This window comes from Lissotriton vulgaris, unplaced genomic scaffold, assembly GCF_964263255.1.
Source record: "Lissotriton vulgaris unplaced genomic scaffold, aLisVul1.2 SCAFFOLD_2266, whole genome shotgun sequence".
NCBI lineage: Eukaryota > Metazoa > Chordata > Amphibia > Caudata > Salamandridae > Lissotriton > Lissotriton vulgaris.
Genome location: NW_028242314.1, coordinates 41607 through 329964, shown reverse-complemented (window position 1 = coordinate 329964; position 288358 = coordinate 41607). Strand labels below are relative to the sequence as shown.

At 45.6% G+C, this 288358-nt stretch overlaps 1 protein-coding gene across 2 annotated transcripts; it reads right to left on the bottom strand.

Annotated features, from left to right (window-relative positions):
- Positions 1-56937: 56937 nt before the first annotated feature.
- LOC147668997 (histo-blood group ABO system transferase-like) lies at positions 56938-280435 on the bottom strand. Of its 2 annotated transcripts, XM_086948298.1 has the most exons (5): positions 280343-280435; positions 229404-229493; positions 203844-203879; positions 167344-167478; positions 56938-60433 (listed from the first exon to the last, which is right to left on the bottom strand). In XM_086948298.1, the coding sequence occupies exons 1-5, from the start codon at positions 280426-280428 to the stop codon at positions 59752-59754; spliced, it is 1029 nt and encodes a 342-aa protein (XP_086804424.1). In that variant the 5' UTR covers positions 280429-280435; the 3' UTR covers positions 56938-59751. The 2 variants fall into 2 exon arrangements, with proteins under 2 accessions (XP_086804424.1, XP_086804426.1); XM_086948300.1 differs by lacking the exon at positions 229404-229493.
- Between the last annotated feature and the right edge of the window lie 7923 nt (positions 280436-288358).

Genomic DNA, 288358 nt, shown 5'->3' with positions numbered 1-288358 from the left:
GTAGATTTTAAAATCATGCTTTTCATTTGATTACCTTAGTAGGTCGTGTCACATTTCAGCATGCTGCGTTATTTGCAGAGCATTGTGCCGACGAGTCAAGAGGGTGAATGACTCGAGCCTCATCCTGCTGGATATCACTTTTCTTCCAACAGGCGATGGTGCAGTGGCCACGGCCGGGCCGCCGTGCAAGTTTACCAATCACAAATTGCCCTAAGCATTCGCCAAAGCACTCGACAATCCTCTGGACCATCCGGCCTTCCTTCAAATGCATGCCTTCCTGCTTCACAGAATTAAAATGCCTGACGCGTTTCAGGGTCAAGGACCCCTCTTCAGAGGCTGCTAAAATCAAACACAGAAATCGCTTCACTTCATTTCCGGCTGTATTTAATTGACAAGCCCCCCAGTGGGCGTTCGTTCATTGCATCATTACACTGGAGTTGCTGGGACTTGTAGTCCGTGAGGCGAAAGTCATTATTTCCTTTAGTAGGTCTGCGTGTAGATTTTAAAATCATGCTTTTCATTTGATTACCTTAGTAGGTCGTGTCACATTTCAGCATGCTGCGTTATTTGCAGAGCATTGTGCCGACGAGTCAAGAGGGTGAATGACTCGAGCCTCATCCTGCTGGATATCACTTTTCTTCCAACAGGCGATGGTGCAGTGGCCACGGCCGGGCCGCCGTGCAAGTTTACCAATCACAAATTGCCCTAAGCATTCGCCAAAGCACTCGACAATCCTCTGGACCATCCGGCCTTCCTTCAAATGCATGCCTTCCTGCTTCACAGAATTAAAATGCCTGACGCGTTTCAGGGTCAAGGACCCCTCTTCAGAGGCTGCTAAAATCAAACACAGAAATCGCTTCACTTCATTTCCGGCTGTATTTAATTGACAAGCCCCCCAGTGGGCGTTCGTTCATTGCATCATTACACTGGAGTTGCTGGGACTTGTAGTCCGTGAGGCGAAAGTCATTATTTCCTTTAGTAGGTCTGCGTGTAGATTTTAAAATCATGCTTTTCATTTGATTACCTTAGTAGGTCGTGTCACATTTCAGCATGCTGCGTTATTTGCAGAGCATTGTGCAGACGAGTCAAGAGGGTGAATGACTCGAGCCTCATCCTGCTGGATATCACTTTTCTTCCAACAGGCGATGGTGCAGTGGCCACGGCCGGGCCGCCGTGCAAGTTTACCAATCACAAATTGCCCTAAGCATTCGCCAAAGCACTCGACAATCCTCTGGACCATCCGGCCTTCCTTCAAATGCATGCCTTCCTGCTTCACAGAATTAAAATGCCTGACGCGTTTCAGGGTCAAGGACCCCTCTTCAGAGGCTGCTAAAATCAAACACAGAAATCGCTTCACTTCATTTCCGGCTGTATTTAATTGACAAGCCCCCCAGTGGGCGTTCGTTCATTGCATCATTACACTGGAGTTGCTGGGACTTGTAGTCCGTGAGGCGAAAGTCATTATTTCCTTTAGTAGGTCTGCGTGTAGATTTTAAAATCATGCTTTTCATTTGATTACCTTAGTAGGTCGTGTCACATTTCAGCATGCTGCGTTATTTGCAGAGCATTGTGCCGACGAGTCAAGAGGGTGAATGACTCGAGCCTCATCCTGCTGGATATAACTTTTCTTCCAACAGGCGATGGTGCAGTGGCCACGGCCGGGCCGCCGTGCAGTTTACCAATCACAAATTGCCCTAAGCATTCGCCAAAGCACTCGACAATCCTCTGGACCATCCGGCCTTCCTTCAAATGCATGCCTTCCTGCTTCACAGAATTAAAATGCCTGACGCGTTTCAGGGTCAAGGACCCCTCTTCAGAGGCTGCTAAAATCAAACACAGAAATCGCTTCACTTCATTTACGGCTGTATTTAATTGACAAGCCCCCCAGTGGGCGTGCGTTCATTGCATCATTACACTGGAGTTGCTGGGACTTGTAGTCCGTGAGGCGAAAGTCATTATTTACTTTAGTAGGTCTGCGTGTAGATTTTAAAATCATGCTTTTCATTTGATTACCTTAGTAGGTCGTGTCACATTTCAGCATGCTGCGTTATTTGCAGAGCATTGTGCCGATGAGTCAAGAGGGTGAATGACTCGAGCCTCATCCTGCTGGATATCACTTTTCTTCCAACAGGCGATGGTGCAGTGGCCACGGCCGGGCCGCCGTGCAAGTTTACCAATCACAAATTGCCCTAAGCATTCGCCAAAGCACTCGACAATCCTCTGGACCATCCGGCCTTCCTTCAAATGCATGCCTTCCTGCTTCACATAATTAAAATGCCTGACACGTTTCAGGGTCAAGGACCCCTCTTCAGAGGCTGCTAAAATCAAACACAGAAATCGCTTCACTTCATTTCCGGCTGTATTTAATTGACAAGCCCCCCAGTGGGCGTTCGTTCATTGCATCATTACACTGGAGTTGCTGGGACTTGTAGTCCGTGAGGCGAAAGTCATTATTTCCTTTAGTAGGTCTGCGTGTAGATTTTAAAATCATGCTTTTCATTTGATTACCTTAGTAGGTCGTGTCACATTTCAGCATGCTGCGTTATTTGCAGAGCATTGTGCCGACGAGTCAAGAGGGTGAATGACTCGAGCCTCATCCTGCTGGATATCACTTTTCTTCCAACAGGCGATGGTGCAGTGGCCACGGCCGGGCCGCCGTGCAAGTTTACCAATCACAAATTGCCCTAAGCATTCGCCAAAGCACTCGACAATCCTCTGGACCATCCGGCCTTCCTTCAAATGCATGCCTTCCTGCTTCACAGAATTAAAATGCCTGACGCGTTTCAGGGTCAAGGACCCCTCTTCAGAGGCTGCTAAAATCAAACACAGAAATCGCTTCACTTCATTTCCGGCTGTATTTAATTGACAAGCCCCCCAGTGGGGGGCATTTGAAGGAAGGCCGGATGGTCCAGAGGATTGTCGAGTGCTTTGGCGAATGCTTAGGGCAATTTGTGATTGGTAAACTTGCACGGCGGCCCGGCCGTGGCCACTGCACCATCGCCTGTTGGAAGAAAAGTGATATCCAGCAGGATGAGGCTCGAGTCATTCACCCTCTTGACTCGTCGGCACAATGCTCTGCAAATAACGCAGCATGCTGAAATGTGACACGACCTACTAAGGTAATCAAATGAAAAGCATGATTTTAAAATCTACACGCAGACCTACTAAAGGAAATAATGACTTTCGCCTCACGGACTACAAGTCCCAGCAACTCCAGTGTAATGATGCAATGAACGAACGCCCACTGGGGGGCTTGTCAATTAAATACAGCCGGAAATGAAGTGAAGCGATTTCTGTGTTTGATTTTAGCAGCCTCTGAAGAGGGGTCCTTGACCCTGAAACGCGTCAGGCATTTTAATTCTGTGAAGCAGGAAGGCATGCATTTGAAGGAAGGCCGGATGGTCCAGAGGATTGTCGAGTGCTTTGGCGAATGCTTAGGGCAATTTGTGAATGGTAAACTTGCACGGCGGCCCGGCCGTGGCCACTGCACCATCACCTGTTGGAAGAAAAGTGATATCCAGCAGGATGAGGCTCGAGTCATTCACCCTCTTGACTCGTCGGCACAATGCTCTGCAAATAACGCAGCATGCTGAAATGTGACACGACCTACTAAGGTAATCAAATGAAAAGCATGATTTTAAAATCTACATGCAGACCTACTAAAGGAAATAATGACTTTCGCCTCAAGGACTACAAGTCCCAGCAACTCCAGTGTAATGATGCAATGAACGAACGCCCACTGGGGGGCTTGTCAATTAAATACAGCCGGAAATGAAGTGAAGCGATTTCTGTGTTTGATTTTAGCAGCCTCTGAAGAGGGGTCCTTGACCCTGAAACGCGTCAGGCATTTTAATTCTGTGAAGCAGGAAGGCATGCATTTGAAGGAAGGCCGGATGGTCCAGAGGATTGTCGAGTGCTTTGGCGAATGCTTAGGGCAATTTGTGATTGGTAAACTTGCACGGCGGCCCGGCCGTGGCCACTGCACCATCGCCTGTTGGAAGAAAAGTGATATCCAGCAGGATGAGGCTCGAGTCATTCACCCTCTTGACTCGTCGGCACAATGCTCTGCAAATAACGCAGCATGCTGAAATGTGACACGACCTACTAAGGTAATCAAATGAAAAGCATGATTTTAAAATCTACACGCAGATCTACTAAAGGAAATAATGACTTTCGCCTCACGGACTACAAGTCCCAGCAACTCCAGTGTAATGATGCAATGAACGAACGCCCACTGGGGGGCTTGTCAATTAAATACAGCCGGAAATGAAGTGAAGCGATTTCTGTGTTTGATTTTAGCAGCCTCTGAAGAGGGGTCCTTGACCCTGAAACGCGTCAGGCATTTTAATTCTGTGAAGCAGGAAGGCATGCATTTGAAGGAAGGCCGGATGGTCCAGAGGATTGTCGAGTGCTTTGGCGAATGCTTAGGGCAATTTGTGATTGGTAAACTTGCACGGCGGCCCGGCCGTGGCCACTGCACCATCGCCTGTTGGAAGAAAAGTGATATCCAGCAGGATGAGGCTCGAGTCATTCACCCTCTTGACTCGTCGGCACAATGCTCTGCAAATAACGCAGCATGCTGAAATGTGACACGACCTACTAAGGTAATCAAATGAAAAGCATGATTTTAAAATCTACACGCAGACCTACTAAAGGAAATAATGACTTTTGCCTCACGGACTACAAGTCCCAGCAACTCTAGTGTAATGATGCAATGAACGAACGCCCACTGGGGGGCTTGTCAATTAAATACAGCCGGAAATGAAGTGAAGCGATTTCTGTGTTTGATTTTAGCAGCCTCTGAAGAGGGCTCCTTGACCCTGAAACGCGTCAGGCATTTTAATTCTGTGAAGCAGGAAGGCATGCATTTGAAGGAAGGCCGGATGGTCCAGAGGATTGTCGAGTGCTTTGGCGAATGCTTAGGGCAATTTGTGATTGGTAAACTTGCACGGCGGCCCGGCCGTGGCCACTGCACCATTGCCTGTTGGAAGAAAAGTGATATCCAGCAGGATGAGGCTCGAGTCATTCACCCTCTTGACTCGTCGGCACAATGCTCTGCAAATAACGCAGCATGCTGAAATGTGACACGACCTACTAAGGTAATCAAATGAAAAGCATGATTTTAAAATCTACACGCAGACCTACTAAAGGAAATAATGACTTTTGCCTCACGGACTACAAGTCCCAGCAACTCCAGTGTAATGATGCAATGAACGAACGCCCACTGGGGGGCTTGTCAATTAAATACAGCCGGAAATGAAGTGAAGCGATTTCTGTGTTTGATTTTAGCAGCCTCTGAAGAGGGGTCCTTGACCCTGAAACGCGTCAGGCATTTTAATTCTGTGAAGCAGGAAGGCATGCATTTGAAGGAAGGCCGGATGGTCCAGAGGATTGTCGAGTGCTTTGGCGAATGCTTAGGGCAATTTGTGATTGGTAAACTTGCACGGCGGCCCGGCCGTGGCCACTGCACCATCGCCTGTTGGAAGAAAAGTGATATCCAGCAGGATGAGGCTCGAGTCATTCACCCTCTTGACTCGTCGGCACAATGCTCTGCAAATAACGCAGCATGCTGAAATGTGACACGACCTACTAAGGCAATCAAACGAAAAGCATGATTTTAAAATCTACACGCAGACCTACTAAAGGAAATAATGACTTTCGCCTCACGGACTACAAGTCCCAGCAACTCCAGTGTAATGATGCAATGAACGAACGCCCACTGGGGGGCTTGTCAATTAAATACAGCCGGAAATGAAGTGAAGCGATTTCTGTGTTTGATTTTAGCAGCCTCTGAAGAGGGGTCCTTGACCCTGAAACGCGTCAGGCATTTTAATTCTGTGAAGCAGGAAGGCATGCATTTGAAGGAAGGCCGGATGGTCCAGAGGATTGTCGAGTGCTTTGGCGAATGCTTAGGGCAATTTGTGATTGGTAAACTTGCACGGCGGCCCGGCCGTGGCCACTGCACCATCGCCTGTTGGAAGAAAAGTGATATCCAGCAGGATGAGGCTCGAGTCATTCACCCTCTTGACTCGTCGGCACAATACTCTGCAAATAACGCAGCATGCTGAAATGTGACACGACCTACTAAGGTAATCAAATGAAAAGCATGATTTTAAAATCTACACGCAGACCTACTAAAGGAAATAATGACTTTCGCCTCACGGACTACAAGTCCCAGCAACTCCAGTGTAATGATGCAATGAACGAACGCCCACTGGGGGGCTTGTCAATTAAATACAGCCGGAAATGAAGTGAAGCGATTTCTGTGTTTGATTTTAGCAGCCTCTGAAGAGGGCTCCTTGACCCTGAAACGCGTCAGGCATTTTAATTCTGTGAAGCAGGAAGGCATGCATTTGAAGGAAGGCCGGATGGTCCAGAGGATTGTCGAGTGCTTTGGCGAATGCTTAGGGCAATTTGTGATTGGTAAACTTGCACGGCGGCCCGGCCGTGGCCACTGCACCATTGCCTGTTGGAAGAAAAGTGATATCCAGCAGGATGAGGCTCGAGTCATTCACCCTCTTGACTCGTCGGCACAATGCTCTGCAAATAACGCAGCATGCTGAAATGTGACACGACCTACTAAGGTAATCAAATGAAAAGCATGATTTTAAAATCTACACGCAGACCTACTAAAGGAAATAATGACTTTTGCCTCACGGACTACAAGTCCCAGCAACTCCAGTGTAATGATGCAATGAACGAACGCCCACTGGGGGGCTTGTCAATTAAATACAGCCGGAAATGAAGTGAAGCGATTTCTGTGTTTGATTTTAGCAGCCTCTGAAGAGGGCTCCTTGACCCTGAAACGCGTCAGGCATTTTAATTCTGTGAAGCAGGAAGGCATGCATTTGAAGGAAGGCCGGATGGTCCAGAGGATTGTCGAGTGCTTTGGCGAATGCTTAGGGCAATTTGTGATTGGTAAACTTGCACGGCGGCCCGGCCGTGGCCACTGCACCATCGCCTGTTGGAAGAAAAGTGATATCCAGCAGGATGAGGCTCGAGTCATTCACCCTCTTGACTCGTCGGCACAATGCTCTGCAAATAACGCAGCATGCTGAAATGTGACACGACCTACTAAGGTAATCAAATGAAAAGCATGATTTTAAAATCTACACGCAGATCTACTAAAGGAAATAATGACTTTCGCCTCACGGACTACAAGTCCCAGCAACTCCAGTGTAATGATGCAATGAACGAACGCCCACTGGGGGGCTTGTCAATTAAATACAGCCGGAAATGAAGTGAAGCGATTTCTGTGTTTGATTTTAGCAGCCTCTGAAGAGGGGTCCTTGACCCTGAAACGCGTCAGGCATTTTAATTCTGTGAAGCAGGAAGGCATGCATTTGAAGGAAGGCCGGATGGTCCAGAGGATTGTCGAGTGCTTTGGCGAATGCTTAGGGCAATTTGTGATTGGTAAACTTGCACGGCGGCCCGGCCGTGGCCACTGCACCATCGCCTGTTGGAAGAAAAGTGATATCCAGCAGGATGAGGCTCGAGTCATTCACCCTCTTGACTCGTCGGCACAATGCTCTGCAAATAACGCAGCATGCTGAAATGTGACACGACCTACTAAGGTAATCAAATGAAAAGCATGATTTTAAAATCTACACGCAGACCTACTAAAGGAAATAATGACTTTTGCCTCACGGACTACAAGTCCCAGCAACTCCAGTGTAATGATGCAATGAACGAACGCCCACTGGGGGGCTTGTCAATTAAATACAGCCGGAAATGAAGTGAAGCGATTTCTGTGTTTGATTTTAGCAGCCTCTGAAGAGGGCTCCTTGACCCTGAAACGCGTCAGGCATTTTAATTCTGTGAAGCAGGAAGGCATGCATTTGAAGGAAGGCCGGATGGTCCAGAGGATTGTCGAGTGCTTTGGCGAATGCTTAGGGCAATTTGTGATTGGTAAACTTGCACGGCGGCCCGGCCGTGGCCACTGCACCATTGCCTGTTGGAAGAAAAGTGATATCCAGCAGGATGAGGCTCGAGTCATTCACCCTCTTGACTCGTCGGCACAATGCTCTGCAAATAACGCAGCATGCTGAAATGTGACACGACCTACTTAGGTAATCAAATGAAAAGCATGATTTTAAAATCTACACGCAGACCTACTAAAGGAAATAATGACTTTTGCCTCACGGACTACAAGTCCCAGCAACTCCAGTGTAATGATGCAATGAACGAACGCCCACTGGGGGGCTTGTCAATTAAATACAGCCGGAAATGAAGTGAAGCGATTTCTGTGTTTGATTTTAGCAGCCTCTGAAGAGGGGTCCTTGACCCTGAAACGCGTCAGGCATTTTAATTCTGTGAAGCAGGAAGGCATGCATTTGAAGGAAGGCCGGATGGTCCAGAGGATTGTCGAGTGCTTTGGCGAATGCTTAGGGCAATTTGTGATTGGTAAACTTGCACGGCGGCCCGGCCGTGGCCACTGCACCATCGCCTGTTGGAAGAAAAGTGATATCCAGCAGGATGAGGCTCGAGTCATTCACCCTCTTGACTCGTCGGCACAATGCTCTGCAAATAACGCAGCATGCTGAAATGTGACACGACCTACTAAGGCAATCAAACGAAAAGCATGATTTTAAAATCTACACGCAGACCTACTAAAGGAAATAATGACTTTCGCCTCACGGACTACAAGTCCCAGCAACTCCAGTGTAATGATGCAATGAACGAACGCCCACTGGGGGGCTTGTCAATTAAATACAGCCGGAAATGAAGTGAAGTGATTTCTGTGTTTGATTTTAGCAGCCTCTGAAGAGGGGTCCTTGACCCTGAAACGCGTCAGGCATTTTAATTCTGTGAAGCAGGAAGGCATGCATTTGAAGGAAGGCCGGATGGTCCAGAGGATTGTCGAGTGCTTTGGCGAATGCTTAGGGCAATTTGTGATTGGTAAACTTGCACGGCGGCCCGGCCGTGGCCACTGCACCATCGCCTGTTGGAAGAAAAGTGATATCCAGCAGGATGAGGCTCGAGTCATTCACCCTCTTGACTCGTCGGCACAATACTCTGCAAATAACGCAGCATGCTGAAATGTGACACGACCTACTAAGGTAATCAAATGAAAAGCATGATTTTAAAATCTACACGCAGACCTACTAAAGGAAATAATGACTTTCGCCTCACGGACTACAAGTCCCAGCAACTCCAGTGTAATGATGCAATGAACGAACGCCCACTGGGGGGCTTGTCAATTAAATACAGCCGGAAATGAAGTGAAGCGATTTCTGTGTTTGATTTTAGCAGCCTCTGAAGAGGGCTCCTTGACCCTGAAACGCGTCAGGCATTTTAATTCTGTGAAGCAGGAAGGCATGCATTTGAAGGAAGGCCGGATGGTCCAGAGGATTGTCGAGTGCTTTGGCGAATGCTTAGGGCAATTTGTGATTGGTAAACTTGCACGGCGGCCCGGCCGTGGCCACTGCACCATTGCCTGTTGGAAGAAAAGTGATATCCAGCAGGATGAGGCTCGAGTCATTCACCCTCTTGACTCGTCGGCACAATGCTCTGCAAATAACGCAGCATGCTGAAATGTGACACGACCTACTAAGGTAATCAAATGAAAAGCATGATTTTAAAATCTACACGCAGACCTACTAAAGGAAATAATGACTTTTGCCTCACGGACTACAAGTCCCAGCAACTCCAGTGTAATGATGCAATGAACGAACGCCCACTGGGGGGCTTGTCAATTAAATACAGCCGGAAATGAAGTGAAGCGATTTCTGTGTTTGATTTTAGCAGCCTCTGAAGAGGGGTCCTTGACCCTGAAACGCGTCAGGCATTTTAATTCTGTGAAGCAGGAAGGCATGCATTTGAAGGAAGGCCGGATGGTCCAGAGGATTGTCGAGTGCTTTGGCGAATGCTTAGGGCAATTTGTGATTGGTAAACTTGCACGGCGGCCCGGCCGTGGCCACTGCACCATCGCCTGTTGGAAGAAAAGTGATATCCAGCAGGATGAGGCTCGAGTCATTCACCCTCTTGACTCGTCGGCACAATGCTCTGCAAATAACGCAGCATGCTGAAATGTGACACGACCTACTAAGGTAATCAAATGAAAAGCATGATTTTAAAATCTACACGCAGACCTACTAAAGGAAATAATGACTTTCGCCTCACGGACTACAAGTCCCAGCAACTCCAGTGTAATGATGCAATGAACGAACGCCCACTGGGGGGCTTGTCAATTAAATACAGCCGGAAATGAAGTGAAGCGATTTCTGTGTTTGATTTTAGCAGCCTCTGAAGAGGGGTCCTTGACCCTGAAACGCGTCAGGCATTTTAATTCTGTGAAGCAGGAAGGCATGCATTTGAAGGAAGGCCGGATGGTCCAGAGGATTGTCGAGTGCTTTGGCGAATGCTTAGGGCAATTTGTGATTGGTAAACTTGCACGGCGGCCCGGCCGTGGCCACTGCACCATCGCCTGTTGGAAGAAAAGTGATATCCAGCAGGATGAGGCTCGAGTCATTCACCCTCTTGACTCGTCGGCACAATGCTCTGCAAATAACGCAGCATGCTGAAATGTGACACGACCTACTAAGGTAATCAAATGAAAAGCATGATTTTAAAATCTACATGCAGACCTACTAAAGGAAATAATGACTTTCGCCTCAAGGACTACAAGTCCCAGCAACTCCAGTGTAATGATGCAATGAACGAACGCCCACTGGGGGGCTTGTCAATTAAATACAGCCGGAAATGAAGTGAAGCGATTTCTGTGTTTGATTTTAGCAGCCTCTGAAGAGGGGTCCTTGACCCTGAAACGCGTCAGGCATTTTAATTCTGTGAAGCAGGAAGGCATGCATTTGAAGGAAGGCCGGATGGTCCAGAGGATTGTCGAGTGCTTTGGCGAATGCTTAGGGCAATTTGTGATTGGTAAACTTGCACGGCGGCCCGGCCGTGGCCACTGCACCATCGCCTGTTGGAAGAAAAGTGATATCCAGCAGGATGAGGCTCGAGTCATTCACCCTCTTGACTCGTCGGCACAATGCTCTGCAAATAACGCAGCATGCTGAAATGTGACACGACCTACTAAGGTAATCAAATGAAAAGCATGATTTTAAAATCTACACGCAGATCTACTAAAGGAAATAATGACTTTCGCCTCACGGACTACAAGTCCCAGCAACTCCAGTGTAATGATGCAATGAACGAACGCCCACTGGGGGGCTTGTCAATTAAATACAGCCGGAAATGAAGTGAAGCGATTTCTGTGTTTGATTTTAGCAGCCTCTGAAGAGGGGTCCTTGACCCTGAAACGCGTCAGGCATTTTAATTCTGTGAAGCAGGAAGGCATGCATTTGAAGGAAGGCCGGATGGTCCAGAGGATTGTCGAGTGCTTTGGCGAATGCTTAGGGCAATTTGTGATTGGTAAACTTGCACGGCGGCCCGGCCGTGGCCACTGCACCATCGCCTGTTGGAAGAAAAGTGATATCCAGCAGGATGAGGCTCGAGTCATTCACCCTCTTGACTCGTCGGCACAATGCTCTGCAAATAACGCAGCATGCTGAAATGTGACACGACCTACTAAGGTAATCAAATGAAAAGCATGATTTTAAAATCTACACGCAGACCTACTAAAGGAAATAATGACTTTTGCCTCACGGACTACAAGTCCCAGCAACTCCAGTGTAATGATGCAATGAACGAACGCCCACTGGGGGGCTTGTCAATTAAATACAGCCGGAAATGAAGTGAAGCGATTTCTGTGTTTGATTTTAGCAGCCTCTGAAGAGGGGTCCTTGACCCTGAAACGCGTCAGGCATTTTAATTCTGTGAAGCAGGAAGGCATGCATTTGAAGGAAGGCCGGATGGTCCAGAGGATTGTCGAGTGCTTTGGCGAATGCTTAGGGCAATTTGTGATTGGTAAACTTGCACGGCGGCCCGGCCGTGGCCACTGCACCATCGCCTGTTGGAAGAAAAGTGATATCCAGCAGGATGAGGCTCGAGTCATTCACCCTCTTGACTCGTCGGCACAATACTCTGCAAATAACGCAGCATGCTGAAATGTGACACGACCTACTAAGGTAATCAAATGAAAAGCATGATTTTAAAATCTACACGCAGACCTACTAAAGGAAATAATGACTTTCGCCTCACGGACTACAAGTCCCAGCAACTCCAGTGTAATGATGCAATGAACGAACGCCCACTGGGGGGCTTGTCAATTAAATACAGCCGGAAATGAAGTGAAGCGATTTCTGTGTTTGATTTTAGCAGCCTCTGAAGAGGGCTCCTTGACCCTGAAACGCGTCAGGCATTTTAATTCTGTGAAGCAGGAAGGCATGCATTTGAAGGAAGGCCGGATGGTCCAGAGGATTGTCGAGTGCTTTGGCGAATGCTTAGGGCAATTTGTGATTGGTAAACTTGCACGGCGGCCCGGCCGTGGCCACTGCACCATTGCCTGTTGGAAGAAAAGTGATATCCAGCAGGATGAGGCTCGAGTCATTCACCCTCTTGACTCGTCGGCACAATGCTCTGCAAATAACGCAGCATGCTGAAATGTGACACGACCTACTAAGGTAATCAAATGAAAAGCATGATTTTAAAATCTACACGCAGACCTACTAAAGGAAATAATGACTTTTGCCTCACGGACTACAAGTCCCAGCAACTCCAGTGTAATGATGCAATGAACGAACGCCCACTGGGGGGCTTGTCAATTAAATACAGCCGGAAATGAAGTGAAGCGATTTCTGTGTTTGATTTTAGCAGCCTCTGAAGAGGGGTCCTTGACCCTGAAACGCGTCAGGCATTTTAATTCTGTGAAGCAGGAAGGCATGCATTTGAAGGAAGGCCGGATGGTCCAGAGGATTGTCGAGTGCTTTGGCGAATGCTTAGGGCAATTTGTGATTGGTAAACTTGCACGGCGGCCCGGCCGTGGCCACTGCACCATCGCCTGTTGGAAGAAAAGTGATATCCAGCAGGATGAGGCTCGAGTCATTCACCCTCTTGACTCGTCGGCACAATGCTCTGCAAATAACGCAGCATGCTGAAATGTGACACGACCTACTAAGGCAATCAAACGAAAAGCATGATTTTAAAATCTACACGCAGACCTACTAAAGGAAATAATGACTTTCGCCTCACGGACTACAAGTCCCAGCAACTCCAGTGTAATGATGCAATGAACGAACGCCCACTGGGGGGCTTGTCAATTAAATACAGCCGGAAATGAAGTGAAGCGATTTCTGTGTTTGATTTTAGCAGCCTCTGAAGAGGGGTCCTTGACCCTGAAACGCGTCAGGCATTTTAATTCTGTGAAGCAGGAAGGCATGCATTTGAAGGAAGGCCGGATGGTCCAGAGGATTGTCGAGTGCTATGGCGAATGCTTAGGGCAATTTGTGATATATATATATATATATATATATATATATATATATATATATATATATATATATATATATATATATATATATATATATATATATATATATATATATATATATATATATAGATAGCATTATTTTTTGTTGGTTTAGATTTAATTGTGTTATTTATTTGTTATATATTTTTTTCCTTACATTGTATCATTCCATTCAGAATAGTGCAGGAAGTTGGGATGACTTACATATAGGGACATATAGGGACCTATGGGAACCCATAGGGACCTCTGTACTACTAGTCACGCCTAAGTTATTTTGTACTCTGGGCCTGGGCATGTTCTCGGATGGCTTCTAATAAGTCATCAGCTTCCTGTATAGAACGGATGTTGTGCATCTTGTTGTTGTACATGATCCGTAGGAATGCTGGGAACCTCATCTGTACTGTGGCTCTTAATGATCTAAATTTGTCCATGTGCTGCCCCAACTCCCACTGTCTATCCAGAGTGGTTTTGGAAAGGTCTGACCGTATCTCAAAGGAGAAATCTGGGCCCTTCATCGTTCTAGCTTTCAGAGCAAGATTTAGGATCTTTTCTTTAAGTGCATAAGTCAAGAAGTTGATTAACAACTTTCTAGGTTTAGTTCTTGCCAAGGTTCATGCGAAACGGGTCTCTATGTATTAGCTGAATATCCTTGTCTAATTCTTCGACTGTTTCGTCAAGGTTAAGGGAGTCCTTTAATAGCTTAATTATAAAGCCTTTAAGGTCAGCACCTTCCTTGCCTTCTGGAATTTTCAGAAGTCGAATGTTATCACGTCTTGAGTAATTTTCCAACACTTCGATCCTCTCTCGCATGCTCTCTTCATCTCTTTGGAGGGTGTGTATTTTAGATCTAGCAGTCTCTAAATTTGTAGTCAAAAGACCTACTGACCTTTTAAGTATTTCAGTTCTTTCACATAGGCCATCCACCTTTTGACCTAATACCTCACATGTTGCTCTTATTTCACTCTGATTAGTTTTAGAGACTGCAAAATCACGTCTTTTCTCCTCCCTCATTGCAGCGATAGAGCTGACTAGGGCCTCAAGTGCATTACCTACTCCCGGATCTTCCTGCCGCCGGTCTACTACATCCCACTTCGTCTCTTTTCCTGCTGTTGTTGCATTTTGTGTCCCTTCATCTAGCATTTTGTCTTGTTGAATTGATGCTTTACTGACAGTGACAGTCTCTATCAGCCTGATTCATCATTCTCCCGTTTTGCGAGGCCCTAATAGCGATTCATAGCGAATCGCTATTAAGGACTCGCAAAACGGGATTCATGTAGAAATTGCATGAAGATATGCGATTCCTACATATTCCTTATTTGCGATTAGCAATTTGCTAATCGCAAATAAGATAGCGATTTGAAGGGTGCCAGGGGTGTCCAAAGGACACCCTGTAGCACCCCTCAAATTAAATTTTACACAGGTGTTGCACACACACATGTCCAAAGGACATGTGTGTGTGTAACATGCAACTCAGAAAAATGCATTTAAATGCATTTTTCTGAGTTTTCGCAATTTACCACGAGGTCTGACCTCGCGGTAAATTGCGGCTAGAAATTGCGAATTCGCAAAATTAAATTGGATGATGAATTGCATTTAAGGAATCTCAAATAGAGATTCCTTAAATGTAATTCCTCGCAAAATTGCGAGATCGCAATTAGCGATTTTTACATTTGGGATGCTGAATCCCAAATGCAAAAATCGCTCTCGCAAAGGGCCAGATTCTCAGAATCTGGCCCTTTGTGAGCGCTATTTTCTTTGATGAATCGGGCGGTATGTCCATTAACGAGTCAGGCGGGATAGGGACTAAGGGAGCCTCGGGTGCTACCACTTCAGAGGACGGGGTAGGGGAGGAGACCGACTTATCCCGAAACCAGGGAAATCTCCCCTTGATTGCGGGCCATATCGACCAATATCATTACTCAATAATGATTATAAAATTTTTACAACATTATTTCAGCAAGATTGGCCAGTGTTATTGGCACTATAGTTCATCTAGATCAAAAAGGATTCATTAAAGGTCGACAACTATCAGACTTAACACATGAATTGGTAGGGGCCATAGACATCGCCACATCCTTTTCCCTACCTTTAGCCACCCTAACCTTAGATGCAACTAAGGCTTTTGATAGGGTCAACTGGCTCTATCTAAATGACCTACTTAAAAAATTCAACTGTGGGGAGGGTTTTTGCAGAACTATAAACCAGCTTTACGGTCCACCTTCGGCCAGGTTGTTGGTCAATGGGGTTTTGACGGATGCATTTAATATAATCAGAGGTACAAGGCAGGGCTGCCCGCTTTCCCCCCTCCTCTTCAACCTATATATCGAACCGTTTGCCCAGCTTTTGCGGGAGGAGGCTAACATTCCATCTTTTAGCTTTGGAGAATGGGAAAGGCGGGTAGCACTCTCTGCAGATGATATCTTGGTTTTTACATCTGACCCAGTAAAGGCACTTCCAGTCGTCATTCAGCGGGCAGAAGAGTTTGGTCATATTTCGGGCTATGACATTAACTCGAGTAAAAGTGAAATAATGGCATGGAACCTATCAGATATACAGCTTGGGGTAAACATTTCAACCTCCATGCGTTACCTTGGGATAAGAGTTACCCAAGAAGTGGGCAGCATTGGACAAACCAACTTGGACAGAATATACAGTGAGAGTAAAAGACTTTTAAAATCTTGGACTCACTTGCCACTTTCTATAATGGGCAGGGTAAATCTGGTCAAAATGTGTATTCTTCCAAAGTTCACATTCATTTTTAATGCTATCTCCATGGCATTTGACCTTAAAACGATTGAAAAATGCCAGCGAGAAATTAACTCCTTCATTTGGAATTACAAATCCATCAGAATAGCATGGAAAAAGTTGAGAAGAAGAATAGAGAAGGGTGGTCTTGCTCTGCCGGATTTATTGTACTATACATGGGCCTTCCAGATGTCACACTCTAGGATGCTTTTAAAAATGCCATCTAATCTTCCTATTGGGTCAATGTATAGAGCTATGCTAATGGGGGCAAATCTAGCAGTAGATGGACTCATGTTCAAGTTTGGGAGTCAGAATTTTTTTTAAAAAATCAAAACAAACATTTTTACAGTCATGGACTAATGCCTGGCTTATCATTAGAAAAAGATTGGGGTTGTCTTACTATTCTAATTTCTCCCCAATCTGGGACTCGCCTGGTCTACCACCATGTTTGAGAGATAGTCTGTCTTCCATAATAGAACAAGCCGGCATTACAAGGTGGGGTCAGCTATTGAAGGAAGGATCACTAATAGCCTGGGATGAGTTGTATGACCACGTTGGCCTTGGGCTTTCTAGATTTAAGTACATTCAACTGGAAAGCTGGGCGAGATCCCAGCGCCGCATAGACGCCCATCTTGGGAAGGCTAGCATACTGGAGCAACGGTTAGTGGAACGACCAATGGGAGGAAAAGAAGTAGCCATATGGTATTGGCAGTTGTTGGAGGAAATTGATGGGGAGTTTGTCCTTCCAGATGAGTTATGGGGGGAGGTGACTGGCCTTCATTGCGAGGAGATGTGGCTAAACTCCTTCGGTCTTCTTCATAGAATTGTGAAACCATCATGGCTAAGACAAAATCATCTCTTTTCAGCTCATCGCGCATATATAACACCGTTGAAACTTTCTAAATTTCTCCCTGACAAAAAGTGCAATAAATGTAACTTTATCGGAGCATGTGATATTCACATGTTCTTGGACTGCCCTGACATTGCCAGGTTTTGGGAGGAAGTGAAAAATACCTTAAACTCTATTCTAAATGCATCCTTGTCAATAACTCTACCACTTATCATCTTTGGGTTGGAAGATAACATCATTGGCAAAGCAAGGTCCTTCCTCTTCTACGCAATTTTACTGGCCAAAAGGCAAATCTGTATACATTGGGTAGAGAAAACAGCCCCATCACACTCTGGGTGGCTCTCGTCTCTATATGAAACATCTAAAGCTGACCTCAATAGATCATGTAGTAAACGTAACTTGGCTTTTTGGGATCTGTTGATCAAATGGAGATAGTATTCCGTTTTTTTTTTTTCCCCCCGGGTCCTATGATTATGCCATGAATACTCCTTGGACCGGGTCTAGCCTAGTTACGATATTGGTCCTGCAGGTTGGAATATACCTAGATGGAGTCAGCGCAAGCCCCTCTTGTTTTGGGACCTCTCTGCCACCAATATAACAACTCGCGTCCTGGCATAATAGAAAGGCCCGCTCCAAAGTCAAGGACACCCCAAATAACTGCGAAAACGGAACATAGGTCTGAAAGATGGTTTTAAAAGAAACTTTATACAAAAATATGAGTTTAAAGATGCTTTTAAAGAAGTATATAAATAGTAATGTGTGTAAGACAATGTTCCTAAGGGAATTTTTTACATATGGGTTTGTTGGTGGCCATTGAATATCTGCTTTTGTTTTCCATTTTTGCAACGTGTCCAGAATCTCATCACAATGATCTCCAAAAAGCAGAGGAAAAAAAAAAGACTTAAAAAAAAAAACTTCACAATATTGCGGGTACTAGGGTGGCTCTTACAAGAGCTGTTGTGGTGGTTGTGTGTATATGGCTGCTACACATAAGACTGGATGCAGAGTTTCTGATTAGTTAGAAACACCCTGTTGCCTTCATCTGTAAAGTGCACTCCATCATTTCAATTCCATGCATGTCAAAACACAGATTGTTGCCATAGATACTGCCCATACGATGGTCTCTTAAGAATGCAGAAATAGTTTTATTAACATGTTTTCTGGCTTTGTCAATCTTAGGACAGAATTGATTTGACCACTCCTATTTCTGTCTTTGGCATATATTAGAGTACACCAAGATAGCGTGAGGGAAAAGTGACATCAGTTCTGCAAAGGTATCTTTTATTAGGATTTCCAGGTCTACCCCAGTCAATGTGCCTAGGTCGTTGCCTCCACAGTACACAACCATGAGTGAGGAGTTTGGGAATCCACATTGGATTTATCCAAGGCGAGCAACGGATGAAATCCATTACCGCTCTCTGCAAGTAATACAGTCTTAGTATCAGTGTACCTATCTACTAGCAGTGGAACCTAGTAGTTCGGCACAATTCCATCACATCTAGAATTTGACATCTACTGAGCCAATTGAGATAGGAGGCAGGGTGATGGGTGTTACTTCACGGAAGATACAATGGAACGGGTTAAACAATGTCTATATACATTTCATTGGATTTAAATAGCAGCCAATAATAAGACTCCTTCCTGAGCCATCCAACAGACCAGCTATTCACTTTCATGAGCTGGTTGTTGGATGGCTCAGGAAGGAGTCTTATTATTGGCTGCTATTTAAATAAAGAAATGTAATACAGACATTGATATGTTTTTGTATCTGTGAAGTAAACCACACCTGCTATATCTCATTTGGAAGTAGCATGTTCCTTCTAGAATGTGCTGTGAACTTGTGACCTACTGGTTCCACTGTGTTGATAGGTACACTGATATAAGACTGTATTGAGGGGGTAATGGTTTTAACCCCTTCCATGCTGATGACGAACCCAAGCCGTCATGCACTACAGTGCTCGTGTGCTGATGACGGCTGGGGTTCGTCACGGCCCGCCCCTGTTCGTGTTGTTTACAGCACACCAGGGGAATCGCGGCCGCATGGAAAGGGTTAAAGAGACAGGATTTGGGGGGGATGGTGTTAAAGAGACAACATTTAGGGGAGAGTTAAGGAGTGTTGACACAATGTAAGTAATGGCAAGTTTTAATTTCTAATTTAGGACTATGTAATAAACTGTTGTGTAGTATTTAAATTTCTGAAAAATGAAGGTAGATATCGGTTTGAACTCCTGTTTTTTTTCATGATTATTACGGTATGATCGTGAAAACACGCCAACAGGAATCTCGTTTTCAAAGAGAGGGAAATGGTGAACAGATGCTAACCTTTCAAAAATGGAGATGCAGTGGCCTAAAATGAAAGACATGATTTAATTTCCTGCCTTTCTCTTGATGATAGAGTGGAAAGTTGAGAGGTTGCCATTTTAGACTTGCTTTGTATGAGAGTGGGGTACCATTCTTGTGCTTAGTTTTTACAAATCTTAACAGTCTCCAGACTATGCAGAAAGAGCAAAAGAACAATATAATCTACAAACTGAATTCAGTGGTATGTATATAGCTTTGCACTTATTTAAAAGAAGCATATTAGAACTGAAGATGTATATGGGAGTTTGATTATAAGGATTATCACAGTGATGAGAAAAAATATGAGTGAACTTCGCTCCGTTCGCGGAGTTTGCAGAGTTTTCTGCACTCCGCGGAGCTCCCAGAGTACAGAAAACTCCGCTTCGCGATGTGCAGCGGAGTTTTTCCCCACCCCCAATTGCAAAAGTTAAGTTTGCGATCACGAACTGTATGTTCGCGAGCACGAGCTGCCGCTTGGGTAGACTTTCTACCCGAGCGGCAGGAATACCAGCGCAAACTGCGGTTCGCATTGCGTATTGCCACTCGCGGAACTTCTTGGAGTTTTTTTTTTAACACCGCGGAGTTCCACGTAGCAAAACTCTGCGAACTACGCCCAGGCCTGCTTTTGAGTTTGCTTAAAGATACAGAGAGGTATGTATTTTGGGATAGATGGCTTGAAGGTGTACATCTATTAAGAAATCTCATATATCTTTACATTGTGATCTATGTTCAGCAAGGCAGATGAAAATTTCCTGTACATGGTGTGGGTTGTGTTTTTCTTTAAACATGCTTTGTTTATGATTGAGAAGGATTAATAGTGCAGAATGCTTTGAGAGTTCTTGTACCAGCTTCATTCCAAGTGTAACTTTTGTTTGAGATATGCTGAATATACGTTTTAGAAGCAGAAGAATTTGAGAAATTATGTAGGTATGCTATTCTCAATAGGTATTGTGCTTTGAATATTTTTAAAATATTGTTTTCTGATGCATGTGCACGCTCAGTAGCAAATCAATGTATGTTTCTAAAGGACCATGTATGCAATTATATATCAAGTTTGATACCCAGATTTCACTCACACATAGCTCAGAAGAAAAGTATGCATACAGAAAATCATGTAGCTTGATACTGACTGAAGGAGATATCCAAAGATTCGGAGATATTGACAATTGTTACTTATCTAACAGGAATGAAGGCACTTTCTCGGTAACTTAGGCAGTATTCAAACACTTTTGGAATCACCCAGCCAAATCAGTGATTCACTATCCATGAAGTTATTCAATTATCCAGATACTATACATGTACACTTGCTTATCAGGCAGGCAGAAATTATGTAGTTATTGAAATATGCAGGCACTACGTATAGATTCATCTAATCACCTACATACTATCTATTGATATGCAATTAACAAGGCTGTAACTATGCAATCATTATAACATTTATACAGAACTTATGCAGCCATCTAAACACCAACTTACAACCCATGCAGTTACTGAAATACTGAGGCACACACATGCACTGATAAAACACTCAGGGTCAACTCATGCACTCACGTTATCACGTAGCGACTACGATTGTAGTACAGTTTTTAATTCTCCATGAGTTTGGGTGACAATGGGGAGTTTGATGGGTGTTTGGTAGTTATGTTGTATTTGGGAGTTCAGATGTTGAGTTATTTTCTTTAATTGTTGTTTTTCTTAAATGGGTTGTTAAAATAAATGTAAACAATTATGTTAATAAACAGCTAGACTCAAACTTTGTGTAAAACAGGTCTATATATCTGTTTTTCACTTTATCTGTATTCATTGCAACCTCTGGGGTTGCTGAGAAGAAGGAAAATTGTAACTTGATGTTGCTGATCGCGAACGAGGAAAAAGTCTTTCTGGGATGTTATTTTGCTCGCTCGCGGTCGCCAACTTGACGTTGAGAACCGCGAGCCAGCAAAAAATGCCCGCCATGCTACTCAACGCTATGCGTTTTGCACTGTGCCACGTGCAATTCGCGTAGCGAGTAGTTGCGCAAGCAATGCAGGCTCTGCGAGCGTAGCGTAGTCCTACGCCCAGGGTTATTAAAAACCTGGCCATTCGCTGTCTGTCCCTGGCAATGGCACTCATAAAATCATCGGACACTACCTGTGCATTCATCAAGGACGCTCTCTCTGTATCACTCTGCAAACATGCCTCCTGGCATAGTACTAGTTGGCGGATGAAGCCCCCTTGGGTATTGAGGGTATTTGGGGGCCATGTATGCCTCTTGTTACTTCGACCAAGTTCCACACAGTCAGTTTGCTAAGAGGTGTTCTGAACAATGTATAGATGTGGGTATTGCACTCTGTTTGAATGTGGCTTAGTAGTTTGTTTGGTAAGTGTGCTGCGCCTGATCAGTCCCTACCAAATTTTTGATTATGCAGCTCTTGGAATTCTGTTTAAACAACAGTTACTTCACATGGCAGCAGGAATATTATACTCAACTCAGCGGTACAGCCATGGGTTTTCCCGGGGCATGTATATATGCTAATATATTCATGGCCAAGTTTGAATCTGATTATATTCTTGAGGACTGTACCTGGCAGGAAAGCATCTTATATTACAAACGATATATTGATGACATCTTCATAATATGGAAGAAATCAAATACAGAACTAAGGCAAAACATAGAAAGTTTGAATCTAGTCAATCCAAGGATACAATTCACAAGTCAGCTTAGTACTACGTCTATACCATTCCTAGATGTGTTGGTTGAAATAACTGGAAATGCAATTCATACCAAACTATACAAAAAATCCACGGACAAAAACACAGCACTAGTATATGGAAGTTTTCATCCAGCTAATTTGATCAACAATCTTCCAATATCTCAATTTATGAGAATCAAGAGGATATCATCCAGTGATACGCAATGTATGAAGAGTCTGGAGCATCAAAAACAACGGTACCTTGACAGGGGATACCCTGAAAAATTACTAGATGCACACATTGACAAAATAAAGACAATACCCAGAACCAATTTGTTAGAGAAAAAAGAAAAAGTCTCGAACAAAAGGATGGTTTTTGTGTCCAAATATTCCACAGCATCAAGGGATATAAAAAGGATCATACAAAAAAGATGGGAGATCTTGCAAGTAGAAAAAGATTTTGGAACATTATTCACCAACAAGCCATTGTTTGCTTACAAAAGAGCACGAAATCTAAAGGAACTTCTTAATAAACCTGATGAAACAAAGCAACACGCAGGAATTCACAAAGGGACCATGAGATGCTACAATTGCAAGAATTGCAATAATGTTATAACAGGGGATGTGCTATCACACCCACGAACAGGTGAAAGAATTCAACTTAGACATTCCACAAACTGCAATGTTGAACATGTAGTGTATTCGATAAAATGTCCATGTGGATTACTGTATATCGGCAAAACAGATCGCAAATTAAGAGTACGTCTATCTGAGCACAAGAGTCGGATTCGCAATAAAAACCTCACATCTCCACTTGCGAAACATTGGATTGAAATGGGGCATACAATAGCCCAGTTGCGATTCCAAGTAATAGAATTAGTTCCCCAGCATTTGGGATTAGATAATGCCAAAATCCTTCTCCAGAGAGAAACCTGGATACGCAAACTACAGACACTGGCCCCGAATGGTCTTAACGATAAAATGGAAATGGTTTGTTTCCTTTGAAGATTGCTATATTGTAAAAAATATTTCAATAATAGGCTACCTGATCCCCCAGGGCTTCTAATACACAGGGATACTGGCACACTAATAAGTACACATATCTACAGGAGTATCTCAGCGCATACAGCGAATTCAAGAATGTAAATAGGCAGGTAGTAATATGACTTCTCTATTTCTCAACATCAACTAAATAGATAATATGGTGATTTGCTGATATATATACTTGTCAAAGTAATGTTCATGTACTTTATCTGTTAAAATGCTGAACCCAAGGGCTGTTTATCAAATATAATTTCTCTCTCTCTCTTTTATGCAATTTCCCCTTTGCTTTTCTTTTCCTTTTCTCATTATAGTATTAAGATCGTGTTCATTACAAAAGATGGATTCTGAAAATCTTATTTCACAATGTCCACCCCTTTTAATCAATACACACACTAGCGAGGTATACTTTCCTCTTAACAATGGCGGCCGTTTCCTAAGGAATGACAGTCCTTCTTTTATTTTTGACATCCCTGAGTGTACACTCAAAAGGGACTACGGTAATCGCAACCGTACTCGAACAACACATCGGGCAGGAACGTCGTTTTTTGCACCGGCTACGACCGGACCGGTAAGAAATAATACTTAGACGCTGTTCATTAGAACTCGTGAGTTAAGAGAGATATTTAATTAAAACCGATCACTAAACACAGCGTTTATTCGTTTTTCCATCTTTCTAGCTTACACGACGTTTTCACACAAGCGAGACCGTCTACGTTTACGTGAAGGCTCGCAGGTAAATATATTTTTTATGGTTTGGACACAGGACCATAGTGGTTCTATTTCGATATGCTTAATAACACTGAAACTATTTATTATTATTATCTTTTTAGACCTGAATAGTCGCTGTAAGCACGATTCACAGGTGAGCGTTCAGGTCCAATTTTGAAGCTCTTTTTCTAAGCGTTTACGTATCACGTTAATATGTGATATATGATGACTGAATTTAATTTAATATCCCCGAATATATGTCTTTTTTGACAGATAGCCCGCAATCAGGACACAGGTAAATTACACTTACGTCCCAGCATCATCAATTTTTGAAAAATTAAATTAATTATACATTAAGGAATCTCTCTATTTTTTCACTTATTCCTTAGATTTTCCGTAAATCACGGTACACATCATTCGATTTTGATTGAATGATGCCTCGATTTTGGTAAGAAACTCGGACATCTTTAAGTAGCATAGTCAAACGGCCTCCTAGGCATCTTTAGTAATAGCGTTTCCTTTCTCTTTCTCTTTCAACAGACCCCCGACGAAGGGGTGCTAAACCCCGAAATGCATTGGGTTTTCAGAGCAAATTGTTTTCTGTGAAACATGTACATATGAAATAATGTTTTTCATACCTTATTTTTGAAATGATTGTATAAACTGAATATATACTTTATTGCAAATATTTGATGACACATTGATAAAAAGTGCTTTTGCTAAACGTTCTATTGGAAAATTTCTTCATTCATGTAGTGCGCGCTCGAGTCCTGGACATTTAGCGATACCAGGGCATATACATTGTTTTATAAGAGGTGTTCTGAGGCACACCCCCTTTCTGCACCACTCTGCAAACACATCTCCTGGTACACAACTGGTTAGGAAATAAAGTTGTCTTGGATGCTAAAGGACCTTGAGGACCAAGAAGCCCTCCTGGTACTTTCTATAAGTCCTACTCAGTGGGATTTCTGAGAGCTGGTCAGAGGTAGGCCCGGGCGGTAAATTCCGTTCCGCTCGCGGAATTTGCAGAATTTGGATAATTTCACGTTACGCAGAGAACGCAAAATTGGTCAAAATTCAGTGTTTCGCATCTTCGCGAAATTTTTTGCTTCTTCACGTTCTCATAATGCGTGTTTGCGACTTATTTCCCCCCGAGCATGTTTTGTGGAGCCCCTAGTCAGAGGCCTCGTCCCTTTCCACACCATTCTGCAAAGATCATTGCTACTTAAACACCCATGCAACAAAGGTTACAGGTACATTACAGATAGGTATTGGCATTTGAAAAACCTTAGAAATTCACTGAAAACAACAAAGGTTACAAGGCTGTTATTGTTAGAAAATAGGATTGAAAAAACCTTAGATATTCACTGATAAAAACAAAGGTTACAGGGATGGTATGATGGAGCAGATTTCATCTGCAGTCAGGCATTGTTTTATTTTTTGTGCTTCAGACAGACTGCATTTAAATTGCCACACACATTTTGGTGCAAGTTAAAAACATGGCACATGAAAAACATGAAAGTGACGCCTATTCAGTCTGAAATGCTTTTGCTGAATTAACATGTGTTTTTGCAATGTAGAGAAAAGTGGCCATTTTAGCTTTGATGATTAATAGAATATGTTTCTCTCTTCCCAGCTCATCCCTTATAATCTAAATTCACTATTTCTGTCTTAAAAGACTTTGACTTGTTGCATATTTTGATAAACATTATAAGTTAATAACACCTCTTTTTATAATGTGTGTGAATTAATAATGCACCAAACACTACACAGGGGGCTAAATGCTTTTTTGCATGAAAAGCTATCTAAAACACTAAAGCATGTTGATGTGTGCGTTGTATTAACTGTGTGCGCTATATTAACTGTGTGTGCTTTTAAAATGTACACTAAAGCATACAAATGCTATGTTGCACATTTATTTAGCATGTTGTCATAAATAATAGAAAAGCTGCTTTACACTAATAGCTTGGCTAGGTAAACATTTATAAGGGGTATTAGTATGGAGTTGGGAAACATAATGGGCTGATTTACATGAAATTAATATTCTATTTGTGTTTGTTTTATTTTTGGGCCTACCATTAAATGGCTGCCTATGAAACCAGCAAGGCTATGGCTTGCTTTGAAAGAGAAGAGAGCATGCGCAGACACCAGCTTGACTCAAACTGTGGAAGGTTTCAAGGCATCTTGAACTGTACATTCATGTGATTGTGCCAATGTACCAGTTAGATAAAGTATCCGTCCTGACTGCGCTGTGAAAGGAAGGAAGGAAACATTTTTCCTAGTAAATGTTGCAAATGTTTATAAATGTATTAAATAATTTGCGCTTCTTTTGTTAAAACTGGTATAGTCAGGTTTTTAGAATGAGTCAGGGTGGTGAGAACTCATGCTATTGTGGCTGACCAATCATGTACAGGTTTTCCTGAAGATGTAACATTTTTGTGTGGACTGCCAAGATTTAGAGTATAAATAATGACCTCTCTGGAGGGGCTTTGGCTTCTAGGCTCATTAGGGGGGTGTGAGAGCTCTTGAGAGAAGGAACAGATTAGACCAGACATTCTATGGGTTAGGTATGAGAAACGTCCCCGGAGATTGCTGAAGGGCGGAGTTGCGTCCGAGGAGAGTCAGGGGGAGGATTCTTGCTGTCACGTCATATTTTGGCACTGCAGGCCACATTCCTTTGAGGTCTGGTGAAGGAGGGGCTGTCTCACTCCCTGCTTGCTCTTTAGACAAAGACAGATGCAGAAGAACAGAAACAGAAAACTTTAAGTTTATGATTTGACTAATTAATTAGGTCTGAAAAGATTTATTTGACTTATGCATTTATTTCTCCTAATGGGAGATTTTTTGCCAACTATTTGATTTTTGATTAGCCTTGAAAGACTATTTTTCTTAGAAACTCTTTAATAATAATACGGAGTCTTATAAAGCGCGATCAGCTAACTCATGAGGAGGTGTCCCGGCGCTGTAAGAACAAGATGTTATGACCGTAGAAGCTGGAGAAGGTGACATCTAGCGTGGCTGGGCAAACAGCCAGGTTTTCAGCAAGCTCTTGAAGCAGGATTCGGATGGGGCCTGTTGGAGGACAGGGGGCAGCGAGTTCCATAGTGTCGCCACATTAGCCGAGAAAGTTCGTCCACCCAGCCGGGCTCTTTTTGCTCTAGGGACTGCAATCAGAACACGGTTGTTGGATCTGAGGGAGCGGGCTTGAGTGTATCTTGGTAGTCGAGCTTTCAGATAATTTGGGCAGTTACCGTATAGAGATCTGAAGGCCAGAGTAAGTACTTTAAATTTTATTCTGCTTGCAACTGGTAACAAATGAAGAGAGAGGAGGTGCGGAGAGACTGAGTGCTTGAGAGTTTTGAATGACATTTTGCGCCACATTTTCTTTCCTATATGTAATGCTTATATGCAGACTCTAATATGTTCTGTATTAATGCTATTTTTCCTGTTTTCCAAATTCTGTAACCTGATTGATATTTTACTAATGAATAAAGGGTCAGAGAAAAATTAACTTTTGACTAGAAAATAAAACTTTTTAAATACTCAAAAACTCTCTTTATTGGCTTAAATAATAATTGCATTTTTGACTGTTCATCTTTATTTAAAGTCTCCTGAAGGTAATACATGGTGTGAAGGGCCCAACACCTTTTTCAGCGGTAAACTAGAGGTAGCATGAGGGTTTTGCATTGAGAAATTACCAGAAGAAATTACCGCTCCATCAGTTTTTGGTAATCAGAGGATGGTCATTATTGATTAGTTTGGTGATTAATGATTATTGATTTCACCATCAACTATTCAACTAATGGATCATTGACCTTAGAAGGGAAATAAAATAATTGCCCAAGTTAGATAAAATGCCCAAGTCCTGATTCCTGACTCCAATACTCAGAACCTGAAAACTGGCAAAGCAGTACTGTAAGGTGATGCAAGAAGTGGTGTGAGTATCACTAGGGCTGTGAAAGTTTGTTAATGTGCTAGGATGTATTTTTGAAGTTATGAAAATATTAAGTTTTTTTTTACTGTTGGTGACATTTTGCTCATTTTTAGAATTGATGGTGTTATTGAATATATTGGTAATTTCATAGGACATAATTTTTTTGGTTATTGATTACATGTTTTAACTTTTCATGTTAAGTTAGTGTCGTGTTCTATGTTGTCTGAACACGCATGTATGCACACCTGTGGAATCCCGGGAAGGAATAGCGGGTGGTAAATGGAAGCCAAACTGCACTGAGGTTACTTGTCTGTAGGAATAACACTCACTGAGAAGCTAGGTAGGGCTGGCAGTGTTAAATTAAGGACTATTTTCTGTGTGAGTGATTGATAGCAAAGAGTTCGCTGGTGAAACTTTGGTCTGATATCACCTAGAAAGGGTCACACTAAAGGAGTAGCAGGTTCTTCTGAGCTTGAATGATTGCAAAAGGGTTCGCTGGTGAAACTTTGGCCTAAGATATATCCTGAAGGATAAGTCCAAAGGAGTAGCAGGTTCTTCTGAGCTTGATTGACAGCAAAAGGGTTCGCTGGTGAAACTTTGGCCTAAGATGTATCCTAAAGGATAAGGTCAAAGGGGTAGCAGGTTCTTCTGAGCTTGAGTGAAAGGTAAACGGAAGGGATTACCTGTAGTGTTTGAAGAGTAAACGAAAAGTCTTACTTTGTGAAGGGTAAGCGGAATGTGTTACTCGCAGTGAATATAAATCTATCCTTTATTTAGCACAACAGAGTAGCAAATGTATTTATGTTGTTATTAACAGAGTTATTGATTAAGAGAAATATTGCAGTAAGATTTTGAGGAGGGTCAGTAGTAGGAGTAAAACTGACTGCAATTGAGACTGACAGCTTTGTAAAAGAGAAATTGCATTGAACTATTGCAAAAATGAAATTGTTTGAACGCTTAAAGAAGCTGTTAGGAGTTAAAGTGAAAAATTCGTTTTTTATTTGTGATGCTCCTGAAGGAACACCTGTGCATTTTATGTCTACCAATTTGGGACAAAATACATGTATGTGGGTTCACCAATGGTGCAAGATTACTGAAAAAGAGGGTGCTTTGAGGTTTCCAAAAGATGGTACTTTTGAATTGCAAATTATTGACAAATTAAGGGAAGTCTTAAGCGAAATAAAGACACCATCTAAAGCTGCACAATTTGAGGCCTTAAGCATATGGGAAAAGGTAGCAAGAGAGAAAGCAAGTGAGGATAAAAAGGTAAAGCACCAAATACAGGAGAAGAGAATTAATGATGATAAAGAGCTTCAAATAAATAATGATTCAGGGGATAAAATAATGGATGCATTGTTAACTGAGTGTACACCACTTTATGTGGTTTCCATTAAAAATACTGAAAATAGTGTACCAGTAAGCTCTACAGTGGCTACAGCTTCTGTTGAACAGAGAAAAACACAGATTGAGAAAACTGTGCAAACATTTCAGATTGACCTGTTGATTCAGCACTGACAGTGATACCTCCAGGTGTTACTGCTTCAAATGTGCCTGATTCAGTCCAAGAATTGCTAACTGCAGATGCACAGATAATGCATAGAAAAATTATGACTGTCCCAATTAATATGGTCCCTATGCAAAGGTGCAAAGAACTGCAGAAGGAGGGATTATGGCAGAGTTTATTTCAGAAACTCAGAATTCACAGATTATTGAACAGAAATTACCCCAAGCTCTGAAAGGTGAGGGAAAAATTGCCTTTACAACATCTACAGCTCAGGATAAAATAAATATATTTGAAAATGGGATTTCTCAAACCTGCTTTGATGAAGCAGCAGTGATTAAAAAGATAGAAAACATGGGAGAACATATTAACACAGGCCCTGAAAAAGAGAGACAGCTTAGTGTTTTAAATTCAGCACTTGAGCATGGAGAAAATAACAGTCCATGCCGTTTAAATAATGAAAATGTGAACCAGTGTCAGGAAAAATAATAAATTTCCCTGAGTAAGGAAATAGTTGCATGTGCATTAACTACACATAATGGCCTGGCAGATTTGGCTCAAAAACATGGAACTGATGTTTCAGGAAGTTTTCCATCTCAGAAAAAGTTTGGGGTACATATGGATGATGAAGCAAATGAGAAAATGTGTTCTTCAGGAATGCAATTGCACATTGCAGAAATAAAATATATTTTTAAATGCAATGGGTTTGAGAAATTAGGAGACAAATGGGCAAGAAAACATGAGAAGAAAAAGAAACCACCAGACCTAGCAAGGAAACTGGAAAAGGAAAAGAAGCCACCAGATTTAGTTGAGAAAAATAAGCAGAATGAGGGAGAAGCTTTTGCTTACTCATTGAGAGAAATGGTAGGAGAAGTGCATTTTTATATGCTACAGAATAAAAGTGAACTTGCAGCATTTCTGAACATAATCCCACAATTGAGAGACAGAATTATGCTGTGGTACCCAAATGTTGATGGATTTGTTGACATTTTAAAGGAGCTGTGCATTAATTTGGAAATGTTCTTTTACATTGCCATGCAGAACTAATTGTGGTTTGAATCTAAAGTTATTCAAAGGCCAAGTGAAGAGGCAATGAAAAGGGTTTGCATGAATGCACCATCATTTTCTGTTGTTATGGAGGAAAATGTAGCAGTGATTATTTTCCTGAAAGGTGGAGTGCCAGTAAAGGATGTTGATTGGGTACAGATTAAAAGAACACAGGATGGAAGTAAAGGTGGTTTGGTTTGTGCAAATTCAGGTATGGATGTTGTACTGCTGGAAAATATGTCCTTTTGCCATCTTTATAGCAGATTGGAGCATTGGAAGAAGAAAAATAAATTTAAACATGATGCACAAAATATGGAGAAATGCAGATGCAAAATATACCAGCTAAGCAAATGCAAATGTCAGTTCAGAAACAGGTACCTATGGCAGGAATTTTTCAAGCAAAGATCCCACAAAATATGGAAAATGCTAAAATGAATTTAAATAGGATGTCTAGAGCAAATGTGAATTATTTCCAGAGACAAAATCAGAACCCAGTCCAACAGGTTACTGTGTTTGCAAATGAGAGTTTTAAACCTCACAATTCTGAATTTACCAAGTCCATTGTGAAGGTAGTGGAAAGTCCAGATTTAAATGCAGGAGTTTTAAACAAAGAAATTACAAACCCAGTTTTAGAAAAATTTGCACCAAAATTAGGCCCATTTGAGGAAAACTGCAAAACTGTTGTCTGTGACTCTGGCCTAGCAGAAAAACAATTGTTTTGCAAATTAAACAGCACAGATTACTGTATATCAGATAATGTTAATTTTCCTGATGAGGACGTACATTTAAAAATGGGCCAACAAGAAACAGCTGTAGCATTATTTTCAGAAAAGACAGTTAAAACATTACCTTCTGCTTTGGAAAAAATAATAAAAACAGAAATAAGAGAGTTCACAGAGAAGGATGTCAGATTATTAAAATATGCAGAACATATCTTATTAAAATTAGAACTAAATGACATGTATTCAGGAACACCATCAGTTGCAGAAATGTTACCAATAAAAGGATTTTTGATGGAATTGATTGGAAGTTTGTGTAACTTTCTGATCACAGGCTCACAGAAAATAAATGAAAAGAACAGAATAGTGCAGGAGATTAAAAGCATAATTTTTCCATGTTGTCCTGTGGTACTGAATCCAGACAATATTATTTTCACATTCCATGTGCTGAAGAATGGCTTACTTTTATTGATGTTTGCAAAGCTCATGTCACAGTGCCAATGCATGACAATAGTCAAAAAGAAGATGAATACCTGGGACACAAAATTGGAAAGGGAGGTAGAAAGGTGTCACCAGAAAGGGTGGAATAATTTCCAAGATAAATCCACCTCAAATAAAGAAAGAAGTCAGGACATTTTTGGGAATGGTTAGCTGCTGTAGAGAGTGGTTACTAAATTTTTCCCTAGTGGCTAAGCCTTTACTGAGGCTGACACATGAGGATGTGTCTGATCCGCTTCCATTGGACAACAATTGATCAAAAGCATTCCTAAAGTTGAAAGAGAAAAAATGTCGCGCCGCAGCACTAGGAATGAACTTTTTTTGAAAGAAAATACACCAATTTGCAGTGAGAGGGAGGGCTGCACTCTTTAATTGCCTATTCAAAAAGATGACTGTGTTCAAAGGTCTGTGATGTATTGCCCAATGACCTTTGACCCTAACTTCACAAAAATGTCAGCAAATGAATTGGATTGTGATGAAACTGAAAATGAGTGTCTAAATATCATGAAAATATGCATAAAGCCAAATTCAGACTTTAAGGATGAACGTCTGAGTCAGCCCAACAATGTCCATTTTGTAGATGGGAAAATCCAGCTAATGGTTGGTGGTAATCGCACTCGCTTTTGTGATTCTAATTTTTCTGTGATGCTTAGTTTTGTATATTGTGGTTGGTGCTGCCGAAGTAAACCCTCTGGGCCCAAGGTACGTGTGAATTCGAGATATGCGTTACACGTGTCCCGAGTAACGTCCCTTTGGCGCACTCGTTAAAAAATTATTCTTGCTCTTTTTTCGTCAACAATTGGTATTTATTTTCGTGATTTTCTCTTCATTTATTTTTCTTCAATACATTATTTACTTTTCATAATATATCGACTTTTTGTCCAATGCATTTTGGGCTGAAGCCCTTCGTCAGGGGACTTAATCCTACAAATTAATCCAGAATTATACAAACTTAAGTATAACATGATTATACGGTTCATAGTGTTAGTGTAAGTGTATACATCATTACTGAGTGTTACGATGGTCTTGGAGGAGCGTTAGGTGTGAGTGATCAAAGACGGTGTGATTAACCATACACATTGAGAGATACGGTCCGGCATAGCGGTACAACGTTGACGTGGGTATGTGCATTACTCGTGCTTTTAAGTGCACTCTACAGAAGGGTTTAGGTGGTTCGAAAGAGTTAAAAAGACATGCATGTGGATTGGTATCCACTAACCTGAAGCTTGAAAAACAAACTAGCTTCGAAGATCGCTTTAATTTTGATTCTGTAATGATATAACAATGAGATTAGCGGTCTTTTAAACAGACGAATGAATGTTAAAAAAGGGAGTTTTCGGGTGGGGGAATGTCTTACCAGGTAATTCTCGGCTGTCAGTGTCTCAATGTGGCGTCCGGAAGCACGTAGTTAGGTGTCTGGAAACACATAGTTTCCGTATGGGTCTTCCGTTGTTCTTGAAGAAACTATGTTTCTTTCTGATAGGGTGATACCGATCACGTGGTAGCGTACATTGTAAGCCATCTTGTGATAGGTGCTTGGTTGTCATGGATACACCGGGGCATCAGAGATTTCAATGCGAAACTTTATTAGTTAATGTGAGTGCATTTATTCAAGGAAGATGAGGAATGTGGAGAGTGTGAAGTGCCTGAAAGCGGGTGATCGTGAGCAAAACTGCAATGGAAAAGTATTGCGGGTAATAATTTGTATTATTTTGCTTATATAGGTAATGACATGTATGTGATATTATTCGATGGTGTCTGGTAACTCTTTCTCAATTGAAAAATACTCTGGTGTGTACATGGTTAGCTCAACAATTACAATGGAATAAATCAAAAGCAATACACAGCGTGATATTCTGGGGGCCCCCAGATGGTCGTTATAAGTAACAGCTAAATTGCAGTCTTTCATTGAGCCCCTTGGGCTGCACCGATGATAAACGGTGAATCCAATATAGTTCTCTCCTTAAAAGAAATTGGTCATTTTTTCTGCCCGACAGTGTGGGAACCATTTCTAAGATACAATATTCGTATCGTATCGTATCGTAAGGGGTGCTTATATAGCGCACTGACACCATGGGTTTCCTGGCGCTGGTTGGTAGTAAAGGAGACAGAGAGACTAACCAGTTTGAGGGAAAAGCCAAGTTTTTAAAGATTTACGAAAGAGGATCAGAGAGTTAGAAATTTTAAGAGACAGGGGGAGAGAATTCCAAAACTTGGGGGCCAGGTATGCAAATCTCCGGCCTCCAGATCTGCAGAGCTTGTAAGAGGGGACAGTCAAGAGGTGAAGAGGGGAGGATCTCAAGTTACGGGACGGGCAGTAGGGACGGATGAGAGATTTTACAAAGATGGGACAGGAACCAGCCAGAGATTTGAAGATAAGGCAGCCGATCTTGAAGGCTGTCCTAGAGGCGACAGGAAGCCAGTGGAGTTTGACAAGGAGGGGCCTGGTAGATTGCCACTTCGGAATCCCTAAGGCCAATCTCGCCGCCTGATTTTGGACCACCTGTAGTCTGCCCATCGATGTTTTAGGCAGACCATGGTAGATCGAGTTGGAGAAATCTAGGCGGGAGAGGACGAGGGCCATGATGACCTGCAGGAGGGCATCAGGTGTAAAGAGATATGCCACTTTCCTGATCCTGCGCAGTTGGTAAATGCAGGACGAGACCACGGTCCCCACCTGCGGCCCTAGGGACAGAGCGGAGTCAATAGTGACCCCTAAGCTCTTCACCGAAGCCACGGGGGTGGGAGAGGGGCCCAGTTCCACCGGCCAGAATTGAGGCCCCCAGAAGGTGGGGCTCTTACCAGGAAGGAGGAGCTCCATCTTACCGGGGTTCAGCTTTAACTGGTTGTGGCCCATCCACTGGAGAATATGGGACATGGCTGACTGAAAGTTAGAAATAGCAGAGGGGGAATTAAGAGGGAAGATGAGCTGCAGGTCGTCCGCGTAATTAAACACGGTGACGTCCCACAGCCTCAGAGAAAGTAGAAGGGGGCGAAGATAAAGATTGAAGAGGAGAGGGGACAGAGAAGAACCCTGGGGAACCCCACAGAGCGAGTGCTCTCTAGGAGCCCTAAAGGCACCCAGGCTTAGGGTCTGAGACCTGCCCGTCAGGAAGGATCTGACCCAGGCCAGAGCCAGGCCCTGGATGCCAGCCTGCTCGACACGGTGGAGAAGGATGTTATGATCCACCGTGTCGAAGGCAGCTGACAGGTCTAGTAATACCAGGGCCTGGGGGGTACCCTTGTCAACACCCTCTCTCAGGGCGTCCAGCACGGCCAGGATGACTGTCTCCGTGGAGTGGCCGGGTCTGAAGCCAGCTTGGTTGCCCTCGAGGAAGTCGGAGCTCTCGATAAACTGTGAGAGACAGGTGGTGACGTGAGCTTCCAGGATTTTAGAGAAGAAAGGTAAGAGAGAGATGGGGCGGTAGTTTGCCGGAACAGCCGGGTCCGCCCCCGGCTTCTTCAGAAGAGGCACCAACACGGCCTCCTTGAAGGGGCCCGGCACCGTCCCAGAGGAAAGAGAAGAATTTAGCAGGGGGAGGATACAGTTAGGTAGGGTGTGGCAGATGTCCCTAAGAATGGAGGGGGGGCAACAGTCATCTGGGGATCCCGACTTAATGCGGGTTGCAAGAGTGGCCAGAGAGGTGGAATCTAGAAGAGGGAATTGTGTGAAAGAAGAAGTATTGTGAGGGGGGGAAACAAGTCCAGCGCCAGGAAGGGTGACAGGAATGGTGTCCTTGATCAATACGATTTTTTCAATAAAAAAGGTGCTGAGGGCATTGCATGCTTCCTGTGTAGGGGCCTGAGTAGGAAGCGTCCTGGGGTCAGAGGTAAAATCATTAAGGACTTTAAAAATTTCCTTAGACTGGTAAGGAGCAGATAAAAATTTTCCAGATGCGTAGGTTTTTTTGGCAGCCCGAATGGCGAATTTGTACCCATTACGGGCGGCCACATATGCGTCTTTGCTTACGGGACTGTAGTCTCTCCTCCACTTGCGCTCGAGCTGGCGGAGTTCCAAGTGGAGAGTTTTTAGGTGGGGGTAAACCATTTGTGAGAGTTACTGTGCCGGGATTGAGGAAATTTAGTGAGGGGAGCAAAGATGTCACTGGCTGTAGTAAGCCAGTCTGCCACGGAACCGTGGAGCTCGTCGGTATCAGTGTCATTAGGTAACAGAGGATAGGTTTGGGACAAATGAGCTAGAAATTTGGAGGGGTCGACAGCCTTCCACTTGCGAGCCATGCCACCCTCCCGTGAGGGGACCTTGATGTGGCCGACCGCAGAAAAGGTGGTGTCGATCAGGCAGTGGTCCGACCACACACAAGGTGTTATTAGTGGGTAGGAGGACGTGACTCCATGGGTCCAAACATGGTCGAGGATGTGGCCACCCTTAGCACCACGAAGCGAGAAACAACCACAAGAAGAAAGACGCACAAATGAGGAACGCAGAGGTACTACATCGGACCCTTTTTTAGAGAAGCGCCGAGGACCCCAAGAAGAACCAGGAGGGGGAAGCGAGGGAAAAAGACGACGATCTGTACAAGAACCAGTTTCCAAAAACACGAGGAGTCACAGAACCTAATTATCAACATATCCAAACAACCAATAACGGATTTTCAAATTCAAACACAACAGAAAGGAACATCTTATGTCCCCACATATCACTCCAATATATTGGAAATACAAATTTGTATGTACAAATTTCTCAGAAATTTACGATTGAAACACTTCTTCACCAATCTGGTGGAATCCCAAGAACCAGCCACCAACAAGAAACCTGACATTCTACTAGGACTAAGAGATCCCAGCAAGTATCAACCTCCTATGAGTCACAAAATCATAGACGCTTTTGAAAAAGTAGTGTGAAAAGATATAATAAAAATCTTCAAAACACCAAGTTCCAAAACCACCAACTTTACTCAAAAAGAAAGACAGGCCATTTAATTGTTAACGGAAAGTCCAAGTATTACCATACGACAAGCTGACAAGGGCGGGGCCCTCATAATCATGGACACGGATTTCTACAAAAGGAACATGAAAGAACACATCAATGACAGAAATACCTACATGAAATTGGATGGCGACCCCACACAAGAATTCACCAAGATCCTAACCATCATTGTGAACAAAGCAATTAACAATGGAACTTTGACAGGAAAAGAAAAAGAATATTTAATCAAACAAAATCCATCAATACCATACATATACATCATTCCAAAAATTCATAAACATCCTACAATCCCTCCATTCCGTCCCATAGTATCAACTATCAATTCAATCCACGAACATGTCGGCAAATTCATTGACAGACATTTACAGCCTTTGGTACAAAAACTGCCTACCTACGTGAAGGACACGACACACTTTTTGAATCTATTAGAGGAGCACAAACCCAAATTCACCACAAACATGATTATGGGAACAATTGATGTGAAAGCATTGTACACCTCGATTCCATATGACCTAGGTATGACCGCCATAGAAATGGCGTTGATCGACAGTGACAAAGAAGACAATGTTAAAGTGCTACTAATGGAATTAATGCATTTCACACTATACCACAGCTACTTTCAATATGAAGATCAATTCTTTGCCCAATGCTCTGGCACTTCGATGGGCAACTGTGCCGCACCATCGTATGACAATATTTTCATGAGTCAATATGAAACCAAACACATCTTATCCATCAAAAAATGGCAAGACAACTTAATCATGTACAAAAGATACATAGATGATATTTTCGTACTATGGAAGGGAACCTCAGAAGAATTATCTCAAGCTATCGAACATCTCAACTCAATAAACAACAGGATTCAGTTCAAACACAGCATAAGCGACACACAATTACCATTCCTGGACGTTCCCATCATGAACAACAATGGAGAACTACTAACCACCGTTTACCAAAAACCAACCGACAGAAACAATCTACTACACTATCACAGTTTTCACCAGCCATCTCTAAAAAAACATCTTCCATTTTCACAACTAATAAGGATCAAACGCATCGCATCCAACTCACAACTATACGAAGAACATGAAACCAAAATGATTCAAAAATTCATCAAATCGAGGATACCCGAAGTCAACGTTGGTACAGGCTGCCAATAGAGTAATTGGAGTAAAACGTGAACAACTTCTATTACTAACGCGTGCTAAAGAGGAACGTCGTATGGTGTTTGTATCAAAGTTTTCAACCAGAAGTCAAATGATCAAAAAAATCATCGTAAAACACTGGCCCTAATGGAGGATTTTAATGGCATATTTTCACAGAACCCCATATTTGCCTATGAGCGAACCAAAAACATCAAGGAATTGTTGAACCGCAAACCTGAAATACAACGATCAAATTTCAAAGGTACACTTCCATGCCATAATTGTGGAAATTGTAACTTGATCATCAGAGGCAATGAAATTACCCATCCACTGTATGAAACCAAAATCAAGTTGAGAGTCACTGGTACATGTGACAGTACAAATCTGATCTACATGTACAAATGTCTTTGTGGCCTCATTTATGTGGGGAAGACCACGAGGAAAATCAAAACACGCTTAGCTGAGCACAGAAGCAACATAAGGATGAAATCAACCAAATCAACAGTCGCAGTACATTTCCAAGAACGCAGCCACAACTTGAGTCAGTTGAAATATTGTATCTTAGAAATGGTTCCCACACTGCCGGGCAGAAACAATGACCAATTTCTTTTAAGGAGAGAACTATATTGGATTCACCTTTTATCATCGGTGCAGCCCAAGGGGCTCAATGAAAGATTGGAATTTAGCTGTTACTTATAACGACCATCTGGGGGCCCCCAGAATATCACACTGTGTATTGCTTTTGATTTATTCCATTGTAGTTGTTGAGCTAACCATGTACACACCAGAGTATTTTTCAATTGAGAAAGAGTTACCAGACACTATCGAATAGTATCACATGCATGTCATTACCTATATAAGAAAAATAATACAGATTATTACCCGCAATACTTTTCCATTGCAGTTTTGCTCACGATCACCCGTTTTCAGGCACTTTACACTCTCCACATTCCTCATCTTCCTTGAATGAATGCACTCACATTAACTAATAAAGTTTTGCATCGAAATCTCTGATGCCCCGGGGTATCCATGACAACCAAGCACCTATCACAAGATGGCTTACAACGTACGCTACCACGTGATCGGTATTACCCTATCAAAAAGAAACATAGTTTCTTCAAGAACCACAGAAGACCCATACGGAAACTACGTGTTTCCAGACACCTAACTACGTGCTTCCGGACACCACATTGAGACACTGACAGCCGAGAATTACCTGGTAAGACATTCCCCCACCCGAAAACTCCCTTTTTTAACATTCATTCGTCTGTTTAAAAAACCGCTAATCTCATTGTTATATCATTACAGAATCAAAATGAAAGCGATCTTCGAAGCCAGTTTGTTTTTCAAGCTTCAGGTTAGTGGATACCAATCCACATGCATGTCTTTTTAACTCTTTCGAACCACCTAAACCCTTCCATAGAGTGCACTTAAAAGCACGAGTAATGCACATACCCACGTCAACGTTGTACCGCTATGCCGGACCGGTTCTCTCAATGTGCATGGTTAATCACACCGTCTTTGATCACTCACACCTAACGCTCCTCCAAGACCATCGTAACACTCATTAATGATGTATACACTTACACTAACACTATTAACCGTATAATCATGTTATACTTAAGTTTGTATAATTCAGGATTAAGTCCCCTGACGAAGGGCTTCAGCCCGAAATGCATTGGGCAAAAAAGTCTATATATTATGAAAAGTAAATAATGTATTGAAGAAAAATAAATGAAGAGAAAATCACGAAAATAAATACCAATCGTTGACGAAAAAAGAGCAAGAATAATTTTTTACGAGTGCGCCAAAGGGAAGTTACACGGGACACGTGTAACGCATATCTCGCATTTTGTAGATGGCCCATGTTTGAAAGGTGACACATTAAAAGCAGCACATGCTGTGCTTCTTATACATTATGTTGTCAAAGCTTCATGGCTTTCAGTAGTTGCCTCAGCCCAGAATTCGAAATTGATTGCCCTTACCATAACATGCAGTATGTCTGCTCTGCTCAAATGAGAGTCACTGTTGTCATGGGAGAGAGAAATGCTTATTCAGTTGCACACATTTGTGTTCTGTTGGCATGTACATTCTATGGAATCTTCACAGATGAATTAAAAGTGGCTCAAGAAAATATTTCAGAAGCAGAACATCAGGGTTGTATCAGAACTGTTTTTGAGAAAAGTGACAACTGCATAGTGGCAAAAGTGTTATTGCAAAGACTGATGCCAGTTTCTCTGAAATCAGATCATAATGTGGTCTCAAAGATAATGAGTTCAGAACAACAGACTGGACAAGGAATGGATTGTAGTTCTCTGCCTGAAGTGTCAAGTATAATAAAGCAACACAATGGCAGCACAGAGTTACCTTTTGCAAAAGACGGTGCTTCAGCATCACCAAAGTGGCTTGAAAATGCATATGCAAAGGCACTTGTGGAAAACAATGATGTGAACACTAGCCATTGCTGTATAGGTCTGGTTGATGTACAGTGTGCAGTTTCTCACCAGATTGCAGCTGCTACACAATATCTGCATAATGGATGGTGCAACGGCTTTGATCTGAGAGATGCTGTGGTAAAACATCTGAATCTGATCAAAGTGAAAATAAGAGTGAAAGGCATTGGTTGAAAAAGTGCAAGAGATTGTTGGTGCTCTGTCAGAGTTTCTCAGCACCAAAGTAGTCTAATTTGCATTGAAAAGGTAGAGAATGCCACACTGTATGAGCCATTCTGATGGCAAGCTGAGAGAAAAGAAATGCTGAAACTGTCCTGTTCAATTTTCCTTTTTTATTATTTTAGTTACTTATTTTAAAGAAGACTAACTGTTCCAAGAAGCTACTTACAGAACTCTGCACTAAAACAAGTGAGCTTGGCTATATATATGATCTGATTACAGATAGACTTGTGTTTGCCTTAGAAATAGAAGTAAAATTGTTATATGCTCAGCTTTTGCAATTTAAAAAAAAAATGTCACTTTTGAAATTAAATATATGTGATGAATTATAAATCATTTTATTATGATTTGAATCATCAGAAGGGTGGATTGATGGAGCAGATTTCATCTGCAGTCAGGCATTGTTTTATTTTTTGTGCTTCAGACAGACTGCATTTGAATTGCCACACAAATTTTGGTGCAAGTTAAAAACATGGCACATGAAAAACATGAAAGTGACGCCTATTCAGTCTGAAATGCTTTTGCTGAATTAACATGTGCTTTTGCAATGTAGAGAAAAGTGGCCTTTTTAGCTTTTGAAGATTAATGAATAGGTTTCTCTCTTCCCAGCTCATCCCTTATAATCTAAATTCACTATTTCTGTCTTAAAAGGCTTTGACTTGTTGCATATTTTGATAAACATTATCAGTTAATAACACCTCTTTTTATAATGTGTGAGAATTAATAATGCACCAAACACTACACAGGGGGCTAAATGCTTTTTTGCATGAAAAGCTATCTAAAACACTAAAGCATGTTGCTGTGTGTGCTGTATTAACTGTGTGCGCTATATTAACTGTGTGTGCTTTTAAATTTTACACTAAAGCATATAAATGCTATGTTGCATATTTATTTTGCATGTTGTCATAAATACTAGAAAAGCTGCTTTACACTAATAGCTTGGCTAGGTAAACAGTTATAAGGGGTATTAGTATGGAGTTGGGAAACATAATGGGCTGATTTACATGAAATTAATATTCTATTTGTGTTTGTTTTATTTTTGGGCCTACAATTAAATGGCTGCCTGTGAAAATAGCAAGGCTATGGTTTGCTTTAAAAGAGAAGAGAGCATGCGCAGACACCAGCTTGACTCAATTCAATTCAATTCAAGAATACTTTATTCGGATTGCAAAAAAATCCATGAAAGTCACACATTACATAAAAATACATTTTTAAAATAATTACGCAATTTCCATAAAATAGTTAAAAACTGCAATTGTTTTTCAAGTATTAGGGTAAACAATCAAAGTCAGTTATTAAAGTGCGTTCCGATTAACTAAAGTGCTATTGCAAAGGAGGCATTTAGGCACGTGAGCATTTCAGGGAGATTCCATAGATTTCCGTGCATAAAAGATGGCTTTCAAGAATGAGCTTGCACGAAAAATCAGTTCGTCATTTTCTAATTTTAAAAGCATGAGATATGATTGAGTCAGGGAAACTGGTCTTTGTTTTTAAAAATATGGAACTAAAAACCACTTGATATATTTCATGAAAAATTTGCAATGAAAAAAGAAATGTAAGTCATTTTGTCTACTGTGTCCATCGCAAGGGCAGGGGCGTAACTCATTTCCAGAATTCATCGTACTGTGGCCCATTGGAAAACAGAGTGAGTATTTTATGATTCCAGCTCTTAGACGATATAGTAACGACCTTTCCCAGTTGGTCATAGGGAGTCTTAAATATAAAGGTATTTGTTGTGGGGATAAATCATTGTTTATGTTGTTCACATATGATTTAACAGTTTGTTTTTGTAATTCTGTCTCCAACCTCTTTTCCCTGAAGAGGGCATAGAGTTCAATTTGTATGTCCTTTTTGTCCGTGCTCTTTATCTGGGAAGGATCGTTAAAAAGATGAGTTTTACCAATACTGTCTAGGCTTTCCTTTGTTACCCGAAGCCACGGAATGCTCATACCTTTGTCACAGGTTAGACATTCGGACACAATTTCCTGTGTTAAGGTAGCACGTTCATTGGCCCAAATGGACAGCCAAAATATTGCAGGTCGCGTGGCAATAAAGTCAGTTATGTAGGGCAAGTTGAGCTCAGCATGGCAGATGTACCCGGAAGAAGAGATTGGGGCTCCAAGCAGTTTCCTACATAACCGGTTTTCTTCTGTCTGCAGGCTAGATGGTCTCACTATCCCCCAAATCTCTGCGCCATAGGTTGCAACCGGGACGCATTGCAGTTTATAGATTTTCACAATTGCCTTAGTTGTTTCTGACCTTTTTGGCCGAGGCAAGGCAAGGATTGAATTTATGGCCTTTGAGAACTTGCCTGTGGCTTGGGCGAGATGCCCACTCCACAGGCCGTTCGCAGCAAAGACCATACCTAGATAGGGGAATGATTTGGTGGAGTGCAACTTCTCTTGACCAATCGAGATGGAGTTGAGTTGTTTGGCCCCTGGCCCACATGTCATGATAAATGATTTATTAAAATTCACCTTCAGGTCCAGGTTCCCCATAAAATGTGCAAAGCTCTTGACCAGGGCACGAAGAGCATTCGGTGTTAGGCCCATGATCACCGCATCGTCTGCATACAGGAGTGCGGGTAGCAGGTTCCCTTGGATTTTCGGGACGTCAGTTGTCGTCTTTTTCAGGGAGTCACTCAGTCCATTTATGTAGATGATGAACAGCAGGGGTGCTAAAACGCACCCCTGTCGGACGCCTCTTTCTACCTTAATTGCCCCCGAGGTTTCGCCCTCCATTCCAATTCGTACCTGGGCTTTAGTGTCCGCGTGTAGGTAGGCTAGGAAGTGTACCAAGGGTTCATCAAGGCCATAGGAGAGAAGTGTCGCCCACAATTTCGACCAATTCACTAGGTCGAATGCGGACGACAAGTCCATGAAGGCTAGGTAGATAGGAGAAGCTTTGGCTATGGTGTATTTGCCTATTATAAGATTAAGATTCAGGCATTGTTCTGTTGTCCCGACCTTACTTCTAAAGCCCATCTGACATCTGTCCAGCACCCCTGTTTCTTTGGCCCAGTCATTCACTCTGTTGTACAACACCCGGCCCAAAATTTTCAGGGTGTTGTCTAAGAGTGAGATGGGCCTATAATTTGCAGGGTCAGATCTTTCACCTTTTTTGTAGATAGGCACTATTGTGCTTGTGGACCAGGTGACAGGGATGGCGTCCATCGGTACACAATTGAAAACATTAACCAGGATAGGCCCCCAAAATTCTGGTTTGTGTTTAATTAAGTCAATTGGGAAGCCATCCGGCCCTGGTGCCTTGTTCCCAAGGCTTTGATTGATGGCCAGAACGACCTCCCCCAGGGTTATATCAAGTGGGCTCAGTTTGTCGTAATTGTGATCTTCTGCGGGATCAGCGGGGTTAGCATATATTTTGGAGAAATGTTGCTCCCAATGCTGGCTTGAGATGGTGCAACTAATTGGTGACAACTGTTTCCCCATATCCCGCATCTTCCTTACAGCGGGCCGGAAGGTTGCACTATTTCCCACAGCAGCGGAGACAGTTAGTTCATTCCAATGTTCCTCTACCATGGTGGCCTTCCTTATCCCTATAGCTGTTTTGTAGGCTTGCCTGGCGGACCGTACATCTACTTGGCTCCTCGGTTTGGAGTTTAGCGCCTTGCGAAGAGCCTTATTTGCCGCTGAACAACAACTGTCGAACCACCTAGGCTCGTCGTTATTTTTCCGGTGGGGGACTGTCAGAAGAGTCTTAATAACATGGCACAGATTTGCAAAGTCTTTGATTATCCTATGATGGTTCCCATCGGTAAGTGAGCAAGAGGCAACTATTGGTTGATGATTGCTTATAATTATATCCATAATGGGTCCGCAGTCCACCCCTTTCCACTTTAACCGTAGGTTGTCTGTTGATGTCGTGATATCTGTTGCTCCCAAGGTGCGGGGGGGTGCTTGAATCGGGCCCAGTCTTAAGCTGAGTTCTAGTGCGTTATGGTCTCCGAAGGCTGTTTCTACGACTCCTGCTTGGATAACTTTATCTAATAGTTCCACAGACGTGAAGATGTAATCTACTGTGCTAGAAAAATCTCTCCCTCTGAAAGTTGGGATGTAGGCAGTATCACTATTTTTTAATGTGTCCATTATATTCAATAGGGTGTGTGTATTTATACAATTTTTCAGTTCATTCCCGCGTTTGGTGGCCCTATCTGATTGACTTGTACCTGCTTTGGTTTTCAATAGTTTGGCATTAAAGTCTCCAGCTAGGATGATCCCATTGTTTGCACAGTTGTTGGCTGATTCAGTTATTCTTGTAATGTTCTCGAATAGCTCTATATAGTTCTTATTAGGGGTCGAGTGAAAATCGTTATTATAAAAGTTGATCAGGTATAACGATGATCTACATGTGAACTCGATTATTTGAATATTTGGGCTTTTGGTTGGTATTGGTTTGATAGCCCCCCCTAGAGTTATTCTGAACCCAATTAGCAAGCCTCCCACGGGGCGTCCGAAGACTGGCTTTTGTGCACAAGTGCTATAACATTCAAAACCCTCTATAGCTGTTTCAGAGGTGGCCCATGTCTCTTGTAACATTATAATGTCTCTGTTGGATATACATTTTAACCATTCCTGGTCCGACACCCGTTGTTGGAGTCCGGCTACATTCCAGCTGACAATCTTTAGTACACTATTAGGGTTTTTGTGAGTGTATGGATCTGGAGGGTTGGGTATTTCGCGCCCTATAGTGTTGCCAGCTACTTGATCTTTCCTTGCTAGTGGCAACCTCAGGGAGTTTTGGGCCAGTTGTATACTTGGTCTCTCCTTATCGTGCACCTCTATGTTATTAGTGGACTCATCGGGGCAACCCTGTTTTGTTCCCTCCAGTTCAATGTTCGGTAACCCAGGTGTTGGGGGAAGTCAGTCAACCATCTTGAGGCTGCTGAATCTATTGAAAACTGGTATACCCCAATAGGCATCTCTGCTTATTGTGTTCCTATGGGGATGTCTATTGTTATCTTGCCCCCACTCACCCCAGTTATTTCCCGCATCTTCTTGCCCCACCTGGCGCCAGTTTCCCTCGAAGGCATGATCGTACTGATTGAACCTCCTAGATGGGTAGAAAAAGGAGAGGTGCCTTGTTTCTATACCTTCACTGTACCCCTCACTTCTCCATGAGCAAATGTGTTCTACCGTGCGTGGGTCATCAAAGTTAACAATCACACAGTCACCATGTGTTTTCTGTGTTTCGCGGCCCACCCACGGTACTCTTCTAACTGTTAGGATTTTACTCCTGCAGTATGGGGGTAGGGGTCTGTTATTATTTAACCAAAAGCTGACTTTGTTTAGTAGGGACCAGGTTGGTTCTTCAGTACTATCTGGTATCTCGGGGACTCCCGTCATTACCACTACATATGGACTTGATCCGGGGGGCAGGTTAGCATGAAATCTTCCATGGTTTCCTTTGTTCCTGTCCTTATGATTGCTAGTGGTGTCCCCCTTTGATTGTATCGGGTTAGGTTGTTTCCCCTGTGGGTTTGTGTTTAAGGTGGGTGGGTTCGATTTTTTCATAGCTCCCTTTGGAGGTGGGGTTGGCTTATGTGTGTTACTAAGGTCTGTGGCTGGTTTTTTCGCAGCTTGTCCCAAAGGTGGTTGAATATGTGGTTTTGCTGCCACTGAAGCTGGTGTATCTTTAGGGGATGGGTTTTTAACTAGGGTGCTTAGTTCGTTAAGTTGTTTTTCCATATTCCCTAGTCTTTTTTCAATGGTAGCAAGGTGGACAGATATAATTTCCCCGAGCTTTGTTATAAGTTGGTTTGTTGAGGAGCAATCTTTACATGACGGCTCCATGATTGGCGAGTCTCCTTTGTGGCCTGACCCTACATTAGATTTCTTACTAGCCTTTTTTGAGTTATTAGGTAGGCCTTTCCCCTGCTTTCTCTGGGGTAGAGGGCTTCCATTGGGTATAGATATATTTGAGCCTTGGGGCTGTTTCTGTTTCTGTATGGCTCCTTCCCTTAAACCTCGCAATACTCTTGAGGTAGGGGTCGAGTCCACGAGTATGTGTGTGGTGACCGAATCTCGGGGAGGGGAAGAGTTTTTAGCCATCGGATCAGGGTCTGTAGTCAGGATCGGGTCAATAGCACGATCACGTGTAGTGTCTATTATTGAAGTAGAAGATAATTGAGATTCTACAATAGGTATTATATCCGAGCTCTCAGGGAGACTCATTGCTGGAATAGAGTTTGTGACGAGATCCAGTTGTGTATTAAAGTTATCAGTAGCATCTAAATTGGGCGATTTCTCCAGACTCCGTAATGAGTCTGAGAGAAGTTGTGTTACTGATAAATCCACGGTGTTAGGCATGGTGTGGATCTCTACACTAGCACTAACTACGGAGACGCCATCAGCAAGGTTGTTCCTGTTGGGTGTGTTTGCTGTGGCGAGGAGACCCAAGGAAGAACGTTTAGCTTGGGCCAGTTCCAGGGAGACTCTACGCTCCAATAAAGATATTCCATGGTCAATCGCTTCATTGGCCCTGAAGATGAAATTATCAATTGGACCTGCGACTTTCCCAGCTCCTGCAGCAGTCTTGCTGCGGCTGCCCCTTGTAGACATAGCAAAATATGTGGCAATTAATCACCTAATAGGGGCAATGTACGTGGGGATCTTACTTGCGGAGTGTTCTGAATAGGTGGGAGTCAGTAGGGTGGCCCGTCCCGTCCTCCGTCGTCCTCGGGCAGCCTCAGAAGGCCCGCCCTTTGCCCAGGCTTAGCCACGGGCGTCCCGCTCGCGTCCCGCGTAGCTGAGGGCTGATTGTTTTTGTACGCCCCTCCTGGCGCCTTGGCTCGGCGTCAGGGAACGCGCCTCCGCCGCAAAGGCTGCCGGGACCTATAGTCCCGAGGCGGCGGTGGCGTGCCTGGTGCGCGCGGTCTGCGGTCTCCGGTGCAGGTTCCTCCTGGGCAATGGTATGGCTTGGCGTAGAACAGGTAATGTCCCCTGTTATCTCCTGTTTTGTCTGTGCTCCGCTGTCAATAGCTCTGAAGAGCTCCCCCCGCTTCACCGAGGGCTGATTGTTTTTGTACGCCCCTCCTGGTGCCTTGGCTCGGCGTCAGGGAACGCGCCTCCGCCGCAAAGGCTGCCGGGACCTGTAGTCCCGAGGCGGCGGTGGCGTGCCTGGTGCTCGCGGTCTGCGGTCTCCGGTGCAGGTTCCTCCTGGGCAATGGTATGGCTTGGCGTAGAACAGGTAATGTCCCCTGTTATCTCCTGTTTTGTCTGTGCTCCGCTGTCAATAGCTCTGAAGAGCTCCCCGCTTGACTCAAACTGCGGAAGCAGTGAAGGACATCTTGAACTGTACATTCATGTGATTGAGCCAATGTACCAGTTAGATAAAGTTTCCGTCCTGACTGCGCTGTGAAAGGAAGGAAGGAAGAATTAGAATGAAACATTTTTCCTAGTAAATGTTGCAAATGTTTATAAATGTATTAAATAATTTGCGCTTCTTTTGTCAAAACTGGTATAGTCAGGTTTTTAGAATGAGTCAGGGTGGTGAGAACTCATGCTATTGTGGCTGACCAATCACAAACAGGCTTTCTTGAAGATGTAACATTTTTGTGTGGACTGCCAAGATTTAGAGTATAAATAATGACCTCTCTGGAGGGGCTTTGGCTTCTAGGCTCATTAGGGGTGTGTGTGAGCTCTTGAGAGAAGGAACAGATTAGACCAGACATTCTATGGGTTAGGTACAAGAAACGTCCCGGGAGATTGCTGAAGGGCGGAGTTGCGTCCGAGGAGAGTCAGGGGGAGGATTCTTGCTTTCACATCATATTTTGGCACTGCAGGCCACATTCCTTTGAGGTCTGGTGAAGGGAGGGGCTGTCTCACTCCCTGCTTGCTCTTTAGACACAGACAGATGCAGAAGAACAGAAACAGATAGAAAGGCTTTTTAGATTTAGATGCAAACTTTAAGTTTATGCTTTGATTAATTAATTAGGTCTGAAAAGATTTATTTGACAAATGCATTTATTTCTTTTAATGGGAGATTTTTTGCCAACTATTTGATTTGTGATTAGCCTTGCAAGATTATTTTTTTTAGAAACTCTTTAAGAGTTTTGAATGACATTTTGCGCCACATTTTCTTTCCTATATGTAATGCTTATATGCAGACTGTAATATGTTCTGCATTAATGCTATTTTTCCTGTTTTCCAAATTCTGTAACCTGATTGATATTTTACTAATGAGTAAAGGGTCAGAGAAAAATTAACTTTTGACTAGAAAATAAAACCCTTTAAATACTCAACAACTCTCTTTATTGGCTTAAATAATAATTGCATTTTTGACTGTTGATCTTTATTTAAAGTCTCAGCGGTAAATTAGAGGTAGCATGAGGGTTTTGCATTGAGAAATTACCCGAAGAAATTACCGCTACATCAGGTATGGCTAGGCTGACATTTCACTGTTAGAAAAATAGAGCTATTCAGCAGTTATAGTTAGCTAAGCTATCTATAACTCGCACCCCCACAATGCACTGCTAATGAACTCACAAATTACATCACTCATGCCATGGTCAGTGACATTACTGATGACATCTCAAAGGACATCAATGATGACATCATCCACAGAATCTCTGACACACCCATCATACCCCCAAGTAACCTTTCATACACCCACTGCAACTTCCACACTACCATTCTCGAAACCATTGACACACCCATACCAGTACTTACATACCCACTCACTGATTCATAGGTCTACACACACATCCACTAAGTCATCTATACAGCCACTCATACACCAACTAACTCACGAATACAGCCACTGGTACATCCACTCATACAGCCATACAGCCAATTACACACTGTCAGTCACTCACATACCTACTCACTCAACTTTCGAGTCAATCGGACAGCCGTTTACTCACCTATAAAGTTATACACACACCCAGTCACTTATTCATTCAGATGCTAACATATAATCACTGACCAATACAGACCCTCACACACGCACTCTTTAGCCCATACAGTCATCACAATCCCTCACTCACACATAGTCACTGATATACTCCAACACTTACCTATACTGACTTTCACATATCCACTTACTCACCCATACACCACTGACACATCCATTCACTAACCAACACTGCCATAGACACACTTTGTCACTTATACAACCCTTCTCTTACACTCAGTAGCCCATACACCCACTGAATCAAACAGTCACTCATCCATGCAGGAAGTTACACACCCTCTCACTCACTCACAGACACTCATACAACCACACAGGTACTCAGACAGCCGATCAATCACCCATACACCAACACATTTACACACTCACCAACCCACACAGCCACTTCGACACCAACTGACAGATTGATACAGACATTCAGACAACATAGTCAGTGACCCATATATTCATTGAGGTACCTAATCTCTCACTTATACTGTTATTCATGCACTTACTGAATCCACATCCACATTTTTTTGTAAAGCGCACAATCACCCGTAAGGGTCTCTAGGCGCTGGGGGCCATCGGGAAGATTAAGCAAGCTATTGCCCAGAGTCACATGGTGCTGGGCTAATCTGCCGCCGGTGCCGTGGATCGAACCGTGATCCCCAGATTCCGGAGTCAGTCGCCCTAGCCGCGACACCACACATCTTCTTCATTGAATCATCGATACAGGCACTCGTACACCCATTGATTCATCAATACACCTTGGTATATTTATATACATATATTTAACACTCAAACGTTTTAGAAACACTCTCAGAGGAGATGTCATCGGTGATGTCACTGACCATGTCATGAGTGATGTACTATGTGAGGTCAAAAGCAGTGCATTGCGAGAGCGCGAGTTATAGTTCGCTCAGCTAACTAGAACTGCTGAATTTCTGGTTTTGTGAGTGAAAGGCCAGCCTAACTATTATATTCCTGTAACCTTTGTTTTTTTCATTGAATATATATATTTTATATTTTACCTTACGGGCCCCCTAACTCTAAACCCTACCGACCCTAAGCACTAAAAATACCCATACCACTCAAATACCCTATCAACCCTAAACCCTAAAAATACCCTTACCACCTAAATACCCCAACCCACCCTAAACTCTTAAAATACCCTTACCGCCCTATATACCCTTACCCACTATAAATCGTAAAATTACCTTTGCCAACCAAATAACCCTGCCCACCCTAAAAATACCCTTTTGATCCAAATACCACAACCCACCCATAACCTTTAAAATGCCCTTGCCCTAATATATATATACTTATATTACCTACTGGCGTTCCCCAGTAGGTAGTTATAGTTAGGACCTAGTTACATAGGAAAATGGCAACATTCTATTCCCAATAACTTTGGCGCTGATTGACGAATCTTCGCGAAATTTTCAAAACTAATTCTTTGTTGATATCAGCTCCTGTGTTGAAAGTTTGGGGGTGATTTGTTAAGGGGGGCCGAGAAAAAAGGGGTGTTCAAAACGTGTATTCTTCATGAAACTTTAGACAAGGCTACAGGTCGAACGGGTGAACAGAATTACCCCAAATTTGGCAGGGAGAAGGCTCTTGGTCTAGAAAGCACGCTTTTGTTTATTTGGTGTAAATTTGTGCAGTAGTTTTAGAGAAATATAGACATTTACAGATATCGATATTTGGGAATTCTGCCATTCCGTTGAAGCGAGTAAGAGGAAAAAAGTGGGAAATAGGAGGGTAGGAGCACTGTACCCTCTGTGGGGTGTTTAGGGTGTGCAAACCGAAGTATTCAATCCTACCAGTGTGTAAGTGGTGGGACACGGATATTAAGTGAGGTATTGCATAGAGTCTGATGCCGGTAAGGTGAGCTGGTGTGGGACTTGTGGATTAAAGCGTGAGCCCAAATTGTGTGTCTTATGCTGTGAAGTCATGTGCCGTGGCCGTTGCACTACAGTTGTGGAAGTAGTGTCCGCATGTGTTTATAACTACTAGGACAAACTACTGACCCGTACTGGTATGAAATTCCTGGGGTACGGAATATATGAGAGATATTGTCTAGTCTTATGCTGCTAAGCTGAGCTGGTGCCGGAGTCGGGGATTAAAGCGTGAGCCCAAACTATGCGTCATATCCTGTGAAGTCATGTGCTCTGCCCGCTGTGCCACATCTGTGCAAGTAGTGTCAGCATGTAGTTATAGCTACTTGGATGAACATTTGTTTAGAACATCTTAGCTTGTGTATGATGCTTAATTGGTGTTGTATAGGGAGTGCAAAGGTAAATCAATACGGTATTTGTAAAGCGCAAACTACTCACTCCTATGGGTGCGTAGAGCTGGGAATCAAAGCAAGAGGTCTGTGCTGCAAAGTGAGATGGTCTGGCCGCTGTGCCACAGCTGTGTGGAGGATACATTTTGGTGAGGGTGCAGGAGTTGGCATTATATGGCCCTAAAATAGCGGGCCCAAGTTGTAAGTTATAGGGTGACTCTAAAAAGAGCCCTTGTGTTCATTAGTTGGAGCTACATATAAGTGTGGATGCACAGCTTCAAGTTATTCAGGAAAACTCGGTTTCCCTGATCTGTGAAGTGTACTCCATCACTTCTGTATATATCTGCCATAGCAAAAAGTATGGTGTTATTGTAGATTGAGCCCATTTTGTGGTCTTTGCGGTATGCAGATACAGCTTTGTTGACTTTTTTCCCAGATTTTTCAATCTGAGGACAAAATTGTTTGGACCATTTCCACTTCTGTCTTTGGCATATATTGGAATGTACAAAGACGGTTTGAGGCAAAAGTAATATCAATTGTCCAAAGGTGTCCTTCATAAGCATTTCCAAACCTACCCAAGTCAATGTGCCTAGGTCTTTCCACCACAGTGCACAATCATGAGGTCAGGGTGTTGGAGATGCAAACAGGTTTTAACCAAAGGCAACAATTGGTGCCACTTCAGTCCTCTCTGTCCAAACCATTTAATGTCCACATTTTGTAAACCTAGGTCTAAGTCAATACGTCTCTGTTCTGCATACCTCTTGCACCAGAAAACATAGCTATGTCCTATGATCCAAACTAGCATTTTGAAGGTATAGCTGGAAGGTATGGAAAGATGTCTGTAGCTCATGCAGTTCCTTAGTAGAATAAGAGATATGTTTAAAGATGGGGGCCTAGTTTCTTTTCGCATACAAAACGGTACCTGATTGGGAGATGAAAAGCATTGTTTTGTAAAAGTAGGGTGCACATTCGTCTTGTGGAAAAGTATCTTTGTCATTGGTTAAGAAAAAGCAGTTTGCACATGGAGTACATAATATAGGATAACATCTGCTCATCTCAAGCACACCTGCTACTTGCATTTGGAAGGCACTGTTCGAACTTAAAACAATTGTGAACTTTTAACCTGCATGTGCTGTATAATGTTCGAGAAAATGTTGCAAAAAATATCAAAGCTTTAAAAAAATTGATGCACTTTTAACCTCCACGTATTTGTAGACTTTTATAGAAAGTGTGTTGATAGAATACATTGCATTTCTGACTTCGATGTGTACTTGAATATTAAAAAAAACTGTTTATATGGAAAAGTAGAAAGACAATAATCGAGAGAAGTTTTGAAAGCTAAAAGAATCAAGGAACTATTGTAATTTGTTCTTGATTACCTACTGGTGATCGCCTGTAGGTAGTTATCACTTTTAACGGTCTGGAAGTGTGATGTTGCTCAGAGTAACATGGTGCTGATATGATATGGTGCTACACTCTGGTATGAAACCGAGAGTCTAAACCGTGAGGTCATTACTGTAAAGTGATGTGGTCTGGTGTTTGTAGCATATGTGTGCAAGTAATGTTAGTAGGCATTTATACCATACAGGGAGTGGGAAGCAAACTACTCACCGCTACTGTGTGTTGATAGTATACCAGAAGCCGGAAACAAAGTAGTTACGCCTACCGGTGTGAAGACTTGGGAATGAAGCCGAGTTGATTGCTGTAAAGTGATGGGCTCTGGGCGTTGTAGGATAATGGCTGCTGTAGTATAAGTGTGTAAGTAGTGTTAGTATGCGTTTATAATATATAGGGAGTGGGAAGCGAACTACTCACCCCTACTGGTGTGAAGACTCAGGGGTTAAACTGTGAGCCTAAATTGTGAGCTCATTGCTGTAAAGTGATGTGCTCTTGGCGCTGTAGCATACCTGTGGAAGAAGTTTTAGTTTATGTTTATACAATATAAGGAGTGGAAAGAGAAAGACTTACCCCTACCGGTCTCAAGACTCGTGGATGAAACCATGAGCTCACTGCTTTAAAGTCATGTTCTCTGTGTAGTATTCCAATGCAAGTCATAGTAGAATGTTAGTATGTAATTCTACTAGAATCTAAGTATGTAATGTTAGAATGTAGGGCTGTCATGAGGGGAACCTTGCAGAGTTTGTACAGGGTGCTGGATTAGACGGTTGCTTTGCTGTCTGCTCCTGTTGGTAGTTGTTTCAGGTATCTTGTTTTCTTGTAATAAATCTACTTATAGGATCCACTGCTGTCTGCCTCTTCACTACATACATTTGGTGACGAGCGGGAGAAGGCAAAAAGAAGGCACCACTAACTAATATTTCAAAATTGCTTGCGTTGTGCTGAAGACCCGTTTTCTTCGTGAGGCTGTTTCTACTCCTGCTAGGGTCTTCGGCTCATTGAACTATGTCATCCGACTTCTGGTAGGATTTATATTTTTAGATTTTGCACTTCCTCTGCTTCTTCACTACTTTCTGGTCGCTGTACTGCACGTGTGTAAGTAGTGTTAGTATGCGTTTATATTAACAAATGCATCATGGTCCTAGGGAGGGCGACCTCTAAGGCGCAGCTCATACAATGTCCGGGGTGTGCATTTGCGGGACATTTGTGTTTGCTATTAGAGGGTGGTGCATGGCTTCCACCCTGTGATAGCAAATACTTGTTCGAGTACTTGAAGCGAGAGGAGGAAAACCTTGTATCGCTGTAATAGAGGGGATGCAGATTGTAAAACTGGAGAGAATAGAACACACACAAAAAAGCGGGATCTCACCCGTTCTTTTAAATGAGGCCCCTGGTGGGTAATGTTCTGTGGCCAATCTAATTATTATATTGAAGGGTCTCTGTAGGACTGGGGATCTTAATGTCACATGTAAATTAGGCACGGAAGGGCAGAGAGACGTTTTGAAGCCAAGGGGAGCGTCACCTTCCCGGGTATTGTTTACTAATTGTTCAGGAGTTCGAGGTCAACTGAAGTCCGGGGATCGCCACACTCCGGGTCTTTATTTTAATATATAGGGTGTGCCTCAGCAGTCCCTGAAGACTCAGTGGTCCTAGGCAGTGCCTTATGTTTTCTGTAATCACACGGGCAGTACTTAAGGTGTTATAAAGTGATACCCTCATAGAACTGTTGCAGTTGTACAATTACCCAGGCTTCATTTGTCTAATAGTCCGTTAGATTATATTTGGTAGGTACACTCTCATATTAAATAATGTTCTCCTATAAACAGATGATTTTTACAATAAATAACAGACAAGTGTTGTCAGAAAAAGAAGACCTATACATTATTTATTTGGAATAAAAGTAACCTTTATGAAAACACAAATAAATAGAAATGTAACTTTATTAGAGGAAATAGTATAATTAAATAAAACGTGGGTTGGACTCCAGTGGAAGCAGCGTAGGAAACCTGCAAGACAAAAATGAAATATAACTATGTGTGCTATGTGGAAGAGGTAAAGCATAGTAGTCTGAATGAAAGGACCACAGTGAGAATGGAAATAGTTGGAGTGGGTGGAAGGGAGAAGGGGAGGGAGAGTCAAAAGAAGAGAGGGAGGAGGACACAGAGCATCAGCTTATGACACCCAGCTCTTAGTGTTTACCCTCCTGTCACCCATTTGTCTAGGATGCTGGGCTCCACGAGAAAGAGTGTGGTTCAGCAAGTCCTTAAAATTAAATACATGACGCCAGAGATTTTGGGCCATATTATCAAGGAAGGGCGATAACATTATCGCCGCTTTAGCGGCAGGAAACTGCCCCTAAACCTGGGCTTCTATGGGAATTCACAAGGGCTTATTATCAACCTCTTATCGCCTCTTTAGCTGTAGTTTCCTGCTGCTAAAGTGGTGATAATGCTATTGCCATTCTTTGATATTATAGTCCTACATTATTAGCTACAGGAAAATCGCTTGCATGCACCTGTGCACTCAGGGTGCCGCACCCCAACCTCTTCCCCCGCAGTGTGCTCAATTGTAGATCTTGCACACCGAGGCTTCACTGTTCACCTGCCACCTCTGGTGTGTCCCATTACGTGTTGGTGCAAGCTCCTAGTCTGGGGTACGGTTGTACAGGAAACCAGGTCTCTGGTTGGGGACGGTGTCTTGATACCATGATGGAAAGGCAGGGCATCATTGTGGGGTCAGCTCCCGCTCCGCCCTTCTTGTGGCAATCAATTCGTTGAAAATGCAGGAAGAGACACTCCCTTCTGGTGGGGGCACTAATTACAAATACCTTGTGGTATTAATCCATGTGTGGCAATAAATTATTAGCTTTCAATCCAGAAGTTCACTCAGTCATAAGTTTTGTTTTTAGTCATGTAGTGCATTAAACTTCATGCACATTCCATGAGTTATCATTCCATCAATTAAACCTTCCTTGCAGAAACCCAATGCATTTCAGTTCGTACAATTGACCCTTCATCAGGGGTCATGATTCACAACTGAAAGAGAACAAAACAGGAGGCCCTTCAATTTAAATTGTTTAGTAATCCTAATTGTTTTTTTTAAATAAAAAGAGGTGGTGAAAAGAAATAAGTAAAAGGTGCACAGTGTCTGAAAATACAACGCGTGATTAGATGTGCATAAAAATAATAAAAGACTCAAGGAGTTTCATCTAAAAGATCCGTAAACAATAGTGATGTTGCCGGTTTAGGCAGAGATACTGAAAAATCTTAGTTACAGAGTGTTCACTGTGAGAGTAAGTGATAATGACGGTTCAAGCAGGGATGCTGATGATTCTTAACTTCGGAGTGCTTACTGTGAGAAATTAAAATGCCGCATCGTGATGAAGTTAACATGAGTTGTGCTCAACTACGAATTATCTTGTACTTTTAATCGGTGCAATAAAGAGTTCAAAAACTTACGGAAAACTCTAGCGATCGGTTTCACGCGCTGAAACTCCGGCCGAATGCCGCGTGGCAGTAACAAAGGAACGTCATTACGTTTAGCGTCAGACGTAAGCCAACTTAAAGAGACCCACATCTGTGTCCAAGCGTACTCTGATCAATAAAGTTCACTGTGTTAATCCACATGTAAAAAAACGTATAGAAAACAAAACAATTGTGGAAAAGTGAGGTGATGTTAAAAAAGTGAGATTAAGAAAAATTATGCTTAAAATATGAACCAATAATATGACATTTCACGAAATCGTGAGGTGATGTTAAAAAAGTTGTATTAAGAGAAAATGGTACTATGACATTAAATGGAATCGAATTCAGAGTCCTAATACAATACTTTTTGCTTACAACAGCAGAAACGAGACTTGAAACATTAAAGGCAAATATAAACAAATTAAACAAATAGAAAAATGAGGCAAATAAAGATGTACTTATTTTTAAAGCCTCTGTAACTTGGTGCTATAAAAAGCATGTGTATTCAATGCTATCATTCATTCCCTGCGGTTGCAGAGCGTGAAGTTTTTTGTCCAGAAAAATTCAGATCTCGCCAAAGCCTTAGCGGAGTCAATATCATTTCTCACTTTCAGAGCTTCAAGGATTGTGAAATAACATATGTAGTCAAGTCATATCACAGTAAGCCCATATTGAAGAGATGATTGTAGTTCTTTTTCTCAAATGCTTTTATTTTTCTTTCAATTTTTTAAGCCACAGCTGACGCGTTTCGTTCTGTAAATCAGAACTTCTTCAGGGCTGTAAGTTTTAAAACATATATAGGACACATATAAAAAATATAAAAAACTGCATATAAAAGAACATATAAAATACAACATCAAACATTGTTCCACATTACAAGGTCAAATATAACACAAGATATTGAGTGACACAAAAATTCAATGATATAAACATTTTACACAACCACATTGAACATGACTTATATGACCCGACTAAACATTTAAAAAACACCAAATGGATAATATTAACTCCATAATCAGAGATCTCGATGTTATATACCTATTATTAATTCCTGTGGGACCAGATATAAAAATGTAACCGTTAGTCATTGCATCAATACGAACCAATTCCATATTTAATCAAAGAGAGAAACATACATTTATCACAATCCTGACAAGAATAAAGTATATATTAAAGGGTAACACATACCATTCATAGATCCTCTAGAGTAAATCAAAATTGTCACACTATGATGTGAAATATTTCCTCCCAAAAGGCTATTATAAACGATGTTAGAACTTCTGATTACGTCTTGTAAGATTTAATTATAACGGCAACAAAAAGATGGCCAGAAATAGAAGAAGGAACACGAGGAAGAAAAGGATATAAATAATTAAATCAAGCTCACATAAATACACTAGTGCTGTCCAATATCTAAAGCGCCTATGGAAAGATAACACAAAGGCCTACCTTGAAGTATGAGTAGCTTCTTCAAAAAGAAATTCTGTTTGTTGCAAATATAGTTTGATGATGGTTTGATCTCATCACAACCAATTCTCCGGACAAAATTCACTAATACCTAAATGGATCCAACATAACCACATTATGTACTAGTACAGAGGGTATGTGTAAAGCGTTTTTAACACTGCCCCACCCTTTCACCATCATTGTACTATCACGCGGTGTCACATGCCTATAATAAGGTGTCACAAGCGCCTCCCTTGAAGTATAAATAACTTCTTCAAAAGGACAATCCGTTTTTTGCAATAATCGTTTGATGATTACTTAATCTTGTCACATCCAATTCTCCGGAAAATACTCACAAATACCTGTATAGGTCCAAAGTAACCCCATTAGCAACTCATGCAAAATATGTGTAATAAACATCTGTTACACTACCCCACCTTTTCGCCATTATTATACTTATCATAGAGTGTCACATTTAAAACCATAAGTTGACGATTCTAACCACAATAATATTACAAGAACACACAGATTGAACATGTCTACGATATCGCGGTAAAGTCCAACACTAAGTTACCATTCTTCCTGTGACTCCTTCAAGCCTAATATAATGCTTAATATGAGGCTTAATAGGGTGTGCAGTTGTTACATCATGGGACACTACATCACAGGAAAGTGCATCAGGAGTTTTATTCAAAGGTAGGATTTCAGCATATACTTCTCAGAACATTACATAACAGATAAGTTACTTTTTAATGGTTAAAAGTGACTCAACCATAATTATATACATTCTTGTACATATAATTTAATATACACCTATATTTTTAAGGGTATTTAATAAACATATTAATAGCAATTCATATTTCATGTAATTTAGGCATTTAAGAATAAATTATTTACAGTGAATGCAAAATAAGTGAGTAATCAAATAAAATGCATACAAGCTATAATATTTTACATTTTTTAAGTATTTATAGAGGTAGTTAAGACATTTTGAGGCTCAGAGCTGGGTATTGTTTGGGGGTAGTAAACAGTTTGTAGGACAAAGGGATAGGCATTGCCTCTGGTAGTAATGAGTTTTTAGGGTTCACGACTGGGTAGTGTATATGGATAGAAAGGGGTTTTAGGGATTGGGGATAGGTAGTGCTTAACATGAGTAATTTCTGTATTAGGGCTCAAAGGTGGGTAGTTTAAGAAAATGAAAAAAGATTACTAAACTATGACTTAACTATTATAAAATTAAAACTTAATTGAATTAATTAGAAATAGTTTTAATTTTTTAATTAACTTTCAATTTAAATACATATAAGGCAACCTTACCTATGAAGTAAAGTACTTGTGATGTAAAGTACTGCATGGTAAGGGTATTTTAGATGTACTGACGCAGTGTATTAACTAACAATGTGATGACATACAATGCAACAACTGACATCCACCTGCTGCTTGACAATGTATATCTGGAGTATGTAATGAATGGTGCTGCTGGCTAAAATATGTGCTGTTGACTTAAAACAATGGATTGAGATGTAGCTCAAGTAATTACCAGTGGCTGAAATTAATTCAAGCATCTTGCCCATCACTTGTTTACTTCAGGCTAAAATAAGACAGTCTCTTTGTATCTGCCACAGTTTTTCTTCTTTTGCCTTGCATTAAACGTACCTATCAGCATTTGTATATCTATGTGCTTCATCATTAACCCTCCAAGTGTAAATCCCTGATTTGACTGAAAGCACATTCTGTATTTTTGACCAATGTTTAAAGTTTGATGAGGTTTTCGTAAACAAGGCCAATGTTATTGCAAAACACATACATTCCCTATGAACTATCTCCAGTTTAACTGCAGATGCATACATTCCTATGTCCGAGATATGAGTTCCTTATGCAGGATATTATCTTAGAAAGCATGGGTGAAGAGCTTGGCATACTGTTACTTAATAATACATCATGGCATTTTTTTCTTGGACCATCATGCAGACAGAAATGTTTGTTGCTGATTCAATCACTTTACAAATCTTACTTCCTGAGTAAGGTCAGAGCTTTGGTGCAAAGCAAAATGCAAGTTAAAGAAGCCATTTTGATAATTTCTTATCACCATGAATAATTTTTATACTTTGTATGTCTGATGTTCGAGTAATGGTAGAGCTCCAGATATATTCTGGAGAAAGAATCTTTGTAGGTTTATGATGAAGTAGATACTTATTCAAATGGCTCTCATCATGGTAAACTGCAATTATGCCATTGGAATCATCTATTTTAATGGCTTCGTCACAACTTTTGGTCAGACTGTAAATTTCCTGCAGTTTGCCTGCAAATAAATTAGCTTGGTAATAGAAATCTCCTTCATTGCTTGGGATATAGGCCTGGGACGTTGGGCGCTGCTCATAAGTGAAGTCACTACGACCAGCTTTGTAGTATCCAGGATGTAACGTGGCAACAAGGTCACTCAAAATTTCCACACCCACACTATCGTGGAACACAATGTCAACATCGGCACACACTAAATACTGCACATCGATGTTCTTCGACTTAATGTCCAGGTGCAAAATTTCCATTCTCTTCATGAAAACTCTTGCCTTGGAATCATATGATGAAGTTTTGTAAACCTTGCACTCTCGATCATTAAGAAATGTGGTGCACTTGACTTTGTCAGGTTGATCTGTGTAAACGTAGTATATCACCTTGTGCCCCATCATGAAGAACTTATCAGCAGATTCCAAAAAGGGTTTTAGAAGCGTCCAATAGCTGAGGACAAAGAAGAAGTAACAACATTAGACAATGAAAAGTAATTACCTCATTTTTAGGCCAAGACTTATTGTTTCCCATACATTACATATACTTAAAGTGGATTTTCATTTAGCCCCTTGCTCATGATTGAGTGTTTTGTATATATTGCTTACTGGCCCCTGATTCAATGGCTTTCATCCCTATTCATACATTTACATCAATGAGGATCATTTCAGTCTTTGGCATCAGACTTTCTTTGCAGTGCCTCTATGTTTCTCTCTGCTTCTCCCTGCTCCTCATCACCTGCTCCTGAACAGGAGTTTTTAAAATGAACAAAACCGTATTTGAAGAAGGTGGCTGCACGTGCATCCAAGGAGGCCACCTGTAAATGGCATTTGCATCTGCCACTACCGATGTGTATGTTTTTGCTGCTGTTGAGATAAAAACACTAGTTTTAAAAAAGCACTGGCAAAGCCAATATATGTTACTCCTGTGTGTTAATGGCTTTGTTAATGCTTATTTTCATCTTTTTATGGCCTTTTATTGGCAAAGGTCATTAACTGAATTCACAATACAAGTGTAATGCTTCACAGAATTTCTAAGGGATTATGATTCTCTAAAACAGATGTCTATAAATTCCTACTTAGTAACACAGGCAAATAACTCTTAGTTTGCAATTCAAACCACTTACACGGCCTTTGAACAGAAATGGTATAAATAGTATCAAATTTGTAAATGAGGATTTATAGATTTGGATGAAAAATCTAGTATTGTTAGAAACTGGGCTATTAGTTAACTGGGGTATGAGCCATGGTCAAGCAACAGCCACAATCCCTTGTAGGACTCCTAACTTTACTACTCCTAAACTGAGAAAAATCTTAACTTTAGGACTTTCGGTATTCACAGAAGGCATTTAGGAGACCTAAAGTTAGGAGTCCTAACTTTACTACTCCTAAACTGAGAAAAATCCTAACTTTAGGACTCCTAAATGCCTTCTATGAATACCGAAAGTCTTAAAGTTAGGATTTTTTTCAGTTTAGGAGTAGTAAAGTTAGGACTCCTAACTTTAGGTCTCCTAAATACCTTCTGTGAATACTGATAATCCTAAAGTTAGGACTCCTAACATTTTCTGAATACCGAAATGAGTAAGTGCCTTCTGTGAATACGAAAATGAGTAAAGGCCTTCTGTGTGATTTTGTCTTAAGTTAGTTCGTTGATTCGGGCCCGTGGGTCCAGGTGCGGGTTCAAGATGAAGGAAGCCTTTTACATCCCTGTTGTTCTTAACAGGCCAGTAAACTAGTCCTCGTGAGTCACTCTGGAGATCGCGAGTCAGTTGAAGATCTAGTACTTATCCAGAGGCAGAAGGCAACAATGTAGCAGGACAAACATGACAGTAATCCAGGTAGGTCAGCAGTCGTGTAGAGCAGCAGCCCAGCAGAAAGACAGTCCTTAAAAAAGCACAGCAGGCTTTCCAGACAGGGTATCCACAGGACAAGAAGTGTAAAGAGTTGGTGTCTGAGGTCCTACTGCTATACCCTTGTGCCCTGGTTCTGAAAGGTGGGAGAAACTTCTAGACAGTGGCTTTTCAGTGCATGGAATCTCCTGCATCCCCTGGCTCCAAGCTGGCCGAAGGGACAATACAGGGTTGTTAGGCCCTGTGTGCAAAGGCAGACCACAGATTATTCAGTTGTAAGTGGAGCTGTGCTCAGCTCTGCCCTCCCATCCTGCAGCATATGGCCCATTCAGGCACACCTAATCCCTCTATTATTTGACTGCCTAGGAGTAACTCAGAAAGTTTAACTGTCAGGTATACTCAGTCTCTTGACCCAAGTCAGGCTACAGGCACAAAAGTGCTAAGGACAGAAAAATGCCAACTTTATAAAATAGGTACATAAGGGGGTGGTGATGGACGGAGCATCTGAACCAATCAAACACTCACACCCAGTCAACAGATCTGGGATTAATCCATCACCGCTCTTTAGCCCACTCTGCCACCCCAGTTCAGACATGTCCATATGCAAATCAGTCTGACCCAGTGCCTTATGGGAACAGTCCAGCCCGAACTGCCAAGCCATGCCTTCCCCATATGGCCATGTCTGAACTGGGGTGGCAGAGTGGGCTAAAGAACGGTGATGGATTAAACCCAGATCTGTTGACTGGGTGTGCGTGTTTGATTGGGTCAAATGCTCCCTCCATCACCACCCCCTTTTGTACAACTTTATAAAATTGGCATTTTTAAAATTGTGATAAAAAAACCAACTACCATTAAACAGGGTTCTTCGTCACAATTCCAAAGACACCAAACATGAAGCAGTTAACAGCTCCCAATTGAAAATAACAGTTTATTAAATGTAATAAGGAATCCCCAATGTTATCATATTGGGAGGGGTAGGCCTCTGAGTAGTGGAAAACCAATTTAGGAGTCTTTCACTACCAGGGCATGTAAAACTTAAAAGTATGTATGCACCTTTTCATTACACTGCACCCTGCGCTATGGGCTGCCTAGGGCTTACCGTAGGGGTACATTATATGTAATAAAAAGGGAATTTAAGGGTAGGCAAGGAGGTTTGAATGATACAAAAGGGGATTATGGACGGCGCGTTTGAGCAAAACAAACACTCACCCCCAGTCAACTGATCTGGGTTTCATGCATCACCATTCTTTAGCTCATTCAGCCACCCCAGTTCAGACATGGCCATATGTAAATCAGTCTGACCCTGTGCCTCATGGGAACAGTCCAGCTAGAACTGCGAAGCCATGTCTTCCCTGGACCGGAAGCAAGCATCCTGGGTCCGGTTTCGGATTCATAATCCTCATCAGCCAGGCTATCTTGAATCCAGTGGCCAAGTGAGCAAGGGACTCACTACTGAGCATACCCTGCCAACTTAGGGCGAACAAAGCGATACAAAAGGGGATGATGGGCAGAGCGTTTGAGCCAATCAAACACTCACCCCCAGTCAACAGATCTGGGTTTAATCCATCACCATTCTTTAGCTCACTCAGCCACCCCAGTTCAGACATGGCCATATGCAAATCATTCTGACTTCATGGGAACAGTCCAGCCCGAACTGCTAAGCCATGTCTTCCCTGGACCCGAAACAAGCATCCTGGGACCGGTTTCGGATTCATAATCCTCATCAGCCAGGCTATCTTGAATCCAGTGCCCAAGTGAGCAAGGGACTCACGTCTGAGCATACCCTGACAACTTAGGGCGAACAAAGCGATACAAAAGGGGATGATGGACCGAGCGTTTGAGCAAATCAAAACTCACCCCCAGTCAACTGATCTGGGTCTAATCCATCACTATTCTTTAGCTCACTCAGCCACCCCAGTTCAGAAATGGCGATATGCAAATCAGTCTGAACCTGTGCTTCATGGGAACAGTCCAGCCCGAACTGCCAAGTCATGTCTTCCCTGGACCGGAAGCAAGCTTCCTGGAACCGGTTTCAGATTCATAATCCTCATCAGCCAGGCTATCTTGAATCCAGTGGCCAAGTGAGCAAGGGACTCACGTCTGAGCATACCCTGCCAATTTAGGGCGAACAAAGCGATACAAAAGGGGATGATGGATGGAGCGTTTGAGAAAATCAAACACTAACCCCCAGTCAACTGATCTGGGTCTAATCCATCACTATTCTTTAGCTCACTCAGCCACCCCAGTTCAGACATGGCCATATGCAAATCATTCTGAGCCTGTGCCTCATGGGAACAGTCCAGCCCGAACTGCCAAACCATGTCTTCCCTGGACCGGAAGCAAGCATCCTGGGACTGGTTTCGGATTCATAATCCTCATCAGCCAGTCTATCTTGAATCCAGTGGCCAAGTGAGCAAGGGACTCACGTCTGAGCATACCCTGCACACTAAGGGCGAACAAAGCGATACAAAAGGGGATGATGGACGGAGCGTTTGAGCAAATCAAACACTCACCCCCAGTCAACTGATCTGGGTTTAATCCATCACCATTCCTTAGCTCACTCAGCCACCCCAGTTCAAACATGGCCATATGCAAATCAGTCTGACCCTGTGCCTCATAGGAACAGTCCAGCCCGAAATGCCAAGCCATGTCTTCCCTGGACCGGAAACAAGCATCCTGGGACCGGTTTCGGATTCATAATCCTCATCAGCCAGGCTATCTTGAATCCAGTGGCCAAGTGAGCAAGGGACTCACGTCTAAGCAAACATAGGGCGAACAAAGCGATACAAAAGGGGATGATGGACGAAGCGTTTGAGCAAATCAAACACTCACCCCCAGTCAACTGATCTGGGTTTAATCCATCACCATTCTTTAGCTCACTCAGCCACCCCAGTTCAGACATGGCCATATGCAAATCAGTCTGACCCTGTGCCTCATGGAAACAGTCCAGCCCAAACTGCCAAGCCATGTCTTCCCTGGACCGGAAACAAGCATCCTGGGACCGGTTTCGGATTCATAATCCTCATCAGCTATGCTATCTTGAATCCAGTGGCCAAGTGAGCAAGGGACTCGCGTCTGAGCATACCCTGCCATCTTAGGGCGAACAAAGCGACACAAAAGGGGATGATGGACGGAGCGTTTGAGCAAATCAAACACTCACCCCCAGTCAACTGATCTGGGTTTAATCCATCACCATTCTTTAGCTCACTCAGCCACCCCAGTTCAGACATGGCCATATGCAAATCAGTCAGACCCTGTGCCTCATGGGAACAGTCCAGCCCGAACTGCCAAGCCATGTCTTCCTTGGTCCGGAAACAAGCATCCTAGGACCGGTTTCGGATTCATAATCCTCATCAGCCAGGCTATCTTGAATCCAGTGGCCAAGTGAGCAGGGGACTCGCGTCTGAGCATACCCTGCCAACTTAGGGCGAACAAAGCGACACAAAAGGGGATGATGGACGGAGCATTTGAGCAAATCAAACACTCACCCCCAGTCAACTGATATCGGTTTAATCCATCACCATTCTTTAGCTTACTCAGCCACCCCAGTTCAGACATGGCCATATGCAAATCAGTCTGACCCTGTGCCTCATGGAAACAGTCCGGCCCGAACTGCCAAGCCATGTCTTCCCTGGACCGGAAAAAAGCATCCTGGGACTGGTTTTTGATTTATAATCCTCATCAGCTATGCTATCTTGAATCCAGTGGGCAAGTGAGCAAGGGATTCATGTCTGAGCATACCTTGCCAACTTAGGGCGAACAAAGCAATACAAAAGGGGATAATGGACGGAGCAATTGAGCAAATCAAACACTCACCCCCAGTCAACTGATCTGGGTTTAATCCATCACCGTTCTTTAGCTCACTCAGCCACCCCAGTTCAGACATGGCTATATGCAAATCAATCTGACCCTTTTTTTCATGGGAACAATCCAGTCCGAACTGCCAAGCCATGTCTTCGCTGGACCGGAAACAAGCATCCTTGGACCGGTTCCGGATTCATAATCCTCATCAGCCAGGCTATCTTGAATACAGTGGCCAAGTGAGCAAGGGACTCACGTCTGAGCATACCCTGCCAATTTAGGGTGAACAAAGCGATACAAAAGGGGATGATGAATGGAGCGTTTGAGCAAATCAAACACTCACCCCCAGTCAACTGATCTGGGTTTAATCCATCACTATTCTTTAGCTCACTCAGCCACCCCTGTTCAGACATGGCCATATGCAAATCATTCTGACCCTGTGCCTCATGGGAACAGTCCAGCCCGAACTGCCAAACCATGTCTTCCCTGGACCGGAAGCAAGCATCCTGGGACCGGTTTCGGATTCACAATCCTCATCAGCCAGGCTATCTTGAATCCAGTGGCCAAGTGAGCAAGGGACTCACGTCTGAGCATACCCTGCCAACTTAGGGCAAACAAAGCGATACAAAAGGGATGATGGACGGAGCATTTGAGCAAATCAAAAACTCACCCCCAGTCAACTAATCTGGGTTTAATCCATCACCATTCCTTAGCTCACTCAGCCACCCCAGTTCAGACATGGCCATATGCAAATCAGTCTGACCCTGTGCCTCATGGAGACAGTCCTGCCCGAAATGCCAAGCCATGTCTTCCCTGGACCGGAAACAAGCATCCTGGGACCGGTTTCGGATTCATAATCCTCATCAGCCAGGCTATCTTGAATCCAGTGGCCAAGTGAGCAAGGGACTAACGTCTGAGCATACATAGGGCGAACAAAGCGATACAAAAGGGGATGATGGATGAAGCATTTGAGCAAATCAAACACTCACCCCCAGTCAACTGATCTGGGTTTAATCCATCACCATTCTTTAGCTCACTCAGCCACCCCAGTTCAGACATGGCCATATGCAAATCAGTCTGACCCTGTGCCTCATGGAAACAGTCCAGCCCAAACTGCCAAGCCATGTCTTCCCTGGACCGGAAACAAGCATCCTGGGACCGGTTTCGGATTCATAATCCTCATCAGCTATGCTATCTTGAATCCAGTGGCCAAGTGAGCAAGGGACTCGCGTCTGAGCATACCCTGCCATCTTAGGGCGAACAAAGCGACACAAAAGGGGATGATGGACGGAGCGTTTGAGCAAATCAAACACTCACCCCCAGTCAACTGATCTGGGTTTAATCCATCACCATTCTTTAGCTCACTCAGCCACCCCAGTTCAGACATGGCCATATGCAAATCAGTCAGACCCTGTGCCTCATGGGAACAGTCCAGCCCGAACTGCCAAGCCATGTCTTCCTTGGTCCGGAAACAAGCATCCTAGGACCGGTTTCGGATTCATAATCCTCATCAGCCAGGCTATCTTGAATCCAGTGGCCAAGTGAGCAAGGGACTCGCGTCTGAGCATACCCTGCCAACTTAGGGCGAACAAAGCGACACAAAAGGGGATGATGGACGGAGCATTTGAGCAAATCAAACACTCACCCCCAGTCAACTGATATGGGTTTAATCCATCACCATTCTTTAGCTCACTGAGCCACCCCAGTTCAGACATGGCCATATGCAAATCAGTCTGACCCTGTGCCTCATGGAAACAGTCCGGCCCGAACTGCCAAGCCATGTCTTCCCTGGACCGGAAAAAAGCATCCTGGGACTGGTTTTTGATTTATAATCCTCATCAGCTATGCTATCTTGAATCCAGTGGCCAAGTGAGCAAGGGACTCATGTCTGAGCATACCTTGCCAACTTAGGGCGAACAAAGCGATACAAAAGGGGATAATGGACAGAGCAATTGAGCAAATCAAACACTCACCCCCAGTCAACTGATCTGGGTTTAATCCATCACCGTTCTTTAGCTCACTCAGCCACCCCAGTTCAGACATGGCCATATGCAAATCAATCTGACCCTTTTTTTCATGGGAACAATCCAGCCCGAACTGCCAAGCCATGTCTTCGCTGGACCGGAAACAAGCATCCTTGGACCGGTTCCGGATTCATAATCCTCATCAGCCAGGCTATCTTGAATACAGTGGCCAAGTGAGCAAGGGACTCACGTCTGAGCATACCCTGCCAATTTAGGGTGAACAAAGCGATACAAAAGGGGATGATGGATGGAGCGTTTGAGCAAATCAAACACTCACCCCCAGTAAACTGATCTGGGTTTAATCCATCACTATTCTTTAGCTCACTCAGCCACCCCAGTTCAGACATGGCCATATGCAAATCATTCTGACCCTGTGCCTCATGGGAACAGTCCAGCCCGAACTGCCAAACCATGTCTTCCCTGGACCGGAAGCAAGCATCCTGGGACCGGTTTCGGATTCACAATCCTCATCAGCCAGGCTATCTTGAATCCAGTGGCCAAGTGAGCAAGGGACTCACGTCTGAGCATACCCTGCCAACTTAGGGCAAACAAAGCGATACAAAAGGGATGATGGACGGAGCATTTGAGCAAATCAAAAACTCACCCCCAGTCAAATAATCTGGGTTTAATCCATCACCATTCCTTAGCTCACTCAGCCACCCCAGTTCAGGCATGGCCATATGCAAATCAGTCTGACCCTGTGCCTCATGGAGACAGTCCAGCCCGAAATGCCAAGCCATGTCTTCCCTGGACCGGAAACAAGCATCCTGGGACCGGTTTCGGATTCATAATCCTCATCAGCCAGGCTATCTTGAATCCAGTGGCCAAGTGAGCAAGGGACTAACGTCTGAGCATACATAGGGCGAACAAAGCGATACAAAAGGGGATGATGGATGAAGCATTTGAGCAAATCAAACACTCACCCCCAGTCAACTGATCTGGGTTTAATCCATCACCATTCTTTAGCTCACTCAGCCACCCCAGTTCAGACATGGCCATATGCAAATCATTTTGACTTTGTGACTCATGGGAACAGTCCAGCCCGAACTGCCAAGCCATGTCTTCCCTCGACCGTAAACAAGCATCCTGGGGCCGGTTTCGGATTCATAATCCTCATCAGCCAGGCTACCTTGAATCCAGTGGCCAAGTGAGCAAGGGACTCGTGTCTGAGCATACCAAGCCAACTTAGGGCGAACAAAGCGATACAAAAGGGGATGATGGACGGAGCGTTTGAGCAAATCAAACACTTACCCCCGGTCAACTGATCTGGGTTTAATCCGTCACCATTCTTTAGCTCACTCAGCCACCCCAGTTCAGACATGGCCATATGCAAATCAGTCTGACCCTGTGCCTCATGGAAACAGTCCAGCCCAAACTGCCAAGCCATGTCTTCCCTGGACCGGAAACAAGCATCCTGGCACCGGTTTCGGATTCATAATCCTCATCAGCTATGCTATCTTGAATCCAGTGGCCAAGTGAGCAAGGGACTCGCGTCTGAGCATACCCTGCCAACTTAGGGCGAACAAAGCAACAAAAAAGGGGATGATGGACGGAGCGTTTGAGCAAATCAAACACTCACCCCCAGTCAACTGATCTGGGTTTAATCCATCACCATTCTTTAGCTCACTCTGCCACCCCAGTTCAGACATGGCCATATGCAAATCAGTCATACCCTGTGCCTCATGGGAATAGTCCAGCTCGAACTGCCAAGCCATGTCTTCCTTGGTCCGGAAACAAGCATTTGGACCGGTTTCGGATTTATAATCCTCATCAGCCAGGCTATCTTGAATCCAGTGGCCAAGTGAGCAAGGGACTCGCGTCTGAGCATACCCTGCCAACTTAGGGCGAACAAAGCGACACAAAAGGGGATGATGGACGGAGCGTTTGAGCAAATCAAACACTCACCCCCAGTCAACTGATCTGGGTTTAATCCATCACCATTCTTTAGCTCACTCAGCCACCCCAGTTAAGACATGGCCATATGCAAATCAGTCTGACCCTGTGCCTCATGGGAATAGTCCAGCCCGAACTGCCAAGCCATGTCGTCCTTGGTCCGGAAACAAGCATTTGGACCGGTTTCGGATTTATAATCCTCATCAGCCAGGCTATCCTGAATCCAGTGGCCAAGTGAGCAAGGGACTCGCGTCTGAGCATACCCTGCCAACTTAGGGCGAACAAAGCGACACAAAAGGGGATGATGGAGTGTGCGTTTGAGCAAATCAAACACTCACCCCCAGTCAACTGATCTGGGTTTAATCCATCACCATTCTTTAGCTCACTCAGCCACCCCAGTTCAGACATGGCCAAATGCAAATCAGTCTGACCCTATGCCTCATGGAAACAGTCCGGCCCAAACTGCCAAGCCATGTCTTCCGTGGACCGGAAACAAGCATCCTGGGACCGGTTTTGGATTCATAATCCTCATCAGCTATGCTATCTTGAATCCAGTGGCCAAGTGAGCAAGGGACTCATGTCTGAGCATACCTTGCCAACTTAGGGCGAACAAAGCGATACAAAAGGGGATGATGGACGGAGCAATTGAGCAAATCAAACACTCACCCCCAGTCAACTGATCTGGGTTTAATCCATCACCGTTCTTTAGCTCACTCAGCCACCCCAGTTCAGACATGGCCATATGCAAATCAGTCTGACCCTGTGCCTTATGGGAACAGTCCAGCCCGAACTGCCAAGCCATGTCTTCCCTGGACCGGAAACAAGCATCCTGGGACCGGTATCGGATTCACAATCCTCATCAGCCAGAATATCTTGAATCCAGTGGCGAAGTGAGCAAGGGACTCACGTCTGAGCGTACCCTGCCAACTTAGGGCGTACAAAGCGATACAAAAGGGGATGCTGGACGGAGCGTTTGAGCAAATCAAACACTCACCCCAAGTCAACTGCTCTGGGTTTAATCCATAACCATTCTTTAGCTCACTTAGCCACCCCAGTTCAGACATGGCCATATGCAAATCAATCAGACCCTTTTTTTCATGGGAACAATCCAGCCCGATCTGCCAAGCCATGTCTTCCCTGGACCGGAAACAAGCATCCTGGGACCGGTTCCGGATTCATAATCCTCATCAGCCAGGCTATCTTGAATACAGTGGCCAAGTGAGCAAGGGACTCACGTCTGAGCATACCCTGCCAACTTAGGGCGAACAAAGCGATACAAAAGGGGATGATGGATGGAGCGTTTGAGCAAATCAAACACTCACCCCCAGTCAACTGATCTGGGTTTAATCCATCACCATTCTTTAGCTCACTCAGACACCCCAGTTCAGACATGGCCATATGCAAATCAGTCTGACCCTGTGCCTCATGGGAACAGTCCAGCCCGAACTGCCAAGCCTGGTCTTCCCTGGACCGAAAACAAGCATCCTGGGACCGGTTTCGGATTCATAATTCTCATCAGCCAGGCTATCTTGAATCCAGTGGCCAAGTGAGCAAGGGAATCAAGTCTGAGCATACCCTGCCAACTTAGTGCGAACAAAGCGATACAAAAGGGGATGATGGATGGAGCGTTTGAGCAAATCAAGCACTCAACCCCAGTCAACTATCTGGGTTTAATCCATCACCATTCTTTAGCTCACTCAGCCACCCCAGTTCAGACATGGCCATATGCAAATCAGTCTGACCCTGTGCCTCATGGGAACAGTCCAGCCCGAACTATCAAGCCATGTCTTCCCTGGACCGGAAACAAGCATCCTGGGACCGGTTTCAGATTCATAATCCTCATCAGCCAGGCAATCTTGAATCCAGTGGCCAAGTGAGCAAGGGACTCATGTCTGAGCATACCCTGCCAACTTAGGGCGAACAAAGCGATACAAAAGCGGATGATGGACGGAGCGTTTGAGCAAATCAAACAATCACCCCCAGTCAACTGATCTGGGTTTAATCCATCACCATTATTTAGCTCACTCAGCCACCCCAGATAAGACATGGCCATTTGCAAATCAGTCTGACCCTGTGCCTCATGGGTACAGTCCAGCCCGAACTATCAAGCCATGTCTTCCCTGGACCGGAAACAAGCATCCTGGGACCGGTTTCAGATTCATAATCCTCATCAGCCAGGCAATCTTGAATCCAGTGGCCAAGTGAGCAAGGGACTCGCGTCTGAGCATACCCTGCCAACTTAGGGCGAACAAAGCGACACAAAAGGGGATGATGGATGGGGCGTTTGAGCAAATCAAACACTCACCCCCAGTCAGCTGATCTGGGTTTAATCCATCACCATTCTTTAGCTTACTCAGCCACCCCAGTTCAGACATGGCCATATGCAAATCAGTCTGACCCTGTGCCTCATGGAAACAGTCCGGCCCGAACTGCCAAGCCATGTCTTCCCTGGACCGGACACAAGCATCCTGGGACTGGTTTCGCATTCATAATCCTCATCAGCTATGCTATCTTGAATCCAGTGGCCAAGTGAGCAAGGGACACACGTCTGAGCATACTCTGCCAACTTAGGGCGAACAAAGCGATACAAAAGGGGATGATGGAGCGAGCGTTTGAGCAAATCAAAACTCACCCCCATACAACTGATCTGGGTTTAATCCATCACCATTCTTTAGCTCACTCAGCCACCCTACTTCAGACATGGCCATATGCAAATCAGTCTGACCCTGTGCCTCATGGGAACAGTCCAGCCCGAACTGCCAAGCCTGGTCTTCCTTGGACTGGAAACAAGCATCCTGGGACCGGTTTCGGATTCATAATCCTCATCAGCCAGGCTATCTTGAATCCAGTGGCCAAGTGAGCAAGGGACTCACGTCTGAGCATACCCTGCCAATTTGGGGCGAACAATGCGATACAAAAGGGGATGATGGATGGAGCAATTAAGCAAATCAAACACTCACCCCCAGTCAACTGATCTGGGTTTAATCCATCACCATTCTTTAGCTCACTCAGCCACCCCAGTTCAGACATGGCCATATGCAAATCAGTCAGACCCTGTGCCTCATGGGAACAGTCCAGCCCGAACTGCCAAGCCATGTCTTCCTTGGTCCGGAAACAAGCATCCTAGGACCGGTTTCGGATTCATAATCCTCATCAGCCAGGCTATCTTGAATCCAGTGGCCAAGTGAGCAGGGGACTCGCGTCTGAGCATACCCTGCCAACTTAGGGCGAACAAAGCGACACAAAAGGGGATGATGGACGGAGCATTTGAGCAAATCAAACACTCACCCCCAGTCAACTGATATCGGTTTAATCCATCACCATTCTTTAGCTTACTCAGCCACCCCAGTTCAGACATGGCCATATGCAAATCAGTCTGACCCTGTGCCTCATGGAAACAGTCCGGCCCGAACTGCCAAGCCATGTCTTCCCTGGACCGGAAAAAAGCATCCTGGGACTGGTTTTTGATTTATAATCCTCATCAGCTATGCTATCTTGAATCCAGTGGGCAAGTGAGCAAGGGATTCATGTCTGAGCATACCTTGCCAACTTAGGGCGAACAAAGCAATACAAAAGGGGATAATGGACGGAGCAATTGAGCAAATCAAACACTCACCCCCAGTCAACTGATCTGGGTTTAATCCATCACCGTTCTTTAGCTCACTCAGCCACCCCAGTTCAGACATGGCTATATGCAAATCAATCTGACCCTTTTTTTCATGGGAACAATCCAGTCCGAACTGCCAAGCCATGTCTTCGCTGGACCGGAAACAAGCATCCTTGGACCGGTTCCGGATTCATAATCCTCATCAGCCAGGCTATCTTGAATACAGTGGCCAAGTGAGCAAGGGACTCACGTCTGAGCATACCCTGCCAACTTAGGGTGAACAAAGCGATACAAAAGGGGATGATGAATGGAGCGTTTGAGCAAATCAAACACTCACCCCCAGTCAACTGATCTGGGTTTAATCCATCACTATTCTTTAGCTCACTCAGCCACCCCTGTTCAGACATGGCCATATGCAAATCATTCTGACCCTGTGCCTCATGGGAACAGTCCAGCCCGAACTGCCAAACCATGTCTTCCCTGGACCGGAAGCAAGCATCCTGGGACCGGTTTCGGATTCACAATCCTCATCAGCCAGGCTATCTTGAATCCAGTGGCCAAGTGAGCAAGGGACTCACGTCTGAGCATACCCTGCCAACTTAGGGCAAACAAAGCGATACAAAAGGGATGATGGACGGAGCATTTGAGCAAATCAAAAACTCACCCCCAGTCAACTAATCTGGGTTTAATCCATCACCATTCCTTAGCTCACTCAGCCACCCCAGTTCAGACATGGCCATATGCAAATCAGTCTGACCCTGTGCCTCATGGAGACAGTCCTGCCCGAAATGCCAAGCCATGTCTTCCCTGGACCGGAAACAAGCATCCTGGGACCGGTTTCGGATTCATAATCCTCATCAGCCAGGCTATCTTGAATCCAGTGGCCAAGTGAGCAAGGGACTAACGTCTGAGCATACATAGGGCGAACAAAGCGATACAAAAGGGGATGATGGATGAAGCATTTGAGCAAATCGAACACTCACCCCCAGTCAACTGATCTGGGTTTAATCCATCACCATTCTTTAGCTCACTCAGCCACCCCAGTTCAGACATGGCCATATGCAAATCAGTCTGACCCTGTGCCTCATGGAAACAGTCCAGCCCAAACTGCCAAGCCATGTCTTCCCTGGACCGGAAACAAGCATCCTGGGACCGGTTTCGGATTCATAATCCTCATCAGCTATGCTATCTTGAATCCAGTGGCCAAGTGAGCAAGGGACTCGCGTCTGAGCATACCCTGCCATCTTAGGGCGAACAAAGCGACACAAAAGGGGATGATGGACGGAGCGTTTGAGCAAATCAAACACTCACCCCCAGTCAACTGATCTGGGTTTAATCCATCACCATTCTTTAGCTCACTCAGCCACCCCAGTTCAGACATGGCCATATGCAAATCAGTCAGACCCTGTGCCTCATGGGAACAGTCCAGCCCGAACTGCCAAGCCATGTCTTCCTTGGTCCGGAAACAAGCATCCTAGGACCGGTTTCGGATTCATAATCCTCATCAGCCAGGCTATCTTGAATCCAGTGGCCAAGTGAGCAAGGGACTCGCGTCTGAGCATACCCTGCCAACTTAGGGCGAACAAAGCGACACAAAAGGGGATGATGGACGGAGCATTTGAGCAAATCAAACACTCACCCCCAGTCAACTGATATGGGTTTAATCCATCACCATTCTTTAGCTCACTCAGCCACCCCAGTTCAGACATGGCCATATGCAAATCAGTCTGACCCTGTGCCTCATGGAAACAGTCCGGCCCGAACTGCCAAGCCATGTCTTCCCTGGACCGGAAAAAAGCATCCTGGGACTGGTTTTTGATTTATAATCCTCATCAGCTATGCTATCTTGAATCCAGTGGCCAAGTGAGCAAGGGACTCATGTCTGAGCATACCTTGCCAACTTAGGGCGAACAAAGCGATACAAAAGGGGATAATGGACAGAGCAATTGAGCAAATCAAACACTCACCCCCAGTCAACTGATCTGGGTTTAATCCATCACCGTTCTTTAGCTCACTCAGCCACCCCAGTTCAGACATGGCCATATGCAAATCAATCTGACCCTTTTTTTCATGGGAACAATCCAGCCCGAACTGCCAAGCCATGTCTTCGCTGGACCGGAAACAAGCATCCTTGGACCGGTTCCGGATTCATAATCCTCATCAGCCAGGCTATCTTGAATACAGTGGCCAAGTGAGCAAGGGACTCACGTCTGAGCATACCCTGCCAATTTAGGGTGAACAAAGCGATACAAAAGGGGATGATGGATGGAGCGTTTGAGCAAATCAAACACTCACCCCCAGTAAACTGATCTGGGTTTAATCCATCACTATTCTTTAGCTCACTCAGCCACCCCAGTTCAGACATGGCCATATGCAAATCATTCTGACCCTGTGCCTCATGGGAACAGTCCAGCCCGAACTGCCAAACCATGTCTTCCCTGGACCGGAAGCAAGCATCCTGGGACCGGTTTCGGATTCACAATCCTCATCAGCCAGGCTATCTTGAATCCAGTGGCCAAGTGAGCAAGGGACTCACGTCTGAGCATACCCTGCCAACTTAGGGCAAACAAAGCGATACAAAAGGGATGATGGACGGAGCATTTGAGCAAATCAAAAACTCACCCCCAGTCAAATAATCTGGGTTTAATCCATCACCATTCCTTAGCTCACTCAGCCACCCCAGTTCAGGCATGGCCATATGCAAATCAGTCTGACCCTGTGCCTCATGGAGACAGTCCAGCCCGAAATGCCAAGCCATGTCTTCCCTGGACCGGAAACAAGCATCCTGGGACCGGTTTCGGATTCATAATCCTCATCAGCCAGGCTATCTTGAATCCAGTGGCCAAGTGAGCAAGGGACTAACGTCTGAGCATACATAGGGCGAACAAAGCGATACAAAAGGGGATGATGGATGAAGCATTTGAGCAAATCAAACACTCACCCCCAGTCAACTGATCTGGGTTTAATCCATCACCATTCTTTAGCTCACTCAGCCACCCCAGTTCAGACATGGCCATATGCAAATCATTTTGACTTTGTGACTCATGGGAACAGTCCAGCCCGAACTGCCAAGCCATGTCTTCCCTCGACCGTAAACAAGCATCCTGGGGCCGGTTTCGGATTCATAATCCTCATCAGCCAGGCTACCTTGAATCCAGTGGCCAAGTGAGCAAGGGACTCGTGTCTGAGCATACCAAGCCAACTTAGGGCGAACAAAGCGATACAAAAGGGGATGATGGACGGAGCGTTTGAGCAAATCAAACACTTACCCCCGGTCAACTGATCTGGGTTTAATCCGTCACCATTCTTTAGCTCACTCAGCCACCCCAGTTCAGACATGGCCATATGCAAATCAGTCTGACCCTGTGCCTCATGGAAACAGTCCAGCCCAAACTGCCAAGCCATGTCTTCCCTGGACTGGAAACAAGCATCCTGGCACCGGTTTCGGATTCATAATCCTCATCAGCTATGCTATCTTGAATCCAGTGGCCAAGTGAGCAAGGGACTCGCGTCTGAGCATACCCTGCCAACTTAGGGCGAACAAAGCAACACAAAAGGGGATGATGGACGGAGCGTTTGAGCAAATCAAACACTCACCCCCAGTCAACTGATCTGGGTTTAATCCATCACCATTCTTTAGCTCACTCTGCCACCCCAGTTCAGACATGGCCATATGCAAATCAGTCATACCCTGTGCCTCATGGCACGAACTGCCAAGCCATGTCTTCCTTGGTCCGGAAACAAGCATTTGGACCGGTTTCGGATTTATAATCCTCATCAGCCAGGCTATCTTGAATCCAGTGGCCAAGTGAGCAAGGGACTCGCGTCTGAGCATACCCTGCCAACTTAGGGCGAACAAAGCGACACAAAAGGGGATGATGGACGGAGCGTTTGAGCAAATCAAACACTCACCCCCAGTCAACTGATCTGGGTTTAATCCATCACCATTCTTTAGCTCACTCAGCCACCCCAGTTAAGACATGGCCATATGCAAATCAGTCTGACCCTGTGCCTCATGGGAATAGTCCAGCCCGAACTGCCAAGCCATGTCGTCCTTGGTCCGGAAACAAGCATTTGGACCGGTTTCGGATTTATAATCCTCATCAGCCAGGCTATCCTGAATCCAGTGGCCAAGTGAGCAAGGGACTCGCGTCTGAGCATACCCTGCCAACTTAGGGCGAACAAAGCGACACAAAAGGGGATGATGGAGTGTGCGTTTGAGCAAATCAAACACTCACCCCCAGTCAACTGATCTGGGTTTAATCCATCACCATTCTTTAGCTCACTCAGCCACCCCAGTTCAGACATGGCCAAATGCAAATCAGTCTGACCCTATGCCTCATGGAAACAGTCCGGCCCAAACTGCCAAGCCATGTCTTCCGTGGACCGGAAACAAGCATCCTGGGACCGGTTTTGGATTCATAATCCTCATCAGCTATGCTATCTTGAATCCAGTGGCCAAGTGAGCAAGGGACTCATGTCTGAGCATACCTTGCCAACTTAGGGCGAACAAAGCGATACAAAAGGGGATGATGGACGGAGCAATTGAGCAAATCAAACACTCACCCCCAGTCAACTGATCTGGGTTTAATCCATCACCGTTCTTTAGCTCACTCAGCCACCCCAGTTCAGACATGGCCATATGCAAATCAGTCTGACCCTGTGCCTTATGGGAACAGTCCAGCCCGAACTGCTAAGCCATGTCTTCCCTGGACCGGAAACAAGCATCCTGGGACCGGTATCGGATTCACAATCCTCATCAGCCAGAATATCTTGAATCCAGTGGCGAAGTGAGCAAGGGACTCACGTCTGAGCGTACCCTGCCAACTTAGGGCGTACAAAGCGATACAAAAGGGGATGCTGGACGGAGCGTTTGAGCAAATCAAACACTCACCCCAAGTCAACTGCTCTGGGTTTAATCCATAACCATTCTTTAGCTCACTTAGCCACCCCAGTTCAGACATGGCCATATGCAAATCAATCAGACCCTTTTTTTCATGGGAACAATCCAGCCCGATCTGCCAAGCCATGTCTTCCCTGGACCGGAAACAAGCATCCTGGGACCGGTTCCGGATTCATAATCCTCATCAGCCAGGCTATCTTGAATACAGTGGCCAAGTGAGCAAGGGACTCACGTCTGAGCATACCCTGCCAACTTAGGGCGAACAAAGCGATACAAAAGGGGATGATGGATGGAGCGTTTGAGCAAATCAAACACTCACCCCCAGTCAACTGATCTGGGTTTAATCCATCACCATTCTTTAGCTCACTCAGACACCCCAGTTCAGACATGGCCATATGCAAATCAGTCTGACCCTGTGCCTCATGGGAACAGTCCAGCCCGAACTGCCAAGCCTGGTCTTCCCTGGACCGAAAACAAGCATCCTGGGACCGGTTTCGGATTCATAATTCTCATCAGCCAGGCTATCTTGAATCCAGTGGCCAAGTGAGCAAGGGAATCAAGTCTGAGCATACCCTGCCAACTTAGTGCGAACAAAGCGATACAAAAGGGGATGATGGATGGAGCGTTTGAGCAAATCAAGCACTCAACCCCAGTCAACTATCTGGGTTTAATCCATCACCATTCTTTAGCTCACTCAGCCACCCCAGTTCAGACATGGCCATATGCAAATCAGTCTGACCCTGTGCCTCATGGGAACAGTCCAGCCCGAACTATCAAGCCATGTCTTCCCTGGACCGGAAACAAGCATCCTGGGACCGGTTTCAGATTCATAATCCTCATCAGCCAGGCAATCTTGAATCCAGTGGCCAAGTGAGCAAGGGACTCATGTCTGAGCATACCCTGCCAACTTAGGGCGAACAAAGCGATACAAAAGCGGATGATGGACGGAGCGTTTGAGCAAATCAAACAATCACCCCCAGTCAACTGATCTGGGTTTAATCCATCACCATTATTTAGCTCACTCAGCCACCCCAGATAAGACATGGCCATTTGCAAATCAGTCTGACCCTGTGCCTCATGGGAACAGTCCAGCCCGAACTATCAAGCCATGTCTTCCCTGGACCGGAAACAAGCATCCTGGGACCGGTTTCAGATTCATAATCCTCATCAGCCAGGCAATCTTGAATCCAGTGGCCAAGTGAGCAAGGGACTCGCGTCTGAGCATACCCTGCCAACTTAGGGCGAACAAAGCGACACAAAAGGGGATGATGGACGGGGCGTTTGAGCAAATCAAACACTCACCCCCAGTCAGCTGATCTGGGTTTAATCCATCACCATTCTTTAGCTTACTCAGCCACCCCAGTTCAGACATGGCCATATGCAAATCAGTCTGACCCTGTGCCTCATGGAAACAGTCCGGCCCGAACTGCCAAGCCATGTCTTCCCTGGACCGGACACAAGCATCCTGGGACTGGTTTCGCATTCATAATCCTCATCAGCTATGCTATCTTGAATCCAGTGGCCAAGTGAGCAAGGGACACACGTCTGAGCATACTCTGCCAACTTAGGGCGAACAAAGCGATACAAAAGGGGATGATGGAGCGAGCGTTTGAGCAAATCAAAACTCACCCCCATACAACTGATCTGGGTTTAATCCATCACCATTCTTTAGCTCACTCAGCCACCCTACTTCAGACATGGCCATATGCAAATCAGTCTGACCCTGTGCCTCATGGGAACAGTCCAGCCCGAACTGCCAAGCCTGGTCTTCCTTGGACTGGAAACAAGCATCCTGGGACCGGTTTCGGATTCATAATCCTCATCAGCCAGGCTATCTTGAATCCAGTGGCCAAGTGAGCAAGGGACTCACGTCTGAGCATACCCTGCCAATTTGGGGCGAACAATGCGATACAAAAGGGGATGATGGATGGAGCAATTAAGCAAATCAAACACTCACCCCCAGTCAACTGATCTGCGTTTAATCCATCACCGTTCTTTAGCTCACTCAGCCACCCCAGTTCAGACATCCATATGCAAATCAGTCTGACCCTGTGCCTCATGGGAACAGTCCAGCCCGAACTGCCAAGCCATGTCTTCCCTGGACCGGAAACAAGCATCCTGGGACAGGTATCGGATTCATAATCCTCATCAGCCAGAATATCTTGAATCCAGTGGCGAAGTGAGCAAGGGACTCAAGTCTGAGCATACCCTGCCAACTTAGGGCGTACAAAGCGATACAAAAGGGGATGATGGACGGAGCGTTTGAGCAAATCAAACAATCACCCCAAGTCAACTGCTCTGGGTGTAATCCATAACCATTATTTAGCTCACTTAGCCACCCCAGTTCAGACATGGGCATATGCAAATCAGTCTGACCCTTTTTTTCATGGGAACAATCCAGCCCGAACTGCCAAGCCATGTCTTCCCTGGACCGGAAACAAGCATCCTGGGACAGGTATCGGATTCATAATCCTCATCAGCCAGAATATCTTGAATCCAGTGGCCAAGTGAGCAAGGGACTCACGTCTGAGCATACCCTGCCAACTTAGGGCGAACAAAGCGATACAAAAGGGGATGATGGACGGAGCGTTTGAGCAAATCAAAAACTCACCCCCAGTCAACTGATCTGGGTTTAATCCATCACCATTCCTTAGCTCACTCAGCCACCCCAGTTCAGACATGGCCATATGCAAATCATTCTGACCCTGTGCCTCATGGGAACAGTCCAGCCCGAACTGCCAAACCATGTCTTCCCTGGACCGGAAGCAAGCATCCTGGGACCGGTTTCGGATTCACAATCCTCATCAGCCAGTCTATCTTGAATCCAGTGGCCAAGTGAGCAAGGGACTCACGTCTGAGCATACCCTGCACACTTAGGGCGAACAAAGCGATACAAAAGGGGATGATGGACGGAGCGTTTGAGCAAATCAAACACTCACCCCCAGTCAACTGATCTGGGTTTAATCCATCACCATTCCTTAGCTCACTCAGCCACCCCAGTTCAGACATGGCCATATGCAAATCAGTCTGACCCTGTGCCTCATAGGAACAGTCCAGCCCGAAATGCCAAGCCATGTCTTCCCTGGACCGGAAACAAGCATCCTGGGACCGGTTTCGGATTCATAATCCTCATCAGCCAGGCTATCTTGAATCCAGTGGCCAAGTGAGCAAGGGACTCACGTCTAAGCATACATAGGGCGAACAAAGCGATACAAAAGGGGATGATGGACGAAGCGTTTGAGCGAATCAAACACTCACCCCCAGTCAACTGATCTGGGTTTAATCCATCACCATTCTTTAGCTCACTCAGCCACCCCAGTTCAGACATGGCCATATGCAAATCAGTCTGACCCTGTGCCTCATGGAAACAGTCCAGCCCAAACTGCCAAGCCATGTCTTCCCTGGACCGGAAACAAGCATCCTGGGACCGGTTTCAGATTCATAATCCTCATCAGCTATGCTATCTTGAATCCAGTGGCCAAGTGAGCAAGGGACTCTCGTCTGAGCATACCCTGCCAACTTAGGGCGAACAAAGCGACACAAAAGGGGATGCTGGACGGAGCGTTTGAGCAAATCAAACACTCACCCCCAGTCAACTGATCTGGGTTTAATCCATCACCATTCTTTAGCTCACTCAGCCACCCCAGTTCAGACATGGCCATATGCAAATCAGTCAGACCCTGTGCCTCATGGGAACAGTCCAGCCCGAACTGCCAAGCCATGTCTTCCTTGGTCCGGAAACAAGCATCCTAGGACCGGTTTCGGATTCATAATCCTCATCAGCCAGGCTATCTTGAATCCAGTGGCCAAGTGAGCAAGGGACTCGCGTCTGAGCATACCCTGCCAACTTAGGGCGAACAAAGCGACACAAAAGGGGATGATGGACGGAGCATTTGAGCAAATCAAACACTCACCCCCAGTCAACTGATATGGGTTTAATCCATCACCATTCTTTAGCTCACTCAGCCACCCCAGTTCAGACATGGCCATATGCAAATCAGTCTGACCCTGTGCCTCATGGAAACAGTCTGGCCCGAACTGCCAAGCCATGTCTTCCCTGGACCGGAAAAAAGCATCCTGGGACTGGTTTTTGATTTATAATCCTCATCAGCTATGCTATCTTGAATCCAGTGGCAAAGTGAGCAAGGGACTCATGTCTGAGCATACCTTGCCAACTTAGGGCGAACAAAGCGATACAAAAGGGGATAATGGACGGAGCAATTGAGCAAATCAAACACTCACCCCCAGTCAACTGATCTGGGTTTAATCCATCACCGTTCTTTAGCTCACTCAGCCACCCCAGTTCAGACATGGCCATATGCAAATCAATCTGACCCTTTTTTTCATGGGAACAATCCAGCCCGAACTGCCAAGCCATGTCTTCGCTGGACCGGAAACAAGCATCCTGGGACCGGTTCCGGATTCATAATCCTCATCAGCCAGGCTATCTTGAATACAGTGGCCAAGTGAGCAAGGGACTCACGTCTGAGCATACCCTGCCAACTTAGGGCGAACAAAGCGATACAAAAGGGGATGATGGATGGAGCGTTTGAGCAAATCAAACACTCACCCCCAGTCAACTGATCTGGGTTTAATCCATCACTATTCTTTAGCTCACTCAGCCACCCCAGTTCAGACATGGCCATATGCAAATCATTCTGACCCTGGGCCTCATGGGAACAGTTCAGACCGAACTGCCAAACCATGTCTTCCCTGGACCGGAAGCAAGCATCCTGGGACCGGTTTCGGATTCACAATCGTCATCAGCCAGGCTACCTTGAATCCAGTGGCCAAGTGAGCAAGGGACTAACGTCTGAGCATACATAGGGGGAACAAAGCGATACAAAAGGGGATGATGGATGAAGCATTTGAGCAAATCAAACACTCACCCCCAGTCAACTGATCTGGGTTTAATCCATCACCATTCTTTAGCTCACTCAGCCACCCCAGTTCAGACATGGCCATATGCAAATCATTTTGACTTTGTGACTCATGGGAACAGTCCAGCCCGAACTGCCAAGCCATGTCTTCCCTGGACCGGAAACAAGCATCCTGGGACCGGTTTCGGATTCATAATCCTCATCAGCTATGCTATCTTGAATCCAGTGGCCAAGTGAGCAAGGGACTCGCGTCTGAGCATACCCTGCCAACTTAGGGCGAACAAAGCGACACAAAAGGGGATGATGGACGGAGCGTTTGAGCAAATCAAACACTCACCCCCAGTCAACTGATCTGGGTTTAATCCATCACCATTCTTTAGCTCACTCAGCCACCCCAGTTCAGACATGGCCATATGCAAATCAGTCTGACCCTGTGCCTCATGGGAACAGTCCAGCCCGAACTGCCAAGCCATGACTTCCTTGGTCCGGAAACAAGCATTTGGACCGGTTTCGGATTCATAATCCTCATCAGCCAGGCTATCTTGAATCCAGTGGCCAAGTGAGCAAGGGACTCCCGTCTGAGCATACCCTGCCAACTTAGGGCGAACAAAGCGACACAAAATGGGATGATGGAGTGTGCGTTTGAGCAAATCAAACACTCACCCCCAGTCAACTGATCTGGGTTTAATCCATCACCATTCTTTAGCTCACTCAGCCACCCCAGTTCAGACATGACCAAATGCAAATCAGTCTGACCCTGTGCCTCATGGAAACAGTCCGGCCCAAACTGCCAAGCCATGTCTTCCCTGGACCGGAAACAAGCATCCTGGGACCGGTTTTGGATTCATAATCCTCATCAGCTATGCTATCTTGAATCCAGTGGCCAAATGAGCAAGGGACTCATGTCTGAGCATACCTTGCCAACTTAGGGCGAACAAAGCGATACAAAAGGGGATGATGGACGGAGCAATTGAGCAAATCAAACACTCACCCCAAGTCAACTGATCTGGGTTTAATCATCACCGTACTTTAGCTCACTCAGCCACCCCAGTTCAGACATGGCCATATGCAAATCAGTCTGACCCTGTGCCTCATGGGAACAGTCCAGCCCGAACTGCTAAGCCATGTCTTCCCTGGACCGGAAACAAGCATCCTGGGACCGGTATCGGATTTACAATCCTCATCAGCCAGAATATCTTGAATCCAGTGGCGAAGTGAGCAAGGGACTCACGTCTGAGCGTACCCTGCCAACTTAGGGCGTACAAAGCGATACAAAAGGGGATGCTGGACGGAGCGTTTGAGCAAATGAAACACTCACCCCAAGTCAACTGCTCTGGGTTTAATCCATAACCATTCTTTAGCTCACTTAGCCACCCCAGTTCAGACATGGCCATATGCATATCAATCAGACCCTTTTTTTCATGGGAACAATCCAGCCCGATCTGCCAAGCCATGTCTTCCCTGGACCGGAAACAAGCATCCTGGGACCGGTTTTGGATTCATAATCCTCATCAGCCAGGCTATCTTGAATCCAGTGGCCAAGTGAGCAAGGGAATCAAGTCTGAGCATACCCTGCCAACTTAGTGCGAACAAAGCGATACAAAAGGGGATGATGGATGGAGCGTTTGAGCAAATCAAACACTCAACCCCAGTCAACTATCTGGGTTTAATCCATCACCATTCTTTAGCTCACTCAGCCACCCCAGTTCAGACATCGCCATATGTAAATCAGTCTGACCCTGTGCCTCATGGGAACAATCCAGCCCTAACTGCCAAGCTATGTCTTCCCGGGACCGGAAACAAGCATCCTGGGACCGGTTTTGGATTCATAATCCTCATCAGCCAGGCTATCTTGAATCCAGTGGCCAAGTGAGCAAGGGACTCACGTCTGAGCATACCCTGTCAACTTAGGGCAAACAAAACGATACAAAAGGGGATGATGGACGGAGCGTTTGAGCAAATCAAACACTCACCCCCAGTCAACTGATCTGGCTTTAATACATCACCATTCTTTAGCTCACTCACCCACCCCAGTTCAGACATGGCCATAAGCAAATCAGTCTGACTCTGTGCCTCATGGGAACAGTCCAGCCGAACTGTCAAGCCATGAATTCCCTGGACCGGAAAGAAGCATCCTGGGACCGGTTTCGGAATCATAATCCTCATCAGCCAGGCTATCTTGAATCCAGTGGCCAAGTGAGCAAGGGACTCACGTCTGAGCATACCCTGCCAACTTAGGGCGAACAAAGCGATACAAAAGGGGATGATGGATGGAGCGTTTGAGCAAATCAAACACTCTCCCCCAGTCAACTGATCTGGGTTTAATCCATCACCATTCTTTAGCTCACTCAGACACCCCAGTTCAGACATCGCCATATGCAAATCAGTCTGACCCTGTGCCTCATGGGAACAGTCCAGCCCAAACTATCAAGCCATGTCCTCCCTGGACCGGAAACAAGCATCCTGGGACCGGTTTCAGATTCATAATCCTCATCAGCCAGGCAATCTTGAATCCAGTGGCCAAGTGAGCAAGGGTCTCACGTCTGAGCATACCCTGCCAATTTAGGGCGAACAAAGCGATACAAAAGCGGATGATTGACGGAGCGTTTGAGCAAATCAAACACTCACCCCCAGTCAACTGATCTGGGTTTAATCCATCACCATTCTTTAGCTCACTCAGCCACCCAAGATCAGACATGGCCATATGCAAATCAGTCTGACCATGTGCCTCATGGGAACAGTCCAGCCCGAACTACCAAGCCATTTCTTCCTTGGACCGGAAACAAGCATCATGGGACCGGTTTCGGATTCATAATCCTCATCAGCCAGGCTATCTTGAATCCAGTGGCCAAGTGAGCAAGGGACTCGCGTCTGAGCATACCCTGCCAATTTAGGGCGAACAAAGCGACACAAAAGGGGATGATGGACGGAGCGTTTAAGCAAATCAAACACTCACCCCCAGTCAGCTGATCTGGGTTTAATCCATCACCATTCTTTAGCTTACTCACCCACCCCAGTTCAGACATGGCCATATGCAAATCAGTCTGACCCTGTGCCTCATGGAAACAGTCCGGCCCGAACTGCCAAGCCATGTCTTCCCTGGACCGGACACAAGCATCCTGGGACTGGTTTCGCATTCATAATCCTCATTAGCTATGCTATCTTGAATCCAGTGGCCAAGTGAGCAAGGGACACACGCCTGAGCATACTCTGCCAACTTAGGGCGAACAAAGCGATACAAAAGGAGATGATGGAGGAAGCGTTTGAGCAAATCAAAACTCACCCCCATTCAATTGATCTGGGTTTAATCCATCACCATTCTTTAGCTCACTCAGCCACCCCACTTCAGACATGGCCATATGCAAATCAGTCTGACCCTGTGCCTCATGGAAACAGTCCAGCCCGAACTGCCAAGCCTGGTCTTCCTTGGACTGGAAACAAGCATCCTGGGTCCGGTTTCGGATTCATAATCCTCATCAGCCAGGCTATCTTGAATCCAGTGGCCAAGTGAGCAAGGGACTCACGTCTGAGCATACCCTGCCAATTTGGGGCGAACAATGCGATACAAAAGGGGATGATGGATGGAGCAATTAAGCAAATCAAACACTCACCCCCAGTCAACTGATCTGCGCTTAATCCATCACCGTTCTTTAGCTCACTCAGCCACCCCAGTTCAGACATCCATATGCAAATCAGTCTGACCCTGTGCCTCATGGGAACAGTCCAGCCCGAACTGCCAAGCCATGTCTTCCCTGGACCGGAAACAAGCATCCTGGGACAGGTATCGGATTCATAATCCTCATCAGCCAGAATATCTTGAATCCAGTGGCGAAGTGAGCAAGGGACTCAAGTCTGAGCATACCCTGCCAACTTAGGGCGTACAAAGCGATACAAAAGGGGATGATGGACGGAGCGTTTGAGCAAATCAAACAATCACCCCAAGTCAACTGCTCTGGGTGTAATCCATAACCATTATTTAGCTCACTTAGCCACCCCAGTTCAGACATGGGCATATGCAAATCAGTCTGACCCTTTTTTTCATGGGAACAATCCAGCCCGAACTGCCAAGCCATGTCTTCCCTGGACCGGAAACAAGCATCCGGATACTGGTTCCGGATTCATAATCCTCATCAGCCAGGCTATCTTGAATCCAGTGGCCAAGTGAGCAAGGGACTCACGTCTGAGCATACCCTGCCAACTTAGGGCGAACAAAGCGATACAAAAGGGGATGATGGACGGAGCGTTTGAGCAAATCAAAAACTCACCCCCAGTCAACTGATCTGGGTTTAATCCATCACCATTCCTTAGCTCACTCAGCCACCCCAGTTCAGACATGGCCATATGCAAATCATTCTGACCCTGTGCCTCATGGGAACAGTCCAGCCCGAACTGCCAAACCATGTCTTCCCTGGACCGGAAGCAAGCATCCTGGGACCGGTTTCGGATTCACAATCCTCATCAGCCAGTCTATCTTGAATCCAGTGGCCAAGTGAGTAAGGGACTCACGTCTGAGCATACCCTGCACACTTAGGGCGAACAAAGCGATACAAAAGCGGATGATGGACGGAGCGTTTGAGCAAATCAAACAATCACCCCCAGTCAACTGATCTGGGTTTAATCCATCACCATTATTTAGCTCACTCAGCCACCCCAGATAAGACATGGCCATTTGCAAATCAGTCTGACCCTGTGCCTCATGGGAACAGTCCAGCCCGAACTATCAAGCCATGTCTTCCCTGGACCGGAAACAAGCATCCTGGGACCGGTTTCAGATTCATAATCCTCATCAGCCAGGCAATCTTGAATCCAGTGGCCAAGTGAGCAAGGGCCTCATGTCTGAGCATACCCTGCCAACTTAGGGCGAACAAAGCGATACAAAAGCGGATGATGGACGGAGCGTTTGAGCAAATCAAACAATCACCCCCAGTCAACTGATCTGGGTTTAATCCATCACCATTATTTAGCTCACTCAGCCACCCCAGATAAGACATGGCCATTTGCAAATCAGTCTGACCCTGTGCCTCATGGGAACAGTCCAGCCCGAAGTATCAAGCCATGTCTTCCCTGGACCGGAAACAAGCATCCTGGGACCGGTTTCAGATTCATAATCCTCATCAGCCAGGCAATCTTGAATCCAGTGGCCAAGTGAGCAAGGGACTCGCGTCTGAGCATACCCTGCCAATTTAGGGCGAACAAAGCGACACAAAAGGGGATGATGGACGGGGCGTTTGAGCAAATCAAACACTCACCCCCAGTCAGCTGATCTGGGTTTAATCCATCACCATTCTTTAGCTTACTCAGCCACCCCAGTTCAGACATGGCCATATGCAAATCAGTCTGACCCTGTGCCTCATGGAAACAGTCCGGCCCGAACTGCCAAGCCATGTCTTCCCTGGACCGGACACAAGCATCCTGGGACTGGTTTCGCATTCATAATCCTCATCAGCTATGCTATCTTGAATCCAGTGGCCAAGTGAGCAAGGGACACACGTCTGAGCATACTCTGCCAACTTAGGGCGAACAAAGCGATACAAAAGGGGATGATGGAGCGAGCGTTTGAGCAAATCAAAACTCACCCCCATACAACTGATCTGGGTTTAATCCATCACCATTCTTTAGCTCACTCAGCCACCCTACTTCAGACATGGCCATATGCAAATCAGTCTGACCCTGTGCCTCATGGGAACAGTCCAGCCCGAACTGCCAAGCCTGGTCTTCCTTGGACTGGAAACAAGCATCCTGGGACCGGTTTCGGATTCATAATCCTCATCAGCCAGGCTATCTTGAATCCAGTGGCCAAGTGAGCAAGGGACTCACGTCTGAGCATACCCTGCCAATTTGGGGCGAACAATGCGATACAAAAGGGGATGATGGATGGAGCAATTAAGCAAATCAAACACTCACCCCCAGTCAACTGATCTGCGTTTAATCCATCACCGTTCTTTAGCTCACTCAGCCACCCCAGTTCAGACATCCATATGCAAATCAGTCTGACCCTGTGCCTCATGGGAACAGTCCAGCCCGAACTGCCAAGCCATGTCTTCCCTGGACCGGAAACAAGCATCCTGGGACAGGTATCGGATTCATAATCCTCATCAGCCAGAATATCTTGAATCCAGTGGCGAAGTGAGCAAGGGACTCAAGTCTGAGCATACCCTGCCAACTTAGGGCGTACAAAGCGATACAAAAGGGGATGATGGACGGAGCGTTTGAGCAAATCAAACAATCACCCCAAGTCAACTGCTCTGGGTGTAATCCATAACCATTATTTAGCTCACTTAGCCACCCCAGTTCAGACATGGGCATATGCAAATCAGTCTGACCCTTTTTTTCATGGGAACAATCCAGCCCGAACTGCCAAGCCATGTCTTCCCTGGACCGGAAACAAGCATCCGGATACTGGTTCCGGATTCATAATCCTCATCAGCCAGGCTATCTTGAATCCAGTGGCCAAGTGAGCAAGGGACTCACGTCTGAGCATACCCTGCCAACTTAGGGCGAACAAAGCGATACAAAAGGGGATGATGGACGGAGCGTTTGAGCAAATCAAAAACTCACCCCCAGTCAACTGATCTGGGTTTAATCCATCACCATTCCTTAGCTCACTCAGCCACCCCAGTTCAGACATGGCCATATGCAAATCATTCTGACCCTGTGCCTCATGGGAACAGTCCAGCCCGAACTGCCAAACCATGTCTTCCCTGGACCGGAAGCAAGCATCCTGGGACCGGTTTCGGATTCACAATCCTCATCAGCCAGTCTATCTTGAATCCAGTGGCCAAGTGAGCAAGGGACTCACGTCTGAGCATACCCTGCACACTTAGGGCGAACAAAGCGATACAAAAGGGGATGATGGACGGAGCGTTTGAGCAAATCAAACACTCACCCCCAGTCAACTGATCTGGGTTTAATCCATCACCATTCCTTAGCTCACTCAGCCACCCCAGTTCAGACATGGCCATATGCAAATCAGTCTGACCCTGTGCCTCATAGGAACAGTCCAGCCCGAAATGCCAAGCCATGTCTTCCCTGGACCGGAAACAAGCATCCTGGGACCGGTTTCGGATTCATAATCCTCATCAGCCAGGCTATCTTGAATCCAGTGGCCAAGTGAGCAAGGGACTCACGTCTAAGCATACATAGGGCGAACAAAGCGATACAAAAGGGGATGATGGACGAAGCGTTTGAGCAAATCAAACACTCACCCCCAGTCAACTGATCTGGGTTTAATCCATCACCATTCTTTAGCTCACTCAGCCACCCCAGTTCAGACATGGCCATATGCAAATCAGTCTGACCCTGTGCCTCATGGAAACAGTCCAGCCCAAACTGCCAAGCCATGTCTTCCCTGGACCGGAAACAAGCATCCTGGGACCGGTTTCGGATTCATAATCCTCATCAGCTATGCTATCTTGAATCCAGTGGCCAAGTGAGCAAGGGACTCTCGTCTGAGCATACCCTGCCAACTTAGGGCGAACAAAGCGACACAAAAGGGGATGCTGGACGGAGCGTTTGAGCAAATCAAACACTCACCCCCAGTCAACTGATCTGGGTTTAATCCATCACCATTCTTTAGCTCACTCAGCCACCCCAGTTCAGACATGGCCATATGCAAATCAGTCAGACCCTGTGCCTCATGGGAACAGTCCAGCCCGAACTGCCAAGCCATGTCTTCCTTGGTCCGGAAACAAGCATCCTAGGACCGGTTTCGGATTCATAATCCTCATCAGCCAGGCTATCTTGAATCCAGTGGCCAAGTGAGCAAGGGACTCGCGTCTGAGCATACCCTGCCAACTTAGGGCGAACAAAGCGACACAAAAGGGGATGATGGACGGAGCATTTGAGCAAATCAAACACTCACCCCCAGTCAACTGATATGGGTTTAATCCATCACCATTCTTTAGCTCACTCAGCCACCTCAGTTCAGACATGGCCATATGCAAATCAGTCTGACCCTGTGCCTCATGGGAACAGTCCAGCCCGAACTGCCAAGCCATGTCTTCCCTGGACCGGAAACAAGCATCCTGGGACCGGTATCGGATTCGTAATCCTCATCAGCCAGAATATCTTGAATCCAGTGGCGAAGTGAGCAAGGGACTCAAGTCTGAGCATACCCTGCCAACTTAGGGCGTACAAAGCGATACAAAAGGGGATGATGGACGGAGCGTTTGAGCAAATCAAACAATCACCCCAAGTCAACTGCTCTGGGTGTAATCCATAACCATTATTTAGCTCACTTAGCCACCCCAGTTCAGACATGGGCATATGCAAATCAGTCTGACCCTTTTTTTCATGGGAACAATCCAGCCCGAACTGCCAAGCAATGTCTTCCCTGGACCGGAAACAAGCATCCTGATACTGGTTCCGGATTCATAATCCTCATCAGCCAGGCTATCTTGAATCCAGTGGCCAAGTGAGCAAGGGACTCACGTCTGAGCATACCCTGCCAACTTAGGGCGAACAAAGCGATACAAAAGGGGATGATGGACGGAGCGTTTGAGCAAATCAAACACTCACCCCCAGTCAACTGATCTGAGTTTAATCCATCACCATTCTTTAGCTCACTCAGCCACCCCAGTTCAGACATGGCCATATGTAAATCAGTCTGACCCTGTGCCTCATGGGAACAGTCCAGCCCGAACTGCCAAGCCATGTCTTCCCTGGACCGTAAACAAGCATCCTGGGACCGGTATCGGATTCATAATCCTCATCAGCCAGGCTATCTTGAATCCAGTGGCCAAGCTAGAAAGGGACTCACGTCTGAGCATACCCTGCCAACTTAGGGCAAACAAAGCAATACAAAAGCGGATGATGGACGGAGCGTTTGAGCAAATCAAACACTCACCCCCAGTCAACTGATCTGGGTTTAATCCATCACCATTCTTTAGCCCACTCAGCCACCCCAGTTCAGACATGGCCATATGCAAATCAGTCTGACCCTGTGCCTCATGGGAACAGTCCAGCCCTAACTGCCAAGCAATGTCTTCCCTGGACCAGAAACAAGCATCCTGGGACCGGTTTCGGATTCATAATCCTAATCAGCCAGGCTATCTTGAATCCAGTGGCCAAGTGAGCAAGGGACTCACGTCTGAGCATACCCTGCCAACTTAGGGCAAACAAAGCGATACAAAAGGGATGATGGACGGAGCATTTGAGCAAATCAAAAACTCACCCCCAGTCAAATAATCTGGGTTTAATCCATCACCATTCCTTAGCTCACTCAGCCACCCCAGTTCAGGCATGGCCATATGCAAATCAGTCTGACCCTGTGCCTCATGGAGACAGTCCAGCCCGAAATGCCAAGCCATGTCTTCCCTGGACCGGAAACAAGCATCCTGGGACCGGTTTCGGATTCATAATCCTCATCAGCCAGGCTATCTTGAATCCAGTGGCCAAGTGAGCAAGGGACTAACGTCTGAGCATACATAGGGCGAACAAAGCGATACAAAAGGGGATGATGGATGAAGCATTTGAGCAAATCAAACACTCACCCCCAGTCAACTGATCTGGGTTTAATCCATCACCATTCTTTAGCTCACTCAGCCACCCCAGTTCAGACATGGCCATATGCAAATCATTTTGACTTTGTGACTCATGGGAACAGTCCAGCCCGAACTGCCAAGCCATGTCTTCCCTCGACCGTAAACAAGCATCCTGGGGCCGGTTTCGGATTCATAATCCTCATCAGCCAGGCTACCTTGAATCCAGTGGCCAAGTGAGCAAGGGACTCGTGTCTGAGCATACCAAGCCAACTTAGGGCGAACAAAGCGATACAAAAGGGGATGATGGACGGAGCGTTTGAGCAAATCAAACACTTACCCCCGGTCAACTGATCTGGGTTTAATCCGTCACCATTCTTTAGCTCACTCAGCCACCCCAGTTCAGACATGGCCATATGCAAATCAATCTGACCCTTTTTTTCATGGGAACAATCCAGCCCGAACTGCCAAGCCATGTCTTCGCTGGACCGGAAACAAGCATCCTGGGACCGGTTCCGGATTCATAATCCTCATCAGCCAGGCTATCTTGAATACAGTGGCCAAGTGAGCAAGGGACTCACGTCTGAGCATACCCTGCCAACTTAGGGCGAACAAAGCGATACAAAAGGGGATGATGGATGGAGCGTTTGAGCAAATCAAACACTCACCCCCAGTCAACTGATCTGGGTTTAATCCATCACTATTCTTTAGCTCACTCAGCCACCCCAGTTCAGACATGGCCATATGCAAATCATTCTGACCCTGGGCCTCATGGGAACAGTTCAGACCGAACTGCCAAACCATGTCTTCCCTGGACCGGAAGCAAGCATCCTGGGACCGGTTTCGGATTCACAATCGTCATCAGCCAGGCTACCTTGAATCCAGTGGCCAAGTGAGCAAGGGACTAACGTCTGAGCATACATAGGGGGAACAAAGCGATACAAAAGGGGATGATGGATGAAGCATTTGAGCAAATCAAACACTCACCCCCAGTCAACTGATCTGGGTTTAATCCATCACCATTCTTTAGCTCACTCAGCCACCCCAGTTCAGACATGGCCATATGCAAATCATTTTGACTTTGTGACTCATGGGAACAGTCCAGCCCGAACTGCCAAGCCATGTCTTCCCTGGACCGGAAACAAGCATCCTGGGACCGGTTTCGGATTCATAATCCTCATCAGCTATGCTATCTTGAATCCAGTGGCCAAGTGAGCAAGGGACTCGCGTCTGAGCATACCCTGCCAACTTAGGGCGAACAAAGCGACACAAAAGGGGATGATGGACGGAGCGTTTGAGCAAATCAAACACTCACCCCCAGTCAACTGATCTGGGTTTAATCCATCACCATTCTTTAGCTCACTCAGCCACCCCAGTTCAGACATGGCCATATGCAAATCAGTCTGACCCTGTGCCTCATGGGAACAGTCCAGCCCGAACTGCCAAGCCATGACTTCCTTGGTCCGGAAACAAGCATTTGGACCGGTTTCGGATTCATAATCCTCATCAGCCAGGCTATCTTGAATCCAGTGGCCAAGTGAGCAAGGGACTCCCGTCTGAGCATACCCTGCCAACTTAGGGCGAACAAAGCGACACAAAATGGGATGATGGAGTGTGCGTTTGAGCAAATCAAACACTCACCCCCAGTCAACTGATCTGGGTTTAATCCATCACCATTCTTTAGCTCACTCAGCCACCCCAGTTCAGACATGGCCAAATGCAAATCAGTCTGACCCTGTGCCTCATGGAAACAGTCCGGCCCAAACTGCCAAGCCATGTCTTCCCTGGACCGGAAACAAGCATCCTGGGACCGGTTTTGGATTCATAATCCTCATCAGCTATGCTATCTTGAATCCAGTGGCCAAATGAGCAAGGGACTCATGTCTGAGCATACCTTGCCAACTTAGGGCGAACAAAGCGATACAAAAGGGGATGATGGACGGAGCAATTGAGCAAATCAAACACTCACCCCAAGTCAACTGATCTGGGTTTAATCCATCACCGTACTTTAGCTCACTCAGCCACCCCAGTTCAGACATGGCCATATGCAAATCAGTCTGACCCTGTGCCTCATGGGAACAGTCCAGCCCGAACTGCTAAGCCATGTCTTCCCTGGACCGGAAACAAGCATCCTGGGACCGGTATCGGATTTACAATCCTCATCAGCCAGAATATCTTGAATCCAGTGGCGAAGTGAGCAAGGGACTCACGTCTGAGCGTACCCTGCCAACTTAGGGCGTACAAAGCGATACAAAAGGGGATGCTGGACGGAGCGTTTGAGCAAATGAAACACTCACCCCAAGTCAACTGCTCTGGGTTTAATCCATAACCATTCTTTAGCTCACTTAGCCACCCCAGTTCAGACATGGCCATATGCATATCAATCAGACCCTTTTTTTCATGGGAACAATCCAGCCCGATCTGCCAAGCCATGTCTTCCCTGGACCGGAAACAAGCATCCTGGGACCGGTTTTGGATTCATAATCCTCATCAGCCAGGCTATCTTGAATCCAGTGGCCAAGTGAGCAAGGGAATCAAGTCTGAGCATACCCTGCCAACTTAGTGCGAACAAAGCGATACAAAAGGGGATGATGGATGGAGCGTTTGAGCAAATCAAACACTCAACCCCAGTCAACTATCTGGGTTTAATCCATCACCATTCTTTAGCTCACTCAGCCACCCCAGTTCAGACATCGCCATATGTAAATCAGTCTGACCCTGTGCCTCATGGGAACAATCCAGCCCTAACTGCCAAGCTATGTCTTCCCGGGACCGGAAACAAGCATCCTGGGACCGGTTTTGGATTCATAATCCTCATCAGCCAGGCTATCTTGAATCCAGTGGCCAAGTGAGCAAGGGACTCACGTCTGAGCATACCCTGTCAACTTAGGGCAAACAAAACGATACAAAAGGGGATGATGGACGGAGCGTTTGAGCAAATCAAACACTCACCCCCAGTCAACTGATCTGGCTTTAATACATCACCATTCTTTAGCTCACTCACCCACCCCAGTTCAGACATGGCCATAAGCAAATCAGTCTGACTCTGTGCCTCATGGGAACAGTCCAGCCGAACTGTCAAGCCATGAATTCCCTGGACCGGAAAGAAGCATCCTGGGACCGGTTTCGGAATCATAATCCTCATCAGCCAGGCTATCTTGAATCCAGTGGCCAAGTGAGCAAGGGACTCACGTCTGAGCATACCCTGCCAACTTAGGGCGAACAAAGCGATACAAAAGGGGATGATGGATGGAGCGTTTGAGCAAATCAAACACTCTCCCCCAGTCAACCGATCTGGGTTTAATCCATCACCATTCTTTAGCTCACTCAGACACCCCAGTTCAGACATGGCCATATGCAAATCAGTCTGACCCTTTGCCTCATGGGAACAGTCCAGCCCGAACTGCCAAGCCTGGTCTTCCCTGGACCGGAAACAAGCATCCTGGGACCGGTTTCGGATTCATAATTCTCATCAGCCAGGCTATCTTGAATCCGGTGGCCAAGTGAGCAAGGGAATCAAGTCTGAGCATACCCTGCCAACTTAGTGCGAACAAAGCGATACAAAAGGGGATGATGGATGGAGCGTTTGAGCAAATCAAACACTCAACCCCAGTCAACTATCTGGGTTTAATCCATCACCATTCTTTAGCTCACTCAGCCACCCCAGTTCAGACATCGCCATATGCAAATCAGTCTGACCCTGTGCCTCATGGGTACAGTCCAGCCCAAACTATCAAGCCATGTCCTCCCTGGACAGGAAACAAGCATCCTGGGACCGGTTTCAGATTCATAATCCTCATCAGCCAGGCAATCTTGAATCCAGTGGCCAAGTGAGCAAGGGTCTCACGTCTGAGCATACCCTGCCAATTTAGGGCGAACAAAGCGATACAAAAGCGGATGATTGACGGAGCGTTTGAGCAAATCAAACACTCACCCCCAGTCAACTGATCTGGGTTTAATCCATCACCATTCTTTAGCTCACTCAGCCACCCAAGATCAGACATGGCCATATGCAAATCAGTCTGACCATGTGCCTCATGGGAACAGTCCAGCCCGAACTGCCAAGCCATTTCTTCCTTGGACCGGAAACAAGCATCATGGGACCGGTTTCGGATTCATAATCCTCATCAGCCAGGCTATCTTGAATCCAGTGGCCAAGTGAGCAAGGGACTCGCGTCTGAGCATACCCTGCCAATTTAGGGCGAACAAAGCGACACAAAAGGGGATGATGGACGGAGCGTTTAAGCAAATCAAACACTCACCCCCAGTCAGCTGATCTGGGTTTAATCCATCACCATTCTTTAGCTTACTCACCCACCCCAGTTCAGACATGGCCATATGCAAATCAGTCTGACCCTGTGCCTCATGGAAACAGTCCGGCCCGAACTGCCAAGCCATGTCTTCCCTGGACCGGACACAAGCATCCTGGGACTGGTTTCGCATTCATAATCCTCATTAGCTATGCTATCTTGAATCCAGTGGCCAAGTGAGCAAGGGACACACGCCTGAGCATACTCTGCCAACTTAGGGCGAACAAAGCGATACAAAAGGAGATGATGGAGGAAGCGTTTGAGCAAATCAAAACTCACCCCCATTCAATTGATCTGGGTTTAATCCATCACCATTCTTTAGCTCACTCAGCCACCCCACTTCAGACATGGCCATATGCAAATCAGTCTGACCCTGTGCCTCATGGAAACAGTCCAGCCCGAACTGCCAAGCCTGGTCTTCCTTGGACTGGAAACAAGCATCCTGGGTCCGGTTTCGGATTCATAATCCTCATCAGCCAGGCTATCTTGAATCCAGTGGCCAAGTGAGCAAGGGACTCACGTCTGAGCATACCCTGCCAATTTGGGGCGAACAATGCGATACAAAAGGGGATGATGGATGGAGCAATTAAGCAAATCAAACACTCACCCCCAGTCAACTGATCTGCGCTTAATCCATCACCGTTCTTTAGCTCACTCAGCCACCCCAGTTCAGACATCCATATGCAAATCAGTCTGACCCTGTGCCTCATGGGAACAGTCCAGCCCGAACTGCCAAGCCATGTCTTCCCTGGACCGGAAACAAGCATCCTGGGACCAGTATCGGATTCGTAATCCTCATCAGCCAGAATATCTTGAATCCAGTGGCGAAGTGAGCAAGGGACTCAAGTCTGAGCATACCCTGCCAACTTAGGGCGTACAAAGCGATACAAAAGGGGATGATGGACAGAGCGTTTGAGCAAATCAAACAATCACCCCAAGTCAACTGCTCTGGGTGTAATCCATAACCATTATTTAGCTCACTTAGCCACCCCAGTTCAGACATGGGCATATGCAAATCAGTCTGACCCTTTTTTTCATGGGAACAATCCAGCCCGAACTGCCAAGCAATGTCTTCCCTGGACCGGAAACAAGCATCCTGATACTGGTTCCGGATTCATAATCCTCATCAGCCAGGCTATCTTGAATCCAGTGGCCAAGTGAGCAAGGGACTCACGTCTGAGCATACCCTGCCAACTTAGGGCGAACAAAGCGATACAAAAGGGGATGATGGACGGAGCGTTTGAGCAAATCAAACACTCACCCCCAGTCAACTGATCTGAGTTTAATCCATCACCATTCTTTAGCTCACTCAGCCACCCCAGTTCAGACATGGCCATATGTAAATCAGTCTGACCCTGTGCCTCATGGGAACAGTCCAGCCCGAACTGCCAAGCCATGTCTTCCCTGGACCGTAAACAAGCATCCTGGGACCGGTATCGGATTCATAATCCTCATCAGCCAGGCTATCTTGAATCCAGTGGCCAAGCTAGAAAGGGACTCACGTCTGAGCATACCCTGCCAACTTAGGGCAAACAAAGCAATACAAAAGCGGATGATGGACGGAGCGTTTGAGCAAATCAAACACTCACCCCCAGTCAACTGATCTGGGTTTAATCCATCACCATTCTTTAGCCCACTCAGCCACCCCAGTTCAGACATGGCCATATGCAAATCAGTCTGACCCTGTGCCTCATGGGAACAGTCCAGCCCTAACTGCCAAGCAATGTCTTCCCTGGACCAGAAACAAGCATCCTGGGACCGGTTTCGGATTCATAATCCTAATCAGCCAGGCTATCTTGAATCCAGTGGCCAAGTGAGCAAGGGACTCACGTCTGAGCATACCCTGCCAACTTAAGGCGAGCAAAGCGATACAAAAGTGGATGATGGACGGAGCGTTTGAGCAAATCAAAAACTCACCCCCAGTCAACTGATCTGGGTTTAATCCATCACCATTCTTTAGCTCACTCAGACACCCCAGTTCAGACGTGGCCATATGCAAATCAGTCTGACCGTGTGCCTCATGGGAACAGTCCAGCCCGAACTGCCAAGCCTTGTCTTCCCTGGACCGGAAACAAGCATCCTGGGACCGGTTTCGGATTCATAATTCTCATCAGCCAGGCTATCTTGAATCCTGTGGCCAAGTGAGCAAGAACTCAAGTCTGAGCATACCCTGCCAACTTAGGGCGAACAAGGCGATAAAAAATGGGATGATGGACGGAGCGTTTGAGCAAATCAAACACACACCCCAGTCAACTGATCTGGGTTTAATCCATCACCATTCTTTAGCTCACCCAGCCACCCCAGTTCAGACATGGCCATATGCAAATCAGTCTGACCCTGTGCCTCATGGGAACAGTCTAGCCCGAACTGCCAAGCCATGTCTTCCTTTGACCGGAAACAAGCATACTGGGACCGGTTTCGGATTCATAATCCTCATCAGCCAGGCTATCTTGAATCCAGTGGCCAAGTGAACGTGGGACTCACGTCTGAGCATACCCTGCCAACTTAGGGCGAACAACGCGATACAAAAGGAGATGATGGACGGAGCAATTGAGCAAATCAAACACTCACCCCCAGTCAACTGATCTGCGTTTAATCCATCACCGTTCTTTAGCTCACTCAGCCACCCCAGTTCAGACATCCATATGCAAATCAGTCTGACCCTGTGCCTCATGGGAACAGTCCAGCCCGAACTGCCAAGCCATGTCTTCCCTGGACCGGAAACAAGCATCCTGGGACCGGTATCGGATTCATAATCCTCATCAGCCAGAATATCTTGAATCCAGTGGCGAAGTGAGCAAGGGACTCAAGTCTGAGCATACCCTGACAACTTAGGGCGTACAAAGCGATACAAAAGGAGATGATGGACGGAGCGTTTGAGCAAATCAAACACTCACCCCAAGTTAACTGCTCTGAGTTTAATCCATAACCATTATTTAGCTCACTTAGCCACCCCAGTTCAGACATGGGCATATGCAAATCAGTCTGACCCTTTTTTTCATGGGAACAATCCAGCCCGAACTGCCAAGCCATGTCTTCCCTGGACCGGAAACAAGCATCCTGATACTGGTTCCGGATTCATAATCCTCATCAGCCAGGCTATCTTGAATCCAGTGGCCAAGTGAGCAAGGGACTCACGTCTGAGCATACCCTGCCAACTTAGGGCGAACAAAGCGATACAAAAGGGGATGATGGACGGAGCGTTTGAGCAAATCAAACACTCACCCCCAGTCAACTGATCTGAGTTTAATCCATCACCATTCTTTAGCTCACTCAGCCACCCCAGTTCAGACATGGCCATATGTAAATCAGTCTGACCCTGTGCCTCATGGGAACAGTCCAGCCCGAACTGCCAAGCCATGTCTTCCCTGGACCGTAAACAAGCATCCTGGGACCGGTATCGGAATCATAATCCTCATCAGCCAGGCTATCTTGAATCCAGTGGCCAAGCTAGAAAGGGACTCACGTCTGAGCATACCCTGCCAACTTAGGGCAAACAAAGCAATACAAAAGCGGATGATGGACGGAGCGTTTGAGCAAATCAAACACTCACCCCCAGTCAACTGATCTGGGTTTAATCCATCACCATTCTTTAGCCCACTCAGCCACCCCAGTTCAGACATGGCCATATGCAAATCAGTCTGACCCTGTGCCTCATGGGAACAGTCCAGCCCTAACTGCCAAGCAATGTCTTCCCTGGACCAGAAACAAGCATCCTGGGACCGGTTTCGGATTCATAATCCTAATCAGCCAGGCTATCTTGAATCCAGTGGCCAAGTGAGCAAGGGACTCACGTCTGAGCATACCCTGCCAACTTAAGGCGAGCAAAGCGATACAAAAGCGGATGATGGACGGAGCGTTTGAGCAAATCAAAAACTCACCCCCAGTCAACTGATCTGGGTTTAATCCATCACCATTCTTTAGCTCACTCAGACACCCCAGTTCAGACTAGGCATGGGCGGAAAATCCGTTCCGCTCGCGGATTTTGCGGATTTTCGGGAAATCCGCAATCCGCGAGATTTGCGAATTTCCTGAAAAATCCGCAAATCCGCGAGCAGCGGATTTTGCTCGCACTGCTCGCACTGTTCGCGTGAGTTCGCGCCCCGCGAATAAGTGCGAAATTGCAGAAATACGATTTTAGCAAAACTGAAAGTAACTACTTACCAGGTTCAAAAGTTCAGGCTCATCATTAGTAGCCATTTCCTGTAGTGCTTCCTGAGGGGCCCCTCCAGAGTTCAGTTGCCAGTTGCAACTATTATGTGACCCTGCTCTGAACCTCAGAATAGTTACACATATGCCACAAAGGTCCTGAATTACAGCTAAGGGAGACAAGCAGGAGCCAGGCTGGAAGTTAAAATCCATTAATCAGCCCCTAATTCATTATTGTCAGTTGGGGCAGGGCAGGTGTTGTAACTAAATTTGCAACAATGAAAGCACTTAGCAAGTGCAAAAGATCACTAATCAGGGCGCACTAAGGAAGCAGGTGCCAGCTAAAAAAATATTCTGTGACACATTAATCAGCCCCAAATTAATTCAGGTCACTTGAGGCAGGGAAGGTGTGCTTTGCTTTGCCAAAAATAATGTACACTGGACAACCAGAGGGTGTGGTGATGAAACAGAGGGTGGCATGGGTGGGCCAGAGGGTGGCATGAGTAGTCAGAGAGTGGCAGTGGTGACAGAGAGTGGCAGTGATGAAGAAGAGTGTCCCAAACAGGTTGGACACGTAGAAACAACAAGTTCGCAAAACTTGCGACCCGACAGGTAAGTTCGCAAATTGCGAAATTGTAAAAACCCTCGCGAACTGGCAGAAACACGGGCGAACACAAAAAAAAAAATCCGCAAATTCGCGGGAATTCGCGGATTTTGCGGATTGCGAGTTTGCAAATCCGCAAATTCGCGGATTGCCAATCCGCAAAATCCGCTCATGCTTAGTTCAGACGTGGCCATATGCAAATCAGTCTGACCCTGTGCCTCATGGGAACAGTCCAGCCCGAACTGCCAAGCCTTGTCTTCCCTGGACCGGAAACAAGCATCCTGGGACCGGTTTCGGATTCATAATTCTCATCAGCCAGGCTATCTTGAATCCTGTGGCCAAGTGAGCAAGGGACTCAAGTCTGAGCATACCCTGCCAACTTAGGGCGAACAAGGCGATAAAAAAGGGGATGATGGACGGAGCGTTTGAGCAAATCAAACACACACCCCAGTCAACTGATCTGGGTTTAATCCATCACCATTCTTTAGCTCACCCAGCCACCCCAGTTCAGACATGGCCATATGCAAATCAGTCTGACCCTGTGCCTCATGGCAACAGTCTAGCCCGAACTGCCAAGCCATGCCTTCCTTTGACCGGAAACAAGCATACTGGGACCGGTTTCGGATTCATAATCCTCATCAGCCAGGCTATCTTGAATCCAGTGGCCAAGTGAGCGTGGGACTCACGTCTGAGCATACCCTGCCAACTTAGGGCGAACAACGCGATACAAAAGGGGATGATGGACCGAGCAATTGAGCAAATCAAACACTCACCCCCAGTCAACTGCTCTGAGTTTAATCCATAACCATTATTTAGCTCACTTAGCCACCCCAGTTCAGACATGGGCATATGCAAATCAGTCTGACCCTTTTTTTCATGGGAACAATCCAGCCCGAACTGCCAAGCCATGTCTTCCCTGGACCGGAAACAAGCATCCTGATACCGGTTCCGGATTCATAATCCTCATCAGCCAGGCTAGCTTGAATCCAGTGGCCAAGTGAGCAAGGGACTCACGTCTGAGCATACCCTGCCAACTTAGGGCGAACAAAGCAATACAAAAGGGGATATTGGACGGAGCGTTTGAGCAAATCAAACACTCACCACCAGTCAACTGATCTGAGTTTAATCCATCACCATTCTTTAGCTCACTCAGCCACCCCAGTTCAGACATGGCCATATGTAAATCAGTCTGACCCTGTGCCTCATGGGAACAGTCCAGCCCGAACTGCCAAGCCATGTCTTCCCTGGACCGGAAACAAGCATCCTGGGACCGGTATCGGATTCATAATCCTCATCAGCCAGGCTATCATGAATCCAGTGGCCAAGTGAGAAAGGGACTCGCGTCTGAGCATAACCTGGCAACTTAGGGCGAAGAAAGCGATACAAAAGGGGATGATGGACGGAGCGTTTGAGCAAATCAAACACTCACCCCCAGTCAACTGATCTGGGTTTAATCCATCACCATTCTTTAGCTCACTCAGACACCCCAGTTCAGACATGGCCATATGCAAATCAGTCTGACCCTGTGCCTCATGGGAACAGTCCAGCCCGATTTGCCAAGCCTTGTCTTCCCTGGACCGACCGGAAACAAGCATCCTGGGACCGGTTTCGGATTCATAATTCTCATCAGCCAGGCTATCTTGAATCATGTGGCCAAGTGAGCAAGGGACTCAAGTCTGAGCATACCCTGCCAACTTAGGGCGAACAAAGCGATAAAAAAGGGGATGATGGACGGAGCGTTTGAGCAAATCAAACACACACCCCAGTCAACTGATCTGGGTTTAATCCATCACCATTCTTTAGCTCACTCAGCCACCCCAGTTCAGACATGGCCATATGCAAATCAGTCTGACCCTGTGCCTCATGGGAACAGTCCAGCCCGAACTGCCAAGCCATGTCTTCCCTGGACCGGAAACAAGCATCCTGGGACCGGTATCGGATTCATAATCCTCATCAGCCAGGCTATCTTGAATCCAGTGGCCAAGTGAGCAAGGGACTCACGTCTGAGCATACCCTGACAACTTAGTGCGAACAAAGCAATACAAAAGGGGATGATGGATGGAGCGTTTGAGTAAATCAAACACTCACCCCCAGTCAACTGATCTGGGTTTAATCCATCACCATTCTTTAGCTAACTCAGCCACCCCAGTTCAGACATGGCCATATGCAAATCAGTCTGACCCTGTGCCTCATGGGAACAGTCCAGCCCGAACTATCAAGCCATGTCTTCCCTGGACCGGAAACAAGCATCCTGGGACCGGTTTCAGATTCATAATCCTCATCAGCTAGGCTATCATAAATCCAGTGGCCAAGTGAGCAAGGGACTCACGTCTGAGCATACCCTGCCAATTTAGGGTGAACAAAGCGATACAAAAGCGGATGATGGACGGAGCGTTTGAGCAAATCAAACACTCACCCCCAGTCAACTGATCTGGATTTAATCCATCACCATTCTTTAGCTCACTCAGCCACCCCAGTTCAGACATGGCCAAATGCAAATCAGTCTGACCCTGTGCCTCATGGGAACGGTCCAACCCTAACTGCCAAGCAATGTCTTCCCTGGACCGGAAACAAGCATTCTGGGACCGATTTCGGATTCATAATCCTAATCAGCCAGGCTATCTTGAATCCAGTGGCCAAGTGAGCAAGGGACTCACGTCTGAGCATACCCTGCCAACTTAAGGCAAACAAAGCGATGCAAAAGGGGATGATTGATGGAGTGTTTGAGCAAATCAAACACTCACCCCCAGTCAACTGATCTGGGTTTAATCCATCACCATTCTTTAGCTCACTCAGCCACCCCAGTTCAGACATGGCCATATGCAAATCAGTCTGACCCTGTGCCTCATGGGAACAGTCCAGCCCGATCTGCCAAGCCATGTCTTCCTTGGACCGGAAACAAGCATCCTGGGACCGGTTTCGGATTCATAATCCTCATCAGTCAGGCTATCTTGAATCCAGTGGCCAAGTGAGCAAGGGACTCACGTCTGAGCATACCCTGCCAACTTAGGGCGAACAAACCGATACAAAAGCGGATGATGGACGGAGCGTTTGAGCAAATCAAACACTCACCCCCAGTCAACTGATCTGGGTTTAATCCATCACCATTCTTTAGCTCACTCAGCCACCCCAGTTCAGACATCCATATGCAAATCAGTCTGACCCTGTGCCTCATGGGAACAGTCCAGCCCGAACTGCCAAGCCATGTCTTCCCTGGACCGGAAACAAGCATCCTGGGACCGGTATCGGATTCATAATCCTCATCAGCCAGAATATCTTGAATCCAGTGGCAAAGTGAGCAAGGGACTCAAGTCTGAGCATACCCTGCCAACTTAGGGTGTACAAAGCGATACAAAAGGGGATGATGGAGGGAGCGTTTGAGCAAATCAAACACTCACCCCAAGTCAACTGCTCTGGGTTTAATTCCTAACTATTATTTAGCTCACTTAGCCACCCCAGTTCAGACATGGGCATATGCAAATCAGTCTGACCCTTTTTTTCTCGGGAACAATCCAGTCCGAACTGCCAAGCCATGTCTTCCCTGGACCGGAAACAAGCATCCTGGGACCGGTTTTGGATTCATAAGAAGACGGCTGTAATGCCAGAAACCGGTCCTAGGAAGCTTGAATCCGGTCCAGGGAAGGCATGGCTTGGCAGCTCGGGCTGGACTGTTCCCATGAGGCACAGGGTCAGACTGATTTGCATATGGCCATGTCTGAACTGGGGTGGCGGAGTGGGCTAAAGAAAGGTGATGGATTCAACCCAGATCTTTTGACTGGGTGTGAGTGTTTGATTGGTTCAGATGCTCTGTCCATCACCACCCCCTTTTGTACCGTCCTCACTATTACAGGCCTCTACCACCGCAAACAAAGGTTTATATTTTTCATACAATAAGCCTTCCTCACCAAGTTAGATTTGCCTTATCCAAACAAGACATCAAGTTGAAACAGGGGGTGCCACAGGGTTCCACCCTTAGCCCAACCCTGTTTAATCTCTATGTCACTCTTTTGGCGAAGATTACTGAAAAATTCCAGGGCAGTGTCGTGTCCTATGCTGACGATACTCAACTGGTGGTGTCCCCTACACAGGCACAGGAGAAGGCAGCATTTCATTTTGTGACCTGCCTTCAAGAACTGGAGTCTTGGATGGAGAATAACTGCCTTAAAATAAATGGTAACAAGACTGAGGTGCTTGTGATAGGGAAAGTACCATCAGTATGGTTGTCGGCATGGTGGCCTCGGACACTAGGACCCACCCTTACGCTGTGCGAACATGTTAAGAACTTAGGGGTATGGCTGTACACCAAGCTCTCATTTGAGCGCCATACCAGGCTTGTGGCAGGTGCATGTTTTGGAGTCCTGCGGGGTCTCCGGAAAACTCTAGATGTGCTGCCTACTGCAGCCAGGAAATGGTGCATGCCCTGGTGACATCGCGTCTGGATTATGAGAATGTATTGTACCTGGGAGGGAATGTTAAATGCATTCAGAGACTCCAACGTATCCAGAACGCAGCAGCGCGCCTGGTCCTGATGCTTCCAAAGAGAGCCTCTTCTAAGAGGGCCCTAGCCTCCCTTCTCTGGCTTCCGATCAGGGAGAGAGTTCTGTGTAAGGCTCTATGTGTCAGCCATCGGATTATACAAAGCAAGGGCCCCACCTACCTGCATGATCTATTAACTCCCTTATACCCTACCTAGTGATTAAAACAACACCGCCATAACAGACAGTCCCATTCAGTGACAGGTCTGCTACATAAAAGAAATAAAAGAATATTAAAAAAAAAGAAATATCTTATCATCTCCCTCTTGAACCCTGGATTGTGAAAAGACTTGATTCAGGGATTTTATCTCCCCATTTTACTCTCACACACTTTGACCATACCTTTTTCTTTTGACTCTCTTTTGTGTTGCACATTGAATATATGTGGTACAAATGGTGTTGTTTGATGTGGATGAATGAGTTTGTGAACCTACTTGTGTAGGTTGTTCATTCGGGAATTGTTTCCACGCACTTTCTCACACACCCCTATGCACATATTCACAGATCTCTTTTTAACTATCTGATTTTATTCTTTATTACTGTATACAAAGTATGATCAAATTGATTTTGTAACACATCAATGTTGGATGTTTAAAAGTAAAAATAAAAATAAAAAAATTCCTTTGAATAATATAATAAAAAATCTTTGAAGATACAGTCTGAGACTGAAAGAGTAGTCTATGAAAGAATTATCAGATGCTAGTAACATCTTGCCTATGCCCCCTGTTTCACAAAGCCAATGTTATGAGTTAGCTAGTTTTTTTCACGCAAAAGGTGGATAACATTTACTTACAACTGGTTAAAGAATCTGTGAATACAGACCCAAACTGAAATATGGATAATTCTGATGTGCTTCTAGTGGAGGCTTATCACCTGGCAACTAAGGCAGAGGGTGACGTCAAAATAAGTGAATGGTCTTCTGTGGATCTTGCATTCTTCCTGACTGCCTTACAATCTATTAAATCAGGTTCTCGGATAGATTGCCTTCCTCCACTTAAGCTCAGGCTATTGGATATATCTGTCTTAACTTTGAGGCACAATCCCATTCCTCAATGATTCAATAATTCAATTCAATTATTTATTATGATTTAGAATTCCGCAGAATTCCACATAAGAATACATTTTTAAAGCACAATTCATTCCACAAAAAATTTCCAATATAATTTCAAGTTATCATTTTCATTTAAAAACACGAATGAACATAGCAGGAGCAGTCGATCTTAGAAGGTACAAAAAGCGAAAAGAGGTGAACTTTAAATAATCGAATTGTCGTACATAAAATCTTACTAATTTATACGGGTTTCTAATCTGATACTATCCTAAAAACATTTGATAATAAAACTTATTATAAAATTCCAAAATATAAAATTTACTACACAGTACTGAATCATGGGCATAATAATGATAATTTATCTATTCACTAAACTGTACTATGTGATCGGCAGCATAATAACAGTGCAAAGTAGTTCACTAACATATACTCGCCCATTTCAATATACTGTACACAATAGTTTAGCAGCAAAACAAGGATTTAGTAAAATACATCAAATCCTAAAGGTCGGTAACTAGAAAACAAGGTCTATATTGAAGCCCATGCTTAATTCCGACCTAATAGATTGAGCATCAAACATCTAATACATGATGACTTACCAGCGAAACAAATTTAGTAAGGTAGTTATAATCCTAAAAATAAATGACTAGCAGCAAGAAACGTTTGAAAAAGTGCACAGGCTTAATTGTAAATGCAATAAATCGGTCATGAGGACTGGAAGGTCGAGAAAAAGTGCAAGTGCTCTATGCATCCTTTTTAAGACGATCTTTACCAACCTATAGCTAGCAGCAGAAACATTTTTGTAAAGTGCACAATAACTAGCAGCAGAATTTTGTTTTTGTAACATAATTAATCGGTCATAAAGATCGAAGAGTCAAGAAAAGGTGCAAGTGCTGTAAACACACATATCTCAAATGAGGACTGGAAGGTTGAGAAAAACAAAAGTGCAAGTGCTCTATGCATCCTGTTTAACAAGGTCTTTACCAACCTATAACTAGCAGCAGAACATTTTTTATAAAGTGCACAATAACTAGCAGCAGAACATTTTTTGTCAAGTGCACATACACAGTTGTAAACATAACTAATCGGTCATTAAGTGCACAATAACTAGCAGCCGAAATCTTTTTTGTAAAGTGCACATACACAGTTGTAAACATAACTAATCGGTCATAATGACCAAAGGGTCAAGATACGGTGCAAGTGCTCTAAACATACGTGTCACAAAAAATCTTTACGACCTTAATATATGTTTAAAAATTGTTTAAAAAAGCTAAATAAAAATGTAAAACACATCAGTTCAGATGGGGGGGACAGCAGGCAATTTCCGGCCTGTTCTGCCGTAGTAATGTTGTACTTTAAAAAGCAAATCCTTAAATGTCTATGGCATGTTGAGTGTAATGCGGGGCAAACAAATAAAACATGATTCAAACCTCAATGATGAATTAAGTAGCTCCAGAATCAGAAGTGGAAGCACGATTTGCTTCTTCCTCTTTTAAAAAAAGCTAATCTGGATCATTCTAGTTTGTCGAATGTTTGCCCTATCTCCCGGTTTTACGAGTCTTTTCCAAAATCCTGGAAAAGCATGTCAACGCCCAACTCTCTGTATTTGTTGAGACCCATCTTTTTCTTCAACCCTCTCATTCAGGTTTCAGGGCTGGGCGCAGCACTGAATCTGCCATTCTTAGCGTGAAGGAACATCTAAGACAAGATCTTGACAAGGGAGGTACTGCCGTGCTCATTCTGATGGATTTGAGCAAAGTTTTTGACACAGTGTTTCATGCTATCCTTGCTGGCAGACTTAAGTCTTCAGGCCTTATACGTTCTGCCTTGAAGTGGCTTGTTTCATTCCTAAAAGACTGGACTTTTCAGGTATTTTTCATCTGATGAGATATCCAAGCTTCAAGCCCTGACTTCTGATGTTCCACAGGGTTACATTTTGATACCTTGATATTTAACATCTATGTCTGCCAATCTTCGAACTTAATAGAGAGTTGCGAGCTCACCCTTTTTATATACACTAATGATACACAGATTATTGTTTCTTTATCATAAGCTCTGAACCAGGACTAGTCCTTGTTGAACCTGGGCCTGATGAAAATTTCCTCATGTATGAATAAAAACGCACTCAAGCTTAATGGTGACAAGACTGAGGTCATGGCCCTGGGTAACAACGTCTCTCTTTGGGGTCCAAGAAACTGGTCCTAGGGACTCTGCCCACTCCATCTACTAAGGTAATACATTTGGGCTTTCTTATTGACAATATGCTTTCTTCGAAACCACAGGTGACTAAGGTTACTGCCACCTGCTTTTCAGTTCTTAAATGGTTGAAAAAGATTCTTTGGTTAAATCTCATAACCGTTCAAAGGAATGTAATCCAGGCTCTAGTCCTATCCAGATTTGATTATAGCAATGTTTTGTACCTGGGTGCGGAAAAGACTTCGATCCATCGCTTGCAGATTGTTCAAAATGCTTCTGCAAGAATGCTCTTTCAATTATTGAAATATGCTTCGGTCTCCCATTTGTTTCAGGAACTGCACTGGCTCAAGGTTCCTAAACACATTGAATTTAAAGCACTGTGTTATATGTTTAAGGCCAAACATGGCTTAGTGCCACGATACATTCAGGAACTGCTAGCCTTCTTGATCCTCGAGTCAAGCTTTGTTTCTGTGCCAAGGTTCCATCTAACCGGTATGAAGGGATGCTGTATTCCCTACCTTGGTCCAAAATTGTGGAATTCTTTACCTGGCTATCTTTAAAATTGCAATCCATTACGTGTCTTTTGCAAAAATCTGAAGACGGGCTATTTTAAATCTTTGTCCTGGGACACAATATCTACGTTGGTCCTGCACCAAGAAACCCATTGGGGTAGCTGTGCGTATTACTAATTAGCAAATTAAATCCAATTCTGTTTTAAAAATATCCTTTGGGTACCCCCTTATGTCAAAAATTATCTCGTTTACTAGGGCCAGCATTTTGCAATGGTGGCTCCTTTGCCTAAACATTACATACAATATGCCAGTGCCAGGATTTCCTTAAAACTGTTTCTCTTGCACTATGGAGGTCCCTTGGGCAAAGGATATGTCTAATACGTCAAGGACCACATCATGGATGGCCCCATGACCTTGTCACAATTGTCTTTCCATATGCCAAGAATTTCCTCCAATGTGCCATCACAAGAAATTCGCAACAGGTGCCAACTAAGTCAAGAATTTCCTCTAGGAGGCTAGCGCTGGCATTCTTTCCATGGGTGTTCCATGTCAAAGTTTAACGACAGAGTGCCAGCAGTAGCATCTCAATTAGTGTTGCCATTTGGTGCTCTTATCAATGCATTTTTTCAGGCTTATAAGTTTTAATAGTTTCTCCTAGTTCTGCTTTCCAAAGCACTGGTACAAGATTACAGGCTAGGTCCACCATAGAAAGTGTAGAGGAGAGACCATTACAACTATATTAGCTTTTCTGTTACACAATGAAAAACCATTGCAAGACGCAGCTCTGTTATTGGCTCGGGGTATCTCGGGTTCTTGGTGAACCTACAAGTCCTATATATCCCGGCAACCAGAAGGATCCATTGTATGTAACTGTATATTTATTTAAAAAATCTGCCATACTTAGAAGAAGTTACAGGTGAAAATGTTGGAACAAATGGCTGTTTTTTTTCAACTCCATTTCAATATTTTTTTATTTCAACTGTTAGTGTCTATAAGAAAACCTTGAAGGATCTACAAAACGTACTCCTTGCTGAATTAAGTATTTTGTCTACTTTTTAGAAATTTATAGATTTCCGGGATAGTTTATTGCGTTCACACCCATTTCTACCACTAACTAGAAGAAGGTTGAAAGCACAAAAAATAGGAAGAACAGGGTATGTCCCAGTAAAATGCCAAACCTGGTCAGAAAATGTTGGTTTTCTGACAAAAGTCTGCCTGTTCCTGAAAGCTGGAAAGATGATGATTTTAGCACAACAAACCCTTTGTTAATACCCTTTGCTGGGGAAAAAACAGATGCTTTCTGCTGCAGGACTTATTTCCCATTTTTCTGAAAAACACCCTCCAGGATAATCCACAAAACCTCGGTACCTTTAGAATCCTCAGGATGTTGGAGAAAAGGACACAAATTTGCTGTGGATACCATATGTGGACACACAGTTACAGGGGCTTAAGTTGGCAGGGTATTGCTCACTTTGCCACTGGATTCAAGCTAGCCTGCCTGATGAGGGGTATTACCCCAAAACTTGTCCTAGGATGCTTGTTTCAGGTCCAGGAAAGGCCTGGCTTGGCAGTTTGTGCTGGACTGTTCCCATGAGTTACAGGGTAAAGACTGATTTGAATATGGATGGGTCTGAACTGGGGTGGCAAAGTGAGCTAAAGGACGATGATGGATTCAACACAGATCTGTGACTAGGGTTGAGTGTCTGAAAAGATTTAGCACTCCATTTCTCAATTAATTGTGTTTGATTTGAACAGCAAACTCAACCAACAGCCTAATTTCTCACACAAGGCAGCACTGGAAATGCTTACAGTAAATGAGATGAAAATAAGATCAATAACGGGCTCAAGAAAAATTACCAGGAAAACTGTGGTGTAATTCAGTATGAACATGTTTAATGTACTGCAACCGCATCTAGCAACATCTGTTTGTCCAGCTTCACTACAATGTGGAGAAAGTCCAAGAATTTATGCACATTTTCTGATTTGAAACTGGTGTAACGCAGCATGTTAATGTAGGTTTACAAAGGAGTTACAAATGGTATTTCAAATGTGCAACTATGCCAAGACTTTATACTAGGACTTCTAAAGTCATTATGGAAGTGTCACACTTCTGCAATTCGAGTGAGCTATTTGTGTTATTTTTTACGACCAGATAAGAGTTTAAGTATTGAAAACATGGGTAATAAGCACTGCTACATACAAACCTATATCAGGCCTAGAGTTAATTTGAGGGCTGTCTGAATATTTTGTAGGTAAGGCTGGACTGAAAAGATATCCTGCTCTGCTGCTCGTTGGACTGACTTGGACAATAGCACTGTAGTCCTCACTCAGCACAGTTGTGTCCATGGTGGGCTTGTACATCTTTACCAAGTGTTGGACCTGGGTCTTTTTGGCAGGTTTACCCCTAAACTTTTTGCCTTTAGCCTCTGGCATGGTAGTAGTGATTTTAGGCCTCTGTGCACTTTAGCCCAGTGTAAGTGCGTGTGCACTCTGAGTGTGTGTGCTGAGATGGCCTGCCCTCCCATAGGAATACATGGGGGATATGTGTGCCTGTGGTAATTCCTGATATGTGGTGAGTGCAGGGTTGAGTTTGGTATGTGCGAACTCGTGATAATAAATGATGCGCGATGGTGTGCGCAGATTCATTGTGTCTAGTAGAGAAGTGCCACTTCTAGAAGTTGGCATGTCTGTGCAGTAAATGTGAATTGACTGTCTGGCTTGTGATTGGCTGGAGCTGGCTGGTGTGCCTGGCTCCAGAAGTCAGGATGGGTCTGCCCCGGTGGTGAATGGAGAGATCTGCATATTGATGGGAGGGAGGAGTGCACCTGGGACCTGAATAGGGCTGGGCCTTCCCTCCACAATATTGGCTCCACCCCCTGTGGTGCGTCTGATGTCCCTGGCCTGTCTTGTGAATAGGGAGTGGGGCTGAGCAAAACAAAGTGCTCAAGAACCAGTTGCATCTGGCTCTCCCCTTGCCTACACTGCTACAACAAAGGATTTGTGTGTATAAAAGAGGGGCTGTGACCCCAAGTAAATGTTCTTGGACTGGAATCTGCCATGGGCGTGCTGCTGCTGGAGCTCAGGGGAAGGCTTGCCTCCCTGGGCTCTGCCCAGCCCCTGGATGCCTGGAGGACTTCTCCTTGGGACCCCTCTGCCTTGCCTGGGGGGACTGGAGGACGTTTTCTTTGTTAGGAACCGTTGGTTCCATTTCTTTGCCCCTAGGGACCTTTTTAGCAGGAGAGAGCTTACTGGACTTTGATAATGCCCCTGGGAGCGCTGGGCTCCTTTTCCTTGTGGCCCTGTAAGAGGGAATCCCCAGCGTAGGGATTCCCCACTGTGGCCACTTCATGGCGGGTGCCCACCCCGCTTATTTTGATCCTTATTAGCATGTGCCTACCCTGCATTCTGTCCGATTTTATTTATTCTTCCTAGCGGGTGCCCACCCCGCGTCATGGCCGCCTATTTTTTATTATTTTAATTATGGGTGCCCACCCCGCTTTTTATTTTGAACTAGAGGGAGCCTACCCTTTGTTTGCCTCGCGTTTCACCGCCGCAGCCTGAGCCGCGCTCTAATTGCCGCTGGCTGCCGGTGCTGCCCGGGCCGACCCGGAAGCCTTGCCTGACTGGGGGCGGGCCCAGGGCGCATCATTTCCGCTTCACCCCGCGGCCGGGGAGAAGCCTCGCAGAGCCTTGCAGGCTCTATTTCCTAAGTCCCGGTTCCGAGACGGGAGACCGGGTGAAGAATGGAGCAGAGGTAAGACGGGGCTCCCGTAAAGAGGGAGAGCCCCACAGGCGCCATCCGTTGCATCCAGAGCCCCCGCAATGCCAGTCCCTGGAGTATGGAGAGCACAGTCACAGAGAGCAGCCCCCGCATTGCCAGTGAGTGAGGGCTGAGGGGGCATCATGGTTCCTAGAGCCCGAGTGTCTCCCCCATGTGCAGCAGTTATTTACGGAAGCCCTGTGTGGCTCCAGCCCTCACCAAAGTTGTTTTTGAGCCCTCTCCATCCATTGTGCCTAGTTATCTACAGTGCCAGCGCGCCCTTCAGTATTTGTGGGGGGGGGGGGCAGTTCCTGCTCCCTTTATCTTGCCTATGTATTTCAGGAGCCATTGGGCTCCAGAGGACCGGTGTTTATTTTCAGAGCCTAGAGTGCTCCCACGTTTGGCGCAGTTTCGTCCTGAGGGCCACTGAGGGCCCAGGCCTCATTGTTAACTTTTCCAGCTGCCCAGCAAGTAGTGGTCAGCTGCACCGTTTAGGTTTTCCACTCTTAGGGGACATGTATGTAAACCCAGGAGTGAGATGCACTCCTTTGTCACATCTTGGCCTGCACAGCTACGCAGCACTTAGTGCCAGCTGCAACATTTAGGCCTTTCCTTCATTCAGTTTCCCAGAGGCCCAGAGCCCCAGCAAAAAGTGGGCAGCTGCCACGTTTAGGTTTGCGCCAAGTGCGCCCCCTTGACTTGTGGACAGAGGGCATTTGAGCCCCTTATAGATGGCCAGGTGGACCAGGGGACTATTAGGTTTGTAGGGCGCAAGGCTCTTGTGTAATTTTATAGGTGCTAGGAAATGTAATTTTCATAGTATGTTTTATGCGTCTTGATTTATGCAATAGATGTGTTTTTATGCTTATTAGGTTTTACCTACTGTCTGATGCTTTATTTTGATTATCTACTGTGGTCTAGGTTTGATTTATTCCCTACTGCAGGCTATGCTATTAAGTGTATTTCCTGATGTTAAGGAGATTATGGTTTATCCTATTTTAGCATATGAGGTTGGTGCAGAATAGAGTTCTCGCCTTATGTGGTACTGTGCCTGTTATGATTTATGTGACAGGTTGACGCTGAGTATAGTGTCTGCCAGTGATAACTGGCTGTGTTCTAGGTTCTTGATTTATTCTTACTTTTACTATTCTTTACCAAGTGCTAATTCTGACAGTGGCCCACGTGGCCCTATCATGTGTAAATAATCCCTTGTAAACATTGCCCGTGCCAGTTGGCACAGTGTATATTGTGTGAGTACTATCTGATGTGTTTTTATTATAATACAAAGGCTATTTTTATATAACCTTGTGTGGAGTTCCTTTTTGTGGTGTGCCTAGTGTGTTGTTACTTTATGTGTTGTGCAAATGCTTTACACATCGCTACCAAGTTAAGCCTAACTGCTCGTGCCAAGCTACCAAGGGGGTGAGCAGGGGTTATCTTTGGCGTGTAACTCCCTTTCCCTGACTAGAGTGGTGGTCTCTGCCTGGCTTGGGCGCAAGCCTTAGCCAACTAGAGATCCCCATTTCTAACACTAAGCAGAAAAGGTAAATGGCCAGTGCAAACATGAGAAACACAGACACAATGTCTATGGTAGGCACAAATAAATAGCACTGCAGAGTACTGAATTAAAACCTCTTTAACAAAATGCAACTTGAGTTTCTTTAGCAGTGAAAGACAACTTTTACCAACTATATATTCTGCCTGTACTAATGTATTATGAGTAAGGAGTCCAGAGAGATCTTTTTAGATAGCATAAGGAAATTCAGGAGTAATCTACAACAAGGTGTTAAAAAAAAATGAGAAAAAAACAAATCAGTGGGTATTTCAAGGGACTCATGAAAGCCAGGAGATTCAATGGCCATAAGACAAAACTGTTACCGGGAAGCGGAAGGGACCAGCAGCGTAACGCAGGCTCATGCAGCCCCCGCAGTGCAGGGTGAGCCCAACCCTCCGGGGCCCCCACACTTCAAGAGGCCCCATATAGCCAAAGACCAATGAATATCTATGAAATATGGGAGACTCAAGTACCCACTGATCATATTTTTCAAGGTGGCCATCATTTTACATCACACCACTGGAAGGGAAAAGTGTTATTGAACTCATTCCTTAGGTAACACTTTATACGCCTTTAAGTATCATTGTAGAGTACCCGATGCAGAATGGCTTCAGTTAAGAAGAAAACCAAACTACAAGCTTTTTAAGAAACACAATTCTAAATATGCTGTATGAAGGCACTTTAAGGTGGTGGAATATTAACCCCATTGACCAAGATTTAAAAAATTGTCAACCTGAAGATTATCTGTGTATCTATAACAAGGGAGCAGAAACTTTAACACTGTAATGCTGTCTATGCATTTATACATTTCAATTATATTTTCTGAATCCTAGGAGTTGTTCAATAGATTATATTTTAAGAAACAATGGCACATATTAGTTTTCAGTATATACTGTGTATTTTTTTTTTGCTTAGTGGAAATAAGTATCTGTGTGTGTGCAGTAGCGGCAGCTACTGGATGGGGGTGGTGGGAGTAGGAATGTAATTTAAAAGGATTATCTTACTTACCCTGTAAACATCTGTTCTTGGCATGTAGAGCTGTAGATTCACATTCTTTACATACTCGTGGCTACACGTTTGAATACATTTAACAATCCATCTAGAAATGCCAGAAGGGATTTCCTCTATGCGGTGGAGCAAATGCAATAAAAATTTCTTTTGTGGATATTTTTTGGCCTACAAATATAGTGCTCGTCTGACATCAAGTGTATGTAAAGCTCTTTCTGCTACTGAATCAGTTTGAGGGAAGAATACAGGTAACTCAACTGATTTGTTGAAATGAAAAGCAGAAACTACTTTTGGAAGGAATTTAGGGTCCCATTAGGATGTAGTGTGGATCGTTACCGCCTGCATGGCGGTGGCGATCCGCCTGACATCCAGGCACCCCGCCACCCATTTCCCCCTGCCATATTAGAATGGCCGGGGTACCGAGGCGGACGGGAAGACCGTCCGCACTTTTCCGTCCGGTCGACAAGTCCACCGGGCAGAAAAAGGTTTAACATGGTGGCGGTGTCTGCTAGACCCCGCCATCCATATTAGGATGCAGGCGAGGGGCAGCCTGCCGCCACGGAAGGCATGTGGTTTTCGAGGTTGGGGGTCCGTTGCGGACCCCATGATGTTGGGGGGTGGGGGGGGCACATGGGGGGTACCATGTGTATGCACAACATGGCAGGCACCACGCGGTGCCTGCCATTTGTGCATGTATATACACAACATGCATTTTTTGGCATTGCGGTGGGTGCTGCTGGGAGCTCCTCCTGCCGCAATGTTAAAAATGCAGGATGCACCAGCCAGTGTGGCGGGCGCATCCTAATCTCCCCCACGGGACCCCCGCACATATGGCGGGCGGTCCCTTTAACCGTCAGGATGACGGGAGGACAACGTTCACCCGCCATCCTAATGATGCCCTTAGTTAGTACGAAGAACCACTCTCTATGAAGTTGAAAGCAGGGCTCTTCTAAGGATAATGCCTGTAACTCACCAACACGTAAAGTGATAGCAATCAGAAATGCAACCTTCCAAGACAGAATTGTAATAGGCAATTGTGTATTGGTTCAAAAGATGGACCCATATGCCTTATGAGGACATTGTTCAGGTTCCAGACAGGTGCAGGTGATACTCCGGGTGGTATTATTCTTTTAAGACCTTCCATAAAAGTTTTAATTACTGGAACTTTGAATAAGGATAAATGTTGCCTGTTCTGCAAATATGCAGCTACTGCAGCAAGGTGTAGTCAAATAGATGTGTAGGCTAGGCCTTCTTGTTGTAAATGCAGCAAATAGCAAATAATATTTTGCATAGATGCATCTAGCAGATCAATTGCATTATAATTACAATATATGACAAACTTTTTCCACTTTGCTACATAACATGCTCTAGTGGTAGGTTTCCTTGCTTCCTTAAGATTTGTGATACAATCTGGAGGTAGATTAAGTATCCAACTCTGATTTCAGGAGCCAAATCGCTAGGTTGAGCTCCTTGGGGTTTGATTTCTCCATGGTTCTGTGTGAGAAGGTTGGAAGTGAGGTGCAGCTTTTGATGTGGAACCACTGACAGTTCTAGTAGTGTTGCGAACCACGGTTGACGAGCCCATGTGGGAGTCACTCGGGCTAAGGTGAGTTATGTCAGACTGAGTTTCTGAACCAGAAATAGAAGGAGAGGTAGAGGCAGAAACGTATAGGTGAATATCCCTGACCTGTTCATCTATAGGGCATTGCCTTTGGATAGATGGTATGGGAATCTGGAGGCAAAGTCTAGGCATTTTGAGTTCTCTGCTGTGGCAAAGAGGTCTATGTGCGAAAATCCCCATTGTTGGAAGAATGAAATAAGAACCTGGGGATGAAGTTCTCATTCATGGACTTGTTGCTGCATCCTGCTGAGGAGGTCAGCAAACTGGTTTTGCATGCCTGGAAAGTGTTCTGCTAGGAAATGAATTATGTGATGTATTGCCCAACGCCAAATAGTCTGGGAGAGGCGTGACAGCTGTAGAGAGTGTGTCCCCTCCCCCTGTTTTTCTACATAGCACATGGCTGTCATACTGTCTGTTCGGACTAGGACAATTGACCCTCTGAGGTGAGACTGAAAAGCTTTAACTGCTAGATAAACAGCTAGAAGCTCCATGTAATTGATGTTTAGAGTCTTTTGCTTGGTTTCCCATAAACCTCGAATTGTTAGGTGATGGAGATGGGCACCCCAACCTGTGAGAGATGCATCTGCTGTTAGCACAACTTGTGCAATAGGGTCGATGAAGGGCCGCCATTTTAATAGGTTTTGTGTGTTCCACCACTGCAGAGAGTGAGAAGTGCGGCCATCTAGCAACACTAGATCTGTTAATTGAGCCTGTGATTGATTCCACTGGCGTGCCAAGCATTCTTGTAGAGGACGCATGTGAAATCTTGCGTGAGGCACTATTGCGATGCATGATGCCATCATTCCCAATATTTGCATGAACGTTTTGACTATTAGATATTGGTTGTTTTGAAACTGTAGTAGTAAGTGAATTCTGACTGCATTGGTAAAGGCTAGAGATGTATGAGTATTTAGTATTGCCTCTTGACATGCTTGAAGTTGTGAGGGTTGAAGATGGGACTTTTGTGCATTCACTGTAAATCCAGATTGATGGAGAAGGTTTATGGTAGCTTGAGTGTGTTGTAAATACTTTTTCTGTGTGTTGGCTTTGATGAGCCAATCATCCAGATATGGGAAGACATGAATTTGTTGCCTTCTTAGATGTGCTGCTACTACTGCTAGACATTTTGAGAACACTCTGGGTGCATTAGTCATTCCGAATGGGAGTACTTTGAATTGAAAGTGATTTCCAGCTGTCACAAATCTGAGATATTTGCGATGTGCTGGGTGGACAGGAATGTGGAAGTATCCATCCTTTAAGTCAAGTGTGGACATAAAGTTGCAGTGTTGTCAAAGTGGAAGGACTTGTTAAAGGGTAACCATATGGAGGTTTTCCATATATAGGTTTATGGTCTAAGATCTAAGATTGGTCTTAGGGACCCATCCTTTTTGGGAATTAGGAAGTAAAAGGAGTAAACTCCTGATCTTTGGTGTTGTAAAGGAACTGACTCTATAGCTCCTTTTGTTAGAAGAGCTTGTACTTCTTGTTTGATGAGCTGTTGGTGCTGTAGCAAAATTCTGTGAGAACGAGGTGGAATATTGGGAGGGTTTCTGTTAAGTTCCAGGCAATAACCATGTTGGATAATGTCTAATACCCATTTGTCCTATGTTACTGATTGTCAAATGGGAAAGAATTGTTGTAATCTTCTCCCAACAGGTGTAAGATAGTCGGGTGGAATAGTGAGCAAGTCACTGTTTGCTGGGAGATGGAGAGGTACGTGTTGGTGTACCTTTACCTCTGCCCTTAAAATTGTTTCCTTTGCAACCACCTTTATAAAATACTCTTGATGGCAACGGTTGTGTATTTGACTTATATGAGGAGGCATTTGGAATTGAGGAATTACTTTTGGAACCCCTCTATAGAATGAGCGGAAAAAGGAATCTCTACTGGATGGAGAGTGAAGGGCTCCCATTGATTTTGCCACTTCTGTGTCCTTTTTCAATTTCTCAAGTGACTCATCTACTTGAGGTCCAAAAAGATTTTGTTTATCAAAGGGGGTATTAAGAACAGTTGAACTTCTGGTTTCCGGTTTAAACCCAGAGATTCTCAACCATGCGTGCCTTCTAAGAAGAATGCTGATGTTAATACCCCTAGCTGCTGTATCGGCAGCATCTAGTGCACATCTAATAGATTAATTAGATATGAGTTTACCCTCCTGTACTACTTCTTGCCCTTTTTTCTGTGTTATTCTGGGAGATATTGGATCAACTGCTCCATTTCATCCCAATGGGCCCTGTCATATCTTACTAGTAGGCCTTGTGTGTTAGCTATACGCTAATGATTGACGGATTGTGCAGAGACCCGTTTCCCTGATGCATCTATTAATTTGGCCTCCTTTTCTGGAGGTGGTGCATCTGCTGTAGTTTGGGAATTAGCTCTTTTTCTAGCATTTGACACAACTATAGAATTTAGTGGCAATTGTCATCTAATAAATATTGAATCAGTTTGTATTATTTGCCAACCATAGGTGTTAAAATTGGAGTCCATACAGGGTCTGTAAAAATAAAACCTGCATGGCGCGTTATGCCCTTTAACAAATGTAAAGATTGTGCTGTCCTATGTGATGTTACCAAGGTCTCAAACAGGAAATCCTCCTCTAAGGACTCCTTATGAAGTATGACGCCATGGGGTGATGCTGCTCTGGAAATTAACTTCTGGTAAGATGTACTGTCATCAGGAGGTGAAGACTTTGTAGGATGTAGCTCAGGATCATTATCCATTGGAGGATTGACATTATAATCACTCAAGGGATCTATAGGTTGTGGGCTATCCTCACTTGTGTTATCAATATCAGGCTGTGTGTCTGGTCACACCTATTGTGTAATATGTAAAGGATTTAAGCCAGGTGGTGGTGAAAATGGGGAGGGGTCTGGATAGGACTTGTAGTAAGTTCCTTTTTCTTTTTCAGAAGGATTTTGCTTAAATCCTCGGAAGAAATGTTCCTTTTAGAAGGAGTGACACGTTTAGCTGATATATGTCCAGTGTCTGGATTAATGTAGAACTTTTTCTGCTTAGGATCCAGCTTTTTCTTTCATAATCTCTAGTATCGACTCTAGAGGCTTATGATGAGCATCTTTTGATTTCAGTGCAGAACTTTTCAGTGCCGATCTGGATTTGTCTTTTTTTTCCTTTGAATTTCAATGTCTGGAAGGCTTAACTGTCTGTTTTGGTGCTAAGCCCAGGGGTGGGGCCTTGGAAGCAGTGTCTTGGTGCTGACCTTGGCCAGAAGGCAATGGTGGTCAGAAGCCTTATGTTTGGTAGAAGGAATCTTAAAAGGCAAAGTGGCTTTGTTACTCAAGGAACCCTATCCCACTGGAACATCTTCACACTCTAGCTCGATTTCTAGTTCCGAATCCGACTCTTGGATAGAGAAGACCTCCTCCTTTTCTGCTGCTGACACCTCCATTTCTTGGTGTTCGGTATCTTCTCCGAAGATATCCGGAGTGTGTACGATGTTCTGCTGCTGCACGTCCCTTCGCCGAGCCTGATGTTCCCGCAAAGTCTTTTTAGACCAGAATGATCAACAAGTGTCGCAGTCCTCTTCTTTGTGCTTTGGTGTGAGGCACAAGTTACAGACTTTATGCAGTTCGGTGAGAGGATACTTGGAATGGCACCAAGGACAGAATTGAAATGGAGTCCGTTCCATCGGCAGAAGACTGGATACTATGAAACTGAGTGTAAGTCGACCGACACACTGGGCCTGAAGGCCGCAAATGATGTCTTCCATACTGGAGATAGAGTGTTTTTCTAGTTTTTGAGATGTGAAGAGTATGAAACATGTACAAAACTATACCAACAAGTATGTTTGTGCACCGAGAGGATCCCGAAGAACCGTGTCGAACTGGAGCACTGCAAACCACGTCTGCACCCAATGACGGAAGGAAAATCTAACAATGGAGTTGTTGCCCAGGCGCACTATCACCGACACACTGACAGGAGGAGTCACCTTACCTCATGACTGTAAAAGGCTTATTCGATGAAAAACAACTTGCAAACATCCAAACCCAACACTAGATGGCAGGAGTATCCAAAGCATGTGTATCTATAGCACACATGCCTCAAAGAAGGACTTACCTTTTATGGCCAGCTTCTGCCTCTTCTCTGTCCTCCTCTTCCTGTCCTGACCAGAAGCAGGAAGCACCCGGTCACACAGGCTTACCTGAGCCAATCACAAAGCTGCTATGCAGAGTTGTAGATAGTGTGAGTGCCATGGATCGGCGCTCAGACTGGAGCAGGGAGCCTGTGCATGTTCCTCACCAGGCTGTGTAATGCAGCCTGGTACAAACTTGCAAAGTGCGCATGAACTGTTTGTTCTGCCCAAAAGGACTGGCCAAACATTCATGTGCACTTAGGGAGAGCACACCACTTCTCCCATGCTCTGGCTAGCCCTGCCGCGCCCCACCACTGACTTCAATAGGGAAAATAAAATTATAAGAATACATTATCCTCATTTTATTTTTTGTTTTGAGCAGTGAGGCAACACTCCTGCCTTAGCGGAGGAGCCACCACTGTGTGCGATAGTCTTTCTCTTTTTTGTATTAATATCTTTCATTGTATATGAAATCTTTTGCAAGACAGTATATGTTTATTTATTGATACCTATTTATATTATTTTGCTAGTGCTCTATTTGTAAGGTGCTCAATTCATCTCTTAAGAAAGATAAAAGAAGAGTAAAAATCCTTTTAAGAGTAATTTAGGGTTTGTTATTGTAGCTTTTATCAAAACAGAATATGCTTCACGCTAAAAACTTTTACCAGTTCCATGTGAAAGTGTAAACCAAATTTGACATCGCTGATAAGCTAATACTGCTGGGCTGACATGTACCCTCAGACCAGTAGCTGCTGGGTATTGCAGGACATGGGAGTAAACACATGTTAAATGCCCCAGTGAACAGAGCTGTGGTGGAGCTGAAGAAAGGAAGCAGGATGTCAGTAAACACACGAGTGAGCAGTTCTCCTGTGCAAGTGACCATGCCTAGATACCGAGTGTGAATTCACCGAGAAGCACATGGAAATACAAATGAGAAAAACAACAGACGTGAGGCCAGTTCTATGCAACTCAAGGTCAGCTGGGCAATCCTTGTACAAATATTGCTGCTGTCCCAGTAACCACAGCAGCCAGATACAACTGCAACCGCACTAACGTGCAAAGGAAATAATTTTAAGTTTCCATTTTCGGGGAATCGTGGGATAGCACAGTTAAGACTTCTTTTTAAAGGCTTGGTGGATGGTAGGTTTATTGTAGCTTACATTTGTATTTCACAAAATTACTTAAATGTCCAGCTAGTGTGATCTTTTTATAAACAAAAATAGACGTTTTCTGTTAAGCGTGAATCCCCTATAAGTGTGGTAATTTAGCTTAAAATACAATAATACCCAGTGTAATCGTATATGGAAATTCTGTATCTCCACTTGTGTTTAAAATGATTAAGGTAAGATGTGAGGGGTAAACGGTCAAATTGCAGTTTGAATCTGGAGGGACATACAAGTACCTGGAGATTCTAGCCCCAAGGTGCAGTTGCGCTGCAGGCATCAGGGAACTGTAACAAACACCAGCACTGAGCTGGCAAGTATCAGCAATCTCTCGGTCAGTTGTCGGTGGGGTCTATAGATAGAGCGGGCTTCTGAGAATTAATCATGTTTGTGTCTTCAGGGTCAACCACATAATGGGGAGAGGATGCTGCAACAGGCTCAGTGTGGGCAACACCTTTACAGTTTCTCTGACATCCATGTCAAAAGGAGTATAGGGTTCTGCAGCAGCAGGAAAAGAGTTGGGTGATCCAGGGACTTTTGTGACCTTAAGGCAGTGATGGCAACCAGCTATCAATGGTACATCATCACTATGATTTCTTTGGGATGGCAGGCATCCTACAATATCCACTTAGTTTGCTAAATGGAACCAAACAACCTCTTAGCCAATCAAGATCTCTTGCTGGATTCTTTCTTATTGCGCACATCAGGACACAGCATCTTGGATATAAGTAAGCACCCCATCCCTTTTTAGGTCTCATGCCTAGCAATGCACTGCACAGCAGTGTTACGCAGCAAGAGTCCTTTTGTCCGGGGTTCTGAAATGGACCCTGGAATTGTACACGCGTGTGTTTTTCCTTTGGTCTTCTGTGATTGGGCTTTGAGTGCGTGTTCTTTTTAAAAAGACCCCGCAATAGGCCGTAGGCGGTCTCGTTGCTCCGCCCATGGTCTATCGGTGTCTGTTACGCGTACCAAAGCCCATGTTGTTTCAATTATTGTGCCCAGACATGGGTGCGATAATTGAAAGCACATGCTCGCTGTGGCGCGCGCGAGTGACCTAGAAGAATGAAACTTTAGACACAGACACTAGAGGTGTGTACCAGTGTAGGAACACCGGCGTTGCTGAGTTACTTCACCCACAGGAAGCGGGTGCACAGGTGCAAAGTAGTGTCGGGTTTCGTCACGCAGGTCGATGGTGCTTGGAGCTGAAGATGCTGCAGGCGGCTCGATGTGAAGAGTTCCGATGGACCCAAGGGTGGATCTGAAGTGCTGAAGACCTGAAAGCAGAGGGGACAATATTCAAAGTCACTAGCCAGTGACTACCGTGGAACCAGGATGGAACCAGGCGATATCGGGTGCAAACAGGCGATGAGGTGTAGCTTCTCTCTGCAGCCACGTGGACACGAAGAGGTCGAGGACAACCAGGAGTCGATCACAAGAAGTCCCATAAAGGTTCTAGCTGATGGCGGTGTCGGCAACTTGATCAGAGCAAACAGGCCTTGGCTAATGCAAGCCACACAGGAAATAAAAAAGGCTTATCACTCGGACCAGCAAGGTCAGAGCGGGTGCTCCTTTTTACAGGAACGAGGGCAAGTCTGGAGCAACCAGACCCGCAGTGTAAATTGTAGGTTTCATCGCCAAGATGGCCGCTGACCACGTGGCAAGTGGCCGGGATGGCGCGTCGAGTGGGACAATGCACAAGGGCCCCACGCAAATCGTGGAGATGCTGGGGGGCTGATCTTCGGTGCAAGGGCTGCTCGGTTGTGGGGCTTCTCAAACCCCAAAGCACAGCGTCGAGGGTGCCTCGGGTGCTGCGCAGTCAGCTTCTCAGGGGTCTTTCGAGATGTCCAGTCCCACGTCTCTCGGTGCCTCCACGGGTCCCTTCTTTGCAGGGACTGTGGATCGGGCTGTGAGAAGTCTGGGAGTCTGGGTCTCGATGGGCTCTGGGCTCGGGCTCTGGCAGGAGGTGGCGGCAAAGCAGACGTTGAGTTGCTGGATGGTTCCTGTGGTCACAGGGTGGCCACTCCTAGGCCACAAGGGAGATGCTCTTCAGTCTTCTGTGCAGCAGAATGTCGAAGTCCAGTCGTCTTCTTAGTTTCAAGTTGATTCAGGATGATCTGAGGTGCTATGGCACTGCTCCCACTCTTATTCCCAATCTGAGGGGTGGATTACCTGCTAGGTCTCTCCTCTGGGTGGGACCAGGAAGGGGGGCTTTGTCCAGCTCCTCGCCAGGACTGGGGCTGGAAAGCCCCAGGACCGGTTTGGACTGGCTTATGCACGAGGACACCTTGTGTGCCCCGGGCATGTCTGATTCTATTCAGCCCTGTCCTACCCAATACACAAAATCCTGTCTGGGGTGGTGCTCGCACCTCCCAAGGCAGGAATCCCTTTGTCCAAGCCTCCCTCGCTGGAAGGACTCCCAGCAGCAGGAGGTCAGACTTGTGTCTGTGGTGGCAACATCCATTTTGTGATGCTGAGGTTCTGGTTAACTTTAACCGGGGTTCAGGTTATGTACATGTCGTGTCCCTCTAGAAGGGTGGAATGCTATCCCCGTCGACAGAACTGTCGAGGGGATAGTATTCCAAATCGTATGACACCTTACTCGACATGTTTTGATAAAGCCAAACCAAAATTAGCATATAACCGCAAGGATTATAATGCACTTAAGAGTATATGGTATGGCAATATCCCGGAACAGCTAAGGGAGTTGTTCCCGAGAGCTGCAGACAGGCTCAGCTCATGTTAGAGCACCATCTCTCATGAAACCACGTACTATGCCCCCAGGATTGCAGGGAGCTTCCATAGGAATGGCTTATAGGTTAACATGTGTCCAGTTAAGATTAGATATAGGGATACTATATCTAAGCAAGAGGTGATTACACCAACTTACCCCAGCTGAGCGATCAGCCAGTTGTTTCAAATATGGAGGCCAGGCCAGTGGTGGCACAATACATGCTGCAGCCCCTGGTAGGCCTTGGCTACACCAATGCCCTGGGTACCTATGGTACACTGTTACAGGGGCCTATAAGGTGAACCAGTTATAATTTGTAATGCACCTAGAGTGCATTGGCAGTAATTTAGAGAGAGAACAGCAGGCTGTGGGTCTGATTAGCAGGCCCACAGCCACATTAAATCATAAACCAGTGAAGCAAAAAGCAAAAATTTGGGGTGACCACAGGATAGCAGACCCTACTCTCCTACACAACCCCCACCCAAACACAGGGACATTAGACTAACCTTGACCAATTGTGTCTTCATGTTCTAAGTGGAAGTACCTGGAGAGACCATCTGCATTGCCATGGTCAGACCCTGGGCGGTACTCCACTGTAAAGTCCATCCCCTGTAGGGAAATGGACCACCTGAGTAGTTTGGGGTTTTCACCCTTCATCTGATTAAGCCATAAGAGGGGCTTATGGTCGGTCTGAATCTTGAAGTGAGTGCCAAACAAGTATGGTCTCAACTTCTTCAGGGCCCACGCCACAGCAAAGGCCTCCCTCTCAATGGCTGACCAACGTTTCTCTCTGGGGGTCAGCCTTCTGCGAATAAAAGCAATGGGCTGGTCTTGACCATCTACATTAAGTTGTGAAAGCACAGCTCCCACTCCCAACTCAGAAGCATCTGTTTGTACAATGAACTCTCTTGAGTAGTCAGGACTCTTCAGGATAGGTGCAGAGCACATGGCCTTCTTCAGGTCATCAAATGCCTTTTGACAGTTTACTGTCCACTGAACCTTTTTGGGCATCTTCTGGATGTCAGATCATTAAGAGGAGTCACAATGGACCCATAGTTCTTAAAAAACTTCCTGTAGTACCCAGTCAGGCCCAAGAAAGCTCTGACCTGAGTCTGGGTAGTTGGAGGGGACCATTCCTTTAAGGTCTGGATCTTACTCTCCAGTGGCTGAACTTGGCCTCCACCTACAAGGTGGCCTAAGTACACAACCTTACTCTGCCCTATCTGGCACTTTGTGGCCTTGATAGTGAGGCCTGCCTTTTGCAGAGCCTCTAGCACTTCCTTCAGGTGGACCAGGTGATCCTCCCAGGTGGAGCTGAATACAGCAATATCATCCAGATATGCTGCACAAATGTCATCCAACACAGTAAGTACTTGATTCACCAACCTTTGGAAGGTGGCAGGTGCATTTTTCAGACCAAAGGGCATCACCACAAATTGATAATGCCCACCTGGGGTAGAAAATGCAGTTTTGGCTATAGACTCCTCAGCTAACCTGATTTGCCAATAGCCAGCTGTCAAGTCAAATGTGCTCAAATATTTGGCAGAAGCCAACTTGTCAATGAGCTCATCTGCCCTTGGAATAGGGTGTGTATATGTCCTGGTGACAGCATTGAGTCCTCTGTAATCCACACAGAACTTCATCTCTCTCTTGCCATCTTTGGTGTGAGGTTTGGGGACCAGAACCACTGGGCTAGCCCAGGGGCTCTCTGAAGGCTCAATAACACCTAATTCCAGCATCTTTTGCACCTCAGTTTTTATACAGTCCCTGACGTGGTCAGGTTGCCTGTAAATCTTGCTTTTTACAGGAAGACTGTCACCAGTGTCCACCACATGGGTACACCAGTTAGTCTGACTGGGTGTCAATGAGAACATATGTCTGTATGACTGCAAACCTTGTCTACAGTCATGTTGCTGATGTTCAGTGAGGCTGCCATCTAAGTCCACACCATCAACTGAGCCATCTTCAGGGTTCTGAGTGAGCAGGTCTGGGAGAGGGTCACTCTCTTTCTACTGTCCCTCATCTGTAGCCATGAGCAAGCCCATGTCTGCCCTGTCAACATATGCCTTCAGTCTGTTGACATGGAGCACCCTGTGGGGGCTCCTAGGAGTTCCTAGGTCCACCAAGTAGGCAACCTCTCCCTTTTTCTCAACAATTGTATGGGGTCCAGACCGTTTGTCTTGGAGTGCTGCTGGGGCCACTGGCTCCAACACCCATACCTTCTGTTGAGGCTGATACTCAGTCAAAACAGCCTTTTGGTCATGCTAAGCTTTCTGTAATTCTTGGCTAGCCTCAAGGTTTTTGGATGCCTTCTCCATATACTCAGCCATCCTGGAGCGGAGACCAAGTACATAGTCCACTATGTCTTGTTTAGGCTTTTTGAGAGGTAACTCCCATCCTTCCTTCACCAGACATAGGGGTCCTCTTACAGGGTGCCCAAACAACAATTCAAAGGGGCTGAAGCCAACCCCCTTTTGAGGGACCTCTCTGTAAGCAAACAGAAGGCAGGGTAGAAGAATGTCCCATCTTCGCCTGAGCTTTTCAGGTAATCCTTTGATCATACCCTTTAGGGTCTTGTTAAATCTCTCAACAAGCCCATTACACTGTGGATGATAAGGAGTGGTGAACTTGTAGTTGACACCACATTCCTTCCCCATAGCTGTCAAGTATCCTGACATGAAGCTGGCACCTCTGTCAGATACTACCTCCTTAGGAAACCCCACTCTGGAGAAAACTCCAAGTAAGGCCCTGGCCACAACAGGAGCTGTTGTGGTCCTAAGTGGAATTGCCTCTGGGTACCTGGTGGCGTGATCGACCACCACCAGTATGAATCTGTGCCCAGATGCTGTAGGGGGATCCATTGGACCTACAATATCAATCCCCACTCTTTCAAAGGGAACCCCCACCACAGGTAGTGGTATCAGGGGGGCCTTTGTTGTGCCACCTGCTTTACCACTGGCTTGGCAGGTTACACAGGAGCGACAAAACTCCTTGGTGTCTTCAGACATGTGAGGCCAGTGAAAGTGAGGGACAAGCCTGTCCCAAGTCTTATTCTGGCCTAGGTGTCCTGCTAAGGGAATATCATGGGCCAAGGTAAGAAGGAAGCCCCTAAATTCCGGAGGTATAACCAACCTCCTGGTTGTACCAGGCGTGGGGTCTCTACCCTCTGAATAAAGGAGCCCATCATCCCAATATACTTTATGGGTACCTTGAGCATTCCCAGCAGCCTCAGCAGCAGCCTGCTGTCTGAGGGGTTCAAGAGTAGGACAGGTTAACTGAGCCTGCCCCAAGTCTGCCCTAGAAGGTCCCCCTGTCCCCAGAAACTCAACCTGATCAGGTTCAAGGTCTTCAGGGACAGTTCCTTCAGGGGTCTCAAGATCATCTTCCTGGGAAGGCTGATCCTCACTTGTAGGCAGTTGGGAAGGCACAGCCTTTACCCTCCTGTTCTTCTTCTTGGAAGGTACTTGGTCCATTGTTCCAGGATCCAAGACCTGAGGTTCAGAGAGGCACTTTTTGGCCTGTGACCTGGTCACAGCAAGGACATGTGATGATATCCCTAACATCTCTGCATGAGTCCTGTACTCAACTTCTGACCATAGAGAGTTCTCCAGGTCATTGCCCAACAAACATTCAACTGGGAGATCAGCACTAACCACAACTCTTTTTTGGCCAGTTACCGCTCCCCAGGAAAAGTTAACAATTGCCACACTATGGGGTCGATTAGGATCGCGGACGGACTTGCGTCCGTCCGCGACCCCAGAGCAGGAGGGAACCTCCGCATGGCATGCGGAGTTCCCTCCTGTGCAATTAGGATGTAACCGCCACCCTGGCGGTCACATCCTCTATTTTTAACATTGCCGCGGGTGCAGCTTCAAGCTGCACCCGCGACAATGTTAAAAATGCACGCATTGCATTTGCATGCAGAAAGAGGCAGGCACCGCGCGGTGCCTGCCGCTTTCTGCATGCAAATGCAGGGGGGTACCATAGGTACCCCCCATGTGCACCCCCCACCCCCCCTTCACCTAGGGGGCCCGCAACGGGCCCCCGCAGTGAAGTTCCGTATGCTTTTCCGCGGCGGAAAACCCGCCGCGGAAAAGCATACTTTACTGCACATCCTAATATGGTGGACGGTGTCTGGAAGACACCGTCACCATATTAGAGCTTTTCCGCCGCGGTTGTAATCCGACCGCGGCGGAAAAGCTGCGGACGGAAACCAGGACCGACCAGCCATCCTAATCTGGCGGTGGGTCTTTGGTCAGTCCGCTGCGGATTTTCCGCATCCTCGGGGCCGGCGGTGGCTTCCGCCGGCCCCGAGGATGCGGAAAATCCGCAATCATAATGACCCCCTATGTGTAGTGGTGACATTGCTGGCATTGGTCACCAGGTAATTATCACCTGGCAGGTATTGTCCAGGGTCCACAAAGCTAGGTGTCACCATAGTGACACTGGCACATGTGTCCCTGTATGCTTGAGACACTTTTTCATTAATCAAAGGCGTCTGCCTGTACTTGCCCAGATTACTGGGGCTGACAGTAGGGGTCCAATCTAGTTCCCCATCACAAATCAGAACAGCCTGTGTAGGGGTTCTGACTAGGCCAGAATCTGCCTCAGTTCCCAAGGTGATACCCACTGCCCCCTTAGTTTGTTGACCAACACTGCTAACTGTACTAGTGGGTGCAGGTGCCTTAGGGGCTGCAGTGTTGGGGGCTCCACCCTTTTTACACTCACTGGTCCAGTGAGAGGTGTTTTTACATGTACTACACCAGGGTTTTCTTTGACCTTCTTTCTTCTTCTTCTTGGAAGTTTGGGACCCACCCTCAGTATTAGTTTGGGGCCCTGTTGAAGACTTCTGGTCTTTAGCTTTCTGCTCCCCACCCTTCTGGTCTGTTTTCTTTTGGTCACCACCCTGGTTCTGGTTCTTTTGCTTAACTCTGGTTCTAACCCATTTGTCTGCCCTCTTTCCCAATTCTTGGGGAGAGGCCAGATCTGAGTCAACCAAATGTTGATGCAACTGCTGGTTCTGACAATTATTTAAAACTTGTTCTCTCATAAGCAAATTGTACAATCCTTCATAGTCTGTAATCTTGCTTCCCAGCAACCATCCCTCCAGAGCCTTAGTGGCACATTCAACAAATTCGGACCAGTCCTGAGTCTGTGTCTTCTGGGTATCTCTGAACATTAACCTGTACTGTTCAGTGGTTAAGCCTAACCCATCAATCAGAGCACTCTTCAGGACCAGGTAGTTTCTAGAATCCCCATCACTAACTGTGAGGAGTCTGTCTCGGCCTCTACCTTCAAAGGAGAGGCACAAGATTGCTGCCCACTGCTCCTGAGGGATCTGCTGTACTTTGCAGGCTCTCTCAAGTGCAGTCATCCATTTGTGGATATCATCCCCAGCTTTGTAGGGGGGCACAATCTTACTCAGGTTTCTGTTATCAAAAGACCTGTCTTTATCCTTAGGGATAATGCTGCCACCAGTGGATCCTAGTCCACTCTCTCTAGGCTGTCTTGCTCTAGCAAGTTTCTCTTGGGCCAGGGCAACCTCTAATTCTTGCTTCTGGATCCTAAGCTCAGCCTCTCTCATTTTGGCGTCATGTTCCCTTCTCTGAGGGCTAGTCATCCCCCTTCTGGAGTGACCATGAGAACCTCTAGAAGCCTGGGAGGTATTGGATTCACCTGAGTGATTCCTCCTCCTCCTATGCTTCTGGTTAAGTCCACTTGGGGGTCTGAGTGGGTTCATCCCTGACTCAGTCCCAAATACACTTAAGTTAGCCTGGGTAAGCCTGCTGGCTGGCACCTGACTATTTCTTCCATCATCAGAGTCGCTGCTCCCCCCTTCTGTCTCCTCTTCTTCTTCCTCCTCATCAGGCTGAATATCTCCAGTGACTTGGTCATCCTCATCTACCTGGACTATAGGGGCAGGGGTATCAGTATTGTCATCTTCAGTGGGAGAGCCTCCTTCAGCATTCTCTGTGGGGTCTGCTTTAGAGGTCTTTAGAGCTTCAGACTGGTCTAAAAGCTCTCTAAGGTGGTCTGTAGTAGGGGTTGTCCCTGTCTTGAGACCTCTTGAGGCACAAAGCTGCCTCAATTCCTTAAAATTTAACATAGCAAATTTGGATGGTGCCCTTGGAGGGTCACTCTCAACAGAGACATTCCCAGTGGGTCCCTCTGCTCCAGACATTGCTCTAGTGTGGGTTGATATGTTGCAATCTACCTACACTGGTGTTTACCTACTAAACCTATCTAGTAGTTGTAGTCAGGGTGTGCTACTCCCTATCCTCTACAACAACTAAGTTCAGTAGAACTTAAGTATACTAGTCTTGTTTTATATGTACCTAGCAGGTACTTGTATGATCTTTCAAATGATACTCTCAAAGATTGTAATGGTAAAACAACAGCAAGCTCAAATCCCAACCGCTGCTCACCAATGTGAGAAGTTGGCCTGGTATATGATGCTCACTAGTTCTAGTGATCACCTTGTACCATGCCAAGCAACCCTTATGATGATTGGTTGTAAGTCAACCTTATAGACCAGCTATCCTAGTAGCGTGGACAAAGCAGTCTTAGGCTAAACTCTGTAAAGGCATGTGAAGCAAGCTGTTTTACCATACACAATCCCCTTGAATACCAAATGAAAGGACACCACGCAGATATATATTGAATATATATATATATATTTATTTACTACAAATCCCCTATACTCTTTATGAGCACAGAAGCAAATGCGTTAAAACAAAACACAGTTTAAATATACAAAAGTTGCACAATATGGATGAGCCCTAGGGGCCACCTAAACCATATACTAAAATAGTGGTAAAAGAACCATCTAGCTGAAAGGAAGAAGGCCTAGGGCCTGGGGAATCGCTGGAGCTGTTCAGACTAACAGTGAAGAAGTCGGGAAAGGCCCGCGGGACTCGGGTGCAGTGCGGAAAGTGCACGTACATACCAATGTAAGTCAATGGTGCGTAAAAGTTACAAAGTTAGTTATTAAGGAACCCTCTGAGTGACCTATAAGAATCAAACTTTAGACACAGACACTAGAGGTGTGTACCAGTGTAGGAACACCGGCGTTGCTGAGTTACCTCACCCACAGGAAGCGGGTGCACAGGTGCGAAGTAGTGTCGGGTTTCGTCACGCAGGTCGATGGTGCTTGGAGCTGAAGATGCTGCAGGCGGCTCGATGTGAAGAGTTCCGGTGGACCCAAGGGTGGATCTGAAGTGGTGAAGACCTGAAAGCAGAGGGGACAATGTTCAAAGTCACTAGCCAGTGACTACCGTGGAACCAAGATGGAACCAGGCGATGTCGGGTGCAAACAGGCGATGAGGTGTAGTTTCTCTCTGCAGCCACGTTGACACGAAGAGGTCAAGGACGTCCAGGAGTCAATCACGAGCTGTCCCACAAAGGCTCTAGCTGATGGCGGTGTCGGCAACTTGATCGGAGCAAACAGGCGTTGGCTAATGCAAGCCACACAGGAAGTGAAAAAGGCTTATCACTCGGACCAGCAAGGTCAGAGTGGGTGCTCCTTTTTACAGGAGCGAGGGCAAGTCTGGTGCAACCAGACCCGCAGTGTAAATTGTAGGTTTCATCTCCAAGATGGCCGCTGACCACGTGGCAAGTGGCCGGGATGGCGCGTCAAGTGGCGCAATGCAAAAGGTCCCCACGCAGATCGTGGAGATGCTGGGGGGCTGATCTTCGGTGCAAAGGCTTCTCTGTTGTGGGGCTTCTCAAACCCTAAAGCACAGCGTCGAGGGTGCCTCGGGTGCTGCGCAGTCAGCTTCTCGGAGGTCTTTCAAGATGTCCGGTCCCACGTCTCTCGGTGCCTCCACGGGTCCTTTCTTTGCAGGGACTGTGGATCAGGCTGTGAAAAGTCTGGGAGTCTGGGTCTTGTTCGGCTCTGGCAGGAGGCGGCGGCAAAGCAGATGTCGAGTTGCTGGATGGTGCCTGTGTTCACAGGGTGGCCACTCCTAGGCCACAAGGGAGATGCTCTTCAGTCTTCTGTGCAGCAAAATGTTGAAGTCCAGTCGTCTTCTTAGTTTCAAGTTGATTCAGGATGATCTGAGGTGCTATGGCACTGCTCCCACTCTTATTCCCAATCTGAGGGGTGGATCACCTGCTAGGTCCCTCCTCTGGGTGGGACCAGGAAGGGGGCGGTTACACCCCCTTTCCTTTGTCCAGCTCCTCACCAGGACTGGGGCTGCAAAGCCCCAGGACCGGTTTGGACTGGCTTATGCACGAGGACACCTTGTGTGCCCCGGGCATGTCTGATTCTATTCAGCCCTGTCCTACCCAATACACAAAATCCTGTCTGGGGTGGTGCTCGCACCTCCCAAGGCAGGAAGCCCTTTGTCCAAGCCTCCCTCGCTGGAAGGACTCCCAGCAGCAGGAGGTCAGACTTGTGTCTGTGGTGGCAGCATCCATTTTGTGATGCTGAGGCTCTGGTTAACTTTAACCGGGGTTCAGGTTATGTACATGTCGTGTCCCTCTAAAAGGGTGGAATGCTATCCCCGTCGACAGAACTGCCGAGGGGATAGTATTCCAAATCGTATGACACCTTACTCAACATGTTTTGATAAAGTCAAACCAAAGTTAGCATATAACCGCGAGGATTATAATGCACTTAAGAGTATATGGTATGGCAATATACCGGAACAGCTAAGGGAGTTGTTCCCGACAGCTGCAGACAGGCTCAGCTCATGCTAGAGCACCATCTCACATGAAACCACGCACTCTGCCCCCAGGATTGCAGGGGCCTTCCATAGGAATGGCTTATAGGTTAACATGTGTCCAGTTAATGTTAGATATAGGGATACTATATCTAAGCAAGAGGTGATTACACCAACTTACCCCAGCTGAGCGATCAGCCAGTTGTGTCAAATATGGAGGCCAGGCCAGGGGTGGCACAATACATGCTGCAGCCCCTGGTAGGCCTTGGCTACACCTATGCCCTGGGTACCTATGGTACACTGTTACAGGGGCCTATAAGGTGAACCAGTTCCAATTCGTAATGCACCTAGAGTGCATTGGCAGTAATTTAGAGAGAGAACAGCAGGCTATGGGTCTGATTAGCAGGCCCACAGCCACATTAAGTCATAAACCAGTGAAGCAAAAAGCAAAAATATGGGGTGACCATAGGATAGCAGACCCTACTCTCCTACAGAGACAAGCACTGTTTTGGAAAACAGATTAATTTGTGGCTGGCTGGGGAGGGCGTGCGGCCCCTGCGTGGCTTGGACTGGCACCATACTGGTGCTGGGAAGCTGTGGGAAATTGGGAATCCTGCGGACTGGCTTTAGGGTGGATGTTGTGGGCCGTAAAGCAGCATGTGTCATCCTTTAGAAGCAGCTGCTGCGGTGTGAGCGTGATTGATTGGTAGCAAAGAAACACCGACCGTGACAAATCGACACTTCCACAAACTAGGCCTTCTTCACTAGAACCCCCCCTTTCTGACAGAGATTACTTCAGTTCACGCACAGAGCTCAGGATTTGCACACCGGCCTCTGGGGGTGACACGCGGGCTCTCGTGAACCCCACACCGTCGCTGGCCGTCGCAAGCTGCTCTGAGAGCGCACATGTGTATGGACACCCTTTAGTCCATGACACACAGCCACCGGCAGGGCATACTCATAGACAGAGCTCATTGGGTTGCATACTAGCCTTTTAGGATCCATACAGACTAGAGCGGGTTGCACACTCCCCGGGAGGTGACCCACACAGCCCAGAGGGTTTGACCCACACCTGGCGGGTGGCACACTCCCTGACAGTTTGCACACAGACCCTAGCAAGTTAAACACACTCCAGTAAGTTGCACACACGGCCCATCTGGCTACCCTGAGACCCAATAAGCTCACACACCTCACATGTAGCACCAAGACCCAAGCGGGTCACACACTGACCGGCACAGGTGACTGCACGGGGCCTCCAGAGTTATATATAATGTCCTGCAGGCTTTACACGCACCCTGGCAGGTGGCACAGAGTCCCCCGCAGGCTGCACACAAAAGCCAGCAATTTGTATTCACACAGCTCCGCAGCTTGCACACCCATCTGCAGCCCGCACACAGCAATTAACATACGCACATGCATTTTGCGCACACCTCGGCAACTCTCACAGGGCGGCTTTAAGACACCATAGCAGCTTGCACACACCTCATCTCAGCAGGTTGCACCCACACATGCTGTTTGCACACAGCTCTGCAGCTTTCACACACATGGCACATCACACACACGTATAGCGTGCACAAGCAGGTCGCACACACCTACATACAGATGCATGCACACACACCTAGCACACACCTACATACAAATGAATGCCCACACACACACACAGCTGGCACACACATACATACAAACACATGCACACACACAGCTAGCACACACATACATACATATGCATGCCCATGCGTAAACAGCTCGCACGCACATACATACAGATGCATGCACACATACACAGCTAGCACATACCTACATACAGACGTATGCACACACACCCAGCTAGCACACAAATACATACAGATGCATGCACACACACATACAGATGCATGCACACACACATACAGACGCATGCACAAACACACACACAGCTAGCACACACATACATACAGACGCATGCAAACACACGCACCACACATGCACACCCAGCTCGCACCTGCACCCCTGCCCGCAGCAGGGCCCCCTTACCTTCAGGGAAGACGGCCCACATCTTGAGGTAGCTGGTGGTGAGGCGGATGATGGACGCCTTGTCCAGCTGCATTGTGATGGCAGCCTGCAGGGGCAGCAGCTTGGCCAGCTCATAGAACTAGCTGTTCTCCTTCTCCCGCCGGCTCTTGGCCACGTTCTTGTGCTTCTCCTTCATGGCGGGGGCAGCCAGGGCTGGGGTTCCGACGACGACTGCACAGACCTAGGGCGGGCGACAGTGGCATAATAGACCGGGGCCTGGCCGAGGGCAGGGGCATGGGGGGCAGGGTCAGTGGCTGAGGACCAGTGGGGAGTCAGTGCAGGAGCTGGGAGAGGGTGAGGAGGCCAGGGCTTGGGACCGGATCCGACTCTGAGCCTGAGCTGGGAACTGATGTAAAGGAGGCCGAAAACTCCTGATAGAGAGACAGAGTAAGCGGCTGAGGACCACTGCCAAGTCAGAGGCTGAGCCGGGAGCCGGAAAAAGCGGGTTATGGGAATGGGGACCGGAGCTGGGGGTCAAGGGCTAAAGTGGTAGCGTGACGGGCACTGGGGAAAGTGCCTGGGAATGATGGGCCAGTGGGTGGACTTTAGGGCGCTTTAGAAGTGGAGAGCAGTTGTTGGTCCTCAGCCCTGGGACGCTGGAGTGAAGTCTTCCAGAAGGGTGAGGGGTTCACGGGCAGCGGGGTTCAGCTCCTGTGCCCGTCCCAGCACTCAGCTCAGTTTATCCAAAGATGTACCACAGTCAACCCTTCTCAATAGGGGGAGGTGGTGCACCTCCGTGAGAGAGAAATCACACACGAGGGAAGATGCGCCACACCAAGAGAGCTCTCTGCAAGATGAGGGGAGATACCACACATGACGGAGATATCCCAATGTGGGAGGCCTCTTCAGAAGTCCGAGCCTTACCAGCCCGTGGCACCCTCCAACCACCGAAGCTCACCCGTGGCACCCTCCAACCACATGAGCTCCCCCATGGCACCCTCCAACTACCAGAGCTCCCCCTTGGTACCCTCCAGCCACCAAAGTTCCCCCTTGGCACCCTCCAACCACCAGAGCTCCCCCTTGGCACCCTCCAACCACCGGAGCTCCCCTTGGCACCCTCCAACAACATGTGCTCCCCCTTGGCACCCCCCCACCACCAGAGCTCTGCCGTGACACTCCCTGACAACCGGAGCTCCTCCTTGGCACCCTCCAACTGCGTGAGCTCCCCTTTGGCACCCTCCAACTGCCGGAGCTCCCCCTTGGCACCCTCCAACCACCAGAGCTCCCCCTTGGCACCCTCCAACCACCGGAGCTCCCTCATGGCACCCTCCGACTGCCAAAGCTCCCTGTGGCACCCTCTGACCACCAGAGCTTGTCCGTAGCACCATCTGACCGCCCAAGCTCCCCCTTGGCACCCTCCAACCACCAAAGCTCCCTGTGGCACCCTCTGACCCCTGGAGCTCTCCTGTGGCACCCTCTGACCACTGGAGCTCCACCGTGGCACCCTCCGACCAGCTGAACTCCCACATGGCACCTTCTGGCCACCGGAGCTCCATCGTGACACCCTCTGACCACCTGAGCTCTTCCGTGGCCCCCTTCGACCACAAGAGCTTTGCTGTGGCACTCTCTGACAACTGGATCTCCCTCTTGGCACCCCCAACCACCAGAGCTCCCCCGTGGCACCCTCCAACCACTTTAAGAAAGATGAAACAATGGAAGAATCAGATGACTATTGCTGTTTTTCTTGGACCCCATCTCTTCATTCGCGCATGTATTCTTCTTTTTTGTCGCAAAATGAATGTTTACAATAACTAGAATGCAGAGGTAGCAGAGGGATGTTTCCTGACACACTGCGAGAAGCAGGAAGCTCACAAGAGAACGTAATAGGGGTCTAGTTATCATCGGTGCAACAGGTGCAGTTGCGCTGGGCTTTGGTGTGTGACCGTGTGAGGCCCACTGCACCTCAATCATGTTATTTTTACTAATCTGTAGGGGCGGTGATTTGAATAATTTGCCTTGTTTGTATTGCGGGCTATGGAAGTGGCACCCTTTCTAAGCATCTGAGACAGGGGTGGGATTGCAGGTTGTTCAAAAATTGGGAACTTTTAGTGGTGCTGCATCACCGATCTCTCTTTGATGGACTGCAGTGGCCTACTAAGATCCCTGGCATTTATGTATTTATATTTTTTACAAATTAAGCATTGCCACCAGCTGTTAAAATAAAACACAGGGGTGACTGACAGGAGCATTTATGAGTATACAAAGGAATTGGGTGGGGGGGGGGGGGGTGTAACGGCCGGGGCTGCCAACCTTGTTAATGATGGCAAGAAGTCCTCTTACACTTTTATGTTACTGATTTCAGTGTTTTTCTCGTCCACTCTTACCAAGAGCTCAAGTCCTCCCCAAACTTTTAAACTGTGTAAAAGTCCACAACTATTATTAAATCTTTCTGGAACGCCCACTCTTTCTTCTCTTTCCAATCTCCTCGAGTCACGACTCTCCGTTGCCTCTACTTTTTCCTTCCTTTCCGCTTCATGTACTGGAGGGTGTTTGGAACACATTCATATTATGTCCACGTTTTGCAGCAGTCCTGCTAGACCGGGCCCCAACCTCATTGTTCTATTATTCTATTATTTTTGGCAAGAAATGGAAAGTTTCCGCAGCTTCCTCCATGAGATCCTTATAACCTTTGAGGCCCATACAAAAAAATTCAATGTGGCTTGGATTTTCCTTAGCTTAAAATATTAATTTAGGCAGGAGCATCATTTTCACAATGTTCACTCTTCCTATTAGCGTGAGGGGTAGAAGAGACCAGCCCTTTAGAAAATCTGCAATTTTTTTGTCTATTTTAGCAAGATTTCTGTCCGCTAACTGTTCGATATCCTGGGTAATTTGAATTCCCAAGTATCTTATCTCTTGTTTCAAGATGGAAAAATGGGCTTCTATATTCCAGACCATACACTCCGACTTCGACTGATTAATCTCATAGCCAGAGATCTGACCAAACTGTGTAGCTGCACTATAAATTAGCGGGATTGCTTGTATTGGATCTGAGGTATAAATCATCATATCATCAGAGGAAAGTTATGTTATATTGTGTTTATATAGCGCACGGCTACTCTAAAAGAGTGTCCCGGCGCTTTCCACATGCAGCTCAGTGTAAATAACACAACAGACAAATAATAGACCACAAAGCAAAAAGGGGAGAAAATAGAAGGCCTAGAGGTTAAAAAGCCAAGTCTTTAGTCTCTTCCTGAACTGAAACAAATTAGAGGTGCTACGTAAAGCCATCGGAAGCGAATTCCAAAGCTGAGAGGCCTTGAAGCTAAAGGAGCGACCCCCAGTGCGGGCCTTTCTCACACGCGGAACCACCGCCATGAAAAGAGATTCTGACCGCAGTGAGCGGGCTGGACGGTAAAAGGACAGCCTCCGTTGCAAATACCTAGCGCCTGAGCCAAAAAGTGCTTTATGCATCAGCGTCAAAGATTTAAACATGATCCGTTTCCGGATGGGCAGCCAGTGAAGCGTCTGCAGCAGTCCAGAAACTCGTGCTCGTCTGTGAAGGCCAAAAATGGCACGAGCAGCAGAGTTCTGCGCCACCTGCAGGCGCTGGACCAAATAATCCGGGAGACCTAGAAAGAGGGCATTCGCATAATCCAACCTGGATCCAATAAGAGCTTGCACAGTGATCCGCTTTTTTTCCACAGAAAGCAGTGGTAAAAACTTGCGGAGCATCTTCAAGATGCCAAAACAGGTGCCAGCCAGACCAAGAACATGCGCTCTCAACATAAGCTTATTGTCCAGCTTGACTCCCAGGTTTTTGGCGACCAGCGATGACTGTGCAGGAGGACACATATCCAACGGCCACCATTCCTGCCACTCAGGGTCGGTGGCACAGCCGAAGAATAAAACCTCCGACTTGCTGGAGTTGACCTTCAGACTATTCCGCTGGAACCAGTCGAAGACCATTCCCAAGCACCCCCGGATGCTCTCTCCATCAAATGCCTGATCTTTTCCGCATGTGAAGAGAAGTTGCGTGTCGTCTGCGTATGAGACGATCTGGGCCCCATAAGCCTCCACCAAGGCCGCCAGAGGGGACATGAAAATGTTAAACAACGTCGGGCTCAACACAGAACCCTGTGGAACTCCGACTCCCAATGGCGGCATCTTAGCGGATGTTAGACCTAGGGTATCCTAGACTACATAGGGTAGCCTGGCACAGTAGAGGAAACAGCTAAACTCAAGGCGTTGGTTAAGTGCTTACAAGACCCACTCACAGTAACTCAATGATTGACCACTAAAATAAAAGACACTACACCAGTTTAGAAAAATATCAGTACCTTTTATAAAAATAATGTGGTTCTGTTTCTTATGCAAAATCAGTTTACAATTAGCTCAGCATAAACTCACATATGTTACACAGGTTTTAGTACATTTCGCACTCTAGCAATGCTAAATCATAGGTACATTTCACTTGAAATAAGTTACTGTCAATTCCACAAAATCACTTCTTCAATCAAATGTCACAGAAAGGAATATTCACTATACCGGTTACAAGAGCTACATTACAGACCTGGCATGTACATTTCATTACCCTTCTGTTCTCAGAGTCCCGGTCAAGCTCGTCAGATTCCTACCCCCAGCAGCGCTGTTCTCAGAGCCCACAGCCAACTAAAAAGCTAAACAGGAGACAAGATGTGTTAATACGGCTTCCCCTTTGTTTACTTAATGGCTACACCGCTCTGGTAGTGAATCTATCTCCAGGTGATTATTTGCCTGCAGAGATCCTGACAGGGAGCTCTAAACCTTACTGATTTTCTCTGGCCCAGCTTCTAAAACACTGGCGCAAGCACTCGAACCTAGCGGTTCGTGTCCCTTCTCACTCCCACCCTTCGGGTACTCGTGTCTGTAAACAGAGGGTAGGAGTCAAATTCCCTTAGTGTTTATATTTGGAGGCCTCGGCACTTCGTAGCCGCGTTCGTTATCACTTGTCACAGAAAGCTACTGGTTGCCGGCACAGCCGCCTCCCGCTCCCCCACTTCCCGGCTTACTTTGCTTGAAGGCGAGTTAGCTGGCGTTGCCTCCTTCTCGCGTGGGCGATGGTGCCTTTCTGAAGTCGGTGTCGGCGTGAGGAGACGGGGAAGCTTACCCCAGTCCGGGGCGCTCCACCGACGAGTCCGTTGCGGCGCTTCTGCCTCCTTCTGTGTTCCTTCCGACTGGAGCTCCGCCTCGGGCGCACCTCCGGTGACGCGGCCGGGCCCTTCCTGCCGCCGGACTCCGCCTTGAGCACGCCTCCTCAGACGCGCTGGGTCCTTCTTCCTGACTCTGGGCTCCGCCTCACTTCCAACGACGCTTCCTCCCGTTTACTCACGGGTATCTGGGCACTTCATACGCGTGAGGGACAGGCTTGGCTGCCGGCGCTTTGAACAGGAAGGCACCACAGCTGATTTCGCCGCCTAGTTCCACCGCGTGGGAGCTGGTCACGAGGGTATGAATGGGATTGTCGGTACTCCTCGGACAGTAAGCACAACTCAAGTCCGACGTCCACTAAATTCGCCCACAGCCTTCAGGGCAGTTGTGTAGGACGTTCACAAGAGTCGCTTGGCTGCAGCTAACGAGGGTCTTCTCACAACACGACCCGGTTCTTCACAAACTGGTCACCAAGTCTCTGGTCACGCTTTCTGGATGACGTGACAGTGGGGTTTGGTCAGCCTGAAAGGGGGCACTTCCCAATACGCGACAGCCGGCCCACAGGTCGATCTGGTCACCACTGGTGCGCAATCCTCCTCCACAAGTCGCCTCTCTCCTCACTGGTCAATCCTGAGACTACTCAAAATGGCTGCTGGTCACTGGCCTTTTATAGTGTGGCCTGAGACCTCTGGAAGTCACTAGATGGTTCTGGAAGGTTCCTCATATTAGCCTATGGGCCTGTTCTCCTGGAGTGTCCGTTATGGAAGTTGGTGGACACCATTTTAGGTACATGGATGTTCCTAGATTTACCAGGGGCTAAACTAGGCCTCACAGGATATGAGGGGAAAATGGCGTCATAGTCAAGGAACACCTAGCCCCCTGACAGCACTGAAAAATCCTGGTGGACATATAAAAAATAAAAATAGCAACACTGGGAGGCTAAGGGGGACAAAAATAAATCATGTTGGTTAGAGTATCCCCAGAAGCAGACAGGTCTAACAGCGGAGCTCTGGGAGACCCAGATCGTCTGGCGGCGGCCCTCAAGAAAAGATGTAAACCATTTAAGCACCGTCCCCCTAAGGCCGATGTCATGAAGCCTGGCGAGGAGCGCCTCATGGGGGACGGTGTCAAAGGCCGCCGACAGATCTAACATGACCAGCATGACCTTGCCTCCAACATCCAAAGTCTCCCGAATGACCTCCGAGACCTCCAACAGAGCCGTTTCCGTACTTAAATTAGGACGGAATCCGGATTGGGATGGATGAAGTAGATTGTTTATTTCTAAAAAACCGGACAAGATGCCATGCACATGTTTCTCTGTGATCTTAGCCAGAGCCGGGAGAAGAGAGATTGGCCTGTAGTTGGCCAGAACCTCGGCATCTAAACCAGGCTTTTTCAGGAGGGGGATCACCATCGCCCTTTTCCAGGTGCGTGGGACACTCCCCTTCCTCAAGGAGGCATTGAGAAGGGGGTTGACCAGTGGGTTCACCACCGCAGCCATCCCGGAAACTTTTTTTCTCCATTTTCGGCATTTAAAGGGCCCAATGTTGATATCTTGCCTTATTCTCTCCGCCAAGGGCTCGATGTATAAGTTAAAGAGCAGAGGTGAGAGAGGACATCCCTATTTCGTCCCTCTTTTAACAGTTATGGGTGTAGAAAGGCTGCCACTACCCAAGACTCTGGCTATGGGGTGATGATAAAAAGAAGAGATAGCTCTACAAAAGTTCTTGCCCAGATTACATCTCGCCAATACTCTCACTAAATAGACCCAATTTACACGGTCAAACGCCTTGGTAGCGTCGAGTGTGATAATCGCCATTGGCAACTTATTTAAAGATGCTAAATCTATTGCTCCCACTAATGCTTGAGTAAAGTCTTGTACAGTCCGACCTTTGACAAACCCCTTCTGATCGCAGTGCAATAAATTGCCAACTACCCCATTTAATCTCTATGCTAAAATCTTGGCAAGAATCTTATAGTCAAGATTTAGCAGAGAGATTGGCCTATAAGTCACATTGCGCGGCTGGTTTAGATGGCTTAAGAATAAGAACTACAGTTGCCTTGTTCCACGATGGGGGAATTTTCCCTCCTTCCTCAAAAGTAAAAGAAAAAGCCTATGAAGCACGGGGACAATAACTGGCACTAGGATCTTGTATAGTTCGGCTGGCAACCCGTCTGGGCCTGGCGCTTCTCCTCTCTTGCCCGACTCTATTATACTAGCCACTTCATTCAAGCTAATGCTTCCATTTAAATTGTTAGATGCCTCATCCTCAATCATCAACAAAGCGTATTGCTCAAGCCATGCTTGAATTATGCTATCCTGCGGAGATAAATCTTATTTATATACCTGCTCAAAATGATTGAAAAAGGCTGCCTCAATATCAAGAGCGTTATCTGAGATTTCACCCAAAGTACTGGACAAGACTCCTTTGATCCTATTTCTGCTTTGTTCTTTTTTGGTTTTCCAGGCTAGGAGCTTCCGGCTGGCTTCCCCATATTCAAAATGAGCAAGAGTACTAGCCTGCCATCGTTTCCTAACTCTAGCATCCAGTACCTCTTCTAATTGTGATTTACAGGCTGAAAGCTCCCCCTGAATAATTGCCTTAAATGATTGATTCTGAGCTAAAAGATCATGTTCTAACTTGGCGATTTTTGCCTCGATTTCAGTTATCATAGCCCTAAACGTTTTTTGTCGTGTGGATTGAATAGCAAAAATCACCCCCTTCAGATAGGATTTGGAAGAGTCCCATACAATTTCAATTGAGGAGGTTCCTAGATTTAACTCAAAAAACCTCTCTGAGTCTTCCAACAATTTTTTTACCACTTCATCCTCGAGCAAAATACTTCGATCCAGAGTCGACCTTTTAGTGCTCTGTTGCTCAGACAGCTTCAAAACTAAAGAGACGGCCGAATGGTCTGACAGGTGCCCTCCTAAATTCTTAACATTCTCCACAACACCCCGTAATTCTTAAGCAATCAAGAAGAAGTCAAGTCTAGATTTATGTCCCAGCTTCTTATTATGAAAAGTATATTCCTTTTTAGTCCCCCATTATTTCCTCCATATATCCAACCAACTCATTTGATGCATTGCATTCATCAGGAGAGATCTTGTTTTATATATGGATTTATCCTTATATGTTTTATCAATTGGAGGGTCCAGAACTAAATTAAAATTTCCCGCTAAAATTAGCGGATCTTTAAAGTCTAGGAGTTCTTCCAGCATCTCTCTAAGCGGGACCGGATCATCCATGTTTGGACCATAGTACCCAGCAACTGTAAATTTATAAGTATGATACCTAATCCTCACTATGGCCCATTTAACCTTCTTATCGACTTTGGAGTCTTCCACTACGAGAGCAGCATTAGTTTTAACCAAAATAGCAACCCCCCTTATAGTTACTTACTGAGAGGTGCATATAACATCCTGTATCCACTTTTTCCTCTTGCAAAACTCCCTTAACTTATTAGCTGTGAGATGAGTCTCTTAGAGAATAAAAATTTTGCTCTGGCGCATCTTTAAGATATTGAAATATTCTCTCCCTTCTATGTTTTACCCTCAAGCCATTTAGATTCCATGTTAAGACCTTCAAATATATATCCTGAGCTGATGTAACTTGTGACATTGCTACCCTGAGAGATGGTATATTTCATTAAATGGCCTAAATTGGCGAATCAGACATTTTTTATTTTATTTTTCCCCCACATGCTCCCCACCCAGTGCCCGCTTCCCTCTAGCTTTTCACAGAATGATTTAATTTCTTGTTGATTCTTCTCCGAGACCCCAAAACTTGTGTGCCCCAGACTTGCAGCTTTATGCCTGGACAATGTTACTTAAGGCAGGGAAAATGCTTTTCGACAAGCCAGATGGATCAGAAGTGGGTGCAATGTTCAAGGAAATGTTGACAGAAATTAAAGGGGGAACCCATGTTTTTTTGCATAAGTTTGGGGACCCGCACTTTTTCAAAAAGGTGCGATTGAAGTTGCTGAGGGATATGGCGTTTACCTGGGCAAAACTAAGGAAATCTTTGAATTTCTGATACTATACAGCTATGGCTCCTATCTGGGAGTCATACTTGTAGAAATAGTAATTCGTGCACAGCCTATTAGTAAATGTTTATAGCTATGTTCTGAAGGTTGAAAAATTTACGGGTGCTTCAAAGGTAACGCCTCGTGTCCAGGGCGTCAACAAATCAACAAACAAATCAACAAAAAAACACGTGATTCCAACAGGATAGTTGGTCCCATCCCTTTAAGCACACCTTCTTGTTCTTGGATGTAATACCAAGATCTCCACAGTGAATGTTTTTCAAAGTGTTTCCAAAAACGATTTCTCAATAAAGTTTTTGAATGGAAATTTTAATTCCTTCTTTTGTAAAAAGTAAATTTATGACGTTATGTTGTTTTCACATGGTAGCAATAATTCGAATGCATCTGGCTTCAACTCCTATGCATTTCGGGTGATAAACCCTTCGTCAGGGAGCATCTCTAAAGAAAGTATATGTATGAAATCAGAATCAACATTAGGATTATGATATTCTAATTCGCTCTATTGTTGTGTGATATATTGATACATAATGCATATTCACATGGTGCCCCAATGCGTGATAAGTGAAAAGTGTTTCATGATTGTGATACCACAAAATCGACGTGAGAAAAATCTCGGCGTGAGAAAAAATATAAGACTTACATGCCAGACTTGTAGTATGTAGGCATTCCTGAAATAACATAACTTTGTGAAACAAAAAAATAGTAAGCCTTTGTAGACAAGTCTCTACGGTAACGTTATACAAGGTCCAGTGTGCTCCCACTGAGGGTACTTACATCTAGAAGACACACGGTCTCTTTGTATTTCGCTCTCTGGTTTTCCGCGTGTGCATGAAGTAGATCGTGATTGGGCATATAGTTCCGATCACGTGATACTAAAACTAAACGACCGACTTAAGTACGGTTAAGATGTGGGTAGAATGAAAAAGATAGACAAGAGACTAAAAGTGCTCATGATTACCAGGAATGGAAAAAATAAGTAAAACATAAAAGTGGGAGCTAAGCGAATTATTAGGGCACTTGTAGTGAGATTATTCAGACTACGAGAATATAATCCTAAATTTGATGTCAAACCAATGGGTTAAAACATAAGACATCTCATACATTACAAGTAATATATAGGTGAAAAAAGACAAATTACAGGTAATACGCAAATTCAATTAGATCATTAAGCCCGTGGGGCCTCATAGAGTTCATTTTGAAAATCCAAAAGTTCTCTCTTTGGAGTAGATGTCTATTCATATCAGTCCCCTCTGTTTTCGTTGCTGTTTCCAGTATCATTTTAGTTGTGAGACAATATGATGATGTCTGGGAGTCACCGGGCTCTCCAGAGTAGACCAAGGATGTCCTCGCAAAGCCATTGTTGGATGCCGACATAAAATACTGGTCCCTGTTAATGCCCAAGGGGTCATTGTTACGATGGGATGAGATTTCCATTTTGACTGAGAGCAATTTATCCAAGTTTAAATATCTCCAAATTAAGAGCTGGAGTCAGGTTGTGGGGACAGTAGTGGGAGTAACAAATGTCTTGGAGAAACTGCTTCAGGGGAAGAGTAGCAAGGTAAAGACATCAACTTTGTACTGGACTATCTTGGAAGCAGAGGATGGTAATTTCATCTTGCCAGTCCAGCTATGGGGAGACCACATTCCTGATAAAGATGCAGATGAACTATGGCAAGTATCCTTTGATTCATTACACACCACAGTATCTCCTGCCAATTTAAAACGGAACCATTTGTTTTCTCTTCACAGAGTATATTGGTCCCCAGCTAAGCTTTCTAATTTTTCGATAGGTACTATTCCCTGTTGTCCAAAGTGCCAGCAGGAAAAAGCGGATGATCTTCATATGTTTTTAACGTGCCCTGTTTTGCATAATTTTTGGCATGCGGTATGTGAAGGTATGGAAATTTTGTTAAATTTTGACATACAGGTGAGCGTAACACAAATCTTTTTGGCATCTTTTCTAATTATGAATCACTTTCTCGAGACGTTAACAAGCTGCCGTTATATTTAATTATACTCGCTCGTAGAGAAATTTGTAAATCCTGGTTAAAAGATACCCCACCAACCTATTTAGATTGGATTAATGCAATCAAACATACATTGAACCTAGATAGGGTAAATTAGAAAAGGAAAAAGCATTTCTGGATCCCCTCTGTTGCCTGGTTGGATAAACTGTGAGCATTGACCTAAATTGTCCAATGATTATGCCTTTTTGCAGAACTAAATACCCTAGGTTCAGTCCCATGGATGGCAAGATAGAAGAACTGAACTGACCATTTTTTTTAGGGTATCTGCGGAAAGTGCATCTATTAAGATCTTCGGAGTCCATGACAGGTGACGGTGTTTATCTGCTGCGTAGCAGATGGTATCGACAAAATGTACTCTGAGAATATCTTTGGCGTTTGAGGACAAAAAAAACAAACAAAAAAACTAAAACAAAAAAAAAAAGAAATGGAAAGTTTCCAAACTAGGACACAACACCAGGACTATGTATTCATTAACTTACACACAGAGGCCAGCAGAGGGTGCTCTCATCATACTCCCATCCCAAGGCGCTTCAAGGGAGCGCAGCCAGGGGTGGGCCTGCAGGGGAAAAAGCTTTCCATTTTGGCACTGGGTGCTCCACAGCTGACACTTGTATCCCCCACGGCACTCTGACATAAACATCCTGCACAGAAACCTACAAGATATAGCAAGTTAATGTACCTCCCCTCAGGGCGCTCCAGCACGACCTCCTCTCGTAGAGTGTGTGTGTGTCTGCCATGCTCCTATGCAGGGAGCCTGAACAGTGCTTATGCTTCAGCTTCAGGGGCATGAGTCCTGCTGGTGTTGCCCCTCTAGAGGGCACACAGAATGCTGATGGTCTCTCTATAGAGACAATGACAGCGCTCTATAGGGTAGTGAGTAGTGCTGATATTGGGGCAGAAGTCAGAAGTGAAACTAAAAAGATGCATTTGCAAAGCAATAGGTCTCGTTTTTTTCAGGCAGCATATTACTCTTGTCTCCCCTTCCATATAACCTATTTCCCATTTTATGGTTCTCCAGCGCCGCAAAGTCATGCAAATGTCAATAGCGCTTTGTAAATATAAAAACGCCACTGCAAATTAAAAAACAAAAGTAAAAAAAAATTGTCATTTTCAAAGCCAACAGCTTTAACTTTCACAAATGCAAGACCTATTGCATTGCAAATGCTTGTTATGCTCTGGCTTGGCCCATGCAGGCAATTATGTGAGCATCACTAGAGAGGATCTTTGGCTCCTCCCACATGTTGGGAGTCAGGAGTACATGGTTTGATTACCCAGAAGTTGTATGCTTCCACAAAAAAGTGCTTTCCCACCACATAGCTCTGAACATTTAGTTTATTTATTCAGCTGCCTGAGCTTGTAATTTCAAGGACACACACATGCCATTGTAATGCTATTAGGGTGTCTTAGATAACTAGAAAACCTATGGTATTTATCTCTGGCAGCAGCACAGATAGGAGGGCAGTGATTAACCTACAAGAATGTTTAGGTCTAGCTCATAATTGCAACTGTCACCCGACTTTTTAACATACTCCATATTACTCTACAGTTCTTTGCTCCCACACAAATAAGTATCCGTTCCAATGCTTCATATTACCATACAACATTCCTTGAAAGCCAGACATACTGGCAATTCCAAAGTTTGTTTGGTACGTGTGTGACAATGGCTATGGCCTTGGTCATAGACCTTTGCTCAGGCAATAAGTGAAAGGCCATACACTGATCTGCTGGCATAGGGAAAGATCAGTAAAGGTGGCAATAAAGAGCTCTCGCTGCTCCTTTGAAAGGTACGTGTTGTATAATTACATAGGCATGTTTCCTAATCTTCTCTGTAATTGCTGAGAGTCGCGTGCACCCACGAGACTCGTTCGATGTTTATGACCCACTCTGTGTTCTAGCATGTTGTCCTTCAGTCGTGAAGATTCCCTGGAACCTCATACTGGACGTTGGCTTCTTCACGACTGAACGGCTCCGGTTGTGGGTGTTTGTTACAAGAAAATAAACCTACGCTTCACCTTCAATCAAGTCTCAGAACTGTATTCTATAGGATGTGAATCAATTCCAGACACATACACTTTACAGAGGATGCAACAGGTTTGGACACCAACACGGGCATGCAGGGAACGGGAGACAGGCCATTTCTGACTTCTACTAAACATATTAAGCACCTCGCAACGTTTTGGCCCATGTGTATAGAGAGAGTCCTCATCTAAGGGTACCACACCATCATGCATCCAAGCACTACTTCGCATCAGGATGTCATGAACCCTCTGCTTTAGCAGCTACGGTGGGGTTGGAGTTCATGGTGGGTCTCTTCTGTCTGCAGTTCGGCAGAAAAAAGGCTCTAATTAACGTGAAGGGGGGGGGGGTGGTTGGTTGGGTGAATGAAGTGACTGATGTATAGGAATGTGAGTGAAAGGGGGTTATAAGGATGAGCGGATAAAAGTGTGGCTGATGGATAAGTGAAAGAATGAATGAATGAAAGGGATGCTGGGCGGATGGACAAAAGAAAGGGTGAATGCGTGGATGAATGAATGGGAGGATGGGTGAAAGGGCGGATGTATAAGTAGAAGAATGGATGAATGAATGAAAGGGGGGTGGGTGAATGGGTGGAAGGATGGAAGGTGAATGGATAGATAAGTGAAAGAGTGGATGGATGATGAGAAAGAATGGATGGATTAGTGAAAGAGTGGGTGGATGGATTGATGGCTGGAATGTAAGGGTGGGTAGAGGGATGGGCAAAATAAAGGATGGATGGATAGATGGGTGAGAGGGTGGACCCTGGGGCTTCGTGAACCCCCTACTTTGGAAGCTACAGTGGGGGTTGAGCTGATAGGTCTCTTCTGTCTGCAACTTGGCAGACAAAGGGGAGTGAGTGAAAGAGTGAATAGATGGGTGAGTAAAAGGATGGTTAATGGGTATATGGATGGATGATTTAAAGGATGGATGAAAGGATGGATGAATGAAAGAATCGATGCATTAGTGAGAAGGTGGATGTATGAAAGGAGGGATGGATGAGTGAAAGGGAGGTTAGATGGATGAATGAATGGCTGAGTGAAAGGATGTATGGCTGAGTAAAAGAGGGTCGATAGATTGATGATGGGATGAGTGGAAGAGGATGGACAGATGCATGGCGTGAAAAGGTAGATGGGTGAAGTGAAAGGGTGGATGGATGAGTGAAAGGATGGGTGAATTAAAGGATGGATGAATTAAAGGGTAAATGGATAAGTGAAAGGGAGTGTGGATAGAAGAATTAAAGGCTGGATCGATGAGTGAAGGCATGGATGGATGAGTGAGTGGATGGATGAATGAAAGTGTAAATGAGTGGATGGATGAGTGGTTGAGTGGAAGGATAGTGAGAGGATAAATGATTGGATGGCTGAGTAAAATGATGGATGCATGAGTGAAAGGGAAGAAGGATGGATGAGTGCAAGGATGGATGCAGTGAAAGGGTAGATGGAGGGATATATGGATGGATAGATGACAGAAAGGATGGATGGATGAATAAGTTTGACTATGGATGGATGGATGGATGGATGGACAGAATGGTGAAATACGATTGATGAAAGAATGAATGCATGACGGAATATAAAGGTGAAATTGTGGATATCAGCAGGTGGATAGAAGGATGAATGGATAGATGCATGGATGAAATAGACAAGAGAGCTCTTCTGAGGAGGGTTGTGATGACTTGCTTCATTTGCTTGGTGCCATAAGAGCTTTGGTTTGAAGTGGGGGGTATTTTAATGTTTTGCCTACTCCCTTGCTTCACATATATACCTCTTACATTCACTGAAATGGACTTGCTACACACATTTTCACAGGCAGATCAGAGGTCAGTTGATCTACTAGGGTACAGGCAAAAATATCTGTACCCATGACTATAGGTTACCTGGCGTCACCGTTTGACCATGTGCAGTCTGGTCATGGGAACTTTAGTCACCCATGATAGTATGAGTGGCACAAAGTGTGTAACACTATATCCATGAGTCTCTGGAAAACATTTGGAGAGCAACATCCAAAATCATGTACATTACCTGTCAAAATATACACCATGACACAGGTAGATTGCAGTGGCGAATACACCAGGTCAATCTGAAAGACAAAATCAGGAGCAGAATGGCACATGACAACTGCACCTGGGTCAACAGAGATGAACACATTTTAGTACTGAATCAATTTTTATTGGTAGAACCCAAGGCAAAGCAAAACAGGGCAATTGCGCCTACAACCCAGCGGGCCGGCTGACGTCTGATCAGGACCTGACAATAAGACTATGATTGAAAGCATACAGACTGTTAGTTAACACAGCATGTCGCCTACAACCCAGAGAAGGGCAGGCTGGGTATATAAAAGGAGGGGGGAGTCAGCAACCACATCCCTTACGGATGGATGGTCATATGGTCCAGTGTACAGCCAAGCATGTAAGCAGTAGTAGCCAACAGTCTGTGACAGATCGAAGCTTAATAGTGGTTCTGCTTTTAACAAAACACAAGGAACAACAAAAGGAAAAGTCAACTCCCCTTCCCACCCCCTCCCCACCTCCCCAGTGTGCAAGAAACAAAGAAAAAAGGAAGACTCCAGCCTGTAGTTACTGTAGAATGCAGGTCCACTACTAGTCCTAAGGGTTAGTAAGTCCAGTGGAGAGCTACCATATTATGCGGGGGAACTGTCCTCAAGGAACAGTTTCAGGATCCGGAGATAGTTAGGGCAGGTCAGTTCCCGAATTCAGTGGAGAGGATAGCTATGAAGGGGGCCCAAATCTTGGCATAATCTGTGCATTTTCCTAAAGTAGCCATCAAGCGTCTCTCTATATCTAAAAGATACCAGAGTTGATGCAACCATTGTGTGTGATCCGGGATCCTATCGGATTTCCACCCAGCCAGAATCATCGGGTGTACGACATTCAACCCAAGCGCTATCTGTTTCTCTCTATAGAGTGCAGGGGAAAGGTCAGCACATTGGGTAGGACTAGAGAAGAGTGTAAGCCGGAAGCCTGGGGATGGTGGTGTGGAAGGCCTTCTCAATATCGTCCAATATTCTCTCCTAGTAACGCGTGAGCTTTGGGCAGTGCCAAAGCAGATGGAGGAGGGTACCAGGACTACCACTACCTCGCCAGCAGAGGCCGTCACAACGAGAGTGCCACTTAGCTAGGTGGGCTGGGGTACAGTACCAATAGGTCACATTATTAAAGGCAGTCTTAGCGTGACCCAAGGAGTGTGCTGTGTGATGGGACCTGTAGAAAAATATCTTTTCATTCCTTATCGGACAGTGTGCGCCCCAGTTCCGCCTTCCAGCGTCTCTGCCCTGCTGGGCGGACTGTCTGGATGCCTTGAGTGAGAAAGGAGTATATTTCAGAAATAAGCCCATGATTGTCCTTTTTACTAATGAGCCATTTCTCAAACAGTTTCATTGGTCGATGTGCAAAGGGTGTGTCTTGGCTCCCAAGATCCAATGTGTCATTTGGGAATGGAGGAAGAGATCAGAGCTGTGGTGGCCATATTCCTCCTGTAGATCCCGAAAGAGGATGAGACCCTGGATGTCGAATAGATGCCCTATGGCAGAGTTCTTCAAACTGTGGGGCGCGCCCGCCTAGGGGGGCGCGACACCATCCTTGGGGGGGCGCGAACTCCTCTCTAATTTCACAACTACTCTCTAATTTCACCTTTGTTCTCTGTGGCAAGCCGAGGGAAGAGGGAGGGGTAATCGACGAGGCACGAAGTGCCCATTCTTTTATTATGTTTACCCTCCCAGGAGGGGGTTAATTCATTCAGCTTCAGCAAGGAGGCAGGAAGTCTCCTCTACTAAACCGAAAACTGCCTTTCGAGGACATTTAATTTATGAAAAGAGGTCTGTGATGGTTTCTGATGATATTCACAGAAGCCATGGTGATGTGGGAGGCGCTGCTTTAGGTGACTGAGCCCAAATGCAAATTATGGTTCATGAAAAAATGGGAACAGCGCCAATTGCAAACAGGAAGCATTTAAAGTTGACACGGAGCCCGGCCCCCCTTTGAAATGAAGTGAATCCATACCAAGAGCACAAAATCGTAAAGAACAAAATCATCCAGAAATTGGGCAAAGTCACAACATTCAGACCATGAAACAGGACATATTGTTGCAGCCTCATTTTGACACATTTATAGCAATTGATTTGTGGTGCTTGCCAATGGTCCCTTAACCCACATTCCTGATTGTCTGTCCCCAGAGGTGAAATACAGAAGCCTCAATAACATACAAATGGTCTTTTAAAGACCTGTGAAGTGCTTGGGTGCAGGGGTGTGTGTGTGTGTGCCCTGAAGCTGTATCAGCCCGGGCACAGACAGGCAGGATGAGATGAAGAGGGTGATAGAGGCAGGTAGAGGGAGGGAGAGAGAGGGAAGAAGGAACAAGCATTTGCAATGCAATAGGTCTCGCATTAGCAACGTTTGAAGTTGTTGGTATTTTAAATGGCATTGTTTTTTATCTATTTGTTTTTAAAAGGGTCCGTGGTGCATTGTTTAATATAGTTTTATGTAGCACTATGTTCGAACGTTGCATTAGGGGAATATCCCGCACAATAGGAGCATCAGCTGAGAGGCCACTATTTGAATGGGCACAATAACAAAGCTGTATTTAACTGCCTTGAGGACACCTCTATTTGGAGGGTTGCGGCTAAGTACTGTAACAATTCCCGCATCTCCATGATAGTCATTTTCCTGACAGTGGGAGGACGGTGCGCAGCCGGCCCTGCTAGGATTCAAACTCACACTCTGCAGCCTGCAAGGACGTTTCTCCAGCAGATGTGTGAACCCGCTCAGTTACCTCCTACCACCATCATGCACTCTGGCAGAAGTTACGAGGGGTCAGCTGGGCTATAGCGCACACGAATCATGATGACCTTGAGGCGCTTTCAGGCAAAGTCCCATCTTAAAAGAGTGAGAAATGCTAAAGCAAGTCAAGGGTCCATGATAGTGCTACAATTGTACATCTGACTGTTGAGGCAAGCTAGTCCAGATGCATTAGGGGCGAATTTACACATTCCGTGCTGCTTGACTCCCGCAGAATAGGAGCATCATCTGAGAGGCCACCATTTGAATGGGCACAATAACAAAGCTGTATTTAACTGCCTTGAGGACACCTCTATTTGGAGGGTTGCAGCTAAGTACTGTAACAATTCCCACATCTCAATGATAGATGTACTTTTTAGTGTACTTTTGATAAATATACAAATATATTTTTAAAAACGTTAAGGAAGGTAACAAGAATGCGTTCTTAAATTATAATATTAAAAGTACCTTACCTTATATTTACGTACTAAATATAGCAAGGCTTTCAGCTTTCCAATTCACCAAAGTGTCTCCGTTGGAACAAATGTTTGCAAATGCTTGCTTGTGTGTGCTTAAGTAGAGGAGCGGGAAAGGGAGGCAGGCAGAGGGAGAGCGAGGGAGGGAGGGAGAGGGATGGAGGGAAATGGAGGCAACAGAGGGAGAGCGAGGGAGGGAGGGAAAGGGAGGAAGAGGGAGGGAGAGAAAGGGAGGCAGACAGAGGGAGAGCGAGGGAGGGAGGGAAAGGAAGGAGGGAAAGGAAGGCAGACAGAGGGAGAGCGAGGGAGGGAAGGAAAGGAGGGAGGGAATGGGAGGCAGACAGAGTGAGAGCGACGGAGGTGGGAAAGGGGGAAGGGAGAGGGAGGCAGACAGAGGGAGAGCAAAGGAGGGAGGGAAAGGGAGACAGAGAGAGGGAGACAGAGAAAGGGAGACAGGAAGAGGGAGACAAAGAGAGGGAGAGGGAGGGAGACAGAGGGAGATAAAGAGAGGGAGAGGGAGGGAAACAGGGAGAGGGAGGGAAACAGACAGAGGGCGACAAAGAGAGGGAGAGAGAGGGAGACAGAGAAAGGGAGACAGACAGAGGTAGACAAGGAGAGGGAGGGAGACAGAGAAAGGGAGAGGGAGAGAATGAGAAAGGAAGAGAGAGGGAGACAGAGGGTGACAGAGGGAGGGAGGGGGAGGGCGACAGAGTGAGGAGGGCGACAGAGTGAGGAGGGTAGGAGAGAGCGGGAGACAGAGAGGGATAGGGAAGGAGAGAGAGGGAGACAGAGAGAGAGGGAGACAGAGAGAGAGGGAGACACAGACAGAGAGAGAGAGACAGAGAGAGAGAGAGAGGGAGTGAGACAGTCAGAGTGAGTGAGACAGGGAGGGAGAGAGAGGGAGTGAGAGGGAGTGAGACAGTGGGAGTGAGACAGAGGGAGATAGGGAGAGAGATGGAGAGAGAGAGAGAGTGAGAGAGAGATGTGTGTATGCCTGGTCTGGTGGCTCAGTGGACGAAGGCGTCTGCTGCAGGGACCTCTGTTCAACCTCATTTTTTTTTGTTTTCTCTAGCCCCGCCCCCTCCCCCACTTACCCTGCCCCCACCGGTGCGGCCCTCGGACACAAACCACACTGTAAATTTGGCCCCCGAGAGAAAGTTTGTGACTGCCCATGGTTTAACACGTTTGAAACCCTACTCTGCCCTCAATAACATTCTGAGTTACTTCAAGTGTCTTGGAATGCACCTTGCATTCAGACAACTCGCTTCTCATTCTCAAAAATCCATCCACAGATTGAGCGTCTGTGACGAAAAACGGGCACACCCGTAACATTTATGTTGGTGGTGTTATCAATCAATGTCATGTGTAAAACAAAGCATCCTAGTAAAAACAATTTGTGCACATTTTATGTAGGAAAATGGTGGTTTGAGCTATGTAATAATCTGTCCTTTCAGCACCCCCACTCACAAACCTGCACTTAACTAAACACTCTTATTATGTTGGACATTATATGCTGGATATGGCCCCGGGTTTGGCGCGGCGGTAAATTATGTAGTGTACCAGATTCCAGAAATTTCTGTCAGGTTTTGGGGGGGGGCCCAACAGCTGAAAAAAGTGAGCTGGGGGGGCTCAACCTACAAAAGTTTGAAGACCTCTGCCCTATGGTCTTGCAACCACCCTCTTACCAGCATGCTGCGACCTTTTTATCCATCTCAGGTGGGAAGGCAGGATTCGAGAAAATCAGTGTCATTGGCGAGGGAAACATAGTCAAGTTAGCCCGCAGAGAGACCCTGTCCCAAACTAGAAGTGAGGGGCGGGTGACCAGCGAGGATTAGAGCACCCAGGCACAAGTAGTTCTTGGTAGCCAGGCATCACACCAGATGTGGTGGCCCGCCATCCTCTGGTCCATAAATACCCAGTATTTCTCTGTCATAGGACGATTCCATTCCACTAGGTAGTGTATAGTGAAGCTTGGAAGTAATGGGTAATGTTAGGGAAGGCGAGGCAGCCCTCCTTCTTAGGGCATTGTAGTAAAGTTAAGCATGGGCGAATTTTGCGAATCTCGCGTTCGCGAATTTTGCGGATTTGTGAACTCGCAATTCGCAAAATCCGCGAATTCTCGCGAATTTGCGGATTTTTTTTTTTTGTTTGTTCGCGCGGGTTTCTGCCAGTTCGCGAGGGTTTTGTACAATTTCGCAAACGCGAACTTACCTGTCGGGTCGCAAGTTTCGCGAACTTGTTGTTTCTACGTGTCCAGCCTGTTTGGGACACTCTTCTTCATCACTGCCACTCTCTGTCACCACTGCCACTCTCTGACTACTCATGCCACCCTCTGGCCCACCCATGCCACCCTCTGTTTCATCACAGCACCCTCTGGTTGTCCAGTCAGTGTACATTATTGTGGCAAAGCAAGCACACCTTCCCTGCCTCAAGTGACCTGAATTAATTTGGGGCTGATTAATGTGTCACAGAATATTTTTTTAGCTGGCACCTGCTTCCTTAGTGCTTCCTGATTAGTGATCTTTTGCACTTGCTAAGTGCTTTCATTGTTGCAAAATTAGTTACAACACCTGCCCTGCCCCAACTGACAATAATGAATTAGGGGCTGAATAATGGATTTGAACTTCCAGCCTGGCTCCTGCTTGTCTCCCTTAGCTGTAATTGAGGACCTTTGTGGCATATGTGTAACTATTCTGAGGTTCAGAGCAGGGTCACATAATAGTTGCAACTGGCAACTGAACTCTGGAGGGGCCCCTCAGGAAGCACTACAGGAAATGGCTACTAATGATGAGCCTGAACTTTTGAACCTGGTAAGTAGTTTCAGTTTTGCTCAGATCGTATTTCTGCAATTTTGCGCTTATTCGCGGGGCGCGAAGTTGTACTGGGAAGCCGCGAACTCACGCGAACAGTGCGAGCAAGCCATAAAATCCGCTGCTCGCGGATTTGCGGATTTTGCGGGAGATTCGCGAATCTCGCGGATTGTGAATTTACTGAAAATCCCCAAAATCCGCGAGCGAAACGGTTTTTTCCGCCCATGCTTAAGTAAAGTCCTTTGCAAACAAGGGGAGATCGGACCCCACACAAAGCACTCGATCGCGGTTTGAATAGGGCAAAGCAAATGCTGCAGGGGCTCCTTAGGGGAGAATTTGGAAAAAATACAGGGGCCACGGTAATATGTTCATTTTAACAGCAGACAGCCTACCAAACCATGACAGAGGCAGGCGCCGCCAGTGGGCCTGGTCTGCATGGATGTGTGATAGAAGGGGCACATAGTTAACGTCCGCTGTTTTCGCAAGACCTTTGTGGAGGACCAATCCAAGATATGTAATACCGTCCGACACCCAGTCAAAGTCGAAGCTGGCCCGTAAGGCGTCAACCGTTGGCTGGGCTGCGGTGAGGTTGAGAATTTGAGATTTCTACATATTAATTTTAAAGCAAGAGACCTGGCTGAAGGTCCGTAGGTCATCCACAATAGCTGGCAGGGAGGTCAAGGAATGAGCCACCGAAAAGATGATGTCATCTGCATAGAGATGATAAGATGGTGATCTAAGTGGAATGGGATACCTTGCGCTGTGGGGTTGTCCCCAAGCCGTTGGGCGAAGGGCTCCATATAAAGGGCGAAGAGCAAATGGGTGAGGGGGCAGCCTTGCCGCATCCCCCTTTCCACTGGAAAGCCATTTGAAAGCAAGCCATTGACCCGAACAGCTGCTGTTCGAGCACTATAGATGCTAGCAATCCACTGTCAAAACCTAGGCCCCAGCCCAAAACGCGCAAGAGTAGAAAATAATTATGGCCAAAGCACATGGTCGAAGGCCTTTTCCGCGTCGACCGCTAGCAGTAGGGCTTCTTCTTTGGACTGTTGCACCTGGTCAATTAGGAGGCAGAGTCGTTTGGTATTGCCCCCACATTGCTGACCCGGGATGAAGCCGGATTGGTCCGGGTCAACTAAACCCGGCATGTGAGAGTTCAACCGGTATGCCAGAATGCTGGAGAACAGCTTTGTGTTTAGATTCAATAGGGAGATTGGGCGGTAGGAACTACAAAGCCCTGGGTCTTTTCCGGGCTTGGGGATGACCGAGATAGAAGCCTGAAATATTGAGGCTGTAAGGGTCCCGTGTCAGCGAAGGAGTGGAACAAGCGGGTAAGCAGCGGGGGCCAGTTCGACACAGAAAGTTTTATAAAAAAGAGAGCTAAAGTCATCAGGGCTTGGAGCCTACATGGTCTTCAGCTGAAGAAGAGTGACCACTGCATCTTGAATTAACTCAGTTCAGTCAGCAGGGAAGGGTCAGCAGCATAGAGAGTTTTGTAAAAAGAGCGGAAGGAGGCTAGTATGCCGGCATCATCCATGATCGCCGACCTGCTCTCTCCTCGTATCGCTGTGATAGCCTGTGCCACGAGCTGACTGCGCAAGCAATGAGCCAGCATACGTCCCCCTTTATTAGAGCCCACATAGTATTTGTGCTTCTGTCGGACCACAGCATGCTCAGCTCGGTCAAGGTCTAGGCGCCGAATCCGAAGGTGCTCTTTATGTCTCGCCTGAGCCAGCACATTTACTTCTCTGGCGAGACATTTAGTAAGGGGGTTTCAAAGTGCTTTTGCAGGCCACCAGCTGTCCGTTATGCGCATCTGGCTCTCGCATGAATCCCCTCCCCTACCCCTTCCCTTCTCCCACTCTTTCCTTGTTCTCTCCTGCTGACTTATCTCCTTCACCTCACTTCTTCCACAGAGCGAGCTCAACCCCATCAACGTTCACCCCTTTTAAAATGTGTTTGTCTCTCCGCCTTGTTTTTTTTAGTGAGCGCACACAACTCCCGCTTAACCCCCTCCCCCGCCATAGATCGCATTTCGGGCCGCTCACGGCCAATGCTTGTTTCCTTTGTCACCTCTTTTAGCTCACAAGGGTTTGGACTACATACAAATGAAGTTCCCATGCACTTGAGGCCTCTTGAGGTTCAATAGCCAGAAGGGAAAGACTTGCCCCTCAGCAGCATGTGCCGTCTATAAACGCTGCCTGTAATGTCACTGGTGCTAAACCAAATTGAATGAAGTGGCCGTCTCTAATCCCCTCTCGCGAGTGGCCATGTGAAGGAATTACATTTTGGCTCAGGCTGCAAGATGCCAAACCTCTATGGGAACGTGGGGGCATGAGCTCTGTTAATCTGCAAACATTCCAAGCGGGCATTCTATTTGCGGCCGCAAGGCCGTGCTTGTGTTAATAATGTACTTTGAACGGTGCACTTAACCTCGGGCCGCCCCCTTATTCCCACCTCTCCTCCTGTGCCCTCTTTCTGCCTCCCTAACGCCCTCTCTCCTCCTCTTCCTGCCCACACTCTTTTCCCTTTCCGCCCGTCTCTCCGCTCCTTCACCGTCCCCTAGTGTCCTCTTCGCCACCTACTCTCTTCCCTCCCACTGCTGTGTATGATTTAATAATGGCACTTATTTCAGACACGTATCGCCAAACTTAAAAAAACAGGCGGGCATGCATTTCCTCTCACAACTCCCTCGCCCTCTCCTATTATCCCATTAGTTTGTCCCTCCCCTCTTGTGCGTCTGTCCTTTCTTCTTCTGTTCAGTGCTGATGTGTTATTCCCAAACTGTAGTTTTAACCCTGAACATTCTCTTCAAGACATCACCATTTGACCGGTTCCCTGGGGCCCCTTCAGCACCTCGGGTAAAAAAGCCCCGCCTACCGATTATGTCTCCAGATTTCAGGACTCCATTGCTCTATATAACAGAAACTGCTGAATTTTCCACTCACAAAGACTCCTGCTTGAAGAATTCACAGTTCACAAAAACTCTCAATCTAGTGCTCAATCTAGGGCTCAGAAACCGCAGCTGGGTGAATCTTCGGGTCAGAATGCCCTATGTAGCGCTAGGCAAGTATGCAGAACCCTCAACTCACTGTCCCCTCAAGAATCCACTTCAGCTAGCATACTACCCCCCTCCCCCCAGTTCAAAATGACCCTGCTCACTCAGACCCCTCTCCCCCGTTCCAGTTCACAGAGTGGGAGATTTTGGAAAAACAAGCATTGGCATAACCAATAGGTCTCGCCTGTTGGTGTTGTTGCACCAAGGATATTGTGCTGCATAACTAAATACTTATAGGTCCCAAAAGCGAGACCTATTGGCAATGCCAATGCCTGTTTTCTAACTGCCGCCCAATTTTGGGAGCACCAGTGCATTTGTGAATAGCTTCCAGTTCCCTAACAGTAGCTTCCAAGGCCGCATGCTTGGACTGTCTGGTCTTGTTCTCATAAGCTGCTTTGGCTATCAGCGCCCCCCTCGCTACCAATTTAAGTGCTTCCCACACTGAGGAAAGTGGTGTTGAACCCATGTCGTTAATCGCTAAATAGTCAATCAGGCAACCTCCACTACAGCCGGAGATCAGAGCAGCGAATCTCGCAAGTGCCAGTGTGATCTGAGGGAAGAACTTACAGAGGGAAAACGCATGGTCAAAGTAATGTGTGCGTGATCGGACAGGGAGCGGGCTTCAATGGTGGAGTCTGTAGTGCAGGTCCAAGTGGCTGGGGTAACAAGGAAGTGTTCAAGGTGGGCATAGGACTTGTGGGCAGCTGAGTAGTATGAAAAGTCCCACTCGTCAGGGTGTAAGCAGCGCCAGGCGTCTTGAATCCCAGCATCACGGAGCCAGTCACCACCTCCCGCCGATCGGGATCCCACACGCCCGGTTCACGAGCCTGAATGGTCCAGCCAGGCATCCGTCACCAAGGTGAGGTCGCCCCGCCACCACCACCGTAGAGTCGGGCGTGTGTAGAACGTCAGCATAGGCACCCAATAGGAATTTCTCCGATCTTTCATTTGGGAAGTAAATAGATGCTACAGTGAAGTGAAAATGCCCCATACGGAAGTGCAGTGCAAATAGTCAACCTTTGATCTCAGCGATGGGACCCAACAGTGAGCCTCTTGAGCGTTTGGAGACTAGGATGGCTACCCTAACCCGCTTGCTATTCCCAGATGACCAAAATTGTAAGGGAAAGTGGCAATGGCGCATGCAGTGTGTGTCACTATGAAGCAAATGGGTTTCGTGAAGAAGGCAAACATTGCCACCGAGTGCTAAAGTAGGGAAAGAACTGCTTTCCATTTGACAGGGTTATTAAGACCCAGGGCATTGAAGCTAACAATCTTGAGTTACATCTATAGGGGACAAGCCAACTAGTGCAACTCTTAAGACCCTGGGTGATGCATTGGAGGGCAGGGCTGGGAGAGAGGCCCCGGGAAGGAGGGAGACATACTTCGCCAGACAAGAGTTAGTGCACAGGAAAAAAAGCTCACTGGATGGTGAACCCTCCCTAACCCAGAAGAAAAAAGCAACCCCAAAAGCAACCAAGTGGTAATCCTCTCAAACATAAGAATACCAGCCCAAAAAGGGCCAACACAGAAGGAATAACATGGACAATTCCAACATGTAGGCATAAAAAAGCAATCCAAAATTACTTAACCCCATAAGGGGACATTAGGCATAAGTCCGTCTGCAAGGCAAAGGGGCCCGGCCCCTGGAGGCGGACCATCAAACAGAGTATCTGGGGAACTAAGAACTGCAGAAGTGCATTCCACTGAATGAGGAAAAATGATCGTTTTTGGAGCCCCTCCAGCCTCATTCCATGACATCAATCCCTGTATGCGTAACTAGGCTGCTCAAAGTGAACACGACAGTCATGTGGTTGCGAGGGAGAGAAGATCACCCCTTTCCGTTCCTTCGCCATCTCCTCTGGGTCTGGTTTCACAGTGGCCGTCGGTTTCCCAACAGTGTGCCATTGTGAAAGTCTACATGAAGCCCGGCCTTTGGGGCTCCCCTCCGCTCGGCGTCCGCTGTGTTATCCAGTCCTAGCAAATCTAGAGCCTTAGCGAGAGAGCGGATCCGGCACAAATTTTTTCTTTATGCTTCAATATGATGCGAAACGAATGGCCCCACAAGTAGGGAATTCCATTGTCGCAAAGGTAGGAGGTGATCACTCAGAAATCTCTCCATTTGGCTAGCGTGGACGCTGCAAGATCCTGAAAGAGGACCGGGAATGCCCCTGGAACTAGAGCGGCTGGGTCGCTCGGGCCCTGTAGAGGATCTGCTCCTTAAGCTGGACGTGGGCATGCAGACAAGGACATCTGGAGGGGGGTCCTTCTCTCCCCTGGGCAGGCCCACGTGATGCACCCTGTCCATCTGAATTTCTTGAGGGCCATCATCTCCTATAATCTGCCGAAAGAGAGCCAAGACATAGGATCGCAGGTCATCTCCTTCTGGGCGCCTATGGGATCGCTCGAATGCGGATATTATTCCTTCGTGAGTGATTCTCCAGATCCTCCGCGTGGGATTGGAGGTCTATATTTTGGTCTTGCAGCCGGAGCACTTCCTGTTGCAGCTGGTGCAGGTCTTCTTAACTGTGTGGCTTGTGGTCTTCGAGAACGGCCACTCTCTCACCTACTTCATCTACATCTCACCGGACTTCTTTGAGATCAGCCGAGAGTTGACTCTTCAAGTCTAATATATCCTCTTTAAAGGCGTAGAAGAGCTCCATCATGAAGGCCTTTGTGGCTGGTCCGTCTGCTCCTTCAATTTGCTCCATATGCCCCGTATCCAGAGGTGACGCGGTCGCTATATCTGGGCCAGATGTTTGCTTCAGTAGCAGTTTCTTAAGGTTCTTCTCCCTCTATGTTCTGGCAGACGCCATGATGCCAAGCTGGGTGGGCGGGGAGGGCTATGAGGGGTCCGCTAGGGTGGTGGCCAGCAGTCCTCCAGGCTCAGGGGTACGAGAGTGTCATGGCACAGGCCGGAGTCCACGCCTAGGGACCACCGGGCCATCGAACGTCGCTGTAGGTCGGTGGCATACAGTGGATATACTCCCAGACTCACCAGTCGTTTCCAGGCGGGCTGTGTGTGTCCGGTGCGATGCTCCTGGTCCACGAATCCCAGCCCTCTGTGCAGTGCACTCGTCAGTTCCCAGGCCCAGCTGCTTTTATATCCCGGGTCCAGATCGTGCAGGGGGAGAGAGAAAATGGCTGGAATCCGAAAGAGCCACCACGCCCAACTGCGGATCCACGATCGTGGTGGAGGGCAGAGTATTGTGCGGGGTAAGTTATCTCCAGGTCCGCTTATTATCCAGACCTCAGCAGGGGGGGGGGGATGACAGGTCCTGAGTTTGGTGCTACCGGGCACGCAGCTCTGGCCCAGGGGAAGACAAGATAGTGGGAGCCCCACGGAGGCCCAACCAGAGGAGCCCTGCGTCCACGCGTTGGGCGATGAATGCCAGCTGCGGGTCCTCTCTCACCCCGTGAGCCACACAACAGCCGCACAGGGGCTCAGGGTCCCGTGCGATTACCGTGTTCTTGGTGGGCCTCGGGTCTGTTTGGGCGCGCGATAGCCGCTGCTACCTCACTGCATCAGGGCCCTCGTGGGCCAAGCAGGAACCGTGGGGACAGAGCACTGATGCAGCCGCCAATCGCACACACACTGGCACCGGAGGAAGCTCCGCTCAGTTCCGGTCCCTGTACAGCTGTTTGGGGACCGGGGATTGGGCAATTACAAGGCGATGAGTGGTGACGAAAACCCACGTCCTACCGTGCAGCCATCTTGGCCACGCCGCCCAGATGAACACAAAGCAAGAGAAGAGAAATCATCTATATTTTTATTTTGCACAAGAGTAAGGGACTAATCCACATTCTTGTTATCAACAGCAATACATTCAACAATCATTAAGGCAGTATCATCAATCTTGCAATAGTGTCAAATATCACATCTATTTCCTGGGAAGGAATATTTGAGCAGAAGCCATCAAGCAGCCAACCAACAGCACATACGCTAGCCCCAGAATGAGTGTTAAGAAAGTATCATGCTTATTGTATGCAGACGATCTCGTCATCACTGACCAGACAAAGCTGGGGCTACAGAGGAAATTAAATGCTTTTAACGAATACTGCAAGAGTAAACTGCTAACCGGGGTTCAGGTTATGTACATGCCGTGACCCTCTAGAAGGGTGGAATGCTATCCCCGTCAACAGAACTGTCGAGGGAATAGTATTCCAAATCGTATGACACCTTACTCGACATGTTTTGATAAAGCCAAACCAAAGTTAGCATATAACCGCGAGGATTATAATGCACTTAAGAGTATATGGTATGGCAATATCCCGGAACAGCTAAGGGAGTTGTTCCCGACAGCTGCAGACAGGCTCAGCTCATGCTAGAGCACCGTCTCACATGAAACCACGCACTCTGCCTCCAGGATTGCGGAGGCCTTCCATAGGAGTGGCTTATAGGTTAACATGTGTCCAGTTAAGGTTAGATATAGGGATACTATATCTAAGTAACAGATCAACAATTTGCAAGTGTATTGAGTTGACTCCTAGCGTGCCCTAATGATTTGGTATCTTGGAGGTACCCAACAACATTAGACAGGTTCTCCTCAGGACATGGACTGGGGGGTCGTTGTCACTGTGAAATAATTTAAAAAACGGTTTCAGTGAATGGGCTGATTTGTATAAACTCATCGCTTGGACTCAACCACGCTAGGAGTCAACTCAATACACTTGCAAATTGTTGATCTGTTCCCATGTTATTCCTAGCCATAGCACTTTATGTTAAAACTATTGTGTATCTTGTGTAGGTGATAACAAGTAGGCTTATTGTAATCTAACAGTCCACTTGTTCAGTCTATATTCAGGACTGGAGCCTCAATGATTGATTGACCTGAGGCCTATCACAGTTGTCCATGTTTATTATTTGTGACAATTTCCTTGTTTAAGTACTGTGTTTGATATCTTCTTTTCAGTTCACTGAATATGTATTTGTGCATCTTTATAAATGTTGTGCTGTATTTTTTGATGCCAAAAAATCTCAAAAATATTTTATAAAACTAAAAAAGTCACTCAATACAAATGGTTGTCCAACCTAGCAATTTATTATACTAGGCTGCGCACTACTACATATACTCAAACTGCCCGGCTATCGTCTAGATTAAAATACGGCATCGAAACGTCGTCGACCTCTGAACCCCCAAATGCATTATATGACTGAAATATTATCATTTGCAGTGGAGTGTTGTAATGAAATTTAAAATCTGTAACAACTGATTAATAGGGTATACACCCATTACAACGCATCTTTTACTCCGCACTACCATTACAACGCAACTTTTACAACGCATACCATTACAACGCATTGCGCTGGGGGGCGCTCTAGGATAGGGAATAAGTATAATTTACTATCCAACACCTTCCCTAGGGTCCACGGGGACTGGAGTTAGAATAGTAAATTATACTTACCACTATCCAGCACCTCAAAGCGCTATGCGTTGTAATGGTATGCGTTGTAATGGTCGCGTTGTAACGGTAGGTAGTTGTAATAGTATGCGTTGTAACGTCATACATCCGATTAATAGTATACAGATGCAATTTTTTGCTTTGCCCTCTTGGCCACTATTGTTGTGTTGTGTTGTTTTGTCTTGTCTTGTACTATATGGGTCACGGCTGTGCCCACTTGATACCAAATGGTTCTTCCATTTTCATAATTACTGTTCTAAAATCAAATTTAAAATAAAATAAATTCTTGTCCGGCTGGACAAAAGTCATTTCACCTATCAAGTGTATGAAAATTGTTTTGTCTGTCCTCACAGACTATCTGTTTTCTAAAAATAGGGACCACTGTCTTGTAAAATATGCTACTACCCAAGGTCCCTATACTATACCTTCTGGGTTCCCTTGTTTATGTGTAAAAATATTTAGGGCTTAATTATGACTTTCTCAGAAGCAAGAAGTTTAGTGGTTTGATCTAAACTTTTCCAGAAACTCAAGGCTCGCCATTTTCCCGCAGGGACTCACAGTTGCAGATCCAATGTGTATCCTGTGAATGCAATAAGCCAGTGCGGGAAATTACGCTCCTCCAGTGTAGTTTTGCCTACTTCGCATTCCGTTGCAAATGCGTAGTTTAGGCAAAACTACAACTCTGTGGCAGAGCTTAGTTAGCCAGCCCGTCCACTCTCCCAAAATAATTATAAAGTAATTAAAAAGGCACCTACCTGCTGTGTCTGCTTCCTCCATGCCATGGCCGCTCTCCTTCCTCCTCCTCACTGTTCTTCTTCACTGGTAACTCCTATGTTGTACATCTTGTGGGTGAGCATACGCAAGACGTACAAAGTAAGGTTATCCGAGAAAAAGGACGGTGAAGACGAGGAAGGATAGCGGCCATGGCGAGGAAGAGGCAGTCACAGCAGGTAAATGCCTTTATTATTGCTTAACAATTATTTTGGGAGGGGGGAGGGCTGAGCGATGTTCCACTGAGTTGGTTTCCAATTCCGTGGAACTTCGTGTAGAGGCACTACGCCTGCTCTGCCCAGGGTAGGAATGCACACACCTTCACCCTGAAGGATTTATCTTTACTTGATTGCACATGTACCACGTTAAAACAATACAAAAGGAATAATTTCACACCTGATCATACCTGCCAAGTGCAAACACGCTCAGGCCTATGGTGCAGTTCTTGTCCTCAAATTGCTGGTTCACAATGTCGCTGTTGAAAGCCCCAGTCCATACCACAGGAGCCAGCCAGGGAGTGAGAATCGTCACCTTTTTGTTTCTGAAACAAACAAGAGGGAGCAGTTAGAATGGCAGTGACAACCTCTTGTTACAACAACTGCTTTAAAGTTTGTAAGAGCAGTGTAGCTAACAATGTCTTCACTCTCACCTACAAGTAGCCATACACTTACACCCACTGAGAATCTCTAGCACACAGGTGTACATGTTCAACTGTTGGGAACTTTAAGTAACACCTGAAAGCTGCAATGGTCAGTGCCTTCCATGCATAATAATGGGATTGGCATGCAGAATCTGCAGTTTCCTCAATGCAGACTTGTACGCAAGGAATAAAAGACACATTTAGGAGTAGCAGCCCAAAGCAAAAAATCACTTTTTCCTGTGAAGGAATCTCTGCCCTACACCCACGAAGTCTTTGGGTTTTCTATTCCCCTTCTAACTCTAGAAAGACAATTACTACATTTATTTTCTAGAGTAAAATTCAAACTATATCCTGGATAGGAAAGAGAACAAGTGGTGTTTGGGCCCGTCCACAATCTTACAAGTTTGTGTGCGTTCATAAATCCTCTCATATCGCACGCACCCCTTGTTGCAGTTTACTTCTGCGTAGGTGCACACAGTTGCGGCACACATATACACAACAATAAAACCATTAAAGGGTGACAGGTACCTTTTTAGGTCTTGGCTAGACAGCGCATTCGCTGTCTCGAAGAGAAATGTTTTGTATATTTCTTGGGCTTCAACCCACCGATAGACTTCCCATTTGCTGTCTCCATCATCACTCATTTTTTATCCCTATTTGTCCATGGCATGCATTTGTCATGCCTCTTCCTGGGTTTAGCCTTCCTGGAGAGAATGGACCAATTACACTATCCCCCCACTGTTTCAATTTTAGAATCTGTTTCGGGAACTACTTTTTTCTTTGTTAAAGTGCACTTTAACATGAGCGTTCTTGTTTTCACTCACTACTCCAAGCTCCGCTGTAAACAGGCCTGTAAATTTTGGGGCATATTATCAAGGGGGTTTATCTCTGCTTTTTTGGCTTTAAAAGCCAAGAAAGCGGAGATAAAATTATCTCCCTATTACCTAGCTGTCGCTAACACCAGTTAGCGACAGCTAGTAGGAGATAGCGACCATCTTGGGCCCCACTTTCCAAGTCAGTGATATTTATCACTAATGACATGCAAAGTGGGCGTGCCAAGATGTTAGGGACTGAAAACAGTCGCTAACATCGCTATCTCCTATTACCAACTTTTGGAGATATTCGCGCTAAGCGCGAATATTTCCAAAAGCTAACACCTGCCCTGAGCAGTTCTTAGCCATGTTATCCAATGGGAGGTGGATAACATGGCTAAGAGCATTAGCTCGGTAATGCATGAATATCGCTGACTTTTCAGCGATATTCATGCATTGCGGCGATTTTTATCGCATTTGCGATAAACCTTGGTAATACCAAGGTTTATTTGCGGTAAAAATCGCCGCAGCTCAGCGGTAAATTTTTGTCTCTAACCAAGCGATAGCGATAATTATCGCTATTGCTTGGTAATATGCCCCCTTGTTCTTTTCTCATCATATTTGCTATTCATTGAAAGACCAAGGTCAAATGGTAGACGCTGTTTTCCAAGGGCACCTTTTTAGCTATTTTACACATGATTGGTGTATGTCAACACTCAGGCCCGACATCGGAATGATTTACTTATAGTTCTGCATGCCTTGTGATTGACTTTCAAAACAGGTGCCCAAATCACACTTTTATCACTTCAATTTAAATACTTTATTTTGGTACATGTATACAAACAAAATCAAGCGATTCAGAGCCTTTGTTTAGACGCATGTTGTAAAAGTCATTCACACACATTCTACACATGACTGGTGTACGCCAACACTTAGGTCCTGCATCGGTATGATATACTTGTAATTCTGAGTGCACATGATTGATTTGCAAAACAGGTGGCTAAATTACACTTTTATCACTTCAATTTAAAGACTTTATTTGGGTGTGTGTCTACAAACAAAAGGAAGCGATGCAAAGCCTTTGTTTAAGCGCATGTTGTAAAAGCAATTGACACGCCTTTCTATTTAAATGTGATGTTGCACCAACAAAGCAAAGGTAAATACTTTCAACATACTGAACTTATTTTTATTTTTATTTGCTGGTTTAACATTACTTTTAATTCTGAGTGTATGTGATTTAATTGCAAAACACACGCTTAAACTAAGGCTTCTATGTGTTTCTGTATAACCAGGCCTGCACATTTTGTTCTTATCCTGTTCAATTTGCTATGCATTTAAAGACCGAGGTCAAAAGCAAAACACTGTTTTCAGAGGGCACCTAAACGAAGGCTTCTATTTGCATGATTTTCTTTGTAAATGCACACCTAAATGAACTCTTCCCATTGCAGTAATATAAGCACAATGTAAGTGTGTGTTTTAGGCGCAATCACAATTGAAAATGTTTCACCAGCAATTCAGGGTACAAATAAACATAATGATTTGCCAGTCCAACATTACTTTTAATTCTGTTTACTCTCAAGATACTCGCTTAAAAAAATACTTTATATTAGTTTCCTGTTTCAGGTTTCAGACATGCACTCACATAAAGCCTCTATGAAACACCCAGAAGTGCGAGTTTATATTTACATCTACCTTTGACGTATTATTTTATCATGCCTGTGCGCTTTATTTTCAATTGTCACATCCATCAAATTAAAGGCAGACAATGGCAGGGAAACAACAGTGGCTTCGTTATATTTACCAACATATATTTCCTTTATATTCCTTTTCTTAATCTATTTTATGTGGATGGAACAAGAATTATATAATGGAAACATACATTATCAGTAGGCACATATAGATTGTTCCATGCATGCAGGGAGACCACAATAACAAAAACCAATTGCTTACATTATGCCAATTAAAGTAAATAACATTGTTATGACATGATGCCATTTGTAAGTGGAGAACTGCTGTGGAGATGTTGCTTCTCTATGTCGATACGTGTCCGCTGCGCTGCTTTCAGTGCTTCGGACCCTGGAGGGGCGAGGGCACATTACACGCTCCACTGGTGACACTGCGTGGAGGGCAGGCCTCGCCTGGCACCAAGTGCGCCTGGCTGCGCTGATGTGCCATTTGCATTCACAACACATTGACAACGTTTATAGACATTAACACTGACAATGCCTACAGCTCTCAGATTGGCGAGACCTATTAGCTTTGCCAATGCTTCTTTTAGATTCCAAACAGGCCTAAGTTGAACCATGTTTATCTGTAAACACATTTATGCAAAAAATGTCTTGATAATCGAAGTTCTCTCAAAGCATAGGCAGTAAAAGCCATCTACTGTGGCGGCACTCACCTCCCCTCAATATAAGGCCTCAGCAAGGGAACGCCAGGCCTTTAAAGTTCAGAGCTACTCCTTACATCACTTTATCTTCCAGTTGAACCGGTTTACATGCTGAAAATAAGACTATTCTGCAAATCTGGTGTCATTTATGCCATTGACCTGACTTCCCCCACACCCCGTTGCCCCCACCCTAACTTTGTTAGATACTGTGTAATGTGATCATGGCCAGTGAGTTTGTCAGTCAGAAAAACGTAGCTTTTCGGATTAAATGAGTTACAGTTGAAATAAATATCAATACTCTCCAAATAAAGCTACCATATTGATATTCATTATGGATTTATGCTCATATCCTTTCATACTGAAGGTTTAAAGTATCATTTATTTAAATCAAACATCCCTTCATATGTGGTGCAAAACGCTTTCAAGTACAAATTTTGTTCTAGAAAGACAAGTATTACCAAAAATTGTACGTATGTTTAAAAGTAACAACAGAAGGAGATATGACAGTGTCTAAATAGCGGAATCAGAAAACCTGGACTACAATACCAGTTTCACCAGTCCAAACTATTTATTCCTAGACAAATAACTTTAATCATCTGTGACTCTTTTTCCTTAACTGACAAACTTTGAGAAGAAGTGATTCACTTCACAAAATGTGCAGTAGATGAAAAGCCGTACTCATATATGTTTAATATATACTTGATACTAATGAATACTTCCATATTGGAGTCCACCAACTGAACCGCCTATTAACAGACTCGTGGCAAGATCACGTGAGTGTACCAATTCAGATCGGATTTAAATAATATTTATAAGATTTCTTCCAGAGCATGAAATATGCACATTAAAAAAAAATCAATCCTTCCTGCTTATTTCTGCGTTACAGGGTGCATTTTATACTACGGGACTGTGGTGGGGGAGGACCACACTTTACGTTCGCAGAAAGAAATGAGGGAGTAAAAAGTGCACCTACGTTATGCCACAAAATACAAAGAATACATTTATAGCGACCCCCTTTTCAATCACTAGCTTTTTTTGACCAATCTCTTTCAGGGCACTGGCTAGAGACTTTGTCAATCAAAGCTCGTCTTAGATCAGAGGAGTACATTCCTATCATGTGATGCTGTTGGTTGTCAAGATGTATCCTTCCACCTCCAATGAAATACTTGCCTTGAATTGCATGAAGGACTATTTTATAACTACTACCGCATCAAATGATTTTGCTGCATCAAAGGATTTTGCCGCACCACCGGAGCCAGTGAAGAGGAGGGGACTCCAATCCCCAGAGGAACCCGCGCCAGAAGGTGCTCCCTAGCCATGTCACTTCCACTACGCAGGAGGCCCATAAAACCAACAGAGGGCCCCTGCAGTGTGGGACGCACACAGGCGTGCCCGGGCTGCGCACGGGCAGGCCCGTCCAAGCCCGTCAGAGACTGGAAGAGGCTGAGCTGGGCTTGGCCACCCCCCTGTGACCCCACACATCAAGGTTGACATTGGCTATTAAACAAGGTATTCATTTGATTCAGTGCACTTTGAGGATCAGTCAGTAATTATTTAACAATTAGCTGATAGAATGAGTAAGCGCAAGGTCACAGGCTTACTGGCAGGGGGTGGGGTTTGTGGGGACCCTGGATGCTTTTTTGACTAGAGCGGAGCCGGTATTGACTCACCAAATTCAGCTCACAGAAAAAATACTTTTGCTGGATATCTTTGCGGCCAAAAAACGGTCATCGATGGGAGGCATAGTTATGGTCAAATCCCCCAGGGGTGTGCAGCAACTTGTGGACCACCCATGCCCTGCCACCCCAGGCTCTAGCAATAAGCAATAACGGGGAAAGAGCCGATCTCCCAGCCTCATCATCAACAGCATCGGAGGTGATTACAGTCCCACAGATAAACTTCACCAATTCTGCCCAAGATCCTGCGGGGACTGGGATCTTGATTTCCCAGACATTTTGTCCACATTGACTGAAGAAACTCCGGTTCCCTCCAAGGCTCACAATGCAATCACAACTGGTTCGTGCTGAGGTGAGGTTATCACCAGATCTAAAAAGGCCACCAGGGAAAACACAATAAGTCTATCGAAGTCTTTGACAACTGGCAATGGAGAGCCACCTGCGAAGCGCACAAGGGGGGGTCTCACAAAGGCAGAAGCAAAAACCTAGATCCAAGCAGCAGGCAACTAGGCATCCTGAGAAACTTGTCTCAGGATCAAACAGAAGATTGGGCCCGAACCAACTTCCCAACAGTGGCGATCACACCATGGTGGACCTTGGGGATGACCCTGATGAATGGAAAAGACTGGAGACTCTCATGACTGTTCTTCTAGGGCCCCTTCTATGAAATTAGGCTCAATTGCAGAAAAACATTTGCATCTCTTGAACCCTAGAAGCTCATCAGTTAATCAAGGGGCATGCAGGTGTATATGTGTTGTTCAGGGGGAACCTGAAGCTTCCAAGACTCCAGCCCCATTTCCAGTGAATGAGAATGAGGGGAGAAAAATTGGGGATAGCGAACACGCAATAGGGAAAGGGGGCATGGGCAATAGGGTCCCACATGTACATCCCGAAGCAACCAGACCCAGTGTAAGCACTGCTAACAGGGTGCTGTGGGAATCTAGGACAGGGACTGCAGGTAATCCCTTAACACAGCAGGTGGACGCTGCAAGGATAGAAAGGGTAGACAACGCGCAACAGCAATTAAAAGAGATGCCCTCACTTACTGCGCAGAACACTCCAGGTCTACCCCAGCTTTAGATTTTCCCCCAGCCACATGCCCGTACACAATTGTCTTAACTTGTACACAAACTAAAAAGAGGAATCCACAACACAATTGATTAATAAGTTGGTGCATTGGATGTGTAGGAATGCAGGGTTTAATATCAGAGATCACAGACACATTCTGATGGCAAGGAGGGTGTCCTGGAACGGTAGAACCAGGAAAGCCTCTTCAGGGGATTGTGTGATTGTGACACTCAGACACCCTGACCTTGTGTTCAAGATTCTTTCCCAGAGCAGCGGCTTCTACCCAGCTGAAGCGGATTCAGGGATTAAACTGCTGGGTTTCTTTTATAGACCATTGGCCAACCCTAGTCAACGATATGGCTATGTGGGTCAACAGGAGGGTACATTTTGGTGGGCTAATACAGTGGCGTCAAAAACCCCTTCGCTCCATTAAGAGACTTAAATGACATCGACTGACTAGGTCTGATGGGGGAGGTAGATTGAGCCTGTGATACCCCCGTGACCAATACAGATGTAAGGGTGAGGGGAGATGAGATCATCCCGGGGATAGCCGAAGGCCAAACCACTTGTGAGCATAAGGATGTAATTGACCACACAGAAGTCATATAAGTAAGATAATTATTAGGACCTGTAGTTCCTAGCAACAGCTAGTGCAGAAAGGCCTTACGGAAGAGAAATAAAAATAGTCTCCTGGAACATAGCAGGCCTATCCACTAAATTTGAGAATACTTTATATACGGGAATTCCAGATAATTTGTTTGCAAGAAACATGGGAGCAAGCAAACAATAACTTTTTCCTTGAGGGATACAAAACCTTTTTTTGCCTGGCGCGTAAGGCAGCGTCAAGGAGAGCTAGGGGAGAGTTGATTATATTCATACACTACACTACAGGGAACATGGTCAGATTTGGCTTGGGGTTCAGAAGTTGCACAGGGGCTCATTTTTTTTAAATAAAGGTTATAGGTTACTTGAACACCAGACTCACCCAGACACAGGAGCGAGGGCTGATGGAGCCACAGCTGGTTTTAGCGGGCGATTTTAATTGTCATTTGTGCCCAAATCTGAGGGTATCCCATGGGGATTGGTCGTCTTGTGTGTCCCGTGACGGCCCACACTTGGAGCACACAAAGGAGGGAAGGAAACTCAGTGGTCTATTAAACATGCACACGCTAATACACACAATGGATCTAATTGTTGTCAAGCAGGATAAAATGGTTCATCCCACCTTCAAGGGAAGAGGATGTGCCTCATTTATTGACTACATCTTTGTCTCTGCATCACTTAAAAACTTCGTATCTGGGTTTAGTATTGGTTTCAGTGCTTTTAGTGATCGTAATCTTCTGGCCTTATCCCTCACTGACGCATGCTGCCACCAGGTGTCCCACAGTGTAAAGGGGGGTTGCTAGGGCTACGGACCAAGGCAGGAGGTTGCGGTGGACACAGGCCAATGGCGAGTCCTTCTATAGATCTCTTCTAAAAGAAGGTGAGCAGGTTATCCTAAGGTGTTTAGATCTAGAAGTGGAAGGGGCAGACTTAGTTGAGGCTTTCAGGGGCATCGCGCAAAAAGTTGAGAGTTTGCCGAGAGCCCCAGCACATAAGGTCAAAATGGACAACCCAAGTCGATTTGATCCACAATGCTCACGCGCTCTAAGAGACCTGAAAGCTGCCTTAAAGATCTCGCCAAGAGACAGGGACTGGGTGACCTTGTGCCGAAAAATATGCAAGATAGCTGTCAAGGGACGCAAGGGTCAATTACAACTACAAGCTTGGGAAGACCTGACAGAGGCAATGGTATTAAAGGACTCTACTGCTTTTTGGAGGGTCATAAATAAGCCCTGTCTTCGTGATGCTAACAAACCCGGGCTAAGGAATAACATTCTGCCGGTGCAATGGTATGATCACTTTCAAAGGCTTTATAATTATCACCCAAGTACGGACCAGACACAGTAGCAGAACATGGAGCAGAACATACCCCACCCATATTTTCATTGGGCGAGGTAAAAATAGGAATTGAAGGTTTAACCAGCAACAAGGCCCCAGGCCCAGATAGAATCCCACCCAACCTTTTTATAAGCAATGTGGATTTATGGGTGCCCATCCTGATTAGGGTCATAAATGCAGCAGTGGACACAGTAATGTCAGCATCTTGGTCCACAGCTACGATTGTCCCCATCTTTAAAAAAGTTGACAAGGACAGTCCACAATGTTATCGTCCGATCTCTCTTATTGATATGTCAGCGAAAGGTTTTAGGGCAGGTGGTCTTAAGCTGGTTGACAGATTTGGCTGAGGAGCATCAAGTCATAACTGATGTCCAATTAGGCTTCAGGCCAGGGAAATATACCACGGATCAATGGCTCAACCTATATCTCATTTCAGCCAAATACACAGTGGTCAATCCAGGGGCAATGGATTTGGCATTCTTGGATCTGTCTACAGCCTTTGACAGAGTAAATCGTGGGAAACTATGGGCAATTATGGGTGGGCTTGGGGTGGACCTGGGGCTCATTAGCATCTTACAGTCCCTACATCTGCATACTACGGCTGCAGTCAGATATAGCCAAGATGGAAAAATAACAGAACCCTTCACGTTTTCCAGCGGGGTCAGACAGGGTTGTATATTAGCTCCCTTTTTGTTCACGCTATATATAAATGGTCTTGATCGCGCACTAAGTACCTTACAGGCAGACACCTCCAGGATAGGTACCCGTGGGATTCCTGTTCTGCTCTACGCTGATGATGCGGTACTCCTGCAGCTCCTATTAGATGGTTTTGTGTCATTTATGGAGAATCTGGACTTGTCGCCCAAATCCTATGGTATGGAAGTGGGGGAGAAGCCAGGTAAATCCTATAACTACACAATTATATCTCATTGTCTAGGAAAGGTAAAGTCCTTTTCATATCGGGGGATTTTATTTGATGGCGGATTAAATTTGAAATATTTATTAGAAGAGAAATGCCGAGCTATGACCAGATGTACAGGATCAATAATGATTTTTTCACATAGGTTAGGACGCTGGTCCCCAGAGCAAATTATGAGACTATATAGCTCCATGTGCTGTGCTAAAGTGCTTTATAGAAGTGAGGTGTGGGGATTTAATGAGGCTAACAAACTGCAAATCGAAGAGAACATGTATTTTAGGCACCTGTTAAGAGTCCCCCAGAGCACACCAGCCCATATTATCCATGAAGAATTGGGTGTTTGATACATTACGGTTAGGATGGCAGTCATACCCCTAGTTTGTTGGGTAAAGATTTGGGCTAATGAGTAGGCGGCTTTAAGCAGGCATGTTATAAAAGACTGTCTTTCCCTGGACCACAGGCTAAAAATCCCCCGGCTAAAATATGTGAAGGAGTCCTTGGAGAAAATGGGATGGGCAGATTTATTCACTAATCCTTCTAAAATGAGCATGTAGAATAAGGCCTTGGTCAAGTATCGGTTCCTCAAGTATGCTTCAATAATCCGGGAAGACAGAGTTAGCCAAACCGTCGGTAAGTGAACATCTAGCAGTTAAGTCTACTGAGGGCATTGAAGCATACCTGTCTTGTATAAGCAGTGCCCATGATAGATTCTTGATGACCCCGTTCAGGCTAAACGTTTTGCATCATGTATTAGCAGAGCCGGCAGGGTTCACATTGCCAATAGAAATGAAGGGGCCCTGTGGCTGCGACCAGAGGTCTCCACAGGACACACTTCATTTCATTCTATTATGCCCATTTCATTCACACCCCAGAAGTCTTTTTCTGAAGGGTATCTTAAAGAAAGCCAGATTTAGACAAGCGGGTGTGGCCTTGTCATTTTTCAAATTGGCGCCATATGTTTTTTCACTTTTTGTATTACTAACTTTTTATGGGCTGCATCTAGATTAAGGATCACAAGGGGCAGCGGAAGTCCATAGATTTCCTGCTTGCCATTTATTCATACTGTTTTTTAAATGTTTTTCTTTTCTATTTTGCAACTTTTTAATCATGGTGTGTTATAGGCCCACACCAAGCTTGAAGATGAATAAGAGGGGTGCGGGATAGGCCTTATGTGATGTGTAAACTCCTTACTTACTGGTTGAAGTTGTATTATGTAGAACCCAGATTGAAAAACGGGTTTCAAAGTCTGTACCTGTAACCTTTTCCTTTGAATATATTGTATCTTTTATGGTATTTCTATATGCTGAATAAAGATTGTTTTATTATTATTAGTGCTATCAAAACTAGACTCAAAGGAATCAACTGCCAACTATGTTATTCCGTTTCGAGAAGTGCTCCCCTCGGTATTTAAGCCCTGTGTATTTAGCACTGCAGGTGATAAGTGTTTTCCACATTAGCAGAATAAAGAAACAATTTGGAACTACTACCTCATAGAGTGTTTTCTCCCTCTGTTGTCTCATTGCGCATTCCTGCCCCTTCTCTTTCTGCTTCTTTGTGCACTTCATCCTACCACTCTGATGCGGTCCACCTTTGTCAATGTTCTACAACATCTGCTCCTTAAACCATGACTTCACCATCAGGAGCCCCAGCAGCAGAAGGAAGTCGAACTTCATTGATGGTGTTTGGCGCCAGACGAGCATATCTAGTGCCCTAAGGATAAACATCATCTACCACTGATAGGAGCACCATTCGAGCAGCTTTCCGTGAGTATCACCTTCCCCTTCCAGGGATCAACTGCATAGCGCCCTTTAGATGCTGCTACTCCTCTTCAGCACAATACGATATGAGGCTTTGTTGATACTCTAAAAATGTGCAGCTTCACTTCTCACTTCACCGTTCCTCTTAAGCCCCCATCCTGTGTCGATGAGTCACTACTGCTCTCTTCTTTCACCCAAGGTCAGGAGCACCACTACTCCACTCTCCACATCATTTCCTCCAGGAGTCATGTTGTCCCTCCCAGTCTATTTCCAGTGGTTACTTCCTGCCTCCCACCTATCCCTTTCTCTGCCCTTGCTTCTTCTGCTTCCATGTTCGTCCACCCATTACTTTTCCCGCACCCGCCTCCTGCCCGTATATGTCTATCTTCAGTGTGATAAATCTAGGGTTCCATACATTGGCACATGAAATGCCCCTGCATCGCTGCACTGGAGCATACGGCAAACTATTAGAGCGCCTCTCTGCATTTCGCATTGCTCGAGGCACCCAGCACATGGTTGTTTATTTGTTGCCAGTACCAGAGGCCATATCATGAACAGCTGCGCTGGCTCACAACGGAGCTAAGTGCCTGTTTAGGTCTCGCCTATGCGCAAGCTCTGCTTAGGAGGGGACCTTTTGGAATCGCTCAGGACTTTGGTTCAAACTTGTGCATGTTTTGCACTGTTCTGCACTGGCACTCGTGCACGGTTGGCGTTTCCCTTGCGGGAGCGAGCAGCGGCGCCATCTGTTTTGAATTATCTTGATTGCACTTTTGAAACATATGTGGCTGCTGCTCGCTCCCCTAAGGGAAATGCTGTGCGTGTCTCATCCCCTTTTGAACGTGCCAGGTGCAGAGGTGGAGCTACCAGAATATGGAGCTACCAACACAAAGCCAGGGAAGAGTACTGGTCAAGCCCATAGCCATGCCTCCAGCTTGCCACCGCATGCCCCGGTGTCGGGCTCATTCCAGCCAAAAGGCAGCGCCCACCTTCCAGTTTCTTGCTGCAGGGCCCCCGGCCCTCCGGTTGGCATCTGCTGTGCTTCGGGGGCCCAGTCGTGTCTTCTTAGCCCCCCCACCAACCGCATAGGCCAAGCCCACTTTTGCTGCCACTGCCTGCAGTCAGCACTCGCCAGGTGTTGGGGAGAAGAGAACGTGTCAGGACAAGATCTGGTTCTTGCATGCAGCCTCTGACAGCCACCGTCGAGTCGGTGATTAAGATCGGGCTGAATGAGCCCCAATAGGGAGCCTTCGTATTGGTGTTTGCTTGTAGCCCAGCAACATGGCATCAAGGGCTCCCAGTTCCCCAACATTCTTTGCTATCGGGCCCCCACGACGAAGATCAGGGGAGCTCGCCCTCACTCACCGCCTCAGGCCATGGGTTTCAGGGAGGTTCTCCCAAGGCACTCTGGGACAAAGACAGCCTGTCCGCCACCACTGGCGCTTGTCCAGTCGCTTGGCACCTGCAATCTTGAGTGTCACTTCAGTGAACGTTGGGATGCATCCTGTCTGTTTTTGCTCGCAGTCAGACTCCTCTATCTTCTTGGGGCTCCAGCGGGCAGTGGGGAGTCCAGACAGCCGCTCATTATTTTTGGTGGCCAGACCAGCCACCAGGGCCTAAGATGAAGTCAGAAGTGTGTGCTCCCCAGGACATCTCGCGCCACTCACTGCAGCTGGTGGCTGATAGGATAGTTGGGTCTCGAGGCCCAGACACTGCTCTGGTCTCCACGTGCACTTTAGGAAGGGAAACATTACCTCTGTGACTTTCAAATGAGGGTGAACTTTAAAAAGCACAAAGTGATGGTACCGCAAGTGACAAGGTCTAATCCGCTCAGCGTCAGGCAGCGCAATCCACACACAAGGCTATGTTAAAAACACCTGCACATGGGACAGACTGGAAGCTGAGGACCACAACAGCACTTTACTAAGGAAGCGCCCAGAGCTAATCTGTGCGCTGAAGTACTCTGGGATCCTGACCCTCGGCCTGCCTTCAAGTGGAAAATGTGCTGGAGGAGGGATTTATACATATATGTTTGGAAGGGTGGTCTACATAAACTTCCATGTTCTTGGGGGAGTGGTCTAAGACTTTTTACTCCCTCAGGCAAAAATAGAAGATGCGAGGCCCCTCTAATTTGAATACAATTTGACATCATAGGGAATGGCATCACAGGAAGGGCCATCAATTGACTATTAGTCTTCTGATGTAGAAGTGAGCTTGCAAGAAGCAACTTTCCTAGTGCAGGTAGCAGTAAAACAAAACAAGCTTTGGCATAACCAATGGTTCTCACTTTTGGGACCTTATAAGTATTTAGTTATGCAGTACAACATCCTTGGTGCAGCAACATCAACCATTGCATGGCTAAACACTTATAAGGTCCCAAAGGCGAGACCTATTGGCTATGCCAATGATTGTTTTATGCAGTGGCAGTGTTAAAGGCTCATGCACACTCCTCAGAATGTATTTGTATTAATGCATGAACTGCAGACACTACAGCGCTGCTTTCTTTAAATTTCAATGATTAATATACGTGAAGAATAACAGAGATTTTCTATGTCCAAAGCACACATTATTGGGTCAAACGAGTTATGTTCTCTTACTTAATGAACACGCGTGAACATTTCATGCCACCAGTTGCACAGGAGAAGGGAACCAAACGAGAAGGAAGACAAAGGGAGAAGAGAACCTGGCGAGATAGAGGGGGAAAAAAGGGGGAAGGGAGGAATGAGAGAGGGAGTGTAAATGATGAAGAGGAGCCAGAGGGGAAGAGCGAGGGAGAGACAAACAGGCGAGAGAGAGGAGTGAGACAGTAAACTAAATGGGAGGTGAGAAGGAGAGTAGAGGGCAGCAGAGAGACAAAAAGAAGGATGATATTGGAGGAGAGAAGGAGGTATAAAAGGAGCATAGACATGGGGAGAAAGGAGGAGTGTGCAATGGGATATGCAAACAATGCAATAGCAGAAGAGAAGAAAGATACAGAAGAGGGGATGAGAAACATTGGAGAGAAGAGGTAGAGGGAAACATTAGAAAAGAGAGAAGATAAAAACACAAGGAAGAAGCATGGAAATGAGCTAATTAATGGTGTTAGAAGGTGGAGGTGTGAGGACACAGAGTGAGTGGAGAATGCAAGGCAGGGAAAGTGACAGAGTGAAAAGTCAGAAGTGAAAGAGGAGAGGCTTTACAGGTAGTTGTTAAGTGGTACCCATGGGATATTCTCACACATTTAAACTGCACAAGACAAAGTTTATACCCTCCTTGGATAGTGGACGGGAGGACAATATATCATTTATTTTCATGGCTTTCCTTTTCTCATTTTATGTCCTTATTTATTTTCTTTCTTTTTCATTTCACGTTCCTTCTTCCCATCTTTCTTTTTTCTAGCCTTCTTTCTGACTTTACCTCGGTTTCTTTCCATATTTTTGCCATTGTTTCCATTTTCAATCTTTCCTTCCATCCTAACTTCTGTCCATTTTAATTCTTCATTCCTTGTTACTTTTGATCTTTCTCCTTAGATTTCATTGCCTCAATTTCAGCCATGTACTAGTTTGTTTCCTTTTTTATTTCCTTCCGTCTTATCATTTTCACCCTTTTTTCCATCTCTCTCCGCTATTCCCTCCCTGTTTCTCTTTGCCATCTTTCTCTACTTCTTTCCTTTTCTCCAATGTTTTTCGCCATTCTTACTTTCAGTCTTTTCCATTTTTCCTTCAGTCCTTCATTCTCCTCCTTCCTTCTTTGTGACTGTTTTGTGGCCACCTTTCTTTCTTTTTTCAATTTTTTTATCTCTCCATCCATACACTGTTCCTTGCTTGTTTCCACCTATCCAAAGACTGATACACCTTTATATCCATCCTTCGACAAATCCATCTCTCCCTTCTTCCTTTACTCACTCATCATCTATCATTCACCCACATCGCCATCCCTCCATCCATCATTTATTGCAAACCTTCTCCCTACTTACCCTACCTCCATTTCGACCATGCTACCTTGTTCCACATGTTCCTCGACCCCACAGCTCCCTCGTACTATTCTATAAAGATGTTTTTTTTCCTAAGAAATAAGGGTCTATAATCAAACTCAAAGGAACCAATAAGGACAATTTAAAGGTTGACTATTACATACAATTGCACATTGGCACTCAACTCTGCTCAAAGTGCTTAAGCGAGGAGTTCATGATGCCCTTGTTCCGAAAAACCCTTAGGTGCCAAAGCTGCCACTTTCTCTGTGCCATATTAAAACAAGCATTTGCAATGCATCGGTCTCACCTTTGAGACCTTATATGTATTTAGCAATGCAGCATATTAGCCTGTTCTTTAATAAGGAGGGAAAGTAAGCACCAAACTGTGTGACACTCCAGGTATGGGAAAACTTGGAGAGAAATATTGCCCTTTAGTGTGAAATTGTATAGTCCATAGCTGTATTTTTAATATAGAATCAGGGCCTATTATTTACGGGTGCACGTGGGAGACAATTTCTATGGACCAATCTCTGTGTGGGCAGAAGGACATGGGGGAGGTAGGTAGTATGTGTGGCAGGCAGTGTGTGGAAAGCTGGACCCCGGAGACCTTAATAGCACTTAGAATTAATTAATGTACATCACAACAGGATCCTTCTAATTGGGTATTCATGTTTTTTCCATAGCTTTCTAGCTCACACCAACTTGAAGACAGCCCCTGCTTCAGTTGGAATCCATTGGAGAGTGGTCAGCTTGAGGGTAATGCTGTCTTTTCTCTCGGCAGATGAACCGCGCTGCTGAGTGTAGAATCATTTGAATGGGGTTAGATGGGTTTTGGTGAGACCAGCCAGAAGAGAGTTACAATACTCTACTTCACCTGCTATAAGCACTGAGCTGTTCCATACGAACACACATGGGTAGCCGACTGTGATCCTCAAGATGATGCGCCCAATGAAAACAATGTATGAACAGCACATAGAAGGACCGCACAGCTAGCACAAGAACAGAGCCGTATTAAGCAAGATGACAAGAAGTAGAAGACGTGAATAATAATAATAATAAAGGGGTTTGTAAAGCGCATGGTGACGCCATCCCGGCGTGTCCCCGCGCTGTGGAGAGAGAGGCAGATGAGAGTGAGAGGATGGAAACTAGAGGGTATACAGGTAGGTCTTTAAAAGTTTCCTAAATTTAGTTTCAGTCTCCGCTAGCCTGATATTCATTGGAAGAGAGTTCCATTTGTTGGCTGCTAACACACGAAAGGAACGGCCTCCCATTCTGGCTTTTTTTATCCGGGGGATTTTAAGTAGACCAGTTCCCCTAGAGCGTAGTGCTCTATTAGGCTCGTAGGTGATGGCTAGATCTGTCAGGTAAGCAGGGGCTTTGTGCGAGGTTATCCTATAGCACATTAAGAGCGCTTTGAATAGGATCCTCTTTTTTATTGGAAGCCAGTGTAGAGCGGCCAGGGTAGGTTTTGAGGCTGCTCTTTTGGGTAGTCTGAGGACTAGTCGTGCTGCCGTGTTTTGGAGAACCTGCAGTCTCCTGATGTTCTTTTCCGTAACCTGGCAAATACCTGCTGCGCTTTCCCTAAGAACCAAGCCTGTTAACTGAAGGTCACACAAAGCGATGCTGAAGGCGCCGTGAGAAGCTGTGCGGGTTCCAATCGGGCGCCAGAAGTTTACACGTCTCTAGTTCTACGACAGAGGCACTCGTCTGAGACAGGAGAGTTATACGACAGATGCACTATCAGCCGAGGCATCTATGTTCTCATATTTAGTAAAATATTCAGTGCTAGGCTTGAAAGCAGTTTTGGCATGTACATTGGCAAAAATACCTTTTTATTTGGAGATGCTTCTGAAGGGCACTGAGAAAGTTTCAATCCTTCTTGTCCTCTAGATACATTTTCAAGTCCCTTAAAGAATATTAGTAATGTAGTTATTATATTGTATTGTGAATTGATATAGTGCTTACTATCCTGAAGTGGCCTTGAAGCACTTTGCAAACTAAGTCACAGTATTAGACAATGCCTGACCAATTATTGTATGGTGTTTAGTAAAAAATGGAAGTTAGTTGTTATCATTGATTTACGCTACTGTTTTAGTTATGGGTAGTTTTATATTCTTGATATATGTGATTTGGCAGTAAATAGGGAGCAAGCACTCAAGTGTGTGTGCCCTACCGTACTTAATTAGTTGCCTAGTGCACTGTGCTATCAAATGGGCACTGTGTTAGCTTTGTTGTATAGATGTATGTGTTTTAGCACATACTTATTCATGCTGGGCCATTAAAACTAGAGTGAGTATTCAGTGGGGTTTAGTCAGGAAAGATGAGAAATATGGACAGAGGAGTTATGGACAGGTTCAGGTTAATAGGTGTAGGAATAGGCATTTTCTAATTAATCTGGATTTGGCAGTGGTTCTTATGTGATTTTATGCTTTCAGAACAATTACTACAGGAATTAGAAGAAATGATCAGGGTCGAGTTCAGTTTGGTATTTCTTTTTAATTCTTAGTGATTTCTTCATTTACTAAGCGTTTTCGGAGTTTCCATGGTCCTGTTCTTTGCATTTCTATTTTTCTTTTATAATAGAAATATTGGGGCCTTACCTGGCCTGAGAACTGTCCACAGGAGCAACAAGGGCAACTATAGAAGTTAATTATGAGTTTTCTCCAGGAGCAAATGTTCCTCAGCAAGTAGCTATGGTATATGACCAAAAGCAAATACACTTTTGCAGAGATCTATGTGACTCACAAAGCAGCAACTATTTCCTAGAAGATAATCAGTGGTGGAGGAACAGAGAACCCATTTCAGGTGATAGGCTCCTTCCAGTAGGCCTGGACTGTAAATGTTGTTCCGTTCGCGGAATTTGCGGAATTTGGGTAATTTCACGTTCCGAGGAGAACGCGAAATTGCCCAAAATTCTGCGTTCCACAGCTTCGCGAAATGATTTGCTTGTTTGCGTTCTCAAATGTGTGTTCAAGAGATATTTTCCCCGAACACGCAAACAGCTATTGCAAACAGTAAAAAAGCATCGCAAACAAGCAATTCCGCGTGTTCGCAGAATTTCTGCGTGTTCGCTGAGATTTTTTACCGTTTCGTGGAGATTTGCGTAACGCGATTACGCTAATTCCGCCCACCGCTACTTTCCAAGACCAAACCGGCAATGTCCTTAACCTGTCATCCTTCACCTGGATGACCCTGCTGGACACACCTAGATTCCCAATTTAAAAGGGGCTCAAATTAAGCAATCACATGGCCAGGGTCCAATCGGGGCCCAACATGCTATAGGTTGGTGGGGCTAATATAGTACCAAAGTTAGGCCCTAAAGCACAGCTGATCAAGTGGAGCCACCCTGTTGTCAATGAACATCTAACTGACTTACTGGGCACAATGGAAAAGGCAGGGAGTTGCACAAAAGGGGTTTCAAATGATCACAAAGCTTTTAAAAGAAATAAAAAAAATAAAAACTACTGTGATCTGCCTCCATGCAGTCAATTTATTTTTAGGAGGAAAAGGAGTTTGGGGCAGAGGAGGGCAGGAAACAGAGTGAAGTGAGAAAGTGAGAACGGAGAGACGATGTGCATGGAGAGAAAAAGGAAAAAGAGTAGACAGAAATGGAGTGAAAGGAAGAAACTGTGAAAAAACAGAGGAAAAAGAAGTGAAAGAAACTTACGTGAGAAAGAGGTGAGGGCTGAGACAAAAACAAAGTGGGGGAAACGGTGGAGAGGAAGAGAAGGGGCAAGAAAAAGTAGAAGAGAATACATAGAAATGGAGAATCTAACATCATTACAGAGGAGTGTCTGGTGCTTGCCTAGATTGCAACGGGGTGGGGGCAAGGGAGAAGCAAAAGCACAGAAGCACAATGACAATTCCAATTACAACCACAGCATCAAAGTTTTCAAAAGCAGTTATAAATAATTCAAGTTAATTCACTTGTAAAAGAGCAACTATGAATGAATAAACTTCTGCACTGAAAGCAAACATGCCCATTTTGGAGGAACAAAACTTATCAACTGACCCTGCCATAAGAGGAAACGGTCATCTGCAAGAAAGCCCAACCAGGAAAGAAAGGCCAGGTGCTGCACCCTATGCAGGTAATCCACTGAAGGGCGGTGTGGGTCCCTACACTAGAAGAAGGACTCGAAGAAGAAAACGTAAAGAGGGTTCACAGACATAGAGAACAGGAGGGGGAGAGCGTGGAAAGGAAAAGAAATATAAAGAGCAGTGGAAGAGAAGAAGAGAAAGCTAGGGGGAAAGGGAGGAGGGGAGGAGACAGAGATCTGGGGGTCACATTGTATAGAGCTACCCTCTTCTGCTGGCAAGTTAGTGCAGACACAAGTTAACTCCTCTTTGCTTCATAGCTTGTGTGGCAAATAGCGGCCCGAGAGCTTCCTCTCTCTGCAGTAAGGTTACCCGCTCAGAGACCTCATGCGCCGTGAAGTTACACAGTGAGGGGCGTGCTGTAACAGTTACCTCCGTGCAGTGGAGTCACCAACTGCAGAGGATTCCATCCGAGAGGAGTGAATTCACATACAACAGAGGTATCACCAGCTGTGAAGGCACACACTACAGGCAGCCACTTCCCCGCACAGTGAAGCCACACTCGCAGCCACCTCCCAATGAAAGTTAAGGCGATCCGAAGCACCACAGAGGGTTTCAAACGTTCTGGCTGCTTAGCTCCAGAAACGCAATCTCTTTGGGAAACACACAGCTGGGCTCTGTCATATAAAACATGAAGTGGTCATCCGAGCGTACACAAGAGTTTCTCATTAATATGCAGTGCAGTCCCGGCACTCATTTATACTCACACAGTTCTCGCCGTTTCTCTGATCTGATAAGGCTCGTGCCCAAAGGACGCAGGTTTACCACAGAGCACGCAGTATCTAATATGCCAGTGCTTCATCTACACTAGGGTGCCACATTTAGCATGCAAACAGCACTTTTCCGACCAACCTCTTAAGAGACCGGCACCACAAAAAACATTCTGGGAATATATGCATCTCATGGAATTTCAAACGCAAGCGTGATCTCCAATTCTCGTAGGTGTTCGGGCCTGCAGAATGTATCCAGAGCCAGATGCAGCTTGGCAATCACTGCGACTCGGCAGCCGACCAATGACGGAACAGATACATTACCTACGGCATGACTCTTTTGAGCAATCACTGCTAGTAGACCCTACCCAACACACGTTTTCATTTTTTCTAAGTGTTTCAACCCTCGATGTCAGAGCATTAGCTCAACTATGACAGGTCGATTGGGTTCGAAAACGAGGTTTGAACCGTAAGCATCCTTTTATTGTCTAAGACATTTACAGCCTGTGGCTACCTTCTGAGAATGTGCAAACGGTACTGCTGGGTAAAAAAATTGACGTTTTTAACAAGCACAACGCGCACTAAAAAAAAGCAAAAAATATTCAGAAGATCTGCCAAAAAGAAACTTGAAAGAGGCACGGCATACAGAACGATGACAGTGGAATAACAACATAGAGTGAAAACAGGGCTTGCGTGGGAGGGGGGGCAAGAAGTCACAGACTGTGTGAGGTGGAGTAGGGGGTAAGAACATAGTCTGTGCAGTAAAGGGGCCAGTAACCATGGAAGGACACAAATGAGGACATGGCCGTCATGGGGAGGGACTAACAAGCCTAAAACCAAGCGGAAGGCAGCATTTAGGACCTAATCCAATGAAAATGATGGGCAGAGAGGGGGCGTAGCTTCTACGAAGCTTCCATGCTATAGTATATACTGTATGTCTCGAAGAGACAGCGTACGCGCTGTCTAGGCGAGACCTAAAAATGAACAGCTTAGTGGTCTGGCATAAGCAATTCGGGAATCTGGCAGCTGTCTAAAGGCGTTTTCCAGAGTTGTATGTGACTTCATAGAAAAACAATGTAATGGAATACCATTAGTGGGAAACCATTTCACTCAAACTGTTGAATGGAATTTTTCAAAATGAACGGCATAGAAATCAATTCATATAATGCATTTTTACTCAAAATTGGCTTTTGCATGCTTCTTTTTTAAAGTGTAAATACAATGGTTGAACTCACCCCTCACCACTAAAAGCCCTTCCTACCCCTATGCTCCACCCATCTATTAGTGGTAAAACCCCTCACTACCTCTATACTCCACACATTCCAGAACCCTAAAAATCCCTTTCTATGCCTAAAGCCCAACCACTCCTGACCCCTTAAAAACCCTCACCATACCTAAACTCTACCCATCCCTGAACCCTAAAAACCCCTTTCTACATCTAAAGCCCACTCCCCTCACCAGCTAAAATCCACCCAATCCTGAAACCTACAAAACCCTTTCTACATCTAAACTCCGCCCCCAGAATCCTCAAATCCCCTCACCAGCTAAAATCCATCCAATCCTGAAACCTAAAAACCTTTAACCACCCCTAACTTCTACCTGTCACTGAACCATAAAAATCCTTACATGCCCTAAACTCTGTCAATCCATAAACCCTTTACCCCTCATCACCCCTACACTCCAACCATCCCCTGAGCCTTCACACCTCTAAACTACAGTCATCCATGAACCCTAAAACCCCTTTTTTTGTTTCACTCCACCCACTCCTGATCTCTGAACACCCCTGATCATTCATAAACATTGTCCGCCCAAACCGAAAACCCCATCACTAGTCCTAAACTCAACCCAAGTTCAATGTAATTTATGATTTTTCCTTAAAATTATTTTCTACAGTTTCTTTTAATTTTCACTTTATTTGTATTTCCTTAAAATAGTCTATATTTGAAATGGCTTTTCCTTTGCTAAATCGCCACGAAACGTGGCAAGCAGACGTGGGAGACTAGAGGAGGAAAACTGGCGTAAGGCACTTGCGTCACCTCAAGAGTTGGCAATATCATTGAGATTATGACGCGTCCAATTAAAGATACTCCGCAGGTCATATATCACATGTACTGAACAGGTTAAAATGGGCAAACTCGAAAAGGAGGGGTGTAGAAGGTCATGTGGTGGTATCGGGACCTTTTTGCACATAATTTGGGAGTGTGCACCCATCCAAAGATACTGGAACGCAATAATTACATGTATGAAGGATGCGTATGGGGAGGCAGTTGCCCTGACACCCACCGTGTGCCTCCTGAATATGTGGGACCCTAATGATCTTGACCATGCTGGACAGCTGGGGACTACCATGGAATTGATGATTGTGAAACGAAACATAGCTTGGAGGTGGGAGGTGGCGGGAGCACCAAATCTCGCTGAATGGAAGCAGGATGTGGATTGGTGTATGATGGCAGTAGCAGAAGTATATAAAAATAGAGGTTGCCCCTGGAAATGGGACCGAGTCTGGGGAAAATGGAATGTAAATATATGTGACCTTCTACAAGCTCGTGGGTCGACAGCAGATAGAATGTTGAACGGAGGTGAAGAGTTAACTACTGTTAAAAGATGAGATATAATGGGCCATTGAGGTCTTGCCTATGGGGTGCACTGTAAATCTGTGACCAAGAGGACTACAAATTAGGTACTGCTGTGTAATTGTATCACTTAAATGTTTAATAAAAAGATTAATACAAAATAAATATATATACTTTTCCATTATTTGGTTTCCTCCATGTTGATTTCTCTGTTTTCATTTTTTTTGATTAATTCACATTCCTCAATTTTCTAGCCCATTGTATCCACAAAGGGAGTTTAACTTCTGATATTTATTTTGAAATGTAAATAACAGCTTAGCTCCACTTGCTACATAGTGTCACTCAAAATGTCTGAAAACATGGAGTATTCATACATAAGCAAAATTAAAACTGTGTAACTAAGCCTGCACCCAGGTTACTACCTGATAAAAGCACATGTACTACAGGCGGAAGTACAGTCCACACAATATGTAAGCCTACAGGACATGAAAATGTGCAAAGCTTCTGCAGTTAACTTACAGCTTGTCCTACAACGGCGACCGGCACAGATCAGAGGTAGGAGGGAACTGGCGGGAGGGGGGGAGGCGGATATAAAAAAATATATATACACACTTACCTTCTCGCCGCTTCCTCCGCACCTCTCTCCTCCTTAGTAATCCTTCTCTTGGCCTCATCAGGAAGCACACACAGGCTACCAGTCAGGCAAACACAAGGTTGCCATGATTCGGCCCTCAGACGCTGATTGGGGACCTGGGCATGTTCTCCACGTAGGCTATAATGCAGCCAGCATGAAGAACATGTGAAGTGCGCACGACTATTTTGGACAGCCAAGCAGTCATAGCACACAGGAGAGTGCTACAACTCCTCCCCTGCCGCCACCCCTCAATCAAAGCTGCGGAAGTAGGAGAAAATAAAATGATAACGCAAGTTATGATCATTTTATTTTCCCTTCGTTTCACTGCAAAAAAAGCAGCGGGCGATGCTCCTCCGCGTAAGCGGAGGAGCCGCCATTGCTGTCCTGCCCTTTGAAACCCTTCCTACATCAGTTCCCCAACCAGGCACTTGCACCATCCCAGTTCCCAATGTCTGTGTCTCCTGGAAAGCAATAACGCTCCATAACTGGTGATAATAAAACTAAGCACAATCCCTTGGCATGCGACTGGTTGAGACCATATGATATATCCAAACTCATAAACCGATCAAAACCTGCGTGCTTATTTTATAGCTTTTCTAGGTTTACAGTAAAGCTTTTTTCCTAGCAAACATTCAGTTTGAAGAGATTATAGTTTTTTCTTGCCGCCAAGTGCTCGCTGGATGCAAGCGACCTCCCTAGAGGGAATTCTGCAGCTCTAAACTCCCCAGGACTTTGACGACCTCGCCGGACCCGCTTCGCGGGTCCCGCAGCGCCTCGTGTCTTTGAGGCAGCAGTTTTAGTGGGAGCCAGTACCGAGGAGTGGGCAGGTAGTAGAGCCGGCGGGGCTGCGAGCACAGGCAGGGACTCCAGTCTCCAGGAGCCCCTGCGCGCCCATTCCACACACCTGGGCTGCTCTCCCCGCTGGCCACGCCCCCCGCTTCCTCGCAGAAAAGCCGGTTGTTGCACAGAACCCTCGGATTACCTTCCAACTGTTTTCTTGCCGCCAAGTGCTCGCTGGATGCAAGCGACCTCCCTAGAGGGAATTCTGCAGCTCTAAACTCCCCAGGACTTTGACGACCTCGCCGGACCCGCTTCGCGGGTCCCGCAGCGCCTCGTGTCTTTGAGGCAGCAGTTTTAGTGGGAGCCAGTACCGAGGAGCGGGCAGGTAGTAGAGCCGGCGGGGCTGCGAGCACAGGCAGGGACTCCAGTCTCCAGGAGCCCCTGCGCGCCCATTCCACACACCTGGGCTGCTCTCCCCGCTGGCCACACCCCCCTGTCCACCAACCAATGACTGGTACTGGCAGCGAATAAAACTGATCACAATTACCGCAACGCGGGAGCGCACGGGAGGGCGCCGGGAGAAGCCCGGGACAAGGGCGGGACCGTCTGTGGCCGTCCGGGGCCGAAGGAGGCCGGGCTGGGCCATTCCCTTGACATTTGTCTACCGGTGCACTCTATAGTAAGTGATATCTAACTATTGTTCTCTGTTGGCGTATAGTAGTGCAATGTCTGCCTCCACAAGTAGTGTCATCTCGACAACCCCACTGGTTGAGACTGTACCATTGCCAATTGGTCCACTGGATAAATTCTTTTTCAATCGCTCATCTTTATCCATTGACAAAGAGATATCACTGGCTGAGAGGCGCGCAGAGCGCAGACTATCTATTGAACTACTCAAAAATTTTACGGACAAGCACCCAATTCAAGTATATCCCGCCTTGGTAACACCACTATCCTCAGTAAATCTTCCAGCCGTAAACGAGCGAGCTGATGCACCCACAAATGTTACAAATAAGGACAATGCTACTGAACTGATTACACCCAGTGGGAGTCATATTAATCCTACGTTGCTTCTTGACTCAGGTGCCGATGTTACCTTGGCTCAACCCAAGCACGGATCTAAAAGGAAAAGGACTACCATACCGAGAAAATGTAAATTTGTTGCGAAACCCCCACAAAAGCATAGGAAGTTACACAAAACTAAGAGTACTATAGAGGTTGCCACTGAAGCAAGTTGTAGCACAGAAAGTGTACAGAATGGGAACTTTGCTTTATTGGATAGCCCAGTCCCTGGACAGAATATCTCTCCTGAAACAGGTCTTCCAACTGATGACAAGTTGTCATCACTCGCAAACCTGATCCCTGAGCTAGAAAAGCTGCTTAGATTAATTCTTACCCCGATAGAGGATCAAATCGCCAAGCTCACTGATCGACTAAACCATTTCGAGCAGGCAATGTTAGATAACTTCTATTCTACAAAATCATTGATTAAAACTAACGCTAGGGTGGATGTAAGTACTAAGCACCAGGGCAATACTAACTATGCTACCCAAGACAAGGGAAGAAGGCCACAAACTAATCCCCCATTACCACCCAAGTCAAGTAACGCCATTGTAAATAGAACTCCCAAACCTACTGAATTAGTACATCCAGGCCCTGCTCCAAAACCTCCTAACACTGCAAACCCAGTCCAGTCTGCGGTGCTTCAACCGACAACAATACAAATTCCTCCCTCTGTTGTTGGTTTAGGGGCTAATGTATGTCCTTCAGTGGGTAAAGTTCCAGTACCTACACAACCAACCAATAACCAGTTAGTACCAAACAATCCTGTAGTTGGTATAGGGGCTAATGCATGTCCCCCAGCGGGTAAAGTTACAGTACCAACCCAACCAACTAACAATCAGTTGGTGTCAAACAAACCTGCACTCCGCCCTGTTCCTATAGTTACCAAATCGATCCCACCACCCTTGACAAAGCCACCACACAGAAAACCCCCAGTGAATCTTACCCCAGATTCCTTCCCCTATGTAGCAGTCCTCATAAATGTTCCACCATTATCTGTAGGACAGAGAGAAACCTTCCAGATGCTTAAAAACAAGATCATGCACTGGTTAAGGGAGAACCGACCTCTCCCTGGAGATGTCGATGGGTTAATCATAGGGGTAAGGAGAATAGATTGGATAGGGTATACAACCAAAAGCCTGGGTGGGGATTGTATTGTGGTTAACTTCCAAGACCCAAGGGTGGTTGGATGGATAACTAGACAAGGATGGGGTACAAACAAGGGAGGTATTGAAATTGTCGATCTCACCTTTTTTTACCCCCGCCCAACCAGAGTATTGACTAGCCTGCTTAATGAGCCCATAAATCCCCCTACCCTCCCATGGCCAATCATTCCCACACCAGCTCCACCCCTACTGTCTCAAAACTATACTACATGTATGAATTATAACCCTCATGTCGGATGGCAGGATCAGGGATGGGGATGTTGACAAACTGCCCAAGAGTTGTGTAGTAGTAGAGGAGGGAGTATCAATGACTTCAAAGGGACCTGTGATGATCATGATGTTATTGCTGGTACAACCGTAATTGTTGGGTACATTGGGAAAGGGAGTCTTGTTGTAGCTGGAGGAGGTGGGATAGTAAATATAAATGCCAGTGTTGAGAAATTACCCACACCAACAGTAAACATGGTTGTTGATATTATTGATGATCCTGTGAAGGTCGCTAACAACATTGAAAGCCCAATGACTTCCCAAGTGTGTTTCAACAATAGCAATTCCGGTTGGATTGAGCTTGGCTTTGGTACGCTTCTATCCTGGAATGTTGCAGGGTTGGGTAGTAAGTTAGACTCCCAATCTTGGGTGGAATTTATCAATGGGTTTGATGTCTGTTGTTTCCAAGAAACTTGGGCCTGTGACCCCCTCTTTCTTTGTGGTTATCTAAACTTCTCTATACCAGCATCCAAAGGTGGAAGGGGTCGGCCAATGGGAGGCCTTACTGTATGGATAAAACAGGATTTGGACATCTCTATCAAAATGTTGGATTTGGGAACTAGCGATTTACAACTGTTAAGAATCTCATCAGAGTCTGCATGAATCTAATTTCGCAAGAGTCCAGTGGGGTGGGAATGGCGAGTCAACTTCGGACTTCCCGGTGGAAAGGGGGGTCCGACAAGGCTGTGCCATGGCACCCTTACTCTTCTCATTATTTATCAATGGGATTGTTGAGCGAATGTTGAAAGCAAGCGTAGACGCTCCATCGCTAGCGGACGTCAGGGTCCCGATCCTGATGTTCGCTGACGATACCTTGATCATGTAAAAAACCCCTGCAGGGCTACAACGTGCACTAAATATATTCGATATTTTCTGCAAAGAGCACGGCCTAGAAGTAAATGTGGGGAAGACGAAACTAATGGCCTTCTCCCCACGCCGTAAAATTTATCCTAAGGTAACCCTGAACAATAGCAAGCTAGAGACTGTCAAGGAGTTTACATATTTAGGGGTACAGATAGCAGAGGGCCTTGGTTGGTCACATCATCTGGAAAAAACGGCCCTAAAACACCAACAGCTTTCAGGTGCATTGAGGGGAGAACACCGAAAATCCAAGACAAAACCGATCAAACCCGCCCTTATAGTTTATGACGCAAAGGTCTTTGGCGCCACCTTATACGGGGCGGAGTTATGGGCTTGGGACAATCTTTCGGCCCTACAGACATCTGAGAACAAGTTTCTCAGAGGGATCACAGGCCTCCCACAGAGCACCCCCCTAATACCACTGTTCCTGGAGTTGGGTAGACGCCCAATTAGCGACAGAGCGCGGCTGCGCCCTGTTCTCTATTGGAGACGTCTCTGGACAACTCCTGAGATTAGGCAATATGTTGATGGTTTCCTCTCGATAATCAAGGAAGATAACTTCCACAAGATAAAGTGGCTTAAAAATCTAAGGGCCATGTTAATTAACCTTGGGTTTTCCAATTTTTGGACTAACCCACTGGGAGAAGTCTTCCCAAGTAAGGAAGCCCTCAAATTACAATATTGGGACTGGGTGGGCGGCAATCTGTTGAGAGGAGTTAGGTCTGACTCTATGGCGGGTCGCTTCCTGGAGACAAAAATCTATCCTATCCTAGAAAATTACTGGGACACTATTACGGTCCCAATGGATAGGAAGCTAGTCTTCCAGCTAAGATCTGGTTCTATTCCCCTAAAAAAGCTAACGGCAGGTTGGCAGAGGTCGACTAATATGTCATGCCCAGTATGTGAAACAGCTGTGGAGAGCGTAGGCCACTTTCTATTTGTTTGTAAAGCCTATTCATCACCTAGGAGGGTATGGCTCACACCTGTATGTAAAAACCTTGGGACACGTGACAGCGCAGTGGCACTAAGAATTTTGTGTACATCAACTCAGGAGTCAATAGTTAGTGGGGTAGCCAAATATTTGGGGTGGGCCTGGGCAATCAGGCGGCGATCTTTGGGGGGGTCCAGTTAATCAGGTTTTTAATTGTTATAAAATATAAAACTAATTTGTTATTTGTAAATTTTTCTATGTTGGTATTGTATGAGCTTGCACAACATGTTTTTATGAATTTGTACTTGTCAAATGATATGCTTTTTTATTCCGTCATGTTCAATTTTATGCTGTGCTTTTATGAGAAATTATCTCGAATAAAGCTTGTACATACATACAGTTTGCTTCTCATAGGTTTAAACATCCTCACTGGACTGTTAACACATTCAGTATAACATAGTACTTCTTTTACACTATTTGCTATCTCAATAGCAGGTTAAATGATTATGACAACACTTTGACTTTGTAAGAAACTGAAAGAACGCAATGGGGCAGATTTAACAAAAAAAACAAATAGCTAATCTACTCTGTGGGTTTATGCATACTTGAAATAATTTTACTTTTTTTTTTAAACACACAAATATTACCAGGGATGATTACTCGGAATATGAGACTGAGCGTTTTCTCCGGGGTACTGAAATGTCTATTTTTGCTCATGCAAGTGTATTTGCTCACAGGAAAATCTATGAACAAGTGTAGATGGTCAAGCTCACTATTGTTCTGCATTCTCAATGGGAAAAATATTTTTCCTTTGGAGAAACCACTTCTACCAACTATTGTGGTATTCCCTTTCCCTTTAGAATCCAGGAAATTGAGTCACAACTACCCTTGATAGATTGTCAACTGTTAACATGGTGGGAATGAGCTAAGAAAATGTTTGTTCTCCCTGAAAAGATCTCAATTCTTAGAGCATGCACTATCTTTCCCGGGCATTACCACCCCGGACGCTCGGGTGAAAATTACGTACAAAACACCTTTCTTCCCCCGTCATATTACAATGGGGGGGACCATGGCGGAGGGGAATACCATCCGCCACTTTTCCGCCACGTCGCCTTGCGACTGTGGCGGAAAAGGCCTGATATGGTGGCGGTGTCTGTCAGACACCGCCAGCCATATTAGGATGGCCTTGGAGGAATGCCTTTCCGTGGCGGCAATGCCGCCACGAAAAGGCATACGGTTCCTGCTTTGGGGCCCAAGGGGGCCCCCATGGTGAAGGGGGGGTGGGGCTGCACATGGGGGGTACCTATGGTACCCCCCTGCATTTGCATGCACAATGCGGCAGGCACCGCGTGGTGCCTGCTGCTTAGTGTATGCAAATGCACGTACAAAAGGGGGTGGTGATGGACAGAGCATCTGAATCAATCAAACACTCACACCCAGTCAAAAGATCTGGGTTTAATCCATCACCGTTCTTTAGCCCACTCTGCCGCCCCAGTTCAGACATGGCTATATGCAAATCAGTCTAACCCTGTGCCTCATGGGAACAGTCCAGCCCGAACTGCCAAGCCATGTCTTCCCTGGACCGGAAACAAGCTTCCGAGGACCGGTTTCTGGCATTCCAGACGTCTTCAGCCCGGCTTGCTTGAATCCAGTGGCAAAGTGAACAAGGGACCCACTTCTGAGCAAACCCTGCCACACTTATGGTGGCCAAAAGCGGTACAAAAGGGGGTGGTGATGGACGGAGCATCTGAATCAATCAAACACTCACACCCAGTCAAAAGATCTGGGTTTAATCCATCACCGTTCTTTAGCCCACTCTGCCACCCCAGTTCTCCTCGGAAGCTTGTTTCCGGTCCAGGGAAGGCATGGCTTGGCAGTTCGGGCTAGACTGTTCCCATGAGGCACAGGGTCAGACTGATTTGCATATAGCCATGTCTGAACTGGGGTGGCAGAGTGGGCTAAAGAACGGTGATGGATTAAACCCAGATCTTTTGACTGGGTGTGAGTGTTTGATTGGTTCAGATGCTCCGTCCATTACCACCCCCTTTTGTACTGTAGTGTATGCAAATGCACAGCATGCATTTTTTACTTTGCGGCGGGTGCTGCTTAAAGCAATGTTAAATATACGGGATGTGACCGCCAGGGTGGCGGTCACATCCTAATTCAAACGGAGGGAACGCCGCTGCCCCTGCGGACGGTCCCTCCACCTCGGGGGTGGCGGACGGACACAATCTTAATCAACCCCATGGTATTTATTGAAATGGACTATGTATTGAAAGAGTCAGAGTATGTAATTGAACCGACTGAATATATAATAAAAGGCTGTTTATGCCTTGAAATATAGAAGGAAATATTTGAAGAGCAAGACAAAACATTAAAATCACTGTAAGTTTACATGCAAGCAGTTCTCTCCATTGCCCGTGCTGACTGATGTCCAGAACTTTTTCTAAGGCCTGAGCATTTTATAATGTGGTGGCTAGTAAGCATTCAATCTGGCGGGGCATGGAAACAAATATGTGAACAGGGCCTGCTCTAGAGTGGTGTGACCGCACTCGATGCTCACTTTCGGTGGGGGCCTCATATTTGCGAGTATAATATGGTTTGAAAAACATCTGCTGCCTCCATCAATTTTCAAGCAACAATAAAAGCCCAAGATTACTCAGGTGATTAATATTCTTCCTAGAGAGAGTCTAAAGGTTTGTCTAGTAGAGGTTTTGACTCATGCTAAGGTAGGCAGTGGGTTAATATGCCTGCTGCAAAGAAGATGTACCATGCAGATAACAAAGTCATTATAATGTAAATAGGTCAGTAGGTTACTGATCCTTTTGTTACTTGCAGTTAAAATGCTTACCTAGAACAGTGAGATATTAACCATCATCAAAGAGCATTGGATAGAAATTAACTCTGATCATTAAAGAGACCCCCCAACGATGGTGTTACGTTTTAAATGCAGACTTTGTGCTTCTCTAGACCAAGCACTAATAAACTAAACTGTCTACTAATAAACTATACTGTCTACCAGTATGGATGTCATGTGACTCCTACACCTTGCAGTCCTCTGTAACATTTCCTATACACTGAATTATACACCTATGATTGACTGTCTATCTACATATCCATAACATCACTAAACTAATGTGCACATCGCAAGGCCGCTTTTGTTATAAATAAATAGGCATCCCGATAGATTGGTAGAGGAGGTACTTCCACTGACACCGAGGGCCCGTGCATGCTGAGAATTCACCACGCTCTGGTCTGACATTCAGTGAGGGGTGTCTAACTCGAGACCAAGATGGGGTCCGCCACTCTTTCCCATCAGGTAATTTGGTTAACCATCCCTTTGGCGGATTCTTGGCTCTACACCCACACGCACTCTAGGTCCCCTTAGAGTAGGGTTTGCATAGTAGGAGTACACTAGATTACTGCCTTGTTTATATGCCTACATTTATACAATTGTTCAGCACCATGGTAGAACTATATCTACTCTACACTTTTGGTGCTTGCATTCACGTTTATCTGCTTCTGTCTACTAATCATTGCAACACACCTTTTTATGCAAGAATAATGTTGGTCCGAACAATACGCAGGTACTACGGATTGGTAGGAACTACATGACATGGCGTTGCCAACGTTGGTTAAGAACTTATTTAATGGTCAAATCTGAATAGTTCAGTCATGCTTTCTCGGAGACCCCTACTCATATTTTAACTGGAGACATCAGTAGTGAGAAGGGAAAGAAATCCAACTCAGCTGAGTAGGCATACCCTATGTATTGGCTGTAGGTTAACTCAAGCTTGGAGGATTAGAAGGTTCCCACACTGTGCACACCATATCTCTATAACAAATAGGCTAAAATACTACTGCTGCTTTAACAATGAGCGAACAACTAGGGGACAACATTGAAGAATGGATAGTAGGGCTAAATATTTCAGAAAATTGCAGACAGGCAGTTACCATGAAAATACTACAACATGGCCTCCTGGCAACTGGCAGAGATGTTACTTTTATGGTTGAGGCACACAAAGCATTCAGAACAGAGGTATTCTATTCTTGGGTTAAATTCCCACCTGCAGATGCACACACAAGATTATCTCACGAATACATTGAAGTTGAACCACCTGATGAGTATTTTCCATACCTGGACTTAGGAGTCCCGTAAACATCCCAATAGCACATTAATTGGTCCACCCATTAGAGAAGGAGCGACTTCGCCAGTCTTAGAATTATAAACACTGAATCCAGAAAGTTTCTGCCTTATCATCAGCAGATATGCACAAACTTTACAGAGATTTAGTAAATATTTACAGAATTCAAACACAACATGTAATGAGAACATTTACAGTCCAACCTGTGAGGGGCTGCTCAGGCTACATAACCACACATGGCTACCTCAGGTATTAACCCGCAAACACTAAATGCGATTATGGGAAAGGTTCCCACCAGCCAGGAACAAATCCCGTTCTGGATAGCACAGAAAACAGCACAGCTTGAAGCAGTCTTTCCCCATACGGGTCCACAGGAAAAACACAGAATACTGATAATTTCCTTGCCAATGGGGATGACTTCCCAGTTAGAAGATTTTGCCACTTGGGGTACAGTCTTCGCTACTGTATACACCAGAACACATGGTACCCCTTCAATATCGGTCATACCAGATGTACTGAAACTGATTCAGAATGAGTACAGGGCAGAGCCTGCCTTAGATCTGGGAATGAAACTGATGGGCAATTTTGCCCATGTATCTACCATTATGTTGAGTAACATAAAAGGGGAGGCAGCAGCGGTGGCTATACGCCAACGCCTCAGGGATTTCACTCCGGCACAGCAGGAGCATGAAATACCTAAGATAAATGAAGAAACATATGCCTCTTTAGACAGAGATAATATGGTAGCCAAACCTGAGAAACAAACAGGTATGCATAGTTCTGAAAAAGATATCTCTAAGCTAGCACCTGATTCTTCAAAGAAGAAATGGGATAATAAAGAAAACAAAACACAGTCACGGGGTGAATCTCCTCAACAGGAACACACCAACCTGAGATATAATTTGCGAAACCATCACAATAATAAAAAACCTGACAGGTATAAGGATACTGATACATGCTCCTCTCATTCCTTTCAGGAGTTATCTGAAAACTGTTCAGAGAGAGACGAAAGGTCAGAATACAGATTGGGCAAGTGAATCAAGCCTAAAAGGGAGACACATCGCACTACGGAACGCACCAATGGACACATTGACATTTTACATTCCGTACAAGCTGACATGTTAGCTTCAAGGCATTTACTCACTTGTGTTAACACAAAGAACCTGATGATCCACATGGTCGCTGGACCAACCGGGTACACCTACATTACTTTTTATGAAGGCAATACAGTACCTATTGCCTATAAATCACATTTGTACTCGAACACTGAAACGGTTTTGCACCAACAGGAAAAAATACTCACAGCAGTACAGACTGTTGTAGTGAGAGAGAGCACCAGTACAGGGGAAACGCATAATTGTCGTAACCCAAGTACCGACCTTGGAGGCCATTACAACAGCTAGCATTCCAAATGCAAAAGCACTGCATCCATGGTGGATTCAATGGGCTTACTCTCTCACTGCAACAGATGTGGATTATAGATTTGATTCTACATTGCAAATACAAGCATTCCTGCAGTATGAACAAGAATATCCTCTACCAAATGAAATAATGCCTCTAGATCGATATGAATGTATCATTTATACTGATAGATCTTCTCAGCATGCTGTAGGAACAAAACAGCAATATTCTGCAGCATGCAGAACTGTAAAAGGGCCCATGCAAGATGGAAAGTTTCTTCCGTGAAAAACACACATGCTAGGCGATTGGATGGCGCAGTTGACGGAACTAAAAGCCCTGATACTGGCACTGCAAAATACGGATCACAAATTCTCCACACTCCATCTTTGCATGTGTGAACAACTTGGCCTTTATTTAAACAAAATGTACCAAAACAGTCTCTTCTTTTTCTAGGCACTATGACTTTCGGAGTGCTTAGGATTCCAAACAGTGTAATCATTTTTCAGACTTTATTATGAATATTTTAAAGGGAAGCTTGATTTTAGTCGATTTTAAAAGTAATGTTTTAACATTTTATTCCATTTGTGGTATATTGGCTATTTAGATAGCAAGAGACTGAGTGTTACTTGTGTTTTCCCCCACTGACTTCAATGGAACCAGTTTGTCAACTTACTTTTAAACTTTAAAAAAATCCATAACTCTGGTTGTATGTATGATACAAAGTTTTTTTGGGTGTCTCTAAAAATAAGCTCTATTTTTATAAATTGGTGTTGGATTTATATCAAGTCCTCTCAATTACTCATGCACCATAATGGTACTGTAAAATGCTTAACATTTGTTCCTCCACTAATGCCTGACTGCTCTTTGGAACACTACTAGGACTGACCTAAGGATTATTGGTATTGAACCCAAAGATCATCTCTGTGTATTGTGAGAATATTGCACGGTAAGGCCTCCCAGCCATACCACATAATATTCCACCTCGCAACAGGTAGTCTCGGGAGCCATCGATATTACGAGGAGCACTTGGTTGTCCACTGTCGCCCCTGCTGATGCCCTAAAGACTGAGCTGCTGGCTTGCGAACTACATGAATATCATACACGCCAGGGGATTTGCTTACTGTACTACAATCTGATCATTTCTGCTTATGCTTATGCAGACGATACACTCCTATATGTGAAGAATCCAGAACATGACTCATCTCATGTTATCTGGGAGGCTGTGCTGTTTGTGGGCATTCCAGCTTGCGTATTAACTGGGATAAGTACTTTATATGCCCGCCTATTGCACCCACAACGCAGGTACAAATGGAGTACCCACTGCAGTGGATGACAGATTCAGTACAGTATTTGGGTATACAGGTCTACATGGGCCAGTCAGTGTTGCTGGATAATTATGGCAGAGCGGTGCAGCAGCTCACGAGGCAGTCGACCCCTGGATCAGGTTACCCCTGTCGATTAGTGGCTGCATCACCATAAAGCAGATGGTGGTGCTACTCAGATTCTTGTTTCTATTTACAAACATCCCGATCCTTCTGTCCAATGCGGTATTTTGTAATTTGCAAACGTTGTTAGGCTCTTAGCCTGGGCTGTGAAGCAACCACGCTTAAACTGGGACACGCTAACTATCCCGTATGGAATGGGTGGGTTAAATGGCCCGGACCTGAATGCCTAATATCGAGCTGCGCAGTGTATGTTTACCCACTACTGCTTGCGCGGCCTGGGTAACTTACCGCACTTGTGGCTTGAGCACGACACAGCCTCACCTCTTACTTTGGCTATGATACTGTTTGACAAGCCAACGAGCCAAGGAACAATTCTTGCTGTTCCCGCTTCAAGGAGGAGGGAGCAGGGTTTGCCATGTAGCATGGTCCAGTCAGGGGATGCAGCGCTATTTGGGCACAGCCCTGGGGAAGTTGTGGGCGATAACTGGTGAGCGTATTGAGTCGTCCCCCCTGTTGGTGCTGCTGGGCTATGATAAGGATGGCCCGAAGCCCGAACGCTATTACTTACAAGGCGTAGAATCGAGATGCACTGGGCAAAACTATCATTCCCAGCACTAAAGGAATGGCATGTGGATATGGAGTATAGTAATACTCCGTCTGACGCTTATCACCGCTGATGCCAGTCAAAATCCATCTGAAGGATATTTGTGGGCCAAAGTACAGATTATTCCGTTTTTGTTAAATGCGAGCTTTGTGAAAAGGGGGAAATACCACTTATAATGATGTTGAAAGAAGCAAATTTCTCCAGCAAACCATAAAACAATAGGGCATATTACCAAGGAGTGCGTTGGAAAACACACAACGCACATTCCCGTATCGCCGGCTATCGACGGATTTAATCACCGTTTTAGCGCGCAATTATTAATGCGCATCAGGTAAGCGAATTGAAATCCGGCGATAGTCGGCTATATGGCACATTAGAGCATGAAAAGAAACGTTGTTTTCATGCACTAATGTGGGCCTTGATAATATGGGGGGGTGGATTCAGCTTTTTGATCCACACCCCCATGTTATCAATGCCTAACGCCTGGTCAGAGCAGGCGTTGGCAGACCTGCGATAAAGGAGTTTATCGCGGGTCTTTTCATCCCAACGCCTGCCTTGGTAATAGGGTGTTCCCACCTCCAACCACATTTTTCATGTGGTTGGATGTGGGAAGGCCCACTTTGCATGTCATTAGCGATGTTTATCGCCGACATACAAAGTGGGTTTGGGCCAGGCTTTAAAATGCCCTAGTTAATAGGGCTCTAGCAGTATCGCCGCTTTCTCGGCACAATTCGCCGAAAAAGCGGCGATACTTGCCCCTGGTAATATGCCCCCTTGATCCCAATTCACTTAAGGACTATCCTGATTGCTTCTTTCTTAAAGCCTTATGAGCAGATCAGGCAGACGCAGTTTAAACGAAGACCCTTGGAAATAGCTGGCATATTCAACCTTCTCCACCCATTAAACAGTGAAGAGTTTTTGAGTTTACGTAGTAGATACATTTTTGTATTTTTTCATGTTTAGACAAATCAGTGACTTTCTTGCATTTTGTGGGATGAGATTTCAGTAAATACAATATGCCTTCACACACAAAATGTTTAAAACAATTGTGCTCAGAAAATAAAGGTACAAAAACACTCACAGACGTTGAAAGATGTTTGAATTCTCATGGGTTAATCTGAAAAGACAGTAAAGAAAAAGGGGTTACATTTCTATATAAAAAAGAGTAAAGTACCTTTATTGCCATAATCTCGTACAACTCAGTAGCATGTAACTACAATATATGACTACAGAACACTTAAAATGCTTTAAATGGCTTCGGAGAACCGCAATTTTAGTTTCATTAAAGCGTTGTCTTGTCATCGGTTTACAAAAATGCAGGATTAAAACTGGCACCTTATATTTGTTCAACATCATTTTTTACACTGATGGTAGCTTGAGGGAGGACAGGATGTTTAAAGCGCTAACCCTTCTGCTAGAAGCATATGAGAGCAACCTACTCTTCAACAAAATGACTAGATCTAGAGTGAATTACAGCAGTTGGGTTATACTTTGTGGGATGATCGTAGGCAAATGTGTGAAGAAACCCTTCTACCTCTTGTAGTGAGTGGACTTAACATTCACCACAAATAGGCAGTCACCTTTGTGGTGAGACTTGAGCAACACACAGATAGACCATGCGAAGAATAAGGCATTTAGTAACACTTAAAATCGTGGCTTCCAAAAAGATAAACATATTGTCCAGACACCATCAGGCACATTAAACTACACACCCCCTACCTCTCTGAAAATGCCAAGCCTACAAAACGAAATTTAGAAGATGTATACAGTACACAACAATTACATTTTGGAACCCCTAGGACTTTCATTGTTTTCCTTTATTAGAGGGCATTACATCATAGATCAATTGAGAACACATTTTACCATAGTATAGCTAATAGACTAAAAATCAGTATCATATCATTACGAAACCTGAAGGCTTAAAACACCTATTAGTGGCAACAAGATCCATATATGTTCAAACTGTGCAAATGGAATTAGGGTTACAGTCATTTGTTTGCAAGATATATCCTTAAAGAGCCCTAAATATCTCTGGAGTAGGCCGTGGAAGGAAGCAAATCCAAATGGACTGCTAAATGTACATTGAGAAGTCTGCCATCCAGTATTCCAAAGTGTGAGGACTGCTGGTGAGAGCCATTCAGCGTTTTGCCAACGATAAGTCTAGTGCAGGCTTCTCTAACGAGTAGCCCAAGAGGTACTGGTGGCTCTTCAGCTACCTGCAAGTAGCTCTCCTGTTTACAGCCCAGCCTACTAACTTCGAAGTTTTTGCTTGGTTGAATTAATATATGTATACCAAATTTATAAGCGAGATGAAAATGTGTGTCTTTTCAGAACTCATAAGCTGATGTTTTGAGAAACATTCTTGAAGTCCAAAATTTATTTACAACGGGCCATGTTATGTATGCACTTTCCCTGTTTGTGCCTAATGCACCTTAAAATAGGTGCGCCTCACACAAACAAAGAAAGTTCACCCTACTACATAGAATGCGCTGCCCCCAGGGCAGCCGCGACCTCGTGCAGCCCGGGGAGTAGTGCACTCAAGTAAAATATGGAGCAGCTTTGATGCAGCTGGTCCGTGTTTCACTGTGCAGTTCTGTGTTTCACTGTGCAGACGACAACTCATCTCCACTTTTAAGGGGATTACAGATCCCCTTGCAGGTGGGTGTAGTCAATGACTTCAACCACCTACAAGTGGATGTCTGGGGAGGGTCCATGGGACCCCCGATTGCACTCCAGAGGGCTGCTCTCAAATGATCAGAGGAATGTTTGTGTTGGATCTTTGGCTGATATTAAAACATATATTCATAGCAAGGATATTCAGGTACCCGATTTTATACCTTTATAATGATGGCATTACCTCAATATGTTCACAAGCAGCTCCATTGCCAGAGCACATTGAATGGGTAAGAAGTGACAATACTAATTGTGATTGGGGTTGGCAATTGACCATTTTCCTTAATCCTAACAGTAGGCTGAGTATAAAAGTAAGAACCATTTCATCATAACTTTGCCCATACACCCAATCTTTCTATAATTGTCGTCGGCAATGGTCATTCAATAGAATTGTGTGACTTCGCAGTTCCAACAGCTCTGAGTCAATCTGAGGAGTCACTGCCAAAAGCGTATGTAGGTTGTTGGCTGAGAACCTGTTCATGATAAATTCAGTCGGGTCAGGCCTAATCTACCCAGGAAGCTGTGGGAGCAGTGTATTCGTCAAAAATGTATCCAGGATTTTTTTGTCCACATTTATCAGGGGCTGCAGCAAATATAAATCACCGTAATTAGGGTGTTTGCCCAGTTTGAGCAGGATTATCACAATCACCTCTCTAAGGGATCAGTGCAATACTCCCAGCTCAAAAGTCTCATTATAACAGCTCGTAGGAATTGAGTGATTTATTTTGCATACGTCTTACAAAAGTGAGTAGGGAGTTCTCTGGCCTTTTTGGAGGGATGCACACGTTCCCGAAACGCTATAAAGTTAGATGACACATGAAGTTAGGTGAGCCTGCCAGGAGAGATTGATTCTTTGAGCCTGACTGCAGCCGAAGGAAAAGGACCCCGTTCAGATGGATTAAGATCTAAGTGGTAGGGAAGGTGAACAGACACCACAATTGATTGAAAGGTCTGCTGAATCTGGGGGGTGGATCCTTAGTCCCAGCATTTTCCATATGACTTACTAGGAAGAAGCGCAAAAACTTTACCTGGGCACGTTGCCACTAACAGAAATTTGATATTTTGTACACTTCATATGTCTAAACTGAGTAGCCGCAAGGCAGCCTCAGTGGCCATCCCACTGAGGTTACCTTTCTTTGATAGCCAACAAGCCAGGATAGATGAAGGTTGTTTAGTCACTTGGACAACTGGGCGTGACACAGATGGCATGCTTGCTCCCAGAGTATGATACAGGGGCAAGGCCACACCGCTTGGCGAAACACAGCAGGTACGCATAGGCCCTGGGTTTGATATATTGCCAACACCTCAATCTTATTTTTTAGTCTAAAAGGTTTTCTCAGTGCTTTCAGTTCCTTAACACTGGTAGTTTCAGAAAGAAGTGAGAGATGTTATTCGCTTGGACCACTGGGCAAGACACAACAAGTACACATGACCGCTGGGTTTGACGTAGGGTGTAATTCGGACATTAGGGAACATTTGGACTTTCTTCTATGCGTAAGCTTTTGCCCAGAGCCAATATTGATAGACTTTCAGCTCATTTAGTCCCATTTACCATGCAGAGTCTCCTCTCGTCATCAGCAACATGTGCTAGGAGCAGACTAAGTCCTTTGTTTTGAAAAAGTGACAATTTTTCAGTCAGTTTTTCATTGCTTTTCCTCTCTATCTCTCTAATCAATTCAGTGTTTAGGTGTTGCATTCACAATGTTTTGGATATTTTTTATGTGGTAGTGCTGGTAAATTATTACAACTGTGTTTTATGTTGAACATTGTTTCTTGTTAGTGTCTTCACGAATGTATGAATAAGTTCGCATTCCTTCAAACATTTGTTCCATATATGCTATTCCACTGCTAGAAATTCAGTGTTTTGGATTTAACTATTGCACTTTATTTTTTCTTTCAGGCTTTGACCCTTAGTATGCATTGCTGTTTTGTTATTTTTGTCTGGGATTTGTAGCTTGCCTGATATGAAATGAAAACATTGGGAGTCTCCTCTTTTTCTACTTTTGGAATTCCCAGTTTTAGTGATTCAATTAATAGTTGAAAGCAGATCATCATGTCTTGCAGTTCTAGCCCTTGTGCAAACTGATAGGCCTACTGTCATTACCAAGTGTTTTGATTATTTTCCTTATTGCTCCTGTCTTTGTAGATCACATGCTTCCCGGTGTGGGAGGTACTCATTTATGCCATGTTGGATTAGTTACTATGAATTTGATTGCTACTTTTCAACAACTTTGGGGTTTCATGTTTTGTTCTGGATTCGTATGGGTAATTTGCTTTGTGTTATAGTTCTTGATCCCTTATGCAGTTTCTTTGTCTTACTTTACATTCTCGGATGAGATGAGCTCACACTTACCTTGCGCCATGCTTTTAGATACTAATTGGCTTTTGACCCGTTGTCCCTCAAATGCCCTGCGGGGCCCAAGCGTTCCTTCTCCATGCTTCCTGCTGTAGGCTACACCAGGGTCACCAGCTGACCAGTCCCTGCGCTGGAGTGTGCCCTTGCATAGCGTGCTGCAAACCTAGCTCACTGCTTGCCCGACCACATAGGGGCTCAACTCCCCCTCCCAGGATTCATCAGCAACTTCCACCGCTGGTAAGGTCTTCTGATAGGATTCACAAGGATTTGGCAACAGGCAGATAAAGGTCAAGGGCCACCAACAGCATAGATGACACGCAAGGCTGGAATATGGCATGAGCATTCCAGCCACTTTCACACTCTCACAGTAATCCAACACTGTGGGTATGTGTTGCAAAGTCATCCTGGGAGCTCTGTGCAAACCCATTTTTGTTGCCGACTGGTACTGGTGGTAACTGACTCTGTCTGTCCATGTGTTCGGTCTAACCAGGTCCATCGCCAGTGCTATGTTGAAAACAGAGTGAAAACACACACATACATTAGGGTACAGTATGTGTTAGGGTACAACTATGATTGGCATGACCTACCTTATAAGTCCCCAGGACATAATAGGGCAGGGGGTGTAGTATGGCCTAGGGCCTGCTTTGCGTGCATGTTATTTTAGCATGGCTTATTAGAAGTTTAAACGCCATTTTACCTTTTGCTGCTTTTGCACACGACACTGTATAGCTGTTTTTGCAAGTTAGCCTTCACGAAGGTCTACACCTGAGAAAAGGTTTGTGTTTGATATCTCTAGACTTACATCATGCCACTAGTCTGCACAGTGAGTGCTAAAGCCGTCAAGGTTATCAAAACATGTTAGTTGTTTTTTGACATGTTCGGGTAACGTTTTGAAAACACAACATTTTGGCAGCTGTGAGCCAAGTAAGATTCTGGCGTCCTTATTATCACACACTAGCAATGATTTCACACACTTGGAAGATTTACGTTTCCAGGGATGCAGAGAGCCTATGCTGATCCAGATGTAATTCACTTTTACTGAGCGGAAAGGTAATGGGGTCCCCCACACAAGCCTAAGAGACATTCTTTAGTTGATAATAAATAGTTCCTATATAGGGAGGGTGTTAAAACTAGGCGCTATAGGACCTGCTTTCACCATCATTGTATTCTGATTTCTCCTTTTGTATTTTATGGAATTGTAACCATGCTGACCATATTATTTTTAAACATATGTCTGCTTATGTTGGCTAAGATACTGCACATGAGATCACGTTGTTAAAATAAATATTTTAACCTTACCGTGTCTCTTATTTACTTCTGTTGTTGACTGGTATGAGAGTATCCCAAAAGAGTGTTCTCACTTCCCACCATTCCTGAGATGGTCCTAAGTCGCATGTTCTGGGTTGTCTAATCATTGGTTACTTTGCTACAGGACAAAGAGCTAATGTGACACTGATGCTAGCTGGTTGGGGTTTTTCTAGGTACGGAGGTGATTTTGTGGTACACCACAATTCACTGTCTCTGTGCACAGTTCTGTGTATGAGCAGGATCCTTGCAACATGGCGCCGCCAATGAGTGTGGTCTTATTGTGAGACACTTGAGTAGTGCTTATATCACTCTACAACCCCCTCATTATTGTTTCCGGTTGACAGTAGTGGCGGATAAAACCTACCTATAGTTACATAGGTCTTTTCAAGCTTGATATTTTAAAAACGGTTTTGTCTTGAATTACTACCCAGTTGTGCCTTTTTCTATTGCATTGTACTTCTCTATCACTGTGTCATTATGGCTGTGGTTGATATCCTGGCACACAGTCGCTTGGCTGTGCGGATTTACTTGCAGGATTACCTAATTTCATTGGAAGGGCAGGCAGTTATTTTTGTTGTATCAGCTGACACAGTGTACCCATTTGAGTTGTTCTACTCATGGGTCACGTTTCCTGCATTGGTTGCTGTGTCTGGTATATTTCAGACTTACACCCCAGCTGCCGCCCCTACAGAGTACGCTCCATATAGGATAGTGGAAGTTCCGCTTTTTGCTTGGCAGCATCCCGTTTGATTTAATGGCGCCCTCCCACACATAATAACGGCGGTCTGATGAGGGCCGTTGTCAATCCCAGGCGCTACTTGGCCTGTTTTAGCTGCTTATACCCGCATCCTAATGCGGGGCTGTTACCAGCTCCGCAACTGAGACCCCTTTATGCCTCTGCTGTGTCAGTTATTAGGGGTCTGGTTCATTACATTACCAGCAACCTCCCAGGTGGACCCCGGGTGGTGCAGCGCATCCAGATGGAGGGGGCGGGCTGAAGCTTAGTCCCGTCATGGTTAATGCGGTCATGGGCAAGCGTCCCCAGGATAAGGATGAGATGCCTTTTTGGCTTGCTGAGAAATTTGACCAGCTGGAAGCAGTATTCCCGAATACTACTCCTGTGGAAAAACACAGGATCCTTACCATGAGTTTGCAGAAAGACTTAGTGCCAGACGTAAATGACTGTACAACTTGGGTTGTGTGATTTTTGCGGCAGTCTATACTAGGTGCTTCGGCACCCCGTCAATGGCTGTCCTGCCCTCCGGCATTGAGCGTGTTCAGGATGAACACGGGCCGGAGGCGGCAGTGGAGTCGGAAATGCGACTCGTTAGAGGGTTTGACATGGTCCGCGATCTCGTCCTTGCAAATATTAAGGGGGCTGCGGTGAGTTTCCAAGTGTCTAATGCTTTGCGCGATGTCCCCGATTCTGACAAACCCCGTCAGTTACCGAGAATTATTACTGAGGCTTATGAGACCGTTGGCCGTAATAGTTTGGGTGTTAAGCCTTTTGCTAAAAAACAAACACAGCAGCAAACTCAACAAGAATCATCTGATACGGATGAACGGCCAAATGTTCAGAAACAAAATTGGAGTAAGAACAAAAAACGGGGGAAACAGCAACAGAAACAGGGGTCGCGTCCTGCTTCACCTAAACCTGCCTCTACTGAACGTACATATGAGTTGCGCGACCGGAGTACTATTAAGTCACCTGATAGATTTCAGGTTCCTGAACAACGTTCTCCTTGCTCTTTGCAGGAAACATCAGTCTCACCCACCGGTGGAGGAGGCGGTGTCAGAGGTCGAGGTGCCTAACAGAGCATTGAGCAGCCTCGCAAGGCTGACGGAAAAGGCAAGCAGGATGAGTCACAGCGACAAGGACCCCAGTTTCAAAAGAAGAAAGTTGCTGCAGTAACAGCGAGATATGCCACAGATAGTGAGAACGCAGCTTTGGAATCAGACATGGGCGCTGACGCTGTTGAATAGTGTGGCGGAGATTACCATAGTGCTAGAGGCCCTGCGTCCATTACTGAAGGTGACAGCGACTGACACCTTGGTTGTAGTTGAGACAGCTGACACTAGAGTGGCTCCTCCTGACAGACTTTATGAAATTGTCCTTGTAATTGAAGGTGACATAAAACGTACCATAAAAGGGGTATTTTGAGAAAATCTAACTACTACCTGTGATATATTGTTGGCGGAGGTCGACTGGCCCCCACCCTTTGTCTTAGCTGCTCCCCAAGGGGATGAGGTAATTCTCCCTGGTTTCGCGCACATAGTGCAGAAAGAGAAGGCACTGCATTTTGCAGAAGATTGGGCTAAGGCGCTTGCGACGGCTTTGTACCGTACTCACTGCGGGTGGGACAAATTTTCCCCTCGACATGAGGTTTAAAGGGTACATATAATCCATGCAGAACTAATGCCCAGGTCTTGTACAGGCAGAGTATGCTACTTCTTTCCTGGTAGTCTAGCAAATACTTACTTGTTAAAGTTGCCTTGAGGCCCACCACGTTCCAGGATGTGATTGTAAGATTGGGCTCTGTCTTTGGCTTCTGGGATTGAAACTGGCCCACAGAGAAGTGGCTAGGAGTAATACTCCAGGCTGCTGCTGTTGTGTTTACCCAACTGTCCCCATTCATCGTATTCTTACTTTTTCCTATACACCTTACACTTCTTTGATTTTGAGTTTATAATACTTCTTTTTTTTAAGGGTGAAAAAAATAAAAAAACTTAATTTTTTTAGCAGAATAAACAATACTTCCCCCCCCCAAAATTGGCATCAAGGTATAGAAAATACATGTGTACGCAGTTCACACCCCCAGCACGGCTTCAACAGTTGCAGATAGAACAGGAGATGCAAGAATCAGATCCACGGGATACAGTTCAAGTACAGAAAAACTGACATAAGGAACATGTGCGTAGTCATCAGGGTAGTACCCCAGCCCCTACTCACCCTACACATCCCCCGCCATCCCTTCCTCAGGTTCCGATTCCTCAGACGAGAACAATGCAGCACTAGTAGCATCAGAGTCACTGGCAGTTGACCCCACCGCACACATCATACGCCATGATACCAACAAGGATACGTGTACTGCTGCACTACCGCGCTTCATCTTATGACCTGATTGCGGGGGGGCACGATCTATGTGCTTGCACCGCGCTGCATAATCAATCCGTGGGGGGCCCGATTTAGGTGCTCTGTCCGCGCTATTCTATTTTAATTGCTATTGTCATTTCGGTGCATTATGTTTCCGGGGTGTGTGACGCTGCTGTGAGAGAGCAAGGGGGCACATCTTCGGTTGCCTGCACTCGTGTATTTTTTTTAAAAGTGCTTGATTTTAAAAGCGTGTGTGTCGATTGCTGACAGTCACCTTTCTGTGCTCTACCACTCCCCGTTCCTCCCCGAGCCCAGCTCATGGTGTGGAGGGAGGTCTTCCTATCCCTAATCACTTCCGGCGGAAGCAGGGGTGTGCGGTCTAGTCATCCGACCGCCGCCTCCCTACTTAACGCAGGAGAATATCAGGCTCCAGACCTACCAACAAGGATACGTGTACTGCTGCACTACTGCGCTTCATCTTATGACCTGATTGCGGGGGGCACAATCTATGTGCTTGCACCGCGCTGCATAATCAATCCGTGGGGGGCACGATTTAGGTGCTCTGTCCGCGCTATTCTATTTTGATTGGTATTGGCATTTCGGTGCATTATGGTTCCGGGGTGTGTGACGCTGCTGTGAGAGAGCAAGGGGGCACATCTTCGGTTGCCTGCACTCGTGTATTTTTTTTAAAAGTGCTTGATTTTAAAAGCGTGTGTGTCGATTGCTGACAGTCACCTTTCTGTGCTCTACCACTCCCCGTTCCTCCCCGAGCCCAGCTCGTGGTGTGGAGGGAGGTCTTCCTATCCCTAATCACTTCCGGCGGAAGCAGGGGTGTGCGGTCTAGTCATCCGACCGCCGCCTCCCTACTTAACGCAGGAGAATATCAGGCTCCAGACCTACCAACAAGGATACGTGTACTGCTACACTACTGCGCTTCATCTTATGACCTGATTGCGGGGGGCACGATCTATGTGCTTGCACCGCGCTGCATAATCAATCCGTGGGGGGCACGATTTAGGTGCTCTGTCCGCGCTATTCTATTTTAATTGCTATTGTCATTTCGGTGCATTATGGTTCCGGGGTGTGTGACGCTGCTGTGAGAGAGCAAGGGGGCACATCTTCGGTTGCCTGCACTCGTGTATTTTTTTTAAAAGTGCTTGATTTTAAAAGCGTGTGTGTCGATTGCTGACAGTCACCTTTCTGTGCTCTACCACTCCCCGTTCCTCCCCGAGCCCAGCTCGTGGTGTGGAGGGAGGTCTTCCTATCCCTAATCACTTCCGGCGGAAGCAGGGGTGTGCGGTCTAGTCATCCGACCGCCGCCTCCCTACTTAACGCAGGAGAATATCAGGCTCCAGACCAACCAACAAGGATACGTGTACTGCTGTACTACTGCGCTTCATCTTATGACCTGATTGCGGGGGGCACGATCTATGTGCTTGCACCGCGCTGCATAATCAATCCGTGGGGGGCACGATTTAGGTGCTCTGTCCGCGCTATTCTATTTTAATTGCTATTGTCATTTCGGTGCATTATGGTTCCGGGGTGTGTGACGCTGCTGTGAGAGAGCAAGGGGGCACATCTTCGGTTGCCTGCACTCGTGTATTTTTTTTAAAAGTGCTTGATTTTAAAAGCGTGTGTGTCGATTGCTGACAGTCACCTTTCTGTGCTCTACCACTCCCCGTTCCTCCCCGAGCCCAGCTCGTGGTGTGGAGGGAGGTCTTCCTATCCCTAATCACTTCCGGCGGAAGCAGGGGTGTGCGGTCTAGTCATCCGACCGCCGCCTCCCTACTTAACGCAGGAGAATATCAGGCTCCAGACCTACCAACAAGGATACGTGTACTGCTGCACTACTGCGCTTCATCTTATGACCTGATTGCGGGGGGCACGATCTATGTGCTTGCACCGCGCTGCATAATCAATCCGTGGGGGGCACGATTTAGGTGCTCTGTCCGCGCTATTCTATTTTAATTGCTATTGTCATTTCGGTGCATTATGGTTCCGGGGTGTGTGACGCTGCTGTGAGAGAGCAAGGGGGCACATCTTCGGTTACCTGCACTCGTGTATTTTTTTTAAAAGTGCTTGATTTTAAAGCGTGTGTGCCGATTGCTGACAGTCACCTTTCTGTGCTCTACCACTCCCCATTCCTCCCCGAGCCCAGCTCGTGGTGTGGAGGGAGGTCTTCCTATCCCTAATCACTTCCGGCGGAAGCAGGGGTGTGCGGTCTAGTCATCCGACCGCCGCCTCCCTACTTAACGCAGGAGAATATCAGGCCTCAGACCTACCAACAAGGATACGTGTACTGCTGCACTACTGCGCTTCATCTTATGACCTGATTGCGGGGGGCACGATCTATGTGCTTGCACCGCGCTGCATAATCAATCCGTGGGGGGCACGATTTAGGTGCTCTGTCCGCGCTATTCTATTTTAATTGCTATTGTCATTTCGGTGCATTATGGTTCCGGGGTGTGTGACGCTGCTGTGAGAGAGCAAGGGGGCACATCTTCGGTTGCCTGCACTCGTGTATTTTTTTTAAAAGTGCTTGATTTTAAAAGTGTGTGTGTCGATTGCTGACAGTCACCTTTCTGTGCTCTACCACTCCCCGTTCCTCCCCGAGCCCAGCTCGTGGTGTGGAGGGAGGTCTTCCTATTCCTAATCACTTCCGGCGGAAGCAAGGGTGTGCGGTCTAGTCATCCGACCGCCGCCTCCCTACTTAACCGATGTGCTGGACGACGCGCAGCGGACGTGCGCAGCGGGCGCGACTGTGGCGCGCCGGAGTCATGCCAGAGTCCTGCCCGTCTGCGCCCGTCAGCGCCTGTTCGCGGCCCAGGGCCAGTCCTTATGCCCCAACGCATGCTGATTCTAGGCGAACCTACTCCAAACACACTCTCCTATCCCTGAGGCCACCTCAATGTACTAGTGATACTTCTCTTTCCCCTCAGCACACGCCCCTGATCTGTCCTGAGTGTTCGTTATCTCTTACGGCGCTTCCATCAACACTAGACATTTCGGCGTCCAATTTCTTATGCAAATCGACTCCAAAACTCCCCTCACAAATCTACAACTTTATTAGTCTAAATTGCAGGTCCCTTCCTAAGCATAGTAGAGATGTTTTTGATCTTCTCTGTTCCTTCCAACCTGATGCCCTGTTCCTCACGGAGACTTGGCTCACAGACCACTCTGGCCCTGATATTGCAATTGCTCTCCCAGATAAATATACCCTCTTGGCCAGTAACAGAAAGGGCAAGGAGGGAGGGGGAATAGCCATTATTTTTTAAAAGAACTCTCTCCTGTAAATGGGAGGATATCGCGATCTCTAACTGGGAAGCTGGGTTGTTTAAGTTGCTGTTATTCCCCAATCTCACACTTACAGGCGTTCTGATTTACCGCCCCCCCGGCCATGCCTCTTCATGGGCTGCATCTCTATCAGAATGTTTAGCTCCTTTACTACTGATGTCAACCAATTTCCTTATTGTTGGTGATCTAAACATTCATTTTAACGATACAACATGCCCAATTAGTACTAACTTACTATCCGACCTAGCGGCCATGAATATTACCCTTCACAACTCAGACCCCACCCACAAGGCAGGCAATCTGCTCGATCCTATTCTATCTAATTTGGATGCAGTATCCTGTAAACGCCCCTTACCTGTTCCGTGGTCTGACCACTTTGTGCTAGAATTTTCCATCTCATTTGCTCACTCCACCAACAACCTAGCAAGCGCCCCTAAACCTAGAATGACCCGCAACTGGAAGAAATTAGATCCCAAGAAATTCAATTCTGCTTTGTCTGATTCTATGCCCCTCACTGAGATCAGTAGCATTGATCAAGTGGACGTCATTCATCGCTGGCTTACATCTGCTGTAGACATTTGTCCCCTTAATTCAATGACCAACTAAAAAAAGAAAAATCCAGCTGCAAACATCTTGAGCGGAAATGGCGCTCAGAGTACGATCCACAAGCTAAACTACACTATAAAGCTGCTCTAACTAAATACCATTCACTCTGCAAAACTGCCAGAACTGAATATGTTAATTCATCCATCCTGAACGCTCAAAATCGTCCTAAAGCCTTGTTCAAGGTAGTGCAGGAAATCTCGGGTGCCACCAGTCAACCCAAGGCCCCTTGTTTGGTTAAATCACAATGTGATTCCTTAGCAGACTTCTTTGTCTCCAAAATCGAGAGTATATATGCCGACTTCGGTCCATCTAATGTTCAACCAGTTTTTGAATCTACTGCCTCAGACTTTTCTCAGTCGGAAGGGGCGGAGATCAAGGTCTGGGATCCATTGACCCCTTCCACACTACTTAACTTAGTTAAAAGTATTAAATCTGGTTCCCCTCTGGATCCCTTCCCTCCTCAAATCTTGCTCACCCTTGACCCACCCTCCCTAAAACTCATAGTGGAACTATTGAATACATCTCTTAGGGAGGCTAAGGTCCCCAATTCCTGGAAACATGCGATGGTCGTACCATTGCTGAAGAAGGCCAATGCTGATCCAAGTATTTCCGCCAACTTCCGACCAATTTCCCTTCTTCCAGTCTATTCCAAGATCCTGGAAAAACATATAAATAAGCAACTCACTAGCCATATCGAGTCTCACAATATCTTACACCCTTCACAATCTGGTTTTCGTTCTGGTTTTTCTACAGAATCCACTCTGCTGGGAGTCTCTGAAACCATTCGTCATCTGGTAGACAGAGGGGAGACCGTGGAACTTATTCTATTAGATTTAAGTGCCGCATTTGATACGGTCTCCCACCCCATTCTGATTAACACCCTAAAAACATCTGGAATCACTCATTCCGCCCTTGGATGGCTCATCAGTTTTCTGTCCGATCGGACATTTCAAGTCTTTTCGGCTACTTCGATGTAAAAAATCCATACATCTGCGTATGGTGTCCCACAAGGCTCCATCCTAAGCCCCCTCCTTTTTAATTTATATGTCCGACCCTTGGCGGCTATTGCAGAGCAGGCAGGGATCTCCATATTTTCATATGCAGATGACACACAGATCATTTTTTCCCTCTCCACCAGTCATCTTTCCACTACATCATCCCTCTGTCATGGACTCAATAATATTGCCTCTTGGATGTACAATAATAAGTTAAAACTGAACGGAGGGAAAACGGAACTCCTCCTATTTGGTAACAATCCTGCCTTATGGGGACCCTCTCACTGGCCCGTTCAAATGGGCACCCCTCCCAACCCTTCGAAAACTGCCCGCAACTTGGGAATAATATTCGATGACCAGCTGTCCATGAGACAACATGCCGTGAGAGTCTCCTCCATTTGTACAACCATCCTCAAATGGCTGAGGAAAATCACCTGGATGCTTCCTCTTGAAACCCAGAAAACCGTAGTCCAGGCGTTGATAACATCTCGCCTGGACTATGGTAATGTTCTCTTTTTGGGAGCAGGCAAAGAGGTTATTCGGAAATTACAAACGGTTCAGAACATGGCAGTTCACCTTCTATGTAAACTACCTCATAAATCTTCCACTTCCTGGCACCGTCGTAGTCTTCACTGGCTAAACATTGACAATCGATGTAAATTCAAGGCTCTTTGTCTTGTACACAAAATTAACACCGGCAAAGCCCCCCAGTATTTAAAATCTCTTATTCACCCGTACCTTCCTTCCCGCACTCTTCGTTCATCTAATCAACATAAACTTCTGATCCCCAGGACGAAGAGAGCCAGAATGGGAGGTCGTTCTTTTGCTTTTTTGGCCCCATCCTTGTGGAATTCTCTCCCTTTGTCCATTCGGATGGAATCCAACTATCTAAAATTCAGAAGGGATGTCAAAACGTGGCTTTTTGATCTTTAGTTTTGTTACTGTACACTCTCCTCATTGGTTTAGCGCCGGGAAACCTCCGGGTAGCTGTGCGCTCTATAAAATTAAATATAAATAAATAAATAAATGCAAGCAAGTCCTCCTGTAGCCGCTCATCCCTACGCGTATGTTGCATGTGCGTTTCTTCAGCCAATGTCCATTCCCCTACATCCCGGAGCCATAATGTCATATCTGGCGCCCTTTGTCCCATCCAGGTTATAGCCACCCGCCGTCTAGCCAGCACTAAGAGCAGCTGCAGCATTTTATATGACAGATTCCTCTTCTTAGGTTTGGGGACCAGGGCTAACAAGCAATGGATCGGGGACAGGTCAAGACGCAGTCCCGTGACTCTCCGGATGTAGGCTACCACAACCCTCCAGAAGTCCCTGACTAGTGGGCACTCCCAAGCTAAATGGAGAAATCCGGCTCCTACTGAACCACACCGAGGACAGGCATCCGATTTATCCGCCGCAATGCGGCGCAGAGCAACTGGGGTTACGTAAGTGCGGTGCATGAAATTAAAATGGATCAATTTGAAACGTGCGTTACACGATACCTTCTTGGTGAGCGTCCCTATCCGCCCCCGCTGTCCCGGGTCCAAGGCAACCCCTAAATCTGCCTCCCATGCCGCCCAGGACGGAGACACCGGTGGCGCCGAGTCGCATCTCATCGCTGTATATAAAAGCGTTATCAATCGCCGTCCGGCGCCGCACGATAGCAAGATATTCAAAGTATGGGACACCTGGGGCGCCTCAGGGAACTGTGGCCACGTCGCTCTCGCCATGTCCCGCAGGCCTCCATAGTGAAGGTAGTGGCCCCCAGTAAGACTGAAGGCCTCGATAGCTCTCTCCAGGGTCACAAAGGACTCGTCCGGGTATAAGTCTGCCAATGTGTCGCAGCCGCCCTCACGCCATTCCCGAAACGACATGTGCTCTTCCATTAGAGTGACCGGTGCCAATATCCATATCGGCAGCTCCCTATGAAAAGGGGCCCGTCTCAGCACTCTCTCCACCACTCGCTGCCAGATCCCCGCAGTATGCCGAACAATATACGGCAGGTTGCCATCCGCTCCTCTGCCACGCATCAGAGCCAATTGCAACGCCCTCTCATCTGCGCTACCAGCCAAGAGTCGCAATTCCCAATTGTCCGCGAACCAGCGCGCAGCCGGTATAAGTTGGGCCGCGTAATAGTAGAGATCAAAGCGTGGGGCCTCCAAGCCCCCCTCCTCCCAGCGTCTGACCATCGTACGCAGCGCAACTCTGCTGCGTCTGCCTGCCCAGAGCAGGGAGGTAAGCATCGTATTAAGCTTGTTGAAAATTCGAGGAGGAAGAGGACAGAGGGTATTCTGTAGGATATACAATATTCTAGGCAGCATCACCATCTTTGAGACGGCCAATCGTCCCATGAGTGAGAGTGGCAGCGTATTCCAAAAGGATACAGATTGTTGTAGGGAACTGAGCACACGGTCGGCGTTGCGGGCCAGCAATTGTTCATCAGAGACAGCCACCTGAATGCCCAAATAGCGGAAGGCCTCCATCTCCCACCGCAGCCCCAGGGGCGGGAAACCCACACGAGGGTCTTCACCGCATCCCGCAAGGGGAAAGATCAGGGATTTCTCAGGATTAAGACGCAGCCCAGAAGCTGCACCAAAGCGTTCCAAGTGGTGTAACAGGATCGGCAGCGACTCCCACGGGGAGGTCAGGTAGAACAGCGCATTGTCCGCATAAAGCGAAACCAGGTGTACCACATCCCCCACTCGTATTCCCCAGGGTGCCATCTCCGCGCGTAGTGTCACTGCAAGGGGCTCAATCGCCAGAGCGAACAGGAGCGGTGACAGCGGGCACCCCTGGCGGGTGCCCCTGCCCAACTGCCACTCCTCTGAGCGGGCCGCTCCGAGCCTGACCCTGGCCATAGGTGCACTGTAAAGGATACGAATCCAATCGCAGAAAAGGGGCCCCATCCCCGCTAACCGAAGCACCTCCAATAGGTACCCCCAGCTAACTGTATCGAAGGCTTTAGCCAGGTCTATCGAGACCAGGACCTGAGGACCCTCCCTATCGCGCACCTCATGTAGAACATGGTTCAGACGCCGCAGATTCATGGCGGTGTTGCGGCCCGGAATGAACCCGCACTGATCATGATGAACCAGGTGCGTCATATGTGGGGCCAGCCGGGTGGCCAAGATCTTAGTAAGAATTTTGGCGTCGGTATTGACTAAAGTGATCGGCCGGTAGGCCGCAGGATCACAGTCATCCCCACCCGGTTTCAGGAGCATGCAGACCTCACCCTGCTGCATGGTGGGCGGGAGCGCGGCTCGCACCATCGCTTCATGGTAAACCTGCAAGAGATGGGGCGCGAGGGTATCAACAAACGCCTGGTAAAACTCTGGGGGAAAACCGTCTCCACCCGGCGACTTAGCCTTCGGCAGGGCGGCCACCGCCACCTTGACCTCATGGAGCGTCACTGGAGTATCCATGTCCTCAGCATCCTCTTTAGAGAGGGTCTGAAGGGGCAAATCCCGGAGGTATGACTGATAGGACGCCTCAGCCACCAGGGGGTCAGCAGTATAGACCTTCTGCAGATGTGTGCGGAGCACCGCAAGAAGGTCCCGTTCCGAGTGTACTAGGACCCCAGCGGGATTTCTCAACGCAACAATCAGCGCACGGGCCGATTCCCTTCGGAGAATCCAGGCCAGCAATCGGCCCGACTTGTCCCCCTCACGGGGAAGGCGTTGGTGATGTCGACCGAGAGTGAATCTATCTAACCGGTCTAGGATATCATGGACGCCTTCTCGGGCTGTCCGCTCAGAGTCCATGTTCGACCCATCCGGGTCCGGTAAGGACTGGTGGTGACTGAGGCGCTCCTCAGCACTCGCGAGGTCACGGAGCAGCTGTTTGCGAACCCCATATGTCAGCCCCATACAAGCGCCCCGCACGACTGCCTTAAGGGCATCCCATTTGGTCGCAAAAGGGATATCACCCACTTCCCAGTTCAGGTCCATATAAGTACGCAGGGACGTCTCCACATGTTCCCGTCCCACCGGATCCTGCAGAAGATCCCCTGGCATCCGCCAGGTCCTTGGGCGGGAGGAGCGGTCCACCCACTGTACCGTGCACGTCACGGGCGAATGGTCGGATAAGAACCGGGCCTGATGTGTGACCGATAAAACAAGGGATGCGCCAATGTTGGCCGCAAGGACCATGTCGAGCCTGCTATGTGTGTTATGTGTGGGGGTATAGTAAGTGTAAAGCTTCTGTCCCGGATTGCCGAGTCGCCAGACATCCACAGCACCCAGATTCTCCATTACCTCCCGGAGTCGTGCCGTCATCCGAGGTTTTGTACCCGCCCGGGGGGGATGCCTGTCCAGCAGTGGATCCAGTACACAATTAAAATCTCCAAACCAGAGGAGGGGGGCATCCAAGTCCGTCGCTATAAGCTGCTGCAGGCCGGTAAAGAAACTCGGGTCATCTATGTTAGGTGCATAAGAGTTCACCAGCAGGAAGTCCCTCCCATCCAGTTTCACACGTATAAGAACATATCTGCCCTCAACATCAGCCTCAACATACTGGACTGCTAGGGGTACCCCCGGAGCCACCCAGATCAGGACCCCCCGACCATAGGTAGAGAAGGAGGAATGGAACACCTGACCCCTCCATTTCCTTGCCAATTTAAGAGCACCCTCCTCATTCAAATGCGTTTCCTGTAGGCACGCCACTGATACTCCATGCCGACGAAGGAAGGATAGCACCCTATGCCGCTTGGAGCAAGTACCCAGGCCACGCACGTTCCAAGTTAAAAATTTGAATCCCATAAGCGTTGGTCTTGCCCATCCGGGCACCCAAGTTTAACTTCTGCAAACAGCCTCCTAGGGGCACAAACAGTAGTACACACTATGCCAAAAACAACTACCCACCACAACTCCCCCCAACCCCACAGTACCCGCAACCACCCAACCCCAGAAACAAACCCCCCCCCCCCCTCCCCCACCCATAAGGAGGAATGACTCAACCGGAAAACACACCATCCCGGTCATCCCACGCCAGTGCCATCCAAAAACAATGGGACCCAACCGCCACCCCATACACCACACGCACCCCACACTCACACACAACCAACCAAAACCACCCACCCTCCCCCCCAACTCCCCGAGGACCCAATGTTCCAGGACAGTCTCTGGGAATGTTCATGAAAGTCAATTCCAATGCTGGGCGACGGTACACCATAAACTCTTGGACCTCGCACCACAACGCCTCGGCCAACATGGGTCCATCCTCTGTTCAGCCCACCAACCAGGGTTCCCAGCGCCAGGCAGAGACAGCACTGGGCAGGCAAAAACCAGGAGGAGCGACCCACCCAACCTCCCAGGGCAACAACATTTTAACAAGACAGTACCTCATATCAGAGTTCACTCTGGCCGTGTTTCGGAGAGGGCGGTTTCCGGTATCACCGGGGGAGCAGAGTGTACCTCCAGCAAGGTTTCCGGCAAGGTATCTGGGACCAGGATCTCACCAGGTGCAGGGGCCTCAGGTGACTCCGGAGCGGCCCCCGCCGTTGATGGTCTCACGTGGAGCGCCCCATCCTCGCCTATGGTAATCCGGGGCTCGGGAGAACCCCGGGATCCAGACCTGCGTCTCCCTCTGCCTCGCCGGCGCCTCGGGGGCCGGGTCCCCCAGGTCTCGCGGGGGCCACCCCGCTCACCAGGAGGTAGGTCGTCCCCCTGTATCTCGAGCCACTCCCACACTTCCGCCGGGGACTCAAAGAAGTGAGCGCGTCCTTGGGAGAGCACCTTGAGTTTGGCCGGGTACAGGAGCATGTATTGTAGCTTCATGTCCCGAAGCTTCTGCTTGACTCCCAGGTAGGACTTCCGTTGCTCCTGCACCTGTTGAGTATAGTCGGGGTAGATGGAAACACGACTATTTTCAATGGTGATGGACTCCATTTCTCTCGCGGCCCGTAGAATACAATCACAATCCTTATAATTTAGAATCTTTGCAATGATGGCTCTAGGTGACTCGCCTGGGCGTGGAGGGGGAACCCCAGGAGTCGACACTGCAGGACGCTACTAGTCACAGCGCCAGTGCAAGTTCCACGCGGAATGGTCTCCGCAGCACCCCGCAGCAGGGACGGAGGTCGCAATCCCCACAGCTACAGGGAAACCACAGGGGAGAGCCTGCCCAGGCCGCCCCGGCTCCCAGTGCAGAGGCGGGCCTTAATGCAATTAGGTCCGGCGGGCCAGCGTCCAGCTCTTGGCGATTACACCGCCTCAGTCCCCAAGAAGTCGCGTAGAGCCCCAGGCACCAGCGGAAACACCCACCCTGAGTCGCACACCGCAGCCGGGAGCTCCGGTGTAGGATAGGGTTGGTGGGGGGAGGGGCCAGCGCCCCAACCCCCTGCACAGGTCAGCGGGAGTCACCGGACCCCAGCTCAGCCCTCCACTGGCCTCTCAGGACGTCCGCTACAGGTCTCCGACCATCAGGAGGTCCGCCGTGTACGCGAGCACCTCCCCAGCCAGGAGACTTCTTCAGCAAGCGGGCCGCACGCACCGCTACTCTCTCGCGCAGGCCCAGTCCGCGGTCTCGCGTAGAGACAGGCGGAGCTCACCGAGCGCCGCGGTATTCTCCAGCGGCTTCAACGGGGCATCAGAGGCTCTCCTGGCGACGTGGTGGTCCCAGACGGGATGAGAAAGGATCTGGACCGTCAGCACCCCTATGGAGGGTCCAGCAAGGATCTCTTTGGCAGGATATAAAGGGTCCTCGGACAGAGCTGGTGAAGCTCACGTCCTGTCGGCCATGCTGCTTGGCCACGCCCCCTTATAATACTTCTAAGGAGTTTTTTTGTTTTTTGACACACTTGGGAGGCAGTCAGAAAGGAATCCCACACACCCCTCAAAATGCTCCTGTATGGCCTTACTGCAGTAGCATGTAGGGGTATTTTGGCAGCGTGCAACTATGATAGCTCAATTCCCTATTCCTCAATGATCCTTGCTTCACCCAAGAGGATGTCTTTGTCGGCCTTTCTCAACTATGTGGATATGATGGCTTCCGACATTCCTCTTTCTGATATTTGTGGGAAACTTTATAGATGTTAAGTCATCAGAGGTCAAGTCTTTCAATTTTGGAATAGACGTAAAATGTTACCTCTTGAGTATCTTGTGGGAGCCATTGGGAGTATAGTGTGGGATGAATGCCAGTTCAAACTGTTCATGGTGATCGCATCTGTGACTCCCCCTGACCTAGGAAGTGAGTACTCCAGAACTCTTAAAGATTGAGGAGGTGGAGGCCTAAACTCAGCTGGGAGGCTGCTCGTATATTCTGGTGAATTCTTGGTTATAGAGCCATTCTGTCCCAGGCCATTGGGAGGTAGGTCATGGTGATATCTGTTGTTAATTTTCAAGATCACGGCTGACACCATGTTTAAAGCAGGCCAGCTGGTTATTTGTCCCCATTGCTTGTTACCTATTATAATCCGGTTTAGCTACCATCAAAATTGGTCAGGGCAACAGTTAAGTGCCACTACTAAGAACTCTGCAGACAGTTTATAAAAATGGGGGGCACTAACGCTGCTTGCCTATATGCACACTATAGAGGAGATATGGATTGGAGCCTGACCGCCATAATATTTGGAGACCATGTAAAGTAGTGAGGTCATAGTCACTAATGATTATAGTTGTTGCTGTATAAGCATTATTTCGACAACTGGTGTCATAAAAGCTATAAAAACATTTTATGAATACAATACAGAATAGATGTAACATACAGCAACATAAAAAGTTATATACACAAGCAATACATCAAAATAGACTATTAGACCCTCGATGCTCAGCACAATAATCAGGTTCAATTAGTTAAAAGCTAATACACATCAAATCAATAAAAATATACATCATATACAATAAAAATAGGAGGAAAAACTGCGTAATGTTTCATCTTAATAAGAAACTTTCATAATGGGCACGGCCAAGAGCCCCCACTGCTCTTACTAAAGGGCTCTAGCCTTCCTTAAAATAGCAGCAGAAATTATTAACAGACAAAGTGCATGTGAATGAGGTCTGGTTATGTAACTTGGCCAAGCAACCGAAGAGCCCTGCGGCGGTTTCATCCCAACATCGTTCGAATTAGTGCTACGCCGCTCTTGAGATGGCTTTCCATCTAATAGGCCATGCTTGGCTGAGGAACTTTGCCATGCAGCAAGCAAAAAAAGGTCTGGGGTCAGACCTAAAGATGCACAGAGCTGCCCGATAGTCCTGTGTGCCTAGTTATAGATAGATCAGATGTAGCCACTTGGCCCTTGAGATGTTGTATGCCGGGCAGGTGAACATAACATGAGCAACACCTTATTGCGGGGCTCTGAAACGTGGGCAATCTTTTAATGTCTCATTGTGTGGGTGCCATTTTGCGGTCATCTCATGGACAGGAAGAGTTCCAAATCTAAAATGTATGTACAACATTATGTCCCTGAGGACCTGGATTGTATCTAAAAAGGGCCCTAAATATCTAGTCTGTTTATGTAGATAAAACTCTGCTGATAATCTGCCCACATTGGGTTTGCAGCTTTCCAATTGTTCCACCCATTCTCAGTACAAACGCTTGCGCTCTTCTTTCCTTTGGGGTTCCTGCCTTTCCCAGTGTGCTTGGAGCCCCATAGCTGTCAACATTTTCCTGACATTTGAAATCCAGCCTATTTTGCGACCAGTGTCTAACCGCAAGAACTCATTGAGGGCTTCAGCATAGGGGAGAAGCTCGGAGGTCCGCCTAATGCAAGCTCAAAAGAGCAGTAGGCGCAACCTGGCTGTATAGCCAATTGACTGCCTGCCCATATCGAGCAATAAGGTGGTGAGGGGGACATTCTGGGGCAGCATCTCCAGGTCTCTAAGGAACTTATACTCGTATCTGCAGAAATAGTCGACCTTATGAAATCCCCATACCTTTGCTCCGTAAAGAGCTGAGCTGACTGCTTTAGTGTCGTAGACTTGAAGGGCAGGGGCTACCGTCTAAGAATGTGAGGAGCGATATTCCTTTCCAAATGCTCCCGCCGCTCCTTTCTGAGGTATTTATGACCAATCCCCGATTATCACAAAAAAGTTGGACTGCAACCCGGCTGGGGTCTAAGACACCAGCAGAGTGTCGTCTGCAAACAGGAGCATTGTACCTTATTGCCCCCCAGTTGGTGCATCTGCTGGATCTTCTTGCAGAAAGCTGACCACCCCATTCATATAAAGAGAGAATTGGGTGGGAGCCAGAACACAACCCTGTCGGACTCCTCTGTTGACCGGGATGCGTTCTGTTAGTTGTCCTTACCCTCCCCATCTGACCTGGGCAAAGTTGCCTTTGTGTAGCCGGACCAGCAGTTTAAGGATAAAGGAGGGAGTGTCGATCTCTCCAAGTGTCAACCACAGCTTGGTTCCAGGGACGAGGTCAAAGGCAGTCTTTAAATCGATAAATGCAAGATAAAGACTGTCCTTGCCAATCAACACTACCTTCCAATAGATAAGTAGCAGTCTAAACACCTGGTCCATGGTTCCAGTCCTTGGCCTAAAGCCGTCCTGGTACTAATGATAATAGATATTTAGACCAATGGACTTTTATTAGCAACAAGCAACATTTCAACATTAGGTACATGATGAAATAAGATTGAGTCATCTAGATCTATGTATCCTGAGGGTTAAACAAAAAAATATATGAACACCATTGATGGAACAGAATGTTCTTCAATATGATAGGCGCACTTTAGTATATGCTCCATGATGAGATAGATGGTGTCCCTTAAATATGTTAAACATGCCATCTAACATAGGAGCATGAATTGATATTTATATATTTATAATAATGTAGATGAAAATATATTTTCCTTAGGATTTGTTTTAGGAGATGAGCCACATTTCAATGATTTACTTTTAAACTGACTGGCAATTTCTAAAACCGTAAAGCAAATCAATTTCCCCAGGGAAATGTTCTTAGCCTTGAAAGCGTTACTTCAACCTGACATAGGTTGTAGCAATAGTACTGAATTAACGGCGAGGAAGGGAGTAAACTTTATGCTATAAAGAAATATAGAAGCTAAATAAAGAGTAGCGAGAGATCTATATATTTCTGTTTTATGATTTAAATGTTGCTGTGTGCTAGAAAAAAACCCACATCTGTTCAGTCTTCCTCAAGCAGATCCCCAGTAGCCAGCATGATTGTCAAATAAATCCTCTCACTTTAAAGTCAGAGAAAGAAAAAGAAACACCAAGCTCTCTAGAAGACATAGTCTGACATTTGACCTCTGTCTTTGAAGGCACAGCAAATGGACAAGATAAGAACAAGATTCAAACACCTGTTTAAAGAAAGCAAGTTTGTGGAAGAATACAGTAACCATGGTTTGGGCAACGAGATGAACAAAGTTGAACTGGACAGGCTAAAGCAAATAGAACTGGCAAATAGAAAGCCATAAAATGTTAGTTACAAACCACAAAGTCAATGGTAAGCAATTAGTGGACTGCATTCCTAGGTCAACTTTCTTAATGTCCTCAAGATGTCTTTAGGAAACCAGACAGTTGCGCTGTCTGGTAGGCTGAGACCTAAAAAAGGAGCTTTAAATGACATACCCTTCAAAGGATATGCAAAACATCAAAAAAATTCCATTAAAGTAGGCAGAAATTACACAAAATATATTTTGGGATGTCTCAAGTAAAAATTGAAAGTAGGGCATAGCTCATGATTAAAAAAGTCACTTGAGATACAGGTAACATGATTGATTGGTGGAGAAAATGCAACACATTTTTGCTCAACCCTTTATTCTGTGAGGCAGTTTCTACTCCCAAAAAATCTGTGATACTGCTTAGTGGTTGAATTTTAAACAGGTTGCATAATTTGTGAAATGCAAAATTCCACTGAATATGCAATTTACACCACCTTCAGAGAAACGTTCACGCATAGTTATACTGCTCCTCCCAGTAAAGGAAACACACCAGTCAATACTTTGGACTTGCTATTTCTCCTACTTCCGCGAGACCCAACAGACTCATTCTGTAGTGCTGGATGATGGGGATAGGATAATAATTTACAAAAAATTGAGTTTGCATCAGAGCTACCCAATACAACGTTACTTTCTTCTGCCTCTCCCTTCAAAGTATTAGCCCTGAGAGAAAAAATCCTCCAACTGTTTCAGCACAGTGCCATTACTTTGGTCCTGTAGCAGAGCTGTACATATACCCATTGGTTATTTCCTACAAAAGCTGTTTGAAGACTTCCAATATTTTGTGGGAAAGACTCACTTAATATCACTCTAGGACACAATGTTCATGTTCTGTAGGTCATCTCATGTATTGTTGCTGACATTCTATGCCTGCTGTGTATTACATACAGCAGTTTCAGATTCCTCTATTTGACCTAAAACCTTCCCTTAAACCGTTGCATCGAAGTCCTCGTACCATTGATAGTGGTGCCAAATTACCTCAGTCGCAACCACCCTAAATGATTAATTGATCAATGCGTACACCAACACCGAGTGGACAAGGGACTCAGAGCTGGTATGCCAAATATTTAAAGTCTATAATTTCCTGCACCGATTACAAATACTCTGCCTACAATACTTTCAAAAACTTGAGTTTATCAGTGCGCTGTTTAGGACTTATCGGAGAGCATTCTTTCTTCCTGAGGGAAAGACTTCCAGCCTTTATGATTGGGTGTCCACATTGCTGTAGAAAATGCTTCAGGTAAGAGGTGCTTCAGTTGAAAAGGGTCAGGGTTTTGTGTGTCTTCATGTCGCTGTGAACGTATCTATGGGCCCGATTCACAGAACTAACTTAAGACAAAATTCTAAACTGACTACCATTTTGGTATTCACAGAAGGCACTTACTCATTTTGGTATTCACAGAAGGCACTTACTCATTTTGATATTCACAGAAGGCACTTACTCATTTCGGTATTCACAGAAGTTAAGATTCCTAACTTTAGGACTCCTAAATGCCTTCTGTGAATACCGAAAGTCTTTAAATTAGGATTTTTCTCAGTTTAGGAGTAGTAAAGCTAGGACTCCTAACTTTAGGACTCCTAAATGCCTTCGGTGAATAACAAAAGTCTTAAAATTTGGATTTTTCTCAGTTTAGGAGTAGTAAAGTTAGGACTCCTAAAGACTTTGTGAAGGAGTGTCGCATTCTTGTACTTTTGAGTGCACCTAAGTAAGATTCGGATCAAGATTACCAGCACATACCCCAGAACTACAGGTTTACCACTGAACCAAGTTGCAGACCAACTGATGTATTCATTCATTTATTCATTCAGTCAGTCACACCAATGATTTGATCGCAAACTGCTCAGCATCAAAATAATTAGGGCAACGTTAGAGTAATAAAAAACAAAAAAGGTACAATTTAAAATTCTACTATTGCTTACCTGTAAAAGTATATGTCAACAAATATAACTATAAGTGCCACAGAGAAGAAAAGCAGCGATAGATAATATCGTGTGTAGTTTTCTGTATACCTGTAGAAAGAAATGAAACACCAGTGAGCCTCGAGTCAACTGGAGATGAGCTACAAACAGGTTTCTCATAATGGTATAGCTAGTACCACCAAGGCTTTCATCAATACGAATAAATCACAGGTTATCCATATTTAGTGCCATCTTTCTTCAACAGGTAAAACAGAAAAACACACAAATACACAGACACATTACTTATAAATCTTTAATGCTAAAAGTGTCTCTAAACAGTACTCGACAATCAATTATAAAGCACAAACTTGCTATGCATATTGCATTATGCTTCTCTGGATAAATTGGTATCTCCTGGTGTACAAAATAGCGCATATTTAATTTGGCCTCCTGCTACATTTGCAGAGATTGCTGCCACTGGGAGTTTGCTTGGTGGCTTGATTCTGTGAAGGGAACAAGAGAATCAGAAACACCTATTCCAGTGTACAATTCACTCAGATATTTGTACCCCTCTAGGACGCTAGGGGCCCGATGTAGGTGGCAAATACCGGTCGGAAACGGCCGAATTCGGCCGTTTCCGACCGGTATTTGGCATCTTGAGATGTAGGGGGCCAGATTTTACAGATTCTGTAAATTTACCGATTCGGTAAATTTCAGAATCTGTAAAATACCGAATCGGTATTTTTACCGATTCGGAATTCCCAGATGTAGGTGGGACTCTTCTGAGTCCCAAAGGCCCTACAAATTCGGTATTTTACCACCCAATCCAATTGGGTGTTAAAATACCGAATTCAGGTGTGCATGCACATGTGTGCATGCACACCTAGCCATGTGACAGACAGACATGCCCTTAGGGCATGTCTGTCTGCCACATGGCGCACATGCCTATTTTTGGGGTGCCAGAGGGTGTCAAAGTGACACCCCCTGCACCCTTGCAAAATTCGGTATTTACCGATTCTGTAATTACAGAATCGGTATTGCCCATTGATTCCTATGGGCTTTAAGGCCCATAGGAATCAATGGGCAATACCGATTCGGTATTTACAGATTCGGTAAATACCGAATCCTAACGATTCGGTATTTACAGAATCTGTAATACCTACATCTCCCCCCTTCATATTTACCGACTCTTAAATACCGAATCGGTAAAATTCGGTATTTAAGAGTCGGTAAATATGAATTACCTACATCTGGCCCCTAGTGTGCAAATAATTTCATTCCCAGCAGCAAAGCTGCAGATAGGTGGTGCACAAATGGATTGTTTAACAAGTGTATCATATTCCCCCCTATGGTGTAAAATTATGTGTTAACACAATCGCTTTTGGGGTAGAGTGGGAATTCGGGAAGGAGACGCCTTAGAAAGCTGGTGGACACTCTCGAACTTGTGTGTTTCTTGCAATTTACCAACCTTCACAAGCCACATTTGCACCTAGGATATGACACAAGCTTTACTCGTGTCAAGATCAGGAGGCATTCCCTCCTAAGGCCTCACATTGTCCAAAAATCAGATGAATCACGGCAGTTTGGGAGCCTTTCAAGTAGCAAGATAAGTTCGCTTTTGACGCATTACACGTTCCATGAAACGACACTTCTTTGCACACTAAAGTCCCACTTAAAGCCTTCCTGTAGTCTTTGCCACTTAAGAAAACTTCAGTGTCCTTATTTCTGCACCTATATCGCCCAGATTTCTTGGATAAACCCTTCACCCAACGCTTCGTGTCTGCCTGCTGGGATGTATCTAAGGCAGTATTGTAACAGACATGTTGTGATTGGCAGTGTGATATAGCCATGAATTAACAATTCTGTAGACGGTGACTCTGTTACAGTGAAAGGTAATTTCTCAATGAGCAGTATGGTGTACTTTGTATCTCTGCGTGCCATAGTCAACTGTCCGTCGGTCAGATTGTAAACCGAAAACAAACTTCTGCTGTTAACGTATTTCCATGGCACGTGGCCTGAAAGCAATGATTGCAACGTCCAGCTTAAAAGCGTAATTGAGCACTATTGAGATTGCCCATGTAGTAGAATAGACAAATCTTGTTCCATTATGTTGATTGCAGAGGACACAAAGTTGCCCAATGAATAAAGACATGAGGAAAGTGTGGTCATACCATTGTCTACCACAGCCAAGGCCTTTTCAAGGTTAGTCCTATCAATTTCACTTAATTTCTCAGCAGCATCCTGTTGGGAGACTTTCCATAATTCATTGTAGATGGCATACAAGAAGCGTTTCTTACACAAGTTCTTGGGACCTAACAAGAAATCCCTAAGATCAATGTTGTCTGCTAGAAGGGACAAGTGTTGTTTCACCAGATGCAGTGTTGAGGTTTCTAGCCAGTCTAGGCACAACTTCCCAATGCTATCAGAAGTCACTACCCCTGGTTCGTCTGTGTGTACAAAGCCTGCACCAGGTCTATTGTTATTAAACCCTGTGGTGCTACTCTTGAATCTCGCTTGACACCTATTTGTGTTGATAGGCCAAACCAACCATCCATTCCAATTGGGAGTTGAAGAATTGTATGTGCCATTCTGTAGGATTGCAACCTGTGTCTTCGCACTAATCAGTGTGTCATTCAATATACCTGCAATAGCTATGGGTAAGGGGATGCATGGTGTTTTCAGGTCTTTAATTTTTACAAACACGTAGCAGGTAATTTGTTGCAATGTTCTATTCAGGAATATCATCTGTAACGGTATGAGGCAAGCTGTAAATAAAGCCTCTGTTCCCTGAACATGCCAATCTTTCATTCCCCTGATTGGTTTTGTGCCTATCGTGTCCCTCCAGTAGCCAAAACCTTGTCTTGTATAGACAGTTGGGAGATGAAAGGTGCGGAATATTTGAGCTTGGTATTTGTCAGCATAATTTTCTGCGCAGTTGCATTAATCTGTACTAACTTATAGTAGTAGGACATTGGGTCTGATGTATTAAACCTTAAAAAGTATGCAAATTTCTGTGCAAATGTGGCAGAACTACCTTTCGGTGGTGTTGGACAATGTTCCCATTAGTCGTAAGTGTTTACAGTGCGTGGATCACTAGCTCTGTGCAAAAAGTGATGACCATAATGCTGGTAACAAAACATGCTATCGTAGACAGGTGTGTCTTCATACAATTCCCTGTAAGACAATTCAGCAGATTGTTCTAAATCTGAAAGCATAGTATTTACAGTCTCAATGTTCCAATCATCAGAGAGTGTACTCGAGGTAATGAAAGCATTCATTGAAATTTTAAACGTGTGGAATTTTGAAATGTTCGGTGGGACCAAATACATCATATGAAACCCTATCCCAAACTATACCATGTAAATGTTTAAATGGTGTGCGCAGGATTGTAAAAAATGTCCAGTAATTTGCTCTGTGAATATTCAAAGTCTCTTTATTGTTCAAAGGTAAAAGATTTTTTTTGAAAACACAGCAAATTTCAGCCAACGCTTTTCATTCTCATGGAGAACTTCATCAGGGCTGAAAAGTAGAAAATGTACACACATACATATATATACACAGGGAAGAATCACAACAGGACATATTTGATTGACACAAATAATTAAAGAAATTATATTAACACGAGACAACATCATATTCATATATTACAATGAATAATATTAACATACAATATCACAAATAGTTAAAGAAACAATGTTAACACAAGACAACAACATCTATATATTACAACTAGCAGCCCGTCCCGACGTTGTCCGGGTTCGAAAAGTAAATTGTGTAATCTTGTTGGCGAAAGGTCCCTCTAGTTAATGTTACTCGTGCTTCCTTGTTTGTCCTTGCCCCCCCGTGAGAATGCTGTTGCTTCTGCCAAGACGATATTTTATGTAGCACTTGGTGATGTTGGCGAGTGAAATATTTGTTTCAGCCCTGAAGTCAAGTTTTCTCCTTAGCGCCGCAATAAGTGGGAGTGTTACAGTGGTAACACAGATAGCGGCGAGTGAATCTGTAGCTTTGTTCTTAGGTTTAGAACGCAAGTACTGTGGTGAACGCTGACTCGCTTAAGGGCCATGCGAAAGCCTGTTTTTTTTATGTATGATATCTCCGTGCGATAAATATTGCAGCTTCAGAACGGCAGAACGCTTACTCGCCTAAGCCGTGAAACGCCGTGTAAGCCGCACCTCTTTTGCTTTAGGTCATCCCCCTGTGACAAACAGGAGCGTGACCAATGGTGAAATCGTTTATAAAATATTCCTCGCAAGGCTTGCATGTGTTATGCGAGTTATGTGGCGTGATTGGTCGGCTGTGAATGCAAGCCGCGCCCCGTCCCTGATGTCAGCGTACAGCGGTAACGCCCAGGTCAATGAATCTGCCTACCCGAAGATGTGTGTGTGAGTGAATATTTTGTGTTTGCAATATGCTGCACTGTGATTATTGCGCGTTTGAAATACGCTGCATTGTGAGCACGAATGGTTGAAATACTCTGCACTGTGAACGCGAATGGTGTGTTTGGTTTTGCACCGTGACATCTCCTCGCATCTCAATGTTCTCCTCGCCATCAAAAGCCCACAACTTGCCTCTCTGAATGTTAACGCCCACATCTAACGCCCACATCTCACGGCCACATCTCCTCACTGTTTGGTTTTGCACCGTGAACTACAATGTTGACGCCCACATGTAACACCCACAACTTGCCTCTCTGAATGTTAACGCCCACATCTAATTCCCAGAAGGGACTACTTTACCACTGATGGTGCCCCCGCTTTTAATTGTATATGGTGTCCATTTATATAGCCTATGTCCATCTCCTGAACCTCCCCTTTCCAACGCTGTATTGGGTGTTGTAATTGGTGGTGTACTTTTTGAGTTTACCTGGCTCAAAGGACACAGTTCTCTCTTTATAATAGTAGTATAGATGAATGACATTCACATGCGATCTCTCAATCGCAACATTGTAAACCACTATGAATAGAATCTGTGTACACATTAACCTTGTAGGTCCAGAATAAACATATTCATATATCTTAACCAAACAAGTAACAGAACCATTTTATTAATAACTTAAAGAGAATAGTGTTGTAAAGAAAGATATTTTTCCACTTAATTCTTCATAAGTCATTATCAAAAAAACAAGGAAAAAAGGGAGTATTGGGGAGAGGGGGGACGCAAAACAGTACATCAAAGGCAAGCCAATTCAAAGCAAAACCAGATAAAGAGAGCAGAATAAACAATGCAAGATAAACAATCCAATCCATTACCAGAGAAACATACTGGATGTCCCAAAGGCCAAGCAAGCCTAATCTAGCAAGCATGTCTAATCAACATTGTTCCAGACATCTATGACTCCACATTTCTAAGAGTCCAAGGGTGATTCTGAACTATACCATCCGGTATTGGAATTGCTGAAATGTTCACCAGGGACAGGTCTCTCTGTTCAAAGTGTGATGACATATGTGGTTTCAAAACCAAGTTGACAAGTTGTACTGCAGAGCATTGTGGGAGATAATGTCCATTTATAGTATGAAAAAGACAGATACTATGCAAATCCAAATTTATAGGAACTGATAGAAAACACCAAGAGGACACCAAGTAAGTCTTTTTCAGCCAGTGATAGAATTGTCAATATTGTTCTTTCTTGGAAATGGGAGGCGTTTGCCCAGGTTCACTTGGATCTGAAGAAAAGTCATCGAAGTTGATGAAGTAGCCAGACGCAGTTCGATCTATCTTTGGGATCTCAGCAGTGTTTGTAGAACTGGCAGTTGATTTTTGTGAAGGCACGCTGATGTAAAGTTCATTTGTGGGCCTAATTGCTATTTGTGTTTCAGTTTCAGTTGTATGTTGTTCACTTTCAACACATGTAATTCATACTCTGTTATTAGCTACTCTGGCATCTGGCACAGAGGAGTCTTGAAACGTCATTAGTCTTTCCATCTGAACTGTCTGTATAGTAGCGAGAGGAGATCTGTGGCTACTCAGGACTCCACGCAGGCTGCTGTTGAGAATCGGCCACATAGTGTGGTTTGATAAGATAAATGGAGACAATTTTTTTTTCTTTTCGTCCGGAAAGAGGCAGAAGAAGAACTGTTCTGTTCCTTGAACCACCAGGACAGGTACATGTGTTCTGCAAGAGGGCCCAAACCCCTCCTTGCCCACAATATTTTCTCTGACAAGGTCTCCAACCTTTAGGACCCAGACAGGTCCTGCTGAAACCAGTTTCACTTTCCCAGTGGCGGTGCATTTTACTTGGACGCTGCTTTGTAATGCCTGGAATTCATTGACTTCCTGTAAAACAGCCAAACGATCATTCAATTCAAATTGTTTTAAATCCACCACTGTGCTGGCACAATCGAGGTCAGGTACCCACATTCTTGTCCCAACCAGGATTTCATAGGGGATACGTCCTCCCAAGGATTTTCCTGGCATATTATTCAGTGCCTTCTGGACCCCGTATAGGTGATTGACCAAACTACCGCCTGCACCCAATACCCTTGCTGTAAAGGAATGCTTTTGGTCCATGTTTTTCCTCTCCGCCATTGAGTTTCCCTCAGGATGGTAGGGGGAGGAGTATCACAGGGCCACACCTATACTATCCATGGCTTCCTTGTAAGCCCAAGAGCTAAACGCAGGACCATGGTCAGAATGTAACATGCCAATTGTGAATGTCCCGATGAAGACTCGCAAATTCTTTATAAGAGTTCGAGCGTCAGCCGAGCGCTGAGGCTAAACCCTTACAAATATTGAGCATGAATCCACTGCCACCAGAATGGACTTGTAATCCCCATAAGAATTTAAGGGGCCGCAGTGATCCAAATAGACACATGCAAGTGGTCTGTCTGAAATAAGTAGTGATGGTTTTGGTGGCCGTGCTATGGTCGCACCTTTCACCTGCTGACAGATGTCACACTTTAAGACACAAGCCTTTGTTTAGAAAAACTTGGCCACTAGAATCACCACTGTAGCAGTGACTCCTGTGTGTATAGAACCCAGGCCCTCGTGTGCAGCTAGAATAAAACTTAATCTGTGATCTGTATTTGGTATAACTCCATCCCCCACTCCTGAAATTTGAGCATACAGTGTGTTTTACGCATCTAATTTTTAGGAATATTTGAATGGAAAGCCCTTTGAATGGCGGAGCCATTCTTTGAGTCGTTGACAGCTATCAGTATGTCTCAGTCTATTCGCGTGCTTGAACAAGTGATTGAAGCAACGGCAGCAGTTTGTACTGTCGCTTTGGTGGCTTCATCAGCCAGTGAATTCCCTTCAACTTGTATGCCAACACGCTGGGGACTCAAGGTGAGAATAACTTGAGCCCGTATCAGGCATACTTTCAGCTTTGCCACTTGTTCCCATAACAATTCATGTTTAATTATGCCACCCTGGAATCTCTAAACCCATTCTGACCCAGTAATGAAGATATTCATTGCAAGCCTGCACACAGCAAAATGAATAGCACACTATCAGTGTGGGGAATTCCCGAGCAATGTACTGTAGTGCTAATATCAGGGCTTTGAGCTCTGCCAACTGCGCTGTCCAATCTCCTAGAGAGTGTGTAGTCGTATTGCTGGGATGGAACCTATCATCCCACACACGTCCTTTTACTATAGTGCTCACTCAGCGCTATACTATTGTTTACTTCCTATGGCAGGCTGAGCAGATCCATCAGTGTAAATAATGTATTCATAAATCTCAAGAAGCAAGATTTCATTCGGGAGAGGATATTCCTGTTTGTACTGCAGGAATGCTTGTGTTTGTAATGTAGAATCATATCTGTAATCTACATCTGTTGCAGTGAGAGAATTAGCCCATTGTATCCATCATGAATGTAATGCTTTTGCATGTGGACAATCGCTTTGGTAACAGCTTCTAAGGTTGGTACCGGGGTTAAAACAATTATGCATTTCCCCTGTGCTAGTGCACTTTCTCTCACCGCAGCAGTCTGTACTGAGATAAGTATATCCTGATTAACCGGGGACAAAACTGGATCACCAAGTTTGTAGAATTTACATGTGTGTGCAAGTGTATAGATGCTATCATGTCAGCCTGAACCGAACCCAGAGTATCTGTGTGTTGCTGTGTCCACTAATGTGGTGTGAAATCAGGTCTGATTAAGTTATAGAAAGGTTTTACTCTTTCTGCATTATCTAGAATGTATGTTCTACCAAAATGTATAAATCCTAAAATGGATTGCAAACCTTTTAGATTCTTCGGAGGTTGGAGCAGCGCACATTTGTTTTTTTTAAGTTGGTAGCCAGGCTCTTGCCTTCACTTGATAGCTCATATCTCAAAAACAGGACATTGAGATGGGCAATTTGAAATTTCTTGAAATTACATTTGTAGCCCAAATTGGCAAATCCAACAATTATGTTGTTCATCCTGCTCAAGTGTTCAAATAATTCATCATCAGTTAGGTAGATTTCATCTACATAGGACACAGCCTCCTCATTGCAAGTTTGCAATATTTTTGACACTCTTGCGAGGAATAGCCCTGGTCTGTTCTTATACCCTTGAGGCAAATGTCAAAAGTTTGCTGAGTGCTGAGAGTGGAAAATGCTGGTAAAGGTCAGCTTTTTGGAGTTATATTCTGGCAGAAGAATCAATTTGAGATATCTAACGTTGTTTTGTATTTCTTCTGCACAATGTTATTCATTGATGCAGCACTATGTACATATTGAACTGCAAATGTTCATGTGCATGTGTTCAAATGCCGGTGATCTAAAACTAGACGATATGTGTCGTCAGGTTTCATTACTGGAAACAAAGGATTATTCATCGGGGAGGTGCACGTCTTAATCACACCTTGATATTTGAGTTGGTCTAAGATTTCTTTGACCTGTCTTTTTGCATAATTTTCAATAGAGTACTGTCTCTGTGGATTTGGAGTAGATTTTAATGGGATTTCGTGGTGAGCTGACTCCACCTCCCACACTACATGGTTGTGGTATAATGCCGAAGCGAGCTCTAGCGCCCACTCCTGCACGTATGAAGGGTTTAAAGATTCTGGAACGAGGTCGGAGAAACCAGGCAAAATTACGCTTTACCCCGTTTGGGCAATCCATCACCAACTCTGACAGCCAATCCCTTTCTGCTAGCAGTATGTCATATCCATATGTTAAGTTCTCCCAAAAGAGACCTATAACCTTTTTTGAGATGTCCCCTCTATTTGAAGTGTAATTTTATACAGCCTAAGTGGGACACTAACTCAGGTATCAGGTGTTATGTTCACCAGAAAATCCTGCAGGTTCTGGCGAGCTATTGTTACTTCTGCCTCGCTGTCTAGCATTATCAGAGCCCATTCCCTGTTCATAGGCTGAGTCCTCAGTAACCTGGGCATTTCCAATCTTTAAGCCAGCTACTTTCTTCTTTTTTAATTGGGGCTTTGCTTTAGGTTGCTTTTCCTGTTTGATATTATAGTCTGAAGTGCAATATGTTTCCCTTTTTGTCTCTGGTTGATCTTCAGTCTTTTGTTCTGATCGCCCGTCCCCCTTCGAGTTTATGGATGAACCCTGGGAGGAACAAAAGGAACGTGTATCAGTGTCCTGATACCTATCAGGTTTTCTAATGTTTTCATGATTCCTACAGTTGTACCTCTTTTCAGAGGACTCCTGTTTGGGAGTCCCACTCCTAGATCATTAATTCTTTTCTAAATTAATATTTTTCGAATTTTTGTTTTCCCATTTCTTTTTAGAAGAAGTGGGTGCTTGCTTCAAGTTGTCCTTGTTGGGACTTCCTGCCATTTGTGGCTTCCCGGCTTTGGTTCCCAAATTATCTCTACCTAATTCAGCATAAGTTTCTTCGATAATTTTTGGTTAGTCTTGCTCCCTATTTCTAGATGCAATTCCTCTTGTGGCTGTGTATGGCCACTGCTGCCTCCCACTTTAGGTTGCTCAGCATTATTGCAGAGACTTGGGCAAAATCCCCCTACAATTTCATTCCCAAGTTCAGGGCAGGTCCTGCCACATGCTCATTCTGTATTTGTTTCAATACTGCTAGGACTACTGCCAAGGAAGGAGTACCCTGTATTGGGACTTAAAGGGTAGCAAAGATTGTTCCCCAAGTGATAAAATCTTCAATCAAGAGAATCATCCCCATTGGCAAGCAAATCGTTAGCATTCTATGTTTTTCCTGTGGACCTGTATGGGGGAAATACAGCTTCCAGCTGTGCAATTTTTTTTGCTTTCCAGAATGGAATTTGCTCCAGTTTGGAAGCAACTGTCCCTATTACTGATTTCAGTGTCTGTGGGTTCATTGCAGGTGTGGTTTGATGTGGACCAGCTGGAGCATTTCTCGCAGGTTGGATTGTTAATGTTCGCATTTCAAACTGCACAATGTGTCAGAATAGCCTGACTATGTCTTTCCTTGTATATTTTACGTACTTCATTCACTGGTAGTTTATCTATCTCGGAATGGGGAGTGTATGTAGCTAAGACCGTCCAGGTTGCTCTTTCTATGCTGAGCGGACGAGTCTCATGACAGATGTGTGTGGGAGGGCACCTTTAAACCAGCTTTTATGCTGCTGGCAAGTTAACGGGACTTCAATGTCTTTGTATGGAATGTATTCTTCCGGTGGATCTGCTACAATGTATGTGTGGAACAATTTAGTCACTAGATCTGCAGGTGGGAATTGAACCCAGGAATAGAATACCTCTTATCCGAACACTTTGTGTGCCTCGATCACAAAGGTAACACTGCCCGTGCTGCTTGTACTCCGTGTTTTAACAATTTCACAGTAACCGCATGTCTGCAGTTTTCTGTGATATTAAGAGCGTTTGCAGCTTTGTCTTCCCCCGAGCCCAAACCACTCGTGTTGTCAGTCATTCACAAAAGGAGAAGAATAACTAAGGGTTTTGCACAATTTTTGGGAACTGTTTGCCTTACAAGCTTGATAAATCTTCAGCCAATACACAGACTATATCTGCTCTGCTGAGGCAGATTTTTCCTTCCCACTTCAAACATTTCTGATAAGGTGTGAGTAAGGCTTTCTGAGAAAGCACGACTGAACTACTCAGATTTTCACTGTTTATATAAGAGCCAAAACAATGTTGGCTGCGCCATGTCGTGTTGTTCCTAGGAGTCCCCGAGGATCTGTGTGTTTTGGATGACCTATACTGAGGGCTTGGTGTCCCAACCGCTTCCGGACACCCCGACAGGATATGAAAGCCATTAGACCTGCTAGGTCTACAGAGCCACTACCCCCCCCTGTATTCTACAGTGGTGTATGTAGTCTCCGGCAACCACTGAACATGACATTCCTGATTCCTCAGGTATTGTTGAAAACAGTACAGTATGTTTCGCTCTGACACTCCTGCTTGCTTTCTCTCAGGAAACACACAGGATGGCAATTAGGACTTTTCAGTAAGAATTTATTGGTCCAGCGACAGCCTGGTGTAAAACATATGTGCTGCAACAATCAGGAGACAGAAGCATACAAAAGAGATTGCTAGTACCAATATAGTTGATAGTAGATACATTTCTACCATAGTGCTATTAAGATGAACAGAAACAGTTCAGATAAAAACAGTAGCACTTGCATATTCCTAAAATGTGCACCCCAAGTAATTTGCTAATATGTACCTAGCAAATCCTGGATGTGTAGGTGTATGTATGGACCGCCATGAAAGCCCCCGGGAAGAAACCTGATGGCTTTGAATGAAGGACCCCGTCTCTGCATTGAGGATGACAACCCACAAGGGATGTCAGACTGCTGCTCGTTGGAGATCCGGCAAGCAGGACCTCAGCCTCAGCTTGAAAGGAATTCTCCTCTAATTTGCAGGGGGGAGTGAGGGTCTTTTATACTAAAGTGGTCACACCAGGGTTCTTTCTAGAATCTATATGTTTTAAAACAACCATGGATGGTTTGAAAACAATCAAATATTTTTAAAAAAAAAAACAATCACCAATGCTTTTCTAAACAAGTGTCATCATGTACAGCTGGATGTTGGCCAATGATGAAAAGAAAGTGGTGACCCTTATACAGAATAAATCTGCTGTGCCTGGGGACATGTTTATGTACGTCTGGCACAGGGATTATGGTAGAATACTTAGAGCCTGGTGTCTGGGAGACAGGAGCAAGCTACAAGGTAAAAGATCACCTGTTTAGAATCGTTGTTGTCATGTGGATGGGACAATGTATGTAAAATGGGGTATACATGATGGGACTATCCTAAAAGACATAAGCTGAGTAAACCCCAATACTTAATGAGGTATTGAACATCCATCGGCTTATACCCCAGTGAAAAAGTTAAAGGTTTAAAGTGCAGCTGCATTTTTTTTATTTATGTAAATTGTAACATGGAACTCATACAATCTTGGGAAAATTATTGCTGCAGGAGTTGTGAAAACCTTTGTGGATTGCAAGTACTTTTTGTGTTTTGAGCCAGCGAAATATGAGTTTACATATGTGAAGGGATTTGCTCACAGATGATTACACCAATATGGGGTCAGTTTACATGTGAGCAAATGTGTTCAAAGAGACAAGATGTGAGTGTCCCAAAGCAGGGATGCCTGCCTATGTAGGTGAGCATTCACAGCCGTGCAAGATGCTTTATTGCAAGGCTCAGTAACTGACTTAACATCAGCATTTCCCCCATAGTAACAAATGGCGTACATTCAGCTTTAATTGGTGAGAAAGAAATGTTCCACTAGTTTTAAATGCCCTAGGCTCTCACTAAGAGCATCCTTGGAATAATTCCTTCATCGTTTTTAGCAGCTGGGATTTTTGTGAGCGGCCTCACTCGGTGCTTTGTGAGTCAAGCAAGCTATCTTTAGTTGTATTCTAGCTTCATAAGATAGCCAGTTTATGGATTTTAAGGCTGGGGATATGTGATCATTTCTTTTCGCACCAGTAATCAATCTGACTGCAGCATTATTGGAATCTGAAAGTGGAACCACACTTTGTTTGGGGAGACCCCAAAGCGTGAAACCACCGTAGTCTGGCCTTGGCAATACTGAAGCTAGAACCGCCCATTTAAAGTCTTCCTGTGGGAGGAATGGTTTGCGATTTCTTAGTAGCCTCATCTGGTGTTTGGCACCCTTTGTTGCATTGCTAATATGTTTCTGCAGGTGCTTATAAAGGGTGATTTCTAGAGATTTAGCACACACGATAATGTGGGGGGAGCAGTTGAAGGCTGAAAGCTGATGTATCCAAAGATCAATCTTGGGGTCTGGTTAGGGGGAGCAATGAGAAGGAATTTAGTTTTGGAGGTGCTGAACATGAGGTATTTTCAGTGAACCAGTTTTGGGTGTTCATCAAGATGGAGTTGAGTGAAATGAAGTCTTCCGGGGAGAAGACTTTCAAATAAAGTTGAGTGTCATTTGCGTACATTTGAAAGAGAATGTTCGCTGAATTCAGAGCATTAGCTAAAGGTTCCAGGAATAGATTGAAGAGTATGGGTGAAGGGCAGACCCTTGTGGAACCCCCATCAAGACTGTAGACGGCGGAGATAGGGATTGATTCACTTTGACTCTTTGAGATCTGTTGTGGAGAAAGGAAGAGAACCATTGCAAAACCACACCTGATAGACCCATCCGGTGTTCTAGCGTAGAAAGTAATTTTCTGTGGTTAACAGTGTCGAAGACAGATGATAGGTCAAGGAGAATAAGGAGGCAGGAATAATTTTGGTTTTAGCAACTTTAAAATGTCATCCAGGATGTGAGAGAGAGAGCAGATTCTGTGCTGTGGCCTCTCCGAGGCCTGATTGATGTTAATCCAGCAGTTGGAATTTCTCAATGTGAGCACAGAGTTGAGATTGCACACACTTTTCTAAAAGTTTCACCAGCATGGGGATGTTGGAGATAGGACAGAAGTTATTCCGGCTAGAACTGTCTGCGTTTTTTTTTTTTAGAAGGGCAGATACTTGCGATGCTTTTAGGCAGTCAGGTATTATGCCTTGCAGTAATGAAGCATTAACAATCTTTGCCCAAATGGGTAAGATGGCAGCTTTAATTTTTTTGAATATGGGTGGAGGGAGAGGGTCATTGAAGTGGTTGGAAGGTTTGATCGCATGAAGAGTGTCATAGATGTAATTTTCGCTGAGGGATGTAAAAGTGTGCCAAGGGGCATTATTCTTGGGTCTAGTACTAGGAAGGACGGGCAGCTCCTGGTGGAGCAGTGCGTCCAGCATTTGAAAGAAGAGCCCTTTGTAATTCTAGGTCTATATTGATGCTTGAAGTTTTTTCACCAAAGAAGGTGGCCAATTCATCGCAAGTAGGTGTGCCTTCACCAGGGCCAGTGCAGATGGAAGCTTTGATTGATTGATGATTAACAATTCCAAAAAGTTTCTTGGGGCGATTAATGGCTCGATTAAGGTGAGATCTGAAGAAGTCTGCTTTATAACTCTTTAATTTTTTGTTGTATGAGCTCCTGATAGCTCTGAGGAGGATTAGGTGTTCAGTTGATGGTGTGGATCTCCAAGATCTGTCCGCTGACCTAAGGTTACGGCGATTCAAGTTTAGGTTGAACCACGTTTTTTTTATTTTGTAGGAGGCTTTTTTTGGTTGTAAAGGGGCTATATCGTCCATGATACCGGAAATAGAGGCATTATAGAAATCTGTGAGGACATGAACATCTTTCATTTCTGAATGAGGAGACCAGATCTTTGAACAGCTCTTCAGTGTTAATATTTCTAAGGTTCCTTTTCCATTGCTTCATTTTCTTAGGTTGAACACCCTTTGTTGACACCTCCCTGTTAATAAAGAAGAAGATGCAATAGTGGTCGGACCAGTCGCAAGGGATAATGGAGTCCAGTGTGATGGTGTTACCTTTGGATCTGATGAGAGCCAGAGTTTCTCCCTTGCTGTGAGTTGGGCCAGCAGAAAATTGTGTTAGCTCATGATCCAATAGGAAGTATTTAAGACAGATCACTGCGTGATCATTTGGGTTAGACGGCACATGCAATGTAGCTGTTGTGTTTCCTAAGCTATACCACGTTGAAGATTTGTGACCTATGGATGCGGAGTCACAACAGAGAGAAGCGAGGTGCAAGTACATGAGAGATAGTTGGAGATGTATTTGAAGCAACCGAGTTTGGGAGTGGTTTTGAATGATAAAGATTAGAAGGTTGTCAACGATTGTGGATAAGTTGTAGGCAAATACAGCACAGTCTTTGTTACTTGTGGATGAGGAAATGGTGACGATAAGAACTATGGTGATGCAGAACCGTCCTTCTTTAAATGCGTTGTTAGCAAAAGAGGGCAGAGTCTGTAAAATATTGGGGGTTTAACAGTGGCTAGACCATAGCAAGAATCTGAGGAAGTACATAAGTACCATTACTGAGATACACCATGAGATACATGACGTGGCAACAGAAGGTGTTAGGAACAAAGACAGAAAAGGATTTAGAAAGATTGTAGATTGGTTTGCAAATCTTGGGAAGGGATTTCTTGGTTACATTTTGAAGCCAATTATAATTTTGATTTCTGTGATTCTTTTCCTCGGAACGATAAGAGCATATAAGTAGCATAAGGCAAGACAGGTTGAGAATTCTCTTCGGCAACGTGAGAGGAGAATGGAGAGACTGCAGGACATTGGGGAGTGGTTTTACTGCCCTTTAAACAGCACTTTCTTTCACTCACGATTGAGCTTTACCGTGGAATCAGTGAGTGTGTTATGAGTGCACAGACACACAGCATTGAGTGGGTTGTAATATGCATTCGTAGGCTCTTTTTTTGAAGCCCTATGGTGCTTATTCTACCTCAATGGCACCCCGGCATGACCATCTGTGAGCCATGCATTAACATCCACTTTTATTACATCATTTCTTTGGATGTCGAACATGAGGAGCACTTTAAACACGCTCTGTGTCTAATGTATTATACTTTGCGATTGTTTTTTTTTTCTTTGCAGGCTTTCTTTTCTAGGAATCCGGGAAAAGAACAATTTAACACCACTGTGAGTACCAAGGGTTTTTTTTTTACGTAGTCAAGGGCAGGGTACACCACCCGGGCTACTATCACTGGTCCTGACAAAACCCTTACAATTATATAAGTTGTTGAAACATGTAGACCAATTTTATCTCATAACGTAATTTGTGACACCACAGGCTAACCTAATTTGGCATGGTGTCCAACTAATAATTTTATCGTTGCCCAGTCACTCCAGAATAAAGCTTTTTACAGTGAGTAGTCAGCTGGACAACTTTTAATCACCCTTTTGTTTACCTACACGAGAAATCCCAAAACGAACCCGCTCCACTGTAGTCAGGTGTCGCAGCACACCCTGATGGCACTCGGTTATCAGGGTGGGACCCCGAAAATGAAGCATGTCACCAACTAGGTTGGTGAGTGAGGGGTCTTCTAACAAAGGATGAATTTGTCCTTTTAAGCCTTTTTGTGCACCTCTATCTCTTTGGCGGAGGCATTGGGGTGCCTCCAGGGGTTACTCATCCATTTGTTTTTTGATACCAGTCAAGGGGACAAGGAGTGTTCCCTATAAAAAGAAAAAAAAACTTTCTCTCTCACTGTTTTTCCGAGACCGCAGGACAGTCACTACGAAAATCTCAAGAACTTAGAAAGGTTTTGACAGGGAAGACCAGCTACGATATCTGTTTAGGTTGTTTCTTTCTACAGGGAGATGTAATTGCTTGAGACAACACTTGTCAACCGAAGGGGGAACTGATAGAGCACGATTGTGCTTTTCAATTTGTAGGGGTGCATTATAATCATGAGTAATTTGCACCTGCATACATTTCTTTGTTGTTTTAACAATTGGTTATTAGAATGGGTAATGTAATAGCGTGAAAAGAAAAGTGATAAAAAAAATTGTATAATGTGGAGAAATTAACTTGGTAATTGTGTTATACATGATACGATTTTACATGACTAATGGGAATTTAATTTGCTAATGTGTAAGCCCCTAATCACACGTGCACAGTTAAAATGTTCATTTATATGTGTGCTTAGTGAAGTTCATATTGATTCTTACGTTAAGCGAATTTGTAGGCCTCATATCTTTCCCTGGCTCTTACAATTGTTGTTTTTAATATTCATGTATATTCAGGATCTTTTCGTTCTCACGTTTCTGTTGCATGTGGAGAAATTCGTCTTTGTTAGTAAGAATAACGCTTTTGGTTTAGGAGTTAGGCTTAAGGAGGAGAGGATACATTTGAACAAGTAGTGCTGATAATGTAGGACGGTGCTCTTTCCTACTCGAGAAGGCCTGGGAATCAAGGTCATTGAGCGAGAGGCTGGGAGGATCGAAGCTGTCTGGAAAGTTACCTAGAGGAGGTGTCTAGCTGGATGGGACGATCGCGTGATGTGAGGATGGGTGTGTCATAAATGTAGGTGTTGGGGTTAGGGACTGTGCCCTGGGAATTTGAGTTAGGAGAGGTTATCTGACAGGAGGAAAAGGAGTAGTGTCTTAGAACGATCTCCGTAGCTTTATGCTACTTGACCCACTCAAGGGGAGTGCACTTCATAAGAAGTCTTCATGCACTGACACTTCTTCCCGTACTTGGGAAAATGCTAAGCAGGGATGTCACATTAGTGGTAGTGTAGGGATAGACTAATGATCAACAGATCTGGGTTCAATGAATTAACACACAAAGGCAAGTAGAAATGCACACAGAGTGTTTGTGCTTTGATAGGATAGGATAGGATAGGATAAGAGTTTATAAAGCGCTCGATTGCCGTGGCATCTTGGCGCTGATGTGTGTAAGCAGAAACCAAAACTTCAACTTCAGCAGTTTAATTGACAAAAAGAAACATCTTGAGATTCTTCCTAAACAACTTCCTATCAGCTTGGAATCTCATGGCCACAGGTAGTCTATTCCACAGATGCGCTGCCCCATTGGAAAGTGTCCTACCTCCCCATCTGGCCCGCTTAACCCTAGTCGTCTTAAGTAGACCTAGGTTAGTGGATCTTAGAAGGCGTGTGGGGGTATAGGACGTGAATAATTTGGAGACCGCGTCGGTGCCACCTCCGTAAAGCGCCTTATGCACCAGACACAAGGCCTTGAAATCAACACGGTGCTGCACTGGAAGCCAATGCCATGATTTAATGCCTGCTGAGGTTGAGCAACCCCTGGGAATGTTCAGGAGCAACCTTGCTGCTGCAATCAGAAGGGACTGGAGCTTTTCCATCTGCGTTTTATCTATACCCATAAAAAGGGGGTTGCAGTAATCTAATTTGGATAGAAAGAGACTCACCATTACTGTCTTCTGAAGCTCATGTGAAATAAATGGGAAAATCTTTCTCAGTGTTTTTAGGAGAAAAAAACAGGAGGATGTCAGACTATTGACATAGAAATTAAACAGTGTGGGGGATAGTGCTGATCCCTGCGGAACTCCACATGGTAGATCTCACTGTATCTCACACCATTCTTATTCGAAGGCTTGGTGAGGCCGGTATTTCAGGCAGGGCGTTGGATTGGTTTCAATCGTTCCTTTTGGAACGATCCTTTCAGGTTGTAGTGCCACCGTTCAGATCCAAGCCCCATGCCATCACTCAAGGAGTCCCGCCGGGCTCGGCGTTGAGCCCCACTCTCTTCAACCTCTACGTTCAACCTTTGGCGGAGGTTGCGAAGAGTTGGGGTCTCACTATGGTATCATACGCCGATGACACCCAGTTGGCGGTGGCTCTTAACGGGGACTCTGACCAACTGGCATCGAACTTTGCGGATGGTTTGAGGGCCGTTGCTAGTTGGCTTACGTCCACTTGTTTACAACTCAACGCCCTCAAAACTGAGGTGATGGTGCTGGGGAACCATCCTGATCTGTGGGGTGCTAGCTGGTGGCCTAAGGAGCTGGGACCCCCCCCAAAACCTGTCTCCGAACTCAAAAATCTTGGCGTCTGGTTGGACTCCAAACTAACCTTCTCGTTCCACACTAAGAAGGTGGCATCCATGTGCTTCGGCATTTTGCGTGGCTTGAGGCCTATCCTCAAATTTTTTGATGCCCCCACCCGCCAGATGGTGATCCAAGCTAGCGTACTATCGAGGCTCGATTACGCGAGCTCACTGTTCTTGGGCGCCAACCAGGCGGAAGTCTTGCGACTTCAACGGGTGCAGAATGCGGCAGCTAGGGCCCTGGTGGGCCTGCCACGCTTCTGCTCAGCCCGTAGCACAATTTTCAATCTGCACTGGCTGCCAGTAATCAGGCGCATAGAGTTCAAGGCCCTCTGCTTTGCGTTCAAAATTCTTAAATCTAATACCCCTATCATCCTTCAGCACCTTTTGTCCTCGTACACCCCTTCGCGCAGCCTTCGTTCTGCTGGCCAAAATCTGGCACTTGTCCCCCGATTTCAAAAATGTAGATTGGGTGGCCGATCGTTTACGGTCTTGGCCTCTAAACTATGGAACGTACTTCCTGCCTACATTCGCTCTTTGGATGACCTTCTTGCTTTCAGGAAAGCTGTCAAAACCTATTTCTTTCCTCTGTCTTATTAACCACTCCCTACTTTTTCTGTGTTATTAGTTATGTTACCTTTTCCAGTTACAGCGCCGGGACGCCCCTTAGCTGGGGCAGCTGTGCGCTTAAAAAATCCAAATAACATAACATAACAGATGGAAGCTCTTAGATTCCAGTCCATCCCAAACCAGATTTTGTTCCCTATCCTCCAGAAAGGAGGAGAGCAGGGCAAGGGCAGTATCCTAAACCCCTATATCCTTCAGCCGCTGCACTAACACCGTGTGATTCACGGTGTCAAATGCTGCTGATAGGTCTAGGAGAATAAGGACCGCCCTGCGCCCATCATCAACAACCCTCCGTATTTCCTCAGTTGCAATAATCAAGGCCGATTCGGTAGAGTGGCAGGCACGAAAGCCATGTTGTGTTGGGTCTAGTAAGTTGTGAGAATTTAAATAATCACTCAGCACCTTATTCAACGATTTCTCAATGCCTTTCGCCACCATGGGTAGTCCCGCAATCGGACCGTAGTTCTTTAATATTTGAGGATCCAGGCTGGGTTTTTTAAGCAAGGGTCTAATGGCTACTTGTTTCCACAAAGCAGGATATGAACCAGTCTCCAACACTTGATTAATGAGGGGCGTCAGCCTCTCACAAATCTTCTTGGAGGCCAGATGCATAATGGCTGGGGGACATGGGTCCCTGGGAGAACCTGATTTTATGGAAAAGAGCAGCTTTTGTACCTCCTCATTTGCCATTACTGGAAAGCAAGACAGCCTACACTGCGTTAGCGACCGGTCCTCCTCTGGGTATGCCTTAGCATCGCAGGATCGTGGCATGTTTAAAAGGTCCTCATGTATTACTTGGACCTTATTTTGAAAGAAAAGTGCCAGATTGTTGCAGATCTCCTAATCTGCCTTAAAAGCATTTTCCTGCTGTGATTTTGCCAGTGTGGAGAAGTGTGGCTCACTGGTTAGAGCAGGCAGACCCTGAAGCAGAGGTCAGACCCGGGACCAGGGTTCAATTCCCGATGCGGCAGGGTCTTGAGCTCAAATGTCCATGGACTCGATAATTCTCGTTTCGGTGCCTGACCTAATCTTGGGTTCACACTCTGCAACTCTGGGCATTAAGCTTGCTTAATCTCCACAACGGCCCCCCGCGGCGGGATGCCTGGCTTTCACCTTGGGGATGCCCTGTAGGGGCTATCTCACAGGGAAAAGCCAGGACGGGTTCCCAAGGCAAGCGCGGAGATACCCCTTCGGGGGTCGATTCCGGCGCTATATAAGAAACATAAAAATAATAATAATAAGTAGATTAACCACTCTAAAAAGTTCCTTATTAGAGTTAGCCGCATCTCTTATTTTACTAGTAAAATAGTGCTCTTTGGCCACAGTTATCTCATTCTTGTTTCGCTGCCATGCATAATTATAAATTGCTTTCCTACTTTCACTGTAGTCTCGCCTCCATAGGTTCTCTGCTCTCCTGCATTCAACCTTTAGAGCTTTGAGCTGAGGGGTGTACCAAGGAGAGGAAATCCTTGGCCTTACCATTCTCCAGGGGCTACCTGCCTGCCTTCCCTCTCAATCCATTCATTAAACAGGAATGCAGCAGCATTATTGTTCGATGAAATCAATTCAGGACCAGCATCCAACGCCTCCTCAAAGTCCCTACCCTGAACCTTATTCCAGCCCGGACCTTTACTTTACCAGGTTTGGTAACAGGTTCTCGAAAAGGACGTGCGGTTCTGAGAGTAAAATGAATGGCTCTATGATCCGTCAACGCCAAGGTAGATATGTCCCCCAACTCAATGTCTGGATTATTTGTGAAAATGCCATCTAAGGTATGGCCTGCCTTATGGGTCGTGAAGGACCGGGTATTTAGAACCCAGCGGCGCCAGCGAAAACGCCCGATGCCTTCGAGTTCCCCTGACTTGGCAAACAGAGACACGGGACGCTTCTTGATGACGTCAAAGACCAAAGTTTATTGGCTGCAACCAGGAACAGAGATCTACGAAGCACAACACGGGTGGTTCGCTAGAGACTGCACAATTTCAATGAGCGGAGCATGGTCTTTTATGCCAAAAATCACATTCCAAAGTAGCATCAGTTACATACAAACTAACCAATCAGCTTGTGACATTTCAAACATATCGCATGACGACAAGCCCACTTTCCGTTGTCCAGCCCACCAGAAATGACCAAGCACATTCCATTTTCCTGTTCAATCAGGCCGGACAAACCCATCATAAAACCTCAACCCAAATCAGTGAATATGTCGTAAAGGAAGGAGCAGAAACAGATTGGAAGCAAGATAGAAAGGTGGGTGCAGTGTACTGTAAACTTCAGCACGTCCTGCTCTTTGATCTTTATCTGACCAGCTGCTTAACAAGGAACTGGTTCAGCGAGGTCAGCCTCAGGCAAGGGAGTCAGTTCGGCCAGGTCATTCAGAAGTCAGCTAAGGTGTACGTGTCCCAAGGACTCGTTCGGCCGTAGTCATCGGCCTATGTGAGGGCAACCACACAAAATGGCTGCCGTTCACAAAATGGAACCCGAAGGTTCAAACGAAATCCCTGAATTCATAGTGTTCTCATTGATCGATTAATGCGAAAACACTCGTACATACCGCACTCATGATTTGCGGTCCGCTGATACCAAAATCGTCTATTTCCGATGACCTTTATTGAACGGGTTCGGAACCACCGAACCTCAGACCCTCAAACTACGGAACTACAGTCGGACCGGTCACTAGTTGTCCGAAGCCATAGGCCTCCAGAGTGTCTAGCAATTTAGCAGACTCTGAGTTATTTGATAGTTCGAGGTGATAGTTAAAATCGCCCAGAAAGGTGAGGGGCAAGGAATCGGTACAGGACTCCAACAGTGTCTGTAAAGCTTGGGTAAATGCTAGCCTCACTGCAGGCGGGCGATAGAGAAAGAATCCCTGAAATTAAGTAAGATTATTTAGTTTTATGCAGAAGCGTAATGCTTCTGCCGGCAGCACTGATATGGATTCACTCCGTATCTTAAAATGCTCACGGTATACAATGGCTATTCCCCCCCCCGCGCGACCCTTTTCTCTATCCTGTGACAGAATGGCATATCCCTCTGGAACCACAATGTTCCAGTCGGAAGCAGCGGTGGTATCCGTCCATGTTTCCGTCAGGAAGAGTATGTCTGGGGAGGAAGCCAGAATCAGTTCCTCCACTTCGTATTTATGTTTTCCCATGGAACGGACATTTAATAAAATGCATTGGGCAGTACTTTGAATTGTCCCTTGTTGGTTATTGATTTGACGCTGTGTAACCCGATGCAGTGCACCACACACCTGTGGGATACAAAAAGTGTACAAAAACAGAAAGCACTGAAAAATACTTTTTTGACAATTAATGAGGCATTAATAGTCTTTGTATTTCTGCATGTCTGTGTTCAAGTGCATTAGGAACATTAAAGTCAAACTTATGGGGGGCGGAGCTGCGCGAGCACCAAGATGTCACTCCTGTGGCATTCTCAGCCAGATTCCGATCTCCAGGTTCAATTAGGAAAATTAGAGCCTTGGGGAGTCTTAACAGCCAACTAATGGCTTGCACATACTTGGGTAGTTAAAGTGGTGCTCAGCTTTGGAGGAACAGCTGGCTTTGTGCTGATTATGCTCTCCATGGTAGGCTGCATGTAGTTATAGAACACCTGCTTGGCTGCAGGATGAGCTGAGGATGGCACTCTCATAAGGGACCCGGGAGTCAGAGCTCGAAAGCCTTGACAGGGCACAAAGCAACGCGACACCTAGTTAGCCTTAGTGTAAATGAAGCAGAGGTGAAAGCAAGGCTCAGACTCATGGCAGGAGCAGATGGATCCATAGACAAGTCAGAGAAAAGTGCTGGCTTGCTGGCAATTGAATACCTATCTTTCATCTGGGTTACTAACTCAGCTGTTTGAAACACACATAACGAGTTCCCACCATAGTGGATATAACCCTACACAGCTATGTATCTTTGATAATCTGTAACAAAGGTAACTTGCAAACTGCTTAATCAGGACAGCTCGACCTAGAGCAGTTTATAATACATTTGCTATCCCCTGGCGTTGTTGTGTTATAGTGAACAGGTCAAGAAGGCAAAAGAGGAAGAGGACATTTTCTCTCCACAGGTGACACCATTCAATGCTGAGAGAGAGGAGGTTCCTTCCACACAATTGAATAAACTGCCAGAACACAGAATGAGTGGACCCTGTTGAACTCTATTACTGCCTTGCATAGTGATTTTAAAGTAGACAGGCTGGTCTAGAAAAGTTTGGAAGCAAAATTGGTTGGTCTCTCTGGCGAAATATTAATGGTGTAACAAAAAATGTTGGAGGTGAAATAATATGCAGGCCCTAGAATATCAGGTAAAACGGCATAGAGGCCAGACAGCAGAAGACAAAGCCCTTTGTACCCAGTGTATTGTTGCAACCTTGGCAAACCTTGAGGAAAGAGCTGAGATGCTAGATAAGCATTACCAACACGTTTGGCAGAGGAGGCTGGTGACTTTTGAAAGTGGTGAGATGTAAACGTTGGACATGACTTTTATACAGCGGGCAATGTAAACAAGTTCGACTGACAAAGCTGTGGTCCAGGGTGAGTTCCTCCCCCAAGAAAGGAATGAAAAAAAAGATTGGCAAATGGTGCATTTTAAAGCAAACGAATGTAGTGATAAAGCAAGGTGTATAAAGCAGTGGGACCGTATAGTCTTGAAATATTAAACACATTAGAAACTGCCCCATAACTTCCTGCATTAATATGTTCAACAATTACTGCAATGTGTAAATTGTACAGTATGTCTTGCACTGCATGCAGTATTAACTTTGGAAAAATATGCTCTAACCACACTTCGAGAAGCACCCACAGCTGCCTGCTGCAGCCAGTGACATAGAAATATATGCAGACAGGTCTTTAAGGGGGATGAAAATTGTGGCATCTATCTATAAAGAAACATGTAAAATACATTTTTGCGATTCCCATAGTGTGCCACCTGACCGGTATTTTGGTTTCTCTCTGAGAAGTAAATGTATCCAGATAAATTACACAACATCTGACATACACCTAAAGCCTGTCAGTACAATTGGCTTTGTCAATGGGTGTAGGCTGTTTAAGATAAATGAGTAACAACAATTTGTTATAAATAATTAACATTGGAAATTTTTCAATTCTGAAACTGTGAGTCTGTGAATTAAATAGCATTGAGGCCTGTGGAAGGAGTTTTGGCCTTAAGTTATGTGTGCTTTATCTTAGATATGTGTCCTCTTTTTTTCTGCATATGTTGTCAATCTGCACATCTTAAAACACCTCTTTCCTCTTCAGCATCCTCTTTTCACTCTTCCCCAAATGAACTTCCTTGCATCTCTGTCACTTCACAACTTCCAAACATGCACTGCATTCCATCAAATTTAAGCACTTTCATTTCTCTTACTTTTGCCTTGCAAATATTTTAACATCTGTGTACCCCCTTCAATCACATCCACAGAATGGCAGTTGCAAATGGAATACATAAACATAGTTCTGTGTGTTATGCAGAGAGGCCAACCCACTGACACACTTTTTTTAGCTACAGCCTTAGTGCCTGAGCGCTCAATCAAAGCCCCTCACAAACGCCCGGCATGGCTCAAGCCTCATAATAGGCCCTGAAGAAAATTCAGATAAATGCATTCCCTTAAAGTTTTTAACATGCATTGCTTGCAAGTGAATCCATGCTTTTGCCATCAGGGTTAACTTAGGGGCATGAAGACATGGGCAGTTTTAATGTCATTCATCGGAGGACTGCTCATGGTAAGGGCATATTTCTTGCCTTGCCTGACTCAGATATTTGTACCAACTTTGCAAGGGAACAAGAATGACCCCTGCTGGTTATTTAGATCCATTTCATGGGGGAACAATTAATAAATACAGCAGCTCCACTTTTAAGGGAGCCAGCAATCTGCAGCAAGGGCCTGGAGGGGTCACAGCGGTGGAGGTTGGCACGCTGGAGGGTCTAAGCACAATATACATAACACATTAGCTTGCAAACACTCACCATCACCAAAAGCAAGGCACCAGATCAGACGTGCTAGCATCCACTCTCATGTATGATGAAAAGGTGGGATCTATGCCTTTGAATGACGGCTGCCTAAAGTCACGCAGCCATGAAGTCTCCGACGCCCGACCCCCCAGACGGCAATTGCGACACTGGCCTATAGAGGGCATACAACCCCAGACCACAATGGCAATGAAGGGCTTTACAACAGAAAGCCCTGCGTCAAAGTTCCAAAAGTTGAATTACTGCCTGGCTTCCTCTCTCGCTTCAGAGCGAGGCGGAGCACGCAGCTTGGAACAAACAGTCCAGATCAGACTTAAATACATCAATTAATTTAGAGATACGATCGCATCTCCAAATAAATCGATCTATTTATTATGATTTTATGCGTAGGAATTTCAGAGCGGTGCAGCCCCTCAGCCCTAATGGAGAAAACGTCCCTGACATTTGGGTCCTTAAAGTTCCTGTTGAGAAGGCCGTGAAGGGTAGGGTGACCAACCGTCCGTAAATTTCACGGACAGTCCGTAATTTCAGCCGTCTGTCCGTTGTCCGTGAAGGATACTTTAACGGACGCCATTTGTCCGTAATTTTAACCACCCACCTCCCTTCTTGACTCTGACGCTGTTGGGGTCGGGTTTTTAACAGCCTCCGATGCAAGCTGGGATACCCCGCAGCATTGGAGAGGCACAGCAGGATGGCAACCCTCACACCTCCAGCCCTTGATGAGCTGTTAAGAGGTGCTTTAAGGTGACTGAGAGGGACGGGCTGCCGCTTCAGGAGCAGGGCATCTATCAGATGCAAACAGCCCTGAATGCGTCTTGTATCTGCAATTTAGAGGGGCCTCACACATCCCAGGGCCCCAAACATGCTAGAAAGGCCCCATTACACCGAGACAGCACGTTGTTTAAACAAACCTCGGTTCTGCAAACATGCAGTCTATAATGTAATAAAATAAAGAAATGGCACAATCGCACCCACACTGATTAACAAAGTATGGAGGACAATCAGTTCTCTCGGAGTATCTCCTTTAAGTACTGTACATCACAGTTGGAGATGGCAAAAGTAACATTTTGGAAAGAGAGCCTGTCTTCTCGTTGTCTTGTCCAGGAGGGGGTGAAAAGCCCTACCCCACCCTGGAAGAGACCAAGATGATACTAGAATACTGCACGCCCACTCCGGTGCCCACCCTGGTGGATCCTGTTCCCCCTTTTCGGATAGCTCCTGCCCCCCCCCCCCGTGATGGCTCCTGTCCCCCATGAGGTGGCTCTTGCCCCCCCCCCGCCCTTCGCCTGTGATGGCTCCTGTCCCCCCATGTGGTGGATCTGTCTCTGCCCTGGGTGGCTTCTGGTCCAGTCCTGGAATGGCTCCTGCAGCGAGGGTGAAGTTCTTGATGGGCCTCTTCTCAAAAAGGCTCAGCTAAAAATTAATATGTTAAGGTGGGCGAGTGAAGGGATGGGTGGATGGCTGGATGAATTAGTGAAAGGGTGAATGGATGAATGAAAGATTGAATAGATGGATAATGAGAGAGGATGGATGGATTGATGAGTGATTGGAAGGATGGAGGAAAGAAAGGGTAAATAGCTGGATGTATGGGTGGAAGGGTAGCTGGATGGGTAAAAGGGTGGATGGATGAGTGAAACGATGGATGAGTGAAAAAGTGGATGATGAGTGAGTGGGTGGATGGATTAGTGAAATGATGGATAGATGGGTTGATGAATTGATAAGTGCAAGGGTGAATGGAAAACGGATGAGTGAAAGGGTGGATGTAAGGACGGATGAGTGAGTGAAAGGGAGGGTAGATGGACAAAAGGATGAATAGATGAGTGAAGGAGTGAAAGGATAAATGGATGAGAGGAATGACGGATGAGTGATAGGGTCAATGGATGGATTCATGAGTGGATGAGTAGGTGGATGGATGGGAGGGTGGATGGATGGATGGATGGAAGGAAGGATTGCTAAGTGAAAGGGTTGATGGAGAGGGAAAGGGAGGATGGATGACTGAAAGGATGGATGGATGAATGGATGGATGGATGGATAACTGAAAGGGTGGATGGGTGGAAGGATGAGTAACTGGGTGGATGGATGAATAAATGAAAGGATGGCTGGATGGGTGAAAGGGTAAATGGCTGAATGGATGAGTGAATGGGTGGATGGGTAGAAGAGTGGATGGATGAGTGTACAGATGTATAGGGTGAAAGGGTGGATGGATGGATAATGGATTGATGAATGAAGGGATGGATGAGTGAAATGACAGATGGAAGGATACATGATGGCTAAGTTTGCAACTGGTTGAATGTTTGGATATGGCTGGGCTTACTTATATACTATTGCGCGACCTCTGATGTGTCTGTAAAACGTATCCAATTGTCCTAAAGTTTTGTCCTGAATTTTGAGCTCCTGTCATGAATTTGTGTCCTGAATTTTGACCCTTTGTCCTGAATTTTTACACTCACAGTCCTGAATTTGCACCAATGCCAGTTGGTCACCCTAGTGAAGGGTATAATGGCTGGTATCAAAAGAACATTGGTTGTGTTGCTAAATTTACAACTAGAGGAGAATCCGGATATTGTGAAGAAAGCATTGTGGCTTTCACAAAGTGCGCATCAGCACTGCTGGCATCGTAGTAATAGGAATGGTGAAAAGATTTGAACTAGGAAACGTGAGTGCAAAAGAACCAAAGAAAAGCGATGAAAAGAGGAGAATCAAGGCTTACTATTCTCAGAAATGAGCGCACAAACATTGGGCAGGAAGTATTCAACGAGACCTAACAAATAAATAGCTTGCAGCAATAGTGGGATACCAAGTGAAGCTGACTGTGGAGGCCCAGGGGAGGAGTTGTTTGTTCTTTCACACGGATATGGCTTAAGTCTTCCTGTAAAATTTAGCTTCTACTGTGAACTGATTGTTTACTATTTGATTGGATATTTCGGAGAAAACTAGGGTGTGTGACACTGAGCAGCAAAGAGAAAGGGGTCATTGATGTTACCCTCTATTGTGCAAGCTGCAGGGAGACTCTTCCAGAAGGAATGGTGAATCCACCCAAGCATTTTGTAACATATTTTTTTTCCAGTTTTTGCAAACATTACAATAATGTGAGGACTTTACAGAATAACAATGAGTAGGAGCTGAATCTACATCACTTCACAATCTTCTCTGCAAACAATGTTCTTGCCAAAACAGAGTGTTTTCCAAAGATTACACCAAGCTACTTTTCATGAGGATTGTGCTCAACCTGGATTTCTTTATATTGGATTTTGAAGACCCTGGTTTGCACGGCTCAATGGCCACGGTTCACCCGAGAGTGTGCAGACTGCTTATTTGTAAGTAAACACACTCACCGCCTCCACACACTGGGTTCCAGTGTCCCCACTACTTAGTGTTGTGCTGCTGAATTCTAAGCACTGTGCTGTTACCCTAACGAACCACCATTTTGAAAGACTCAATATTTTATTGAAATTGCACCATTTCCTCTGAATTGCATTGGAACTGTACATATTTCCTCGGTGCATTTATGAAACACTGCATCTTATTAGCGGTGCACTGTCTGCAACAGCACAAAACAAAGTGTGTATTCTTCTAAGTCATGGTGAGTGCATTTTAAGGAATTTGGGGCCAGATGTAGGAGCCTTAATACCGGTCGGAAACGGCCGATTTCGGACGTTTCCGACCGGTATTTGGCTTTTGAGATGTAGGGGGCATTTTATTTACAGAATCGGTATATTTACCGATTCGGTAAATATACAGAATCGGTAAAATACCGAATCGGTAAATTTACCGATTCTGTAAATCAAGATGTAGGTGACACTGTAATCAGTGCCACAGGCCCTTACTGAATCGTTATTTACCATGGAATACTATTCCATGGTAAATAACGAATTCCAGTGTACATGCACATCTGTGCATGTACACCTGTGCCATGTGGCACACAGACATGCCCTAAGGGCATGTCTGTGTGTCAAATGGCACACAAGCCAGAAACAGGGGTGCAACAGGGTGTCAAATTGACACCCTGTCACCCTTGCAAAATCGGTAATTTGTACCGATTCTGTAATTACAGAATCGGTATTTGCCATTGATTCCTATGGGCTTCAAGGCCCATAGGAATCAACGGCAAATACCGATTCTGTAATTACAAAGGGCCATATGTAGGTAAATTCCAAATACCGACTCCGTAATACCGATTCATACCGAATCGGTATTAAGAATGAGGTAAACGTGATGTAGGTAAATATTCGTTAAACATTACCGATTCGTTCCTAATCGGTATTAAATACCGATTGTGACCAGATCGGTAATAAAAATGCATACCGAAAGGCTAATACCGATTCGATGTTACCGAATCCACACCCAAAATCGGAAATACCGAATCGGTAATTCGAAAAACAGCGTTTTGGTGAATCAGCCAATCCTGATACACCCATTTACTTCCCAAACAGGAAGTTGCCACACCCAGCCAGGTGCACAGGGCCTGGAGCTCACTGTGAGGCAGACAGGCAGGCAGGAGAGCTGAGGAGGCAGCAGCAACATAGACCAGAAAAAGAAAAGAGAAGAAAAACAGAACAAGCATTGCAATGGCAAGCCAGGACAAGGAGAAGGAGGGAGGTGATAGAAAAAGAAAACTCAAGTTCAGCGACAAGGAGCTTGAGATCCTGATTGAGGAAGTCACCCAAGTGTACCACAAGCTGTTTGGAGCCCAGTCCCACCAAGTGCCAGATGCACAGAAGAGGCAAATATGGAGTGGCATTCGGGACAAGATCAATGCCATAGGTGTGACCCTGCGCACCATAGAGGACATCAGAAAGAGGTGGTACGACCTCAGAAAAACTGCAAAACAGAGGATGGCAGAGAGACATAGGCTGGCAGGGAAAACTGGAGGAGGAAAAAATCGAGCCCCAGTACCAACACCACTGGAACAGATGGTGGAGTCCACCATCCAGCGGGAGAGTGTGAGTGGCATAGGAGACGCAGACAGCTCCGCCAGAGCAGCTAGAAAACAAGGTAAGAAGCATGCCCAGCATGCTGCCCTAACCCCTCCCAAACCCCAACCCCCATAGCCCATAGCCCGCATTGACTATTGTAATGGTCTGCTAGTCAATGCTCAAGAAGGTGTTCTAAAGAAATTACAACTGGTGCAAAATGCGGCGGCCAGATTGATTACGGGATGTCCTAAGTATGCCTCCATTTCTGGGACACTCCGAGAGCTTCACTGGCTGCCTGTAAAGAAGAGAACTAAGTTCAAGGCCCTCTGTATTGCCTATAAAGCAATTCATGGTCAAGGTCCAGCGTATTTGAAAGATTCCTTCTGTCCTTACAAACCTGCCAGATCCCTAAGATCCTCAACCGCTGGACTCATGCAGGTTCCCAGGACTAAGAAAGTCTCCTGGGGAGACAGATCCTTCATAGTTACCACTTCTAAACTATGGAACAGTCTTCCACATTACATCAAAGCCTCCACATCTCTTCTCTCTTTCCGCAAGCAGATAAAATCCTGGCTGTTCACGCAATAACTCCTCATGGACCAGTTCTCTCTCTCAGCGCCGAGACACCCACGGGTAATTGAGCGCTTAACAAATCGCCTAAATAAAATAAATAAATAAATAGTGGTAAAAGTGCTCCCACTCCACACCATGTCTCACTGCTTACCTGCAATGCATACTGGGTGATGTAGTCAGTGTGAAATCATGATCAGGACTGTCAGGGCAGCTAACACAATAGCATGGTAACATAATTGGACAGGTCAGGATAACCACTGTGCACTGTTGGCATGTACTTTAATGCAATGGCATTGCAGACAGAGCATTGAGAAAATTTACATTTGTGTCATTTCAGGCGAGTCATCTCGCAGTGCAGCTGAGGGCAGCAGAGGCAGGTCAGCCAGGCCAGAGGGGAGTGAACACGATGAAGACAGCATGGCTGCAGGGAACACCAGCTCTGCGCCATCGCAGCCAGCCAATCGTTCACCACAGACATCACCACAGCGCCAGGGAGGGCCGCAATCCCCTCTCACTCAGTCACCATTACGACGTTCACCTACACCACCACCACCACCATCACCACCACCACCACAACCACAGTCAGGCAGGAGGCATGCCGTGATCACCCTCCAGCAGATGGAGGAGTCGGAGGAGGAGGGCAGCCAGCGCCAACAAAGTCCCATTGTAGAGAGATCCAACAGGGAGCGGGCTGGTTCAGCATCCGAGGGTGCGAACATCTCATCACGACGCCGCAGGGCAAGGCCGGTCAGTCCAGTGGAAAATGAGCAGGGTGGCAGTGTGTTTGCTGGACTGGAAGGAAAGATGCTGAAGGTCCAGCGCCTGCAATGGAGGGAGATGAAGTCGTTACACAGGGAGGTGGCAGACATTAACAGACATATGCACAAGATGGAGGAGGGTATCAGTGCCATGGGGGAGAATATGTCTGCAGGGATGGAGAGGGTAGCAACTTCGGTGGACAACCTGTGCAGCCAGCTGGAGCAGGACCGTGTTGGCATGCGCCGACTGAGAGTGAGACTCCAAGACTATACTTCGTCGGTGAACCGGCTGGCCAGTACGACAGCACTGATGTGTCGCCGGTCCATCGCCATGCAGGAGAAGATGTCGCATTGCAGCAGGGATGTGGCCAGGGGGATGGTGTCCATGACCTCAGTGCTAGAGCTCATGCAGAATGCTAATGCCTCAAATATGGAAGGGGGGGGGGGACAGTGAGGAGGCTTCCAGCCGTGGTAGCGTCACACCCTCACCCACCGAGTGCAGGAGGCGTAGTGGACGTACTGTCCCAGCACAGGAACGGTCCAACTCACAAGTCAGTGTGGATGGGGAACATGCACGTGCAGCACGGGGACGCAAGAAGTGAAGGACTCTGGCTGTCCACATGCATGTGATGGGTGATGTAACCCATGTCCAATTGGACATTGCTCAGAATGCTGTAGGTGTGCCAAATAAACACCTGTACATGTAATTGGAAATGCCTCAGTGTCGTTACTCACTCAGAAGTAGTGTGATGTTATCTCTGCCCGTCTATGTCTCCCATCATGTTCAATTGCAGCACCAGCCGCGCTGGGCTCTGGCTGAGGGTTGTCCTCGTCTTCGTCCTCTGACTCAGTCAGTTCCACTGCAGTTCCTTTTTTGGTGGCCAGATTGTGTAGCATTGCACACGTAGCAATAATCTTGCAACATTTTAAGGGGCTGTACAGACGCGCACCTCCTGTTTTGTGGAGGCAACGGAATCTGCTTTTGAGCATACCAAAAGTGCGCTCCACCACGTTGCGTGTGCTCCTATGTGCCACATTGTATCTCCTCTCCCTTCGGGTGGTTGGGTTCAGATATGGTGTGAGGAGATACGGCCGGAGGGCATATGCGCTGTCACCTATGAAGAGAAGTAAGTGGCATTGATTGGTGTGACCAACAGCTTGTGGCAGGGTGTACATCAGGGTGTGTGACATTTACTTACCTAGTATGTGTCCGTCGGCAAATTCACCAGCAAGCAGACGTGTATGTATGCCACTGTTCCTGAAGATGTAAGCATCGTGGGTACTCCCGGGGTATTTGGCCACAATGTCTGTGATAATGTGTTTGGCATTGCAGATCACCTGCACATTGATTGAGTGGGTGGATTTGCGGTTCCTGTAAATGTATTCACTTGCTGCAGGTGGGCAGATGGGAATGTGGGTCCCATCGATGCAGCCGATCACGTGGGGGAAGTGGGCAATTTGATAGAACTCCAGCTTGGTTCTCTGCAGCTCCACCTGCGTACTGGGGAAGGATATGTAATGTTCCATTCTGTCCATCATGGCGTCTAGGAAGGTGTTGAAGATCCGGGAGAGGCAGCTCTGTGATACTCCACCCACTGCTGCTATCACACCCTGGAAACTTCCTGATGCTAGCAGGTGCAGGCAGCAGAGTACTTGGACATGGGGGGGGATTGCGTGGGCCCTTGGTGTCTGATGCTCCAGATAGGGTGTTAGGTCCCGTATTAGCTCCAGGATGGTGTCTGGGTGCAATCTGTATCTCTCGTGTATTTCAGCGTCTGTCAACTGGAACAGAGTGATGCGTACTCTGTACACCTGCTCCTCACGTCTCCAGATCCTCATTCCTGCTGCTCCCAGCCGTAGGCGCCTTGCTATGAGATAGAGGCCTGCCATTGTGGTCATACAGATGCATTTTGGGTGTGTTTATATAGACTCCTCCTGATTACCACATGCTCCAGAAACGTGGTAATTAGCGATTCGTTATCACCGATTTTGGCCAAATTCGGTAATACCGGGGTTTGCTACATAGCATATTTGGGGGTTTTACCGATTCGTTTCTACCGATTCGGATCTCATTGTTTCGGTAATTCCGATTCGGTGACGGAAGGTTTTTACCGATTCGTTATTATCGATCCTATTCGGTATTACCTACATCTCACATGGCTACATATTTGTCGGTAATACCGAAAATGAGCCATTTTCGGTGTTACCGATCGGTATTTGGCCACCTACATATGGCCCAGAATCGGTAATTACCGAATCATACAGATTCGGTATTTTTACCGATTATTTTACCTACATAGCAATTACCGAATAGTGAATACCGAATCTGTAAAATTCGGTATTTACCATTCGGTAAATTGCTATTACCTACATCTAGGCCCAAATTTGTCCCCATCTTAAATATGTGTGCCTAAACCTTCACATTAACTCCTGCTCAGGCCTTCCAAGAAGCTCCAGGTGAAGTGGTTATGAAGTGGCCACAATGCAAAGCCTATGTTCGGAATTACATTTCCACAATTGAGGAAGACTTGGGGGAGGGCTTTGCCTCCCACCGAGAAAAAAAAGATTCTTTTTCATACACTGCAGAGGGTTTAAGAGTTTATTAACAGAAGGAAAGAAAAGCTATAAAATACGAGTCCAGCTACTGAAAATTATGTGATTTCAAATGCCATGGATGACCTCGATAATTTATTTATTTATTTAATGAGTTTTATATAGCGCTCATGTCACACCTTCTGCTTGCATTTCCAAAGACCATTTAAGTTTTTTGCCAAAGCAGGGAATCCACGGAGGATTATGTGGCAGAGCTATTTCGTGTAAATTTGGTAGACTCTATGATGTACAGAAAATTAGATCGTCCAAAGGCAACTCTCAAGGATTTTCCGGAAACAACCAAAAGGGGTGTTACAGATGTGGAAACGGGGAATATTTTGCAAATGATAAATGCTGACCAGCTCTTTCGTTGCATCATTGGTCATACTGCAGGAGGCGGAAACCCAATTCTACTGTTAAATTAATTGCTAACTCTTCCGATTCCTCATGAGATCACGCTGTATTCCTTGTCACTTGCGCTGCCGTAGTGTCACAATTCACGGCACTCGTGCACCTTGTACAACCCTTTGGGCTGATACTTGTTACCTGTTACTTGTTTATTTGCTCACACAGTGCTGTAATCAATTGTGTTTACTTGTCTTCCCCCCTCCGCCCCCTTTCCTTGATTCTTTATAATATAAAATGATGCTTTCTAGCACTATTTTGAACGAAATAATTGACTCCTTCATCTTTTTAGGATAATACTGTATAGATATCCTTACCAGTCATTGTTTATTAATCTGTTCAATCATACCCTTTGGGATATTGTTTTGTATACACTTCCTTAGACCCCAATCCCAATCGGTTGATGGGTTCACACTCCTGTTTCTTTATACACACGTTGTCAATCCCAGGCGCTACTTGGCCTGTTTTAGCTGCTTATACCCGCATCCTAATGCGGGGCTGTTAACAGCTTTGCAACTGAGACCCCTTTATGCCTTTGCTGTGTCAGTTATTAGGGGTCTGGCTCATTACATTACCAGCAACCTCCCGGGTGGGCCCCGGGTGGTGCAGCGCATCCAGATGGAGGGGGCGGGCTGAAGCTTAGTCCCGTCATGGTTAATGCGGTCATGGGCAAGCGTCCCCAGGATAAATTATGAGGACTACAGGGATGAAGGTAAACATTAATTAGACATGCTGGCCAAGCAAGGTATTACTGAAGGTAATGAGACTAGGTTGTTGTTAGCCCTTTTGGTGATGACGCAACGTGCCAAAGGCATTGTTAGAGTTTGAAGTGACTTCCGTGAGAATTGTTAACAAGTTTCTGCTTCCGAAATTTAGTATAATGTTGGCCTTAACAAGGGGTGTTAAGTGGGTTACGTCCCTTGACGTGACTTTGTCGTACCACCAGGTGTTGCTGCATCCAAACAGCTGACACCTTACTGCCTTTATCACACAATTTAGAGGTGACCAGTGCAAGTGCATGCCATTTGGGTTAGCATCAGCTGCCACTGTATTTGATGTATCAGTTTTTTAAAGAACATGAAGATGCCATTTTTTCCCCAGACAATATCTTTAATGGGGGTAAGGACTGTGCTGGACATAACCAGAGGGTAATGAATGTGGTGTCAATCTTGAGTGACAAAGGTATTACTGTAGAGCTGAATAAATGTACATTTTCACTTAGTTTGTTCACTTACTTGGATCATGACATTTCTGAATGTGCCTTTTCAATCAATTGTTAGGACCCTCCGGATCATGTAGTGTTGTGTTGAAATACCTGTATACACAGCAATTCTTGTATGAAAGACATTTGCCTCTATTCCTCAGCCCTATACAGGATTCTTCATCCTTAAACCTTCAAATCCAACTACCTGTTCTAATTCAAACTCCACCAACCTTCTAACTCACCTTTGACATCATACCCAGAGCGATATCACAGAATATTGACCTACCAACACCACACATATTTTAAGCAAATTTTAATAATATATAAAAATTGAATTAACTTTAAAACTATTCTCCCACCTTCAAATTAGGTTCTACCACACCATATCTTTCATCAGAGAGCATCCAAAATAGAACAATCAAAAGATTGCTGGAAAGAAGGAATTGGGTCCCAAATTAAACCATTCAGTGTTCTCAAGCCTATTTAAGGATACAACCATAAGACTGCAGCCCGGGCAGCCCTTTATTACCTGGTGGGCCATGACTTGTGTGTAAACAGTATGTCCCTTCAAGCAGTGCCGTATTGGAATCAGAGATGTTATTTTGAATGAGGAGACCACATGCTAGTTCCAGAAGGGCAACAGTGTCATTCACATAAAAAAAAATGTACTCTACCACTATCCTCTCAGCCAGAGTTGACCAAAGCTTTACATCATGGCAATTAAACAGTCCAAAATGATTTCCCAAAACACCTTACTGTACCCTTCCCTAAATTCATTTTGTCTTTAAAGAAATGCGCTCTCGCTGGTAGGTAGGTTTTTTTCACCAGACCTAGAATTCATTGCATAGTTATACTTGCAAGTGCTGCTTGACAACTACTTTGTAGCTCTTCGCTATGAGCTTAGCACGATCCTGAGCTCACGACACAAGTCGGGGGGAACAAGTGGGTGGACATATTCCACCCACTATTTTCCAGGGTGGGCGCCATCCCCTTGCCAAGAAGTTGAGCTCCAGTGAAAGAGGCTGAATTTGTCCCAGTGTAATTTTCCGACACCAGTACACATTCAGCAGTGCATGCACGTTGACTGCTTTTGAGTCCAAGCAGCAACATTCAAGCAGCAAGCAGAATTTCTGATTTTAGATTCCAGCTGGGCACAAAACAAAGTTGGAATTTAAGAGGTCATCAGCCCTCCTTTTGTTTGAGTAAGTTTCTGCAAGGGAGCTATCTGGAGCCCAACTCCTTGATGTCAATGAATGGAGGGTAAACAAATTCACACAGCTTATTATCATTTCATAATTACTTTATAGATACTACGATTTGGTGGCACCTTTTGACTTTGTTCAATCCCATTATGTTAGAAATTGGGTCTCTAGTTGGCAGAGGAATGCACCCCGTCCAAGTAGGTACCAAAGTCCTTGTCAGGGTAAGCTAGATACACACTAAAAGATAACCTGTGCTCACGCTCTGGTAACTTGGCATAGAGCAGGCAGGCTTATCTAAAGAGGTAGTGTGTAAAGTATTTGTGCAACACACACACACACACACACACACAGTAAAACAATGAAAACGCACCAAAACTACTCCACACAAGTTTAGAAAAATCAAGAGCAAAATGACAAAAATGACAAAAATCCCATAAGTAGAAACTGAGATATTAATTTAAAAGAATTAACAAAAAATTGTGCTTCGAAGTCAGCAGCGCCAAGAAGGTCACTTGAGGCCATGGTAAATGGAAGTTCAGGCCAACCGCGATGGAGCGCAGGCTGGCTACAGGACTCAGACAGGTCCCACTGACAAAGTACCTTGGATGGAGCAAGCATCGATGCTAAAGACTTGTTGCGAGCATTCAAGGAGGCACTGCATAGTCAATCCCATGGATGGAAGTGAAATGCTGGTGTTGATCCGCACATTCAATGAAGGCTTCAATGTTTATTTATTTGAAGTTTTATAGCGCACGAACATGACCCGATAGGGTATCAGAGTGCTTTTCAGGGAAAGATACATTACGTACAGGATGGCAAAGGTAAAATACAAGGATGGGGTCAGGGACATGACAATGGTGGGGCAAACCACATGAAAACTGGGCCGTTTCACAGGCCCAAACCAAATGCACTGCGACATGTGCCATCTTCGGCGCTGCTTTCTCACTTTTTAAATTCATTTATACTTTTTAATTCATGTTCACTCTGTTTGTTGATATTTTTCATTCTAGTTCCCTTAAGACTTGATATGCCGTTTCCCAGGTTTCTAGTGTTCTGCCTGTGCCACTCGGGGCCTCTTGAAAGCACACGACTGATGCACGGTTTCGTAAAAAGCAGTGTTTAATTAGATACCCAATGCATTTCGGGCTAACATTGCCCTTCTTCGGGGGTCACTGTGGATAAACAAAAAATATATAATATAATACTATCTCATATGTATGCTCTGCTTTACATCTATGAGTTCAGTATTTTTATCGTTACTCAAACAGTTCCCTACTCTCCTTTTCCTTGTTGTCCAAACATGCTTTTCCTTAGAGTAGTAACGTGCCCTCCCTCCCCTCGTGTGACAACCCACATCGTTTGAATTTAGCAATATAGCTCCGTGTTTCTCTTAAATCACTCGCTGTGTTTCTAAACCCACCTAGTGCTTCGCTGGATAACAATCAAGTTATATTTCATTACATTAAAGCCTTATTGCAACTGCATACGTATGCACGTACCTGCCGAGTATAGTTTAAAAACGTCCGTTCTCCTCCTCATTCACAAACATCTCCTTTTCCCACAAACCCTTGCGTTTTTTAAACTGCTCACAACCAGCCAATTGATTTCCATTTCCCTCATTCAGGCGAACTACAATAACGACTGTTAGTTAAAATGTAGACTACCAATACCATAATGCAATGTGATCTTAATCGACTAAGTATATCAAAAACAAGGTAATCATATGATACTGATGGAAGGGCATGACACTGCAACTAAGTAGCACGCATCAAGGAGTACGCAAGATAAATTTATATCCAAAATGTGTGAACAGGAGTGCATTCCACACACCCCCGGTATTGTTTAAATGGTGGGGCAAAGCCATGGAAATATACAAGAGTCAATACAGTTCCAAAATCAGCGAGCGACTTGATTACAATAGGACAAAAGAAAGAGATATATACAATAAATGGTACAGTTCCATAATCGGTGAACGACATGTCAGCTCAAAAGGAGAAGACAAGCAGTTCTATACGAAGGGACAGAGGATGGGAAGAGCGGGGAGAACTTTCGAAGCATTGGAGGGAGTGAGAGTAGATACACAGAGAAGGCCAAGCAGTAAAGGAGATTAGATACAGAAATAAATTTAAAAAAAGGCGTTATGCGCACCAAGGGAGCGTTATTGGAGGAATTTGCAGTAGGTTTCAGCTTCTTTTTTGAAGAGTGCCAGAGAAGGTGTTCTTCTGATGGAGGAAGGAAGCGAGTTCCAGATTCTTTGTGCAGCCCTGGAGAATGCTCGATTATATGGTTTTGCCTTGCGGAAGCGGGGTGGCTGGAGCACACGGTCTGTGGCGGACAGGGAGTTTCTGGAACTCCAAGAAATCAAACTTTTCTGGACGAGATATGTCGGGGAGTTAGAGTACAAAGCTTTGTGAGTGATGAAGCCAGCTTGAGTTGGATTCTGCCTTCAAGGGGCAGCCAGTTCAAGGACTTCAGATGTGGTGAGATGTGGTCAAATTTCCTTGAGCCAGATAAGAGTCTAGCTGCTGATTTGAGGCAAGCTTTTAGATGGGCTGTCGAAGTCTTGGGTAGGCCAAATGGTGTGGAGCAGCCATATTCAATTCTTGAGATAACTAACGCCTGCACTGCAGTTTTTAGGTCTGCCGTTTCAAGGAAGGGTTTTTGTTTTTTCAAGTAGCTCAGTTGGAATCTGGCAGTTTTGGCCATTGCGTTGATGTGTTCAATCATATTCAGGTTATGGTCCAAAGTAATCCCAAGAGATTTGACAGAATCCACTATGATAGGGGTGCAGTTGAGTGCTGTGATCGAGTTAGTCCATTCTGGGATGTCATTGGATTTGTTTGAGGGGAGATGAGAAGAAACTCTGTGTTTCGGGCATTTAATTTGAGCTGGTTGTTGGCTAACTGATGAACAGTCAGTTTCAGGGCATCATTTAGATGGATGATCTCCTGAAGAGAGGACATTTTAATGTATATCTGAGTATCCTTGGCATACATGTGGAAGGAGATATTGACTAAGGTTTCGAAGAAGAGTTTGAGGAGGGTAGGGGACAGAGTAGAGCCTTGTGGGACACCGATGGCGATCGGGCCGGGAGCAGATAGGTTGTTGTTGACAAGGAATCTCTGGGTGTGGTTCTGGAGGAAGGAGCCAAACCATTTGATGATGGTACCTTCTAGACCCATCCTATGTTCAAGGCGTTCAAGAAGTTTCTCGTGGTTGACAGTGTTGAATGCCGATGAGAGATCCAGAAGGATCAAAAGACAGGTTTTGCTTTGGTCAAGGGCTAGGAGCGCATCATCAACTATGTGAAGAATAGTAGTTTCAGTGCTGTGCCCAGGCCTGAACCCAGATTGGAATTTGTCAAGTAGATTGGAATTGGCGATGTTTTGGCTTAGTTGTAGCTGCACACATTTCTTCAGAACCTTCGCGAGAAGAGGGATATTCGAGATAGGTCTGAAGCTATCTGGAATTTCTGGATTCAGAGTGTTTTTTTTTAGGATGGGGATGACTTGGCCAGTTTTCAGGGAGTCAGGTATGGTCCCTTGGAGAAGGGAAGCATTGATGATGGTAGTCCAGATGGGAACAATGAATGAGGTGGTAGCTGCCAAGCAGTTGGCGGGGAGGGGGTCATTAAAGTGGGTGTTAAGTTGTAAGGAGGATAGAATTTTCGAGATGGAATGGTCATCATAAAGTTCAAAGTTGGACCAGTGAGCCTTGTTTTTGGGTGTTGTTTGGTGGGGACGAGAAGAGAGATGGGTCCCAGAACGAGGAGGAGGGAAGTTTGAGGAGGCATTGAGTTCATTACCAAGTGAGTTGATTTTGGTTGTGAAGGAGGAGGAGAACTTATCCCAGGTTTTTGGGGATTTTGATGTTTATTTTGATGATTTTGCTAGTTTGTTTGATTGTAGTTTGACTATTTTGAAAAGTTTGTGTGGTCTGTTCTTGGCATTTTCCAGCTCTAATTTGAAAAACTCTTTTTCAAGACAAAATGATATTCTTGTTGTACGTATTTCTGGCCTGACGGAGGAGTTTAAGTTGGGAGGCTGAGGGGTGCTGTCTCCAGTTCCTTTCTTTCAGAGCTCTCCTTTCGTCATTGAGGGGTCTCCTGAACCAGGGGTTTTTGTCTTTAATTTAGGACCGTTTGAGCTTAAACAGGGCCAGATAACCCAAAATGGTAGTCATAGTTGAGTTGCAGTGATCTGTGAGGTCGTTGACCTTAGATAGATTCGGGGGGGGGGGGGGGGGTAGAAGCTCAACCTTGCAGCAGGTTGTCAGCTTCTCGCGGTCCAGGCTCTTAGAGTCTCTGAGCCAGCATTTAGGTTTCACAGGTTGCCCAAAGATTTTCTTGGAGGAAGAGAACGGTTATAATGAAGGTGATGATGTGGTGGTCTGACCAGTCACATGGGTCTATTGAAGTCAATCTGACCGCTGAGGCCTTAGCGGTAATCCAATCCAAAGTGGCACCTTTTGTGAGGGTAGGCAGGGTGCAAGCCTGGGTGAGTGATTGATCGGCGGGGAGGACTTTGACATCGTTGACCTGGGAGTCATTCGGGTCATTCCAGTGCAGATTAAAGTCACCAAGGAAAATGTAATTGGAGTCACCCCAATCCAATGACATTTTCCTTAGCAGTGATGATTTCCATGAGGAGGTCCGAGAAAATGTAATTCCTGCCTGGGGGGCTGGTTGAAGATTTGCTATTTGCGTAGCTGAGATGTTGAAGCCCTATACGATGCATGTACTATTTCATTGTCAAGCTGCGCTGTCCATTGCTGTTGAGCTGCACAGTCCATCAAGGTGATGTCGTTGATCGACTCCTGCGTTTCCATTTAAGGACAATGCATCAGTAATGATCTGCGCAAAGTCATCACTGCGCCAATTTTGAAGCAAAAACAGCTGCTGAACCCACTTCTGAGGCCCAGGACTGGATTGGCTCCTCCGGGAAGGGAGGACTCAAAGATGGGAGTCCTGCAGGGGCAGGGATGTAGGGAGTCTTTGATGGCCCTGATACTTCAGAACAGTGGTTAAGGCAGCAAGCCCTTGGGGTCACACTGTGTTCAAGTGAGATGGGTCTAGTCTTTGTCCTTAGCATGCAGAAATTAAAAGGCAGGAGGGCAGCTGAGCAAAGCACAGAAGCAGTTCCTTCAGTCAGTCAAGCAGAGTGGCAATCCTTGTAGCACAGCAGTCCTTACTCAAGGCAGAGTTCTTCACAGATACAGTAGTGTGTTGTCTTGGTAGGATCAGAGCCCCAGAACTTATACCAAATGTGCCTTTGAAGTGGGGGTAATGTCAAAGCAAGCCCTTGAAGTGCAAATGTCCTCTTTCATCCCAGCCCCGTCTGCCAGGCTATCTTTGGGGGCTAATCAGGCCTTTGTCTGGGATGAAGTAAACTGCCTATTCAGGTGTGTCAGCTCCCTCTTCCTGCCCAGTAAGAGCTATCAAAATGTAAATTAACACAGAGGAGTTCTCTGTCACACCCTTCCTGTGTTCGTGGCTGTCTAGAGGGGATGCAAAAAGTGTAGCGCCATCCTTCCCAGACGTGTATTGGAGCCAGGCTGCGGGCAAACTTCTGTAAGGGCAGAGAAATATCAACTTTATAATAGTTGGATTTCTTAAAATAGTAATATTAAATCTACCTTTACCAGTAAACAGATGCATTGGGCTGAACACTTAGAGCACCCACAGCGGTTTCGGGTGTCCAGACTACATGCTGTGGGCGCATGGACAAGCTACCAGGCTGAATTGAGTGAGGCGGCAAAATGGCGACGACATCTGACCCGGCCGCACCCCCACCCACCAAGGGATAAGTAGCAGATACAGCACTGATATGGTTTATTGCTGTCTTATGCTCCTATCTGTCCTTTTGAATTGCATTCTAGTGTGACTGGGCAAACCGGCCTGGGGTTGGATGTTGGGATTGGGAATTTTTGCTTATTACATTGATCTCTTTGTCTGATTGCAAACAATGGGGATCGTAGATTTGACATACTTGGTCACCACCTTGTGAGGGTAGTGGAACGCAGGAGGGGCAGAGACTGGCTGGTAGACAGTTCCACGCCACAACTTCACTTCAAGACTAGGCAGATGGCGATTGGGGACTATTCTTTATTGACCTGGAATGTAAGGGGGTTGGCAGGATGTGCTAAGCGACATAAAGTGTATCAGTATTTACGCAGTCATGGGATCACGTTTGCACTGTTGCAAGAGACACATCTCACCACACAAACACTTGCATCGCTCCATAAACAATGGAGGGGTACAGTACTGGGTGCTATATGTTCGGGATACACCTGAGGAGCACTTATTTGGGTTGCAGCGGGAACCCCACTGCAGATCACACATTGTTATGTCATGTTAGTGGCAATTTTAAAGCACAATCTGTTACTCGAAGGTGTCCTGGTGCTATCTACAGTCCTCTCACTGAAGCATACTTAAGAAACCGAAAGCTATAAGCCAAAAACCCAGGTTTTTAAAGCTTTCCTAAATGCCTGTAAATCCGTACTTTTTCTAAGGTGGAATGGGAGGGCATTCCATGCCTTGGCTGCACCAGCCAAAAACTCCTACCTCCCCTGCTGGCTTTTTTGAAGAAGGGACTCTTACTAACTTTGCTCCCAGGGAATGAAGTGGTCTTTTAGGGATGTTACCACTGGAACTGCAGCTTCAGGTGGTCAGGACCTAAACCCTCAAGGGCCTTGTAGACAGTACAAAGTGATCTGAACTGCACCCATTTCTTGACGGGTAGCCAGTGTTTTCTTCTAATAGCTCCGAAGACAGAGGCAAATTTAGCAGTCCCGGTGAGCAGTCTAGCAGCCGCATTCTGAAGAAATTGGAGTCTATACAGAAACCGCTCCTGCATATTAAGGTAAAAACTGGTACAATAGTCCAGCCTTGACATTGTTAGAGCAGTGACTATTGTGCTTTGACTATCCTTAGGTAGCAACAGTAACATTTTCTTTCATGTTCTAAGAACAAATGACGTGGGTGAAACTACTGCATTGACTTGGTCACCAAAATTGAGTTTTTCATCAATCAAGACTTCCAACTTTCCTAGTGCAGATAGGGAGCGAGCCCAGAAAACCCGCTACCAACTTGGGGTCCAAAACTTGGGGTCATTGCCAAACAGGATGACCTCCGTTTTGCAAAGGTTGAGTTTCAGACAATTTATCCACTGCTTCCCGCAGTCTTGGAACCGTTTTGCCATCCCCATCTCCTGCCCTGGTAGCAGTGACACCACAATTTTAAGTGTCGTCTGCATACGATGTCAGAAGAAACCCAAAGGATTCGATCAGAGTGGCAAAGGAGGACACATAAACATTCAAAAGCATGGAGCTAAGGGAGGAGCCCTGAGGAACTCCACAAGGTAAAGAGAAAGGTTTGGAACAGAATTTACCAATTGAGACTGTTTGCACTCTGTCCGAGATGAAGGACGTCAGGAGTTCCCCTGCTTTACCCCGGACTCCACCCCCCCACAACAGGTCCATCAGCAAATCATGATGGACCGTGTCAAAGGCTGGGGACAAATACAACATAATCATGGCGGCCTTACCTCCCTGGTTAAGTACAGCCCTGATCTCTTCTGTTAATTTTAAGAGGGCTGACTCCGTACTGTGCCTCTCTCTGAGCCAATATTGCGTAGGATCCAGTATTTGTGCTTCTTGTAGATTTGTACTTAATTGTGCATTCATACTTTTCTCTGCTATCTTAGCTGGGAGAGGAAGACGCAAGATGGGCCGGAAATTATTAGGATCCTTAGGGTCCAAACTGGGCTTTTTAAGCAGTGGTAGTACTGATGCGATTTTCCCGGCTTTAGGGAAATAACCTTCCGCAAACATCGCATTCATCATGGAAGAGTCAGAACAATAGGTTCCAAGGCAAGTTTTAATACTGCAACCAGACACGGATCGTACGGGGAGCCTGATTTAGTTGACATCGAGGACTTATGAATATCCATGGTGGATAGGGGTGCGAACTCTTCAAAAGCAGGATGGGGGCGAGACCCAGGTTTATATCTCTCCATAACGTCCAGTGTCCCATCCGTTATTGGACCATTGAATGTGATGAAAATGGCCTCAACTTTATTGAAGAAGAACCTGGCTATTTCATCACAGAGACCCTAATTCGAAGAAATACTAGGTACACCAGGGTGCACCAAGCTAGTAACTGTTTTAAAGAGTTCTTTGGCAGAGTTTATCACAAAGTCAACAATACATTTCCGAGTGAACACACAGGGCCGCTTCGTCACTATGGAAGGTCTTCTGAATGGGTCCCCAATGGCGATGGTATCTCTTTACGCCCCAAATTCGGGCCAGTCCATCTTCTTACAAACACTTACACCATCCCTGCTCATGAACTCCATGGTCCCCATGTATTGGGGTGGAGACTTTAATTGGGTGCAAGATCTTGAACTGGACTGCTCTCGCCCCCCTCTCCCGGGAGCGTAATCTCTTAAGCTGGCACAACATATATCAGAGTGGGTGTCTAACATGCAGATGCATGATGTATGGCGTGGTTAACATCCCCAGAGGCGCACTTATTAGCACTATTCGACAATACATGATTTATATACACGAATAGGCGCTGTGTTCTGCTCGGACAATGCCCTTTACAATATACCACACGCTGACTATATGGCACGAGCGCTCTCCGATCACACCCCGCTTCAACTGAGTTTGTCCTGGGGCATGCTACGCCCCAAGATTTCAACTTGGAGCTTACAGAGTGCCGGGCTGGCCGACTCATCCTACCAGGCCACCCTCCTAAACTCCATTAAATCCTATTTCTCAGTAAACAAGGGAACTGCCTCGTCAGCTGGAGTAGAGCTTTAAGGCTGTTCTCCATGGACACGCCATCAAGGCAACATATGGTGCCCAGAAAACATGACCACTTTGCTCCACACTCATGAGTCAACAATACAGAGCTGTGAGCAGCGCATTTCCACCAGCCCACAAATTGGCCCTGCGCTGGCCCAGGCCCGCTTGGCGTATAAAAGCGCAATGGAGAACCTCTGCATGTTACACTATAAAACATATCTGGCATGCAGACACAGGGAGGGTGACAAGGCAGGCAGGCTGCTCGTGCGCCTATTGTGATCCGACACTGCACATCCCCCTACCACGGCCACATCCACTGGGACCCTAGTCAATAGACAGGAAGCCATCAATCAATCATTCCATTGTACGGGCCCCCAGCCATGCATGGCCCCTCTTCCATACAGGACGTCCTTAAGGAGATACAGCTCCCATAGATCATACCAGCCCATTATGATGCCCTAGAAGATCCCATTGTGCTTGATAAAATCACGGATGCAATTGGGCAGCTGGCAACTGGCAAAACACTGGGGATGGGCGGTGAGCCATCAGAGTTTTATTTCACCTTTTCCGCTCAACTAGCACCTAGGCTAGCCAAAGTGTATGATGAAGCCTTGGAGATAGGCACACTGCACCCACTCTGAGGGAAGCAACGCTAGTGATTCTCCAAAAGCCTAGCCCCGATCCTCTCCTAATGGCCTCCTATCGCCCTCTATTGATGCTGAACGTTGGCTATAAAATCCTCGGGAAATTACTAGCAAACAGGTTAATCAATGCAGTTCCTCCGTTGGCCCACGAAGACCAAAATGGCTTTATACCAGGACGTAACATTGGTCTGAATCTGCAACGCGTGTTTGCACTGCTTGATTGGGCGAGGGGTGAGGCAGAGAGACCCTGGGTTGCATCCTTAAACATCGAGAAGGCATTCGACACTTCGTACTGGAATTATCTCATAGCAGTGCTGGCGGGGTTCAGCCTTGGTCCCAACTTCATAAGGTGGATAAGTTTGCTGTACATTAGACTGCAAGCTAGAGTAAAAATGGGTCGCAACTTCTCCTCGCCTATCTCAATAGCGCGGGGAACATGCCAGGGTTTCCCCTTGTCACTGATTCTCTTCACCCTGGCCATGGAGCCATTGGTGTGCAGACTGCGGTTGCTTGTCACTAACTGGGGCTTGCAGGTCGATCGACAGTGGCACATAATATCTCTGTACGCGGATGACGCATTAATATATCTGCACGGCCGGACAGAGATACTACACTCCATCATGGACCTCTTGAATACACATGCACGAGTCCCTGGGCTCCAAGTTAACTGGGCTAAGTTGGTGGTGTTCCCTTTTACGCTAATGTCGCCGGTCCAGAAATGACACTCGCCAGACATACCGTTGACATGGGCGTTTGACACCTTTAAGTACCTGGGGGTTCAGGTTTATCATTCATGGGCTGATTCTGTGGATAGAAATCTCGGATGGGCCATAACTAGAGCCCACTTGACTCTCCAATTTTGGTTGGGCCTCGCCTTGTCTCCCATGGGTCGGGTAGCCATTTCTAAGATGCTGGTCCTTCCCCACCTCTTATACTTCTTTTACACGCTCCCTTACCGCCTCAGAGACTTTTCTGGGAGCTGAATCCTTCTTGGTCTTCCTGATATTGGGAAACTCAGGGGGCAGGTGGCACTCCATAAATTAGCCACTATCGGATGGTCGCTTGGGTGTCCCACACTATGAGCGATCTCACGGGGTTGCCCACGGGTGCCTTGACATGGGATCCCCCAACATTGATGGAATGAAGTCAGGAACTACTACTCTTGACTCAGAAAAAATGAGGCAACATATTAATGACATCGATCAGACAGCAGATATTTGATACCTAATGACCGCACAGCACCATATGCCCTTGGCCTGCCGCTGGAACCTCTCCCCGATACGTTCTCCTGTCATGGGCGTCGGAATTGCGGTTATGGAAGGAGAGAGGACTAGACACCTGGGGAGACGCAATGCCTGAGCTTAACCAAGCGTAAGATAGCCATGGCATGGAAGGCACCATTGGGCCCCAGTGTACATGCGTGGATGCTCGATGTTCACAGGGCACTTGTATCGGAACACGAAAAAACCAATTAGGGGCCGCAGCGCGAGCAACAGCGCCCCGGCACCAGACTTCTGCACAATGGCAAGATTACTTGTCCGTGATTGAGGCTAGGCTGCCCGTAGCAACCTCTCCCTCTTGGATCCGATAACTAGCATAGGACCTTGGGTCTCCTTAGACTCCCAGGATCTATATCAATACATAAGTACACATGCTGAAGACCACAGGCACTTTAGCCTTCCACACCTTTATATGGCCCGGGGAATAATGGCGGATTACCCCCTGATTTACCTTAACATTTTATACTTGATCTATACCGGAGAGTGAAGCAGCGAACCAAGCAACACAGTGGTCTTTAAGGTACCCTAGCTGAGTGTCTTTCCCTGCACCCCATCCACGCCACATTTGCATGAATCTCTCATGCAAATGTTAATGAGGATTTTTTTTTCTCTCTGTCAAAATCAATACAAATCATTTACAAAAAAAACCCTTTAACAGTAAAGAGGATTTATCATTACCATTCCAATGACATAGCTACTCTTTCTTAATCGGAAATTGCGGCTTAAAAGTATAGTAAGGAATTTCCAATGTTAACCTATTTGAGGAGGAGGCCTCATAGTAGTGAAAAAAGAATTTGGTTGTTTTTCACTACTAGGACATGTAAAACTAAAAAGTTTTTATTTTTATTTTTTATTTATTTAATGAGTTTTATATAGCTCCGGCTAGACCCGTAGATATCAGAGCGCTTACATTAGGTTACACAATGTTTCAGAAAATGATAACATTTCCACATTGCATCAAAAATAAGCAACACATTGAGAGAGGAAAGCATGGCGGAGACAAATGGAGCAGAGGGGAGTAGTACATGTCCTACCTTTTACTTACAAAGTGCCCTGCCCTATGGGCTACCTAAACCCTACCTTAGGGATGACTTATGTATAATAAAAGAGGAGTTTAAGGTTTGGAAAGGGGGTTTCAAATGCCAAGTTGACATGGAAGTAAAACGGCAGACATAGCCTCTGCAGTGGCAGGCCTGAGACATGTTTCAAGTGTTACTTGTGTGGGTGGCACACTCAGTGTTGAATGCCCACTAATAGCATTTAATTTACAGGACCTGGACACTCTACTAGTGACTTCCAGATAGATCAAATAAACCAATTGTGGATAAACCAATGTAACCATGTTTAGGAACGATGCAAATGCACATTAGCACTGGTCAGCATTGGTAAGTGTTCACAGTCCTAAAGGCCAACAAAAAGAATCAGTAGAAAAAGGAGGAAGTCAGGAAAAATGTTTGTGGGGACGACCACCTTAAGGATGACAGTTCTAACATAATTTATCCAGACCCTTACAGTGGATGACCTTGAGCAATGCCACATCACAATTTAATACATTCTCAAAGTTGTGAGTGGATTTCAGGCATTTTGAGTATTTTAGAGCATTATAATTTCTTAACACACTGGTAATTGGAATATCTAACTGCCTACGTTCTGGGCATGCTGCTTTTGTGGATGTGATCTTCTAGTTTTTGACACTGCTTTATTGTACACTGGTAATTGGAATATGTAACTGCCTACTTTCTGGGCATGCTGCTTTTGTGGATGTGATCTTCTAGTTTTTGACACTGCTTTATTGTACCATTTGACAGTCAAAGCAGATGTCACTGTTTTAAGCGTGTTTTTAAGCTTCCTAATTAAACTACTCAAAAGACACCTTGAGCGGCTATTGCAACTCAAATGTTGTGGTTGATGTCTAAATCGTTTCATCTTTAAATTCCAGACCAGTTGCATGTTGCTACTTAGTACTTAAATTGCAACTTCAAGTAAAAGTTTGTTTTTAAAGATTTTTTTTTAAACGCTAACATTAGTACTCAACAGTAACCAAAAACTAACCACTTACCATAGGTTCCGGAGCAGCATGCTTCCCGACATGAAGTACTTTAATGCCTTATCAGGGGTAGTAAGCGGTATATAAACACAATTATAATTTACATATACACACTGTCTGCAAAGTACATGTATGCATACTGTAGGTGCATGTGGGTCAGTACAAATTGTTTGTGAATGTATTGACGATATGTATTCTCTCTGTGCCACTATGTCTCTAAGTATGGGATGGCAAGCACATCAGTGAACACCCTCAAGACTCAAGACTCGGGTAGAAGCGCACCCGCTGATACCTACTACATCGACCATCATGCTCCAGGGTCACACGCTGATGGGACGAGCAGTGTGCGACCTCTTTTGGAAATATGTCTCTAAGTAGGTTCTGTGATGGTAAATGAGTTACATGTGCATAACTTGAATAGCCAGGCAATTGTGATAACGGGCTGGAAAATACAAGCCATTGATGTGGTAGGCCTGTGATGCTCAGCATGTAGAGAGAGGATATTAGAGTCAAACGCTGTAGACAGTTCAGATTATGAGGGTAGAAGAAAGTTGACTGTGGTGAACAGTGGCTACTAGGAGTACATAAACTAAAGTTTCTCATAACTGAAGATAAATTGAATATGCACCACTGGGCTGTCCCTGCAGCAACTTGACATTTTTGGGAGATGTAATTATAATTTTTTTTTAACCCTCTAGAAACATATTTTTTACGAATAAGTTCATTGGAAGAACTTAATTCTATCACTTAACTCTCCTGAATGTAATGCGTAGCCCTCCCAGCCATTTCACTACAGGATTACCAACAAGTGTTTCCAGTGTAACAAAGCTTAACCAGAGATGGTCAACAATCTCTCAGATCCCATCATATAACTACTCAACAAGTACAGCCAGTGTATTAAGGTATGCAACTTGTAACCTACATGGTATGGTGCTAATACAGCCAGTGAGTTCACCCACACAGTCCTGTCCAGGGACTTTTTGCTGATCGTTCCCATGAAAAACAATGGCAAAAGATAGCATGCCTCCTGACGAATGAGCACCATGATTTGAGTTGAATATGTCCACAATGAACAGTACAGCAACGGCTCAGACGTGGATACAATCTTTTGTTTTAACATATTGGGTCACAAACCACTTTAGGGATAACAATGACATACTTGTAGATGTAGAAGATGGCGGCAACAGCAACAATGGAGCGGAAAATGAAGATATCCATCACATATATGTCTGTGTCCCAGAACATGGTGGACCCTAGCAGGGAGAGAAGACCAGAATAGATCAAACCTTGAACTGTAAAAAAGGTACAATTAATCCAGTGTATCTTTTAAAGTTAAATCCATTAATAAAATAAGCAGATGACACATCGTGGAGGTTCAGAAGCTCATTCTCCCAATCTTCTCAAGCACAAATAGGCAAAAGGTTGAGTTTTATTCGAGGGAACTTCGGACATTTACTTATGTGAAAAATATGCCGTGGGTGTGCATTTTGTTTCAACCAATTGTATGTTCACCAACGGATGCAAAGAGATTTCAGCACTACACACATACCATTTTCCTACCACATTTGTGACTACACTGTAAGGGAACTGAAATATCCTCTGAAGCGTTGCAGTCCCTTAACTCTAAAAATACTCAGTTATCCTTCACTATACCTCAGATTAAGAGTCCAAAGAAATTTGACAGTATTAGCCAACATTGGCCCTTGAAACGCATACATGTCGGCAGCTGTGCCCCCTCCCCCCAAACCCCATTGCTCCTATTTTTGGTTTGCCTTTTACCATTTACTATGGCACAAAAGCCTCTGGTGTCTTTTTCCTTGTATGACCTGTTACGACAGATCCAGGCTACTTCCTTAAGGACCAACGTATACTTTTTGAGGGTCGATTTATAGAGTTGCCTCACTTTGGTTATAAGAAGACTATCTCTGTGGCAAGTGCTTGAGGTGACCAGCAGCATAGGATTAGCAGCCCTACAGTCCTTATCTAACCAGCCTGGATGGATGATATTGGCATGTATAGTGTGGGTTTCAGGAAGAGACTTAATAAAATTATTTAGGCTCTCATAGGTCATAATACATTTCAATGGGGGCTAGGAGGTTATCTAAAGTGCCCTGATTGTGGTGGCCAACACTGAGGAAAGATCGATCATATTCCTTTGAAATCTAAGGCCCTTGTCCCTGGGAGCCAGGTTAGTGACTCATTTACATAAGGATAATTGTTGGGCTATTGGCAAAAGAAGTTTCATTTCAATTGGGTTGTGATCACTACCCACTGGAAATGGTGCCCCTGGAAACTACAGAGGCAGCCAAATCCCTGGAAAGAAAAACATAATCAATGATAGAGCCTTCCTCCCTACCAATAAAGCTAGGGACTTGAGAGGCCAACTTAGGCCAAATTACAGTGGTTAAATGTTAACAGCTATTTCAAGAGAAATTACCCTCTCTGATCGACTTTAGAGCTGGGCTCACCCAGGGCCCTCACAGCAAAAGGATCACAGTAAGTTTCATATGAGCCAAGCTTAGCAATGATGTAACCCCCAACAACCACAGAAAACCCACTGGAGATACAATCAACTCAAATTCTCAGAATCTCAACAACGTTGACTGGTACCTTAATTTGACAACCCACTTAAGCCACTGGGATATACAAACGAATCGGTAAATAATGAACACCGCTGGAATGAACAACATACAGGACCTGAATCCATTGTGCCGAGCCCTCCCCAACAGAATGAGTAGATGGTACAGTGAACGTTTCATGCCCAACCCAGGTAATAATCCCCACTAACCCAATACTTCTTAGAGCTCAGGCCAGCAATGTTCCATAAAATCAGATTCGTAAGGGAAGGGGGGACAGAATCAGGTTGCAGCTCAGGAGGCGAGTCACTGGAGACAGATTTACATACATGGTCAGATTAAAAAATATATATGTATGCAAAGATTCTCCAGCTTATTTTGCTCCTCTTCAATATTATTTGTTTTATTGTATTGACACCTTTTTATTTCCAATAAATTTTATAACTCAAAAAAATATATATATATAAAACTAAGGTCCATGATGCTCTGGGAGATTTTGCTATATATGTGGGCCATTTCTGGGCTATTTCTGTCCAGGACTGCCATCGTTTTGATGTCAAATGGAAACAGAACCACTGTTGCTGGACGGGACCAGACACGGCCTCACGGCGTCTCAAAGTAGGGTGCTCCCCTGAACTCTAAATGAATGAAGGAGCAGAGAGAGGGGCTGGCCATACATGGGGAGGTCAGTGAGGAGAGGGTCCCACAAAGCGAGCTCAAACTCCTATTCGGTACATCAACCCTACCCGGTCTTGCCTGCAGGCCATATTGAGACAACATGGCCATCTGTGTTCTCTTTGGCGCTAACTCTATCGCTAAAGTTTCATTTTATTATGTGTGTGAGCTTGTATTCAGCACGGGGGCCCTCACTAATCCTTGCAAGAGACCCCTAAGCTCTTGATACGCCACCGCTTGTCTTTTCTCTTAAAATGCTGTTGTCAGTGGATGTCCTTGTCATATCAGCAGCTTGGGTGTTAGCTGAAGAAACTGAGCAGGAAACCAATATGCTGTCATCTTAAACCCCAAACAAAACAGAATTGCAGCTGCTAATTAAACAACACTCCCTCTACTCAGACACCTGCTCATTCATCGCGGTTCTTTCACTGAACGTTATTATTAAGTTATCTACACCTCCACTTCATCGGACAGCAGCAGGATCCGGTTTTGCCTGCAGCAAGTGAGTTTTGTTTTCGTGATGTTTTTATGAGACAGGCATATCTTTTGAAAGGTCATGGGAGCATGCACCCTTTTAAGACATGCCCGACAGTCATCCCCAGATTTTTAGAACATTCTGGCTAAGAGGAAAACATCCTTTCTCTCTATCCTCTCCATACTTCTTCAATCCCACGATTTCTATCAAGATACCCTTTTGCAACGGTATACACCCGTTACAACGCATCTTTTACTCCGCACTACCATTACAACGCGACTTTTACAACGCATACCATTACAACGCATTGCGCTGGGGGGCGCTCTAGGATAGGGAATAAGTATAATTTACTATCCAACACCTTCCCTAGGGTCCACGGGGACTGGAGTTAGAATAGTAAATTATACTTACCACTATCCAGCACCTCAAAGCGCTATGCGTTGTAATGTTATGCGTTGTAATGGTCGCGTTGTAACGGTAGGTAGTTGTAATAGTATGCGTTGTAACATGGTACATCCTTTTGCAACTCAGAAGTTTGATGCATTTTCTTACTTTTACCAAAATACTTTTGCATTTCAGCTGCTCGCTGGAGATTAGAAATGATCGACGGAGGAGACCACTAAGAGCAAAGGTGCCTGACCTGTGAGGAAGAAACACACTCTGAGCAAACAACTGCACCAGAACCCAAACCAACACAACACAAAGCACCCATTTCAATCCTTTCAATCCTTGCACCAGCAAAGAAGCAATTAAGGGGCATATTCTCAAGGACTTATCGCCGAGTTAGCTGCACTTTATCACAGCCAAAGTTGCGATTAAGTTATCGCCCTATTCACAAGCTGGTGCTAACAGCTGACATCACCAATTTTCCTGCGAAAGCAGCCTCAAAAAACATTGCCACATATGACACCAGCAACTAACGCTAATGATATGCAGAGCAGGCGTTCCAGTGCTAAAAGCCGCAACAACACCACTTTGCAACATTTTCAACCACCAGCCAGATCAGCGATAAGATCCCATAACAGGCGATAAGGCGCGTTAGCAGCAGGGATTTAACAGATGCTCTTACCTGGTGTTAAGTCGGACGACAACCTGCACCATAAAAGGGAGCCCAGCTCAGAGCCACACATGAAGAACAGATGCCATGGAGCTACTGATCATGCGACTCCGATCCCCAAGAGGGCCACAGCACCAACCACCACCACCCCCAGGCCCGCCACCCCAGACTCTTCTGGCCCCCTCCCCCAGTCTACCACAGAGACAGCGCAGACAGACAGCGGACCTTCAGAAAATGCACAAGCCTCACAGACTTAACCCCAGGGGATGTCATTGCCCACTACAGGCTCAAAAGGACAACCATCATCCACATCCTTACCATCATTGCCCACAAACCATCATCATGGAGGAGAATGGACACTTAACCGTAGGTTAAGATGAATCACCCTCATAAACACAGTGTCTGAAGTGCGGTGTATATCTTTTTTCCGCCCCACACTCGCGTTACGGCATTGTCATTGGGTGTCCAAAAACGTGCTATATGCCAGCCTCATCCAGAGGCAACCCCTGGTTTCGGTAGTAGTGTCCGGAGATAAAATAGAGTGGCACCCCAAAACAGAAGCTTTGGTAAAGAATCTAAAAAACAAAAACTTCACCACCAACGAATTTTAATAGAAAAGGTGAGGTTATGTTATTAAAATGTTTTCGGTATAACTTGAGGTCAAGTTATTGATCTCTTTATACCATAAATTTGACAAAGTCAACGTGTTTCTGCTCCATACTGCCCAGCCGGGTCTACGGAGCATTCGTCAGGACAAACATAACATACAACAGATTGGTTACTTACACAACTTGTGTAGTAATTCAAAAAACGTGTTTGTTTTTTACACTTGGTTTCTAGCTTGTTCAGGATTCCTTATTGCCGAAAAGCTCATCGCTTCAACAGGGGACATGGAGACTCACTGGTCCCGAGTAACACGTGGGGAGGTTTCCGCGTCTTGTGCTTGCTCTGCCCCTGGATACCATCATTGCCCACAGGCTGATGGTACTCACACAGCAGACAACCAACATCCCTCCGCAGACAAAGCTGCTGGCTGTGCCGCACCTGTTGGCCTTTGGTACCTTCCAACCAACAACTGCCAGAGTCAGAGGAGAATCACAGCCAGTACTACCAAAGTACCTCACACCTGTCTTGGATGCCATTATCGGCTTGGTACCCCAGCACCTTCATTTCCCCCACACTCCGCAGGAACAGCTGGAGACCAAGCAAGGCTTCGGTGCCATAGCTTGCTTCCCACACGTGTTGGGGGCAATTGACTACACACATGTCCTACTTGTGCCCCCTGCCGACACTGCACACAATTACTGCAACCGAAAGCACACGCATTCCATTATTGTGCAGGCAATAGTGGAGAAACAGGGACTCATCACCAATGTTGTTGCCATGCACATGTTACAAACTCACATACAACATGTCAAACAACATTCCCACCTACCAGACACGACAGCATAACTTACTGTGGTAATCTGGGCTAGCCATGGGCATAGGCCAAAAATAGCAGATTGTGGAGAGAGGTGGGAACCAGGCATGTGCGAAGGAAGCAAGTGACCCATGAATGAAAATGTACACAATGGCAAGTGTGGCGTGGATGTGCTACACAGACTGCAGTATGCAGACTACTGACATGTCCATGTCGACATATACTGCTGGTTTTTGGAGTGCAGTGGACAGTGGATGGAACCAAGTTATCCCAGGCAGTGGGGAAGATCACGGAAATGTAGCTTGTTACATCCCCCCTGTAAGTGTGAGCGGAGTGGGCTGGCCCAGTGTACGCTAGGCCAGTGTAAGGGTGTGAAAAAAGCATGTAGCTCTGAGCGTGGTTCTCTTCCAGAATGGCCAACGTGTCTGCCAGGGTGGTGCCTCCCCGCCACAAGGCCGACGCAGTGAACGGTGTTGCCTGTGATCCTGTGAGCCTGTTGCACCCCAGGCCGCTGGTCCCCAGACCCGTCTTGCCTGCCCCTGCGTCCCCAAGCCTCACTGCTCACCTGCAGACATCGGCGTGTGCCAAAGAGGACCCACCACGTGCCGGTGCAAGCTCCAAGCCTGAGGCCCGCGACCCTGGCAGCCTCCACAGACCATCACCAGCGTCCGCGACACAGGTCCCCAGCACTCCTGTCTCGTTGACATACTCCACCGCTGCCTCCTTCCCACACTGCGGTCTAGTAGGTCACACATTTGGAACTAAGTCTTGATATCATGATGGCCGAGTTCATATGTTAATGGGACGTTTGATATCACTGTACTCCCTTCAATGTGGTGCCACCAACTCTATGCATAGCATTCCAACGACACATGTCTGTGGTCCTTTGCTGACTCCTGCCTTTGGCCTACACTGCGGTCAAATAGGTCACATATTTGAAACTGAGTCTTGATTTCTTTATGGCAGAGTTCATATCTTTGTACGCAAGGAGAGGAGTAAGAGGAAGACGCAGTTCAGTACGGGGTAAAAAAGAATCATCGTTATGGAGGTGATCGAACACTATCAACAACTGCTCTGGTGCCACTGACCGTGCATCGCAAGCCAACGACATGTGGCTGTGGGTCCCCGCTCACCGTTGCTTCCGGCCTACACTGCGGTCAAGGAGGTCATACATTTCGAACTGAGCCTTGATTTATTTATAGCAGAGTTTACATCATTGTGCAGGCCTCATCACAGACTGCATCCCCTATCAGCTCTGATGCCACTAACTCTGTGCCCTGAAATTCATGGACACTCTCTGGTTGAACATTTTTGGCATCTGAGTATATGGCCTGGGAGTTGTCTTCATGATCATGTAGCTGATACCGACTTGGTGTTAAGAATGAATCTGTAGCATTCATCTCCTCCAAATTGCCTGTTTCTGATTGGTTCTGCCCTCTGCATCATGCTCAAATAGAGGGATGGTTCCCATGGTAAAATCAAAGCTGAATGCATAAAAACTTTTAGAGGGGTTGACACCGAAAATACTTCTCCAATTGCTGAGTGGACCAATTTAACTACTCTGCTTCTAGCGTAATTCCCACACAAAAGGTTAGCTACTGCACAGCCTCTGATCTACTCAAAACTGTCCCCTCTTACCACCCCGATTTTGAGTTCAAAGAAAGCTCTGAACACCGCTCTGAGAGCAGGTCACACTAATACAGGCACCCAAGAGTTAGCAATTAAATTTTATTTGGCGCAAAAAGCCTTAAGCAAGTGGTATAGTCTGAGAAGACAAGACTTATGACCAGTTTTGGATGACCCAATTGTACGAGAGTGCATTGGACAACTCGAAGAAATTTTGGGCACTGATAAACCAGTAGGTGAATTGTCACACGTCAACATATCTGAATAGGAAGGGTTAGCCTTTCTTTCCAGATACTTCAAGTCCAGTGTTTCAGTTAGCCTAGACAGCCAGGCCATTCACTAAGGGAGTGAGCACTGCTACATAAGCACTACAAAGGCTCTTGGACCTACCAGTTACCAAGCCTTTGAAGGTCCCACACCCTTTATTAAAGACTTGTCCTCCTTGACGTGTCAGCTGAACTGCGTCCTGGCTAAAACCAGATCAGATTGGACCCTTCGGTCAAATGGCCTCCTCAGGCCCTCTTTAAGTGGGAGATCCACTTCTGGGCTAGCGAACTTACAACGCTATTTGATTACTGACTAAGGAGTTCATCAATACTAAATAAGCATTTGACTGGGGCCCTATGGTCAAAGTTAAAGAACTGGGGTATCCGGTCAAATTAGACATTCATACAATTAAATACTGACACATGGACTGACGTCACACTAGGTAACAGAACCTGCATATCCAGGAAAATTGTCACCTCTTGGGGGGGATGAGCGCGGATGCTTGCTGGCCTCTATGCTCTGTAATGTATACATTTGTGATTGGTCCAGCACGTTCGACAACACAGTCACCCTTGCCCCAAGATCGGAAGCAAACAGATCAGCAATTTGCTCTATGAGGATGACCTAGTACTGCTTAGTTACACGAGAATTTTGATGCAGCGCTTTTTAAATGTGATGCTTTCTTACTCAACGCTAACCTCCTGGAAGTCAACCTAAGAAAAACTAAAATCGTGACACTGGGCAGGAAAATTAACAAGGGGGAAGCTGGTACCTCAACAATAACAAGATTTCGAAGGAACAGATATACAAACTTCTTGGAGTTACCATTGGTGCAAGATGCTGCTTTGTCCAGCACATGAAGGCTGTATAAATCAAGGCCCTGGTCCTCCTGTCATTTTTCTCAAAACTGTCCAGCTCTTATGTGAGGGGCGAGTCTTGATCCACTTCTGAAGGTAATGAGGGCAAAAATCCTTCCATCCTTGGCTTATGGCGGTTAAAGAATGCTGGGGAGGGATGGCAAGCTTTAAAATAAGCTGGCCACCAAGATATATACTATACAACTGCTCTTCAACTGCCAA

What these genes read in the sequence shown, in the direction of transcription:
- LOC147668997 (XM_086948298.1), bottom strand. Translation starts at nt 280,428, where the DNA reads ATGTTCTGGGACACAGACATATATGTGATGGATATCTTCATTTTCCGC. An exon ending in GTTGACATATACTTTTACAG is followed by an intron (nt 203,880 to 229,403) that starts GTAAGCAATAGT and finishes CTGTCTTTTCAG; the next exon opens with ATTAACCCATGAGAATTCAA. An exon ending in TCAAACATCTTTCAACGTCT is followed by an intron (nt 167,479 to 203,843) that starts GTGAGTGTTTTT and finishes TGTTTGTTTCAG; the next exon opens with AAACAAAAAGGTGACGATTC.